General features: G+C 43.3%; 2 protein-coding genes across 2 annotated transcripts; one reads left to right on the top strand and one right to left on the bottom strand.

Moving 5' to 3' along the window:
• The first annotated feature begins 78378 nt into the window (after nt 1-78378).
• Nucleotides 78379-141615, top strand: ELK3 (ETS transcription factor ELK3). Its single transcript, XM_080660350.1, has 5 exons — nt 78379-78752; nt 104253-104461; nt 124329-125108; nt 133009-133131; nt 139028-141615. The coding sequence occupies exons 2-5, from the start codon at nt 104255-104257 to the stop codon at nt 139124-139126; spliced, it is 1209 nt and encodes a 402-aa protein (XP_080516476.1). The 5' UTR covers nt 78379-78752; nt 104253-104254; the 3' UTR covers nt 139127-141615.
• Nucleotides 141616-145980: 4365 nt separating this feature from the next.
• Nucleotides 145981-227369, bottom strand: CDK17 (cyclin dependent kinase 17). The gene is made up of 17 exons (XM_080661760.1): nt 226735-227369; nt 188196-188342; nt 182424-182588; nt 180048-180181; nt 178053-178178; nt 167022-167078; nt 165551-165665; nt 164932-165026; nt 164482-164544; nt 161181-161304; nt 158341-158461; nt 154346-154443; nt 153780-153885; nt 151339-151381; nt 150275-150365; nt 148700-148777; nt 145981-148171 (listed from the first exon to the last, which is right to left on the bottom strand). Exons 2-17 carry the CDS (start codon nt 188311-188313, stop codon nt 148134-148136), a joined length of 1572 nt encoding a protein of 523 aa, XP_080517886.1. The 5' UTR covers nt 188314-188342; nt 226735-227369; the 3' UTR covers nt 145981-148133.
• Nucleotides 227370-243793: the final 16424 nt, after the last annotated feature.

Here is a 243793-nt window from a genome sequence, read left to right on the forward strand (position 1 = left end):
ATAAATGAACTACTATGGGCAGTTTTAAAATAGTGCCTGGCAGCAGTAAATATTAGCTATGAGGTTGACTGTAACTTGCTAATAAGCAATAATACAGAGACACCAAAGGCAAAATAATACAGAGACACCAAAGGCAAACTGAGCTGGGAGAGAAGAAGGAGAAATGCATATACAAAGCGGAGAGTGCCCTTTAGTGTCTGACCAGAAAGAGAACGGTTGGTTGCCCTGCGGTAGGGCCCAGTCTTCTCTCCACCCAGGGTGGGGTTTCTGGGCTGGAACCAACGAGAAGGAAGGGGAAGCTCAGCCACCTCCTTCCTGTTCAGCCTCCAAGGCCAGCAGCCGGGTGGTTTCCCCTTTATGCTGCATTAATCCCACTCCTCATACTAATAGCCATTCTCACTTTTTACCTTCACTTTAAGTTTGAGCCCGTTCACATTTCTCCTTGTCCCCCTCCCACTTCACAGATGGGGAGAGCAGCTTCCGTCATATTCAATCTCATGCAAACACCATGCAGTCTTTTTCTTCTTTATAGTTTTAAATTTAATATTTTTTCTGAAATTTAAAAATGTATTGCTACATTTTTCTTATGTTTTACTAATAACGGGTAGTTCCTGTTGAGCATGACATGTGCCAGGCACTGTTTTAAACACTTTATATGCGTTAAGTCGTCTACTTCTCACAACAGCCCAATTAGAGAGCTACTCTTACTTTTTGCCTTTTACAGATGACGTCACCAAGGCGCAGTGACATGCCGTGATAAGGTGTAAACTCAGGTCTAAGTTTGGTTCTGTAACCAACACATTACTATGCTAGTCTTTATGTTCGTGGTAGAACTTTAATAACACCAGCAAAGCAAAAGATAGAAAAATAATGTTTTAAAATTATAATCCCAACACTCAAGATATAACTACTGTTTTCATCATTTGATGTGTATTAATGGTGATAAATCAGGCAGGAGATGGAGGTGGGAGGGAGGGGCAAACATCAGAATTATTGGGTCGGCTTTCAAAATACACATATGCTTAAGGTGTTTGACCCAAGCATGAGGATTTTGGGGGAAAAAAATTTAGGTGATTCTAATAACGAGCCTCCCCCTTCTCTTGCCATGCTCCAGTTCCCCATCCATCTCAGTTGAAAGCCACTGGTGTATCTTCCCAGTCTCTTTTCTATGCTTAGCTGCATAAGCATGCACATAAAGACAGTTATAGATGACAAATCAAACACTAATAAATGGCAGTGGGGGGAAAATCAGGGTAAGCAGGAGACGCCAACACGTGGTATGATAAAATTCCTAACTGCTCTGAGTTCCCACTGTACCTAACAGGCACGTTAGTAAGACAAATACCAGTTTCCACGTTGGAACCTGATAGGGTTTCTCAGCATCAATGGCCCTTCTTGTCAATGTGTTGTTTTGTGATTTGGCAGGTGGAAGTGGCCAAGTTATTCTCCTGCCCAGGTTCTCCCAGGGGCCTTGTGAGCTGGGCTGGTTTGTGATTTACAGTCTTCCAGACACAGCCCTGTGCCAGGGCGCTGGACAACTGCCCATGCTCATATTATTTCCCATTCAGGCCAGCACAGAGGCCAGGGGCAAACCCCCCAGGATGCCTGGTGAGTTCAGGGAGTGAGAACCTGAGCCAAGGAAGGAAGAGTCAGAGGAGGTGCTTCTGAGCAGCCCATGGCAGCACCTGTGACACCTCCCAGGTATTGATGGACTCTCCCAGCCCCTCCGTGGACCCAGTGCTCCTACAGGCAGGATGCAGGTCTGGTTATTTTGTCTTCCTCTTTGTGTCCTGGTTGGCTGGAAAGGCTCCTGGAACAGAGAGAGAGAGCAGCTTCTTGTTGGGATGAATAATGGGCATGGCCGTAGCTAACATCAAAGGGCTGTCCCGTGCCTCCGATGCAGAGTCATAAGACAGAAGTTTCCTTTCCAGTCTTCACAACAACCCTATAAGGGAGAGTCTAGATTCTATTATCCCACCCAGTCCCCCACCCACCCCATTGTAGAGCTGAGGAAATAAGGCAGAGAGAGTTAGAGCAACTTGCCCAAGGTCATGCAGATAAGTGGCTGGCTGCAATCAAACCCAGGAAGCTGAGCTCTGGAGTTCAAATTCTTAATCCCTGCTCTATGCTACTCCCTCCCCACTTCTCTCTCCTTCAATTCAGTGGTCATAGTGATCACCTTGAGGTCTCACTTTATCATGTCACTCCCTTGATCAAGAACTATCAAGGCAACTCTGCAGTGTGGCGTACAAGGTTGCCTACAGTTGTCCTAGCCACCTGACCACTTCAGAGGTGGTAGAGTTTGATCCTAAATGTATTGACAAGCTGTGCAACCCTGGGTATATCACTTTACTTCTCTCCTACCTGTGCACCAGGACTGTGAAAGGGGGATAGTAACAGTACTGACCTCACATGGCACTTACAGGACTCAATAATCATTGACCAGGGGAACCGCTTAGCAACCTAGAACAGGGCATGGCAACTTCTTCTACAAAGGGCCAGATGGTAAATATTTTCAGCTTTGTGGACCATACGGTCTCTGTCACAGCTACTCAACCCTGTTGCTACAGAGCGAAAATAGTCACAGACAATAGGGAAAAGAATGACTGTGGCGGTGTGCCAATTCAACCTTCTTTATGGACACTGAACTGTGAATTTCAAATAATTTTCATGTGTCATGAAATATTCCTCTTTTTATCCCCGCCCCCCCAACCATTTAAACATAGAAACCCTTCTTAGCTATGGACAGTACAAAATCAGGTGCCGGGCCTGATACGGCCCACAGGCTGTAGTTTGCTGACTCCTACTTTGGAACCCTGTCTGGCACAGTAGAAGAGCTTAACAAATCCAAGAGAAACAGTGTGAAGTAAGGAGACAAAGTAGGAGTTTATAAGGTGCTTAGTGAAGGCTTGACGTGGTGGCGATGTGTGGATGGAAGAGATGGGCCAAGTATGAGAGACTGTATTGAGGAACCAGTATTTGCTAAGTACTGACTGGCCAGGCACCGTTTACTACAGATCTTCCCATTCCACCCTCACACTGACCCTGCACCTTCCTATTTACCGGGGAGATGAAAGAGGCTCAGAGAGATTAAGTAACGTGCCCAGAGTTGCACAGCTTTTAAGTGTTAGAGTCAGAATCTGAACCTGGTTTTTATAGAACAGCAAAGACTGTGCTTTTTCTGCTCTACCATCATGTACTGAGCACACATTTATGAGAACCTGTGTTGTGCAAGGTGCTGTGCTAGGTCTGGGAACGCAAGGGTATAAGAGATTTAGCTTTGACCAAACGACGTGTATTGTCTAGTAGGAAATCAGGCAACTAAGCAACTACAACTCAGGGTGAAAACTCCTATGATAAGAACACCTGTCGGGGTTCAGAGGTGAACCCACACTTGGGAAACCAGAGGAGGCTTCCTGAAGGAAGTAATGTCTGAACTGAGACGGCAGGTCAACAGGGAAAGACCTAGGAAAGCATCACATGGAAGGGTAACGCTAAGCTACAACGTCTGGCCTGCTTAACCAGGTTGTCAGCTGGTGCCCCCAACCCTTGAGAAATCTGTTCTGAGATCCGAGGCCGCTGATGGTCCCAGGAGGATCGCATGTCTTCCGCCTTTACATGTTCCTGCCTCCACATCTCTCATCCTGAAATGCTGTCAGAGTTTTGCTCCACAGCTCCCTGGAGACAAGATTCAGCCCCTTCTCTGTTTTCCTCATTACTTCAAGTATTCCATGAGTTTAGTAAACCTGACCCAAGATTTTGGTGGAAGGAGGGTGTGCCATGGGGAGGAGTCACCTCTGGAGCGCAGGATTTCCGCCCTCTCCTGGCCCCCACTTCCTCTGGGAGTCGCAAACAAAATCCTCCCTTTGTATCGCTGGGAGTGTCCGCCTCTGACCCTGAGGATCTCGGTTTCTACTTAGCCAGATATTTTCTCAACAAAGACAGCTCTACCTTCCTAAAAGGAATTCTGCTGAACAACACGTTCTTCTCTTTATGCATACATTGTCTCATTTGATCCTCCTCACATGCCTCCAGATCAGCTGTCATTGTCCCCATTTTACAGATGAGGAAACTGAGTAACTAGTCCAAGTGATGGTGTCGAGAGTTGAGCACACGATGGTCTGAATCCCAAATCTCCCTTCTCAGCCACTCTCTATTGTGCTTTCGAATACCACTCTGATTGGATCTGGGGAAGGGAAAGACGGGATGGGCTGGGAGAGAGCAGGGAAGATGAAAATAATCATAAACTGATTCCATAAGGGAATATTATTTCCCCCAGAGATGCTAGTTATGGGCTCTGGTGCTCAGTGAAGGGAGAGAACTGAGACCTGGCTGCAGGCTCCCCAGAGCCTGGGGCTCATTCCACTGGCTTGGCCGGAGAACATTCCTGAAAGTAGCACAGCCGTTCTTTGATAACTGAGCAGACACTAAGGAGACAGGGAGAAGAGGAAACAGGAAATGAGGAGAGAGGAAAGGAGGCTAAAGAGAGACGGTGCTATATTCAAAAAGGCAATTTGGATGGAAAGTGAATCCTGCAAGTGCAGCCAGGAACTCTCGGGAAGTTCACTTGGGCCAAGGTCTTGGCCCATTTCTTCGGAAAGCTTGGTTCCAAGCTGGGGAAATGGGGTTACTGTGAAGCCAAAGTCTCAATGTGTGTGAATCAAGGCATCCTTTTCAGCGCCCCGAAGAATCTGGGGGCAGAGTCACTAGCAGAGTCTTGGGTACTGCAAACGTTGGACACGATCCACATGTGGGTATGTGAGAGCCGTGGCAAGCGTGTGCCCAGAGGAAAGCTTGACGTGCAGCGAAGAACAGGGCGCCCTGCCTTCAGGAAGCCTTGAGTAGGAGCAGCAAAAATGTGCTTCCTCTTCCCCTCCCTCCAACCCTGAAGGTCATCCTGGGCTGACCAACCCTTCCCCTACACCCTGGGGCTTGAGTTCAGCGCCCCTCACCCACCCCAGGCGGTGTCACCGTCCCTTCAACTGAATCAGTCAGGCCACTCTTTACCATCTCTCCCCATCTTTGTACTTCTGCTCTCAAAGACAGAGGAAATCAAATGCCACTGTCACAAGGGCAGACATGGCTGGCCCCAATTGGTCCATGGGAGTGGCGGTGGGTAGCCCTGGAAGTCGGAATTTCTCTCCAGTCTCTAAAAAAAAGATTGCTCAGAACAGCATCTGGTCCTGGAGCGTGGGAACTGCTTAAGAGCTGTTAGCTCTTGTTCTTGACTATAGCCCAGCTCCTAGGTGTGCCAGAGCGAGCGAGGGAGTGAATGAGGTGGGGGTTGATGGGGCCTTGAAAGTTAAACATATGAGAGGCTGGATAGGCCAAGGGCATGTACAAAGGCCCAGGGCTAGGCATTAGCAAGGTGTCTGCAGAAATGTCAGTGGACCAGATGGAATAGAAAGAAACATTCCTGCAGGCCGTGGGAGCGGGTTTCAAACTCTTAGGGCCAAATTCAAACTCTTAGGGCTCTGATTGCCAGGCTAGGCTGTTTGAAGCTTATCTTATAGGCCAGGGGTCCTCAAAACTTTTTAAACAGGGGGCCAGTTCACTGTCCCTCAGACCGTTGGAGGGCCAGACTATAGTTAAAAAAAAAAAAAACTATGAACAAATTCCTATGCACACTGCCGGCCTGGGACAAGTCAGCTGCTAAGCAGGACAGGCAGTGGCACCCAGCGGGCCGGATAAATGTCCTCAGCGGGCCGCATGTGGCCCGCGGGCCATAGTTTGAGGACCCCTGCTAGGCAGTGGGGAGCTGTATGATTTGGATTTTAACACAGACATTATTACTTTGCTATCATAGTAAAGCCTTGGTACTTAATTGAACTCCTACAAAGTCAAAGGTACAAAATTCAAGTTGAACTCCTACTTTGCCCTTGGGTTCTGTGTCCTTTCCTCTCTTTCCCCTCCCTTCCTACCTCCCCTCTCTCACTTTCTCTCTCTGCATTTCCCCAATTCTAAAGTTCTGTGCATTGTATCTTTCCTGTAGTTCAGAACTAATTACCATCTCCTGGGAATCTTCACATCAATTGGCGAGAAAGCTGGAAATGTGACAAGTTCTGTTTTTTTTTCTTCTTTTTAAAGCAGGATTAGCTGCTTATTGTACATTCTGTACAGAAGGGAAAGTGTCTAATTTCTCACCTCTGAGGTTGTCAGAGCTCATCCTGTTCTACCAGAGACTTAATTTATACTGCCAGGGTTGCCATGGGAGAGTCCACATGAAGCTCTAATTTGAGTTACCTCTGATTCCCACTGTCCCCAAACCTCATAGACCAATGATTTTCAACTGGTGACCAATTTGACCCTCAGGGACATTTGGCAATGTCTGCAGATATTTCTGGTTGCCACTACCTTGGGTGGGGGTAGAGGGTAGTGGTCTACTTACATTGGGTGGGAGGGGGGCAGAGATGCTGCCAAATATCCTACAATGCCCAGGACCACCCCCACAACAAAGTGTTTTCCAGCCCAAAATGCCAATAGTGCTGAGGTTGAGAAATCCTAGATTAGACAGAAACCTCTGACCGAGGAAGGAAATGGAATTGAACTGAGTCAGTATCTGTGTAGAAAGGATAGGGATGGGGCAGGCTGATTGACCTGAGGGAAAGATCCACTTGGAGGAACTGTTCTGACAAGCACTTGGCATCAGAAAGAAAACCAGGGTTTTTTAATAACACTTTTTTATGAGCAAATGCAGTTTGCCTGTTTCTAATTAGCTCCCCCATGGAGATATTAAAATTTCAGCATATTGCCCCTAATGATAATTAGTCAACCAAAAATGTACCACTAGAAGTCCCCACTTGTGCCGTTTCTCTCATGTTGGTGATTTTGGAAAGCTACCAGCATGAGAAGCTCTGGCTGGGCTAATTTGAAGTCCCTTGTGGCTTAGACTTTTAGGACACATGGGTTTGGAAGGGAGCAGGCACCAGACATCCATTCTGGTGGGTAGCACCTAAAGCACCTTTTTATCCAAGTGGTAAGTCGTTGAAGTTGATCCTCTGAGTAAGAAGCTGGTTAATTATTAACTCAGTTCAGAGGAGCGAAGAAGACTCTCTGTTCCTAGTGGTTCTCTGGATCAATAAGGTCTCACACGGATCGGATGGTCTTGGCTCTCTCCACAGTTATCTCTGCCCACCAGGCTCCGTCCTCAACCTCATCTTCTCTTTTCTATTCTCATTCCCTTGTGCTTTCTCATCCAGTGACAGGCATTGATCCTCTCCGTAGGCAATGGCCTTGCATGTGAACAGGCAACCCCACCATTTCCCTGGTCTTTGACTCTTGCCTCTCCTGGAGGACTACTTCACATCTTCCTTCTCCTCAAACCACCAACACCTTCCCCATCACTCTGCACTGATGACCTCACTTCCTATTTCCCTCAGAAACAGAAGCAACTGCAAGAAACTTGCACCGATTCCACCACATCTCCCAGCATCTGTGTCCTTTTGCTCACGTGTCCCTTCAGTTACCATGGACCCAAATCTAGAGTCCACTCCCTCTGCCTACTCCTGGGCATCCCTTGCCTTCCTCCTCCCGAATTCATTTCCTTCACCGCTGTCAACAGGATCATTTCTATCAACTTATTTACAATATATATATTTTTAAAAATCTTCCTTGATTCTACATTTCCCTCCAGCTGTTGCCCAATTTTCAGCTCCCTTTAACCACAAAAATTATCTCCTAGTCCTTTTCAGCTCTTCTCCCTTGGCCCTTTTAATTTATGTTCTCATCCCACCTAACCACCAACGCCTACTCTGGCCAAGGTCACTGGGACCTCCACTGAGTCAAATGCAGTGGTTACTTTTCAGACATTCAGCAGCATGGACCCATGGCTTACTCTCCCTGTACACTCCCGACAGCTTAGAGAGCGTGATTGTTCCTTAGCAGTGAAATGTCTTCAGCCAGAGAGACTTAGAGTTAATTACAGATGATGAAGTCAATCAAACCCACAGTATTAAGGTTTTTTTCAATGTAAAGTTTGGAAATAATCTGTGTGTTTGATATTTTAAGCACTCGTAATGTTTAAATGAATTTGGTATATTGGAGAACAATATGCTATATTAAGAGACTTCTATAAGAGACAAAAATAAGTTTGTAATCAATTATGGAACATTTAAAAGAATTTTGAACCTATTACACTGTACTTGTAAGTTTAATTTTATTAGTTTTACAAGAATGGCCAAAGTGGTCAGAAATTTTCTTTCCAGTCAATTAATTTATAGTTAGCTAATTAGCATAGAGAATAAGAACCAAAATGTGTGGATTCTGGAAATGAATGTTATGGTTCACAAAGTAGTTCAGATATTATTATCTATGTGACTTTGAGAGAATTATCCTCTGTACCCCAGTTTCCCTGTGTATGAAACAGGGATGACAAGAACATAATATATCTGCTAGAATTTCTGTGAGAATTAAATGAGTTAACAATGTAAATAGTTTAGAACAGTTTTTGAACATAGTAAGAGCGCAAGTGTTAGGTGTCATTGAAAAGCAAATGAAATATACTCAATTTATAAATGCAATTAAAAACCTTTTAAGTTGTTAATTAAGTCTAAGTGGAACCAACCCTTAATAAAAGCCTCCTATAAAACAAGTTCTTAAGATTTCCCCTATAAATAGCAGAATAAGAAATGTAAAAGTGACTTACACGCTTAAAAAAAAGAAGTAGGATTCTAAATTTGTGACTCCAATAAATGGGATATGGTTTACAAAAATAAAGCAACCCCAAAGTAATACTTTTTGTGTAATGAAATTCTCCTATGGGGCATTAGAAAATTCACAGAGGCAGAAGGAATTCCCAACGAGCCCATGCATCTTCTAGCTGCCTCTGCATTCCTCAGGGGACTAGGGTGTGAGATGGGGCTTGGCTCAGTGGGCGTGGCCCTTAGTCCAGGTCCCCCTTCCCACCCACCCTGAGTCTTAGCAACTCCACTTAGATTAGTTTACTGTGTAGGTTTCTACCTAAGATTTCCATTTCCAAGGGTTTGGGGTCCAATACAATTTTAAAATATTTTGTTTTATTGGGATGATAGCATCATTTTCTTTAAGCTTAAATATCTGGATCATTAACCCAAAAGGAATATGTCTTTTAACCAAAGACACAATACTGAACTCCTTACATGATTGATAGGAATAGGAAAGTCAGTGTATGGATTCCAATGATGAGGCTCTGTGGTAAGCCCAAGTGTCAGAGTAGGATGGGGCTCCCTCTTATCACACAGTGACTGTTAAAAACCAAAAAGCATTCACTTCTCGCCCAGCCGGTGTTGCTCAGTGGTTGAGCATCAGTCCATGAACCAAGAGGTCCCTGGTTCAATTCCTGGTCAGGGCACATGCCCAGGTTGCAGGCTCCATCCCCCGTAGAGGGGTACAGGAGGCAGCCAGTCAATGATTCTCTCTCATCTTTGATGTTTCTATCTCTCTCTCCCTCTCCTTTCCTCTCTCTCTAAAAATCAATAAAAACGTGTGTGTGTGTGTGTGTGTGTGTGTGTGTGTGTGTGTGTGTGTTTAACAGAAAGCATTCACTTCTTGCATTGATGACAATTGGATTGTCAAATCAAACCACGTGGTCATTGAGCAGCAATCATCATTGTCTGGTGCCTGGGAAGAGTACATTGACTTGATTTGATGCTGAATTCTCATTAATTCCTAAACTTCTCATTTTTAAGAATGAGGCTCTGCAAACTTTTTGTGTAAAGGGCCAGATAATAAATATTGTAGACTTTGTAGGTCCTGTGGCTTCTGTTGCAACTACTCAACTCTGCCAGTTGTGTCACAAAAGCAGCCATATGTAAATAAATGGGCATGGCTGTTGCAATAAAACTCTATTTATAAAAACAGATGGTGGGGCAGATCTGGCCTGCAGGCAGTAGTTTGCTGACCCCTGCTTCAGATTCATCCTTCACTTTCTCTTTTATTTTGATTACCAGATTATTGCTCAATAGTTTAGCTCAATAGATTATTGTTTTCTGCCTAATTGATGGCTTGAGCAATGCCTTTGGTCAATGGGATTGTGGACGTGTACTCTCCTGCACCTTGCCTTTTAGTCAATGAAACATCAGGCAAGCAGAGGATTCAAATGCACTTATGGGGGTCAGCTTGCTCTTCTGTGCCTCTAACATTACGATGAGAAGGAATACTCCCGGGCCCCCAGTTGGACACATGTGGAGCATACCTAGGCCCTGAGTTGAAGAGCCAACCTGGGTTAGCCAAGCCTCCACTAGCCCACAGGTGAGTGAGTGAGTGCTTTACATATATTAACTCATTTAATCCCTATAGTAAGTCTGTGATGTCTGTATGTATTATTATTCAGGTGAGAAAACTGAGGCATGGAGAAGGTAAGTAATTTTCCCAAGGCCACATGGCTAAGTGGTCACACAGCAGAGATTCAAATTCAGCAGGTCTGGCTCCAGAGTCCATGGTTAACTACACTTTGATATTGTCTATTCTAATATAATCTATTACATTTTAAAAAAATGAGTGGTTGTGGTCCACTGAATTGATTTCATGACCCTATGGTTTCAAAAGCCTCCTCCGAGGAGTTATTCTGTGAAAGCAAGTATTAAAAGCCAAGCTGTTGCTCAAGAATCTTGAAGACAAAATTCCCATAGTTGGATTGTGTTCCGAAGGCTTGTCATCATGTCTTGCCCCTGACCCCCGAGAAAAAGCCTCTGAATGTGCTCTTTTGTGCCTCGGTGGTGAGGAGCTCGGCAGATAGAGTAATGTAGGCCAGACATTCTCTCTCCCTCATTCCCCGTCTTCCCCCCAACTCCCAGGTGCTGCAGAGTCAACAGGAATTCACAACTTCCTGATGGAAAAGAATGACTGTCACCAGCATTTCAGGGAAAGCAAATGGCTGCTTCCTAGGGCTCCCTGGGGGCAGTTTGAGCCTTGGCCTCAATGAAGAACTTGGGTCTAGACAGAAAGGTAAAGTTTGATCCAAGTACAGGAGTGTCGGAGGAGTCCAGACCACCCACTGGGTCAGGTCAGGGAGAAAACCTCCTACAGTTTTAGAACTTGATTGAAATAGAGGCTAGAATTGTAGCATTATAAATTTGAGATGGAAGTGGTTATACCTCTCAATCCAAAGTATGCAAAAGGCCAGCCTTGGGCCACAGAATAGCTCCTGGATTCTTTGGTTGCTGTTGTTGTTGGTGGTGGTGGTGGTGGTGGTGTGTGTGTATGTGTGTGTTTCACACAATATAAAAAGTATTTTCCAATTTTATTGACAAATAATTGTCGCACATCACTGTATAAGTTTAAGGTGTACAGCATGATTGTGTGTGTGTGTATGTGTGTGCACATTATTTTTCTGAATCATTGGAGAGTAAATTCTGACATGATGCCCTTTTACTTCTGAGTACTTCAATGTGTATTTCCTGAGAATGAGGCCATCTTTTGCAGTGTAGTAGCAGTACTATTTTCACATTAGGAAATTGAGATTGATAGGATATTATGTTCTAATTTACAGTCCTTATTTGAATTTTATCAGTTGTCCTAATAATTTCCTTCGTAGCAAAAACAATGGTTTTTTCTGGTCCAGGATCCAGTGTAGGATCACAAATCACATTTAGTTATCAGGTCTCTTTGGTCCCTTTTAATCTGTAAAGTGTCCTGCAGATGCTGTTTCATGACTGACATTTTTTAATAGTATAGAGTAGCTATGTAAAGACTGTGCCTTAACTTGGATGAGTCTGAGGTTTCCTTACGATTAGAGTCAGGTAATGTATGTTTGGCAGGTTTACCACATAAGTGATACTATTTCTTTTTAATGCATCCTATCACGAGACATACATCAATCTATTCCATTCCTTGCATTGTTAACTTTGATCATGAAGGTGGTGTCTGCCAGGTTTCTCTACTATCAAATAACTATTTTTCTCTTTATAATGAATGAGTAATTTGTCACAGATACCTCCTCATCAACCTTTTACTAATTTTAGAATCCCATTGATGATTCTTTCTAAATCGGTTATTACCATGACACTTATCAAATGATGATTTTCTTTTTTTTGGTCAGCTTTATTGATGTATGATTGACAAATAAAAGCTATATATATTTAGAAGATACAATATTATCTTTTTATATACATATGCACTGTGAAATGATTAGTAGCATTAAGCTGATTAACACATCTATCCCTCACATAGTTGCTATTTGTGTGTATGTGGCGAAAGCATTTGAGATCCATCTATTTTCTTAGCAAGTTTCAAGTATATAATAATACATTATTATTAACTTTAGTAACCATGCTATGCATTAGGTCTCCAGAACTTATTTATTCATCTTATCATTGAAAATTTGTACTCTTTGATCAATATCAACCTCTACCCCCCCAACCTAGCCCCTTACTATGAGTTCAACTTTTTTTTTCCAGATACCACATATAAGTGAGATCACGAAGTATTTGTCTTTCTGTGTCTGGCTTATTTCACCTAGCCTAATGTCCTCCAGGGTCACTCACATTGTCAAAAATGACAGGACTTCCTTCTTTTTCATGACTGAATAATATTCCTCAGTGTGTGTGTGTGTGTGTGTGTGTGTGTGTGTGTGTGTGTACACAGGATTGCTGGATCATATGGTAGTTCTAGTTGCTAATTTTTTGAGGACCCTGCCATACTGTTTTCCATAATGGCTATACCAATTTACATTCGCACAGTGTACAACAGTTGCCTTTTCCCTATATCATCACCAACACTTGTTATTTTTTGATTTTGATAATAATTATCCTAACAGTTGTGAGATGATATTTTATTGGGGTTTTGATTTCATTTTATGATGATTAGTGATGTTGGACATCTTTTTATATGCCTGTTGGCCATTTGTTTGCTTTCTTTGGAAAAATGTCTATTCATGTCCTTTGTCCATTTTTAAATTTGTGTTTTTGGGGGCGTTTATTGCTATTGAGTTGTGTGAGTTCCTATATATTTTGGCAATTAACCCTTTATAGGATATACAGTTTGCAAATATTTTCTCCCATTTCATAGATTGCCTTTTCGTATCAATTGTTCCTTTGTTATACAGAAATGTTTTAGTTTGATATAGTCCCACATGTTTACTTTTGCTTATGTTTCCTGTGCTTTTGGTGTCAAATAAAAAAAAAATCATTACCAAGAATAGCTTCTTGATTCTGATGTTCAACCAGAATACCCTGAAACTCACCTACATGTTTCTCACTCTTACCCACAGGCCCTCTCTAAGTCATATTTCACCCATCCCCAAACACACACAACAGTTATAGGAATCCCCCATTTCTAAATTCAGTATCTACTATCTATTCCTGAACTATCTTGACTTGAAAATGTATTTATCCTATTAAAAGATTTAAAGAACTCTATTGAGGAGAAACCAAGATGGCAGCATAGGTAAACACCTAAACTGCTGCCTCACACAACAATATCAACACTACAACTAAAAGACAAAATGGACACCATCCAGAACCACAGGAAAGCTGGCTGAGTGGAAATTCTACAACTACAAGAAAAGAGGAAAGCACATTGTGACTCAGAGGAGCTGCAAAGGCTGAGGTACGGAGACTCGCACGTGGAGAGGACGGGCGGCTGTGTGCACGGGCAGCTGAGTGCGCGGCTGGCTTTCTAAAGTGGGAGGGAGAAGGAAGCTCCTGACTGCACTGAACTCCAGCCCTGGGCGAGATGTTGGGAAACCAGACTCATTCGGTGGGAATCTGGACTGTCAGGAAAAGAGAAAGCACACTGAGACTCAGGAGCTGCAGAAGGCAGAGGTTAGGAGGCACACGCGTGCAGAGAGGACTGACTGCTGAATGCACAGGCAGCTGAGTGTGCGGCTGACTTTCTCAAGTGGGAGAGAGACGGAAGCGCCCAACTGCACTGAACTCCAGTTCCGGGCAAGTTTCTGGGAACCCTGACTCATTCGGGGAGAAACTGGACTGTCTGGCAGTGGGCAAAACTCGAGGGTGGCTTTCTCTCAGAGGTGCTCACAGTGATTACTGAGGGACACTGAGACCCAGGGGCCTCATAGGGCAGGGCTGACAGGAAACCAAGGCTGTCTGCTCCGCCCTGAGACTCCGCCCCATCCACACTGAGCACAGGGGATTTTGCAATTTTGCAAGTCTTGTCTCATAAGAGTGTCTCCAGCACAAAGTTCTCCCAGTGTAGACACAGCTGATCCTCATAGCCAACTGGCCTGGAAGTCAATTCCTCCCAGTGATACCAACAACAATCAAGACTTAACTACAAAAAGGCTGAGCACACAGTCCACAAAGGGGTGCACCAAGAGTGTCGACCTCAGGTAACTGGGGAGGCTGAGCCACTGGGCCCTATAGGACACCTACCACACAAAGCTACTCTATCAACTCAGAGAAGCAGCCAAAATGCAGAGACAAAGAAACAGATCACAAATGAAAGAAATGGAGGAAAGCAAATGACTGGATATAGAGTTCAAAACCACGGTTAAAAGGTTTTTCAAGAATTTCCTAGAAAAGACCGATAAATTTAGCGAGACCCTCGAAGATATGAAAAAGGACCAACTAGAAATTAAACATATACTGACTGAAATAAAAAATATTATACAGAGACCTAACAGCAGACTAGAGGACCACAAGAATCAAGTCAAAGAGTTGAAATACAAAGAAGCAAAAAACACTCAACCAGAAAAGCAAAAAGATAAAAGAATCCAAAAATTTGAAGATAGTGTAAGGAGCCTCTGGGACAACCTCAAGCGTACCAACTTTCGAATTATAGGGGTGCCAGAAGAAGAGAGAGAGCAAAACCTATTTAAAGAAATAATGACTGAAAACTTTCCCCACCTGGTGAAAGAAATAGACTTATAAGTCCAGGAAGTGCACAGAACCCCAAACAAAAGGAACCCAAAGAGGACCACACCAAGACACATCATAATTAAAATGCCAAGAGCAAAAGACAAAGAGAGAATATTAAAAGCAGCAAGAGAAAAACAGTTAATTACCTACAAGGGAGCACCCATACGATTGTCAGCTGATTTCTCAACAGAAACTATGCAGGCCAGATGGGAGTGGCAAGAAATATTCAAAGTGATGAATAGCAAGAACCTACAACCAAGATTACTCTACCCAGCAAAGCTATCATTCAGAATTGAAGGTCAGATAAAGAGCCTCACAGATAAGAAAAAGCTAAAGAAGTTCATCACCACCAAACCAATATTATATGAAATGCTGAAAGGTATTCTTTAAGAAGAGGAAGAAGAAGAAAAAGGTAAAGATAAAAATTATGAACAACAAATACATGTCTATCAACAAGTGAATCTAAAAATCAAGTGAATAAAAAATCTGATGAACAGAATAAACTGGTGAATATAATAGAATCAAGGACATAGAAAGGGAGTGGACTGACAATTCTCGGGGGGGAAGGGGGGGAAGGTGCAGGAAGAGACTGGACAAAAAGCATACACCTATGGATGAGGACAGTCGGGGGGAGGTAAGGGCAGAGCGTGGGGTGGGAACCGGGTGGAGGGGAGCTATGGGGGGAAAAAGAGGAACAATTGTAATAATCTGAACAATAAAGATTTATTCAATTAAAAAAAAGAATTCTAGCAGTAAATCAGAAAAAAAATAAAGAACTCTAGAAGTTAAATATATTAAGGCAGTTAAGTACTAAGAAGAAAATAAAATAAGGATGGAGAAGGGCTGAGTGGGTGGGGGGGGGTGCTGCTTTAGAGACTGTGTTCAGAGTTAGCATCTCTGAGCTGAGAACTACAGCATGAAAAGGAGACTGCCAGTGAAAATTAAGGAAAGAAGATTCCATAGCAAAGAAACTAATAGTGCAAAGGCCCTGGGGCAGGAATCTGCTTGGGGGATAAAGAGCAGTGTGCCTAAGGATGCTGAGACAATTTGATGGGGAAAAGAATAGTCTGTTCAACAAATGGAACCAGACACTGGATATCCACACATAAAAGAATAAAAGTGGAACCCAAATCATACCACATTTAAAAATTAACTCAAAAGAAATAGACCAAGATTTAAGTGTAAGAGCCAAAATCATAAAACTCTTCAAAAAGAGAACATAGGAGTCAATTTCTATGACCTTAAGTTAAGCACAGCCTTTTTAGATATGACACCAAAAAATGTAAGTAACAAAAGAAAAAAATAGATAAATTGGATTTCATAAAAATTTAAAACTTTTGTACTTCAGTGGATGCCATCAAGAAGATGAAAAGATAATCCACAGGACAACAGAAATATTTGCAAATCATATATCTGATATGCATCTGGTGTCTACAAAATATAAAGAACTCTCACAATTGAACAACATAAAGACAAACAACCCAGTTACAAAATTAATCTGAACAGACATTTCTCCAAAGAAGAGATGCAAATGGCCAATAAACAGAAGAAAAGATGGCACAACCTTGTTAGCCATTGTGGAAATTAAAATTGAAACCATAATGATTTCACACCAAGATGACTATAATTTAAAATATAGATAATAGTAAGTATTGATGAGAATGTGCAGAAATTGGAATGCTCATGTGTTTGTTGCTGGTGGGAATGTAAAATTCTGCAGCCACTTTGGAAAAAGAGTCTGGCAGGTCCTCAAAATGTTAAACACAGAGTTATTGTACAATCCATAAACTCTAATCTTGTGTTCTCCCCAAAGAATTGAAGACATATGTGGATGCAAAAAAGTATACACAAATAGTTACAGCAACATTATTCAAAGTAGCCAAAAAGTGAAAACAACCAAAATGTCCAACAATTGATGAACAAAATGTGATATATCCCTATAATAGAATATCATTCAGCTATAAATAAGTACTGATACATGCTGCAACATGAAAGAACATTGAAAACATCATGCTAAGTGAGAGAAGCCAGACATAAAAGACCAGTGTATGATTCTGTTTATATGAAATGTCCAGAATAGGCAAATCTATAAAGATAGAAGGTAGATTAGTGGTTTCCTAGGGCTACAGGGCAAATGGGAAGTGACTACTAACATGTAAAGTGTGTTTTTTTTCAGAATGATGAAATATTCTGAAACCAATTGTGGTGCTGGTTGCACAACTCTGTGAATATACTGAAAACCATTGAATTACAGCAACATTACACAGGTGAATTGTATGGTATGTGAATTATATCTCAATAAATATAGAAAGAGAAACAAGAGAGGAAGGGGAAAACAAAAGGAGAAAGGAAGGAAAGGAAGGGAGGAAGGAAGGAAGGAAGGAAGGAAGGAAGGAAGGAAGGAAGGAAGGAAGGGAGGAAGGAAGGAAGGGGGGAAGGAAGGAAGAATGGCTAAAGCATAGGCAGGGATGGGGGTTGTAGGGGATGAGGTCATCATGGCAAAGGGTAGGTAGGAGAAGAAGCAGAAGCAGTCATCACATTATGGAGGACTTTCAGGTCATAATTCATTTTGGCTTTTATTTTCATTGCCATGGGCAGCCATTGGAGAGTTTTAAGCAAAAGGTTGATGTGATCTGATGATAAAAAAAAAAAATAACTCTGACACTTGCTTGGGGGCAGGGTGCCAAGCCTGAATGTAGGGAACTGAAGTTGTCAGGAAGGTTCAAGTGAGATGTTCTGTGTCCTAGACTGGGTCATCATAGTGGGGAATTACACACTCTTATGGCTGGTTCCACCATCTACAACAAGTAGGTTCCACCATCTACAACAAGTAGACTTCATCCTTCTCTCTGTTTTTGACCGATATTTACTTCCTCCTATATCCCCTTCAGCAGAGAATTTGATAAAATTAGTCAAGACCATCCCTATTCACCATGCTTGATTTAGAAATGGAACTAGTTACTACATTCAAGAATTCTTTATGAAGCAGGAGCAAGAAGAACATATGGAGAATGGGAATGGTGACTTTTCCCAGACAACATCGGAAGGAGTTCATAGTTGCATTGTTCAATGCAACTAGAATATGCCCAACTGAGGTTTTAAGGTCAGAAAGGCCAAAAATGAAAAAAAGATTTTATTCTTATTTTTGAGTTACAGTTAGACTGGAAGTAACAGTGCACATTCATGATGTTTATAAAGAACTGCAAGGGATCAAAACAAAACACAGCTCACTCTCAGCACCTCTAGATTATTTAGAGATGAATCACTGACACGCAGAGAACACACCCAACCTGAGCATCAGCTGCTTCTCCAGGAATGCCCGAGTTCTTGCTTCTGAGGGCTGATTACTGGTGATGCCCAGAAAGTGTCATGTGACACTAAAACCCCAACTGAGAAGTGCTCTTCATCTAAAACCCCAACTGAGAAGTGCTCTTCTCACCAAAGTGGACATAAATCCCTTCTAGGAGAAGATCCGGTGTTGTGGGTCCTGCGGCTTACCCAGTTTTGGAGAACATCTTTAAGGAAAAGAGCACAAAATTACAAGTTCAAATTTAGGTACGTAATGAATATTTGCAAAATTTAAACTGTTGACACATACCACAAACACCAAAAAATCCATTAAAAGAACAATATGTTATTAATTAATTAACTACCTGAGATACCTTGATAATACTATTTTTCTATATAGTTTTGACTGTATACTCTTTCTTGAAACTTGCCATATGACAACAGTGTTGTAAAACAATTATCTATAGGAAATAGAGAGACAATCCTGTCTTTGCTTTTACATGGTTATTTTTTTCTTTATGTTGGTGGTTTAGAAAGGTCTCTTTACACTTCTGAATCCCTTGTTGGCAATCCAATGTCCTCTTAGTCTCTTGAGCAGGCAGTGCTTTTGACAGTAGCTGCCATAGCAGCTGGAGCATTTGCATAAACAAAGATTGAGACTCACTAATAAGGGACTGGCAGCAAGAAATAGACATTTTGAATCAACAGCCTATCTAATAAAAGGGTAATATGCAAATTAACTGTCACTCTGTCACAAAGATGGCAGTGCCCATGGCCACAAGATGGTGGTGCCCAGTCCTCTCAGCCTCGCAGGAGTCCCCCAGTCCCGGGGGGCGGCTGGCAGTTGGACATCCCCTGAGGGGTCCCAGATTGGAGAGGGTGCAGGCCTGGCTGAGGGACAATCCCCCCATTTCATGCACCGGGCCACTAGTCTTAGATAAGACCATGTGCTGAACGTTCAAGTAGATCCAACGCAGTCTAGATCTAGCCCCTTAGCCACGTTTCTTAGCGTCATTTATCACTGGCCAATTAGTAAAGAAGAAATAATAATTATAGTAGTGGTGATAATTTATTCAGTACTTAGTGTGTGCCAGGCAATGGTCCAAGCACTTTACCTGTCCAATCTCATATAATCCTCAGAGGATAAGCCTGGTCATTCAGCCGGGCTGCCTGGCTCCAGAGCATGTGCTCTTTACCACCTCATGAGAAGGATCATTCTCATCCCCTCTCTATCCAGTAGCTCATTATACAGAAACATAAAGCAAGTTGTACATAGTGTACATTACAGCGTGTGGGGTGAGTTTTATGACCAGTGCTTTGGTGATCTTCACTAAGTCCCTTGTTAATAAATCTCAGGTATTGTTTTATTTGTGTGTGTATCTATCTATCCATCTTTCTATCTATCTTAGACAATATATAAATATATTTTCTACTGGATGAAAAAAATCCCTAAATTACTAAAGTTAATATTCTGGGCTCAAAGGGTTAGAATATCAGTTAGGATATCAATTTGCCTACTGTTACAAAAGTCAAAGTTATAGTAGCTAACAGGCGTCCTCAAACTGCGGCCCGCGGGCCACATGCGGCCCGCCGAGGACATTTATCCGGCCTGCCGGGTGCCGCTGCCTGTCCTGCTTAGCAGCCGACTCGTCCCTGGCCCGCAGTGCGCATAGGAATTTGTTCATAGTTTTTCTTTTAAACTATAGTCCGGCCCTCCAACGGTCTGAGGGACAGTGAACTGGCCCCCTGTTTAAAAAGTTTGAGGACCCCTAAAGTAGAAGTTTATTTTTCTGTCGTGTAACAGTTGAAGCATAAATAGTCCAGGCTAATGTGATGGTTCATGATATTAGAAATCCAGGTTTCTTCCATCTTGATTCTCCATTATCCTCAACAGAGGATTTCTACCTCATGATTAAAGGGTCTGCTCCAGGTCCTGCCATCACGTCTGCATCCCAGGAAGAAGGAATAGGGTACAGAAGGTGGTGTTATCCTTCCCCCTTAACACCATGGAGCAGAAATGGCACATATTTCTGTCCAAATCACTTTTGCCCACATGCCATTAGTCAAAATTTATTCCTTACCTCACCTAAGTGCACGGGATGCTGGGAAATGTAGTCTTTAATGAAACAGTCATGGCTCTGGCTAAAACTTAGAGGCTGTATTATCAAAGGAAGAAGGGAGAACTGGCCATTGGGGCACAGCCAGCAATCCTGCCGCAGGGACCTTGTGTAGGATTGTGCCTTGACAAGGCTTATTTCTCATTGAATGCATATCATTTTCTATTCCCATCAATGATTTTACTAGTTTCCTGTACCTTTTAAGAACACAAGGGATTTACTAGTTCTTGACCTCTAGTGTAAATATTTACAGAGGAATTTTTTTTTTTTTTTTAGCAGAGAAGCTAAAAACTCCATAGATGACAAAGGCAATCTACATTCCTGCTCCCACTTAGGGTGTAAGCATAAGAAAGTTGAAGTCTATTAGTGTATACAAGAGAGCCCAGGAAACACACCAGCTTGACACTCCCACAGCACATGGCATGAGGCTTCAATGGATCGAGTCCTTTCTATCAGCAGTTCAGTTAATTCACTTGAAAATGGAATGCATCGTGTCTGTGCAATGCTGGAAACAGCAGGATGACATCTTCTTCCCAACACTCCTCCCCCCGCCCCCCCCACCCCCGCCACATTCAAGCGTAGATATTGAGTTGACATTAATGCAATCATACACTCCAGCTACAAATAGCACCCTGGTGGAGCAAATTGAAAGCCTCGGACCATTTCCCCACCTTGTTTACTCTGGTCTGAATGGCTGGATCAGTTTACATCCAAGTGTGTATTGGTATCAGTGCCAAAGATCCCAGCAACTCATAAAACTGTGCTACTAAACATTATGGTCAATGCACAATGCAAGGTTGACTCGATGACCTACAAGCATAATATAACTTACAGGTTCACGTCCAATGTTATAAAATTACAGGCTAGGTCCAAATGACTCTAAAACCACCAGTCAATTTCATAATATAATCAATCAATGAAAATCCATCAAATGAGTTGTTTAGGAAACTAGAATGCATAAGCCATACAGTAAAACAACTGATTTTTTGCCTCATCAGTGAAGTGACTGTGCCTTGTGAAGACATAGGCAAAAAGAAGGATAAAACCAGGGGGCTCAACAAGCCATCATGCCCAGGACACTGTCTGTGGTCAGGTTGAGACTTAACCTATTTTTGGTAAACTTGAGCAACAGGCATTAAACTGTCTTCCTCTGAAGTCCCTTCCAGGGTCCAATTAGGAAATGCTTTCGTATTCATAACCACCATTGTGCTGCAATCTAAGCCCATTTCCTATAATTTGCTCCTCCATGGAGATGGAAAACAGCTGGCCTTTTTTCTCCTTGTGATAATCTTTTTTGTTCAAAGCACCCTCAGTCCTCTTTCCCATGTTAAAAAACACACACACCCAAATTCCCTTTGCCTGTTTCCAGAACACTCTTTTTATTTTCCAGAGATTGTTGTGGGTTTTCTATGGATTTCTCCATACCACTTTTAAAGTGTGAAGCCCTACACTGCAGTGTATAAGATGGCCTGGCTCTGTGGGAGGAACCCTGCAGGATTCTGTCTCAATCTTTGTATCCCACATTCTCAACTACAGGCCATGTGCAACTTTTAGTCCTTAGTGGCCTTCAGGTCATTTCCATGATCTGTAAGCCTCACTAATTTTTCCCCAGTAAGGATTCTATTCTGCTCTTGGAAAACTACTTCTCTTATTTGTCCAGGTGACTTAGGACATGACTTCCCTCCTCCAAAACATTAACATGTCCACTAACCTTGGTGTCCTCTGTAACCAATAAACACATTCTAAATGAATTACTCCAGCCTCAGACCAAGATTAACAGCCCTAAACTAACACACCTGAATCACCAATGACTATGTCCCCTCGCTGGCTGCTTCAGAGCATGAACAATTCCACATATGCAGTTGGGTTCACTGGTTATTGCCTAGATACCCTAGAAGGAACAATAAAGACCCAGCGTTGGGCCAGACCAGGGTTTCTCAACCTTAGAGTATTGATACTTGGAGCCAGAGAACTCTTTATTCTGAGAGGCTGTGCATTGTAGGGTGTTTAGCAGTATCCATGAACTCTACCCACTAGATTCCAGTAACAATCCCCTGCCCAGGTATGACGATCAAGTGTCTCCAGACATTGCTAAATATCCCCTGGGGTGCCAAATCAACCCCCAGTTGAGAATCACTGTTCCAGATGTATGACTTCCCTTCCCAGACAGAAAGTAAATTGGTTCAAGGAAATGTGCTCACAACAGGATCTCATTCTTTACTACCCAGCATCATGGGAACTGTTGGGCTGAGCACTCATCATAATGCTGAGGAGGTTTTCCATGTTATCTAATTGCATCCTTTGAGATGAACATGATCACTTGCATTTTATAGATACAGAGTGGTTGAGCTATGAATGCAGTACCATATAGCTACCAAGGGGCATATTTGAACTCAGATGAGTCAGAATCTTAAGCCCCTACTCTTACCATCATCTCATATAACCTCTTCTCTAGATGGGTGGACGATTTGTAATTATTGAAGTCATCCTTTCCCTTTGTACTGGATGAAGATTTCATCTTGTAAGAGCTCTGTAGTCTTCTTTAAATCAAATCTAACACTGGTTCTCTGAGGTGGCCCAGAAAGGAATCCCTGTGGAGAACCCCTGGCCGGGGTTGACCTTGAAAGATACGGGCTTATTTTATTGGTGGAGATGGCAATTCCCCTGTGAGCCTTAAAAAGCTGTTCCTTTTTCCCCAGCTTCCAGAGTTTCACTTCCCCTGATATTGTTTCTGCTCACACCATCCTCATACCCAGGCTCGGATAGTTGAGGGCAGTGGCTCATTTGAGTCTTGTTTACTGGTTTTCAGCACTGCCAGTGGCATTGGCTTACATTTGCATAAAATGTTGTAATTCCCAAAGCACTTTCCTATGTGCTGTCTCATTTGATTTCTGGGTGGCAGGATTATCAAGATGAAGAAAACCCTGGCCCTGGCCAGTGTGGCTCAGTTGGTGCGAGCTTTGTCCCATACACTGAAAGGTCGGGAGTTTGATGCTCTGTCAGGGCACATACCCAAGTTTCGGATTTGGTTCCTGGTTGGGGCATGTAGGAGAGGCAACCAATCGATGTTTCTCTCTCACATTGATGTTCTCTTCTCTCTCCCTCCCTCTTCTCTCTAAAAATCAATAAGTATATCCTGGGATGAAGATTTAAAAAAGAAAGAAAACAGGGGCACAGGAAGGCGCTAGATCACCCAGCTGGTAAATGGCTGGGAGGCCCCATAAGTAGGGGTAAGCTCTGGCCTCACCTCCAGAGCTAGTTCGAGGGGACATCTGTTCGGTGGTGTTCTTTTTATAAAATCTGTGCTTTTATAGTTCTTTTCTCTGCCCTTTTGTTTCACTGTTTCTCTCCCAGGTCCCCCGAAGTCACTCCGCACTCACTCAGTCTCACCCACGCCTGTCTCACTGGGCTGAAGTGAGATCCGGTGAAATGCAGCATGTGAACTACACAGCCCCCCCCCCCCCCCCCCACCACACACAAGAAGGGTATTATGACAAATATAGTATATGATGTGAAAAGGGCATCCTGTTCGTGCAGACCCTTTGTTCCTCGGATTTCGTTCCCATTGGCTTTTTTCTTGCCAAAACCCTGAGCTCGAAGAAACGCACCTTCCTGCAGCCTGTTTTCTTTATCTCGCTGATTTCTCTCCTTCCTTCCTTAGAACCCTGAATGTTATCATTTGGTGGTTATTTCCACCGAAGTTCCTGGGCACTTTGCTTCAGAGATGGGAGAAGTGTGGATATGTTTAGGGGCTGTGCAAGACTCAGGACAGAGGGAACAGTTTACTATAGAGGAGACCAAAAGAATTCTTGAAAGAACAGAGTCCTAGAGGAGATAAGAGTAGATGGGGTCCCAAGAACAGGAGCTCTGAGATGGGGCGGGGGGAGGGGGGAGACAGAAATAAGATGGGTGTGGACATAGACAAGTTGGAGGTGGGGTAGGGGAAGCATTTCAAGGTCCTAATCTTAGTGCAGTCAGGGGCTCAGTGAAGTTGGGCCAGCAGTACTCAGTGACCCCGTGCAGGGTGAGAGGGGGTGATCAGTTGAGCGAAGGTTGTCAGTTTGGAAGGAAGGTGTTGGAAAAGAACATTCTGAAGCAGCAGAGCACCTGAGTTGAAACTGATGATGAATGGAATCCAGGCTGGGCAGGAAGGAAGTGAAGAGGATCAGTAGACTGGGGCTGAGTCCTCAATAAGAGAGCTGAGAGGCTAGAATATCTGTGATTTAGCCTCAAGACTAGAGTTTAAGATTTCTAACAGAGAACATTTCTCAGAGATGACGAGGCCCATGTGGTGACACAAGTGGGCTGTCCAAGGATAATAGAGGTGAGGGCCACCCACTGTACCTTGTCCCGATTGTCTCCACCTACCCTCCCAGCTTCCCCTTCGCCCTTGCCTCTCTCCTCAGATTTCTTGCATGTTTTTTATTGTGTTTCCCCAAATGGCTTTGACTATTCCCAACAATGACCCCATCTTTCCATCCTGATACAGTGGAACCTCGGTTCTTGAATGTAATTGTTTCTGGAAGGTTGTTCGAGAAGCAATTTGAAAACTGAATCATTTTCCCCATTAGAAATAATGTAAATTGAATAATCTGTTTCAGACCCCCAAGTGATTCCCTTTTAATCTTTCTTATACGTAGTACATGTCTAATTTACTGTTTAATCTATAAACAAACACTTATTTTCTTACATTTATGGGAACACCCCCTACTAGCCTTAAATGAATCACTTTTAGCACTCATTCCAGGGGTGTCTTTCAGGAAGTCAGCAGGCAGCATCTTCGCTTTTTCACATATCATTGCCTTCAAAATGCTATTGCCAGCTACTGCTTTTCGTGTTTCCAGATCAACGGCAATTTTCCTACCTCTTCAATCGCCTCTTATCATTGTTTTATGAGCACTTTCACACCCTTAGCAACATCTTTATATTTTAAATAGTCAATTTCACTGGCAAAAAAAGCAAAACAACACAAAAATATTCACAGCACAATTTCCTGAGATGTTAACGTGAGATTTAATGGTAAACTGACTCATACTGACACAGCCTCTCCTTTGTTTGTGGCCTGAGAGACATTTTATGCCATGTCTATGTACAGCATGAAATGATTGTTAGGTGGAGCACCAACATTTTGTTGGAGAACCAAAGTTTTGTTCAACAACTGAGACATTTTTTCCATGTGAGATTGGAGACATTTGAGAACCGAGGTTTGACTCCCAGGCATGCCCTCCTTCTTGAACACCACCCCAGAATAGATTGCTTTCACCCAGCTGACCTTGGCCTCAGGTGGGATGTAGACTGGTCTCCTGGACCTTGAAATGACCCAGACAATGGCAGCCATCTGGGTGGAGAGGAAGACTCTAAGGCATGAATGTGGGGAGCTGAGAGTTTACAATAGTTTTTCCTACATGGACTCAAATTCCTATAGGAGCCAGGCAGATAAATAAACAAGTGATGCTACCCAATGTCATTGATAGAAACTCTTGGGGCCCAAGGCCACCTGATGGACATGTGATGGATCTCTGTGGGACAAGAGTACTCAGCTCCAAAATTGTTGCCATGCAGGGATGTGGGCTCAGGGTTGCCAGAGCTTTTCATCATTTAAGAGAAGCCAGAAACCTAAGTTTGGAAATAGAGTCTCCCGATTTTCAAATGGTGACAACTCATTCAAAAGAAAATGTTCAGCACCTGTTGGCCACATGACTTCTGATGGTTGAATTTCACCTGCGGGTTACCTGCTTGCCTGGGTGATGGTGGGGATGGGCTGGGGAGAACTAGGAGAAAGCTTGTTTTCCATCCTGGAAATTGGGGGTGGGGACAGGAGGGAGCTGGGGTGTTCCAATAGGGGGATTTCCTATGAAGGGTATATAATCCACCCCCCACACACACAACTTGGACTCAAGAAACAAAGTTGATGACAAACGTTAAATCTTTTTTCTCTCAACATTTTATTTCTTATGTTTAAGCCTTTGGAAAAGTTGGTTAAATACACATAGCCTTGGTTGGTGCTATTTTGGAAAATTGAGAGGTAAGCAATAAAAGGAAGTAAAACTTCCCTGACAGAGCCCTCCTTTGGGGGAGCTGCACTCCTTTGGGTTGGGGGCCAGTAGGCTTGGAGAACCAGGACAGGAGCAGCCAGTGCGAGGCACACCTGGGGGAGGGAGAAGGCAGAGGAAGGAAGGAGAAACAGCTGAAATGGGGACTGACCTGCTGAGACTCAGGATAAATCACTAGAGAGGGGGGTTGTGATCCCCAAAGCTGGTGGAGGCTGAGAAATGGAAAGATCTTCACCATATGTTGCTAGGTGGAAAAGCAGATCATAAGAAAACATTACAGAACAATCCCTTTCATGAGAACCCAATGAATATTTATATGACTCTATGTGCCTGGGAAAGGTTGTATAAAATATTAAATGTGGCTATTATTAGATAGGATAGTGGATACGTTGGCAATGTTGCACAGCACCCAGGGATTTGGGGTGGGTAGTATAAATGGGGTTAACATTCTGCATCTACTACTTCTTTTCTAAGAGCTTTACACGTACCATTAACTGACTTGATCCTCCCTACAACCTTATGACGTTGGTACTATTATTATCCCCCATTTTATTACTGATGAGTTAAAGAAGGTGTGAGGAAATATAATACCTTGCCCTCGGTCATACACCAGTAAATGGTACAGCCCTCACTGGAGTAGGATAAAAATGTTGCAATCGTTGTGTTTATGAGGAACGAAATTATCTCCACATGTGAGCACTTATTTGAAAATCTGTGTGATCACAGTATTTTTTCCCAAGTGATAGTTTGGGGATTCAAAATTTCTCACCTGATTCTAACCTAATACAAACTACAAGTTTCCTTGGTGACATTACTCAAGATGATACTTTCTGCTTTCTTCTCTATCACTGATGGTCTGGACCCTATTCTTAGTCCTGACTTCTTCCCCATCTATTCATTGGATGCATTTTTATTATGTGTATAAAGTCAGTATTTGCCACTTTTCTACTTTTACTCTTTCATTGTCTATCTCAACATATACTTGTGTATGAAAAAGAATAAGTTAATATTGAGTTCTTACCATGTATCAGGTTCTAGACCTTATCAGGTGGGTGCTCTGATTAGCCTACAGATACAGACTATAAGGCACAGAGAAGTTAAGTCATTTTGCCAAAGCCACACAGCAAGGAAACAATGGGACCGGGGTTTGAACTCCAGTCTGTCTGATTCCAGATTTTATGCCTTTAAAGGCTACACTCTACTGCTGGCCAATATTGTAAGGGAATGAACAAGGCTCCTTTGTCCTGGGCCTCAGAGTATGCGTGGACATCCTTGAGGCATAAGGCTGCCTGCCTTCCCTGCCTGGCACTATTACTTTTGGCTAAAAACCATGGCAACCTGGAATAACCCAAGTCCCTCTGGCCCACATTCTTGGCATGTTTGCCAAGCCACTATGTCTCACTTTGCTGATTACATCACTACCCTGGTCCTGAGCTAACTCAGAATCTCCTCTTCACATTTATGTGTAAACCTTTTCAGTCAGTCAGCCTGTCAACATAAGTTTTCCTTTGGCTTTATTTCCCCTTTGCTCCCATTCTGGCCCTCTTCTAACTTTCCATGTCTCTTCTGGCGCTCAGTTTCCCTTTGGGCTTGAAAAACCCAGGGCTGACTTTGACCAGAAACCCTCTGCTCATTCGGTCCACCAGCCTGCTCCTGAAGACACCCTTACCTTCCTGTAGGACAGAGCACCCTTCTCTCAGATCACACTCCTGTGGAGAAATGGAAACATTCCTCCAAACCACGTGCACAGGGAGGCGGGTGGGGCATACCCACTCCTTATCCCTCCTGCTCAGAGATCTAACATTCTGTCTGGTGTGCTTGCTCTGGTTAAGGCTGGTCAGTATCATTTAGGCAATTAGGGGAAAGGAGGCAGTTAATATTCTGGAGAAATATATGGTGATAACATGGGTCTGCTTATTTAGTGGGTAGCCACCTTCCAGATTCATTGATTGGATAACCCGTTTTCTCCCCAAACACTCTCATTTTATGTTCTTCTTCCCTGATAGACAAGGTATGTTCTTAAAAAGGCTCCTTTTAGTGAACCAAGAACATTCCTTTTTAGCCACACTGTACTAGATCCTAAAGACTCCATCCCTGAACTGAGAACAACGTAAAGCAGTGGGAAGGGTGTTGATCAGGAGGCCAAGGTTATAGAACTGGCTCTGCTGGTGAGCTGTGTGTGTTGAGTTACTTACACCTTTTGAGCCTGAATTTCTTTTTATGTGAAATGCTAGTAATAATCCATGCAGGAAAGTGATTTCTACAGCATCAATGACAATGCAGGTGTGAAGTCATATTATTCCACCAAGTTTCCTATCTTGGAAGCCCATGCTTTGAGACTGATAACCTTGGCTTCTAGGAGGGAAGTTAAAATCCTTAGGCAGTTGGTTTTAGGGTAGAAGCGATAGCAGTGACAAGGAGCAGATGGGGATGTGTGAGGCTGCCCCAGCCCTTCCCATTCACGATATGGACAATTACATGCTTCTGAATCTTAAAAGTACAGTGCAAATACAATTTCAAGATGTCATGCCCACTTTCCATCTAATTGCTACTTTTAAATCCCTTCTGAATGGAAATTCTAAAATCATACCAGATTAGAGTCTATTAAATTGTAATGTGAAATTGAACCAAAAATTAGAAAATATATATTTATACATATGAGATATCTATGTGAATAGTCATAGTATTCATTCAAGTAGATATTCATAATGATCACTTTGTAAGAAGCAGATATAAATAATGAAGAGTGTTTATAACGGAATGCAGTGAATTTGTAGGCCTTTCCTCAGATTTTTACACTAACGCTCAGTATAACCCCTATTACTAGGCAACAGAAGCATCTCTAGTGTGATAAAGCCGAGGAGTAGGAGCTAAGACAAGAAGGAGTTGTTTGTCACAGGTCTATCAGAGAGGGGTGCTTTTGACTGCAAGCTACAGTAAGCCCAACGAAGTGGCTTAAGGCGCAAGAACACCTATCATTTACTTAAGAAATCCAGGATTGATGTCTGTGCTTTGATAATAAAATCAATCAAGGACCCAGGCCTTTACATTCTCTTCCTTAATCATCTTCTGCATCTTGTTCTCACATTTATCTCCTCATGCTTGCAAGGTGGCTGCCACTGCTCCAAGTATCCTGTCCCAGCAGGACAGCATCCCCATCAAGAAAGAAGGGAGGTGGGAGAAAAGGCACAAAAACAAAACAAACAAAAAAAACCCACTTTTGCTTCATGTGACTCTCTCATCAGGGAATCAAATCTTTTCCAGAGGTCCCCAGTAGACTTTGCATTATTTCTCGTAGCCCAGATTTGGGTCACATGTCAGCGCTAGTCCAATTATGGGCAAAAAGCAAGAGGCTTCTATTATGATTGATCCCTGGGGCTGGGAGAATCGCGGCCCTGAGTTGCTTTTAAGTGTACAACCCACAGTGTTAGCCACAACAAAGTAATCCAAAAGTGGGTTTACAGAAATCAAGGAATTTGGGTTAAGTGAAAGCACACACATTTCTAAAATGTAAAGTAGATGTATGTTTTATTCATGAGCTAGAAAATAAGAAACAAATGTACAAAAGATGTACTGGGATATGCTAGGCAGAGAGTACACAGATCACGTCTGCAGAATGAGTGTGTGCCTCCTTCGAGCAGGTGAGCATCCTGGAGACAAGAAAAGGGACAAATAGCAAGCAAGCTTTTATGGCGATGTCTCTACAGAACAGAATTACTACATCCAACTGACTGGTCTCTCAGAAAAGTGGTGGAATGCCGTGGGTGTCTGCCTGATAGCCTTTCTTTGAGCATCTGCCTTCCCACTTGCCCTACGAGGCTCTCCTCTGCAGTCAATTCCAAGACTCCAAAGTCATGGCCTCTAGGGTAGATAGATGTGTGATTCTCCACTGAGCCAGTTGAATTCTCCAACCTGGGTGTGAACCTGCAGCAGAAGCACAGAGGGGAGAATGCATTGGAGATAAGTCATTCCATGGCAATGCCCACAGGGAAATTCAGAACTTCCTGCTACTGGTCGTCCCTGTCTCCAGCCATTCCCAGGGGTTCATTTTTCAGCTCCTCCTTACCACTCACTTATTCAGCCCAAAAATATTTCTGGGCATACTGTGTGTGCAGGGCACTGGCCTAGGTTCTAGAGATAGAGCTACAAATAAGAATGACAATGTTCCTGTCCTCATGGAATGAGCAGTCTAAATAGGAAGACCAATGACAAGCAAATTAAAAAATAATTACACACTAGACACGTGCTATGAAAGTAGGGTGGTGTGATAGAGACTAGCTTGGGAGGCCACTTTAGACAGGATGGTCAGGGGAAATCTTTATGAGATACCCACAATCTTCCCAATGATCCTTCTTTCTTTCTTTTTCTTTTTTTTTTTTTTTAAATATATTTTTATTGATTTTTTACAGAGAGGAAGGAAGAGTGATAGATAGTCAGAAACATCGATGAGAGAGAAACATCGACCAGCTGCCTCCTGCACACCTCCCACTGGGGATGTGCCCGCAACCAAGTTACATGCCCTTGACCGGAATCGAACCCGGGACCTTTCAGTCCGCAGGCCGACGCTCTATCCACTGAGCCAAACCGGTTTTGGCTCTTTCTTTCTTTTTTAAAATATATTTTTATTGATTTCAGAGAGGAAGGGAGAGGGAGAGTCAGAAACATCAATGATAAGAATCATTGATGGCTGCCTCCTGCATGGCCACTACTGGGAATGGAGCCCACAACCTGGGCATATGCCCTGACCAGGAATCAAACCATGACCTCCTGGTTCCTAGGTCGATGCTCAACCACTGAGCCACACTGGTCAGGCAATCCTTTCTTTATACAAGGGTCAGTTTCCATTACTTGCATTCAAACACTCCTAATAGACAGTGAAAGAAAAGAAATTCATCAGATCTGATCACAGCCTGGAAACACCAGCTTCTGCATCATAAGCCCTTCTGGCTCTGAATCCATGTGCCCAAATAATCTCTTGCTAACTAGTTTAACTTACCAAGAAAAAAGATCTAGATAATACATTCATACATAGATACCATTAATGTAGGGAAGAGTTGTTCTGGATGGCAGATGGAGGTCTTCTTACTACTTCATATTCATAAAGGAGCTTTCTGATACAAAACTGACCTGTCTGAGCCTGGGGAGAATGAGTCAGTTCTCCCAGGGTCTGATCTCATCCCTGAATGAGATGATGGCTTTTAATGGACAGAACTGAGACCAGAGTTTCTACATGAGTAACTCAGCAAAGTACCACAGCCCATGAAGTCTAGGTCGGAGACTGCACATCTCATCCATCATCTTTAATACTGGAGGGTAATTTTAAAACCATCTAAGCCTCATGGTATTAACGATGAAACCTGGGCCTGAGGAAGTGAGGGCTGGTCAAAGGTCACACAGCTAGTGAGTGTTGGGGGCCTGGCGAGGACCCAGATTAACACCTCAAGGCAGCCATGTCTCAGCATTTACCTGGGTCAGGAGCCCTGGTTCTGAACCCCAGCTGCTACAATCACAGAATAAAGCATCCTAAAATAAAACATTTAAAAATATATTTTTATTGATTTCAGAGGGAGAGGGAGGTAGAAGGAGAGAGAGAGAGATAGAAACCCGGGCATGTGCCCTGACCAGGAATTGAATCTCCGGGTCAACATTCAACCACTGAGGCACACTGGCTGGGCAGATAAAGCATTTTTTTTTTTTTTTAATTCAATGCATGGTGACTGAGGACCTAGCATATGATGGGAGATGGGGCTGGAAAAGTAGATTTTAGTTGGATGGGCCTTGAAGGTCTTGCTGTAGCATGTAGACTTGTCCTTAGAAAGGGGAGCCATGGAATTTTTTTAAAAATCTTCACCCAAAGATATGTTATTGACTTTAGAGACAGAGGAAGGGAGAGAGAGAGGAGAGATATTGAGTAATTGCTTCCCATGCACCTGTCTAGACCAGGGATCAAATCCACAACCTTTTGATGTACAGGACAATGCTCCAGCCAACAAAGCCACCCGGCCAGAGCACCACTGAAATGTTTTTAAGCAAGGGAAGTGATGCGATCAGGTCTATTTTAGAGACTTTAATCTGGAGCAGGATTAGGAGGCATGGAAACAGCTCAGGTGAGAGATGATGAAGTCTCAAACTAGGGCAATGGGAACACAGAGAAAGAGAAACGTTTCAAAGCACTGCAGTGATAGCAATAGGCTTTGGGGAAGGAGGAGAGGGAGGGATCTAGTTTGGGGCTGTCCAGGCAGATGAGGAGAAGAAGGACCAGAGAAGTTGTACTGGGAGCGAGAGGACCTGGGGACGGAGGGGACGGATTCCGTTTTAGCCTAGTTAGTCCCAGATGTCAGTGGAACATTTACTTAGATGTGTAAGCCCTGGACCTGCTAACCCAATGGTTTGCAAAGTAGCTTCTGATACTACATACGAGGAGGAAATGATGTTTTTCAAAATCCAACTGTGAACAAGTGGTATAGAGGAAAGAAGTGGGGCAAAAATGGTGTAAATAAAGATAATTTGATTGGGGTAGGAGGAAGGATGCAATAAGAATTGTAGGAGGAGCCATGCTGGGGTGGCTCAGTGTTTGGATGACCTATGAACCAGAAGGTCACTGTTAGATTTCTGGTCAAGGCATATGCCTGGGTTGTGGGCTCAATCCCCAGCAGGGGGTGTGCAGGAGGCAGCCAATCAATGATTCTCATCATTGATGTTTCTATCTCTCTCTCCCTTTCCCGTTCTCTCTGAAATCAATAGAAAAAGAAAGAAAGAAAGAAATTGCAGGAGGAAGCAGATTAATGCTAGTGAGAAATAGGCAAGGGGCACGAGTAAGCACAAAGGAAGGAAGGGAAAGATGTGAAGGTGTGGACGGGAAGAAAAAGTGGGAAATGAAAGATTTTAAGTGTGGAAAGAACACTGTTGGAAGAGCTACGGGACCAAGCTTTTCTCAGGTTCTTTCCCTGCCTCTCTTAGAACTACTTGGTTATCTTCCATCTGCGTGAAAAGGACTTTGACAAGGAGCCTGCCTAGATGGGGGCTGGGGGTGTCTCCTGGTCCAGGGGATGTTCATCACTAGTCTTTACAAAGACCACTTCTACCTTTAAAAATGTGCTGGGAAAACATGGAAGGTATAGGAGAGGTGCTGGTATCAGACCTCCTCCTGCTATTTTTCTTTTTTGTCTTCCTCCTCACCTTCTTCTTGGTTTCACCGGTCAAAAGGGCAGAACTTCCTGTCTGAATTTTAAAGCCTCTGTCGTCTTGATTTTTTTCCTGGCTCAATGGAGATGAATTCCAAGTTGAAGACAAACAATTGTGCCTTGTGAACCATCATCGAGTGTTGAAAAGACCCCAAGTGCTTTTTTGAAAACCTGTCTCAGGGAAAATTCCCAGTGGTGGAGGGGCGGGAGGGTCAAATGCATCCTGGAAGGAGGAACTCCCATAGAATGTAATTGTCTAAATAAATTCACAAGAGTGAAAAATGTAAGAAAAGGGAAGCAAAGTTGATTCCAAAGAGATTAACAGCATTCCACAGAAGTTTCCCCTCCCCCCAGCTGCAATATTTCTTGATATTAGACAAGTTGCTCACGTCCTCTCAGCTGGCTGGCTGGTAATTTACATCTGTGATCACTGGCTGTCCAAGTCTCTGTCTGAATCACAAAAGCTGCAGCCAAGAGTTTTTTGGATAAACTGACATGCTGCATGCCCAGCCTCCTGCCTCTCGCCGGGGTGAAAAACTACCTCGGCTTCGCACATACTGCAGAAAAGCAGAGGTCCTGCATCTAGGAAAGGGAAAAAAATGTTTCTGGAAATTCCACCCTCAGGATGGAGTTTACCTCTCATAAGGACTGACACTCAACAAGGAGCATCCAAACAGTGTGGGTCATGTGGAGACCAGCCCTCCCGGTCCCTTTTGTCAAGTCTCTGCAGAAATGATTTTTCAGAAACTGTCATGCTCCCCTCTCCTTTGTTTCTACCTGAAACAGACACAAAACAACATATTTATCATCAAGAATAAATATTTAGTGAGTGCCTATTGCATGCCGCCCAATTGTGCTAGCCACTGGTGTGAAATTATCTTTTAAAAGTCAAAACAATTTGAACTGCACTTTCTTCTTGATACTTGAAGTCACCTTGAAATATTGTAAATTCAAGGTTAGATGCCAGTGTCACAAGAAGATATTTTCTTTTTACTTCCTAAAGTAAAAATGTTTTAAGGATTCCCTCTTTACAACATTATTTTTAGAATTCTCTATTAAATACTTACTTAATTCATCCAAAAGTATTTGAAGGTTGCACTATGTATCAGACACTAATCTGGATGCCAAATGATTCAATGGTAAACAATAATAATTATAGTTGGTATATTTGAGTATTTTAAAAAAAAAATGTATCTTTATTGATTTCAGAGAGGAAGGAAGAGGGAGAGAGATAGAAACATCAATGATGAGAGATAATCATTGATTGGCTGCCTCGTGCACACCCCCTACTGGAGATCGAGCCTGCAACTTCGACATGTGCCCTTGACTGGAATCGAATGCAGGACCCTTCAGTCTCTAGGCCAAGGCTCTATCCACTGAGCTAAGCCATCTAGGCCTTGAGTATTTTCTAGGTACTCATTGTGTTAAGCATTATGTTAAAGATTTTATGTGTATCATTAATTTATTCCTAAAACACTATACTGTAGATGCTATTAATATTATCATAAACTAGAGGCTCGATGCACGAAATTCATCCAAGAGTAGGCCTTCCTTCCCCTGGCTGCCAGCGCCAGCTTCCGTCTAGCACCCAGGACCCGGGTTTCCCTTACAGCCCCAGCTTCGTCCGGAAGGTCATCCAGAAAGACATCCGGTCTAATTAGCATGTTACGCTTTTATTATTATAGATTATTACATATTAATAGAAAAAAATTTTAATGAGGAAGTTAGGGCACAGAGAGGTTAAGATACTTGTCCCAAATCACACAGCTAGCTAGTAGAGGTGCTGCAATTTGAATACAGCAGTCTGGGTCCAGCACCTGGGCTCTAAACTGCTTGGAGAACTTCTGCCCTCATGGAGTTTATATTCATAACAATTCAAGCATATGGTGGTATAGATTCCTTTGCAACACACCATGGCCTCTGATGGGTCCACAGTCTACAATGTGAGGGAACCAACAGAATAGAAAAAATGGGCACTAGATTTAGAGTCAGTCCAAAGACCTGGGCTCAAAATTTCAATACATCATTTAATCTTTTTGAAACTCAATTTTATTATTCTGTCTAATAAAGAGGGAATATGCTAATTGACCATCACTCCATCACAAAGATGGCTGCACCCACAGCTGAAGCCAAGTTCCCTTAAGGAGCCTTAACGAGCAATCAGCAGGGACCTGAGGCTACGCCCTCCCCCACTGCTGTGGGGCTTGACAGGGGACCTCAGGCCGTGTTCCCCACCCAGTGGGGCTTGACGGGGGAACTCAAGGTGCACCCCCAGTGCTGGATCAGGGGAACTGAGGCTGTGCCCCCACTCACTGGGGCTTGACAGGGGACCTCAAGGTGTGCTTCCCATCCTGGTTCTGGGCTAGGGGACCTCAGGCTGCTCCCCTCGCCCAGCGCCAGGCCAGGGGACCTCAGGCTGTGCCCCCCACCAGGTGGGCTTGACAGGGAACTTCAGGCTGCGCCCCCCACCCCGGCACCAGGCCAGGGGACCTCAGGCCGCACTCCCCGCCCCAGCACCGGGCCAGGGGACCTGAGGCTGCACCCCACTACCTGGCAGGGCTTAACAGGGGACCTCAGGCTGTGCTCCCCACCCAGTGGGGCTTGACGGGGGAACTCAAGGTGCACCCCCAGTGCTGGGTCGGGGGAACTCAGGCTGTGCCCCCTGCTCAGCGGGGCTTGACTGGGGACCTGAGGCTGCGCCCCCCTCCTGGTGCCTGGCTGGGGAACCTGAGGCTGCGCCCCCCTGCCTGGAGGGGCTTGATGAGGGACATCAGGCCATGCCCCCACCCAGCGGGGCTTGACAGGTGATCTCAGGCTGTGTCCCCCACCTGGCAGGGCTTGATGGGGGACCTCAAGGCACACCCCTTGCACCATCTGGGGGACCTCAGGCCACACACCCCATCCTGATGCCAGGCCAGGGGACCTGAGGGTATGCCCCCTGCCCAGCAGGCCTTGACAAAGGTGGGACTGGCTGGGTCTGGATCTAGCCCAATGGGGGGGGGAGGGCAGCTGGGTCTGGGTCTCACACGATTTTGAGGCGCATGTGGGTGGGCAGGGACTTGACTCTGGGTCTCCCTTTTAATGTGCACGAATTTTGTGCACCGGGCCACTAGTTAAGTTAATAATACCCCTGATGGAAAGTCTAAATGACTCATGCATATGAATTTTCTCTCTGGACTTTGCAGCACTGCGCACCTGCAAGGGCTTGGGTCATTAATTGCTTTTTTTGGTCTGTGAGGTTGACTGCAGTTCTATCAGCCTGGATGCACTGGTGATATGGAGACTCATTACAAGGTGTGACAGTAGTGAGGCAGCCCCAGACTTGTCCAATGTGAAGCTGAGCTCCTAGAGTCCTCCTTCATCTAAGTGTTAGCTGTGTGACTATAGAAGACATGTAGCAGAAAGGCTTTTCTGCTCACACAGGAAAGTTCTGTGCACCGAAGGGTCATGAGTTCAATTCCCCATCAGGGTACATACCCAGGTTTCAGCTTTGATCCTGGGTAGGGGCGTGTAGGAAGAAATACATAAATGTTTCCCTCTTACATCAATGTTTCTTTCTCTCTCCCCCTCCCTTTCTCTCTCTCTAAAATCAATAAAAAAACATATCCTTGGGTAAGAATTTTTAAAAAATCAATTGTCCTATCTAATAAAAGAGTAATATGCAAATTAATCATCACTCTGCTATACCCACAAGCCATGCCCACAAGCCACGCCCACAAACCAATCAGGAGCAAATATGCAAATAAACCCAACCAAGATGGCTACCGCCACAGAGAGCAGGAGGGAGGCATGGGTTTCCCTGGCAATGGAGGAAGCCAAACTTTCCGCCTGCTCTTGCTGGCCTAGGCCTCCACTCAAGGCTACAAAGTTTCAATGATAGAAGATACATAAATCCAAACAGAAATGGCGGCAGCCACGGAGCTGAAAAGAGCAGGAGGCTAGGGTTGCCCCTGGTGATGGAGGAAGCCAAGCTTTCCACACACCCTGGCCGGCCCAGGCCTCTGCTTAAGGCTACAAAGTTTCAATGATAGAAGATACATAAATCCAAACAGAAATGGCTGCTGCCATGAGCAAGCAGAAGGCTTGGCTCCACACCAGGCTACAAAGTTTCAATTGTAGAAGATAAATAAACCCCAGATACCAGGGCCTCCACTTGGGTTGCCAGGGGGCGTGGCCGGCCTGCAAACCACCACAGGCCCCTCACCCAGGCCGCCCCACGCCCCAAGGGAACCCCCACCCTGATCTGGGACACCCTTCAGGGCAAACCAGCTGGCCCCCACCCATGCACCAGGCCTCTATCCTATCTAATAAAAGAGTAATATGCAGATTGACCATCACTCCAACACACAAGATGGCTGCCCCCATGTGGACACAAGATGGCCTCCACAAAATGGCCAGCAGGGGAGGGCAGTTGGGAGGAACAGGCCTGCAAGGGAGGGCAGTTGTGGGCGATCAGGCCAGCAGGGGAGGGCAGTTAGGGGTGACCAAGCCGGCAGGGGAGGGCAATTAGGGGCAAACAGGCTGGTTAGTGGAGTGGTTAGGGGATCAGTTAGGCATCATTCAGGCTGGCAGGGAGTGGTTAGTTGGGTGATCAGGCTGGCAGGCAGAAGCGGTTAGGGCAGCCGTGGGCAAACTATGGCCCGCAGGCCGGATCCGGTCCATTCGGCTGTTCTATCTGGCCCGCGGAGCCAAAAGAGCGGAGGGTTCTCTTGCTCTCCCCTCCAATCCTTTACTTTGAATTTATATTAGTTCACACAAACACTCCATCCATGCTTTTGTTCCGGCCCTCTGGTCTAGTTTAAGAACGCATTGTGGCCCTGGAGTCAAAAAGTTTGCCCACCCCTGGGTTAGGGGCAATCAGGAAGGCAGGCAGGCGAGCAGTTGGGAGCCAGCAGTCCTGGATTGTGAGAGGGATGTCTGACTGCCTATGGGATCAGGCCTATATGGGCAGTTGGACATCCCTCCAGGGGTCCCAGATTGGAGAGGGTGCAGGCTGGGCTGAGGGACACCCCCGCCCCGTGCACGAATTTTGTGCACCGGGCCTCTAGTATAAAAATAAAAACGTTAGTGTGAGAGGTGATGTCTGCATTAACCTAAATCACTGGCCACAAGACCATAGCTCTGACCTCCCACCACCAGTTCTTTTGTGTGCAGCCCCTACTTTGCTCGTTCGTAGTGTTCTGTGGTGTCATGTGGCTTTCACAGGCATCACTTATGAATCACTTAGAAATTAATCCCACTCACATTCCTTTCTCATTAGCCCCAGGTAATTACAGTGATACCACTTTGTGCCAATATGACAGTGAATGCAAACACAGACTTGGGCCCTGACATCAAACAACAGCCCCTTTTGATGGGATTAGGTGATCATCGGGGTGACCCAGGATATGCTAATACTAATTTTTTAAAGTTGTCATTGAACTAAATAGACTAAATTTTAGAATTACCTCAGTAAACTTTTAGGCCTACATAGATATATAGATCTTGGTTTGAGAACATTAATGTGATCCTGAGGCCTGAGAGCTTTGCCCTCAGATAGTCTGGATTTGAATTTTTTTAAAATATATTTTTATTGACTTCAGAGAGGAAGGGAGAGGAGAGAGAGATAGAAACATCAATGATGAGAGAGAATCACTGATCAGCTGCCTATTGCATGCTCCACACTGGAGATCAAGCCCACAACCTGGGCATGTGACCTGACCGGCAATCAAACCGTGACCTCCTGGTTCATAGGTCGACGCTCAACCACTGAGCCATGCAGGCTGGGCTGGGTTCGAATTTTGCATTCCCACGTGGTCATTGTGTGATCCTGAAGGAGTTCACTCATTTAGTCATTCAACAAACATGTAGTAATCACCTACAACACTCCAGGTACTTTTCCAGGCACTGGGGCCATAACTGGGTACAAGACAAGCAGGTCATGCCCTATAGGCCTTACATTTTAAATCTAGTGAGACAAAGCACTTGAATTCCTCCCCACACTAAACTTCTGTGTTTATAAAATGGGGATAATAATTGGACCTAACCAGAGGGTCCATGGAGGTCTAGATGAAACGATGCATGTTTAGAAGGTGTGCTGGCTTTTCCTGTTTATTCTCCTAGTTCCACTCCCCACTCTTCTCACCCTGTTCCGGGCTTCTGGTTGGGCTCAGCTAGGAGGCCTCTCCTAGTAGAGATCAGAGGGTGGGGAAATGGGGTTGGGGTACTTATGCCCCAGTCCTTGCCTGCTGGACTTCTGGTAAGAGTGGCCACAGCTCCTACCATGAGACCCTCTCCTACAGCTTCAGCCCTTCCAGAAAGTGCTCCCTGCCACATCTCACCATACCATTACTCCTCCCCCTACTCCATTCGAGCATCCACCAGTGTCCTGCTGGAGCCCTGCTCCCCAATCGTACAGAAAGCATGAATCTTGTGTCTGTGTGCGCGTGTAAAAACTAAAATATCATTTATTCATTGGCACTCCGGGTCCCAGTGAAAGCCAAAGAGTTTATTTCAAACAAATATATGTTTGACCAAAGAAAAATGAGCAAGGCCTAAGTGATCTTTCTGCTGTAGCATCATCTCCGTGTAGCCTTTTCTAACAACATATTTTCCCCAAATATAACTACCCAGATAATAAACTGCATACTGTGGTGTCCTAGATAATAAAACTAAAATTTAAAAGCATTTACAGAAAGCACAAATCTTATTACACGAAGTCAAATGTGCAAGAAGAGTCATGTAGTCTCTCTTTGTTGCATGAAATTAAATTTGCCTCCAATCTCCCCTTCCACTGGGTCGGCAGGATATATTGTGGCAATTCTCTTCTCTAGGGTCTTTCAAGAATGTGCAACCATCTTTTTTTGGCCTCCAGCATCTCACTTCTGCTGCTGATTCACTCATTGTCCAAGTCCATGTGCAGGTCAGTCTCTGCACCAAAAAGTGTCTCCTCTAAAGGGGCACCATTCACATCACAGACCCATACTAAGGTTTATGGGAGTGTGTGGGTGGGCATGGAGACTCCAGGCCTGTCTGCTAAGTGCTGGAGCAGTGAGGGACACACAGCTGTGCACACACACACACACACACACACACACACACACACACACACACTTGCTGGCACACAGGGCCATGCCCTGCCCCAGCTCACTCCAGCAGTTTCCCCCCCCCCCACACCCTCCAGTCCTTGGAGGCCCCTTGCTATGTGTCTGTCCCTCTAAACATGACAGGGTCCCTTCACCTACCAGCAGCCCCTACCCAGGTATACAGTGCATACGTGAACAGGAGAGAGTCCTACTATCTGAGCACACAGTCAGGCTGCTGCCCAGCAAAGGCTCTGGAAAGACTAACCAGGGAGAGGTGTTCCTACTGCACAGCAATTGTGTTAGTTCGCTGGGGCTGCCATAACAAAGTACCACAGACTGGGTGGCTTACACAACAGAATGGTTTTCTCCCAGTTCTAGAGGCTGGAAGTTCAAGATCAAAGCACTGGCAGGGTTGGTTTCCTCTGAGGTCTCTCTCCTTGGCTTGCAGATGGCCACCCCTTGCTGCTGCTTCCCATGGTCTCTCTTGCGTGTGGGCTCCTGTGGTCTCTTTGTGTGTCCAAAGTCCCTGTTCTCACAAGGACAGCAGTCATATCAGATTAGGTCCCACTCTGTGGCCTCATTTTAATTTAATCACCTCTTTAAAGACCCTCTCCCCAAATGTAGTCCCATTCTGAGGTCCTGGGGGTTAGGGCTTCAACATATGAATTGGATAAGGGGACACAATTCAGCCCACATCAGTAATATACTAGCTTAACAATAAATGGTTTCATGTGAGGAAGCGGAGGCCTTTATCTAAATAGTATGGACTAGTGGTGGTCCCTTGAAGGCCAGTGATTCCAAGCTTCTGTGTCACACTTTGGGGTAGGAACCTAGGGCCTGGGTCCAGCCCCCCATCCCCTTAGGGAACCAGATAACCATTCCCCTCTCCGAGTCTTACCAGCAGCCCAGCTGCCAGAGAATGGGGTTTTGTTTCCACTACCCAAAGGACTTTCTGACCGTTGTCCCCTTTACAGTCTGGGGAGCTGGCCCATTCTCCCTCTCTCCTGCCTTTTCCTCCCTTCTCTCCTATGCACAATCTCCTCCAGGAGCTTAGCCTTTTTGCAAAAGACAAGCAGATACATTGTTTTCAGTCAACTTCAGCTTTGGGCTCTGAACACCAGACCTCTGCCTGCACAAGGACCCAGAGCCACTTCTCTCTTAGATATGGGGGTGGGGAGAGGGAAAAAGCAATGAGGGGAAAATCAACTTCTCAATGAATTAACCTGCCAGATACGGAAAGATGTTAGCATAGTGCCTGAGAGAGAGAGAGAGAGAGAGAGAGAGAGAGAGAGAGGGAGCTCAATAACGTGGACCATCATTGTTTTTATTAATGTGACTAGAGGCCCGGTGCATGAAATTCGTGCGGGGGGGCGGGGTCTCCTCAGCCCAGCCTGCACCTCTCCAATACGGGACCCCTTGGGGGATGTCCGACTGTCCACAGGATCGGGCCTAAACCTGCAGTAGGACATCCCTCTCACAATCTGGGACCCTGGCTCCTAACTGCTCACCTGCCTGCCTGCCTGATTGCCCCTAACTGTGGCTCCCCCCTGCCCCACTGCCACCAGCTGGATCACCCCTAACCGCCTCTCTGTCTGCCAGCCTGATTGCCCCTTACGCCCTCCCCTCCCGGCCTGGTCACCCCCAACTGCCCCCCCTCTGCCTGGTTGCCTCTATCTGTCCCCCCCTGTTGGCCTGGTCACTCCCAACTGCCCCCGCTGCTGTCCTGGTCGCCCCTCACTAACCCCCCTGCTGGCCTGGTCACCCCACACAGCCTCCTGTTCAGTTGTTACTGTGAGGGCATCCTGACCAATTTGCCTATTACCTTTTTATTAGTAGATTATTGCTCTCATCACAATGTATATGAAGCAGCAACCACAGTCTGTGGTCTGAGGGAAGAGCACTGAGAAGCTGGGGTCTAAAACAGTGCTGTCCAGTACAGCGTTCTGCCCTATCTGCGCTGTCCACAAGGGCAGTCAGTAGCCACCTGTGGTCACTGAGCACTTGATGTGTGGCCAGTGCAAGTGGAAGTCTAAATAGCAACCCAGCGAGCTGCTACCCTTTGAGGCAGGGCAGATTTGTAAGATTTTGTAGCAGCGGACAATAGAGAATGTCTGAGCATTTTCTTTTCCAATTAATGTAACAATTCCCACTTTATTTCCTAGCCTTGCCCTGAGCCCCCTTTTGCTTCTGTATCCACTACAAACACGGGGACTGCACCCCTGCAGTTTCTACCAGCAAGCCCCAAAAAGCCAACAACAGCATTTGGAAGCCCCTGGGGAGGTTTCTATGTTGAAACCTTCACATTCCCAGCTCATTCTGCACAGCAGGAACATCAAGGGGTGACGCTATCCTTTCATGCCTTCGGTTTGCAACACCCCCTTTCCCAAGCTTTATGTGGCATCTTAAGAAATATAGTGGAATCCAAATTACTTTGTTTTCGTGCATTGCTGCCGACTTTCACGCCACCTCTCAAGACCCTCTGAGAAGCTGCAGGACACGACTCAGCCCGGCCTGGGAGCCTCACATTCCACACCCGCGTCCCAGCTGCCAAGTGCTATGAAAGTCCTTCGAGCACAATTAGGATTTTTTACTAGATGCCTTAATGGTGTGCCCACTGGAAATGTGTACCTTGGCACAGCTGGGCCTCCAGGCTCCCGTCACCTTCTCACTGCAACTGTAATTGGATGTCAGCCCCTGGAAAATGGGCACCTCTTATCATTACACTCAGCATGAATCGCCCCGTTCTGTGGAGTAGCAGGGCTTGCCTCAGACGCCTGCAGACATAACAGAGCGCTCTCCCCTCGGCGGGCTGGAATTTTCCCTCTCCTCATCCTCTGTCCTTTCCAAATTATACAATTTCCTTGGAGCCACATGTTTTGAAAGTCTCTCATTCACACACCTTTGCAAATACTCTCAAGCAGAATGTGTGTGTTTTAAAGCTACACTTGGCAAATGCATGGAGGTGAATGAATCTGATGGTTTCTCCCTGAGGGGAAGTAGGTCTCTGACTCCCTGTCACCTACAGAATATAGTACAAGCTCATCCATAGTAATAAACAAGGCCCTTCATGGTCTGGGTCCTGCTTACGTTCACAGCCTCACCTCCCTCTGTGACGTTTGCTCCAGCAATGTGGATCAGCCTATAGTTCCTCACATCAACCCTACTGCTTCACTCCTCCATATCTCTGCCCATGCTGTTCCCCGCACCCAGAACGCCCCCTCGTCGACCAGGGAACCACCCTTCCCTGACACCCAGGCCAGGAGGCACCTGCTCTGGGAGCTCTTCCTCTTCCTCTCTCAGCGTTACCCCGCCCTCTGTGCTGCTTGGTGCTCTCCATCTTACATAGTTCTTGTGTGTCCTCTGTCTCTCTGCACTGTATTTTGTTTCCTGGCTCATCTCTCTCTGCTGCTGGGCTGTGAGATCGTTGAGGGGTAAGTGGGTGTCTTGTTCATCTGAACTTCCAGAACCAAGGATAATGCCCGGCTCATAACTGCCAGTCACAGGCCATTGTGGAATTGAATGGAAACAAGTAGAAAAAAGCATCTGATGAGACAGGTTGTGTATTTCCCACTCTACATATTCTCTTCGGAACAGTTTTCTTGAATCGACTTGAATCTACTTGGCTTTGGATATAATTTTCATCTGCACATTTAAAGAAAAAGGTGCAAATTACCTAAGAAATACTTTATGCCAAAGCTCAATAAATGAAATGAGGAACCAGCAAGGGAGGAAGGGAGGAAATGAAGAAAAGTAAAGGGGTGTGGAAACTTTTATTCCAGGCCTGTCCTCCAAAGGACCACGTGGATCTGACTGTGTCTCTCCACCCACTTAGCCCACCCTGGCCCAGCCCCACCGTCTCCTACCTGGACCCCTGTGGCAGCTCCTCTAACTGTTTGCACCTGCCTCGTTATGGACCAAATATTTGTGTCTCCCCAAAAGCCATATGTTGAAACCCTAACCCAGGGTGATGGTATTAGGTGGAGCTTTAGGGAAGTAATTAGTTTAGATGAGGTCATGAGGGTGGAGTCCCCATGATGGCATTAGTGCCCTTAGAAGGAGAGGAAAGCCCATAGCTCTCTTTCTCTCTCTCACGTGAGGACACAGCAAGAAAGCGGCTGTCTGCAAGCCAGCAAGTGGGTCCCACCAAGAACTACATCTGATATCACCTTGATCTTGGACTTCCCAGCCTCCAGAACCGTGAGAAATACACGTCTCTCGTTTAAGCCATCCGCCTCTGGTATCTTGTTGTAGCTGCCTGAGCTGACTGAGACATGTCCCCCACCCTCCACTCCAATATAGAAGCTAGTGTCAGCTTTTACCAATACAGGCAGACCTTGCTTTATTGCACTTTGCTTTATTGTACTTCACAGATTTGCATTGTTTTACAAATTGAAGCAAAAGGATTATGACTTGCTTTATTGCAACATTTACTTTATTGTGGCGGGCTGGACCTGAATCCACAATATCTCCAAGGGATAGCTGTGTAAGTCAGATCCGGCCATTGGGCCTTAACTGCACCCAACGAGTTCCATTCACACTTGAATATGACCCACACTCCTTTCCCCCGGCTACTAAGACCTTCCATGATCTGACACCACCTCCTCTCTAGAATTCTGTCTTTGCCCTCTCCCCCGTGTTCACACTCCAGCCACATGAACTTCTTACGGCCCCCACAGACTAAGCCTGTGTGTGTTGCTGCCCAAATGGCATTCCTGCAGCCATTGGATGGCTGGTCCTTAAAAGAAAGACATCCTGCCCTAGTCAGTTTGGCTCAATGGATAGAGCATCAGCTCTCAGACTGCAGGGTTGAGGGTTTGATTCCTGGTCAAGGGCACGTACCTCGGTTGCAGGATCGATCCCCGGCCCAGGTCGGGGTGTATGCAGGAGGCAACCAATCGTGGTGTTTCTCTTACATCCATGTTTCTCTTTCTCTGTCTCTCACTCTCCCTTCCACTCTCTCTAAAAATCAATGAAGAAATACCCTCGGGTGAGGATTAACCAAAAAGAAAAAAGAAAAAGAAAGACATCCTGTCATTGAGACCTTCCCTGACTTCTGTAGCTGTCATTCACAGTCACTTTCCATCATGTCACCTGTTTTGTTTTCTTCCTGAACTTTTCGGGACCTGACATGCCTTCTTGTTCATTTCCTCACTCATCCTCTGTCTTCCCCAGCGAGGCTCCCCGGGGACAGGAACCTCGCCTGTTTTATTAGCTGCTCTATTCTCAGCCCCTACAGCAGAGCCCGGCCCGTGCTCAGAAATGACTGGTCCTTGGAAGGCTAGTATGTGCCTGGCACTGTGCTGGACACTCCCACAGACAGAGTTTTTTGTAACCACTTCCAGGAGGGTTTCTTTAACTAGCAGGGAATTGCCCATGATTTCCAGTGTTTTGACATACCTGGGTGAGTTCACGCATAAGTAGTCTCTTTGAAGTAGAAGTGAGTCAGAGAGTGTGACTTCCGACCCACGTCCGTCCACATCAGAGTATTTATGGATGAAGGCAAGGGCAGCAAAATGAATGCGGCCTTAAAATGGAAGCTGCGGGAAGCTGCAACCTAGGGAGCTGCAGCCAGGGAACGCAGTGACAGCGCCCCACCTGGCTGTGCGGCAGGCTCCTGGTCGCTCAGCTCTGACGCGCGCCCATCAATTGTGCTAAGGTTTCTCCAGCATAGAGCAGGTTTAGTCCTCCCGGCCCACCCCTTTGGATACAATTCCGGAAACACTGAGTGTCTCAGAAGCAACATTTAACAGGAAGGTTAGGTTGTTCTGTCAGGGAATCACAGGCTTGTCTTCAACTTCGAGAAGAGCACCAGACTTGGAATCGAACACCTGGGTTTGGGTCCAGATCCTAGCGCCTTGGCACTGGGTGACTTTGGGCAGGTCACTTAATCTCACCTGACCTGTTTTCTCCTCTGTGAAGGCTAGGCTTGCTCCATCTACCGCAGAAGTTTGTTCTGAGGGTCGGAATTACAATGGCTCTCTGCAGGAAAGTGTAACACCTGGGGGGTCCCCCCCACCCCGCAGTAGTTTGTTCCTGTAACTATGATCAAGATCCACTCCCTGAGGTATTAGAGAAAGACAGAATATTAGAAATTATGAATTCAAACTCTTTTGTATGATACATGTTTAGATGTTACATGGGTTATGGAAACAGCATGTTTTTTGTTTCCCATTCACTTGAGAAGAGAACACTAGTACAAATATGAAAAGCTAACAGTAGAATAAGGAACCAAATGAGCGCTTTGGACAGAATGCTATGGAAGTTTGTGATGGTGCTGGGGGTACCGAAATAGCCTCCTGCCCCCGAAGGCTCTCTTCTCCTCAACCTACTGATGTACTGGCAACTGAGGTATTTCTCTAACAAAAGGTAGTTTATTTATTTTTGAGGAGTGGGGGTAATAAATTTTTATTTTTAATTTTTTCCAATTACACTTTATGTTTAATGTTATCTTGTATTAATTTCAGGTGTACAGAATAGTGGTTAGACAATCATATACTTTGCAAAGTGTTACCCCCGATATTTCTAGTACCCAACAGACACCATACATAGTTATTACAGTATTATTGACTGTATTTCCTATGTGTACTTTACATCCCCATGACTATTTTCGCCCAGTCCCCCAGTGCCCCTCCCCTTCAGAACCATCAGTCTGTTCTCTGTATCTATGAGTCTGTTTTGTTTGTTTATATTATTCTTTAGATTCCACATATAAGTGAGTTCATATGGTATTTGTCTTTCTCTGACTGACTTTTTTCACTTAGCATCATATCCTCTAGGTCTAGCCGAACTATCGCAAATCGTAAGATTTTGTTCTTTTTTATGGCTGAGTAATATTCCATTGTATATATATATATGAAAAGATGCTCAATGTCACTAATCACCAGGGAAATGCACATTAAAATCACAATGGGATATCACTTCACATCTGTGAGAATGGCTACCATAATAAATCAATAAACAAGTGTTGGTGAGGATGTGGAGTAAAGGGAACCCTGGTGCACTGTTGGTAGGAGTGTAAGTTGGCACAGCCACTATGCAAAACAGTATGGATGGTCCTCAAAAAATTAAAAGTGGAACTGTTTTATGACCCAGTAATTCCACTTCTGGGTATATATTCAAAGAAACCTGAAACACTAATTGGAAAGAATTTATGCTCTATGTTCATTGCAGCATTTTTACAATAGCCAAGCTGTGGAAGCAATTCAAGTGCCCATGAACAGACGGTGGATAAAAATGGCAGTTTAATAAGGTGGTTACAGATGCAGACTTTGGGCCCAGACTGCTTGGGTTCTAATCCCAGCTATGCTACATAACTAGGCTCTCTGTAAAATTGGGGAAGTATCAGTATCTTCTTCCTCTTAGGGTTGTTTTGCAGATGAAATGAGTTATGTAAAAGTACTTAGCATCCTGTCATCCTGTCTGGCGTTTGATAAATATTTGCTATTATCATTAAATTGCTCTCTGACCCTCTCGCTGGCCTAAGCAAAACTTTCTCACTGGGTCTCATTTCTACCAAACAAAGGCCACGCCCATAGCAGGTTGTCAAGTCCTCCATCTCAGCCACTTTGTCTATGTTCTTCTTGTCTTCAGAGTGTGACTCCACTCCCCAGAGTTGGAAGGACCCTCCCTTGTCTCTGAACTCATAGAATCTTGTCTCTGTCTACGGCCTTTCCATTCTAGTTTTGAGGTCACTTTATCTTCCACTGCTAGACTGTGAACTCTTGGATGGCAAGGCTTATGATTTATTTAATTTGTATACTTTATAAGATCCCACATTGGCCCTTTGACCATAATAGGTACTTAGTAAATGTTTGGTGAGAGCACACACACACACACATACACACCACACACACACACACACACACACAGGAGGAGGGCAGGCCTGTCCTCAGAATGAATAGCAGATGTGGTCAGAGGTGGCATCACAGAAGTGAGAGTTGAACTGTGTCTTGAAGGGAGAACGGACTTTAGAAAGTGATTATTTTGATTGTAGTGTAGTGACTGAGAGCATGCATCATGTATCTGAACGACCTGGGTTTAAATCCTGATTTTAATGTTTGCTAGCTCTGGGCAAATCGCCTCATGTCTTTGTTCCTCGGTTATCTCACCCATTGAACAAGGGTAATAAACACACTTTCTCCATGGTGTTATAGTGTGAGGATTATACAAACTTAGTGGCATCCCTTGCACACAGTAAGTGCTCAGTGAACCACAGCCGTAATTACTATTCTTATCTTACCTAATAAAAGAGAAACATGCAAATTAACCATCACTCGCTATGCCCACAGCCAATCAGAGTGAGTATGCAAATTAACCCAACAAAGATGGAGGTAAATTTGCATATGCAGGCGCAGAGCGGTGACTTGCCAGCTCCCGGGCGGCTGGGGAGTGGGGACATGCCTGCTCCTGGGTGGCCGGGGAGCGGGGATGTGCCGGCTCCCAGGTGCCCCGGGAGCAGGGACTTGCCAGCTCCCAGGTGGCTGGGAGTGAAGCCAGGGGCCTATTCTTGCACGAATATCGTGCAATGGGCCTCTAGTTCAAGTAATAAATGCTTCTCGTAAGAGGCCCAGCAATACAGTAACAAGTGGATTCTTACCCCACAGACATAGCCACTGCTATTCCACTCTTCATTTTTATAAATGAGGACACTGAGACCTGAAGAGGTTAAATAACTTGCCCCAAGATCCCCAAGGATTAGAAGTCAGGCAGTGAGCCTCCAGAGATGGAAATGATCGTTAGGGCAACTGGTAGAAGACACATTCTGGAAGGTTCCCCTCCTCCACCTGAACACTCCTAGCTACTATAATGGATCACAAAAAATCTGTCTTTTAATAAAAAAATTTATCCCCCAACCCATGCTCCATTAGTTCAGCCAGAATTCAATCCAGAGAAATGCTACCACAATAAAAGCTCATGGAGCCAGCAGGGCCTGTAATGGCCTGGATCTGAGAGTCTTACATAGAAATCAGTCATGCTGTCGCCGTGCTTGAGGACCCGCTTTGATTTTGCTAACGAGTCTGCTTTCATGGTCACTCCCAATCCCTTGATGTTAGCTTCTCTCCTTTTTTATTTTGACTCCGAAGACTTTAATAATTTCACCATGAAAAATGGCCTCTCATTGTGCATTTCTTCCCGCTAGGTAGTGGTAGCCTTTGAAACTAACATTTCTTTACCTTTAAATCCAGTTAATGCTCACTAGACCTGATCTGGGCAGGGTGAGTGATGGTACTCACTCTTGTGCTTTTATAGTCACTTTCCCCGGAGACCTGTAGAAGGCTTTACAAACATTAGCTAAGCCTCAAGCACCTCTGTGACACAGGGAAAGGCTAGGGGTAAGATGAAGATGCTCCATATGCTAGGTGTGTGGCATAAACCAGAAGTGATACTTCCACTTTATGTTTTCCATTTTGATCTCTTCAGTGTAGACGTAATCAGAGAACTGCACTAAAGACTTATTGGTATCCCTGCATTCTTTCTTCTCTAGTTTAAAGCCTCAGCTATGGCACTTGCCCCTCAGGCCCATTCTGTGGCCCTCTGGATCCTACCTCTGGGCTACATAGAAGCCTCTATGCAGGGTCTGGATCCACCCTACTACCCTTTCCTTAATGAGGAGGAGGGCATGTTTGTCCTCAGGATTTCTAACCACACAGTCACATGGGTGGAAAGAGAGTGAAGAAGGGACTCCATGTTGATGAGAAGGGATCCAAACCAGCCGTTGGACCAAACTTGTTCTGTTAATATAATACCTTGATTCATCCAAGGCAAAAGCTCTACCTTCTTGTACTTATATTGCAGTCCTGTGGACTCCATTGATCCATAACTCACTTCATCTTAAGGAAATGGGGTGGGTGGGTGGTAAGGGTCTTAGAGGTTGTAAAACCTCTAGGTGTGTGATTGATGTGCCATGAGAAGGAGGATGGCTGGGGTGTTGGAACTGACACCCCAGTGAAGTGGAGAGATGAAAGCCAGGGAGCTGGGGAGTTCAGGGTTCTGTGGCAAGGGAGATGAGAATCTGGAAAACCAGGCAATTACACAATATTGAGGTCAAGGTCAAGGTATGTCAGAGGCTAGAAATGCAACACAAGGTAGAATAACCCAAATAGACCCCTGGACAGGCTCTGGGGAAACAGTTGAAAGTTCTTGAACATGGAAGAGCAATGTGGTTCGCTTGAGAAAGCCAGAGAAGATTTGAGTGGAGGTGGATCTTAACCACTGTTTTTGGTCAAGGAAAGATCTTAAGCTGGCTCTATTCAGTTGTAGACACAAGGGGCTTTTCCTTCCATAGCACTTCCTTGTCAAGTGCCTAAGGACCCCACCTTCCTTCGTGGGGCCTTACTAGTGCCCTGAGAAATTGTATGCTGGTTTGATCACATTGGGTAAGTTCAACTGTGACAACATAGCCAAGGCTGGGGGCACAGTCAGTTGTTACTCCAGCTAAATAGACAATGAGATGTCCTTCTTGGATGCCAGAGGACAAGTCAATTAGTGTAGCCCTGGGCATGGGTGATACAGCATCATGTGAGTGGATAATGAATGGTCTGAAGGTGCTGTTTCTGCTCATGCTCTGTAGCCCCTTCAGATCTGATGCTCCTGGCTCAGACCTCACCCATCATTCTCTCTACTCTGGTTTTCCTGAATTCTTGAAGCTCATTTGGTAGGGCTGGTGAGAAATGTTGTTCTCACTCGTGATACTTCTGCCAAATGTTTGATCCTTTCTGTGGGTCTTTTTCCATTTCCTTAATGGCCTAAGCTTTGGAATTAAAAAATCAGGAAGAGTCTTTTACAGGCTCTGTTTTCCATGGTAACATCCTTTCTCTGAGGCAGTTCGTACAGGAGAGCCCAACTGCTTCAAATGGAATAGGGACATGAGGGAAACGCCAAGAAGAGAAAGGAAATATTGGGATTACGGGAAAGCACTGGTTAATACAATACAAGGATGTGAAATACCTTTCTCCCATAAACCTAATGCGGTAGAGACTGATCATAAGGTGGTTGTCTCACTTGGGTGCAAAAACAGTCTGGGGTGACTCTGGGCAGACCTACTGGACTTCTGTATCTGAAACATCAGTTGGGTGCCCAGGATGAGCACAGAGGGTCTGGCTCCCACCAAACACAGCCCAGGCGTGGAGGAGCAGGCAGGTCTGGGAGCAGCAGCTGCCCGTGAACCACCAAGGACCCATAGGAAGAGGGAATCTGGAGAGTTTCTCCCTTAAATATCCTAACAGAGCAGAAGAGCCACAAACAGCTACCAGGTAAGCAGTGGGTATGAGGAGCTGGATGTTCTATAACAAGACTGGGTGGAGACAGAGCCTCTGATAGAGGCAGGGCCCTGGATGGAAGATGATGTGGCCTGGGAAAACCAAGACCCCGCTAGAGCAGAACCCAATTGCTTTTTTCCTGGTTCTTGTCCTCTGGAGGGTAGTTAAAAATGGGTTGTTTTCTGATCCTATCCAGTAGCTGTGGTTCTGTGTCTAAGCTCCAAGGTGAAGAGTTGACATTGAAAGGAAAGTTCCTTCTGTTTGTGGAATATTGCGGTTTATTTAATTCCTGTGTATAGGCAGGAAAACAACCAATTTCCTCAGAATATAATGATCCGAGGTTGAGTTCATGTATACAACAAAGAATCTAGGTGGAATGTGACTCTTGTCCAAGTGGACTACAAACTCATTAGTCAACAGAGCCAAATATCAATAGTACAACGATTGAAATTTCTTTTGAGAGCCAAATTTTTTAAACTTAAACTTCTTCTAAAGCCACTTCTTCAAAATAGACTCGCCCAGGCCGTGGTATTTTGTGGAAGAGCCACACTCAAGGGGCCAAAGAGCCGCATGTGGCTCGCAAGCCACAGTTTGCCGACCACGGTACTGGGTCAACCACAAACACACCGTGATTCTTGAGAAACTGACTTAACCTTCCCTGTGGAGTCTGCCTTGTCCATCTGCCACATACCCTCTCCGGCAGTTGTTAATGTGAACCCTTCGAATTTATGTGAGACTCTGTGTGAAGGATTTTCATTCTGAGAGTCGAAGTCAGCCGTGGGCAAACTACGGCCCGTGGGCCGGATCCAGCCCGTTCAGCTGTTCTATCCGGCCCGCGGAGCCGAAAGAGCGGAGGGTTCTCTTGCTCTCCCCTCCGCTCCTTCACCAGCAGCAGTGTTAACATGGCAATGTCGGGAAACATGGCTGCAGCTTTTTCTTCTGAGTGGGCAGATTTATATCCGCCCATTCAGTAGAAGGAACAACCTCTCAATCTTCCAGAGGCTCCTTGTAATGCCCGCGGACGCGTCCCCCGACATCACCCTGGGAATGCGGAGACACGTTATCGTGGTGATGTAGGGAGACACGCCCCTGGAGAGCACAGTATCAGAGCATTAGCTAAAAAGGAGACCAACAACACTGTTCCCACTGAAGTTGATGTTTTAAAGACCAAAAACCTTTCAACCCAGTCTACATTGCCATCTACATCTACGTCCCGGGCATAATTTGGAAGTTGCACTAAAGAAAATGTTTAATTTACTGTTTACACATTTTGTTCTTTTCTATTTGTTTTAGTTTTAAATTATTTTATTATATTTAAGTTTAATTTGAAAGGCTTTTGTACCTTTCCTTTGTTAGGCAATTTTATTTTGCCTTTGCCATCTTCAATATAAGGTATGTTATTGTGCTATGATTCCTCCATTTTTTGAAGTTTCAAATTATAATAATTAGTGTTTACATTCTTCTTGTTAAAATGTTTGAAATGAATAAAACTATTGAAATAAAAAAAAGAAGACTGTACCCTTTTATGTAATGATGTTTACTTTGAATTTATATTAGTTCACACAAACACTCCATCCATGCTTTTGTCCCGGCCCTCCGGTCCAGTTTAAGAACCCATTGTGGCCCTCGAGTCAAAAAGTTTGCCCACCCCAGGTCTATGTCCTTGACAGCACACACACACACACACACACACACACACACACACACACACATTTGGAGTCAGTCGGGGTCCACAGCCTGAAAAGGGGTGAATGAGAAAATAAACCTGAGATCCTGGGATGCAGTTTACAGCAATCACCAACCCCAAAGCTCTTCATTTAACTTTGATTTGTTGCCAACTTTGAAAGATGTCATTTGTTGTAAATGCAGAGCACATTCGTTTCGGGGGTGAGCGGAAATGTCCCCAACTTCTGGTGGTGGCGGATACATCTGAAAAATGGAATCGAATCAATTTTGCTCCCCAGGGGGACAGGTAGAGGATTCCTGTTTCCTGCCAATTCAGTTGGAAACAATGAGGAGAGAGAAAAAAAGCGGAGCCCTCCCTCCTCTCTCTGGCCTTAGACGTGAACTCTTGATAAGATCCCGGAAAACAAGCAGCGTTTTCACCAGCCGTTTGCCCTCTTCAGCTGAGAAAACAGCACGAGCCCGAACTCGGAACCGGGGCCACCTCTATTGTGAATGTGGCCAGGCTGACTTCTTGTCGCCAACCTGCAAATCACAAAATGACTGAGATAAGGAATATAATAACATGTTCACACGAACCTCACATTCTTACCTCTTCTATAGGAAAGGATATCCCTGCAGGAAGGAGGAAGGTGGGGCCCCGCCCGTGTCCCACAGCAGGGCTGGGACCGCATTGTCCGGGCCTTTTGTGGGGACACAGGAAGAGGGTACGGAAGTTTCTACAGGAAAACAGAGAAAAGTTCAAACATAAACAGCATCCAAAAAAATTTACCAACAGTGAACTCGATTTCCTCTCTGGGCCTCCATGCGTCCCTGGACCTCTGGGCTGGCAGATTTTAATCTTGGGATTGGGTTCACCTTGGTAACCTCCAGCCTGGGGGATTGTGCTGTTTCCCTACTTAATAAGTTAAAAGGATGTGTTTTCTATGGCATCGGAGACACAAACAACCTCTTTCCAGAGACTGTATCCTGGCCTGGCTCGAGTCCGTCTGTCTTTTCCATTTGTCATTTCTGGGGAGGGTCCGGCTTCCCTGAAGCCCCGGGGGGGACAGGGCGGCTCCCTTTCGGGAGGCTCTGAACAAAAGCTGAACGTGGCTGAATGGCCGCTTCCTGTCACAGGGCAAGGCCTTGGGTTCGGCTCCCCAGTGTGGGCCAGAGGTGCACCTGGAGAAGCTCACTTGTAAGGAACGTGAGAAGACCTGTGTGCCTCCCGCTCCAGTGAAGGCTGCACTTGCCCTCCCACCTCCCGGCACCCTCCACCCACCAGGCCGCAGAATCCCTGCTGCCCGCCCCGAGGCCACAGGGCTCTCTGGTTTTAGGGCTGAGTTATGAAAACCACAGCTCTAACAGGGAGAAGCAATCCCACGGTGAAGTCCGAAGGAAGATGAAAACAGAGCGGGTCTCTGTTTCTAGTCTTTGTGCATGAAACCCATGGCTCCCCTTTGCCTCTGGCGGCAGGGATGGGCCACAGAGAACAACACGAAAATGTCACCAGCTCCCCCTTGGGGACTCAGGGACGGGGTCTTCTCAAGGGCAGCCTCTCAAGTGAAAGGAGCCGCTCTCCACTTTTCCCACTGATGCAAACAGCCTCCCACCCGGGCCGGGGATTGTGGAAGCCGCTTCCAAAGGCCTCTAATGGGGCCGCCAGACGCTGAAGGGAGCGTCCTTACTTCCCAGACGGGGCCAGTCGCACACTGCAGGAGCAATGATTCCAGTGAACAGACAGACTTCCTAGAAGATGCCATTATGGGAAACTAAATCACTCCCTACCACCCCCCCAAAATAGCTCTTAAGCCCAAGGATCTTTCAGAGCCCATCAGAGGAGAGAGTTCTGAGTGGACTGCTCGAGCTTTTTAGGTGGTATCTTTTTCTGAATTGCTTTTTCCAGAACAAATGACTTCCATTATGTTCAGCCAGGGACCAATTCTTCACTCAAGTATGTAAAGCAAAATAGGGCTTGTGCTCCGGATGTGTTACTCACAGCAGAAACCTTTACTGACAGCCGCCCCAGACCGGTGATTGAAGTGTGTTATATAAAGGCCCAGGTCCAAGTAAGAGGGTGAACTTGACCTCTGGAACCAGTTTCAAATGCTGATTAAGATGCATTCAGAATGCTATGCCGCATGTAAGGGACACTGGAATTTTCAGAAAACAGTTGATGAGAGAACCCATTCACATAACACACATTTATGGAACAGCTGTTGCCTACACCCTCTCATTCGTTTATTCGTGTATTTATTCATTTATACAGGGGCGGGCAAAAGTAGGTTTACAGTTGTTCATATGGAAAATAATACAATAATTAATAAATAATAATACAAGAGTAAACTCGTGTTGCCATACAACTGTAAACCTACTTCTGCCCACCCCATCTAAAAAGGTGCCAGACATTGGGTTACATTTTATGGACAATCAAGGTGGTTGTCAATACATTTCAAGGTCTTGAAAACCTTGCTGGACACTCTGCTGGAGAGCCCCATCCCTGGGCGAGGTGTGAATCCTGTTCACTTGCTTCATTTCAGTGTGTTAGTAACCCCCACAGCTGTTGCTAACATAGCCCTGAATATGATGAGGAACTAGAACAAGCATGTCAAACTCACGGCCCAAGGGCCACATGCCTTGTTTATTTGGCCCGTGTTAGCCTTTGAGTCTGACATGCTTGCACTAGAAGCCAACAGTCTGCAGGGGTGGGCAAACTTTTTGACTCGAGGGCCACAATGGGTTCTTAAACTGGACCGGAGGGCCGGGACAAAAGCATGGATGGAGTGTTTGTGTGAACTAATATAAATTCAAAGTAAAGGAGCGGAGGGAAGAGCAAGAGAACTGGATAGAACAGCCGGATCCGGCCCGTGGGCCGTAGTTTGCCCAAGGCTGGTCTAGGGCCTGCTGCTCTACATTAGGTGCTACTCACAGAGAGACAGTCTCAAGCTGACCTGAGCCTAAAGGCCTTTATAGACCCCAGGATGTTCTTAGTTCCCACTGAAGGGAAGCAGCAGGAGGCAGAAAGGCCCCTCTGATCAAGGCTGGATGTGAGATGGGGCTGGGACAAGCAGTGGGGTTTTGTTCAGGATGACGTACCAGGCCAGGGACTGCCTGGGCTCTGGGTGCATTGTCTCCCACCTGGCCCAGTGGGGGTGTAGCTGCCAGTGGAAAAGGGTCTGACACACTCCGAGACCAGCAGGTGCCTGAGCAGGGGATGTTGGGTGAGCAGGATCACTCCGTTCTGAGCTTCCACCTCAATGCTGGAGCTTCTTGTCACATATTGAGATCCTCTTTAGGACTGTCCCCATGTAGACTCCAGGACCTTGACTACCAACTTTCTTCCCATCTCTACCTTCCCAGAAACTGAATTCTGAATCTTTGGTCCTTGTTGGCCAACTCCTGGTTAGCAGACACCCAGCTCGGTCTCCCCTGTACTCTAATATTTTGTGTCTGCCTCCTCCCCAGTCTTCATTTGTTCATTCATCATTCGAACATTCATTCAGTAACTATGGATTGAGTACCTGGCATGACCAGGCACTCTGCAGGTGCTGGGGATATAACAGTGACCAAGATGGACATGCCCCAGCCCTTAGGGGACTAATAATTTGGCCAAATAACAGAAAGGTATCAAATTGGTCTTGAAATTTCTTATTAAATAATCATGTTTAAATATAATACTTTAGAAGCTGGTGTTCTAGATTGGGTTGTTAGACTTTTTTTCCATTTTTTTAAATTGTCCAAATTATTTATAATGTTATATGCTTGTTATATTCCAATTTTATTAATATTTTATATCTAATTGTGCTGTTATGATTTTATTAATATTGTTTATGTTTAATTGTTAAAAAACTTTGAACATATATAGTTAAAAATCCATAGGCCCTGAATAGCAACCCCATCAAACAGCTTAAGGCTTCCTGAGGATAAGAGAGATTCAAGGCATGGTCTCCTCCTGGTGGGAGGTGGGAGGGGACCTAAATTAATAAAAACAGTAGCATTTCTAGAGGGAGAGTTTCCCTGTTTCAGGCACTGTGCTAAGCATTTTGTATGGATTCTCTCATGTACCACAACTCAAGAGTTAGTTACTAATATTATCCTCAATTCACAGATAAGGAAACTAAGACTCGGTGAGGTTAAATAACATGTTTTAGGAGAAAAAAACTTTCATGTTTGAATCTGCAACTTATTTGGCTTTGCTACACTTAAGTGAAAAGGTGGTAAAGAAAATCTTTAATTGGCATGGCGTGGACACTAACCAATCAGAAGAGATGCCAGGCTGTGGAGCAGAGGCAGGTCTGAGGGCCAGGGCCCTTGGGGGCGGGGCAGGGCAGTCTGCGGGGCTGGGATAGCCAAGTCCTGGATGGGGTTGACTAGGATAGCTTCTGTTCATGGGAGATTATGGGGGTGTTTCAATATGCTAACAACACAGACAGCCGTACCTGTAGAGCCCTGCCCAGGTGAAATGGACACGTCCCCCCGTGTGTGGCTCACTGGGTGACTACTGGGGCAGCTGTGTTCATCAGCAAATTGGAGAGTTACTAAGGGTCAGATTGACTTTTACCAAGTCTTAGTGTATGGGATATGCTGAGATGGTGAGCATAATTTTATACAAACTTTTAGGTTACCAAAAGCTTTCTTTCCTGATTCAGGACCACAGTACCCAAATTAGAAGTCTATGGGCCGAATTCAGCCTGCAGATATTTTATTTAAACCATACAGTGATTTCTCACTTTAAATAGTAAAAGCTAACATTTCTGTAGCACTCTAGGTAGAGGCATACATATGCTTTCCATATGTTAACTCAGTTAATCTACATCAAACCTGCGAGGCAGGTACTATTATTACCATACCCATTTTACAGATAAAGAAACTAAGGCACAGGCAGGTTGAGTAACTTGCCTAGAGTGGCACAGGTAATTAATAAGTGGCAGAGGTGGAATTTGAACGAAAGCCATCTGACTCCAGAGTACAAGTTCTTGATCACTATGCCCCTCTGCCTGTCTGGTATGTCTGAATTATGTGCCGACATTTGAAAATCAAGAGCGGTGACGTAAAGATCCAGACTTACAGCTTGTCAGAATGAAAATCAGCAGTTATAACAGCCCCAAGTTTACACTCCCTCAAGGCAAAAGTCAGCCCCCTTGACTAGGGAATGCATTATCTGGCTTTCCCCAGGTCCTACCATTCCCCGCTGCCTTCCAACACGGAGCTGACAGCCATTGCCCATTTGTCATCAGGCTAGCACTGCTGTTTCCTTACACATGGCCCTCTTCACTCATTTGTGACCTGCCTGGCCCCTGTAGACATTTGTGACCCTCAATTAGACTCCTCCTAAAGACAAGATGCCCACCCTGGCTGGTGTTCTCAGTGGTTAGATCATCAGCCCACACACTGAGGGGTCGCAGATTCCATTCCCGGTCAAGGGCATGTACCTGGGTTGCAATTTCAATCCCTGGCCCTGGTCTGGGGCTGTGTGGGAAGCAACCAATTGATGTGTCTCTCTCACATTGATGTTTCTCTTTCTCTCTCTCCCTCCTTTCCACTCTCTCTAAAAAACAATGGAGAAAATATCCTGGGGTGAGGATTATCAAGAAAATAATCCTATATAATAAAAGCCCAGCGACTGAACGGCGAAACAACTAGAACAACCCGTCGACCAGTCGCTACGACACGCACTGACCACCAGGGGGAAGATGCTCAACGCAGGAGCTGCCCCCGGGTGGTCAGTGTGCTCCCACAATGGGAGCACTGCTCAGCTGACTGGGATGAGCAGCTGCTCCCACAGTGGGCCAATCTCCGCAGGCCATGCTCCCCACCAGTGCACGAATCCTGTGCACTGGGCCTCTAGTAATAATAATAAAGACAAGATACCCTTTTGCTATAACACATATATTAGGATGTGCAGAAGTATGTGAGGAGCTCTCTTCTCTTATGAATTGATAGCAGTGAGGAGAGAAACAAAGCAATGATGGGAAAATTCAAAGCAACTCCTGCAGAAAGCTTGTCACATTGGGAAGAAAATCCTTGATCTCCTCAACCCAAATCATGTTAAGACCTACATTTTCTAAGTAAAAGCAAAACAAATAATCTGATTACTAAGCTAAATTCCCTGCAGCTACAAATAAATTTCTATAAAAGTCCAATGTTATAAAAACTATTACTATAAATCAATATAATTATCTTTTCAAACTCATCTACTGGAATTTTCGCATATAGATGCAAACCATCACCTTCTAAGGAGCCCCCTTGGAAGATATGCACTTTTTCCCATGATGCCTCTGCAAGAAACATTTTGGGACTCCCAGTGGGGGCTAATCTTCAAAGCAATTTATAAGCCATGGAGTAAAAGTCAATCTTCTTATTTTATAATAGAGGCCCGATGCAGGAAAATTCGTGCAAGAGTAGGCCTTCCTTCCCCCAGCTGCTGGCACTGGCTTCCCTCCGGCACCTGGGACCCGGGACCCAGGCTTTTTCCCTCCTCCAGCTGCCCACAGGTACCCAGGACCCAGGCTGGCTTCCCTCTGGCCCTGGCTTCATCAGGAAGGATGTCTGGAATGACGTCCAGAAGACATCTGATCTAATTAGCATATTACCCTTTTATTATTATAGATTCACTTCTTGTTTTTGATCCAAAACAGTAACATCCACCTTTTCACCATTATTCAAATAATATTCTTGTTCCAAATTAAAATCCATTAAAGGATGAATATATGTTCATACTGAGAATAAAATAATTAGCAACTATGTTGGAAGGCAATTAGTGTCCCTAGGTGTATTAGTGACAGGGACATCATGGACATAGAACATAGCCTCTCTAGGTGACTTCCTTGAGTGGGCAATTATTTTAAAAATATATATTTGTATTGATTTCAAAGAGAAAGGGAGAGGGAGAGAGAGATAGAAACATCAATGATGAGAGAGAAACATTGATTGGCTGCCTCCTGCATACCCCACACTGGGGATCGAGCCTGAAATCCAGGCATGTACCCTGAATGGGAATCAAACCATGACCTCTTGGTTCATAGGTTGATGCTAAACCACTGAGCCACACCAGCCAGGCAGGCCATTATTTTTTTAAATATATGTTGATGTTTTTGTTTAAGGAATCGGATAAGAGAAAAGTAAATATCTAATTCTATCTTTTAATGTATATATATGGTTACAAATAGAAAGCATGTACATAGCAACATATACACAGAATAAATGATCATTATTTCTGGGTAGCACAATTACACATGATTTTTATTTTCTTTATTAATATCCATTCGAAAGAACTCAGTGCTGATAGCACTATGTTAGATGTTAGAAATACAGTGTAAAAATTTCTTTATAGTTTTGTATTACAATGAGAATGTATCTATACTAACAAAAGCCTAGGTAGTCCTCGCGCCCTCACACGATGCCCTCACGTCATCACAAGATGGCTGTCACAAGATGGCTGCCACAAAATGGCCACTACAAGATGGCCAGCAGAGAAGGGCAGTTGTGGGCGATCAGGCTGGCGGGGGAGGGCAGTTGGGGGTGATCGGACCAGCAGGGGAAGACAGTTGGGGGCCATCGGGCCGGCTGAGGAGGGCAGTTGGGGACCATCAGGCTGGCAGGGGAGGGCAGTTGGGGGCGATTGTGCCAGCAGGGGATCAGTTAGGCATCAATCAGGCCAGCAGGGGAGCGGTTAGGGGGCAATCAGGCTGGCAGGCAGGCAAGCAGTTAGGAGCCAGCAGTCCCAGATTGTGAGAGGGATGTCTGACAGCCAGTGCAGGATCGGGCCCTAACCGGCAGTCGGACATCTCCTGAGGGGTCCCGGATTGGAGAGGGTGCAGGCTGGGCTGAGGGACACCACCCCGCCATGCACAAATTTCATGCACCGGGCCTCTAGTGTTTTTATAATGATAGAAAGATCACAGCAGACTGGACTCTGCTTTCTGCTTGAAACGTAAAGGAAATTCTCTTTCTCAGGCACCCCCTAAACCGTGGGGCAGCCACAGTGGGGTGGAAATGGTGTCCAGTGGGTTTCTGTGGAATGGGACTGAGATTGCTCCCTACTTCCTCTTGGCCTGTGTGTGGCATCCAGAGGATACACAAGTTCCTCAGGATACACTTTGAGACAGCTGAGAATGCCGGCTTGTGAGCCTGTCACAGCAAGCTAGGAGATGGCCTTGCGGCCAAGGCTGGAGGGTGGAGCTGATCCTCCAAAATCCCAGACAGGGAGGCAGTGCAGCTGCAGGTGTCATGGGGGTCCCTGAGGCCAGCAGGGGCTGAGCTGGGTGTGGAGGCAGGAGGAGATCCCTGGGCTCTCCCAGAGCAGGGCCTGGGCAAGGCCAGCATCCGAGGCCCAGCGTCCGAGGCCCAGGTGGGAGGGGGCCTCCTCAGCCCAGGGCAGCACGCCTGGGCCCTGCCCAATGCCCGAGGACCCCTGAGCCACCCTCCCTGCAGCCAGACACATCTCCGGAAGAAGGACTGCGGGAACGTGCTTGAGAGGGAAGGAAGCAATCCTGGTAGGAAGTTTCAACCGTGCATTAACTGATTATTTGGGGAAAATAGCTTGTTTTAAACTGGAAAAGGCTGTTACCTTCCACTAGCAAGTTTAAGGGCTGGTTTTTACCCCCACCATTAGCAAGAGAGGGGGCAGATGAAACCAGTTACCAAAAAATTTAAACTACTGTTGAAAACACCTGAGCGGTAGTGTATCTTTCCACCCTGCTGGGCAAATATGCAATTATAATTGTTGCAAGTCCTGTGAGGGAACAGTCCCTAGTGCCTGGAAAGCGTTTAATCAGGGCATACAACACACACAACACAGACAGGCAGGACAACACAGACAGGCAGGCGGCCCTCGGGGACAGCCTCCAGGAGGAAGTGATGTGTCAGCAGAGGCTTGGAGGAGGGGCCAGGTGAGCTGGGGAGAGCACAGGGCCCTGGAGAAGGAGGCTGGTCCTCTGGAGGATCCAGAAGGTGGGTGGACAGGTGGGCTGAGGCCAGTCTAAGAATAAGTCAAGATAGGGACAGCAAGCACAAGAAGTCAATGTGGGCATCCACAGCTAAGACAGCCAGGACGAGCAGAGACCACCACTGCTGTCGCCTGTACCTGCCAAAGCCTATCAGCTTTCAGGGATTCCTGTGTCCTGCCAGTCTCTCCAAACTTCTGAAGGGCTGGCACAGAACAAGGCTCCCCTTCTAGTGGGGCTGAGCCAGAAGCAAAAGGGCCAAGGAGATGGTGAGAGACAAGAGGATGTGGGCTCCTGGCCAACCCTGGGTATGTCTCATCTACCACGTGTGGATTTCTCCTGGGCATCGGGCACGTGGTGGCATCACTGAGAACTCTCCTGGCTGGTGTGATGGTCCAGAATGAGAGCAAGAGCAGACAGAAGCGAGCTGTCTTCCTCTCTGTGGCCAGCATCTGCTCTAAGCCACCAGCACACTTGCCCGAGACCATTGCAACGATCCTGTGACTGGCTTTCTGCTCTCACTCCACCCTCTCTTTTTAGAGAGCTGTTTTTACACAAGAAAGCAGATCATGTCTCTCCTTCGAGGGCTCCCCATTTTGCTTTTAACAAAATCAAGAGACCGCCCATGCCTGCAGGACTCCAAGTGACCTGGCTCGGCTCACCTCTCCAATGTCATCCTGTCCTAAGTGTTCATTCCACCCCACGCACATTCTGTCCTGTCAGTGTCTCAGCTATGTCCATTCTTTCCTGCATCAGGACTGTTGTCCTTCCCGTTTTCCCCCTGGAGTGTATCCTGGACCTCTTGGTGTCTTCTGTCTAAAATGGCACCCCTCCTACTCACGTTCTATCTTATCACTCTGCTTATTCCTCTTATAGCACTTACCAACCTGATATTTCTTTGCTTGTTTATTGTCCATGACCTTCACTAGAATATTCCTTGAGGGCAGGGTGTTTACCTTGAATAATGCCTGGCCCAAAGGAGGCACTCAATTAGTACTTGTTAAATACTAGTAAGTGCATGAATGCACAAATGAATGAATGAATGAACCTTTGCATGGGTCTTAGTAATGGAATGACTCTGGACCACAAACATTTTCATTATATGACTAGAAGCCCGATGCATGAAGATTCGTGCAAGAATGGGCCTTCCTTTCCCTAGCTGCTGACACCACCTTTCTGCTCCGGCCCCACCTTCCCACGCTGCCCAGAGGCCCTGAGAGGCTGGGGCGGTGTGGAACACCTGCGTCGGTGCCATGGTGACAACGCAAGCATCCTGCCCCACCCCTGGCTGCTCAGCGCCTGTGTATGCAAATTAACCTTCCATCTTTGTTGGGTTTAATTTGCATACTCACTCCTGATTGGGTGGTGGGCATCATGAAGGTATGGTCAATTTGCATCTTTCTCTTTTATTAGTGTAGATTGGTATTGGACAGTGTTGATGGACAGAAGACAAAAAGGGGAGGGGGGAGTATCTGAAAATAGATTGTTTGCCCATGATCTTGTGACTGAGGCAGGTGCACTCAGCTAATCCTAATAGAAATGCTCAAAGAAGTGTTGTCTCACTAAAAAGCACTGCTTTTGACTGGGGAAGTTAAAAAGTTTCCTAGTCCATATTGACTTTAACAGCTCAATAAACAGTATTTGGGCATTTATGACCAGGCAAAACACAGAGCATGTAGAGATGAACAAGGCTAATTACTCTACAAGTTGAGAAGTGGGAGAGCAGCCGGGAGGAAACTGGAGAACAGTTCCCAGGAAGAAGTGACTGGCTCCACCTGAGGAGGGTGGAGTGCGCTTTCGGGAAGGAGCTGGCCGGACACTGTGCCCTGAAGTTAAGCAGGGGTTTTAGCCGCTGAAAAGGCTGGGGCGGCGGGGGCGGCGGGGGATGAAGGCAGAAATAAAAATATCAGAAAGGAGGTGTGAATGGCCGTGGTGTGAATCTGGATAAGTGGGTGATGATGTCCTGATGGTACAGTAACTGGAGAACAAGCCTTGGAATCCTTGGCAGGTGTGAGCCACCGAGTGCAGAGCTCCCAGGTAAAGCATATCACATCGGAGGGAAGAAGGCAAGATCCACACCCTGGGTGGAGCCAGCGGTGATGGCTGGAGCAGAAGGTATAGACAAAAATGGGGGGTTCTATGGAAAGTAACATCACAGGGTGATCGGATCATAAATTGCTGAATGGGCGGGTCATGGTGGATAGTCACACCCCAGGCCCATAACTTCTCTAGTGAGAGGTTTTTAAGCAAGCTCTGACCATTGCATCTAGGTTGATACACCCTCAAGATGTCAGAAGGTGTAACCACTTGTTAACTATCCTGTAATTCAATGCCCACTTCTTCCCATCTCCCTGTAATCGTCCTTAGGTTCCTTCTTTAGTTTCAAATCCAATGCATAAAAGAAGCTACAAAACTGTGATTGTCAGGAGCATTTGAGATGGTGTTCACTGGCATATGTCATCCTTTGGGCTCAAATAAACTTATAAAAATTCTCTGCAGGTATGGATGCTCTTCCATGGACAGAGGACTGGTGAGTTTGCCAACAGGAAAAGAGGAAAGAAAGAGCTATAAGGACAAATCCTTTGGGGAGGCCAGAGTTTAAAGGGAATATGGAGGAAAAGGAATCAACAGAGAAGTGGTCAGAGAAATAGGAACTAGAATCTGGAATTTTAATGTACAGAAACCACCTTTCAGTGGGCTTTCCCACCTCCCTCTGCAACACCATCCTGTTGGCCGCTACTTATTCAATGCCTGTCCATGTCACTAGACAGGAAGGTTCAGGAGTGCAAGAAATGTTTCTTTTTCTTTTAGGTTTTAAAATATATATTTTTTTATTTCAGAGGTGGAGAGAGAGAGAGAGAGAGAGATAGAAAAATCAATGATGAGAAAGAATCATTGACTGGCTGCTTCCTGCACGACCCCTAATGGGGATCAAGCCTGAAACCTGGGCATGTGCCCTGACTACAGAATTGAACTGTGATCTCCTGGTTCATAGGTCGATGCTCAACCACTGAGCCATGCAGGTTAGGTGCAAGAAATATTTCTGACTTGTTTACTGCTCTATCACTCAGACCAGGTCTTCTCACCTAATAGAATGTATATATGTATGGATGAATGAATAAGCATTTTCAAATTTTGCAGAGTTAGAAAGACTAAAGATTGTAAATAAGACCTTGGATGTGGCAATCAGACACAAAACTGACATCTGAAAGACAGTTTGAAATGGGGAGAGCAATAATGCCTATATCATGTATGTGGTAGTTAGGAGAATTAAATGAGCTAATACTCTATGCCTGGATGTAACTAAAGCTCAGTGAATATTAGATCATGATGATTATTCCCGCTAGCCTTCCCTTTCAGAAGATATTTTGGTGAAATAATTCTCTCTCTCTCTCTCTCTCTCTCTCTCTCTCTCTCTCTCTCTCTCTGTGTGTGTGTGTGTGTGCGTGAAATAATTCTTTATGGTCATATTGTGTCTAACAGATTGGCTTACTATCTTTCCAAGGCATAATAAAGACGTATTGCCTTAAAAACTACCACGACAACAAAGCACTATTTTATTAAATGGCTGCAATAGAACCCAGTGAAATGAGATTTTGCTGTCAAATCTAGCTGTGGCCGGGCAGCCTGAAAGGCTCCCAAGGGACCAGAAGATGGAGTGGAATCTCCTTTCCTATTAAGGAGACTCATGGAACTAAGGCAGCTATAGCCAGCCCTGGAAACAGAGCCCTGGTGCTGTGATTGTGTAGGCCACTAATCCAAAGAAGGAATCCTGCCTGAGAAGGGACGTGGCTCCAAAGACTGGCTCTGTCACTAGGTTTGGATAAAGAAGAAAGAGGCTGCAGGTGCAAGAGGTCCTTGAAGTGTGAAAACATTGGCCTGAGAGGCAGGAGACCTGGGTTCCTATTCTGGATGTGCCATTCCTTCCGTGGACTTGACCAAGTCACTTAGCCTGTGTGTGTCTCTGTCTCCTCATGTTTCTAATGAGAGGACTACATGAGCCTCCAGTCCTCTGCAGCAGATTGTTTACAAAGATGGCCACAGTTTCTCCCACTCCTGCATGTTTGCTTCCTCTGCAATGTAATTTTGCTTTTTCTCCTGTCAAGAGGTGGCATCTATTTCCTCTCCCCTGGAATCTGGGCTAGCTCTGTGACTTACCTGACTAACAGAATGCAGTACAAGTGACATTGTTTTTGTCTAAGCGTTAAGAGGTGTTGCAGCTTCCACTGTCATTCTCATGGAATGATGCTGTGGCCATGTGAACAAGCTAGGCTAGTCTCCTTGGAGAGGAAAGATCATGTGAAAGAGAGGCTCAGCCAGGAGCAAGCACCAACCACCAGACATGGGCATGAAACCGTTTTCAACCATCCAACCCCAGTTAAGTTGCCAGATGAACTCAGTCACAGAAGTGTCCCAGACAAGACCAGCAGAAGAACCACTCTGCTGAGCCCAGCCAGTATTGCTGACCCACAGAATCATGAACAAATAGAAATACTTTAACCCAGTAAGTGGTAGTTTGTTACATAGGAGTAGATAGCTGATACATCCCCCGCCCCCCCCCCCCCTTTATAGCTGACCAGAATCCAATTTTATTGCTCTGAAAAGGAATCAGACTATAAGGTCTTTTACTTGTGTGCTAGTGTTTGCTGCAGAGAACTCAAAGGTTCTATGACTATTTTATTTCCTCCCGTCCTCCCCCAGCTGTTGACCCTGAAGGCCTTCTCTTTCCCACACTGTTGTTAATGGACCTACTAGACCTTAAACTCTTTGCCACCTTTTCTTAAGACTTGGCTTGGAGGATACTGAGCAAGGTAGCAAGTGGCTTGGTGACTCAGTGGTCCTTCCTTCTGAACAACTGAGGTGTCAGTTCCCCCTCTTTGCTGGTTTCAGGGAATATTTATTCATTCTTTCAGGTGATACTGTGTGAGCAGCGGCCATGTTCCAGGCCCAGCTGAGGAAGCGATGTGGTGAAAGTAGGTCTGGCCGTGGAACAGATGGGTGACAGGATCCAAGTGGTCTGCCTGGAGAGGGGCTCACCCATCACCCCCTTCTCAGCAGCTTTGCTGTAGCATCTCATGCATCTACCTCAGAAAGGACCCTATCCTAAAGGCACAGTTTCAGAGTTGGGGGAACTTTTAAGACCCAATTAGTTCAACGTATTTAAAAATTATGCAGATGAAGAAACTAAGGCCTGAGATGTTAAGGAACAGAAGGAGCTTAAGGTAAAATTAGGCCTAGAATTCAGGCCTCTTCGCTCCAGATCCAGAGCCCTTTATATTACATTCAAGGTCCTCTCCAGGTTCCACAGCCTCCTTCCTCCTGATTTCTGAGTTCACGCATCCTCTCAGCTTTGTGTTTCAGTTTCAGGCACAATAGGTTACTCCTCTGGCTCAAGATTCAGACATTACCTGTGGACTCTTTCCTCAGATACATTCCAACCACCAAATGATAATGGTAATAATAACAACAACATACATTCAAAATGTATTTATGGAGCTTCTATTATGTGCCAGACACTGCCTCAGTTTTGGAATTACAATGAAAAAGAGAAACAAGAACTCTACCTATAGGGAAATTTATATTCTTGAGGGAGTTATGGCAGAGAATACACAAGAAAACAAGTAAGAGAACGAGAGACTGGTGTTTTACAAACTCAACAGGAAAATGTGATAGAGGTGACTAGACTGAGGGATGTATGATCAGGAAAGGCCTCTTAGACAACATGACATTTGAGCTGATCCCCGATTGGAGAGGAGCCAATAGCTCTTCAGGAAATGAAGAGAGCAAAGGCCCTGTGGTTGGGACCAACTTACCTTTTTTGAGAAAACAGAGGGAAGGCATGTGTCTCTTGGAGGGAGCAGTGAAGAGAGAAAAAGGAGACAGATAAGGAAAGGAGGCAGAGGCCCGGGTATGCAAGGCCTTGTAGGCCATGATAAAGGATCCATGTACTTGAGTGGCTATGTTCTAAGTAATATGACACAATTTACATTTTTAAAAGATCAATCTGACTGCTTGGATGTGGGTCAAAAGGGGAATTGGAAGGATGGTTTATTGAATGCTAAATGTGTGGAGTACTTTGTGTAGTTTAGCCCTAATCCTCCCAACACTTCAAAGTAGATTTTATTTTGCCCATGCTATGGATGCAGAAATGGAGACTGAAAGGATAAGAGAACGTGCCCAAGGTCATAGAACTGAATTTGAACCTAGGGTCATCTAATTCCACTGTGGCACATGGCCTTTAAGATGGTGGTTCCACCCCTGTGCTAATACATTTTTCTGATTATCACCGTGTATTGAAGGGTGAAATTTTAGAGCTGGAAGCTACAGATTGGAAGTTCCTTGAAGGCAGGAATCATCTTGCCATTTAGTTGTGTCATTGTCCCTGACATATCTGATAAATGAACGAATGAATGAATGAATGAATGGGTGGATGGATGGATGGGTGGATGGATGAATGGGTTTTTTGAATCACCTGCCACCTCAGGCCTATGATTTTCAAGATAGGAGATTGTCTTTCCCAAAATCACACGGCAGGAGTGGAACGAGAGCCTACGCTGTTGAACCAAACCATGCCATCTCCAATTTATCTGGTTAATACAAGTTAGTTGGTTTAACCTACCATTTTAGGTTGGCAAACCCTCAAGGTCAGGCACCGTGTCTCTTTTGTAGCATGCCATGTTGGCAGCATGTGGAGCCTAGAGGGAGGTTCAATCTGGGGCTTATAAGTTATTGCTTCAGAAAACTGAACTAAACACATCAAATTCGCATGTGATGGGAAATTACATCTTCAAGGTCTCCTGGAGGAGCTTGACTGGAGTTTAGTGTCTAAAGAAACAATGTTCAAACAGAACTGGTTGTGGTCGGGATGGAACAGGAAGAGAAAGGCCATCCTTGGCTTGAGTGTCCACCAGAATGAGGGACAATGTGGGCAAAGGGACTTTCTGGTTTTTAGAGAGGACCCGCTATGCTAAGATTTTCACCTCCTGGTGCTTCCATTGTTGGTCACCAAGCAACAAATTCTCATATGTTAATTTGGCTTTCTGGTTACTGAAGGCATCCTCTGGACAGGAGAGGCAAGCGTGTCAGTCATTGTAAGGAAGAAATGCTCTCTGTCATAAGTAAGTCCACTTGCAGATGTTCCAAGAAAATGGTGTCACCAATAACCTGGTCTTCTGTAGGGGTCAGGCGTCTCAAAGTTGAGACAGGTATAGACCACTGCCATTTTTTTCGAGGGCCTGGGTATATTAAAAACTAAACAAAAGACGATGATAAATCTTGCAGTGTATTTTAATTACTAACATCCAAAACACAATGTGATTTATTGTGCTAATGACAATATCATTAAGGACCTACAGAACTATCAGTTCTTGGTGCCTTGTAAGTGGTTAGAGGAGGGGCTGTGTGTTTAAAGATACGTGATGGCTGCCTTCTACCTTCAGTTTTGTCAGGCTGTCTCTGTACTGTATGAATCAGATCATTTGGCAATAATATCAGAGCTAAATATGAGGCCTTGTGTAGGGAGGCCCAAGGCCGATGGCCATGCTCAGAAGTGTGGGTCTGTTTGAACCTGTCTGCTGAGGCTCAAACCACCACCAAGGTGATGCTTCCATGGGCCACCAGCCACATCAGCCTTCCCTGGTGACTCCCTGACCTTGTCATGTCCCCTCCTTAACAACAGCACATGTCCCACCATGGTAAGTAGAGCAGCCAGCTATGTACACAGTGAGAACTCCTCAAGAAACCTGCTGCCTGACTGGCTGATAAATCAAGCCACGATAAACAAAGCTAGGACATTCAAAAGTGTCTTTAAAACATCACATTTGGGGAAGACAGAGTTGGGGAAGTGCTTGGTGAAGTGGTAGACAATGTGAAAATGTAGGGGGGTGTTAAGGACACTGATCACACATATACAGCCAAACACTTTCCCTTTTATATGATGCCAATTCTCCACTGGCCTCATCTGCCTCCTGTGATCCGTCTTTGCACGCCCGGTCCCACCACCACCCCTCAGTGTTCAGCTTTCCCATCAGTGCATCGCAAACCATTCATGGCTCCTGAATTCAAATTGGCGGGAAAATATTGGATGGAAAATATCAGAATAGGTCACATAGTAAACGCAAAAAAAAAAAAAGAAAGAAAGAGAACGATTGTTTTGTGAAACCTGTTTCAATTGCATATATGTGTGTACTGGTTTTAGATGTAAACTTCATTTCCTACTGTGGGTCAGAATGAAAGTTTTCAACCCACTGCTCTAGATGGCAGGTTCGAGTGCCCCGCCTTCCGCTGAGCAGTTGCTGTGACGATGGGCTTCCTAGGCAGAGTGCTATGAATAACTGCGGTAGGAGGTGAACCACGCAGAGACCATCCAAGACCTGCACAGCATGTCAGGGTCTTAGGCACTCTCTTACAGTTTTATGGCGGAAGAGGCCGAATCTAAGAAAGGCAATAGGACCAGTTAGTGAAGGAAGCTGCCCTTCCATGCAGTTTCTCCGACTCTTCTTCATGGGTTCTTTCTCTTTACTTTTTGTCATCCTTTTTTGAGACACAGCAAAGGCTGGTAGGGGGGATTCCATCGCCAGCAGAAAATTCGGATTTCAGCCCCAACTCCATTACTTGCTGTGTGACCTTAAACCCACAAATTGCTTACTAGCTCCACTCCTCAGTTGTATCACATGTACAACAGGATTCATGCCACGAGGGACCAACTGAATGTATCTATTTAATGGCACTTTTTAGACTCGGAAGCATTATACCTGTTTTCTAATAATTATTCTTTGTTTCTTGAGTATCCATGACATTTATTCATGAAATAGATAGTGCTGTGGGGACAAGGGGATGACTGTAATGTTACCACGTCCGACCCCCTCTTAAGACACTTCTCCCCTTCTGTCCTCAGAGCCCTCACAGGGGCCTACAGAAGTGGGTTCATTTACAGCTAGTTGTTTTTTTTTTTTTTTTAAGTATTTTTATTGATTTCATAGAGGAAAGGAGAGAGAGAGAGAGAGAGAGAGAGAGAGAGAGAGAGAGAGAGAGAGAGAACATCAATGATGAGAGAGAATCGTTGACTGGCTGCCTCCTGCACATGCCACACTGGGGATCGAGCCCGCAACCCGGGCATGTGTCCTGATCAGGAATCGGACCATGACCTCCTGTTTCATAGGTTGACACTCACTAAGCCTCTCTGGCTGGGCTAATGTTACTTCAATAGCACGATAGCACCCCAGCTTCCTTTATCTCCAAACCACGTGCATGGTTCCTGAAAGCAGCCTGCAGAAAGGAGTTTCTCTTCTCCTTCACCTTGGTTGCACCCATAGCCTCATAGGCCAGTGGGTACCTGAGGCCCTACCAGCGTGCGTGTCCCACTTATGACAGAGTTTGACTTTGACCAGCAGCTGGTCAAGACAGTTTCTCAGCTGTATTCATCCTGGAAATTACAGCAGCGACGCACAGTTTTGGACACCCTATCACCATGTTGCCATCTCCCTTCCTAATGGTACAATGTGGATTTGGGGTGAATGTATGGATACAAAGTATTAATGGATTTTAATAAATTTTGAATTTAAAAAATCTAAATTTTTGAATCAGGTTTTTAAAATGTTTTTCAATTACAGCTGACATACAATACATGGTGGGGCAAAAGTCCATTTACAGTTGTGAGTATGCAGACCAGAGTTTATTCTTATATTACTTATTAGGTATTGTATTATTTATTTGTATGACAACTGTAAACCTACGTTTGCCCACCCCTTATTATATGGTTTCAGGTGTGGCGCATAGTGGTTAGACATTTATGTAGCTTCCGAAGTGATCCCACCATAGGTCTAGTGCCTACCTGGCAGTATTATTATTATTACAGTATTATTGACTATATCCCTATGCTGTATGTACTTTATGTCCCTGTGACTGCTTTGTAATGGCCAATTTGTACTTCTTAATCCTTCACTGGAATCAGCTTTAATTCCTTCCATATATAATTGATTACTCATATCATCTTCTGGTAATTGTTCATGTTTCAGTTAGTACTATACAACATCATTTACAAAATTTTATTTATATAATTCCCTTTATTATCAATGAACTGATTGATTCAACAACAAAAATTAGCACTTTTTTGGCAGACATTAGGGATTTAGATAAGGGATGGATGGGGGAGTGATAGGTATATCAATAACGCTAGGTGATAAAGTTCAAACACTATGCAATGGAGTGTGCAAGAGAAATGGGCCATGCACTTTATCTGGTGCATCTTGGAAGACTGCTTGGAGGAGGTGGAGTTTGAACTGACTCTAAAGCGGTGGTTCTCAACCTTTCTAATGCCGCGACCCTTTAATACAGTTCCTCATGTTGTGGTGACCCCCGACCATAAACTTATTTTCGTTGCTACTTCATAACTGTAATTTTGCTACTGTTATGAATCGTAATGTAAATATCTGTGTTTTCTGATGGTCGCAACACACAGGTTGAGAACCACTGCTGTAGAGCCTAAGACCATCGGAAAACACAGATATTTACATTACAATTCGTAACAGTAGCAAAATTACAGTTATGAAGTAGCAACGAAAATAAGTTTATGGTCGGGGGTCACCACAACATGAGGAACTGTATTAAAGGGTCGCGGCATTAGAAAGGTTGAGAACCACTGCTCTAAAGGATGAGTAAGATATTTATGAGGACTACATGAGGAGAGAGGTTGCCTGGGTAGAGTTTTGGAGAAATACCCATTCCTGGGCTCAACCTCAGAATCTTGCGAGTGGGTCCTGGTACGTGTGGTTGTGATGTGAAACTAGGGCTGGGAACCATCAGAAACAAAGGCTCAGGTCTGCTCAGAGACCAGAGAAAGGCCTGAAGGGCTGTCTGAGGGACTGAGACAATGCAAGCCAGCTATTCTGCACCTCATCAGAAGACCAAGCAAGAGGAATGAAGTGAAGCACAATGACTTGATTTCCTGTGAAGATAATGTTCCTGGATGTGATATTTGTTAAAGACACCAAGGACTTTCTTTAGAATAAGAAAGAAAATGCAATTTAAATCAAACTGGAAAACAAGACAGAATCTCATTGGTCTCCGATGGCCTATGCGAGAGTTTACATGCTTTGTCTGTAAAGAGGCAAAAAGTAAATATTTTCAGCTTTATAGACCATACAGTCTCTGACAGAACTATTCAGCCATGCCCCTGTGGTGCAAAAGCAGTGTTAGTGTGTGAGAGTGCTGTGTGCCTATAAAGCTTTAGTTATGAACACAAATTTGAATTTCATATATCTTTTACATGTTACAAAATATTATTTTTCCTTCTATTTGTTTTCAACCATTTAAAAATGTAAATTCTTATTGTTCACAATAATCAAGAGGTGGAAGCCACCTAGATGTCATCAATGCTTAAAAAAAGTTACGGTATATACAGATAATGGAAGATTATTCACCCTGAAAAGGAAGGAAATCCTGTCACATGATGCAACCTGGGTCAACCTTGAGGACATTATGCTAAGTGAAATAAGCCAAAACTCATGATTATGTATGATTCCATTTATATGGGGTATCTAAATAGTCAAGTTCACAAAAACAGAAAGTAGAATAGTGCTTGTAAGGGTGAATGGGGAGTTGTGTTTAAGGGGTATAGAATTTCAGTTTTGCAAGCCAAAAAAGTTGTGACTATACTTAACATGCTATGGTACCATATACTAGTAAAGAGATTAAGATGGTAAATTTTATGTTACATTTTTTACCACAATTGTATTTTTCAAGAAGGAAAAATCAATTATTCTTCACTTGAAAGTCACATAGAAACAGGCAGCCCGCCCTGTGGGCTGCAGTTTGTCAACCCTGGCCCCTGGATGGCCAGTCTGAGAGCCAAAGGGAAGTTAATACTTCTCAAATGTGCCCACTGAAAGACCTCAACCATCACAAAAGGGAGAATGCAGGCTCCCCCGGCATTTGACTGCAAGTCTATAAATTTCTTTTAAATACTCTTTCAAAAGAAGGTCATGAAAGTTTTTGAATCCTAGTCTATAACATATTGTTTTAATGTAAAATTGGCATTCACTGTAAAAATCAGTAAAACCTGATGCTCACTCGGGCTCATAGAGGGTGAGTGACTGAGTCAAGGTCACATAACCAGAACAAGTCAGTATGGGACTGGATCCCAAAATTCCCACTTTCAAATGTATACTTTCCACCTGCCTTCCCATCAGGCTTTGGCTATCCATTCCTAACCCTAACCCATATTCCCTCAATATTGAGGCAGTCCTCGAAATCACGATGGCTCACCACTTTTGAATTTCTACCAAAACTCATCAATCCATAAATTTAATACCATCAAGTTGTTAGTTTCATATATTACTTGTTTTTCTGTGTTCTAGAATAATTTGCTTATATTCTAAAACTCAGTTTTATTCTCCTGCCCTATCTAATCATGTTTCCTCATTCATCCTTATTTTTTTAAAAAAAACCTTTCATAGCATCCCATTCTGTTCTACATTGTGGAATGTTTAAGTATCAGGGACCTGAGATGTGTTTTTTTGTATACCCAGCATCCATTTCCTCTTGTATTATTTGTTCAGAATTCTCTCTTCCCCCTGTACTTTTCCCTGTCCCATTGACTTTAGACTTGGCCATATGACTTGCTGTCCCCAATAGATTGTAGCCAAAGTGAATGTGTGCTTGTCCTAAGCAGAGGTTTTAAGAGGCATCAGGCGCCTGGTGTTTTAGATCAGCGACTAAAGAACTAGTTCTCACTCCTGGAGAACTACCTGCCCCAAGTCCAGCCTGTTCCTTCAGCCTGGGTCCCAGAATGAGAAGACATATGAAGCAGACCTGAATCCAGCCAGCCCAGACCCACTTGTTGTAAGCCACTGAATGGTGGATTGTTTGTGACATAGTATTATCCCAGCAAAAGCTAATACACCCCTTTTTTTTGGAACCAGGACTTTGATTTTCTTCTGGAGACCCAGCCCTCCTCCACTCTTCATCCATGGAGTTTATTGGACTGACCATCCTCCACTCTGCCCCAAGCACCCTCCAACATACCATACTAACTCCAATCTCCTCCAATCTCCTGTACGATCTCTGCTGTTCTTATCAAAGCAGAGAGAGCTTGGCCAGCAGAAATGAGTGACCCTAGGCCCTGTCACCCACTATAGAGGGCTCCTAAAGAAATCTTTAGGATTTCCCAACTCCTGTCTGTTTTACAACAAAGCCACAGGAAGAGGAGTGTGGAGCATACAATAGAAAATGCCACACCTCTTGACTGCTTTTTGATAGTGGGAAGGAAGTCATGAAAAGTAATTAGCAGTTGTTATGGACTGAATGTGGTGTCTCCCCAAAATTCATGGTGAAGTCCTAACCCCCAATGTGATGGTATTAGGAGGTGGGGACTTGGGGAGGCCATTTGGTTTTGATGAGGTCATGAGGGTGGGGCTCCCATAATGAGATTAGTGCCCTTTTTAAGTGCACCTCTTCTCTGTTCACCCACATGTGCACACCGAGGAAAGGCCATGTGAGGACTATTGACATGTGGCCATCTACAAGCCAGGAAGAGGATCCTCACCAAGAATCCAATTTGCTGGCACCTTGATCTTGGGCTTTTCAGCCTCCAGAACGGTGAGAAATAAATGTCTCTCATTTAAGCCACCCATTCTATCGTATTCATTATAGCAGCCCATGCTAAGGTAGCAGTTTTCCCTTAGAATGCAAAGGACAGAAGCTGTGGCTACCTAAAAGTAAAAGTGATTCCCATGCCTTTAGGAAGAACAGTCAGCTCTGAATTCCTTATTCATATGAAGGATGGGTGTGCACATTCTAAAACAAAGATTTTCAACCTTTTTCATCTCCTGGCACACATAATCTAATTACCAAAATTCTGTGACTCACCAAAAAGTATGTATTTTTGCCAATCTGACAAAAAATAGGTATAACTTTAATTCATTCATACCAGGCGGCTATTGTGTTGGCTATTGCCATGTTTGTATAGGACAACCTAAGGGAAAATAGGTCAGTGCCCCTGACTAAATAGTCAGATATTGCATGTTTTAAAAATTCTCGTGGCGCACCAGTGTGTCATGGCACACCGGTTGAAAGTTGCTGATCTAAAACACCAGAAAAACTTTTCTTCATTTGGTCTGGGAAATGCTAAGGCCACCCATAAGTGTTTCTTTCAGAAGTACTTTAGACAAGAAGGCATTTCCTCAGAACAATTAAACGGCCTGATAAAAACACATACATACACCCTGTATGTCTTACATATTAATATTCCACAAAGATTTATTGTAAAAAATACAATAAAAAGCATGAAAGCCACTGGTTGAAAATATACTTATGTTTGGGGTTGTCATGTACTTAAAAAAAAAATAAAGCAACATGGTGTTCTTAATTGTGTATATGAGATTTTATTTCTCCCGGATAAGGATAATAAATACATTCTCCCAGTCCACAGCCAGCTGCATGGTACGGGGACACAGAGTGAACTCTGCTGAGTGACAGGAGAAGCCTACTAGGGATTAAAGCGATAATCCCTAAAGTGGAAAATTAGCTGTGAAAAATCAGGGGGTGATCAACAGCCCTCTTCCCCATACCTCCTCCTCGGGCTCTGTTCTCCTGCCTTGCCCTACCCCATGCCCTTCTCTGAGGTCTGGTCGCACCTCTCAGTGAACATCCACACCAGCAGGAAGCAAATGTGAACTGGCCGGTCCTCTGAGTCAGGTGCTCTGACAGGAGCGCAGGGTAAGGGCCGGTTAGATAAGACTAGATACAAAATACAACCCTGGCCTTTAGAGGCCCACAGTAGGCAAACAAACACTCTCTCTGAAAGATTACAAAGATAAACAAACAAATACATAAGCGGAGGAAGTCTGCAAATGCGGTCCTGAAAGGACTCACTCCCTGACCCCAGGGAATCTGACTTAATTGGTTTGGGTTTCAAAACACTCCCCAGGTAATTCTAAATTAGCCGGGGCTGAAAACGTCCCCAGACCCATTGCATCAGGAACTCTGGCCGTTGAGGCCAGGCAGCCAGTGTTTTCACGAGCCCCCTGCCCCACGTGCTGCTGCTGCACGCTCAAGTTTGAGAACCATTGGTCCGAGCTGCCAAGGAGCGGAGGCTTGGAAATGGAGGGCTCTGGAAGGTGAGCAGTTGGGGTTGGAGCACAGGGCTGGGGGTTAGGGAGTTAGGCCCCCTCCCCCTTCTTCTCAGCCTCAGGGCCGTGGGTAAGCTCGCCTGTCCGAGCTGGGCCTGAGCCCTGTGGGGTGGGCCGCCCCTGAAGGATATTGTGATGTGGGGTCCCGTTTGAGACCACCGAGCCTCCCCCTTAAGCCTCAGTCACTCGCCCCCTGTGGTCGCCGGTCGTTTCCCTCCGAAGCTCCATAGCAGGCGGGAAAGGGTTGGCCTGTGGTAGGGCAAAGTGAACGGCCAGAAAGGTCTCTTCCAGGAGAATCCTGGCTTCCAGTTTATGGCTTCGCATCCTTTTCCCCAATGTGGGCCCCTACTCTGAGCGCTGGCTTAAAAAAAAAAAAAAATCCCAGACAGAAACCGTGTCTCCTTTTCTGCACACGCAACATCTTCTCATCCTAAGCAATCACGCCCCCTCCCACGATAAAAGCAGCCTTTTCCCCAGAGCAACCAAACCCTGAACCCCACTCCCGATACTCCCTCCCCCAACTCTTTCATCCCAGCGGACAGAAAACAGCAAGTTCAGCGGCCTCCCCACTTCGGGCCTCCCCACTTAGGCCAACTGGGCAGGGCTCGACCCCACTACGGTGCCCAGCGCAGTCCCCAGCGCAGGGACTCCTGGGGCAGAAGAGGGATCCCCGGTTCCGCCTCCACCGTGGGTCATCGCCCGAGCGCGTCGGGGGCGGCTTCCCTGGGTTTCTGGGCGAGTTGCACCCCCGCCCCTCCGTGGGGAGGGGCTGCGGCCGCTGGGAGACTCATAGGGTCTGGTGGCTCCTCCCCTGGGGTGGCCGAGCAGGAAGCGGGGCGCGCGGCGGGCGGGGGCGCGGGGGCGCGCGGCGCGGTGCGGACGAGTGCGCGGGGCCGAGGCAGCGGAGTATGCGCGGGCCTGGGCGGCCAGCCCCGGCGCACAGCCGCGGCCGGGGCGCGCGGCGCGGGGCGGAAAAGCCTGTTTACACAGACTGCACACCGCCTGGGGAATAATGCAGTAAAGGAAGTGAGCCGGCTCGGCCTGACTGCTCCAACTTCCTGCTCTCACACACACCAGAGGGGAAAAAAAAGAGGAGCGAGAGAAAGAAAAAAAAGGGGGGGGAAAAATCAGGATCTCATTACAAGAGCAACAGACCGTCTGCAGACGCCTGTCAGCATGGAAAGTCGGGGGCTTTCGCCCGGTTCCTCCTAGAAATTCCCCCGAAGAAGGATCTCGAAAGCTCCCCCACGTCTGGGTAGGTAGCAGGGCTTCTGCCTGTTGCTGGGACAGTTGCAAAGTTTCGTTGGGGGCGTTTTTTTTCCCCCTTTCTTTTCTTTGGCTTAGTGGGGGTTGGGCGGTGGGCGCCGCGGGATGAGCTGCGGGCCGGGTTGGGGGGGAGGCCGTGGGGAGGGGGCGCAGCCGGGATGCACGGGTGCCCGTGCCGCCGCCCACCCAGCGGGAGCTCCGTGCCAGTCCGCGCGCGGGGCTGGGGGCTGCCGCGACCCTGCCCTGGCGGTACCCGGCCCTGAGGCTGCGCTGAGAGCCCGGGGCAGGGGCGCGCTGGGGGTGTAGGGGACGGTGAGGTTGGGGGACTTTAGGAGGGACGGTGACTGGAGCAGGTTGCGTGCCTGGAGGCTGGACCACCGCTGACCTGCCAGCTGGGGCGCCCCTTGGGGTGGCAGTGGCACTGATGCTCGGATTCTGGAAGGGAGACAGGAGTGGAGAGGGCCGGCGGAGGGTGTGCGGAGCGAAGACGCAGAGCTGGAGGCTGTGTCCTCGCGCTCGGCAGGTGACCCCCCGTCGGGTCACCGCCCCAGACGCACGCCCAGCCGGACCTTTAAAAGCCGGCGGAGCCTTTACTGGACACTGCTGTGGAGGACAGGACAGTCGACGGTCTTGGCACCTCCAGCTCTTTAGGAAGCGGCTCTTCGGCTTCCAACGGAGTGTTGGCCTGTAATGCTACTGTACTTTTTGGGGAGGGGGGGGGAAATGAAAAATTTTGCAGAGTTCAAAGAGAAAAATAAGAGGTCTCGGTTTTAATGTTTTCTGAACTGAATCATCCTGAGGACAAGCTGCAGTTAGGCAGCGGGTGGGGGTGGGAGCAAGAAATGTTATTTCAGAAACTGCAAAAGGGGCTTTTTCGGAAAAAAAAAAAATAAAACGAGTGTCGGGAGAGTTTCTGGCTTGTCTGGAAACTGCAAGACTAATTGCCATGCGCTTCCGCTTTGAAACTGGCAGCAGACAGCATCTTGAAAATGACTCACTAGAGGAGCTCACAAAGAAACTGTGGTTTGCTCCTTCTCAGGTTTATGTATTTGTGCCTTTTACAGTTTCCTTTGTAGTGTTGGAGGGGTCCCCCGCCCCTTCCCCGCCTGCCCCCTCCCACCCTCCCGCGTTTGGAAGCCCCTGGCCGGTCTTTAACTCTCCCCCACCCCCCCAGCACCCCAGGCGGGAGGGGGGTGAGGGGGAGGCTGAGTTGTTTTTGGAGTTGGCTGGGGAGAGGGTTAAAGGGATTCTGCTGCTGCAGGGGGAAAAAGTTCCCTGAATTTTCCACTGGCTGCTGCAGGAAGAGAGAGCCCCTTTAGTCATTGCTAAGTAATGTCTGCACACACACCAACTAATCTCATTAGGAGTTTCCGCTGCTCCGCACAGGAGGGGTTTTGTGCAGCCACCGTCGGGCGGGCGAGCCCTGCGCTGGAGAGGGAGACAAGTTACGGCTTTATTTACCTCGAGGTGCAGCCGCCAGCCCAGCCTTTTCAGGGTAGTGTCTTTGAAAACTTTGAAGTCACTTTGGATTTCGGACGTACAGGTTTTTCTTTCCCGGTTGTGTGTGTGAAGTTTCTATTGCCTAAGCAGCTCTACACACCCATCCTCTCGCGTCTGAGCTTCAGTCTTTGTTGGGGGGGGGGGGGGGTGGAGAGGGGAGGGGGAGGACGCGGAAGCGATGGGAAACCAAGCATGTTCCAGGCATCTATTAATGAGCTCAAATCGGTTTCTGAGCCTCTCATTGCCTTGTTGCCAAACACAATACCCTCTGATCTGTCTCCCTTTCTCTCTCTGTGTGTGTGACACATTTATTTGGGAAAGGTCAGTTATGAGTTTCAATTTATGGGCATTATAAAATATAAATTGTGTTAGGAGGGCACATGGGGTCAGACAGTTAAGAAGATGGTCCATAAGTGTTTTTAGAGTTTCCAGTAATGATCCTGCCTGCAAAAACCCCTGATGGTATTACTGTGCCAAATATAGCAAGGGCCTTATGCCCCCCCCCCCCCCCTTTTTTAAACCTTTATGACGGAGATGTGTAGAGTTACTAAAAAGGGTAAAGAATTTGAAGGAACCCTATTGGAACTGTAGGGCTCCTTTATTGACACGGATGTTCTGCTGTCTTGAGGGTTTCTAAGATGTTGGCATTTCTTTTATGGTAGCAAAGCATGTCCTAAAAACAGCCTAACCAGGCGGACTAGGTTGAGTCAGTGGACATGAGTACGGGATGTCCCTAACACTGTGCCTGGCACAGCGTAGGTGCTCACTAAATTGTTGCATTGAGAGCCGTAGGTAAGATAACAGGACTTGCAATAAACAGAAAAGAAAAGCTTTGCAAAGCTAACAGCATTCTGATGAGCATTTCTTAAGGACAGAGGTTGTAAATATTCTCTCAAGACTCCATTTCCTTTGAAATTAAAAGGAGGTAATTAGAAGTCTTCATTCCAATAAGTCATTTAGATAGTCCTCACCTGGGAGTAATTTTGCCTCTCAGGGGGCATAAGAGAGTATCTGGAGACATCTTGGTTGTCATAACCATCTGGGGGTGCTATTGGCATCTAGCGGGTAGAGGTCAGGGATGCTGCTACACATCCAACAACGTACAGGACACCTCCCCACACCCTCCCAAAAAAGAAAAAATTTTCCAGCCCAAATTGTCAGTAGTTCCCAGATTGAACAACTCTTGTTCCCATTAATGATGATGATGATGATGTTAACTCTTTTACGTGCATTCATTCAGTGAAGAGGACATTTAAAACTCATCAGTTGCCCTTTTCTGCCACATATATAACACGTATGCATGAATTTTTTCTCCCTTTCTCTTTTTGGTCAGTAACATGCAATAGTGCGACATGTAGGTGAAGACAGGTGACGGTGTACCTTTGCGAGCTGGGTTAGACCATCTCTGAACCTCACTCCCTTGGTGCTAATGCTTTTTGGAGCAGAATGGCAAGAGCCCAGATAGGGGAGAGCAGTGATGTGGTATTTTTTCCAGCCTCATTTGAATTTTGAAGTTTCCTAAACATTTACTAAAGACCTCCTCTCTTATTTAAAAAAATTTAATCACTCAAAAGTGCTAGTGTACAGTAAATGTAACTCTGAGGTCATATATCGGAATTTATATTTGTAATAAGTTTTTGGAACTTGGATCTTTTCCTGAAATTGGTTTTAAAGGGCTTCCAGGCAGTGCATATAAATTTAAAATATTCCTTTCTTAGCTGTCAGATACTGAGTTTTGTGTGTTCTGTGCTACCAGTTATATTTATGTATCTATCTGCTTCAAAACCCAATATGGTTGCAAAGCATTCCCTATTGATAAACCCAAACACTTAAAAAAAAAAATCCAAGGGTGTCACCTGGTCGGATGGAGCCTTTTTTCACTGGTGGTGAGCTACTGCTCACTAATTAATAGCTTTGCTCCTTTGCAGCCCTAGAGAGTGACCTGGCCATGTCCATTTTTCCCAGGCTGGGGTTCCTCATCAAACTTTAAAAGAAATCGGTTCTCTGTCCGCTCTGGTTGTGCCCTGGCTGCAGGCAGCTGGCTTCTGCCCCTTCTTAAGGGCCTGCACCTACACATACACGTGAGTGGCCCAGGTCATTTGAATGAAGGCCCCCACTCCGGTGTCAGATTTTTCTGTATGTTTCAGGCAAGAGGTTTATTTTTTTATTTTTTAATGCCCTAGTTATCCATAATTCCTCTTTGCCTTCATAGTTTGAATTATAATACACTTGAGACCACACTAGCATAACACAATTTTGAAAGGTTAGTTTTTTATTTTCTGTTATAAAAATCTGAATGTGAATTATCGTAGGGAGATTTAGAGAATCCCTAAGAACAATATAAACATCCCCCATCATCCCACGGTTAACGTTTGGTGTATATTTTTCTGGTTTTATAAATGCATGTGCGTATGTACACATACACAGATACACACGCACATGCACACATGTAACCTTTTTAATTGCAGTCACACTAGGCTTTCTGTTTTGTAACTCATTTTCACTTCACATATCATGCAGCATTTTAATTACTAGTATGAAGACCAAAGTGACCACACATAGAGCTTGTATTTATTGATCTGATAAATGTGTTGATTCAACAGTAGGTTGACATAATTTCGACATGGACTTGTCCAGTGTTTTTGTCTTTGTGGCTCCGAGTAATGTTCTAAGAATGCTGTCCTCTTGAAAGACTGAATTCATATGTGGTGTGAAATTTGGGATTTTGCTGAGTTTCTCTATGATTTAAGAATGAGTCATGATTTGCAGGAGAATATCAAGATGTAGTAACAGGAAGTCCAGGACACTACACATCAAAATAGAATGTTCAGTGATGAAAAAAAGAAACTAGGTTAAACCAAAAATACACCTTGAATTTACCTAACTGCTGGAGCGGGGAGAAGGTGCCTCTTGCACAGGTTGGCAGCTCTTTATGTAGCACTGTTTCATTTGATATCAGTAGAGTTTTCAAACGTTGAAGTTGGTGTTTTAAGTGGGTTTTCAGCTCAAGGTTGCTATTGCCCATGGCCAGTTTGAATGGAGATCATCCAGCTTTAGGGTGGAAACCACGGCAGGGAGGCCATGAAAACGCTGGTTTTGCACCTTGCATGCAGCCTTGGTAAACTGAGTTGTCAGCCTGTGTGTGGGCAACCTGTTAACAAACCCTAAAGGCCTTCAAAAATGGTAGATGATTTTGTCTTTTTTAAAAAAAAAAAAAAAATATATATATATATATATTATTGATTTTTTACAGAGAGGAAGGGAGGGATAGAGAGTTAGAAATAAGCCCGCAACCAAGGGTACATGCCCTTGACCAAAATCGAAGCTGGGACCCTTCGAACCTGGGACCCTTCAGTCCGCAGGCCGATGCTATAGCCACTGAGCCAAACCGGTTAGGGCGATTTTGTCTTTTAAGTAACGATTCCGTGCAGATATTTGACTCCGCATGACTCCTATCTACACCAAAATAAAAATGGCCTTTCATCCATTACTGGAAACTTATATACATGTCAGCATTTTAAAAATAAACTTTGAGTTGGTCATTTCAGTAAATTGGAATTTGGTCTGAACTGCCAGGAGGGGTTAGCTCATTGACTACTTTATGTGTTTTTAATTCCATTTTCTGGAAAGTAATTACTGAATTATTGTAAGAATTGAATGGGATTATTTTTAATGTGGCTGTGAGATTTATTTGCATATTTTTAAAGAAATTTAAGGTTTTGGTTATTGCTAATGTATCTAATTTGAATTAGACAAAGTGAATTTTATTTATTACACACATGCTCTAAAAAGTTCTAACGCACACATTATCATAAGTATTCTTAAAGCTACTGTATCTACCAGAACCTAATTTTCCATGCAGAAATATGGGAGTGATGGGGTATAATGCATACTTATCTGATGCCTCCTCTGAGACCTCTAGAGAAAGTATCAGGTAAGTATGCATCAGACCTAACCCATCACTAGTATTAGGGGTCTTCCATTGCAAGCAATAGAATAAGGAATCTGAGACCCTTGGTGCCTTTTTTTTAAAGTTGAGGTAAATAAATGTGAGGTATAGTTTACACACATGAAAACACCGATTTTAAACATTAATGTATACACTTGTGTAATCCCTACCCCTTCCCTCCAAACATAGAATATTTCCATCACTCCAAAACATTCCTGGCTGTTTTTTTCATTATATTATGGCAATTTCATGATTCTACCATGTAGGTTTTTAAATCCCAGAACATCTTGATAAAATAATGCAGTATTTTTATTTCATCTGTGTGGTTAAAAATAAATCATGGGACTATGTGACTTTCCTTATTATATGATAAGAGATGAAATGTCCCTTGTACATTTTTTAATATCACTTAAGCTAGTCAAAAGTAATACAGGGTGTCCTAAAAAAAAATGTGCACACACTTATTAACTCCAAAGAGTCAAATCTGAAAAGGAAGAAACATCAATTGCGCTATCAGCTGTTAACATGTGTATACATTTTTGGGGACACCCTGTATATATGCTGCAGGGAAAAGCAGACACTGGGACCAATTGGGTTGAGAGGATAACACTTCATCTTCCTCGACCTCAGTTTCCCTGGCTGGGGGATGAGGTGAGTCAGAGAGGCTTTCAAGGCAAAGTCCGATTGTACTACCTTTTTGGAGTAAAGAACTTGAATTCTTCTGAGAATTGTGAAAGTATAATGTGAATTTTGCTGTCATCCCCAAACAGCTGACTTTTAGACATACACTGAGTGGCCAGATTATTATGATCTCTGAACGCATAATAATCTGGCCACTCAGTGTATATCCGATATAATAAAAGGCTAATATGCAAATTGTCCCCTCGACTAGGAGTTCGACCACCAGGCAGGCAGGCCAACCACCCATGTCCCCTCCCCCTGGCCAGGCTGGCCGGACCCCACCCATGCACAAATTCATGCACCGGGCCTCTAATATATATTATACACACACACACACACACACACACACACACACATATGTATTATACACACACACACACACACACACACACACTCAGTGGCCAGATTATTATGCGTTCAGAGATCATAATAATCTGGCCACTCAGTGTATACAGCAATTTAAACTGCTGTTTTGGGGTGGAAAAATGGGTTCCCCAAAATGCTCCCCTTCAATCCCATTTTGGCCCCCTATTGAATAAGGAACACCTGTGTGAGGGTCAGTATCAGCTGTTGTGCCTACCTCTCCTCCTTTTTTTGAGGGTGTGACAAGCACCACAATTGCCTGATTCTGGGGAGCACCAGTTACTGACTCTGGGTTGGGTGCTGCGTAGGCCCAGGGAAAGTTTTTATCACCAGGTTAAGTCCCTGCTCCTTCCTTCCCAGAGTCTTTGAAAATGATCTCCATCCTGGATGGCAGTGTCTGATGGGCCCCCCATTCCCTCTCGCCCCCTCCGATTCCCTTCTCCACCCATAAACTGGAGCAATCCTTTTAACACACACCTGACCTTGGCACTCCTCCACTTAAAACCTCCCAGTGGCTTCAGCAAGGATAAAGACCCAACTCCTTAGTGTGAGCTACCAGCTGTGATTGGGGCCAGCCACACTGGCCCTTCCTCAGTTCCCCCAATATGTAACGTACCCTTTGGCCCTGGGCCTTTCCCAGTGCTGTTCTCTATCCTAGGAATTCCCTTCTGTGCGGCCCCCCCCTCCCCCAATCAATTTTTCTCACTTTGCTTTGCCCAGTCAATTTGTAGTCATCAGCTCACCCATCTCTTCCTGGAGGAAGCCTTTGCTGGCCCCCCAGACTAGATCTCCCCTGGTCAGCTGTCCCTGGTCTTCCAAACCCTTACCATAGGTCTATTCGTATGTGTCTTCATGACCCATAATCTCCCTCTGTAAGTTCTTAATAGTACTATCCAAACACAGGTACAGAACAGTTTCAGATAGGGATTCTGGAAATAGGGCTGGTGGTCCCCCATTATTCATGAACCAAATATCATATCCCTCGTTATCCAAGTTCACTGTCCAAACGCTTGAATCCGTTCAGTTCAGACAGGGAGGGATACCTGTACACGTAGGTGTCATGATGTGTTCCATATCTGTCACGCACATCGGTCTGTAAGCTCCCTCTGGGCCTGCATCTGTTTTTCTCATTCTTGTATTTACCCCAGCACTTTGTCCAAAACCTGGCACTCATTGAATTAAAAACAATCTGAAGGGGAAAAAACTTGCCAGAATAGCCAATTCCTCCCCCCCCCCCGTCCCCACTTTGCCGTTGAATTTGACAAAGCACTTTGTCGACATGCATAAATCCAGCTCTTTCCTAGACAGTAAATTAGTTGGATTAATAACAGGCGTATCTTTTGGTTAACCCATAAAGACAACCAAGAAGATCCTCTATAGGTAATACCTTATTTTCCAGAAGTTTTGTCCAGACTTTCAAGAACAGTAGATGTACAGAAGTCAGGTTAGTTTGTTAAATATCGGAGAGGACAACATTAGCCCTGTTGTTGATATCAGTGTTACACAAAGAATGGTTGGTTCACAGGTAAATAATTCATAGGAGAGTATAGCATGAAAGAATCTCCTGAATCATTCTGTAGCAACCATCATTAAACCTTTATCAAGACTTTAATTGATCAAGTTTTCATAGTTCCCTTGGGCTGAATTCCATAATACAGCGTGGGGTAAAAGTAGGTTGACAGTGGTTTGTATGGAAAATAATACAGTAATTCATAAATAATAATGCAAGGGTAAAGTGTGTCTTGAGCACTCACAACTGTAAACTTAACTTTTGCCCCACCCAGTGTCCACCTTATAAGTTCTTTGTTTATACTAACACCTGTGTGGGTAGCTTTTGTCTTTCTGTCTGTAACTTTTTGTAACTTATGAATGACATTTCTGATTGAGTTTTAAAATAAAAAAAGACTCTGTCTGGGAGATGATGAAAAGATGAATGACTACCTAAATTTTTTGGGGGAAAGGGGCGGGGGCAGGATCTGTTCATTTCAGCCCGGTTTTGCCAAGGAGCTGTTCATTGATCATCAAAGCTTGGTTTACCAGAATGTGTGACTAAGGAGAGTTTTCTCCCTGCACTTAATTGTCAGCAGAGAGAGATTAAAACAACAACAAAACAAGCCCTGGACTTGATCCCGGGATGTGCTTCCGGGTAACTGCAGGTGTCCCGCACCCTGTCTGTACCTGTAAGTTCTCACAGTCCTCGGAACGATGACACTGGCCCGGAAAGGATCGTGTGCTCATTGGGCAAGAGAAGGGCTGCGGATGTTAGAGCAGTTTCCCAGCACTGATAGTTACGAAGAACACTTCTCTGTGACTACTCAGTGAACTGGAAATCTAACTTCTCCTGATTTCCTTATTGGAGTTTGGAAGGTGTGCCCTTAGAGCCTAATATACAAGCCCTCATTTTTGTACACTTGAAAATGAAAGAGAAAAGCACTGGGAGAGGGAGAGGGAAGAAGAGAGAGAGACAGACAGACAGACAGACAGACAGACAGACAAGAGTGATGTCTTAAGAGTGGGACTGTGTGATCTCGGTTATTACGCCTCTTTGCAGAGCCCCTCTTATAGGGTTTGAGCCCTAGCTCTGTGCAGAGGATAGAATCATAAAGGAATGTTTGTTAAACATTACCCCAACGAATCATTGCTTCACTGTAAGAACTCAGGAGAGAACATGGGTGTATTTCCATAATTTTCAGGGGAAGAGAAAGCTGAGATTCCTGATCAGTTCAGCAAGGCCTATTAAGAACTTAGAAGAAGGGACAGGGACCCTGCAGTGTTATTTGGAAGACCACCCGCAGATGCAGCCCTTCAATCTTGTATGGCCTTGCAATGGGAAATCCTCTGGAATCTAGAGTTCGTGAGTGTTGGTAGGGAAGTGATGTCTGCTAAGGTCCTCACCTGTTCTCCAAGCACCAGACAGTGATCATTTAGATCAGAGGCTGTTAGATGGTAGAACATTGCTTTTTTTTTTTCTCTCTCTCCTAAGGATATGTTTTCTTACTGATTTTAGAGAGAGAGGAAGTGGGAGAGAGAGAGAGAGAAACATTGATGGGTTGCCTCATCCTGACCTGCAATCTATGTATGTGACCTGACTGGGAATTGAACCCGCAGCCTTTTGGTATACAGGACAATGCTCCAACCAGCTGAGCCACCTCACCAGGGCTCTGCTTTTTTTCTTTTCTTTTCTTTTCTTTTCTTTTCTTTTCTTTTCTTTTCTTTTCTTTTCTTTTCTTTTTTCTTTTCCTTCCTTTCTTTCTTCCTTTCTTCCTTTCTTCCTTCTTCCTTCCTTCCTCCTTCCTTCCTTCCTTCCTTCCTTCCTTCCTTCCTTCCTTCCTTCCTTCCTTCCTTCCTTCCCTCCCTCCCTCCCTCCCTCCCTCCCTCCCTCCCTCCCTTCCTTTCTTTCTTTCCTTCCTTTTAGAACAAATTCTCCAAGTACCATTCTGGGTCAGGATTGGGACTGATTAAGCGCCAGGCAGAGCTATGTCATCAACATCCGTGCTGGGAGTGTAGCGGAGGGCAGTGGTGCCTGTGATGGGCAGGCTTCATCTTTGATAGTTGAGACAAAAAACGGAAGCAGTGCTCAGTCAGCCACTCAGAGTTCTTTGTGCCTAGTTCAGTGGTTTAGCCGTTTTTAGCCCTCTTCTCTATTCTGCATGTACGACACGCAGATAAGTTGAGTAATTTTGAAGCGTATTAACGATTTCTGAAAGTGAATTACTTTCATTACAAAAGTGGATGCTGTTAGATGCCTTGAGCCACACAAAATGACCCACGTGGACTGGGTCTTTCGAAAGCTCCGAGCTCTCAGATGTGAGGATGGTCCTGTTTTGATTCAAATCAGAGCTGAACCACAAGAACAGCACCCTCCTCCAGGCTTCGCCACATCTTTTGCTTTTTTTTTTTTTAACCTAAATATTAAGAACTACTAATTTGTAGGAAAGTAGAAACTTGAGGACCTTGACGTAGAAGATCATCCATGCACCCAAATGATGAAAATATAGAAAGGGGAGTTTTTCTTTAGAAAGGGGGCAAAGGATCATTGATAGCAGGAGCTGGCTCTTGTCCTGCTAATATAATTACGTTGTACAGTTATTGGAAGAGTAGGTGGGGGGACAAGTTGTATGTGACATTTCTAAAAGGACCAGCCAGGTGAGCGGGTGGCAGGTTCCTGCCTGGGAATTGAGGGCCACGAGCACACTTCGGGCTATGAATCTGATGTTTGATGTGAATGCCACCAACAGCCATTCTCTGCGTGACACGAGTGGACGGACCATCGGTCTTCCACTTGATGACAGTTTTGTTATTTTCTTCATTTATCCAATGCAGTTTGGGGATCAATTTTTAAAAATTAGGCTTTAAGGATAAGGCATTGGGAGAAGGTCATTTCCTTTTGAAATCACACACTGCCTCTTTTTGCCACAGTTTTCTTAGGAGTAACTGAACTCAACAGGGACATAAGGATATTTTTTCCTGTGTTCCAGTGGGCGGAGTTTGCTTGTACATCAGGCTTGATGTTAAAGAGACATGCAGTTAAAAAGTGAAATGGCTTTTGCTTGGCATTTCCCCTTAATGCCCTTATATTTTTGTGTCATGTGAAAGAGGACTTTGTTAGAGATTGTTTAAATTTAGAAGAAACTCTGCATTTGGCATTGTCCTGTGTATCTAGACTTGATATCCATGTACAGAGATGTAAGAGAAATATAGGCATACGGAGAGAGTAAAGGCGATAGGAGGGATAGTTCCTACCTTCAGGACCCACAGATGTCCACCACATGAGCAGGTGATGATGTTTTGAAGGCTGCAGAGTCACTGTCTTTTTATAGATCCTTCCAAAGTGAATATATTACCATACCAGATTTATGTATACATGTTTATGCCTAGAATTTCCATGTCCTAAACTGTACGAGAGTTTTGCTGAGAAGAACCCCGAAGAAAAGCAGCGAGGCTAATGTGACCGCAAAATCTAGAAGCCTGCAAGTGTCCGGGTCTTGCTTAGGTGACCACACCTGTAAGGTAGCTGTTTGTGCTTCTGTAAAATCGCTAACGGAGATGTCATAAACCAGAAACCCATCACTGCTTCCGCAGGAGAGGTGTGTAGAGCAGGACCCGAAGGTTAGCTGATGTCAGTATTATCTAGCCACGTCTTCACATTGCCCCCAACGAGCACATGATGGCACATGTTAAATTTCAGGAAAAGGGGGAAAAAAGGTTTAAATACTGTTAGCCATTTGTAGATTAGCAGTTCAAGTATGCTATGTTGTAAAGTTTTAAAACATCATATATGTCTAAACAGTGTCAAGATCAGCTATCTGGTATATACTATTTTAAAAAGACATCTAAATCCAGCCGGTGTGGCTCAGGGGTTGAGAGTTGGCCCATGAACCCAGAGGTCACCAGTTCGATTCCTAGTCAGGGCACATGTCCGGGTTGCAGGCTCAGTCCCCAGTAGGGGGTGTGCAGGAGGCAACCAATATATGTTTCTCTCTCATTGATGCTTCTATGTCTCCCTCTCCCTTCCTCTCTCAAATCAATAATAATAATAATAAAAACACATAAAAATACATCTAGAATAGTTTCAGTGGATTTATTCCAGAGAAGAGGGAAAGATAACTTTCCCAGGAATGCTGATGTTGGGGACAGTTTTCTTTCATGACTTAACCATCCAGAAATGATGGAAGGAATGGTACTTTATCATCTTAAGTTCAGTAGAGAAGACCAGAGAGTTCACAGTTTCTCTGGGAAGACCATGGCTCCTCCCCCCTCGGCAGGCCTTTCTGGGAAGGAGAGCTGGAGGGAGAGGGTCAGGGGTTCCCGTTCAGTAGCTTGCTGTGCCAGGCATGCCTGAGAAGCAGGCGCTGGGGATGAGACATGATCTGATGGCAGTAAATGAAGACGAGAACAACTGCATGGACCTCTGGGGGCGCTGTGGAGCCTGGGTGGCTTTGGTAGGACAGGGGAGCAGAAACAGGGCTCCCATTGGAGGGAGTTTGGGGCGGGGGACTGGAGATAGGGGCCATGGGGGGAGGAAGGTGCAGATGTTGGCGGGGGCCAGTCCAGGTGCAGCCGGGCCAGGGAAAGGGGAGGGTGCACAGATGTCACCTTTCTGTCCGGAAATGTAGTGGCGCTGCAGCAGGAGGGGGATGCAAGCACAGCGCTGCACATTTCCGGGTCCCCAGGGTCCCTTGGGGGTCCTTCTGAGAGGAAGGGATGGTGTCCCGGCCACCCCTGACCTACCCGGGACTTACTCCTGCCCGGCCATGGTGTCAGCCCAGGGTGCCTACACCCGTGTGAGAGGGATGGCTGTGGTCTGTGCGGGTGGCGATGAAGGAATGGCCATTGTGAAGCAGGCGTGTTGCGGGTTGCTATTGATGGACAAAGAGCAGTGTCCAGATGTTTAATGAGAAGAGGTAGGACCTGAATTTTCTTTTCTTCTCTTAAACATATTTTATCTGGCCTTTTTTTTTTTTTTCCTTCTAATGTTTCCACTGGGTGGTGCTGCAGGAATTCCTACCTTTTGCCTCGGATCTCCCCTTCCCAGAAAGACGCTCTGAAGCATAATGGGAGGAAGTCCTGATTTAGAAAGATTTTACAGTTCCAACACAATAGGAGAGTCTGGAGGATGCTCTGGCAGGAAGCGGCTCCGTTCCTGGATGTGGAAAAACCACCATCATGTTGTATCATGCAAAAGTGTTCTTGCTGCACAGGGCATACGCTTTTGGCTTTCACCAACTTGTTTTCAGCACAGAACAGCTTGCACGTTCATCACCAGGGAGGAGGATTTCATTCTAGTGGAAGTGGTAGGGCAGGTTTCCTTTAATTTCGATTTTCGTAAAATTATCCTCACCAAGTCCCCAAGCAAATACACATTTTCTGATGTGAAGATGAATCCGATTTTAAACATGTATCTGTTAAGGCTTTATTGACGTTGGAGGCATTTCCCCCTTCTTACTTTAGAGATCATTTGCACAGATATTGGTTAGAAGATAACTTAGATTTTTACTTTCAAAATACTTGTAATCATGAAAAGTCTTTTAGTTTGATAAGACTTAGGTATGGGGGTGGGGGCAGTTGGCCATCTCCCTGTTTTACAGAGAAAGAAGTTAGAGAGAAACTGGGGTCCCTGCCTGAGATCGCCCACCTCTGGTAAAGCTCTGGACAAGATGAGGATGTCTGTGTATGACCCCCTTTCCTTGGGCACAGGACCACATTTTATTAATATGAATAGTAAAAAAATGGAGGTAAAAGATTTTCCATTCAAAGGCCTATGAAATACAAGGATCAAGGGGAGTAGGCGGTGGGGGAATACCCACTGGAAATTAGGAAGCAGCTCATATGGAGCTCAATTTCAGGACAGTTAGCAAGATTTTAAGTGCATTTTACTGAATGCAAAACTGTGTGTGTGTGTGTGTGTGTGTGTGTGTGTGTGTGTGTGTGTGTGGTGGGGCTCGGTAGGGGGGGTGGTATCAAGATCCTCCATGAAATCCCAGGTATTTCTTTCTTAGAATCTGAAACAGGGATTCCCCAGAGGTGTTTGTTTTTATTTATTTTTATTTTTAAATTTATTTTTGTTCATTCTCACCCAAGGATATTTTTTTTCATTGGTTTTTAGAGAGAGTGGAAGGGAGGGGGGAAGAGAGAGAGAGAGAGAGAGAGAGAGAGAGAGAGACTTTGATGTGAGACACGTTGATTGATTGCCTCCCACATTCGTCCTGACCAGGGCCAGAAATCAAACCTGCAACTCAGGTATGTGCCCTTGACCAGGAATTGAACCTGAGACCCTTGGATTTCAACACAATAGAAGAGTCATTGATGACTCTTCTTGAACCTGAGACCCTCTAACTACCTAGCCGCACTGGCCAAGGCCAAAGGTGTTTGCTTTCAAAGGGGACATTCGGAGCCCTGCTAAGTGCTGGGTGCACACTAGGAACTGTCGAGTAGTGTCACTGCGGTCCCCAGCCTGTCCCTGCCACATGGGAAGTCTTTCTCCTAATTCATGTCTTCATCCTGTGAAATGGGCTCAGGCTCTGGGCCCCTCCCTGGGGCCAGGCTAGTCACTTCTGACTTTCATCATCTTGTTTCTCTGTCCTGTGTACACACTGTGTTGGGGGTGGTGGGGCGGGGAGTGGGGGGAGGAGGTATGTCCTTCCTCCCGTGGAGGAGCTAAGTCACAGAATGAACAGCTTCTCACATCCCCATCTTTGGAATCGAGAGCCCACCTAAACCCATATACTAGTACAGACCTTTTTATTTTTTTATGTATTTCTAATATGTTTTTATTGATCTCGGAGAGGAAGGGAGAGGGAGAGAGATGGAAGCATCAGTGATGAGAGAGTATCATTGATCGGCTGCCTCCTGCATGCCCCCTACTGGGGATTGAGCCCGCAACCCAGGCATGTGCCCTGACCAGAATTGAACCCTGACTGACCTCCTGGTTCATAGGTTGTGATGCTCAACCACTGAGCTACACCAGCTGGGCTACAGATCTTTTTAAAAGGAAAATTAAAAACAAAATGATGGGATGGGTTCAAAGTCTGTTTCTTAAAACAACCAATTGGGACAATTGGAGTCACCCATGAGGCAAAGCCAGAAATAAATGGGGAAATTTCCTGATCTGAGTGGGAATGCGATAGTGCCCTGGAGGTTAAAATGAGACTCTTCTCTCAGCAGCATGAGGTGTGCGCATGAGAACGAAGCCTCTGCCAGAGGGAATGCGCGTGGTGATTAAGAATCTGGACGGCGGAGCCTGGACAGGAGATAGGAGGCTCTGCCCATTCACTCCTGTGGCCAGGAGCCTCTCACTTCGCCTTCGGTCACCACTTCCCCACGGAGTATTCATTTCAATGGCATATCGAAGGCACTCAGCACAATGCCTGGTACATAGTGAATGTTCGCCAAATGGTAGCATTTAAAAAGAAAAGCTATTGGAAGAAGCAATGCATTTAAAAAAAATTTTTTGGTGTGAGCCTTCATTTTGAGAATTCCGTGGCATCTCAGAATTGCTGGGGGATAATGCAGCTAGCATCTCCCTTCGTGCAGGGCTCTTTGTTTGAAATTTATAAATCACCTTGAGGGTTTTATAAACCCTGCTGAAATTGTGTATATTTTGTATGAATATATCTTTTTTTTTTTTTTCCCCTAGAGAATTTCAGATTCTCATAAAGGTCCAGCCGTGGACCAAACACAGGAAGAAGATAATGCCCTGGGGATGTGATTGCGTGTGTGTATACATGTGTATATGTATCTTCTCTGTTGTGATTACATGCTGTAGGTTGTCTACATAAAACAACAGTTTCACACAGTTCAGCCTAATGTGACACAGTGTGATGATGAGAGAGAGTGTGATGAGTTATGACTCTACCTCATATTCATCTGTTACGTATCAAAGCCTCACAAGTTAGAAGTCACCAGGTAGCCTTGGACCAGTAGTCACCATAGTTATCTGAAATAACTTCTGCTGTGTACAGTATTATGAAAGTCATGAGTTTTCACTGGGGACGTATTGGTAGCTGTATCCCATCGAATGAGTCACTTTTCTAGTTCCATATTCTTTTGGTCCAAATGACTACTGTTAGGAGCATTTGCTTAGTATTTTTTTTTTTTTAGAATAAAAATACTTAGAATTACAAAATACTTAGACTTGCACAGTATATCTACCCCCCCCCCCCCCCGTAGAATTCATAGGGCTAATCATTCTGGGGAGGAACCCCGCCTCGGGAGATTTCTTGGGCAGTAAGTGGTGTTCTTTCAGAGAGCAGGGTCTGGCCGTCGCGGTGAGGGTTAAAGCAGAGGTGACACACAGGCAAAATGAAACCAGAGCTGCAATTACAAAGTGGGGCAGATGTAGGAGGCCAGGTTTCCTGTGGCCCATTTTCCAGTTTCCTGCCTGCAACCTGCAGAACAGGAAGCCGGGTGTTACCGAGTATGAGAACTGCAGGACGACGTGCTCCGGGCCAGAACGGAGACGCACGCAAACAGCACAGACAACAAAGACACTTGCAAAGAAAGTGAACGTTTGGGTCTTAGTCCAGAAATGTCTGGGAAGGAACAACCCATCTGTTTAAAGAAAAAGCATTGTCAATAGTGCGGTGAAGGCCTGGGGTGGGGCGGGGGCGGGGTGGAGAGGGACAAAGGTGGGGGCCAGTGGGGGACATCTGTAATGCTGTCAACAATGAATAAAATAAAATACACAACAAAAAATGAAAGAGTATTGTCAGCAGAGCCTGCATGTCCACATGAGACTCTATGGGGGCACCTGGGGGCTGGCTGTTCCAGATTGGAGGAACCTCTGATTTTCACAGCCCTAGTCATCTCTCAAGACATGGTCTGCTTTTTAATCCAGTGGGTTACCTGGAAAGATCTTCGCTGCAAGGCCCAGGACTGCTAAATCTGTTTCCTGGGCAGGTTGATATACGAGGGAGGTGGATGTGGTTAACCGACGGGCTGTAATGAACTACAGCCTCCCTTTGGGAAGGCTGGGTGACCAGTTGGCTGCTTTGATCTAGCAGGCTTGTGTTCCTTTAACTGCCCAATAAAGTCGTGTCTGATGCTTTCAGAGAAGAGATTAAATGGTGATGTGTATGTTGAAGACTACGGATCGCGCACACGCTCCTTGTGTGTGTGTGTCGCTACCCAATGTGAGGAGAGGCAGGGCTCAGGCAGGCGGTCAGAAGACATCGGAGAAGTGGACACGACCATCGTCCTCCTGAGGGGAAAGAAAAAAGAGAAAAATAAAATGATTTCGTGTCTAGGCTCCTTGACACAGAAGAGTCTCTGAAGTCATACGTTACAATCCCCACTTCAGTGGTAAAGAAATTAAAATCCAAAGAGGTTGAGATTCTCTGCACAGGGTTTTCTTTGAATGCCTGTTGGTGCTGATGGAGTGGTGGCCAGCAATAAAGAGCTCCAGTTGTGGGTGCCACAGTGAAGGCTTTCTAGAAGGCGTAAGAAGGCAACACGTAAGCCTCATCAAAGGCTTCTGATGGCCAGGGCCCAGGGCTGAGCTTGTCCCATACACCAGCTCATTCCAGTTAACCTGCTTCTTCGAGGTACAGAGAAAGAGGTGTGTGCTTCAGGGACAACCAATTACCTGTTTACCCCGTAAATTGATCCCCTCTTCATCTTCCATCCGGGGAAGAACACAGGTTGTACCAGGAATGTCAGGAAGCTTTGGGACATTGCTGAATGAGGGATCAAAGAGGTGCCCATTAGAGTCGGCCTAGGATGGCAAGAGGCCTCTTGCACCCCCATGGGGGATCAGAGGTCTGGTCAGGGCAGTGATGTGGTGGGGTGGAGTGGGAAGTGGCATGAATATACGGATGTGGGAGGAAGTAGAATGGCTCAAACACACTTTCCCAGCCTGAGTTGATGTAGCCATCGCTTTACTTTTCCAAAGGAAATTCCCACAAAAAAGTCACCTACGAACCAATTGACTTGTTTCTAACGTGCCCAGAGATAACACAGAGTTTTAGAAGGAAAGAGGGGTGGATCACTCTCGCAGTAAACGCCTATGTTGTTGTTACAGTGGCTATCAGTGATTTCCCCTGAAAAATCGTCGTCTTTTCTCCGGTGGAAGAGTTATTTGGAAAACATTGCAAACTGGAAAGGGTCAATAAGTAGGCTGTGCAACGTCGGCTTTCCCTCTTTTCCTGCGCATTTTACTCTAAAAAACGGCCAATCTGTAGGTATTCACAGAATGAATGAGAATACAAACACTTGTTAATGGATTAAAAAGCTTTGAGGGGCACGAACTTGACCTCACAGAGTAGCATTTTTTTTTTTTTTGCCTGCAGTTATTGACAATAATTAAAATATTTTTGAAAATACATTTCCATAATCTTAGTTCCATCTACAAAAATAAAGATTTCAAGTATGGGCTGCGTAGTTACCAGATGTTATCCTTATTAACTTAATTGCTTAAAATTAGTCTTTGCTGAGTTACTGCAGACCTCAGGAAATACATATTGTTGTTTCCCAATTGCTTGATTTAAGAGCAGGGTTTGTTTTATATAATGAAATGATTTCTGCCTTTTCTCTTGGACACTGATAATGTAATGGTACAGAAACACTCAGTAGATGCTACTGTAGACAGAGGACTTGGACGGGGAGTTGAATTTAAGAGAATTTTTGCTATGAAGTGTTCACATCCATCCTTATTTCTCTAATGTGCAAATTTTAACAAGCAAAAAAGACCAGTACTTACTGAGCGCCTGCTTTACTTATTCTTACACAGTTCTCCTTTCCTTGGCCTCTCTCATTTCTGACTAATGTTTTTTAAGTCGGCTCATTTCTTTAGTTCCTACAATGCATAAGCTTTAGAAAATGAAAGACAGTAATTCTACCTCCTCAACCCCCACCTCAGTGTAACTTTAAAAATGAACTCAGGAACATGCAAAGAGAAGTGCTGGGTTGCCATCAATAGAAAGAAGAACAAATTAGTGGGTATTTGACTTCTAAGAATGGAAGCAAAAAACCTCATGCTTTGCATAAAGATTCCGGGCAGCCCCATCTCACATTAAGACGTCTGGCGCCACCTTGTGGCAGACCGAAAGAATGCCTGCCTCCACGAACAGGAAAGCAGCTTCCAGGACGGTGGGAGGGAGGAGGCAGCCTGAGAAGGGGCTCCCACAGCCCACAGCGGCAGGTCCAGGTGTTGTGGGCTTGACGCTTAAAACCATGTGGGGGAACCCTCTTCGTGCAGAAAACCTCCAGAAGTTAGAAATGTAAGATCGTGAGGGCTCTTAGACTTGTGCAAAGTGATGGTCCCTGAATCAGCCTCAGGGTGCCGGTTCAGGGGACAAGGGGATGCTGGTGGTCCTGGGCTAGAGCTAACTAACTCTCCCGCCAGCCCCGCGGGGGAGCACAGTCACCCTGCTGCTGAGACACTGCTGCTCTTCAGGCCCAAGGGGGAGGCTGTCTGTGTGTAAACTGCAGGTCCTGGCAGTCCAGGTCCCACGCTGCGGCTGCTTCCTTGGCATTTGTCATTGCTGTTCCCACCCCTGCCTTGTTATAACGTCTGCCTGGTTCCCTCCTTGACTAATGGGCAAAATTAAATCTTTAACCTGTCTTCATTTTTATATCTGTCAGAGAGCCAGGATGTTACCCAGTGTGAAAATTATTATTATTATTTGTTTATTGACTTCCGAGAGAGGAAGGGAGAGGGGAGAAACATAGAAGCATCCACGATGAGAGAGAATCATTGACGGGCTGCCTCCTGCACGCCCCCTACTTGGGATCGAGCCCACAAACGGGGCACGTGCCCCTGCCTGGAAATGGAACGGTGACCTCCTTGTCGATGCTCAACCACTGAGCAACACTGGCCAGGCTGAAAATTATTTTTTTTTAACAAAGGCATTTTTCAACGCTCAGTTTCTCAAGGAGGCCTTCCCAGACTGCTCATGCATCCCGGGCTGCCAGCCCTTTCGCCGGCTCCCGCTGCATTTTCCCAGGAAGTCAGTTTCTAGTTCTAAGGGGCTCCTCTTCCTGTCAGAGCCGTGGCTCCTTAGAGTGGACTGATCTTCGTAGATACGTTAGTGCCGAGTTTGATTTTGCAATTACAACACCCTATAGAATTCCCTGCATTCAGAATAACCTGCTGTGTCATTTAGTAGTCACGTTTGCTGTTGGCGGCCTGTCTTCTCCCCCCGAAGGCACGCTCCCTGGGGACAGTGATCTTCGTCTTTTTCGTTCACTGGTATGTCCCAAATACCCGGCGTCTGGGCATAAAATGGGCACTCACAGACAAGGAAAGGAGTGGGGAGAATTGCGTTTTGGAGAGCATAGTCGTGTAAGCACATTTTACTTACAAGTACCTACGCTGGCTCAGTCCCTGCCATAACCTTTGGATGAGTGTTGGATGCGTTTCCACAAAACATCACCTATCCTATGTAAAAGTAACCGTTCATCTGAGTGGAGGGGGGATGTGTGTTATCTGTGAATTTCATTTTACCATGCTATGAGAATTATAAACTTTGAGGAGCCTATATCAAAGGGAGAACATAATAAAAATTTTAATGAAAGTCATTTGTCAACATGGGGAAACATATTAATTTCCCCCCTGTGCCTTTAAAAGGAGGTATGTGTATTATTCAAATTGGACAGCCTGTTTTAGACGCTCTCACTATACCCACTGCGGCAAGATCTAGGGTATATGTTACAGAGGGAGAGCAGTTGGGGCAAATAGCAGGTAGCCTTGTTTTCTGGAGCGGCCTGGAGGCAGGTCTGCCAGCTGCCGTCCTGTCCTGTCTGGTTAGCTCCGGGGAAACGGTGACCGTTCGTTGCAGGCTACGCGACACGCCACACGGAGGTGAAGTTCCTGTCAAGTGCTCAGGAGCTCCTCTTCCTGTCGGAGTGGTGACGCCTTAGCGTGGACTGGATGGGGGCGGAGGTGGGGAAGGAGAAGCATTTTCTAATGAGCAGAAATTTGTTTTGGAGGAATGCTTTCAAAGCATTTCTATAGCATTTCGTTCATGTGTTCGATGTATTTTCACTTTTTTTTAAAGATTTTTTTTTATTGATTTTAAGAGAAAGGGGAAGGGAGAGGGAACGTGAACCATCCATGACCCAGGCTGCCTCCTGCACACCCCCTACTGGGGATAGAGCCCGCCACCTGGGCACGTGCCCAGACTGGAAATGGAACCGGCAACTTTTTGGTGTACGGGAGCTGCCCAACCAGCTGAGCCACAGCGGCCAGGGCTCGTGTGTTCTGTGTATTTTCAGTGGAGAGTTTTACAAATCAGCTAAATGAGGCGAGGCTGATGAAACATTTTAACCTAACGCTGGCCTCTGCTTGCATCATAATGTACACAGCCCACATCTCTAGCATCAACACTTTTTCGGACTTTTTATTAGATAGGAGCCAGAGTATACTGTCTGAGTTACTCATATTCCTCATGATGGAGTCAGATACACTGGATGTTATTACACCTGCCTGTTAAGACACAGGGCTTCATTGAGGAATTAATTTGGGGAAAAAAAAAACACCACAAAACGCACCAAAAAAACCCAAACACTTAGATTTTTTTTTTTTTCTGGTGAGAGAGAGAGAGATCCATTTGGATGAATTTGCTGGGTTCTGCGCTGGCGGTGGTTGGAAGAGCACGCTCCCAGTCACGATGCTAGAGTCTTCCTTTTGCAATGTTCCAGAGGGAACAACATTTGTAGCTGGCAGGGGCGTGATAGAGTGTGAAGCGTGATTGTATGTAAAAACAACTGTGCACATGGTGACACTTAATCACGATTAAAATGAGTTAAGATTTGAATTAAAATCAAAGAAACACAGTGAGTGCCCTTGCATGGAGAGCACAGCGGTGACGTCAGCTGGTGGCCCCTGCCCTCCTGGCCGCCGTGCCCCTGCTTTCCCCCCCCCCCCCCCCCCCGCATACACTCACGCATTTTAATCCCACCTAGGGCTCTGGCCAGAGGGTGTGGGAGGGTCCACAGCTGTCTTTGGGGCCCACTCTATCCCAGGATTACTTCTGCCAAGTGTTGAAGGGAGTGACAGATGTTTCTAGATGTGATTATTAGCTCACAGGGAAATATTTCTGAGACTCATCTCTGAGTCATGTGTGACTGGGATTTTCAACAGTAAAGATTTGTGTGCTGTGCAGTCATCGAAACTGGTGGACCAACCCCGGGCGGAGGGGTGGCTGGAGAGAGCTGGGGAAGCGGAGAATGAGGCCCTCAGCCTTAGGCAGGAATGGCTTGATGCCTTAGTCACCTCGGGTAGAGCTGTGTTATTCACATTTAACTCTTCCGAGTAACGCTCCAGCCCCCAGTGGTGGCCCGGCTGTGACACCTCGGCCTGGGAGAATCCAGGGGGAAGGAAGGGAACGTTCCACAGCCCGCCCAGCCACCAACCTAGCTCTCCTGGTGTCTGAGAGTTTGCGGGCAGCTCTGTGGTTCTTGGTTCACAGCTCCGTGCCTCCCCTCAGCTCATTTCCTGCATTCCAGAAGTCATGGGGTGGGGGGCCTGATCTGGAGGTCCCCATCTCCACCACTTGCTCCACTGCTTTTTCATTTCTACTCTTTTACTTCTCTGTTTTCTTCCCTCCATTTCCTCTTCCTACTTTTGTCTTAGACCACGGCCATTGTGCACATGGTCATCCTTGAGCCCAACAGAGCCCTCTGAGTGAGGACATGGCCAGCCAATCCTTCTGCATCTCGTAGAATACTTTTTGTAAAGTGCTGATGATGGTAAATGTAGGCTCTAGAGTGTACAGACATTGCACCCCAGTAAAGAGAGAATTTTTAAAGCATAGACATTGGGCATTGTAATAGTCAGCTTTTGCTGCAATGGTGCCGTGTCACAAACTACCCCTAGACTTGCTGGCTCACAACAGCATTTCTTTTTCTCCTGGGTTGGCTTCAGGGATGCTACTTCAGACTGTGGGACCTGAGACCTGGCTCCAGGCTTTGGGTTGAGTTCAGGTTGGGCCCATGCATCACATTTCGGAGCAGCAGCTTCGCAGAGGTAACAGGAGCCTATGAGGAAAAGTACACACATGTGAAGCTCCTGCACATGCGGCTCAGAATCATCACGTTGTAACTTCTACCACCATTCCATTGGCCACATCATGGCCAAGCCCAGATTTCAGTGGGATGGGGAAAAAGTACCCCATCCCTTGTAGGGCACCGTTGTAAGATTATGTGAACAGGGGAAGGAGGGAAGGCTTGAGGGCGTTTCCCCAGCCTGCTCCATAGCTTCCACGCACACCGCCATGAGAAGGGATTCCAGGAAGTGCAAGCAGCTCTGAGGAGGCCTGTGTGGGAGGAGCACTGAGTGTAAAATGCATAGAGGTGTTTCCGGGTCCTCGCGTCCCCTCTGGAACACAGTGGTTCATGTCCATTGCAGGTGGGGAAGGGCAGGGGGCCCACCACTTTCCCCTGGTCCCTTGCACCCTAACCTCCAAACCCCCTGGCAGCCAGCCCCCTGCCCTTTGGACAGGTTCCTCTGAGCATCCCCTTCAAGTTTCAAAGATATTTTAAAAGTGACTTCCTGAGGTACTTAGCTAAAAACACACCAAAGAATTGGAGACAACTGCTAGCAGTTCTTAGTGCCAATGACGAGAGGAACGTCGGTGGCTCATCTGTATTATAAAAGGCCAGTGGCCATAATGCCGTAACGACCAAAGGACCAGTCACCAGGAGGTGCGTTGATGGGTCCCGCCAGCGCGGCAGGTGTGGGTCTCACGCTATTTCGTGCGCTGGGCCTCTAGTCCTCTGATAACAGGAGGGTGGTTCGTGTCAGGAGCTGGAGCCGGTGAGCTGCTGAGTGTCACAGCAGTTGTGCTTACAAGACTCGTGAGAGGCAACGGGGTTTTGATCCAACAAGACAATGATTTGCAGTCTCTCAGACGGAGGGGCCATTGTGCGGAGGGTTGATTTCCCCTTTAAAGGGCCATACGTAGAATGCCGTGTGGGTATTTGAGAACACTCCTCATCTGCTTTCCTTTAACTGAGAAACCCAGGTTGCTTAGAGAAACAATAAAATGCGTTCCTTTGGCTAAACGTGTGAACGGCAATGAGGAAATGAATACTTATTGGATGGCGAGGTGTTTTCACATCCTGGCCACGTGGAAAGGGAGAAAAATGAGTTGTCAGCCCGAAAGCTGCCCCTTTAAGAGGGCTGCATGGGAGGAGTTGTGGAGATGGCCACAGTATGGGGACAGATAACTCTCCCGAAGCAATTATTCTGGCTCCCAGGTCTCCCAGGGGCGGAACCCTCACTGTTCCCTGGGTCCAGTCACGCCTCCTAGGATGACACTGACCCCTCATGGCTGTCACAGTTCTTGCTGGCCTTGTCCCCAGCTCTCAGCTTGCCCATAAAGCCTCTCTTCCTACCCAAAGCTCATTTCCCACCCTCTGTTAGCCCCTGGCCTCCTCGGCCCAGCACCGACTGTCACCCCATCCTGCCCCCAGGAAACCCAGCGCACCTCCTGTGTCCGGTCACCTCAGCTCATCTGAGGTGAAGCTTTTGAGTGCAGCCCAGCCACCTCGTCTTTCCTTGTTGGATGAGTGTCGAGAAGAGAGATGGATTATTGTCATGGTTATTGTTGCTGTTATTACCGGGTTATTGTTGCTATTATTATCGGTTTTAGAATCAGTACCCGTTGCCATGAGAGTCCTCAAACGCCTGACGTTGGGGAACCACCTGAGGGAGTCGGGGGAAATGTCCTGGAGAAGGCCCTGTTTGAAGGGGGTTCCGGTGAATGAGTAGGAGGTCGCCAGCCTCCAAAGCCAGGGAACAGCATTTTAGGCAGAAGGAATAGCACTTACAAAGTCCACACCCGAGTCCAAGGAAAAAGATAACATTTGATAGGTTTTCCCCTCATAGCGGAGAAAAAAATGCTGTTCCCGCCTCCGCACTAGTGACAGTGGGGTTTGATTTGCAGCCTGACGAATGTCTGGCAAAGTGCGGAACATCTGCCGGCCGCGCGCATGTTGCACCGGGCCCTGTGCTGGGTTCTCAGAGTGCTGGGAGTACGGAGAGTAAGCCCACAAAGACCCTTGCTCGCGAAGCTCATCCTGTAGTCACCCCGACTGATACCCCCCAGCCTCATTATCCCAGGCCCCCGCACAAATGCCCGTATCACGGGGTCCAGCATCCATAGCAATGAACGGACTAGAGACCGACCGGCAAAGGAGTTGATAGGATGGGTGGACACAGACACTAGTGTGAAGTGGAGAATCGTTTGAATGGGGTCTAATGCTACAGGTGGGCAGTTCGTTCATCATTTTTCACTTTATTTCCGACGCAACCCTGTCACCTGTGGGGAGGTGTGTTGTGAATATGAGGACCACAGGGCTGCCCTGTATTTCTGAACCGTAGCTGTTTCCAAAGTGCAGCCCGAGGCACCGGATTCAGAGTGGCCTGGTGGGATGGACATGAATGCGAGGGTATTGGGTTCCGGGAGCGGGGAGAGGGGGCACTGAGGGTTCACCGGCACCCCCTGCCCCCCAGACTTGTCCTGTGCACGGCTCTGACCGCCCCTCCCTCCGCAGGTATGGAGAGTGCAATCACACTGTGGCAGTTCCTGTTGCAGTTGCTGCTGGACCAGAAGCATGAGCATCTGATCTGCTGGACCTCCAACGATGGTGAGTTCAAGCTCCTCAAAGCAGAAGAAGTGGCCAAGCTGTGGGGACTCCGCAAAAACAAGACGAACATGAACTACGACAAGCTGAGCAGAGCCCTGCGCTACTATTATGACAAGGTAAGCCCGTGCCCGCCTGGAGGCCGGTGGGGGGTGGAGCGCCCCCTCCATAGTTCATGGTTGGAAGCACCTAACCGTGCACTGTGAAGCAAGTTAGGAAATCAAGTAGCGCCGATGTATGCAGTTTGGGTTGTTTTGTGTGTGTTTTTGAGAAAAGCAGCTATGGAGATTTCTTTTCCCAGAAGCCCTTTGGGTATGACTGCAGGTCCAGTTCTATGCCTTCTGCATTTTCACCGGTAGTAGCTGCAGGACTTGGTGAACAACAGAAATTAGATGTGGGTAGGCTGTGGGGCTTCCCTCACGGTTGCTGGGGTGACAGGATGAATGTTCTACTCTAGAAAGTCTGTTGATCTCATCTGGTTTAGTTCCCGCACCTGGGCCTTTCCTGGGGGGATGGTAGCTTGGGCGTTTCATTCAGTGCCTCTGTGTCCTCATTGATAAACTGGGATCCGACCAGTCCTGGCTCAGGGTCCTTGTGAAGACGAAGCGAGTGTCCTGTGGTCAGTGTTACTTAAAACCAAGCATGTCAAACTCACGGCTAGCGGGCCACAAACCTCATTTATTGAAAGGAGTCATGTGGCCCGCCGCCCATGAGTTTGACATGCTTGCTTAAAACAGTGCTTGGTACATGGAGTTCGAAACTTCCCTAATCTGAAGAAAAACCACGTTCCTTTTTAAGTCACAGCATTGTTGCTAGAGGCAGGACAGTTGTGCATTTTAATCATTTCTGGAAAAAGCAGTTAATGTGCCTCGGAGGGCAAAAAAACATTGCTTTTTAGTGGCAATCACTTCAGGCAATCACAGCCATTTCTGTCTGGCTCTGTTGTTGCTGACCACGTAGCCTCATCGACAGAAAGACTTAGTCTTAATGAGGGAGAGCTTCTGTTCTGGTTTTACTGCTCATATCCAAAGGTGAATTAAAAACTGATTTAAGTATTAGTTCCCGATCTATATTTAACGATTCCTCCTGCCAACCGCTTTGGAATTCAGGACAGAAGGCTTACACGTTTCAGGAAGTGGAGGCATCATTAATTATAAAGGTTCCTTCATGCGGTCGTAACGGCACGTGATTATGGCATTGCAGTGTTCAAGGTGCTTTCCGTTAGAGTGGCAGCTAATTAATCCCGGCTCAGAGCAGCGTCCTACCAAGATGTGGAAGCACCTCTTGCAAATGGCGCTGCCTGCAAGCCTGGCAGCCGGTCTGTTGTTTTGCGTTTTGACCCAGGTCCTAAGTCGCACGATGGGAATTGGGACCCTCTGAAGGAAAACAGTCGTCTGGCCGGCTGGCAGGGTGCCTGAGGCTTTAAAAAGAAATCATTGTTTTAAGTTAAGGTGTCAGAGGAAAGGAGTCCCGCCTCCGTGTCTGGGCCTCGGTTTCACCTCTGGGCGCTGGGGTTGAGGACCCTGGGTCGTCAGCAGGAAGGGAGATCGTGGGCTGGAAGTGACACGAAAAGGCGGGCAAAGCTATTACTGCTGAGACTACACCTGGTCTCCCCGGAGCAGATGTTTTTAGTCTCTGGGGAAAGCCATTTCAGAGGCCACACTCACCGGCACGTTTTGGTACTTTGTGTCTAAGGCACTGGGCTGAGGGCTCCCTACCCTCATCTCCCTAAAACTACAACAGCCCCAAGACAGCCCCTCTGGCATCGTCTCCTTTCTCAGGTGAGGACGCGGGGCTTTGGTGAGAAACCTGCCCAGGGTCCTGCAGCCAGGAAGCCGGGGAGCCAGGATGCCCACGTTCCAGGCCAAAGGCACACGCCCGCCTTCTGGGCTTTTCCTTCCTTTTGCCTCTGAATCATCTGAGTTCCAGGTGGGCCATCAGGCAGCGCAAAGTGTATTGCAACCTTAGACATTTTTTGTTGATTATCAAGCACTTCACTGAAAAATCCACTGCACACGGGGTGTCAGGTTGCACCCAGGCCGGGGATCCCAGTGGCCAGAGAGGCCTGCTCCCTGAAATGGCCCCTTTCCTGTCCTGCTGGGGCTCAGCGGGAGGCCTGGCCAGGTGACCTCTGAGCAGCAGCTGGTGCTGACCGTGAGCGCAGGGGCAGCTCTTGTCCTGCGTGTCGCAGGCTTGGCCCTGGAGAAGGTGCCCTGCGTCCAGCCATGGACCTGTGTGCACGTGTGCGGATACACAGTACAAGAATGTGTATACACAGTGTACACATATGTACACACGGCTGTTTTCATCTTCCTCCTGAAATATTCTCGTGATGAATAAGAGTGACGGTTAGATTCCTGACTTAGTTTAAAGTGAGATGAAGTGGGAGGAGGGGGTGGAGGATGAAGGAGGAGAGGACAGGCTGTGAGGGGGATGAGGAGAGAAGAGGAGGAGGATGAGGAGAGAAGAGGAGGAGGAGAAATGGCAGAAGAAGGTTACAAAAAGTACTCTGCACATCACGTTTTAGGTGAATACCTCTTTCAATTTTGCCAAAGTTACTCTGTGTGTAAATGGAACCATATGAAATTGCCAACGTCTGACCATTTTTGACCCACAAAAATGGCGATCTTAAATGGCCCAGGCTCTCCCCTAAGAGACGGATGGTCTTTGTGAATGTGAGGCCCCTGGCCACTTGGTGTGCCTCACTTTGCACCACACGTGTGTTTCAGTTTCCCAACACTCAGCATGACCTTGTCTGCCATTTATTGTCTTCTTTCCCCTCTTCTTCCTACCCCCTCTCTCTCCCCCTTCTTCTTCTCTGCCTTCGCCCTCCTTCTCCCCCTCCCCCTCCCCTGACACTTACTCCAAACCTGCTCTGCGCTGGCTGTAAATCAGGTGACTCCCTACCTTGACAGCTGTGTTCTTCCTTCCTGTTGTTTTTTTCTGTCATTTGCGAGCCACCATCTCTTCACTCTTGGCTGAAATTGCACATCCCTGGGTTTGTCCTAATAGGGAAGTTTTCCTGCCACAGTAGACGAGCGTGAGCGTGCCATTATTTTTATATGGTATATGTTATATTTTTAGCTCATTCCGGAATACTAGAGATGAGTAGAGAAAAGGAGTGGAAAATACGGGCAGAACTTGGCCAAAGGCATCGGAGGAGGGTGACGGATGGGCTGATAGTGTCAGGCTGGGCTGAGGCACTTGAATCACCATTGCTCCAAAAATTCCCCCCCCCCCCCCGCCCTCTTCCAGCAAGGCCGTTAACAGCGTGAACTCTGGGCTGGAGTGTCTGAGTTTGAATCCAGCTCTGACTAAGTGCTTCCCCTAATCTCTCTGGGTCTCAGCTTCCTTTTTGGTAAAATGGGTGTAATAGAGTCTGCACCATGGGCTTGTGCTGGGGATTAGCTGAGTTCACCCATTAGCTGAGAACAGTGCCCCAGACACATCAGGTGCCACAAAGATTACCCAGAGTCATGATAGAGATGATCTGTTCCGTATCGCTAATCGGAAAAGCTCAGACAGGTGCAAAGGGGGAAATGGGGACCTTGTCCTGCCTTCCTGCACGGGCCGCACCAAGAGGACGGCGCGCGTCCCTGTGAGCCATCAGGAGCGCTGGGTTGTGCTTGTTAATGACTGAAGAGGGACGGCCACAGTTTCTTTACCCAATAGCCTATTTTTTAAAAAACAAATGTTTTTATTGATTTTGAGAGAGAGAGGAAGGGAGAGAGAGAAACATCAATGAGAGAGGAACATCATTGATTGGCTGCTCCTGCATGTCCCCCACTGAGGATTGAGCCCTCAACTCAGGCATGTGCCCTGACCTGGAATTGAACTGGCGACCTCTTGGTTCCTGGGTCAATGCTTCACTGCCTAGTCACACCGGCTGGGCCCAGTAGCCTATCTTTGTCTGTGTAGACTGTTCTGAAAATTCAACTACGAAGATGTTTTCCTATTTAAGTCTGAGTGGCTGGCACGGTCCAGGCTGGAGTCCCGCTGTCCCCAGGTCTCTGAGCCGAAGTTCATGCATCAGAAAGCGGGCATTGTAACAGTACCTTCCTTCCCTCGTCGGTTTGTGTAGGATTAAATGTGACGAGAGGCGCTCAGCACTGCCGGGCACTTGGTGGCAGACACTCAGTAAATGCTCCTCATGTCTGTTATCCGTGCTTATAAGACATACTGCATGGCCTTCACACGGCTGTGGATATCGCTGGCTCCCTCACAAAGCTGTCCTCACATGGTCTCCTGGCTCCCCCACTTTTGCGGCTCTGGTACCCTGCGCAGGCTGTGGCATGCGTTAGTTGCTCAGTTCATGTTAAAATGAATGAGCCAGTGCACAACATAATGCGGTGAACACTACCCAAACACAAATCACTCAGATACATGGTGACGCTAAGTGTTACAATTAAACACACACATTGTACAGTATGAATTTCCGAGGGTTGCTGTAACAAATTACCACAAAGTATGTGGCTTGCAACAACAGATATTTCTTGTCTCAGTCCTGGAGGCCCGAAGCCTGAAATCCCGGTGTCGGCAGGGCCATGCTCTGAGACTCTGGGTAGGACCCCTCTTTGCCTCCCCCTGGCTCCTGGTGCTCTAGCTTGGCCAGTAGCTGCATCGCTCTAGTCTCGGCCTTTGTCCTCATGTGGCATTCTTCCTGTGTGTCTCAGTCTTCAAATTTCCCTCTTGTAAGGACACTGGGACTTTTGGACTAGGGCCTGTCCTAATGACCTCATCTTAAATTGGTTGCATCAGCAAAGAGCCTCCTTCCAAAGGTCACTCACAGGTATGGGCGTTAGGACTTCCCCATTTCTTTTTGGGGGGCATCCTTCTACCCATAGCACATACCTCTAGTCCACATACTGCTGGGTTTTCATTTAGCTTTTCAGAACTACACACAGAAGGGGGTCCTTGGAGATGATGGCTTGATCCAGCAAATCCTCGGGGGAAACTCCCCATGACAGAGGCAGCAGCTAGATTCAGCAGCAGGGATGGAACTGGATTCTGTGACAGGCACATCCCCGTGTGCCTACCGTGTGTCAGGCACCGTGCTGGGTCCCCAGGGAGGGACCAGGAGAAGACACCGAGACCTGCCTTGGAGGGATTCAGACTCTGGGATTTCAGCGGTAAATGACTTAGATGGGAAGCAAAGCTGAGCCTGGTGGCTGCAGCCCCGGGTTAGCGATGGCGGAGACCTGGCGCTGGCCTCTGAGGTTCCCCACCCTGCCTGCGCTTCTGGGGCTTGCTCATTTCCCAGGCTCAGGGAAGGCTGGGCGGCCTGGGGTCTGCAGCCGAGCACTGCCGAGGACTGCTTCCCCCACTTCGTTTTTGAAGAGGCTGCTGGGCAGACCCAAATAAATTGCAGCAAAGGAGTGATGCCCAGCCCTGGATGCCCCTTGCTTTATGCCCGGGCATGGACCGAAGGGCCCTGCTTAGCTTGGAAACATGCAGGTTAATGGGAGGACGCCTGTGTCTGAGTCCGTGAGGGGCAGACACCGGAGCTGGTAGGACCTAATGGGACATGTCGTTTGTGCCTGAGCATTTCCGTTACTCCTTCCCAAACAGCCGCCTCCGCCTCGCGCCCTCGGAAGTGGGTTTATCCGTTGTGGTTCTGACCGGTTGAATTTGGGGGTAGGGTTTATTTTCTTCCTTAAGTTTAAACTGCCTCTTCCAGAAGGTACTTTTATAACCCGATAAAGACCTCGCTCAGAGGTTTTATTGATGAGCATGTTAACAACATCGGGCGGACTTGGTGTTTCAATCTCTCACCCCGGGGGTGCGCAGGCGGAGAGGAGAGGGGTCGATGCCCACAGCACACCTGGAACGGGCCCCGTCGGCTGCCCACACGCCTCCTGGCCCGGGCCTGAGGGGCACGAGGAGCTGCTGGCTGCGAGGCCTTCGTTCGCCTCCCGATGAGCTCTGGTGGTTTTGGTTACACAGCCGTCGCCAGCTGGCATGGCCCCTTCCTTCGCCTCTGCCTTCTCTCCGTCATCGGGCCGTTCCTTCTACAGCGTACCCACTCCCCGTGAGCGGCTCCACTCCTGGCCGGGAGACAGACATGCCAGCCAACTGTAACAGAGCGGGCGGTATCAAACGCTAGCTGGGTGGTGATTCCAGCATCTTCCAGGAGAGACGGGGAGGCGGAGAGAAGGCCACCAGGAGCTCAGGACCCAGATCCGGAGAAATGGGGGTGACTGTACCAGGCTGAAAAACGTTGGGAAAGGATCTGCCAGGCCAGGGAACAGCATGTGCTAAGGCAGGGCGGCTTTTGACTTTTCAGCCACGGAGGATTTATTTAGGGAACGAGGCAGAGAAGAGGGGTTTGGAAGACTGGGTGGGAAATGGAGCCTGGGGTACCTCGTGCCAAAGAGTTGGAGCTTTATGGCGACGGCAACGGAGAGCTAATGAAGGGCTGTAAGCAAGGGAATGCCATGATCAGATCTGCATTTTAGAAATAAAAATCTTTGTCTCCTCTTAGTCTTCTCAGCATCGATCATGTCCCTGATCTTTCTGGCCAGTTCCCACAAATCCATCTCTCTCGCTGGCTGCGTTGGACCCACCCAGCATGAGGGCCTAGCCCTGCCTAGGGGGCAGAGAAGGAAAACAGGGAGTCTGCCTGCCTCTTGCATATGCCCAGCTACTGTCTTGTGCTCATAGGAGCTGAAGCCAGGCCTCTCGGGTTGGTTGCTGCAGGAGGAGACCTGGAAGCTTACACCGTCCCTCATCCTTTTTCGGTCCAACGTCCAACAGAGCTTTTGTCCTCCTCGTTGGCAGTGCACGCTCATCTCAGCGGGAGGCGGAAGTGTTGCCAGCTCCCCTCCCATCAGGAGACTGAAATGTTGATATGATGAAAAACCCTCCCGTCTCCACAGCAACGTCCCCGCTCCTTCTCACACTGTACCGAACAGTCTTGATTTTAATTGGAAGGGGTTTAGGGGGAGAGCAATCAAGACAGAGCCGCTGGCAGCATATTCCTGGAAGTAGAACGCATCCCCTTCTTAGCCGAATTGGATAATTCATTTATAATTGGGTGTGCAGTCGCGACAGGAGGATGTTCGCGTGAATATTACATACCTGATAGCGACTGTCTGTGCCAGGAAGCCGGGCCCGGGCAGAATTTTTTAATTCCCCAAAATAAATTTTGCGAAGACAGAATGATGTATTGACTGTCAGGGTGGAGAAAGAACCAAAATCCAGCAAGCGTTTGTATCCTGGAACTTTCTAGAACACCTGTGTTGGTTGCAAAGAAGACCCATCTCTTGTGGACTCCATTCAGGATGCTGTGTGTGTGCCCAGCCCTGGGTTTACGTGGGGAGGGCCTGCTGTGCTTTGTCGGGTGTCTTCTCCCCCTGCCTCCCTCCCACGTCATGTCAGCAGCTCAGATGGTTTGAAGTCTAACAGATGGCAACTGGGCTCCGCCTGGGGGCCCAGGAGAGAACCAGGGCCTCTCTGCAAGCCTTGGCCCTGGGAGCTGCCTGGAGACCTGTCGGGGAGCTGGCGGCAGCGGAGGTCTTCAGTCTCATCGCATGGCCTGGGGCGGGGGGGGGGGGGGGGAGCAGCAGGCACGAGGGGGCGGGGCTGCAGGGGGCCCTGCACGTGGGTTGAGGAGGCTGCCTGCCTTGCACAGGCTTCTAAGCCAGCCTCCCTGTGGCACTCGGTGTTCCCCCCAAATAGGCAGTTGCTAAGAAACAGCCTGAGCCTTGGGAGTACCTTCCACACAGTTGGTGAGGCTGCCGTGCTCAGCGCTCAGCTGCCAGCTCCCCTGACGTCAGGCTGCGGCCCAAGCCCACACCGGAGTGCCGGCGCGAGCGTTCCTGCTTCTTTCTGGGCTTGTTGCTGCAGGACGTTTTAGTGGTTGTGTCCACACACGGACAGCACTGACCTTCACACCCTACCTCCCACTGCCCACCGCCTGCGCCTGGGCCAGCTGCTCCTCCCCGCCGCCTGCCTGGGCTCCAGTTCCTGCCCAAGTCTGAGCTCACATGCCTATCATCATGGTTGGTAATGGGCCCATTTTAGAGATGGGAATACTGAGTCTCAGAGAAGTTAAGTAACAGATCCAAGATGAAGTAGCTGGTAAGTGGCAGAGCTTTCCACCTAGGAGTCTTGACCTCCGAGTCCACGCTCAGGATTACGAAGCTGGAGGATCACATGGGTACAGAGCCATGGGTCCAAACCTGAACCCCATATTCCCAATAGTGCTGATTATTACCCCAGGGCAGTCAGAGAGAGGAGGCCGGCCCCCCAGTGTATGTTGTTCAAAGTGACAGGAGAACACCTCCTGGCAGCTTCCTCAGAGCCAGCTGAAAACAGGAGGCGACGGTTCTAGGGGCCTCCGGACACCCCAGACTTCCGTGTGGCCAGATGACGCTTCCTAAAGAAAACCAGATCGGAGCATGGCTCCCAGTGGCCTCTGGGAAAGACTCCAAACTCCCTGCACCACCTGGGTCCCACCTGCCCTGCACCCTCACTCGCTTCTACTGGGACCTCATCCTTGCCTGACCGCGCCCTCTGCCTTTCCTGCCCGGCCACCCAGCTCATCCTCACACGCCTCTCCGCTCCACTGCTCCGCTGGTGCCCCACTCACTGGCCGGCCCCCTTCTTTCTTGCGCCCAGCATCTCTGCAGCCTGGCCTGCGGGCCCAGTGACGGTGGAGGGAGGCAGGTGAGTGAGCCTGCCGATGAGCAGACATGCTGCTCCGTGGCACAGAAGGAAATCTGTCATCTTAGAATGTCGTTGCTGGCAGCACCTAACTAACCGTCCTGCCTGCCTGCCCCTCTTTGAGTGAGTGAGGACCCAGATGGAAGGTGATTTTTCAGGAAAATCGGTGGCAAAGCCGCCGGGATGAGAGCACACTCCCCGGTCACCTGTGGTTCTGACTCCCCCAGCCGTCTGCCAGGTGGCAGGTGGCCGCTCCAAACTGGAAGTTCGCTGCTGGCAGCTCCCTGCCTGGCAGGGAAGCAGAGGAGGACGTTTGGGGGAGCAGTTTTCGGTTTTATTTTTATTAACACTCCAGAGGCCTTTAATAAAAATTCTCTTGGTTGTTAAAAGAGAGTCGGGAGAGTGCAGTGAGGGTAGAAAAATGCTGCTAATGTCCATCCTGAGCCCCCTGGGCCGCGAGTCCCACCAGGCGCCTGTCATCGGCAGTGATTTCACGCCCGGGGGTGTGGAGGCGGGTTCCCGCTGCAGCCTGCGGTGCCAGGGGAGACAGACGGCCCAACCCAAACCACAAGGAAACCTCCCCCGGGAGCTGGCCCGTTCCGAGCCGGAGCCCTTTATTGCAGCACGCTATTCTTAGAAGTTGGAAGTGGGGTGAGAGTGGGTGTATGTGCGAGTGCACGCTCCAAATTTAACCTGAAGCCCAGGCTTCACCCAACCCAGTGCCTCTGGCAACGTGACAGCAGGCTGAGCCCTCGGGACGCTGTGCCTCCCGCCCCAATCGACGGAGACTTTAACAAGTAGGTTTGAGGGTGTAGGTTTCCCAGGGCCGCTGTAACAAAGCCCCACATACATAGTGGCTCAAAACAACACACGTTTGCCCTGGCCAGCTTGGCTGAGTGGATAGAGCGTCAGTTTGTGGACTGAAGGGTCCCAGTTCGATTCCAGTCAAGGGCACTGTGGGCTCAATCATCCCCAGTAGGGGGCATGCAGGAGGCAGCCGATCAATGATTCTCTCTCATCATTGATGTTTCTATCTCTCTCTCCCTCTCCCTCTCTCTCTGAAATCAATAAAAATGTGTTTATCAAAACAACAACACACATTTATTCTCTCAGTCCTGGAGGTCGGAAATCTGAGGTCAAGGTGTGGGCAGGGCTGTGTACCCTCTGATGGCTCTGCGGGCAGGTCCTTCCTGGCCTCCGGCTTGTGGGGGGTCCTGCTTCTGTCTTCACGTGGCCTCCTCACCATGTCTCTGTGTCCTTTCCTCTTATACACATGCCACTCACGGAATTGAGTGCCACCCTAACTGCGGTCGGATCCATCCCGACATCCTTAACTGATCCCATGTGCAAAGACCCTGTTTCCAAATAAGGTCACATTCTGAGGACCTGGTGGGTGTGGATTTGGGGAGGGCACCCACCATTCACCTCACTACCCGGGGAAAGGTCGCCCCAGGGAGAGGCAGCTCCAGTAATGGGCCCCGGAGCCCTTTCGTAGCTGTTCTGTAGGGTGGCAGGTGTGGGGTGAGCCTTGCCCGCAGCAAATTCCCAGCAGAGCCCAATGCTGCCAGCCAGCCGCTCCGTGTCCCCTCAGGCCCAGAAGGCTGGGATGACAGGAGGCAGGGGCTGCCACGGCTCGGACCAGCACCCGTCGGACGCTCCGGGGACAGAGGCCGGATTCACTTCCTCTCCTGTTCCTCTGAGCCTCTCAAGGAGCCTTCCATTGGAAAGCATCTTCCGTGTTTGTTGAGAGAACGCTGGCTTGTTAAAGAGGAGGAGCTCTGAGCATGACTCCTACAGTGAGTTCTTGTTCTGCCTTTGGAGAGAGGACAGTCGGGGTTTGTGTCGGGAAAGGGTGAGTCAGACACCGTGGTCTGGGAGGGAACCCGGAGGAGGCGCTGAGGACAGGGTGTTGGCTGGGAAGCTGGCAGCCTGAGTTCACTTACCCGTTTGGGAACGCAGCTTGGAGCCCGGGGTCCCTCCTCTGGAAAGTGGGCATCCAAGTGGTGAGGGCTTACAGGAGATAGTGCATAACCTTCGATAAATGGTAAAGCCAGGCCCCATGTAAGGAATTTAGGTTACTTGAAGGCCAAAGGAAATGGAAAGGCAGTGTGAACAGTGAGGGCGCTCTACAGTGACGTCACTGCTTGCTGAGGGAAATTCCACTGGGTCACGTTTTGAGGACCTACACGAATTGGGCACTGACATAGGTTGTTCTTTTAGAAAAAACTACCCAGTGAGGCATCTGTATTTCCCGTATAGAAGTGAGCAAACGGAGGCCTGCAGAAGTTCAGTACCCTTCCCAAGTCCGTAGGAAGTAGAGAAGCTGGGATTCGAACCCAGGTCAGTCCACATCACATCTGGGCCTGTGCCCTTGTGCGAGCAGCTCTCAGGCCCGTGGATGCTCAGAGGAGCCGGTCAGCGCCTCCCTGAGCTCCTGTGAGCACCTCTGCTGCTCCTGGGGGCCATCACCAGGCTGTGTGTGTGTGGACACAAGCTTGTGGTCGTTTTCTCGTCATCCTTGCCTCTTGGATGTCACCCACTTAAAGGTAGGCTTTTGATGTTCAGTCTGCTGGCGTGGGACCACCCGGTTCCTGGTACCTTGTGCAAGGTATCCCATCAAAGCAGGCACCTGCTTTACCTGTGGGTGGGCAGAGGTAGTTCCATTCCTGGTGAAAGAACAGGCCTCAGGGAAGGCCGGCCTTCCTTCCCAGGAGCTAGAAATACCCGTCTGACAAGGACCATGCTTCCTACGCCCAAAGCTGGTTTCCCAGGCACCCTGGGCTACCCCACGAGTGCTCTGGCATGCAGAGCACGCGCGTTCTGGTGGGTTGAATTGAGCAGCAGCCTCTGAGCCAGCAGCAGCTGCTTTCCGGGAGGGTGTGATGGCGGAACAGGAGGGCTTCGGTTTTGGCTCTGAATAGGATTGGGTTCAGACTTCAGCTCCACCAGTGACTGATTCTTTTTCTTTAAAAAAAGTCATGCCCGGCTGGTGTGGCTCAGCCATTGAGCATTGACCCAGGCACCAAGAGGTCGCTGGTTTGATCCCCGGTAGGGGGCGTGCAGGAGGCAGCCGGTGGATGAAGTTTCTCTCTCGTTGATGTTTCCATCTCTCCCTCTCCTTCCTCTCTCTAAAAATCATTTTAAAAAATATTTAAAAATAAAGCTGACATTGCCAAGAAATGAAAATATATAGTCTGAATTGGTAAGTAAAATACATGTATTAAACATATATTTAAAAATGTGAAAATGCAGATACGCAAAAAAAAAAAAAAAAATGACAAGTCAATGGTAAACCTACCACCATTAAATTTTATTATACATCTTTTGAGATTAATTTTTTTCTACTTTTATTTAATAAACATGGTAGGGCAAAAGTAGGTTTACAGTTGTTCATATGGAAAATAAAATAATTAAAAAATAATACAAGAATAAACTGTGGACGAGGCCATGCATATAGGGGGAAAGGGGGATATGTGTAATACTTTCAACAATAAAGAATTATGTTTAAAAAATTACAAAAAAGAATAAACTATGTTTTGTGTACTCACAATGATAAACCTACTTTTGCCCCGCCCTGTATACTTATTTAATTAAAATAATAGAAGATCCCATGCATGCTTTATTTTTTATTTTTTTTTATTAAGGTATTATATGTGTACATATCTTACCATTGCCCCCCCCCACCCCACTCCCATACATGCCTCACCCCCCAATGTTTTGCATCCGTTGGTTACTCTTATATACACATGCATGCTTTTTTTTTTAACCTAATGTATATTTAAAGACATGGGCAAATGTTAACAATGCATTATCCTCTAACTTCGCTGCATGGTATTCCATTGGAGGGCCCTCCCAGTACTTAACCCAGCTCTGTGGGGAGGAGAATTGGGTATAACCTCACTTCCAACCAAGAACCTCAACTTCTTCATCTTTAAAATGGGATCATAGTGCCCATGTTGCAGTGTGTGTACAGTACGTCCAGGCCGCCCCCCAACCCCCGTAAATGCTTCTTTCCTTTGCCCTTCCTGGCCACTGGTTCCTTTCAATTATAGTATCTACCCCAGCGAGATGAATGGCCCCAACATAAATCCACCCCACTTCCCCACTCCAGGATCTCAGTGGCAGGCACTCCCCCCAGAGGCTGAGCCCAACTGGGCCACTGCCCACACCGTGGAGCTGGGGTGCTCCTCCCGACCTGGCAGGCGTTTCCTGCTCCGAGAGCCCCGGGAATATGGAGATCAGCTGGTGTCTGGTGAGTGTCTGCACCACTTGTTGAGCTGGACGGGGGACGCATGGATCCCGAGATGGTTCACATCTGCTGCCCCCACCCCTGAATGAATTGGAATGTGTGAGGTTTTCTTCACAGTGGATGTCAAGCGCTGGCCACGCCAGGCATGACATACTGTAAGCCTTGCGTCTATTTCTTGTCTGAACCCAACTAAATAAAACATCATGTTTCCCCTGCTTGGTCGAGATCTGTAAACCAGATGTGATTGTGCCTGCCATAGGCCCATCTCGTCTCCCAGAACTGGAGAAAGCAGCAGGAGAGTGCACAGCCTTCTGAGAGGCTTGATTTTGAGTTGTCAGTTGTCACTGGAGCTGATAGAGGGTGGTTTTGTTTTGTTTTTGTTTACATGGGAGAATAGAAATAGTTATACTACTACTAAGAGCAAGTAAATATTGTGGGCTTATCATGCGTGGCTGTCTTAGGCCTTCTGCTGTAAGCTTCCTATGAATTATCTCCCATGAGGCAGGTCATAGGTCAGTACCCATTTTGTAGATGAGGAAACTGAGGCACATGGCTGGTGAGAGACAGGGGTGGCATTTGAACCCAGGCACTGACTCAGGCAGTGGCAGCTCTTGGGACAGGACCCAGCGGGTATTTATGGAAAGATCCACCCCTCTGTCCCCTGTATCCAGCCCTGCAGGGGGTGCTGGGTTAGGAAAGGGCTGGGCTGTTTGCTCGGAATAATCTTCTGCATGACCTTTCCTGCCTGCCTAGTGAGCTGCTGCCATTTCTCAGCTTGGAGGACAATATAGGAAAGATGCAAAATCAGAGGACAGGAGTCCTTCAGTTCCTGGGAGCCCCCAAAGGTGGAAAATTAAGGGGGGCTGTAGCGGTACTGGTGGGGACCCACGACTGGTCTGGCTCCTCCTGGGGCAGGTGCAGCCCTGGGGGAATGGAGCACTGGTGGAAATGAGAGCTGGGATAAGAAGTCTGAGCACAGGAAGGCCCGCTCGTGACCTTACATCAACACCGGTGCCAGGCCAGAGCCGATGCAGGCAGCAGGTATTGCCCAGGACAAGGACACGTGGAATTACAGTTTGTTGAGCTCTTGTAGCAGGCATGAGGTGGCAGGGGTTTGCATATGGCCCCGCTGTCTGAATGGGGGTTTTCATCTTCTAAATGCCAGCAACATAGCACACGCAGGTGTACGAACAGGACTCAGTCACATGGGGTTGTGACCAGCCTGGGGATTAGCCACACAAAATCGTGGCTCTCCTGAGGTGAGGCCACTGGCTTCCTGCCCGGGTCAGTTCTCTCCCCAGGGAGAGTCATTCACCCAACAAACATGCAGCTAACATTATCCTCAGTGACGTCAAAATTAAGAGGTAAATTCAATTCCACAAGCACCTCCTTATTACCTAGCACTGTATATAATTTTTTAAAAATCACAATACTTAACAGACATTTCTGACGTATCCACTATATGGGATTGCTGAACAGGAGAGGCAGTGGGAGAAGGCAGAGTCAGTGTGTGTACACGTATTTAAGTACACCCCAGGACACTTCGGTTTCGGTTTTTATCAGTAGGTCTGTGACTGGTGTCGGGGGAATGGAGAGGGGACCCATGCTCTCAGTGTCCTCCATTCCATTCAGGTGAAATAACCCAGGGAGACCCTCCCACAGGTAGCTGGTGAGTTGGGAAGGGTTCCTTTGCCTAAGTCCGCCCCCCGCCGTCCTGCTTACATGGACTGCTTCCCCTTTAAGGTCCTGCATCCTCAAAGCACCCACTGGGACGTGGGGATGGCAGGAGCAGTTCTGGACCCGAGCTTCCACTTAGGCCTGGGACTGCCCCGTGGGGTGTATAGGTAGCTGTTCCTGTCACCCTCACCGAAGGTGGCCCGTCCTCGCCGCCTGTAACCTCAACACGAATGTGTGTCAGCAGTTCACACTGGTTGTGAATGCGCACTTCCTGGGAAATGATGACCAAAGAGGCTGGTCCTGTGTGTGTGAAGGGAAGCAGATGTGCAGCTGTCCCTCTATACCATGCTGGAGAGAGCCACTTAGCTCATCAGACAGACAGCGTTTTGTCAGGTTACCAGGCAACTGCAGGCAACAAATACTTGAGTCTGAGAGGAAGGGGTGAGCAAATCAGACTTTTCCTAAACATCCTCCTCACTTTCCTTCCTAAGAGCCCGCCCCCATGTGCTCTCACGTCCTGGGCCATCTCACTTAGCCCAAGTCTTGTATCGCTTTCCCTTGTGGCCAAGTGCTCTGGGGCCAGGCTGCCCAAGTGCTAGCTAGCGTGGGACCATCGGTAGTTTATTCTCTCCGAGCCTCAGTTTGCCCTTCTCTAAAGTGGGGACAAAAGCCTGGCCGGCGTGGCTCCGTGGTTGAGTGTCAACCCATGGACCAGGAGGTCACAGTTCAATTCCCAGTCACAAGAAGAAACTCTGTCGTTTGCGTACTCACAACGGTAACCTACTGCCCCGTGCACGCGCGTCCCTCCTCCCCCATTTCTTCCTCCTTTGGGTCAGCTCTGTAAGGTGTCCCCATCTTGTCACCGTGGAGCTGTTCCCTAAAAGCTCTCTTGGCGGAGGCCTCGGCTGCTGACAGGCCTGTCGTGCTGTGGCCGAGTTCAGTGCCCTTCGAGGCGTCTCCTTGTTTTGAACACAGAGGAGGTTTGACATGTTAAGGCAGTCACCACCCAGCCATGGAAGGTTCTCACGTCTTCCATGTAAACATGTAACGTTCTTAACGCTTTCTCATGTTCTGGGTGGACCCTGAGGGCATTATGCAAAGTGAACTGAGTCAGTCAGAGAAGGACAGATACTGTATAATGTCACTGTATGTGGAATCTAAAAAACCCAAACTCACAGAAACAGGGAATAGATGGATGGTTTCCAGGGGCTGGGGACTGGGGGTGCTGGGGGAGTGGTTGGTCAAAGGGTACAGACTTCCGGAGATACATGAATACGTTCCGGGCATCTAATGTGTAGCATGGTGACGCTAGTTAACAGTATAACGTACTTGAAAGTTGCTAAGACAGTAAGTACATCTTAAATGTTCTCCCCACAAAAAGGAAGTGGTGATTATGCGAGGTGATGGAGGTGTTAACTAACACAACTGTGGGAGTCATTTTGCAATCTGTAAGTGCATCAGATGATCACACTGTACAACTTAAGTGCACACTATGTTATATGTCAATTTATAGCTTAATAAAGCTGTGTGGGGGGGGGTAGGAGGGGGAGTTCCTCATGTTCTGTTTTCAAAACAGCTTCATTGGGGTGTGATTCAGATATCTCCCAGTTCGCCCATTCAAGGCACACGGTGCAGGGGCTTTGGGTATATTCACAGAGTCATGCGTGCATCAGCACAATATTAGAACGTTTCCACTACTCCCCTCAATGCCCCCATCACACCCCCAAAACCCAGGAGAAGACTAATCTACTTTCTGTCTATAGATCTGTCTGTTCTGGATATTTTATTTAATTTTATTATATTTTAATCTTCACCCGAGGATATTTTTCTATTGATTTTTAGGAGAGTGGAAGAGAGAGGGAAAGACAGAGAGAAATCAATGCAGGCTTCCCCTGACCAGGGCCCCTGACGGGAATCGAACCCGGGACACTCCAGTCCTCAGGCCGACGCTCTGTCCACCGAGCCAAACCAGCTAGGGCTGTTCTGGATATTTTATAGAAATAGAATCAACCATACAACATGTGGCCTTCTGTGTCTGGCTCTTCACTTAACACACTGCGTTCAGGGAGCATCTGAGTCGTAACAGGTGTCAGAACTTCATTCCTTTGAAGGCTGGAAAATCTATTATGTGAATATACCACATTTTGTTTATCCATTTGTCAGTTGACTGTCTTAGGGGTTGTTCTTTATTTTTTTAACATGTTGTTACGGATTATTTATTTATTTATTTATTTATTCATTTATTTTTTTTTAGAGAGAGAGAGAGAGAGAGAGAGAGAGAGGAAGGGAGAGGGAGAAACATCAATGAAAGAGAACCATCTATCCGCTGCCTCCTGCACGCCCCCTCCTGGGGATTGAGCCCGCAACCAGAGATGTGCCGTGATCGGGAATCGAACCTCTTGCTGCAGGGGATGCCTGCTCAACCCACTGAGCCACACCAGCCAGGGTTCTTTGCCTTCTTTTTGATACATCAAGTCCCGGCTCTCTGCCTGAGATGCTTTCCATTCCCAACCATTTTTTTAAGGCGGAGAGGCATTTTTATCGTTTCTAAGCCCCAAATTACTTCTTGGTTTGCTTGTGGAGGTAATACCTGCTCAGGCATTGTGTTCTGAATCCCATAATAAAATTAAGGGTTCGTATTAAAAAAAAACACACCATAAAACAGTCTACAAGACCTGCCAGAAGAAATGATTCAAACTATAGTTTCTTTTTTCTTCTGTGTAATTATTTAGGCCCTAACAATTCGCTCAGTTTAGATGAGTGCTCCCTGGCTGAGGATAAAGTAAAGCTTTCCCTCAGGGAGAAGAATGTTATGAGCGAAGAACAAAAATACTTGAGAATTTAGCAGAGGAGCACACCCGGCAAGGATGCTTTCTTCTTACCAGGATCGGGTGGCACTTACTGAGGTTGCCCTCACTTGACGCTTTCCTGCTGGAGGCTGATTTCTCCCAGGCCTGGTGCATCGCCCATGGAGATGCTGCCAGTTAGGCCCAGGTGGAACTAAGTTCGCAGATGTCCCCGAAGGTTTGTCAGTGGTTTCCAGGTTCTCTAGCGTTGCGTGTAGGATGAGGTCAGAGGGAAGAAGCGGGATTCGGTGGGGTAAACGGCAGGCCCAGGTGCTGCGATGAGTTGTTCAGCTTTGACTCTAGCGTGCCAGGCGGTGAGCCTCTGGCGTTGGGTGCGGAGGGATTTTGCCGGCATCTGTGTTGTTGGGATTTCCACTGCTGACTCATGTGTGGCTTCCTTAAAAGCCTGCCCTGAGGAATTCCTTCTCGAAATCTCGGTGGCTTGGTATATATGCCCTTCCCTTCTGACTGCTAGCTAAATCTCTTCTGGGACGTAAGATCCAGTTAAGAGCAGGCAAGTTAGCATGCCCTAATGCAGTGGTCGGCAAACTGTGGCTTGCGAGCCATATGCGGCTCTTTGGCCCCTTTACTGTGGCTCTTCCACAAAATACCTCGGCCCGGGCGAGTCTATTTTGAAGAAGTGGCTTTAGAAGAAGTTTAAAAAATTTGGCTCTCAAAAGAAATTTCAATCGTTGTACTGTTGATATTTGGCTCTGTTGACTAATGAGTTTGCGGACCACTGCCCTAATGTAACGACAGGGAAGGAAGAAAAGGAGCTATATACCAAACTATGGCTGTAAAAGGAACATCAGAATTTAACTGAATTTCACCTCTCTGTATCTTGGAAAGTTGCTAAGAGAGTAGATCTTACACGGTCTCATCCCAAGGATAACATATTTTGTGACTACGTGTGGTGAGGAATATTAACTAGACTTGTGGTGATCACTTCACAGTATATGCAGATATCAAATCATGTTGTGCACCTGACAGTAAGTACATCTTAAATGTCCTCCCCACAGAAAGGAAGTGGTGATTTCTCTGTCGTATGTCAGCTATTGCTCAATTTAAAAAAAGATTTACCTCCACCAAGGGGGTTCTTGGATTCCCTCCAGATTGGTGCGGAGATGTGAGTAGACCTTGGTGGTCCTTGGGCAGATGACTCCCCACCTCTCCGCTCGGGTCATAGGGGTGGAACCTTCCACCCTGCAAGAGGGTCAGTGTGAGAGCAACTGAGGTAGCTTGTGCCCAACCCCGGGACAGAGTGGGCACTCATAGGAGCTTCTTCTAAAGCTCTTCTCCCCCAAATGGTTCTTCTTAACCTTCACTCAGACCCAAGTTGTAGGAGGAGCCATTTGTAAGGAAACCGAGTCCTTTCCCTCGGGATGGTGCTGCCAGCTCCCCGTGCTGGAGGGAGACCACCTTTGTCTCCCCTGAGCACCTCGGAGCCCCGCGGGCGTTTAAGAGAGGTTTGCTCATGTTCCGATTTAACACAGCTTTCCGTATGAAGTCCGTTCTCCCAAAGGGGGCGTGAAGACATTTGCAGTGATTATCGGTTTACATTTAAATCCTCATGTGTTTGGACCGGAGCCATACACCGAAGAGCCAGAAGCAGGCACTAGCGACTTAGAATACTGGATGAACGCCGCAAATGTCAAAGCAGACAGTTTGCTTCCCCGCAGCGGCTCTCTTGGCAGAAAATTTAAAAAGGGAGAAATGGTTGCATGATTTAAGAAAACATTGTGGGGTTTGGTGATAATAACTTACGTTTCCATAATGCCTTCCAGCGTATAGAATGCTTTCCCATTATTATTTCATTGAATTCTCACAAGTCCCAGCGGGAGGTAAGACAATACTGGATTATGGTGAAGGAAATGCTGTCTCTACCGCGTATCTACCACGTGGCTGTGTGGGTTATTTAAGCGCTCTGAGCTTACTTTCCTAAGTTTTAAAATGGGAGTTTAAGAATACCGTCCTCTTAGGAGTGCTGTGCAGATTATATGAGATAATGCATGAACAGTGCCAGCTGCAGAGTAAGTGCTTAATAAGTGGCAGCTGTTGTTGCATTTAGGTCGAGGAAACACAGGTAAGGAAACACAACCAATTTGCCGACGATCACACCGTTAGTAACTGGCCAAACCTGAATGTAAACCTGATTCTGCCCCCAATGTCAGTCCTCTCTGTGGGACACCGTAGCCAGGCTGTGGGAATCCGGGTATTCAGCACAATCCCATTCTTTCTTCTTCTTCTTTTTTTAAAAATATATTTTTATTGATTTCAGAGAGGAAGGGAGAGGGAGAGAGAGAGAAAAACATCAATGAGAGAGAATCATTGATTGGCTGCCTCCTGCACGCCCCCTACTGGGGATCAAGCCCACAACTTGGGCATGTGCCCTTGACCAGAATCGAACCCGGGACCCCACAGTCCACAGGCCAGCGCTCAGTCCACTGAGCCAAACCAGCTAGGGCCAGCACAGTCCCATTCTGAGGAAGCTCTTCCTCCATTTCGCCGGGGCACTGACCTTTCCCATGTCTCCTTTTGTGTGATCCACAGAACATCATCAAGAAGGTGATTGGGCAGAAGTTTGTGTACAAGTTTGTCTCCTTCCCGGAGATCCTGAAAATGGACCCCCACGCCGTGGAGATCAGCCGGGAGAGCCTGCTGCTGCAGGACAGGGACTGCAAGGCGCCGCCCGAGGGCCGCGAGGCGCACCGACACGGCCTGTCAGCCCTCAAGAGCACCAGCCGCAACGAGTACATCCACTCAGGCCTGTACTCGTCCTTCACCATTAACTCCCTGCAGAACCCACCCGAGCCCTTCAAGGCCATCAAGACGGAGAAGCTGGAGGAGCCGCCGGAGGACAGCCCTCCCGTGGAAGAAGTCAGGACTGTCATCAGGTTTGTCACCAACAAAACCGACAAGCACATCAGCAGGCCCGTGGTGTCCCTGCCCTCCACGTCTGAGGCCTTCCTGGCCTCATCCGTCTCCGCCAAGATCTCCTCTTTAATGCTGCCACACGCCGCCAGCATCTCGTCCGCCTCGCCCTCCTCCTCTCGGTCCCCGTCCCTGTCCCCCAACTCGCCCCTCCCCTCTGAACACAGAAGCCTCTTCCTGGAGGCCGCCTGCCATGACTCGGATTCCCTGGAGCCCTTGAACCTGTCATCGGGCTCCAAGACCAGGTCTCCATCTCTCCCCCCCAAGGCCAAAAAACCCAAAGGCTTGGAGATCTCCGCGCCTCCGCTAGTGCTCTCCGGCACCGATATTGGCTCCATCGCCCTCAACAGCCCGGCCCTGCCCTCAGGATCCCTCACCCCAGCCTTCTTCACCGCACAGGTAAGAGCCGCGCCAAACTCGGCTCAGCATACAGGAAGGAAGGGCCACCAGACCACCTTCCTTTTGCCTTCAAGGGATAATCTGAGGGCCCGTGTGACAAAGTCCTGTGCGAATGTGAAGGGAAGTTACTTTCCCACCCCCAGACCAAGGTGTCCACAGGAGAAAAGGCGGCAGATGGGCTACAGGGGGGTGCTTGGTTGGTTTCTTGCTCTTTGTGGCCCTCGGAGCAGGTCCAGGGATGTGCTGGGTAAGGTGGAACAGGCCAAGTGACACTTGAGAAGACATTTGGGCTTTATGAGATTTTTATGGCCGCGTCCTCTCTGGTGGGGAACTTGATAAGTGGCCATTTGTTTTCTGTTGATGAGAAAATAGATGTAGCCCTAGCCGGTTTGGCTCAGTGCATAGAGCATTGGCCTGCGGACCGAAGGGTTCCGGGTTCAGTTCCGGTCAAGGGCACGTACCGAGGTTGCAGGCTCCTCCCTGGCCCAGGCCCTGGTCAGGGTGTGTGTGCAGGAGGCAACCAATTGGTGTGTTTCTCACACATCGATATTTCTCCCTGTCTTTTCCTCGCTCTTCTACTCTTCCTAAAAATCAATAGAAAAATATCCTGGGTGAGGATTAAAAACAAATAGGTGTTAACTGCTGCAGCCCTTGCGGTGGTCAACGTGGAGCCGTGGGTCCTGTGGTCCCTTATAAGTACTAACAGCCAGGATGACAAGGGCCAGACCGGCACTGAGAGGAGGAGAGCCAGTGAGAGCAGAGCTACTGAGGAAGCCAGGCCCGTGTCAGGAGGGAGAAGACAGCAGACATGTGGAGCCGGACGTCTGCGGTGAGATTCACTCGAAGGAGAAGGCAGATGCTCCTCCTTGTCCCGCTGGCAGTTTTGCAAAGGCAAAGCGCATGCCTGGTGTTTGCTGCTTCCTCTGGGAACCCGGGTGCATTTTGGCGGCAGAGTTAAGCTCATTGGCTTTGGGGTCACAGACCTGGGTTGCGTTCCTGGCTGGACCGCGTGGTGGAATGGGACTGGGCACTTGCTCTCTGAGCCTGTTTCCACGTCTGTGAAATGCGTTACTGTGAGGACTGGATGGGAGAACGGCGCGTAGGAGAGCTAGCTACAGCTGGCGGTGTTGTCGTCATGGAGCTTTGTGGCACCAGGTGTGGACATGCTTTTGCGGGGGGCGGGACGGGGGGGGGGATGTAGGAACTCTATCTGTCTCCTGCCTCTACTCATCGCCGTGATGTCCTTGCTGGCGTGAGCAGCAGCAGCAGCAGCAGCAGCATCATCCTATATTGGATTTTTCTCATGGGCCAGGCACTGAACACTTCACATGCATTGCCTTGGCTATTTTTCAGCCCCATGAAGGAGATCCTGTTATTGTCCCATTTTCCCAGCTGAGGTACCTGAGGCACAGGGCGGGAGTAACTTGTCCAAGGTTGCACAGCTAATAGGTGGTAGAAGCGAATTTGAACCCGTTAGTCTGCTCCAGAATCCGTGCTCTGGACATTGGTACTCACCGGGAAAATGCCCAGTTGTCCTTGATCATAACAGTCTGCGCAGCATCTGCAAGCAGCTCGTTCCATTCTCCTCTCCATGGCTTCTCCCCGACACATTGGTGGCCAGGGATTTGGTGTCAGCTCAAGCTTGTGAGCTGGTGCTAAGGAGGCTGCCCCCTTGGATGGGAGAGGTAAGGCAGAATTATGCTCTTCAATCAGGCATTTTCCAACCAAGCAAAACTGTCCGGTGGCTAAGAACTGCTGAGTAAATGCCTCGGAAACAGTGGCCTGAAGTAGCTCCGAGAAGTAACGTGAGAAGCGGGGCAGGGTGGACAATCTAGAGATCCCCTCCTCTGGCCGACTTTGTGTTTACAATGTAAGGTTTAGAGAGGCCTCAAGCCAGGCCAAGGCCAACTCTGATTTCAGTATCTGCTTTCCTGAGTGCCCGTTCACCATCTCCAAACAGACTGGGACGGTTGCCAGCCCTGCAGTCATCTCGGAGGGAATCGGCTCAGGCGAGCCCTGTGGTTTTGGGCCTGGACACTGAATTTAGGGGGGGCTCCACGCAGTGGGATGAAGGATGGTCTGGCTGGGCTGGGGAGAGGAGGAGGGGGCCTTGACTTGAGATGGGGCAGACGGTGGATGCAAAGCTCAGGATGGGGAGAGAGATCCTAGAAATGGCCTAAAACCAGGGCAGGAAAGCGTAGGAAAGCCAGATGTCCTGTGTCGAGGGCAGATGGGAGTGAACAGTCCTCAGCCAACCTGTGAGGGTTCGCGCTGTGAAGTGTGAGTGAGCAGCAGGAGTCCCAGAAGAGGGACCAGGGCTTCCCGAAGGATGGAGGCAAAGGGCCAGGTCTGAACCAGCGCAGGCGTGGAAGTGGGGCCTGGGCTGACAGGGCCCTGTGGAGGGGGGTGGGGTGTGAAGAAAGCACACCACATACTAGTGCTCTGAACAGGGTCAGGGGAGCCAAGGGCTGCCTTTGGGCGATGGCACATCTCAGGACTTGACGTCCCCTCACCTTCCAGCAGGGTCAGCTCTGCCCCTGGCATGCGCATATGTGGCCAAGAGTGGCTGACAGGAGGGAGAGAAAAGCAGAGAAAGGGTGGGGCTCCAGCATTGAAGGTGTCCACCCAGCTGGTTTCTCTGAGATCAGCCAGGACTGTCATGGAGTTTTAGCTTAAAAAATACCCCCCTTCCCCCCCCCCCCCCCCCCCGCCCAATTAGTTTACCTTGAGTCTTATTTTGTATTAGTTGCAGCTGTAGGGAATGTGGTTAGACAATCATGTGCTTCTATCTTGACAAGCTTCAGGGCTTTGAGGATTTGGGGGAGGCCCGAGTCAGTGCAGGATTCGGATCCTGAGGACCCACCCCCAGGAACTGCTGTGTGTGCCCCGGTGGACAGAGCAGCATCTGCTCTGAGGAGCCCGCGTGCTGCAGAAGGCTACCGGCCGCTGCGCGGGGAGGACCCATTTTCCTGGGGCAGGAGTGAGACTCCCCTTTGCTCCCGGGCCACTCTGGGGGTTCCCTCTCCACCTGAGTGGGGCTTGGAGCCTTCCTCCCACAGGCACAGTGATGTCCCACTTCCAGGCTCAGTAGGAACCTTAGCTCTTTGCATCCCAGAAACCCTGCTCCCTTCTGTGGGCTGTGCGGCATGACACTGTTTGCTCACCTATAGGAACCGCCTATAAACGTTTCTTAACAGTTGGCCTTAGAAGAGGTGAAAGCTGTGCCGTAATAATTTCATACCCTGAAAATGAAATTCCCAAGAATTTGGTTTATTCCAAGAACTACTTACTTGTATTTATTGTTTATATTTTACTTCTTTATTCTAAGAATAATTCCCAATTATTTTCAGCTGGAAACATGGGAGGAGGAGAGGTAGGATTAGGAGGAAGGGTTAGGATTAGGAAAGTCCTGGCATGACCAGGGTCTTGTGGTTACAGCGCCCTCTGGGGACCTTATTAAACCACATACCTCGTATAAGCTTTAATTCAGATTTGAAATTTCATCTGCAAAATGATGTGCGTGAAAATCATCAGCCGACCCTCCAACGCCATCGCCTCCCCCAGCATCATCATCTCCCTAACACCGTCGCCTCCCCCAACACCATAGCTTCCCCCGACACCATTGTCTTCCCCGACACCATAGCCTCCCCAACACCATCACCTCCCTTCCCATTGAAAGTACTTGTGGGGCATCTGCTGGGACCTGTACGAAATACAGTTGACTCTTGTTTATGAGTGTTGAAGAAACCAGATTACTAATGTAGACAGACATGATGACCCCCCAAAGGCCCTTTAAGCATGGACTATGGGGAATTGGAAAAAGGGAATTAAAAAGCTGGCTGGGCAGCAAGGAGTAATGAAGTTGGAGCTTAGCCGCCAAGGGGAATGGCTGCCAGAGTATCAAGGTCATATTGGACTGTGGCCAGAGGAGCAAGGGTGTTCTCTCAGGTGGCATGCGCCACAGACTCTGAGACGGGCGTACCCAGGCTGTGAAACCCTTGGGGCTCCTAGCCAGGCACCATGCAAGACCGAGCGGTGCCAGCAGGAGCTTCCCATCCTCTATTTCTGCACCTTGTGGCGCCTGCCCCTCTTCCTTCCATTCGCCTCTTCTCTTCGCTCTCCATCTCCTAACAATGTGAAGTTGGCTCAGAATCAGAGGCCGGCACATTGCATTGCCCTTCTGTTATGCCCAGACCTCTGTTCCTCTCACGTGTGATGTTTAAGATGCTCAGCTCAGCTGTGTGCAGGCACCAGGGCCTGAACTCACCCCGAATCTGAGCGCGCATGCCCCAGGCTGTTTGTTAGCAGCAGACCTGGATTAGCACCCATTGAGTGGGGCCAGTTTGCTGAGGACTGAAATGCTGAAACCCAATTCCTGCATTTACTGGTGGGTGTAACAACTTTGAGCTCAAGTCCTGAGATGGGAATTGAGTAAAATGGATGTGTGTGTGTTGAGGAGCCATCAGGGTATAGTACATCCTAGCCCAGCCCTGGGGCATTTCTCATCTTATTGTCTGTCTTGCCATTATCACAGAAGGACAAAGGGGTTTTCTCTCTCTCTCTCTTAACACTTCTGCCCAGCCTGCCGCCCTGTCACACTGACCTGAGTGCAGAGGCTGTCCTTCCAGAGCTTCCCATTAGAAGATGTCACTGGGAGTTTTGTGTGACTTGACACTCTTGTTGAAGGTTGCTTCCCCAGCTCTGGGCTCCCTCGTTCCACCTGGGACCCATCCCCTCTCCCTCCTTTCTTCTGGGACCCATCCCCTCTCCCTCCTTTCTTCTGGGACCCATCCCCTCTCCCTCCTTTCTCCTGGGACCCACCCCCTCTCCCTCCTTTCTCCTGGGACCCATCCCCTCTCCCTCCTTTCTTCTGGGACCCATCCCCTCTCCTTCCTTTCTTCTGGGACCCATCCCCTCTCCTTCCTTTCTTCTGGGACCCATCCCCTCTCCCTCTTTCCACCTGGGACCCATCCCCTCTCCCTCCTTTCTCCTGGGACCCATCCCCTCTCCCTTCTCCTTTTCTGTTGATCCTTCATGGTTCTCTTACCTCTCCCCGCTCCTGCCCTTACTCCTTTATTTCCCTTACCACTTACTCTATCTGCCCTAGCCCCTCATGGAATTCTTCATCTTGACCCCCTTTTCTTACGATGAGTACCACACATTCAGTACCACACACTCTGCTGTGTGATTCTGCTTCTCTTTTACACCACATTTTTATTTGAATTCAGGCAACTCTAGGCGTTTAAAAGAGGTGGTTATAAAGTGTTCTAAGGATTCAGAAACAAGAGAAGTGCCACCTGGTCGAGGGGAGAGCAGGAGAGTCTCCCTCAAGGTGCTGGCACTTCGATGGGCAGAGGGAGGCAGGGGTAGGAAGGAGATCGGAGGGCATGAGTCAGGTGGAGGGCCCTGAACAGAGGACACTCAGGTGTGGCATGTCTGGACACCAGCTCCCCAGGCTTAGCTCAGACGTGTTAGCTGTTTAGGAACCCACTGTGAAGTGGAAGAGCTAAGCTGGGAGGATGGATGAAAGTGAATGCTCATTGCCCTTGGGCCTTGGGACCTCTCCCTCCCTGGCAGCCTTGGGATCAGAAAGGCCCAGCAGAGGAAGCACCGCATCCGCCTGTGACTTCTGTCGTGAGTCCTTAGTGCTCAGGCTCAGCCCTCCCTGCCTGACTCCCGGAGCCTGTGGAGAGAGGCTCTGACAGCTCACACTGTACTTAAGATAACGCAGGACGGGCTTCAGAAACTTTCCTCAACAGAGCAACCAGATAGCCCCAGCCAGGGTGCGGGAGGCAACCGATGGATGTTTCTCTCTCAAATCAATAAACAGATACTTGGGTGAGGATTTAAAAAAAGAGCAACCGAACAGTGTTTTCTTTAAGGCCACAGGATCTTCAGGGAGATCAGAGATGGGAGGGATGGAAGTCATTTTACAATATTTATTTGCATATATTATGAAAGGCATTTCAAACATTAAGCATGAGAAACAGGGCTAGCTACTGTATTCTCAATACATTCTGTAACACTTAGAAAAACATCTAAGATGTATGTGCAAACATCTCAAATCCTGACATCAGTACACATTTTGGACTATGAAAATATAAATGCTACTTTGTCTATAGCTCAAAGGACTAAAAATGGATGGGTATATATTTATGGCCATGGATGAAAGCTGGCTAGGCTTTGTAATTTAGAAGACTCTGTCTCTTTAGAACTTAGAGATCTTCATTGGTGGGTAAATGAGGAGGCTGTGGACATACTGGTTATTAAATGTTAATGTGGTTGGAACCTGGCTCCCGAGTGACATGCAAACAGTTCTCGAGCCACCTGAGCCTGCGTACTGGAGTCTCACAGGACTGAGAGGAGCCGAGCGGTCAAGTACCCGCCGACGAGATTGGCTTGTCTGTTGCAGAACATTAAGTACTTTTCTATATACAGTTGAGTGTCTCCCAGGAATGGGTGAATTACATTTATTAAGTGTGTCAGGTAGACTTTTAATTAATCACCGATGACAGCAGTCTTTAACACCTGTTGAGGATTTGCTGTGCCAGGTACGTCTGAAGAGCTTTAATCCTCCTCCCTTTAAAGAGTAGGAAACTGAGGTGGAGAGCAGTTACCTGGCTAATAAGTGGCGGGAAGCCTGGCAGAACTCATGCTGAATTATTGAGTCTTAACGGTTAGGCCAGATGGCCTGGCGCACTCATGACATCGCCTCGGGTTAGAACAAATGGGAAGCTTATCCAAAGATTATCCAAAAACAGGTATTTATCCCAGTAACCGGGCAGCTCATTCAATCTGCAGGAAGTGCTGTGGAACCAAAGACTCAAACAATTTGGTATAAATTAGTTTGCCTTTCAGCAGCTTCAGTTTGAGAACCTTTGAGTGTCTGAATCCAGTGCACTGAGCAGAGCAGAACTTGAACTTTGGTTTAAGCCAAATGCTCCAGATAATTAACAAAGCTGCTTAGGCCAGTTCTAGGAAAAAACAACACTGTAACATCCAGCATGATGCAATCTGAGCTGCAGCTGCCTTTGCTGTGGTTCTTACACAAAGCACCTACTGACATCACAGTCACCCAAGGTGCAGAACCACCCTGGGCAAGGAGTTCGCCTTTGCAAGAATCCAAGCCAGGCACTTTCAGCTCGACAGATTTCTCTGCCCTCCGGCTGGCGGGCAGGCAGGACTCCTGCTGCGTGTGTGCAAGCAAATGCAGCCTTTGGCACTCTCCCGGGAAACCCAGAGTTTTGGCTTTACACCCAATCTGACAAAGGATCCCCGCCCCCCCCCCCCCAAACCATTGCCAGGGAGACTAATTCTCATCAGCTCCACATCCAGAATCCGGAGTGGAATCTGGAAAACTCAGTTCAGAGCTTTTGAAGAAGCTGGTAAAGGTTATTTTAGCAGCAAATTCTAAAGTATTAAGGGCCATGGATAGGGAAAAGGAAGCTTGGGAGGCCCTTTTAAAAATATGTTTGTAACCCAAGTAATGGATGTCCACTATAGAAAACTACGAAAATACAGATAAGAAAAAATAGAGCCTGAAACGGGATCCTGTTTTGTTGTAAAACTAAATCTAGTTTAATGTTTGGTGGTGGTGGGGGGGGTGGTGGTGGTGTGCAAATTGAATAAGGACAAAAATTGCTACAAACTTGAGTTTCCCACTAGAATGTTTAAGGGGAGGTAACTTGTCCATACCTCCCTTTTAAAAATTGCTAATACCATTAAAGAAAATTAAAAGTAAACAGTGCGCAGCCATGGAGAAATAAGAGTTGTCAGGTTTTCCTAAGGTGTCACGTGAGGAGGCTTGTTTCTTGGTTCATGGCTGGTGCACCTAGCCACCCTGCTGGAAGAAGTCAGGTGCTACCTGTATCAAAAACTGTCTCTGTGCTTGCTTTCTCAGACACCCAGTGGATTGCTCCTGACCCCGAGCCCACTGCTCTCCAGCATACATTTCTGGAGCAGCCTTAGTCCCGTGGCTCCACTGAGTCCTGCCCGGCTGCAAGGGCCAAACACGCTGTTCCAGGTGAGTGTTGGGAAGTGAACTTCTCACTGGGCACATCTAAGGGGTGTGTTCCCCAATGAACCCTGCAGAGGCAGCAGTGAATTCTGCCCTGTGTTTGGTTAAAATGTTAAGTTTCCAAAGGGAGTTTCGAGACAACCTTCAAAGGCAGGCATTTCCATTGAGGCAAAAATGGAGTACTCAGGCCAGATAGCCATAAATGGAAGGAACGATGCCTTCGCGAAGTGTTCTGGAATTTTCATTGACTATGAAAACTGGAAATTTATTCAGGAAAAGGCAAAACTTTAAAAATTGTATTTTATAAAAATCTCATACTTAAAAATATTACTTTATTAGTCAACAGTGAGATCACTTAAAAAGTAGTGAATAATTTTTCCGTGCTACAATAGAAAAGTTATCTGTATAATTCCATGATACGTAATCAAGTTCTCCTTGTTCCATAGTAAAAAAAGGAGTATGCAGGGCATTTGATTAAAACTAAGTCTTAGGGCTTTATCTTGTGAAACTCCCTGAACTAGGTAAGCACATTCATTATTAACAAACTAGGATCTTGCAGTAGCATCACTTGTTATCAAGTGGAAATCACTGTTTCCTCTTTGAGATCCAGACTACTTCTCACTGACCAAGATGTTACTGTTTGAATATGTGAGTGTAGAACAGAAAGGATCCTAGGGACAGGAATGGAGCAAACTGGATAAAGTGCCAGCTCCCGCTTTACCTAATTCTAGCCTCACCTGTCTCATGCACCCTGCAACCCATACCTGCCCCCTGTGTGGTTCACCCAACGTCAGTTCTAGCTCTTCTGATCCTTTTGCATCTAGCACTCACCAGTTTGCACTATGATAGACTGTGGGCCCTCAGGTGGCCAGAACTGTACCTTGTTCGCTGTGGTGTGCTGCCAACATGTAGCACATTGCTTGGCACATAAAAGATGCTCAGTAATGATCGTTGACTGACTGAAAGGACAGATGCCTAAGAATTTGTCAAGAAATGTCTAAAAGTAAGTGTTAAAAAGATCAGGTCTCCTTGCTTTGTTGAGTGGGTCATTTTGCTTGTCAGGGTTAATAGTTACCTCCTCTGGGCAAGAAGCTGTACATGGTGGGATTTAGGGTGTTCTTTGAGGAAGGGTGGAGCTAGGGCAGTTTTGATTGCTATCTCGCTTCTCTGGTTTCCTAGTAGGGTGGAGGTAGGGTGTCATGATATCACCGTATCCCTGGAGTAATAAGGTTTCTCTTCCTGGCCCTTCTTCCCGTTACATGAAATTGAGCTATGGTTTTGCCAACAGGTTGATTCATAGCCATTTTACCTCAGGCAGGGAAACAAATGAGAAAAAGCAAGCAAACAGGAGTGAGCAAATGTAGTTTCAGAAACGGTTTAGATGCAACGTGATGGAAAACTAAGACCTTACTTCCCGCAAGCTTGCAGTTGGAGCAGCAGTGTCTAGGGTCGGAGCTCCAGCGTAGAGCAGAAAGGAGCTGCATGGTGATGGGTGCAGTGCCCTTCACGGCAGCAAGGGCTGCAGCACTACTCTCATCTGAGGCTGAGGTAGGCCTCTGTGGGACTCAGTAGATGTCTGTGAGTAAGGAATCCACTCTGACTTCCCTCCTTACTAGAAAGTCTGCCACCTGGTTGGTGCAGGGCGTGGTGACCTCCCAGGGAAGCCATGGGAAACTGTTACTTGGGAGTTCTTTGGCATACCTTGTCTTAGATACTAAACCTTTTCTAGCCCATACTCCCCACAGTAACAATGGGTCATGTCCTCAATGATTTTGTGCATTATCGGCATTTCTGCTGCTCCAGGAACCACACTTTGAGAACCACTGCAAACCAGTCATTCCCTAGTTACATTTAAAATTCTGCAGAAGAAACTGCTGCATTTTAAGGCTACCTGCTCACAATTTCAGTTTTACAAAATGCACCTGTCCCCTCTCCTGCAGCTATTCAAAATGCATTGGGCAAAAGTACATTTACAGTTGTGAATACACGGAAGTTTATTCTTGTATTATTATTTACTGTATTATTTTCCATACAAACTGTAAACCTACTTTTGCCCACCCCTATGCAACCATGACTGGATGGCCGACATGGCCTTGGACACTCTTTCGGCTTGGGTCCATGAGACGAAGGAAAAATCTTTTCAAATATTATTACTCTTCCTATAATAGCAGTTGAGTGTGGTAAAAGTTGACATTAGCAGTTTTGAAAATAATAAAGAAAAAGAACAAAACATAGTAAGAGGAATAATACTTTTTTGCGGGGAGAATTTTTATAAGAGTTTGAGCCAAACTGATGACATATACTAGGGAGCAAGATCTCAAGTGCTCCCTGTACTTTCGGATTTTTAAAATTAGACACTACAAATGATAGATTTTCAAAATTCCTATGCGTGTCAACACGTCTCTTTTCAACTAATGGAAATAATTTTCTTTAAAAAAATAACAAGCCTCTTTCACATATGCTATAAATGCGTGGGAGGAAGAAGAAAAAATACAGTGAGTCTTAAATGGCGCTGGCAAATTTCCTGCTGTGATGATTAGAAAAGTAGATCAGAATCCGTAGAGTGACAGATGACAGAGCTGATAAGTCTTTGCACAGAAGGCCCCCTGATAGAATTGTTATAGCAGATACTGAAGAATTGAGGGGAAGGAGAGAAGGTATCTCCCTTCCTGGGAGAGGCATGCTTTGTAATCGAGACATGTCTTAGAGAGGACAAAGACATACTGTGTTAAATCTAAAAATACAACCCTGATTTACAAATAAAGTGCCATCAGTTTCAGCTGGACAGTTTAGTATTTAAGTTTGTCTGTAGGATGTCTGTTCCATTTTTGAAACAGACGTTGATCAAATTTGGACTAAGCCTACTAAGTACAGATACATCTCGAGACAAGGTGAAGCTAATTAACTTTTCATTGAGAATGTTTTCTGTAATTTTAAATTCAATAGATCTAACCCAGCAAATATTTGTAATGCTCTTAGGCAAGACTTAGGGTTTATATAGTATGTGAATAATAGATACGTAAACAAAGTTCTATAAGAACCCAACAATAATAGCTCCTTCCTGCTGGGTAGTGGACAAATGCTCCAAGGAAGTGCACCTGAGCTAAGCTAAGAAGGGATTGGATTTTATCAAAGAGTAAAGCACATTTTAGATTAATAGAGCTTTTGAAAATGGAAGTACAGTCTGTTCAGGAAAATATTGGGTAGTAGGAGTCAAGATTGGAAAAGCAGCTGTGGGACTTGAATAGTATGGTCAGGAGTTCCTACCTTAATTTCTTAAGTGATAATGGAAGGCTTTTAAAGCTGGAGGTAGTAAGACAATCTCTAGAAAGATCACTAAGTGATTAAAAAACTGGAAGAGCTATTAATAACAGTAGTTAACATGTACTGTATACCAAACATAAGCACTTTTTGTGGCTTCTCATTTAATACTCAGGGTAGTAATATTTAAATAAATTAAGGCCCAGAGATGTTGCTTCCATTTACCTAGATCACGTTATTAAGTGGCAAAGCTCTAAGTTAAGTTTAGGGTTGTACTACTCATAACCACCATCCTCACTGACTTAAAAACACACACAGAAGAGCAAGTTTTGTGGGGAAGAGACATTGGTGGTACTTCTAACAACAGGAAATGACTGCTACGTCCAGCATAAGAGAAAAGTTTGAGTAATGTTGCAAATTTAGGAAAAGGGACAAGGGGTAGGTTTAGCGCCAATAAAGATGACTTTAACACATGCCAGAAAAGGCAGGCTAACCAAGAGAAACTGTGACAATTGAGCGTATAGAAATAAAAAAGGGCAGAAATCACTAATATATTTTTAAAAACAGAGACTAACCCAAAAGCTGACTCTTTTGAAAACACCAGTAAGATGGACAGAACCACTGAGAGGTACAAATAAATGAAAAGAATGAAAATTCAAAAACCTGCTCTTTCTCCAATGTTTATCTGAGTCAGCGATTTTCAACCAGTATGATGCAAGAATTTTTAAAGCATCAAGACGTGCCTAGTGAGGGGCAGGCACTGACCTCTTTTCCCTTACGTTGTCAAATAAAAAAATGAAAAGAGCCAATACAGCAGCAGCTGTCCAGTGTGAATGAATCAAAATTGTATCTTTTTTTGAAGTACCGCAGGATTTTACTAATTTAGTTTGTGTGTGTCATGAGATGAAAAAGGTTGAAAATCGCTGCTCTGGGTCAATGGGATCAGAGGCTAGGAACATAGATTTGCAAGTAGATTTTATAACCCAGTTGAAATGGATAAAATTCTATAAAAAACTGAAACAGTAATTAAACAATACTCCCCTCCTCAAGCCCTACAAAAAAACAAATTGGGCGGTTTGGCACAGAAAGCAGTTTAAAACTTAGCTTTACTGCTTATTACCTATGACCTTTAGCCAATCCCGAACTTATCTGAACTCTTTGTTTTCTCCTCTGTAAATCTGAACTCTTTGTTTTCTCCTCTATAAAATGGGGAAAACCAAACTTACCTTAGTCTCTAGATAGCGAATAAAATGACAACCATTGATAAACTGTAAGGCACCAGACACATTAAGTCACTAAAATAGCTTGAAAATTACAAAAGTATGTTTACTTGTTCTACAAATATTTATTGTACTTCTAATGTGTACCTGACTCTGTAGTTTGATATTTAGTGTTGAATTGAAGTTTAATATTAAATTCCTATTAAGTCTAGATAAATTAAACTAGAAGAGGGCCCGGGAGATCATTCTGACACATATCATCCTAGACCAGTGGTCGGCAAACTCTTTAGTCAACAGAGCCAAATATCAACAGTACAACGATTGAAATTTCTTTTGAGAGCCAAAAACCGACTCCTGCACATGGGCCACGAAGTTTCAATCGTACTGTACGTGCGCACCCGCACGTGGTATTTTGTGGAAGAGCCACACTCAAGGGGCCAAAGAGCCGCATGTGGCTCGCGAGATGCAGTTTGCCGACCACTGTCCTAGACAATGAACATCTAATTGAGGCCTTTAATTATTCTTGTTCAGTTGGAATATAGCTGTTGTACTTCTTTCAGACCTGAAAGTTATCAAAGCATATATACCTTTATCCTGTTATCTTAGTTACCAGTAATACTGAAATTAACTTTATTTTTTAAGTTTCATCATGTATGGGTGACCTCACTGTGAAGTTTGATATTATGCTTTTAATTAGAAAGAATACTTTCTCAGCCCCCAAATCAAGATATTCTTGCTCTCTAAATCTTTTAATATAAAAACATTCCTCATTTTTAATAGTTACGAGGGAAGCAACTTTGTAGTACTCTGGAAAATTTATGGCTAATTTCAAATTACAGCATTAGAAATTACTGCTTTATATGTAAAGAGTCAGTTGTGGTTTTCGAAATTAATTTTTCTCTATGTAGCTTGGAATCTTTTTGTTGTTAATCCTCACCCAAGATTTTTTTCCCATTGACTTTTAGACAGAGTGGGAGGGGGAGACACACAGAGAGAGACACATCGATTGGTTGCCTCCCACACGCGCCCCAACCAGGGCTGGGGATCGAGTCTGCCACAGAGGTACGTGCCCTTGATCAGAATCGAACCCTTCAGTCCACGGGCTAGTGCTCCAACCACTGAACCAAACTGGCTAGGGCAGTAGCTTGGAATTAAAAAAAAAAATAGTGTTAGAACATACTTGAACAAATGAAGTACATATTTTATATGCCTAGGCTACTATGAAAAAATAATTTTCTGTGCCCTTCTGTTTGCTGTACGTAATCCTGATCTCATTGTCCTCTTCCAATTACTCATTTGCAACTTACCTGTATCACCGTGGGTGATGACAGAACTGAGCCACCAGTTATCTAGGACTGTAAAGAACTCAAGTTCTTCACAATAGATTTGTAATTGTTGAAAAAATGTTTTGTCCCCTCCAGTTCCCAACACTGCTCAATGGCCACATGCCAGTACCAATCCCCAGCCTGGACAGAGCTGCTTCTCCAATACTGCTTTCTTCGACCTCTCAGAAGTCCTGATGACATCTGGCCACAATGAAAGACTCATTCACTGATGAAGCAAATTTGTCCCCATGGGCTACTTTACCTGTGTCATGAGAAGGACTTTGTGAAACCCTGTTAATTTGGTTTGCACTTTTCATAACATGGATGGTCTAGATATATGTTAGCATTTTTAAAACTTTTTTTTATATTCAAGTATATATGAAAATCTGTTTCGCATTAAGTGAATTTTAATGTTTTTGTTTTTATATCCTCTTAGTTCTTAAGTGTTGAACACTGTTGACAGTGAAGAACTTTTCTTAATGGCTTTCAGTGTAACTAATAAGGATGTGAAGCTTTTTCGCTTTAATTCTGCATATGCTGAACTGTGCTTATATACACTATAACCAGCTGTGCCTTCCCTTGCATTTAGTTTAATGTAAATGCTTTATATATTTTTGAGAGAAAATGTTTGAAAGACAAAGATTAGTATCAAACAGCTCTCTAGTAGAATTTCATTATTTTTCACAAGTAGGCAATATGAAAGCATATTCATATTACTTTTTCTCTTTTGCTTTCAATTATAAGAATTGCCTTAGAGCCTCTTTTGAACTGAAATTCAATAAATGTAATGTCCAAGTAATGTTTTTATAAGAAGAAACTAAGCCATATTTAGACAATAAACATTCATGAAACAAAATGTTCGAAAGTGCATTTTTAAAGAAAGGAACTTTGAAAGGCTAAGCCTCCCAGCTGTTTACCAGCTGTTTACAATCTTTTAGACTCCTCCCAAACAAAACCACTTGATGGAAAAGCTACAAGTTTATTCTATCCATACCCCTGGAGTATTTCCTAGGTTAGCATATTCTTAGTTCAAGAAATTAGCCCTGGTTCTCCCCATTTTCCATAAAGAATCACACCCTTCCAATACATTTCCTATATCATTATGAGCTAAGGTTTCTCTAAACCCCTCGAATTATTAACATTTAAAAATCCTATGCTTTGAAAGAGGCTCACAGACTCGTGATGAAAACAATGAAGAAACAATCTTGTAATACCAAGTATCTTCAGGTGTATGGGTATAGCCTTGCTTGTGGAAACTGAGAGGTTATTACTAACTTTAGGGTGAGAATTAAGGAAACCTGATGCAACAAATATAAGATTCTTCAGAAACCTCATCAATGTTGAATTGATTATGTAACAATTTGGAACACTCAACAGTAATTCTTTTGTGTAGTGGAGTTTAGAGCAGGGACGATAGGAATGTATTTTCTGTTCCTTCAAAAAATCAGGCACCCACCTAAGGCATCTTTCTGTGCATTATGAAAGTTCTAATGGTAAGAGAACTGGAAAGTGCCCAGTGCTTGCAATTCAAGATCAGATTAGTTATTATCCTTAACTGTAAGTAACAGAAACCAATTTGACATGTGGCTAAATAATTAATTGCTCCAAACCAGGCATCAAATAGCAGGGATAAACAAAACAAAGCTTGTAAAAACACAAACATTTCTTGGATTTTCAAAAAAAAAATCTAAAATTTTGTTATGATATAAATGTTGAGATTTCCAATTGGAATTGAGCATCTCTATGTGAGGGATGTATGCCCTTATTTGGAGGAAAACCCCAAACATTCCAATATGCATCTTTGAAAATAAAATAATGGGGTTGATTCCAGAATCCACAAACAGACACTACTGTCATGGGCTAAGGATAATTCTGTACAAAATAGCTAATCCAGCTGATATTTACTAAGAATGCATCCTACCCAGGTTTCCAGATGCAGACAGTTGCACAGGAGAAGCTGCATAAGGCCACATAGCTCATCGAAGGTAGGACAGTGGCTGGTGCCCAGTCCAGTTCTGCTTCCCTTCTTAGCTGTAAGTAACTACCAATCCAAAACTATATGTTAGGCAAAAAAAACAGAGCATTAAAAAATTGTCAAGTAAGAGAAGGATGCACTCCAAATGCAAGAGTCTTAGATAAACTAATTAAAAAGAAAGTTCCATGTACAAATATCACAACCAAAATATTTTTAAATGTAAATACTGATTGGAAAATTCAAATGACTGTATCTCTGATTCTTGTATTCCCTTCCTCCAAATACTATGATTAACATACAATCTAGCTCCATTTATTGGAAATGGAAAAATGCAGTAATTTGTGATGGATCAAAAACTTAACTATAACACAAATAGAGAACTAGAGGTATTGAAGTATAACCCTTATAGCTCTGCCTCATTCTGTGTGTGTGTGTGTGTATGTGTGTGGTGTGTGTGTGTTTTTTTTTTTAAATCAACTATTTTAGTCAGACAATAGGTTTCACAGAACATTAAATTTTTTCTTCCTTTTTATATGTCTGCTTTATCAGTGTTAAATTGCTAAGGCTAAAGTTTTATAGAACTATAATCTAAACATTGGTCTCTTTGTACACATCATTTCTCTGACTGCAAATCTTCATGCCCTTTCATATATGTATCATTTTTACTGTTATATTATTTTTGTTCAATAAATACTTTGTGATAAAAGGCAAGTGGGTCGGTTTACTTCCATTTACTTGGGAGAATCCAAATTTCACTTTTCCACATGAGTACACGTTAGAAAATGAGTCTTGTCATCTAGCCTTAAATGTGGTATATTATCAAAACATGCTATGTATATGTAATCTGCTTTGAACAGATACTTAAGGAAACAAAATTATTGAAAATGAACTGGAGAGAAGAAAATGTGTTTAAAAAATGTCCCCTGATCTTTAAAAATCTTAAGTTCTATAACTGTCCTATATTGAGATGGAGGAGGAAGAAAAATTACCCTTTATTCTTTTAGCTACAGCTAGTATCAAACTCAATGGTTAAAGACTGAAATCTTTTCCCCTAGTATTAGGAACAAGGTAAGGGTATCCTCTGTTGCCGTTTCTATTCAATATAGTACTGCAAGTCCTAGCCTGAAGGGGGGGAAGAGAGGGAGAGAAAGAAAGAAAGAAAAAGACATCCAAATGAGAAAGGAAGAAATAAAACTACTTACAGATGGTATGTTACATGTAAAAAACCCTCAAGAATCTACCAAAGAAAAGTTAGAGCAAATAAACTGAGCAAAATTGTAGGATACAAAATCAACATGTAAAAATAATTTGTATTTCTACATACTAGCAACAAAAAACCTGAAAAACTTAAGAAAACCATTCTAGCTACAATATCAAATATAATAATGAATAAATTTAATCAAGACAGCACAAGACTTGTACGCTGAAAACTATGAAACATTGCTACAAGAAATTAAAAGACATCCTATGTTCATGTATTAGAAGACAACATGTTAAGATCACACACAATACTATCCAAAATGACCTGCAGATTCAATGCAATTCCTATTACAATCCCAATGACATTTTCTTTTTCCAGAATAAGAGTAATTTCATCCTAAAATTTATATAGAATGTCAAGGGACGTCAAGAGTCAAAATAATACTTGTATGAACAAAAACGACTCACACTTCTTGATTTCAAAACTTACAAAACCACAAGTAATCAAAACATTGTACAGGTAAAGGACAGAGATTTAGAGCAACAGAATAGAATAAAGAAAGCCTAAACAAACCCTCACATCTATGGTCAGTTGATTTTCAACAAGAGTGCCAAGACCAGAGAGAAAAGGACAGTCTTCAACAAATAGTGCTGGGAAAACTAGGTGTTCACATGAAGAATAAGTTGGGCCTTCACTTGACACCATATACAAAAATTAATTCAAAATGGATTAGCGCTCTAAATGTAAGCAGTAGCAGTATAAAACTCTTAAACAGGAAAATATTAATGACCTTGGATTTGTCAAGTTTCTCAAACATGCTACCAAGAGCAGAGGCAACAAAAGAAAAATTGATACAATGGACTTCATTAGGATTAAAACTTTTACACATGAAAATGACACCATTAAGAAAATGAAAGACAATCCACAGACTGGAAAAAACTGCAAATCATAAGCCTCATAAGAGTCTAATATGTAGAATATACAAAAAACTACAACTCAACAACAAAAAGGTGACACAATTTAAAAACGGGCCACAAGGACTTGAATACACATTTTCCTCCAAAGCAGATACACAAATGACAGATGAAAAGATGCTCAACATCCATAGTTACTAGGGAAATGAAAAACAAAACCACAAGTTTCCATTAGAATGAATATAATAAGTGTTGGCGATTGATGAGGAGAAACTGGAATTCTCACATTACCATTGGGAATGTAAAATAGTGTAGTTGCTCTGGAAAACACTTTGGCAGTCCCTCAAAAAGTTAAACATAGAATTACTAAATAACCAAACAATTCCAATCGTAAGTATATAAACTCAAAGAATTTGTTAAACAAAAACTCAACTAAAGCTTCCAATGTCCACAGCAGCATTATTCACAATAATCAAAAGGAGGGAAAAACCCAAGGTCCATCTACGGATGAATGGATAAACGAAATGTCATATATTCATATCAGAATATTATTCAGCCATGTAAAAAACAATTTCTGACATGCTACATCATTAAACCTTGAAAATATTATGCTAAGTGAAATAGGTAAGACACAAAAGGATAAATACAATATGATTCCACTTTTATGAAATATATAGAATATGCAAATTCAGAAACAAAAAAGTATATTTGAGGTTTCTAGGGACTTGGGGTTTGAGAAAAATTAGGGCATATTTAACAGGTACAGAGCTTTTGTTTGGAGTAATGAAAATTTTGGAAATAGTGATCATTGTGAATCTAATTAATGCCATTGACCTGCATATTTATAATGGGTCAAAATGGCAAATTTTTTGTTATATGTATTTTACCACTATTAAAAAAATAGTCAACAAAAACACTCAAAAAAAACCTTCATAAATTGTCTTGAATCCAAAAGATAATTAGAGCATGTTAACAAGACTTTCAAATATAACCTGGTAAAGCACCAATAAAAATGCAGCTACTTCTATATAAAGTGACATATTCATTGAGTTTATATTCCAGAAAACAACATCACTTGGAAGAAAAACAAAAGTCATCCTGTTTCATCTTTTAGAGCCTTGTAATTTAAGATAAATCATAAGTGTTCGAGATTCAAAATTTCTGAGTTTCCAAAAAATTAATAAAGGAACTGCCTTATGACCCAGCAATTTCTGGAACTATATCTGAAGAAACCCAAAACACTAATTCAAAAGAATGTATGCATCTTTATGTTCACTGCAGTGTTATTTACAACTAGAAGCCCGGTCCACAAAATTCATGTACGGGGGGTCGGGGGGCGGCTTCTCTTAGCCCGGCCTGCACTCTCTCCAATCCAGGATCCCTCTCGCAATCCGGAACCACTGGCTCCTAACCACTCACCTGACTGCCTGCCTGATGCCCCTAACTGCTCTCCCCTCCTGGCCTGATTGCCCTAACTGCCTATCTGCACTCCCCCCCCTCCCAGGCCTGATCCCCCTAACTGCCTATCTGCACTCCCCCCCCCCGCCTGATCCCCCTATCTGGGCCCCCCTGCCAGCCTGATCCTCCTAACTGCCTATCTGCTCTCCACTGCCAGCCTAATCCCCCTAACTGCCTATCTGCTCTCCCCTCTGGCCTGATCCCCCTAACTGCCTATCTGCTCTCCCATCCTCTCCGCACCCTTCAGACCCCTGTGCAGGCGTGCTGAGAGCTCTCTGCCGCGGCCCCACCCCTGTTCTGATTGGTCATTGCATGACAACATCCTGGCCAATTTGCATATTCCTCTATTATTAGTATAGATAGCCAAGATTTGGAAGCAGCCCAAGCACCCATCAGTAGATGAGTGGATAAAAAAACTGTAGTGCATTTACACAATAGAATACTATTCAACTGTAAAAAAGAAGAAAATCTTACCTTTTCCAACAGCATGCAGGGACCTGGAGAGCATTATGCTAAGTGAAGTAAGCCAGTCAGAGAAAGACAAATACCATATGATTTCACTTACATGTGAAATATAATAAACAAATTAACGAAACAGAAACACACTCATAAACACAGAGAACAGACTGACAAGTGTCAGAGGGGAGGTGGGGTTGGGAGACTGGCTGAAAAAGGTGAAGGGATTAAACAAGTAAACCTCACAACAATTTGGTGATCACCAGAGGGAACAGGAGGTAGGGGAGGCAGAAGAGGGTAAAGGGGGGTTAAATGGTGATGGAAGGAAACCTGATTTTGGGTTGTGAACACACAATATACAGATAATATTTTTAGGACTGTACACTTGAAATCTATATAATTTTATTTACCAACTAGGGGCCCAGTGTATGAATTTGTGCACAGGTGGGGTCCCTCTGGGTAGCCTGCAGGGATCAGGCCAAAACCCACAGTCCAACACCTCCTGCAGCTCCTACCTGCCGCTCCCGCTCATCCCAGCCCCGCTGTGCCTGCCGCGGGCTCACGGCCAATCAGTCCTGGTTGGGAGAGGCTCATGCTGCCGCAGCAGCGCTTGCCAGCCATGAGCCCTGCATCTGGCGCCCTCCCAAGGGGAGTGGTCTGCGGGATCGGGCTGAAACTGGCTCTCGGACATCCCCCGAGGGGTCCCAGATTGCGAGAGGGCACAGGACAGGCTGAGGGACCCCACAGGTGCATGATCCGGCCAGAGAGGGACTGCGGTAGGGCTCTAGGGCGTGTCCAGCCCATCTCGCTCAGTCCCAATTGGCTGGACCCCAGCAGCAAGCTAACCTACCGGTCAGAGCATCTGCTGGTGGTCAATACACATCATAGCGAGCGATTGAGCAGCCTTAGCATATCATTAGCATAACTATGCTTTGATTGGTTAGTTGGTTGTTCTGCCATTGTGGTCTATTTGCATATTACTCTTTTATTATATAGGATTATATAGGATGTCATCCCAATAAATTCAATAAAAATTTCAAAAAAATTTCTGAGTTTCAATTCTCTTCATTGAAGAATTTCCAGGATCTGAATGGTACTCAAGTATAAAAAACAACTCCCCAAAATACAAAACAAACAAATAAGCAAACAAAAACTCCCACCAAAATTCCTTAATAAAATAAACAATCCTAAGACTTCCTAGGAAGAAGAATTTTACATAACTGTATTTCTTCACACTTTATATGCAAGAATCAAACTTATGAATATGCCAAATTTGTAACAAATCAAATATATAACCTCCAAAATACAATATATGACACATTATAATTGAGTGCTATCCTATAAAACTACAGTAGATTACTGTAGTTTGACCAGCACAGATATAAATTAAATATTACCGCACAATGAGACTTCATTACCTTAAGAATGAGTCTCATAAAAGAAAATGATCCCATCCTACACCACAGCCTTTTTCCCCCAGAAAGAACTGTGACAACAAAACCAACATCTTAACAACATGAAGATTTTGTTATTATAAATTTCAAAACAAAAGGGAGGAATTTCACATAATATTTATAACCTTCAAAGTAATACATGTCTGTCAGTTAGAAATAACAGCAGTTTGTTAGGCTACAGGGTTTAACATAAAACTTATTTACAAATGTGAAAAGCAGTAGTGGTCCAATATTCACCATTACACATAAATCTGTTTCTTCCAGAATTTTTTTTTTAAAAATTAAAATTTCACTATCATGAAATATTAAAATAACACCCTAAACATGCCACAATCACTATTCACAAATAAAGTTAAAATGAAATATACAAAAATTCACTTAATACTGTTAAATAACAATAAACTACAAGATTTCCTGAACAGAAATGGTAGGACCCCTGAATGTTTTACAGTGAATGAATGTCAGGAAGAAACTTAAGTTATGACTATTTTCATGATATATAAGCCAAAAATTTTCATGACCATCTCAAAATATACCAATTAAGATTTGTAGTTTGTAAGATGCACTAAACAAACAGTCCTAAAAGTTAACCCAAATGCTTAAAACATTGTTACCAACACCAAGGTGTGTTTATGATGTTCAAAGAGATGCATAATTAAAACTGTAATTTTGTATCTGGTAAACAGATAATATCTACAATGCTTTAAAACAATCCTCTAAGCTCTCTCTTCTCTCATTTGTATTTATCATGGCTCATTTCAAAGACATATTACAGCTTTCAGCTGATTCCAAGTGAATGTTATTAAAATACACACATACAGACAACCCCCAAATAAAATAAATTGTTCCTCAATGATATATCATCCTTTCTAATAAAAGAATTGTATTTAAAACAAACAAGACCTCTCATGTTTGGACTTGTATGGTTTTGTCTGAACTAAATTAAAGCACGATGTAAAATAGTTAAGTGTATTAGTAAAAAATAGCCAATAATATGCAGTAAAATTTCTAAAATGAGGAAAGGTAAAAATAAATAATTTTGGTGCTTTAATTTTCTGGTATCTAATGTGAGATCCCCAAAATGTCAGGTGTTCACTTGCTTGAATCAACATCTGCATCACATGTTTTCCTAAACATAATGTGCTTATCAATTTCTTAGCTACTCTATTTGCCAATGTTCAATAAAAAAGATTATATAGATTATACAGCATGAACTTAAGAGTGTTCAAGATGGCTCACTTATTTTACTGTTAAGCAAAGCTGAATCTACATTCCAGAAAACACCGCAGTTTAATTTTAAAAACAAACAAAAATGCAGCAGTAAAACAATTCATGAGAAGAAACAGATGCATTCACATAATAAAGCCACTGCAACTTCTTCAGGCATTCAACTGTTGTGTTAAATAAACAGACAGTAGTTATTTAGCAGCAATGATTCCGCAATAAATAATGCACTGTGTTTCAGTTCTGCACAAAAATTGCAGCTACAGTTACATCAATAGCTGTAACCTACTGGCTCTAATGGCAGAGAAGACCTTAAAAACAACTGTACAAAAAAATTGTCACACTGTGACAACAAATATAAAAACAATCTGTAGGTCTGAAATAAAAAGACTCCACTGTGAAGAGGACAGTGTAGACAAACGGAGATTCCAAGTCCACCAAAAGAAATAATTGCCTTCAGATCTGAGTCCTTGATTGATAAGAAAGGCTGGGGGCTGGGCTTGAAACCATGTTATCAGACTTAAAAGAGCATGCTCTGTCTTCTGTTCTTCCCATGTCCTAAAATATAAAGTCATTTTATGAGGCAGTTCGAGGTTCAATTTTATCCCACATACAGTATTTGGTGACTCTAGGATGCTAATGTTCCCACCAGCAAAGCTAATTTTCCATGGTAAGAGTGATCAATACTTTCTTAAATGACCCTTTTGTCGATGGGGTCAGTCTACAGCTTCTATGCTTCGAAGTGATGAACCTGATGACTAGGGAAGCACAAGATGTGTCTTCTGCCTCAGGTACCAGGGATGGCATGTGCAGTGATCAAGCCAGGCCACTTGTAAAAGGTCTCTGTGCCATCTGCAGCTTTCAGGATCCCTGACTTGACTGAGTCAGATTTCTCTCTGAAGAATTACTGAGCTGCCCACATCATACAGAAAAGTGAGAATGTGCAATGCTAAATATACACAGTTGTGGAATGCACTGTACATTGGTTTTTACATCAATAATTTTACTGATCAATTTATAAACCAAAAAGTTGGTTCCATGCAAAATTTCATGATCGACACGTGAAATGGTTTATGACAAACACACCTGTCTCTGGATAAGAAGAATTTCGAAAACCTGGGTCCTTTTGCAACTGAATCTCTTTCAAACTGAATATTGATACACCTAAAATGCATAGACAGGAATTATCAGGTGAAGGTCTAACAGTATTAAAACAAATATAACCCAACTATAGACAAATGTTTAAAAATGAATACTGATTCAACATGAAACATTTATACTACATTTATAAGGTTATAGCCCAGCTGAAATATTTTCCCTTTTGTCCCAATGTTTTAAGAAAACAAAAAAATAATCTCTATTTAGGACCCCCCCACCCCATCTCTGCTTTAAATCATGCTTCAAGTATGTATTTCTCTAAGGAGACTATACATTGAATATTTCTAGGATCTACTGGGTTTGGGAGACCTAATCAAAATGAATTGCTTTTCCTTTCTCTGTCCTTTTCCTCCTTCCTATGACGGCATGAAGGTATCCTCAAACTGTCTTCAGATTTTTTAGATAAGACAAGGATTAGGTTTGTATATAATTGCCTACCTTAAACTATGAAACTTGATATTAATAATGAAATGTAAATATCATCTTAAAAACACCTTTAATTCACCTTTCTCATTTTCAGTCTCTGCCAGAGAGATAATCTTTCTTTAGGAACTATATTGTAAATTCTAAGTGGAAAGTCTTGATTCCAATAAGCAAACCTTGATGAATCAATATTGTCTAGCAAATGAGAAATAAATAAGCTTTTAAAAGCTCAGTTCCCAAATATTCTAATTTCCCAATTTACTTAATTTTAAAGTAAAATATTGAGGTAATTAAAAAAAGGATGTTATGAATAGAATCAAGCAGTTACCTCAGGCACAAGAAATGGGCTGATTTAGTAACTGACAGTAGGCTCACTACTGTCAGGACAATAGTAAAGGAAAATCATCTTTATGTCTTAAAAAGGAACTCTACTTTCACAAGAAAACAATCTTATGTTTTGGTTGTGTTTCATTGTGTTTTTTTTTGCCTGAAATCTATTTTTTAACAACTCTGAACCAAAGCAATACAGATTGGGACTAAAGACAATGTCTATCATCAGATGGATTTCCAACTTAAAAGTCCAAAAAGATTAACTACCCATGCCTAAATACTATTGATTTCTTACAGAGTAGTGGTAATGTGCTCAGTGTTAAATAAATTAAAACATAGGCAACCAATACATCAAGGAATTCTGATCTAATTACAAGAAGACTAGAATTTTAGGCTTAAAAACCAATAGCAATCTTGCCCTGGCTGGGTTGGAGCATCATCCCGTGCACCAAGGAGTTGCAGGCTCCATTCCCGGTCAGGGCATGTACCTAGGATGCGGGTTTGATCCTCAGTTGGGGCTCATATAGAAGGCAACTGATCAATGTCTCTCTTTCACATTGATGTTTCTCTCTCCCCACCTTCCTCTCTCTCTCAAATCAATAAAAACTATCCTTGGGTGAGGATAAAACAAAACAAAAAAACCAACAGCAATCTCTTCCTAATCCCCTAATTCACCTCAGTCTCCTGCCCTGAACAAAAGAAAAGAAAGAAGGTGTGGGGGAAGGAGAAGAACACTAAATTTTCTCTTACTTTCAGGTAAAGCATGTATTCTTGGTCCCAGACTTCGAAAGTACACATGTTTCATGGCCTCTTCTGCTGAAACCCTTTTCTTCGATTCATACTGTGAAAAAAGCAAAGAATTGCTTCATTAACTTTTTCTCTAAATACTGTTACAGGAGGGAAGTTAGCACTACTTTATTTTGATTACTTAATACAATCACTATTTTCAAAGAACCAATTTGGAGGTACCTCAGATAAGCTCTAATTTGAGTTGCTATCTCAGCCCCAAATTTCCAAGATAAAGTTGGATATTACCTAAAAATTTAGAACCCCTGTATTTTTTGAAGTGATGAAAAATTAAAATACTTGAACTTTGGTGTTACTTTTCTTCATGAACACCAAAGGATCATTGAAAATATATCTCTATGACAGACATTATTAAATTACCTACTCAATACCCATTTCCCCTTTTCCCTTGATAGGTAACCTAGATTTATTTCAGGTGTCCATGCTTCAACTCCAATAGATGGATCATGAATCATGACTGTCCTAGTTTGGGCTAATTATTCAATTCCCAGACTCTCTTACAATTAATGTTCTGGCCAACAAGAGTTCGTTTTGAAAAAAACCTTACAGGGGTTTCTGGAAAAGCTTTGGCTTTTCAAATACAAAAGGACTAATGTGGCTGACGCAAGCCACATACTCTTTCTCCTCCCTGCTTTGAATGATGACATGAATGCTATTTGGAAGTGCAGCACCTTGTACAGAAATTAAGTATAAGGAAGACAAAGAGAACATAAGAAAACACAAATTGCAGAGAACATGGCCGTGACATAGTTGATCTCGATGCCAGCAGCTAACTGCCTTAGACTGTTAAAGGTCACAATGAGAGACCCACCAAACATTTAAGAGAGACCATAATATTTTTACTTTAGCATATACCTTAAGTATGCTAGATACTACAATAAATAATATTATTTAATTGTCATGACAAATTTTTGAAGGAGGTATTATTGATCTCATTCTACAGATGAAGAAACTGAGTCTCAGAGAAGGTAAGCCATTTAACAATTACAAAATAACATGTAACTTACCTGAAGAAATTTTGTTATCAATTCGATTCCTTCAGAGTCTAACCTGGAAACAGCGAAAAACAAGTGGCAGTTTATTCTCTTTTATCTTAGCATATAGCAACTTTTCAAACAAAACTACTTTCCAAATGTTTTAATCTGTGAAACCTAGTGCTCTAAATAGCCACTCTTGTTCTTTCAAATAGACCAAAGCTGTTTTATCCTCAAAAGACTAATCTCACCACTTATTTAAGAAGAAGCCATAAATAACCGGGTGCAAATTTAAATTTCCAATATTCAAGAACAAATTAGATTATTAAAAACTATGGAATTTTTTCTGGTTTTGTTAATCTTCACCCAAGGATATTTTTCCATTTATTTTTAGAGAGAGGGAAAGGGATGGGACAGAGAGAAACATGGACATGAGAGACATACATTGATTGGTTGCCTCCCACACATGCCCCAACCAGGGCTGGCGATCAAGCCTGCAACCGAGGTATGTGCCCTTGACTGGAATCAAACCTGGGACCCTCCAGTCAGTCCAAGTGCTGATGCTCTATCCACTGAGCCAAACTGGCTAGGGTAAAAGTAGAAAATATTTTTAAAAATCACCATTCTGTCTCAAACCAAAGTAACCTTTGTTTATCAAGAAAGCTTAAGTAAATTGCATCAATTTTCAGTGTTCCACTGAAGGCAAGAGTACAAAAGCATCATTTTCCTATTATATAGGTGAAAACAAGGAGAAAAGTGACCCCACTATTTATCACTGTGGTCAAGACAAACAGGTAGTCTGCTGAGCATGGAGTACTAGGAGCTATAAAGTGCAATTTAAATATGTCTCAGTAACTTCATAAAACTTAATTTACAGGGCTACAAAGCCAATGAATGATGCAGTTGATAAAGATACATAATTATAGCGATGAATTTAATATAATAGGGAGTAGAGGATTTAGGGGTTTCTTAATGGGATAATCTCCTGATCAGAAATCACAAGTTCTCTCTTGCTGCCTTTCACTTGCAAAAGCACAGTTATGGATAAAGAATATTTTCCCACCTGAGGGCTCCTAGTGAGTATTGTGGATGCTGTGGCCTAGACATTTCGCCAGACTCTCAATCCTCTGTAGTTTGCCATTCTGACAAATACATAGAGCTCCTTGGACACAGACAAACTCAGTGCTAAGATCATGGAGAATCTGCTTTAAGGAAGAGCTTTAACCTTCTACACTGGACAATAGCAAGCAATAGACACATAACCAAAAATAGGATTTATGCTACTTGGAAAAGACACACACACAAAGTCCAGCACATAATATGATTCTTCCTAAGCAGGAATACTTAGAATGTTATTAGTTGCTACAGTAACAATAAGAACATCAACTCACATAAACAATTTAAAGATATTTTTGGTATCAGAACTGTATTGCTATTCTTCCATAGCCGCAGAATAAATGAAACTAGATCAAATGTTTTATGCTGTGAGCAATGTGAATAGCATTTGAGTAAAACAGACATTGGCCTTATTTGGTACCTTGGTGCCCTTTTTATATTTTTTAAGGAAAGATGGAAAAATACAGTCAAAGACATTATTCTGTTACTTACTAAAATGTAATGCATTCTGCAAGTCAAATTTTACTAGGAGTCAGGTGGGGGGTCTGGGGGTAGGTCTCAGAAGAAACTAATTGAATGGCCAAATTGAGGATATGAAAGGTCAGAGTTCATATTCTTCAAATACAAATTATTATGTGATTAACTTTGACCAAAATACTACTGAGTCACCTTTTGTCAGTGTCAAGATTTTACTTATAACACTATCTTAGGTTTTTAAAAAAATATAGCCCTAGCCAGGTTTGCTAAGTGGTTAGAGCATTGGCCCACGGACTGAAAGGTCTCAGGCTCAATTTTGGTCAAGGGCATACAAATACCCTGGTTGCAGGCTCGATTCCCAGTCCCGGTCAGGGCGTGTGCAGGAGGCAACTAATCGATGTCCCTCTCTCACATCGCTGTTTCTCTGTGTCTCTCCCTCTCCCTTCCACTTTCTCTAAAAATCAATGGAAAAAATACTCTTAGATGAAAATTAACCAACCAACCAAACAAACAAAAAAGTAAAGACTAATTCTGTAGAAAGCGAAGCAGAAATTTCATCATGGCACTGAATAGGCATTAATTACTGTCTTCTTTCTGGTAAAGGGAACATCTATATAAAGTCTAGAATTCTAATACATACATTCTATATTCACTTTGTATACAGCTGAATTCTGTGGGCACATAACTTGGTGATGCTTGGTCACTGAATTATAAAATTAATCTGACACAGGAAGGAAGGCTCAATTAAATTAGTTACTAAAATATTTAAGAATTGTGTATGTGTACTAAATATTGGAACCTTACTGTGGATAATGCTTCATGAGAGTAAAAAGAATCAAGTACATAGTCCCCCTTTTACTTAGAGAAGATAAAAAAAATACCTGGGTGCATGGTTAATTAGAGGCTGTGGTTTATATTTTGGGAAGTTGTAGTTCTTGAATTCATCATTTGAAGAAACACCTGGCCAAGTTTCCTGAGATGGAGTCCCTAAGTTAAAAAAAATTATATACATATAAATATGTAAAAAATTATTTAAATATGTAAAAATTTATATATATGCAAATATGTATAAGCAGGCAGAGCTAAGAAAGTGTTTTAAAGAACAATTTATATTTAGTAGATGATCTGACTTCAAACTGAAACAGAAATGACAGAAATAGTAAACATATGGACTTTTTTAGGAATATGCAATGATGCCATAAAAATGATGATGCCTAATAGACACCTAAGCTAGAAATATTTCCTAGTAATATGATAAAGGTCAATTTTCAATAATATTTCTCTTCTCTGTTCTTTCACAAAGGTGGAACTCAGTAAATAAAAATTTACCTAGAAGGATTTTTATTTATCATAATTATTTAATTTATAATTCATAAAACAAATAGCTCTTTATGTTAGTCTCAAGTATCAAATTTTTAAATACAGTCTTTAAAAGATTTCTTGTTACCTAGCAGTCGGAAAATTAAGTGCAGTTCATCTTCCACAGTTGATCCTGGAAATAGAGGTCTTCCAGAAGCCATTTCAAAGAAAATGCAACCAACACCCCTTTAAAATATATCATAAAAAATGATGAGTAAACCATTTACATATTATGACACACAATCTTTTCCTTAAGATGGCCTCTCTGAAGAATTTTGTAATAGTCTGCTTTTAGAAAACCTCCTGCAGAGATATTAACATTTATCCTATTTGTCTCAATTTCCATATTGCTATATCCATTTTTCACACATCAAATATCCAGCTACCCTCTGCATGATACTTGAAGAGTAACAGTAACAATAGCTAAGAGTGACTTAATGCTTACTATGTGTTAGGTAGTGGGTAGCAGGGGTAGGGAGAAGCAAATGACTCAAGATGTTTTTATGCAGAAAGCAGAGATAGAACAGGTAGGTGCAGGACAGAGTGTTCGAGTGTTCGTGTGTGTGTGTGTGTGTGTGTGTGTGTGTGTGTGTGTGTGTGTGTAAGAGAAGGAAGAGAAATGGATGGAGGCTAAGTGAATAGATACTCTCGTCTACAATTTGTGTGACTACAGCCCTCCCATTTAAGGAGAATCACAATCTAAAATTGTATATAACATTTAATTTTATATATTAAAACTAGAGGACCAGTGCACAAAATGGGGGGGGGGGGTCCCTCAGCCCGGCCTGCACCCTCTCCAATCTGGGACCCCTCGGGGAACATCCCTCTTGCAATCCAGGACCACTGGCTCCTAACCACTCACCTGCCTGCCTAATGCCCCTAACCGCTCCCCTCCCTGCCTGATCACCCCTAATGACCTCTGCCTGCCTGACTGGTCGCCCCTAACGGCCCTCCCCTGCCGGCCTGGTCGCCCCCAATGTGCATACGGCTGGGGTCCCTCAGCCCAGCCTGTGTCCTCTCGCAGTCCTGGAGCCCTCAGGGGATGTCCTCAGGGGAGCAGGCCTAAGCCAGCAGTCAGATATCCTTAGCTCTGCTATGGAGGCGGGAGAGGCTCCTGCCATCACTGCTGCACTTGCCAGTCACAAAGTTATACAATTTTTATAAATATTGTTGAAGAAACTGATAAATTTCAGTGCCATGAGGCATTACTTTTCTTTCTGCTCCACCTCTTTATTGAGACTTTTGTGCAAAGCATAAGGCTGAGGGGATGAGCAGGTAGAGCAGAGTCAAGTTGCTTTTTCCAAACGCTACATACCATACTTAGATTTTACATAGTAGATGCATTTCTGAATGACATTTTGAATTGGGTATATTAGATTTTGCTAATATCAACTCCCTTTACTCATAGAGACTATTTTTAATGATGTTTAAACATTTCATACTATGAGGTGCAAAATATTTTATTTCAAGAATCTTTGTGCATTCTTTCTGTAGTAAAGTGAATTATCAACATGGTAAGTCTATTTGGGGGGTCTGCTTAAAATGGGGCACACCAGTAATAAATTCGGTTCTAACAATGACTAATTCGCACACCACGTGTGGCGTTAGATGGCTATTGGACATAACCATTTTTTTTTTTTTGGTCCCTTTGCTCCCACAGCACCTGCTTCAACCAGAGGCAGTGTCTTGACCCTCCATAACCTCTTTGTCATGGCAACCGCGGGGCGTCTACTGCCTTAGGTCTTGGCAGTCAGCCAGGTTGCAGCCAAGATGGCAGCAACGCTGACAAATGCGTGTCAGGGGCGGGGTCCTGCGGGCAGAGGCGGGGCAGGGAGGCACACAGGAAGAGCTTTCGGGCAGGCCAGCTGAACCCAACAGAGTCGTACCAACAGCTTCCCTCCTCCTCTCCTCTCCTCACGGGGGCCGGCGGGCTGATGGCTGAGGGGAGCCGCAGCCACTGGCGAGGTCAGGTGCGGGCTCACGAGGGTGGGGAGCCTGGGGCGAGGGTCCGCTGGGCGGGCGGGCACTTCTTCCCAGGGTTTCGGAGGGTGTTGGGGGCTGGAAGAGGGAGGCTGCTGGGTGGGACATTGCGAAGGAGGGGTGAACTGCCACCTAGAGCCGCGAGCCGCTCCGCCCCACCACTGGAAGCCATGAGTCACCCAACTTTTCGCAGCAGTACCTCCAGTCAGCACTGAGGACATTGGGCAAGCTGGAGGAGGAACACATGGTGATCACTCTAGTGAGAGACACTGCCTAGCCTGGACTGCTTTTCAAGCTCCACATTTGTGTCACAAAAGCAGTTATTTTAAAATCTGATCCGCTGCCTCAGTCCTACCCCCTTGGTTTGAATTTTCTGCGCCGGGAGCCGTGAGCCACCCCACCCTGCTGCTGGGAGTGCAAGCGGCTGCGAGCCGGTGGGGGGCTGGGGAGGGACCAAGAAGTGCTCAATGCAACTCATGGTGACCGGTCATCAGTCTGGTCGTTGAGGTCATTAAGGGACACTGGCCTTTTATAATGTAGATGTTATATAAGAAAATGATGGCACCATAATAGAAAAAAATATGATAGTTCCTCAGAAACTTTTGAAACAGAATTAATTACCATATGATCCAGCAATTCCACTCCTAAGTATATGCCCAAAAGAACTGAAAGCAAGCCTCAAAGAGATAGTTGTACACCCATGTCCATAGCAACATTATTCACAATAGCCAAAAGGAGAAAACAATGCCAGTGTCCACTGACAGATGAATGGATAAATAAAATGTTGCACACCTATGCAATGATTATTTAGTCTTAAAAGTCAAATATTTACAATGTGGGTGAATTTTGAAGACACTGATGCTGAGTGAAATAGGTCAGTCACAAAAGGACTGTATAATTCCACTGATATGAAGTACTTAGAAGAGTCAAATTCAGAGACAGAAAGTGGAATGATGGTTGCCAGGGGCCGAAGGGAGGAGGATATAAAGAGTACAGTGGGAGGAGGATATAGGGAGATGTTTAATGGGTACAGTGTTTCAGTTTTGCAACATGAAAAAAGTTCTGGAAATGGATGGTGGTAACAATGTGAATGTCCTTAATCACAGAGAACTGTGTATTTAAAATGGATTAAAATGGTAAATTTTATTTACCACAATTTAGAAAGTAAGTTTAAAAAAATGTTATACAAAACAAAATTATATAATTGTTCAACCCAGGACAACAGAAGGAATTATATGATTTATCACTACATGAAGGCTACAGGCAATGAAATGCAACTGCATTTCAGAGGAAAAAATTGCCACCGAAGGCAAGGTTGTATTCAAGAAGGATTTATGAAAAATTGTATTTTGAAAGTTCCTAGGTACAGACCCATTAGAGAAAGAGCAGGCATTCCAGATGGATGGATTGGTGTGAGCACAGCAAAAGCGGGAAAGCCCAGGTTATGTTTGAGATATAATGAGTAGCCCATTTAGCTAAAAGGGAACATCTGTGTAAAGGGATCCTCTGAAGTAAGTTGGAAAAGGTAGCTTAGAGACATTTTATGGAGACTATTATTAGGTACCAGATGAAGAACTGTGCCTTATTCTAAAGGTAATGCATAGGGAAGGAGCAAAGGTGTTTAAGTGAAGGAGTGTCATGATCAAAGTAGTGTGTGAGGAAGATGGCTATAATATTTTATTATTTTTAGATTACATTAAAGCAAATAGATTTTGGTGACTATTAAATGACAATAAAAACAGTAATTTTGTTTTAAATTACTATGTACCACTCTTCTAAGTGCCTTGTGTGTATTAGCTCATTTGGCCTTAATATTATGCACAGAACAATCATTTAAAGTCATTATTGTTACCATTTCCTTTCCTTAAATGAGGAAAGTAAGGCACAGGTCTATAATCTGAATAAGGTTATTATACAGTTATAAGTGGTAGAATTGTATTTAAACCTAGGTGATCTTACGTGCCAGAAATCTTAGTCACTGCTTATCTCATGGCTCTTTAAAAATAATATCTCCTTAAAAGTCAAATACCTATCAGTATGCCCTGTATTTATGGCTACATTCTTTCAAAATTATAAATAGCAATAACATCCACATATATTTACCACATGTCAATCTGTGTTGAGTACTCTGAGGAACCGAGAAGCACATCAGGTGGCCGGTACCATAGTGTGACAACTTCATTTGAGTAGGTCTTTGTGGGAACTGACTTGGCTCTGGCTAGTCCTTCATAGGGAAAGAAATAAAGAAATAACTATAATGAATTTCCCAGCCCATGCCATCACCATGACTCCAATCACTAGGATGACTGAGGTGGCTACTCCGTAGCTTTTTAAAGCTTAACAAAATTAGTCTTATGATTTTTTTTAAGTGCGCATGGTGTAAGGTCAGCAAATCCTTATGCAATTAAATTAAATAATAATTATCTCACAATCAGGTATTATGTTTACTCTTAAGATATTTTCCTGTTATCCATGAATCATGCCAAAATTATTTCCTAGCTAAACTTAAATTAATGCAAAATGGACAATGACATTGAGATGAACAATTTTATTTCTTACAGCTATAGGCTTTTGTCAGCTTTAAACCTGATTCCAACTTTCATTTGCTACACCAATTTTTATCAAAAACAGAGAGAAGCTCTTGGTCTCAAACCTTTTTTCATCTCTAAACCTACTTTTTTAAATAATTACTTTTTAATTACAGTTGACATACATTAGTTTCATGTGTACAACATACTGATTAGACATTTATATAACTTACGAAGTGATCACCCTGATAAGTCTAGTACCCATCTGACACCATCCTGTAGAGTTTTATTGACAATTTTCTTGCAAAAATCTAGAGAAAGTTCCTTAGAATAAATTACACTGCTTTTCTGTACTCTTTTTAAATTTTAAGTAATATGGATAATTTTAAAATAAGACAAACCTCACTGCCTTTAAAGGGTATTATTAATTGTTGTAAATGATATAAAACACATACCATTCCTTTGCCAATTTAATATGGAATTCACTGATTATCCAGAAATAAGGGTGAGAGTTCACAACTTTCCCTCTTGAGCCACTGGCATAAGAGAGTTATTTTTACTACCTCTAAGCCTTGAAATTCTGAAGGAGCAACTTTAAAAGATTTCTGAAGAAATATAAATTTATTTTAATATGTAGTTTATTTCAAACAAGGAATAATTACTTTAGGCTGTGATTTCTGTTATATATAACATGTATCTGATTAAAATATTACATCTTTTAAATGTTATAAAAGGATAATTTAATACTTTAAATAAACTGAATTAAGTCACTCCAATGAAACCAGAATTTAAAATAATAGGTAGCATTCATACTATTTTTGTTTGATGGCTAAAGGGTGTAACTAGAACAATGATGACAATATTTCATTTAATTACAAGTTTTATTCTACCGCCCTAACTTGGAAAAATAAATTCAACAAATTATTTTCTTACCAATTTTGGTAATTAGCAAGATGAGAGCAGCTTTTTGATCGCTCTTCCTGATATGAATAGTGGTTATATGGGGGCAAAGGACAGGGCCACAAGTTGACTTATCCTATAACCTATGGCATCAAAACAATTGCCAGTTATAGTTTCCTCAGTACCTTACTCTCCTACTCCTGAGAGAATTCTGAACTAGGGTGCTTGTTCACACAGCGTCCTGGTTCACAATCTGAATTTCAGCACTGGCATGAAATTAAATAATAATCTCTTCCAAATCGAAGTATTTAAATGTGATACAGTATTATTATATAAGCCATTTTCTATTAGAGATGAAAATTTCTATAGTAGTACTTACTAAACCTGAATTTCACTGATTACAGTAAGAGGAGTAGAATTTTCACAGGGATCAAAAACAATTTACAGTAAAATACTCAAAGTTACCTGACCCTCCCCTACTTGCAACCAATAAAAAAAATATTGGTTTTCCTTTTTCATTAATGAGGTCTGTGGTTTCAAGTTTCAGTGCAACACATATGTACTACTAATGCAATCAATAATATATAACTAAAAGCAAAACACAAAATTGATTATACTATCTTATAGAACAATCAGAATTTCTTGTTGGCTTGTGGAAGATAAGATTTGCTTGGCTTGCTTTGTAGAAGTTAGAAGCAAATTTTCAAGCATTGATAGTATTCCTCCCACCAACCTCAAATTCCCAAAGGTAAATTTTTGATGGCTCTTGCCATTCTTGTATTGAATTTCTAATAGGCAACAAGCTGGATTTCTCTATCACTGCCATTCATTTTGGGATAATGGAATAAAGAACAGTGAATGCAGCTTGGCAAAAAAAAGGGGAGAGTCTGAGGGGGTAATAACAATTATAAGGAAAATAAACTATGTGTAGGAGATTGTGTAATGTATATAAACCTATGCAAATAACTTGCACTTTCTTGTTCAAACACATGACCATTTCCGTTTTAAGGAAGGAAATACAAATAGCAACCTACCTTTCAAACAAATGGTAAAAGTGTTAAATAAGTATAGAAATTTCTAGAAAAATTCACCACTTAATAACAGTGCATTTTTAATTTGTTACTAAAAGAATACAATGACTACCACCAGGTAAGTACAGTTTGGTGTCACTGCCTTGATTTATACTAAGGCACTAGTAACATTACCCCTTATTGCTTTTGGATTATCAATACAAATATTAACACAGTAAAAAAGGCAAATAATATTCAGTATAAATTTGATAACATATTAGACTTTTGGAGACCCTCAAAAAGGGCCTTAGGGGTCTATGGACCACACCCGAGAATGGTGCCTTTTAGCATTTACTAATATAACTTACCTACCAAAGTTTTTGTCAAATATCTTATTCTGTGGGCTATACAGAAAATTTCCACACCCATATAAAAGCAATTACACAGTATCAATGGTTGTTCTAACCACCTAGAACTATTTATAAATATCTCATACATTCCATACCAAAATCAGCTAGCTTTAGTTCTCCTTTTTCATTAATGAGGAGGTTCTGTGGTTTCAAGTCTCGGTGCAACACTTTCCTTCTGTGGCAATATGCCAAACCACGTAGAATTTGGTATAAAAACAGCTACAGAAACAAACAAATAGAAATTAGTCTTACAGATAATGAGAAAGACTTTGGTATAAGTGTAAGTTATGATAAAGAGAAAAGCAACTAGCTTAGAATAGTAAAAAAATAAAAAGGAACCATACCCTAAAGTATAAAACCTTTTCCTTATATAGTTGTTTTCTATTTGAAACATCAATCTATGTTTTTAGTCTGACAGTATCTATGCAAATAAATAAAAATAGCAAAGTTTCAAAAAGTGAAATGAAACTTTGTCTTAGTAATGGTTGCTTATAATAGAAAATGATCCTATATAATAAAAGCCTAATATGCAAATCAACTGAACAGCAGAACGACCGATTGCTATGACGCACACTGACCACCAGAAGGCAGACACTCAATGCAGTAACTGCCCCCTGATGGTCAGTGCACTCCCACAGGGGGAGCGCCGCTCAGCCAGAAGCCAGGCTCACGGCTGGCGAGCGTAGTGGCGGTGGCGGGAGCCTCTCCTGCCTCCGCAGCAGCACTAAGGAGCAGCAAGCCTTGTGGTAAGGAGCAGCGAGCAGGCAGGCGGTAAAGAATGAGGGGTCTTGGACTGTGAGAGGGATGTCCGGCTGGCGGACATCCCCTGAGGGCTCCCGGACTGTGGGAGGGCACATGCCGGGCTGAGGTCTCCCCCCACCCAGTGCACGAATTTAGTGCACCAGGCCTCTAGTTTAAAATAAACATATCCTTGCCCTGCCTGCCAGTGTGGCTCAGTTGGTTGGAGCATCATCCCATACACCAAAAGGTGGCAGGTTTGATTCCTGGTCAGGGCACATACCCAGGTTGTGGGTTAGATCTCTGGTTCGGGAGTAAGAAGGAAGCAACCAACTAATGTCTCTTTCTCAAACATCCATGTTTCTCTTTCTCTTTCTCTTTCTCTCCCTCTCCCCCCTCTTTCTCTCTCTCTCTCTCTCCCCCCCCCCCCGCTTCCTGTTTTTAAAATCATTAAAAAAAAATAAACTTTTTAAAAAACAGCACATATCCTCATGAACTTACAGGCCTACCGAGGCTTACATTTAATTATGAAATTCTGGCAAAACAAACAACCAAACTCTATCCTCACCACCCACTCTGCCAAAAAAAAAAAAGAAAACCTGACCTGGGACATTGTCTTTTAAAGATACTAGAATTGGTGGTTTTATGAAAACTCTGAGATGTCAAAAAGAATGGTGCCTCACACAGCTCTGGCAAATTACGTGCTATAAAAATAACCTAAACCAGCTTCTATCATCTACCTCCTGGGTATTTTACTTTCGGCACCTCCTACTCAGCCTTCAAAATCTGCTATGATTCAGAACAGGGAATTAGCACTGTAGAGCTCTAAATGAATCTTTGAAAGAAGCAATTCCTAAGGCTAATGTAGACCTTTTGTGTTGATTTTGGTGGAAAAAGGGATGTGAAACACAGAGGGTTTTTGACTCTTTGGGATTGACAAAAAAAGAGCCTGAAGTAGAGGACTGAAGAGTATATCCTTTGTTTACTTGCAGGTGAAAAATAAAGCATTAGAACAGCGATTTTCAACCTTTTTCATCTCATGGCACACATAAATTACTAAAATTCTGAGGCACACCAAAAAATATATTTGGGGCTGATCTGACAAAAAAGTTTGATTCATTCACACCAAATGGAGATTATTGTGTTGCCTGTTGTCATTTTTTTATTTGATAACCTAAGGGAAAAGAGGTCAGTGCCCCTAACTAAACAGTGAGGTACTGCATGTTTTAAAAATTCTTGTGGTACGCGGGTTGAAAATTGCTACATTAGAACTCTGAGAATAAGCCAAAGCAGGTGAACAATAGGCCTAAAGAAATTCTAAGTAGCAGAATTTCTACACTATATATATATATTTTTTAAATTACTCTTTCCATATATTCCTGTTACTTTTTAAGTTTGGAAAAATAAAAGTACAAAGTTAAATTTGCTATTTAAACAAACGAAATACTTTAAGCCAGACATGTATAACTTCCTTAAAAGATACAAACTTCTCAACTCTTTGTCAAATTATAACTAAGGACTTATTTTCTTTCCAAATTATTGCTAATATGAAAGCAGGAAATAAACAAATAAAAAACCACAAAGAGAAATATATGTAAATGAGATTCACAACAATGTGCAAAATAAAATGTAAAATATGATTAAAATAATTCTCAGAGAATGTATATGGAAATACACTTAAAGCCCTATTCTAAAATTTTTAGCAATGTGGTATCCAATATATTCTGAATTGTATTTTAGTAGAAGAAACTGATTCTCCTTTATATCTATCAAAATTAAAATTTTTAAAAAAATGTAAGTTTAAAGTTAGTATCTACAGAATTGGAACAGTCTCAAACCCACAGCCAAGACAGCCTATTTCCAGAATACTTTCTCACAAATTGCCCACTAAGTTTGGATAAGTAAATCTTTGCTAAATTTGGAGTATACCATTCTGGTCGAAGAAACCTACTGTAAGGACACAACTGTATCAAATGTTTTTACTTGATTTTACTTTCCCCTTACTTTTGGGTTTCAGCTGACAGTGATTATTATGCCAAACTTTTCTGGCATTACTTGCATCTTTAGATATACAGGTAAGAAAACATAATAATTATCTCACTTTTCCTCCTGACAATAGAGTGGTATTTCCAACCTACTATTCATAATACTTGTGCATGTTCCTGGCCTTACTAGATTAGTAACTTGAATATTAGTTGTGTTTTATAATTAAGTACCACTTTAAATATATTAGGGAAGTTTGCCATTTAAAGAAGGCCTTTCACAGAATGAACTAATCATTTGTATTTATTTTAAATATTTGAATTTTTATGTAATAGGCTTTTGGTTTTATTTTGTTTTTAAAGCAGATTACATGTGTAAATATACTCTGTATCTAAGAGAATCAGAGTTATGTGAAAATAAATGTCAAAAGTGGTAAGATTTTTAAAACAAAGCAGGTTCTACAAAAAAGTCTGATTTTAAGAAATAGTGTAGTGTAATTAATAAAAGTTTTGAGTAAATTATTTACAGGACAATAACCTCTTTAAAATGCCAAACAGATCATTCTGAAGCAGAATAGTTATCAAGATAGTATATTTCATGAAGTAATGTAGTTTGTCTATGCTTAGGGTTAGTCTCTGCTTTAAACAAAATTTAAAATTACACATTAAAACATACCTTTACATTGTGCATACTCATGATGTTTCCACAATCATCCATGTACTGTTTTAGGTCTTTATCCTGAAAAAATATAGCACTTTACTATGTGATACCGAGGAAAGATATTGAATGTACCACATAATTTAATTAAATACCAATAACTAAGTAAAAATGTCTCTGGGCCTGTTAGAAAACCCAATTTGCTATGTTTTATTAAAGCAAAAGTAGACCTGCCCGGTGTGCTCAGTAGTTAGTGTCAATCTGCGCACTGAAGAACTGCAAGTTTATCCCAGGCTCGGTCAGGGAGCATGCAGGAGCAACCAATTGATATGTCTCTCTCAAATCAGTGTTTCTCTCTATCTCTCTCCACCTCCCACCCTCTCTTATGCTCTAAAAATCAATGGAAAAAATACCCTAAAAAATATCCAACAAAAAAGCAAAAGTAAATACGGAATTTTAAATGCTTACCAGATATTCAAAGACCAGAGTCAAAGATTTATCTGTGTGAACAATGTCATGTAAGGTAACTATATTTGCATGTTTTAGATCCTTTAACAGTGAAACTGCAAAACAGAAAAGAAAGTTAATTATTGGTCTATGGTAGCCTGTCTTTATAATAACCTGAAGTATGTTTAACATAAATTATGTTTAATATTCTCTTAAGTTTAAAACATTAATTCACCAAGGGGATTCGAAGTAGAAATTTTAATAGAGTCAATTTTTTTCTTTTCTTTTATGATTCTGTGTTTGATATTTTTAATACTTAAAGTTGTCCCCAATATAATAATAATACTCTGCTTATTATCGTCTGTTTTTTCCCCTCAAATGTTAGATTAAGATTTCTAGGGTTAATTAGATATAAAGTACAAGGTACCTTTACCTCCATATAGCTTATCAGTGCCTCAACCATTTTCTGGATATCTCTCTTTTGAAAAAAAAAAAAAAAATGGTACCACGATAGAAATATATTTACATTCTGTATATACTAACTTATAGCTTTTCCCAATGTGCCATTATATAACAGTTCCCAATGTCAAATATTTGTCTATGATATAATACATTTTACTCACAAAAGATCAAATTATACCTTCTCTTATAGCTGTGCAGGGTGCACCTTCTTCATGTTCCAATCGGATCTCCTTTAATGCCACCAAATTCTCTGTCAACTTACTTCTCCCTTTATATACTGTAGCATATGTACCCTACAAAATATATTTTTGAAAGACACAGCAAAAGATCACAAAGAATATATCTATACCACCTATATATCAGAAAGAGCACTAACCAAATTTCTAAGTTCTAAGCATATGTTAAATTCTACCTTGCAAGGAAAACTCCACAATGATTAGCCTTGGCTTTCCAATACCTAAAAGGACATTCAGTTCCATATGCACAGCTTCCATACTTACAACACAGAGTGCCCTAAAATTATGAAATGTAAGAATATCTAATTTACTTTTTATACTTTGCATTAGATTAATAATTGGAGATCAGGAGCTTTAGAATCAAAGGTACTCTACCTGCAATAGTGTGTGGAGATTGAGGAAACTGAACATATTAACTGAAAATTGAAATTCTAACTAATATTGTTAAATTACAAAAATTTTACTGGTTTTCAGAATTTTTAAACATTAACTCTCCTTTAAAAAAACAAATATATTTGGGAGCAGGGGCAGGCTGGAAGGGAACATATGTAATACTTTCAACAATAAAGATTAAAAAAAAAATACAACCACGATTGTATTCTACAGGAGATTTCTTCTATCATTGCCAGGATAGCTCTCAAACTGTCTCAAGGATTCCCTGTTATCTAAAACTTATTTTCTTTACCTTCTCTCACTCTGGGAGGGAGACCGTTTCAAAATTAGTAGTAGTAGCAGCAAGTTCAAGAAAACCCAGGTCTTATTTTTTTTTTTAATATATTTTATTGATTTTTTACAGAGAGGAAGGAAGAGTGATAGATAGTCAGAAACATCGATGAGAGAGAAACATCGATCAGCTGCCTCTTGCACACCTTCTACTGGGGATGTGCCCGCAACCAAGTTACATGCCCTTGACCGGAATCGAACCTGGGACCCTTCAGTCTGCAGGCTGACGCTCTTCCACTGAGCCAAACCGGTTTTGGCAAAACCCAGGTCTTATTAGCTAAGAATTTCTTTCTGTGACACGTATCTTTAAGATAGTATTTTGATTTTTCACAGGTTTGAACTCATGTAATTCCCGTATGACAGTACAGGTAGCAGACTGTCAGGGAGCTAACAAATAGATACTAACTAACAAATTGCTACCAAGGAAGCTCAATATTTTGTGCTTCAATAAAGATTACAAGGTGATAGAAAATACTATTTTTTTTTCTCAAACTAATAGGGTAATTTCAAGAATTTAAGGATTTTTTCTCTCTAACATCCTGCCATCTTTTCAGAACAAGATAAGAACTTTTACACAATAATGCTTATTTTTTTTTTCCAGGTTGGAAAAAACTATAGACTAATAGAGAAGTTTAGGTCATAAACAATAAAAAAATAAGTCTTACATTTTTAAAATAAGTATTTACTTACCTCTCCAAGCTTCTCCAATTTGATGTAGGTTTCCATTTTCCCAAACCCAATTTCTGACTGAAAGCAAACAATCACATAGTTAGTATTCTTAAAATTTCAATTAATCTCTTCCTCAATTTCTGAAATTCTCCTGCTTTAAAGAGTGTCTTGGAATAGAAAAAATTGATTATAATTAAATTGTTGAATATCTGTCAAGTTTTGCAACATACCTGATTGTTAGAATATTCAAAGGTTCAAAAACATCAAAGTTCACAATTAAAATTGTAAACCCATCTTTTATACAGATTAGTTAACATTCTACTATTTTAAGACAGATTTTAAGTTACCAAAGAATTTTATAAAAACACAATTTTTTCTAACAAAACTACAAAATAAATAGTTTTTCTATATATATTTTCCTTCACTAATCTTTGTGTTCCCTAGGAATGCCTTAGAGCAACAAAATACTATTTGTCTCAGTTTTTCCAACCAAAATATAATGAAAAAGACAACCAAGTTACAACCTATTATGGATCAGGAAATGGCTGACACAGAAGAAGCAATTTAAGTCCAAAGCTGGCAAAAAAAACCAAACAGGCTTTAAAAAGTGAGTTCTCAAACTCATTGCTTTTAAACCTTGAACTTGTCTATTTTGTATGGAATCAAAATATGAGATAAATGGAATGCATTGAAATATGTAATGGAAACTCAGTATTTAAAAACAAATCAAAGAGTTTCTAACACAAAAGATCTAGGAAAAAACAGAGATGGAAATTTAGGTATTAAGGGAACAAAAATAGGAAAAAAGAAGCAGAAGAAGAAAATAAGAATTTTCTTAAAATTATTTTCTAGTACCCCTTGTAGATAATGAAAAAAGACAACAATAATGTAAAAAAAGACAGGCTTCTTAATCCTTAAATAGACAGTAAAAGGACATAATGTTCTTTTATATGTAATCTCAGCAGTAAAAAGTGTATCAATTACATTAGATCATTAAAGAGTATGTTTCAGTCAAATTCTGGAGGTTCAAATATGCAATTTCTTCTGGAGGTGTTGAATAAAATCTGATGAGCAGATTTTTAACATCACTCACCACACTTTGAATATGATAAACTGCCTAAAGTTGAAGGACCAAAAGTAGCAGAGGCAGATCAAAGGAATTGTTTTTATATATATACTAGAGGCCCAATGCACAAAGATTTGTGCAAGAACAGGCCTTCCTTCCCCTGGCTGCCAGCACCAGCTTCCCTCCGGCACCCAGGACCCGGGCTGCTTCACTCCAGCTGCCACTGCCACCCACCAGGACCCGGGCTGCTTCACTCCAGCTGCCACCGCCACCCACCAGGAGCCGGGCTGCTTTGCTCCTGCCACTGCCAGGCACCCAGGACCCGGGCTGCTTTGCTCCTGCCACTGCCAGGCACCTGGGACCCAGACTGTTTTGTTCCAGCTGCCACCAGGCATCTGGGACCGGGGCTGCTTCGCTCCGGCCGCTGCCGCCACCCACCAGGGCACGCTCCGAGCTGCGCCTCGGCAGCTCGGCACATGCCCCCACCCCTGGTGTGTGTCCACTGGGGTGGGGCGTGCTCCAAGCTGTGCCTCGGTGGCTCAGTGCATGCCCCACCCCTGGTGTGTGTCCGCTGGGGTGGGGCATGCTCCAAGCTGCGCCTCGGTGGCTCAGCGCATGCCCCACCCCTGGTGTGTGTCAGCTGGGGTGGAGGCGGCACGCAGTCCCCTCCTGTCCATCTGCGCTCGCAGCTCCTCCTGAGCCGGTTGTGATGCCCAGCTAATTTGCATATTACCTGTATGTATGTATGTGTGTGTATATATATATATATATATATATATATATATATATATATATATTATTTTACAATGATATATAAAAAGTTAAAAAGACACGAGGAAAACTGCATGTCCAATAGTATTTAATTCTATTTTGATAAATAAAAACTTTGGTCAGAGGAAGTATCATTGAATGAAAAGACCTAAATATAGTGTTTCCAAAAAAATTTAACTAAAAAATGAAGTTTTGAAACCATCATAAACCATCCATCAATGTGTATCTTGTATATGCCTCAGAGATATTAAGTCCTTGTTTTCTATTAATAACTATGCAAAATAATAAAGTAAAATAGACAACACTTTCCAAATACAAATGGAGTTTTTTAACTTTAATATGGAAAATGTGGCAAACAACACGTGGTACATAAAAGTCTGATTCTTAACAACCTTTATTTTAAGTATGATTTTTACAACCTATTTACATATGATCTACACTAATAAAAGAGAAATATGCAAATTGACTGTCACTTCTCGACGCCCACCAGCCAATCAGGAGTATGCAAATTAACCCAACAAAGATGGCGGCGGCCCTGCCCCCCCAGCCGCTCCGGGCCTCTGGGCAGCACGCATGCAGGTGCAGAGTGGCCAGGCGGTGCAGGATGCCTGCTAAGAGAGGGAGGGCGGGGGCAGAGGGAGCTACAGGAGCGGCACTCCAGCTAGAGCGAAGTCTGAAGGCTCCAGCCACAGCGAAGACAGAAGGTGGCGGCCAGAGCGAAGGACCTGGTTCCTGGGTGCTGGAGGAAAACTGGTGCTGGCAGCCAGGGGAAGGAAGGCCTATTGCACAAATCTTTGTGCAACGGGCCTCTAGTCTTAAATAATTTTTTTAAAAAAGACTAATTGCCAAGGTCACACAAACTGATAGAACATGTTTACTTCCTTATACATATCTCTAGAATTCAGATTCTTAAATTCACAAATATGAATTTTAACACTTGTCATATATTTTATTAAAAACGATATTGAAAATAAATGGAAACTAGTATGAACAAAACAATGAATGTGCCTGAAAAAAATATCATCATCTAAAACAATGAGAAGCATCTAGAAAAAATATGACTGCAAGCTAGGAACTCTTTCTTATCAGGAGTTGGAATACTATTTTCTTATTCATTCTTAAGTGAATAAATAGTAGCACTCTCTTAAAACATCAAATATACTTTGGTCCAGGGGTGGCTATGACAAAATGCTGAGGTTTGGTTTTAAGCAGATGTGTTACGCAGACCACAAATTCAAGACCATAAGATAAAAATATTATAGATATTACTGTTATATAAAGTATATAAGGAGTAAACTGTAAGGGGTTTATCAAAAATTAACACAGCAAAGAGTAACTGTTCAAAGGATGAAATTTAGTGAGATCATTAAAATATGCTGAAAGTCTGCTTTTAAAAAGTAAATACTGTACTATCACTTATAGAGCTAAATTTAAATTTTAATAATTGATCTATAAAATAAACAGCATAATTGAATTCCACCCATACAGGCAGCCAGAAAATTCAGACAAAAGGCAGTTTACCAATAAATTGTCAGAAACAAATTCAGAGTAAAGCATACCTACTTCTCCACCTATTTTAATAATTTCAAACCCTTACGATTTTAAAGTTATATCCAAGTATTACTTACTGAATCTTTAAATGGAATTTTTAGAAAGTTTTGTTTGCATATTTATCTGCTGAACATGACAAGATTAACAACTGATATAATGACTAGCTTGTTGACATGCTCTCCTACAGAAATTATTCAGAGGACAGAGGACAAAGCTCATTTATTCAACATTCACCAAGCACATTGCTAGGCACTGAGGATACAGTGAAGAAGACAAGGGTGACTCCTGTTTTTATGAGTTCCATCTTAGATTACTTTAGAATAATTTTAAAATTTTATAAAATCAGAAATAGGTAAAAGAATCAAACAAGGTTTTGCATTTTAATATAAAGCCCCCTTAATTCTGCTTTCTAAATAAATGAAGATAATTTTTTTTGATACTTAATTATTCCAAGAGAATACTTAGCTTTTTGGCAGCTCCAAGCAAATTCCTGGTCAGATAGCTCTTACCAGAGTAAACACATAAAAAAATCCAAAATAAATTATAATAGCCTTCCTATAATTCAATGTAACTTTTAAGTGGCATTGAGCATTATGGGAGACTTCTGATTACTTTGGCTCTGTAATCACTGTATTCCAATTGTAATGATGTACTAACATGCTGGCAATGTGGCTCTAACTGAACTTCAAAACAAATGAAGTATGTACAAAAGTTCAATAGCTGCCATTCTAAAAGTGAATGTGCATATCAGAAACACAAAGGGAGCTTTTCTCAAACATCTCAATTTCCTCCCATGAGAATTACTGTTACCGTTAGAAATGTGTTCTTAGTTATGAGGGGGGCTGAAAAGAGATTGAGAACCTCTATTCTACTGGATCATTTTGTCTTAGAAAAATTGCCATTGCCATCATCATGACACTATCTTAATCCTGTAAATAATATGCCAAAGTTAAATTAAGTGTTGGGCAGACTTTGAACCTCATTTTCATGCCCCATGATATATAAGGTGTCCCTCCCCAAAATGTATACACACACTTTGAATAATTATTCAAAAGCAATGTTTATTAAAATACATTTCATTTTCAAAATGAAGTTAACAGCTGTTAAAAGTGTATATACATTATTTGGGACACCTTTTCTGAAAGACAACAGGACTTGACATCCTATTTTCTCACCTACTCTTAGAAACAAAAAGGACTATATACTATCTATATCAGTAAAGCCATGAATGAGGAACCCAACACTCATTGTTTGGGAAGAAACAGATTCTTAAAATGTGTATAACCTATAATTCCAATACAATGACAAATGTTCATATAAACATTTTCAGTCTATTGAATTTGTACTTCATAGTCTCACAAGCTTCCACTGGGTATGTCATCACTGTAATTCAAGAATGCTCAAATGAAACTTGACTACCTGCAGGTGGGCTTTCCCACTAATCTAATATTCCTTTCGTTATCAAACACTAGAGGCCTGGTGCATGAAAATTCATGCACTGGGGGCCGGGGGAGGGGGCGGCCCTGGTTACCTGCGCCTCGGGCGGCCCTGGGTAGCTGGGCAGCTGAGGGTACTAGGGAACTCCGGAGGCAGGCGCGCGGGGCGGGCCCGGCCGTGCCACATGCCTGCCACCCCAGCAGGGCTGAGAGGACTGGGCGCTTCCATCTTGTGGCTGTGGGTGCCACCATCTTTGAGGGTGTGGAAGTTAATTAGCATATCCCCTCCTTATTGGCTGTGGGAGCCGCCATATTTATGAGGGTGTGGCAGTCAATTAGCATATTCCCTCTTTATTGGGTGAGAATTATATAGGACTTCGCCAATCGAATAAGTAGTACATTTAATATGAGATATGATGACTATATGTAATGAGGTGCTTTAACATGAGATATGATCACTAAATGTAATGAGGCATCCTAGATGGGATCCTGGGACAAAAAAAGAACCTTAGTGAAAAACTAGAAAAATGTGAATAAAGTGTGGGGTTTAGTTAACAGTAATGTGCCAACGTTAGCTCGTTATTTGTGACAAATGTACTAAAATAATGTAAGATGTTAATAGTAGGGATAATTGGATATGTGGTATATGAGAACGTTATAGTACCTTCCTTTTCTTTAAATCCTCACCTGAGGATATGTGCTTTTTTAAAAAAAATTATTTTAGAGAGAGAAGAAGGTGGGGAGGAGGGAGAGAGGGAGAGAGGGAAAGAGGGAGGAAGGGAGGGAGGGAGGGAGGGAGGGAGGGAGGGAGGGAGAGAGAGAGAGAGAGAGAGAGAGAGAAAGAGAGAATGACTGATCAGTTGCTTTCCATATGTGCCTGGACTGGGGATTTAACCCAAAACCTAGATATGTGCTCTGACCAGGAATTGAACTCAGAACCTTTTGGTGTCCAGGATGATGCTCCAACCAACGGAGCCACCAAGCCAGGCCCGCTATAGTATCTTTTAAGTTTTTCTGTGAACTTGAAAACTATTATAAAATTAAAATTTATTTTAAAAAAAGTCAGGGGGAAGGTGGGGGTTAAGGGTAGGTGGGGAGAGATTAACCAAAGAACTTATATGCATATATGCATAACCCATGGGCACAGACAACAGTGTGGTGAAGGCCTGGGGTAAGGGTGTGAGGGGGGAGGGGGATCAATGGGGAAAAAAGGAGACATCTGTAATACTTTCAATAAATACAAATTTAAAAAAAAAATGAGAAGTATTCAGCTAAGAGGAAGACCGAATATAAATGAATGTATAGGGATAATAAATATTCTAAGCTTCCTAAGGAGATGGGATAGGGAGATCAATTCCTCAATATTAAAACAAGGGAAGAATAGAATGAGTACAGATGTAGGTAGATTTGTACATTTGTTACTCAAGAAATAATGGCTTCTTTCTTATCAAGTAGGAGAAGAGACTGTCTGCTTAGAGGGAGAGGGAAGAGTTAACGAGAGAAAGACAGTAAGTAGGGTAGCCACACAGTACTTTTGAGGTGGACAATCATCCTATCTAATAAAAGAGTAATATGCAAATTGACCATCACTCCAAGACACAAGATGGCCACCCCCATGTAAACACAAGATGGCCACTACAAGATGGCCTACAGGGGAGGGCAGCTGTGGGCAGTTAGGGGTGACCAGGCCAGCAGAGGAGGGCAGTTGGGGGTGACCAGGCCAGCAGAGGAGGGCAGATGGGGGGGAGGGACCCAGGCCTGCTGGGGAGGGCAGTTGGGGTGGACCAGATCAGCAGGGTAGGGCAGTTGGGGAGGACCAGGACTGCAGGGGAGGGCAGTTGGGGGGAACCAGGCCAGCAGGGGATGGCAGTTGGGGGGGACCAGGCCTGCAGTGGAGGGCAGTTAGGGGGGACCAGGACTGCAGGGGAGGGCAGTTGGGGAGGACCCAGGCCTGCAGTGGAGGGCAGTTGGGGGGGCCAGGCCTGCAGGCGAGGGCAGTTGTGGGGGGCAGGCCTGCAGAGGAGGGCAGTTAGGGGCAATGGGGCCGGCCAGGGAGCAGTTAGGCATTGATCAGGCTGGCAGGGGAGTGGTTATGGGGTGATCAGGCTGGCAGGCAGAAGCAGTTAGGGGCAATCAGGCAGAGGCAGGCAAGCGGTTGGGAGCTAGCAGTCCTGGATTGTGAGAGGGATGTCCAACTGCCCGTTAGGCCCGATCCAGGTGGGATCGGGCCTAAACGGGCAATCGGACATCCCTCAAGGGGTCCCAGATTGGAGAGAGTGCAGGCTGGGCTGAGGGACACCCCCCGACCCGTGCACGAATTTCATGCACTGGGCCTCTAGTCTATAATAAAAGCTTAATATGCTAATTAGACCAGACATCTTTTGGTCCTTCGGACATCCTTCTGGACAAAGCCGGGGCTGCGAGGAAAGCCTGGGTCCTGAGTGCCTGCCCGTGGCCGGAGAGAAGTCTGGGTCCCGAGTGCCTGGGAAGCTGGTGCCAGCAGCCAGGGGAAGGAAGGCCTATTCTTGCACGAATTTCGTGCATCGGGCCTCCAGTAAATTTATAAAAGAACCAATAAGCCTTATTTATGTCTTTCTCCAACAGAAAAGAATTCTGTGACTTGTTTCTTAATTCCTACCCAAACAAAGGATTTATGTTATTTTTACTAGTCTACTTATTATACATTGCTAATATTCAAAACAAAGTTTTATACTTTTAGAAAGACAAAACTAAAATTTTATATTTTATCTTGAAAAAAATACTTTTTAGATAAAGTGTATATTATCCATAGAAACAAGCTCTAACACATGTGAAGAATATTTTTCTTTTTCCATCTCCTTTCCATTTCTAACTGGCTCCTTCATACATAAACTTATATTATTAAAGAATAAATTTTTAATATATTTCAAAAGAAACCACATTTTTGTAAGTTAGGTGAATAATGAAAGGGATGCATTAATAGAAATCAAAACACAGCTGGCATGATTAATCTGAAATCTATAAGCCATCTATACTAATAAAAGCCTTGGGGGTGATCAGGGGAGAGTAGTTGGGGGCAATCAGGCCAGCAGAGGAGCAGTTAGGTGTCAATCAGGCCGGCAAGGGAGTAGTTAGGGGGCAATCAGGCAGGCGGGTGAGTGGTTAGGAGCCTGTGGTCCCGGATTGTGAGAGGGATGTCCCACAGGGATCGGGCCTAAACCTGCAGTCGGACATCCCCCGAGGGGTCCAAGATTGAAGAGGGTGCAGGCTGGGCTGAGGGACACCCTCCCCAGTGCACGAATTTCGTGCACCGGGCCTCTAGCTTCAGATAAAAAACCAAGAGATGTGGGTAGGAACACCCAATCACAATAAAAACTAAAGTCACTTGTAACATTCATTGGAGGGCACTGTTTTCCTTAATTTCACGTAGACCGAAAAAGACAGCTTTAAAAATGATAGCTTTAAGATTTACATGGTGATCAAATCATACTTTTAGTCCCAATCTGAACATTTAATAACTTCCAATGTATTCTAAGTACCCATCTTGGATAAAAATTGATAGCCAAAGAACACTTTTAACCAATAATCAAATGACAAAGTTGTTTACACATTGACTGGTTACTTCCTGCACGAGCCCCAATGGACCAAACTGGATCCAGCCTATCTTTTCAAGCCCTATTTTTTAATATTAATCCACATTTACCCTTTATATCAGTTATGATGATACCTACATTTATACCTATGGTGGGTTTTTTGTTTTTTAATCCTCACTCGAGGACATGTTTAGAGAGAGGAAGGGAAAGAGGGGAGAGGGAAAGAGAGAGAAACATCGATGTGAGAGAGAAACTTGGATTGATTGCCTTCTGTACCCGCCCCAACTGGGGATCAAACCTGCCCTTACCGGGAATCGAACTGGCATCCTTTAGGTAAATGAAATTATGCTCAACCAACTGAGGCATTCTGGCCAGACTATACCACTAGGTTTTTTAATATGTGAAGTTTCCTCTGCTTAGAACACTCTTCTACCCATTGTCAACTGACAAATTCCTACCCATCCTTCTAGAGCCACTATCTCCTCTGTAAGCCTGTGATGTACAGGGACATTTTATTTGCTATATTTTGTTGTCTCATAGCACTTTATTATTACTTTTTAAATTTATTTTTATTGATTTCAGAAAGGAAGGGAAGGGGAGAGGAAGACAGAAACATCAATGATGAGAGAGAATCAGTGATTGGCTGCTTCCTGCACGCCCCCTACTGGGGATCAGGCAGCAACCTGGGCATGTGCCCTTGACCAAAATTGAACTTGGGACCCTTCAGTCTGCAGGCTGGCACTCTATCCACTGAGCCAAACCAGCTAGGGCTCTCAGCACTTTATATGTACCTCTTCTATAGGACTACAGCCATCCAGAAGAAATCCTCATATATACAATCACCTGAATTTATGTCAAAGATGACACTGCCTGAAATTTCAATAAACAGTATTGGGTCAATTGCTACATGCTAGAAGATATTTGCAATACATATAACTGACAAAGGTCCTTTATACAGAATGTATAAAAAATTCCCATAAATCAGTAAGAAAAAGGCAGAAAACCCAATAGAAAAGAGACAACAGACCTGAGCAGTTAATTCACAAGAGAATATCTAAATGCCCAATAAACATCAAGAAACATTATAAAGTGTTCAACTAGCTGTATACCTGAAACTAATAAAAAGAAAAATTAAACCCCCCTCCCAGAAATCTAATTAAAAGAAAAAAATGTTTAAAGTGTTCAGCTTAGTTTATGGAAAATTGAAAAATAAAACCACAAGATAACTCTCATCAGAAAGTCAAAAAATTTTTAAAAGGGGACCATATCAAAAATAGGCAAGGAGAGCAACTAGAACTATCAAGTACTGAAAGTATAAACTGATACCCAAAGAACACTTTGGAAACTGTTTTGACAGTACCTAGGCAAGCTGAACATATGCACATAATCTTATCCAACAATTGCACTCCTAGATATGCACCCAAAAGAAATGCTTACATATGTTAACCAAAACACAATTACAGAAAGGGTGATAGATGCTCTGTTTGGTAAGCCCCAAACTAAAACAACCCAAATGTAAGTGCCCATCAACAGGAGACTGAATAAAGTATAATATATTCACACAATAGAATAACATGTGACAATAGGAACAAATGAACTATAATTATATGCAACAACCTAGATAAAACACAAGCATATACTGAGCCAAAGAAGCCAACCACAAAAAGAATACATGTTGTATAATATATGTAAAAATCTTGTATAAATACACATTTACATATTTGAATTAAATATGGTTTAATAATTTATATATTTTTAATTTAAGTTCAAGTCTAAATAAGAATAATCAGAAAAAGAATATAAAAAGCATTTTTAAAATAAATAAGTACAGGCATACAAATGAGGATTTTAAGTCTTTCCAGATATTAAAATATACTATAAATATAATATAATCAAAACAGTAGAAAACGTAAGGGCAAAATTAATCTTTAGCATTACAAGGCAGGGATAATGGCTAAAGTTGAGGAAGTGGGTCTCAAAAGTAAACACAGAGGTGGCAGGAGGGGGTTTCTGGATTTCTGAAATTTTATCATTCTGGGTACTGGTTATATAGGTATGTTAACTCAGCAAAAATGCATTGAGCTATACAATTATGGTTTATGCACTTTTCTGAATATCTAATACATACCTATATATATAAAAGCCTAAGCGACTATTACAACCAGACGATCGGACAACCGACCCGGTACCTATGATGTGCACTGACCACCAGGAGGCAGACGCTCAACACAGGAGCTGCCCCCTGGTGGTCAGTGTGCTCCCACAGCCAACCTCCCCCCACCGGCCAACCTCTCGCGGTCCCTCCCCTGGGCCAGCCAGCCCCGATGGGCCCCTATCGACCAGGAGGGACCCCACCCGTGCATGAATTCATGCACCGGGCCTCTAGTCAATATATATTTATGTATCTAATACATATTCTGTACATCTAAAATATGTCAATAAAATTTACCAAAAATAAAATAGAACATGGCTTAAACCCTATTCTAATACGAATCTTTAAACCCTTAAGAATGGAAAACAATAAAATCCAGATGGAAATGTAATAAAATTTAGCTATTCAAAAACTAAATATAAGAATTAACATATAATGTTTATACCCAAAAAAATCAAACAAAGCACATCTAATGGTGTAGGTTATAGGAGACTAAAAACTTACTAAGGAAGCTCTACGAGATCTTCGGCTCATTGGTTGGTCAAACGGTGGGCTGTTTATCTGAAACTTTTCAAGATATCCATCAGGTATTCTGATATCTGCGGGCAGTGATAACCGTTTATTTAAATCCTAAAAAAAAAAAAAAAAAAAAAAAAAAGTTTTCGTAGGTAACTACAAACAAAACATAAGGGCATTTGGTTTTTGAATTCATGGGCTATAATATATTATTTCTTGGTGATATGTAACTGTAAAGTTTTATTACAGTTACAAAGTTATCTGTATTGATTATATATAATATACTGAATGCAAGCATATTTATTCTAAGCAAAAGTATACAATGCAGTTTTATAGAAATGGTACTCTGTAACCCAGCTATTTCTGAACTCTTTTCAAAATGGAATTTACCTTGACATTATTATATCATATAGTAGGAATAGGCAAAGGGTACCACAAAATGTGATTGCTTTAAATGAACTAAGTAGATACTGTATGATTTTGTATACAACTGAAATTTTTTATTATTGCTATATCAATGGACAGAAATAAGCAAAAGGCGTTTCTATTTCGTTTAATTATAAATATGAACTGGAAAAAACGTGAAAGGAAATCCTGTTTATATTATCACACCAACTAACATAAATCCTACAAAAATAAATCCCTATTATTCATAATAGTAACAAAACCATGAAATAAAATTGAAATGTATAGAGACTGTATAAATATTTGAGATATATGACTTAAGTATAGAAATATACCATGTTTTCAAATGATAAGATTAAATAAGAAAGATAATGGCTCTCCATATTAGTTTCATATTTTACATAACCCCGAACAAATTATAGTAAGATTATTCTTGGGACAAAACATTTAAAATTTGTCTAGAAGAATAAACAGAAATATGCAAAAACATTCTAAAATAAATCAGAGAATGTGTATATGAGGTGGGGAAATACTGAGAAAAGAAGTCTTTCCAGATATAAAATACACAATAAAAACAATATAATCAAGACTGTAACCTTTAAGAAAAAAGTATATATAGCTCACTGGAAGAATGAGAAAGTCTAATAAATAAAACTTTAAAATATGTAACAAAGAAAATCATATATGTATATGGTAAGTACAATCAGGAATACTATTTTTATTATTATTGTGACATAAATTATACAGTGATATGAACAATTATCAAGTTGACCTCAAGAGATAAAAATTCATCATTTAGGAAACTGATATTGTTTTCCTTAACTGAATCAGAAGCTTTCTTTATCAATGAAAATGCAATCAAAAGATACCCTAATCATCATTATCTTCACTCAACAGCACCAAAGTTAACAATACTCATTTTAAAACATGCCCAATTTTTTTTTAGAGAAAACTATTTTAATCTACAGTATTCTGAAATGATAACATTCATAATCAACTTCTGTCCTCTAGCTTATACATAACATTCACAAAGAAAGGGAAATGAGCTCTTCATTCTTCCACGTGGAGAAATAACTTATATGTGCTACAGAGATTAGTAAGTATACTGAACCATAGAGGAAACAATACTCACATTTATAATGTAAGGCAAGAAGAAAGAATTGATGCTTATTTTATGTATGTATACCTTTTGAAATTTGAAATATTTATAAAATAAAATATAATGTATACAGATGAATCTCAAAACTTAAAATAATATTTTCCAAATAGAGTATTTTACTCATGTATCATTCCGATTTCCAGAACTTTCAAAAATTCACATTTCCCTCACAGAGAACCTACACAGTGTTTTGAAAAGTGTTAAATATGATTAATGCATGCTTGCTTTGGGATAGTAGATAATTAGAAAAAAAGAAATACAAAACTACTCTTCACTAATGCAGAGGAACAATTTTCTTTCAAGTTTCCTTTGCCTTCATGAAAATTTTCAAATAGGCATTTAGACTGTTTGATATATACATGTATATTTACATACGTACATACACACACACAGGCATATTTATAGTTATTAATGGTTACCTCCATTGAGATCCGTCTATGTATACGATTTCTAAGACAAACACCTGTAGGTGATTGGACTTCATCAGATGATGTCCCAGAAGCTTGGTCACTCTCACCATCTGATCCCATTTTTAGATTTTCATGAACAATATCTGTATTAGAACATCAAACATTTACTTTGCGAGAGGTATTATTACATAATTTATTACTATTACAGCAAGATGTAGACAGCCAACGTATAAAGAATCATAGCATAAAAAGTCGTGTACATTCTGGGTACCATGGTGTGTAGTTAATAGATTGAAACATAAATGTCTTAAAACACTAGTAAGCAGTCCCTTTATGCTCTCAGATTATGAAAAATTAGGGAAAATCAACATTCAAGATATTACCAAGGTTGAATAATAAAATTAGAGACTGGAAATAACAATGAGAATTATTGAAGTCAGTTCTCTCACTTTTCAAATCTGGGAACTGAAACCTTGAAAGATTAAATGACACAGCTTATAGGCAAGAACAGAAACCTGGTCTTTTGCTATTGTTTAGTTTAGTATTCTTTCCATTAAAACAATGTACCATTGGCTCCACAGACAAATGAGTTAGTTCTTTATAGTTACTCTTCAAAACTATGCTCATGTGTCATCACTCAGTGAAGTTAGACAGATGACTTCTATGCTCACAATGTACCTACTGCACTGAACAGCATTTTGTGGTTCATGTAATTTTACACCAAACTGTGGATGAGATCCTTGAGGGCAGGATTTGGCTTACTCACTTTTGTATTCCAGGAATTTAACCAAGTGCCTGGTACTTAGAAGGTGCTCAACAAATTCCAATGAATTAAATAATAACTAAAAATCAAGAAATAGACTAGATAACTGGGACTTTTTTGTTTTTTACAAATGAAATGTTATGTAAAAGAATTTGCCAAACAAAAAACAGTATTTTATAATAAATTTGAACTTTCATAAACAATTATTTGCTCATAAAAATATGAAAACCGCTTAACAAAAATTAAACGCAGGGATCTCATCCAGTCTTAGAATTCATACATTTCTATATTTTGCATTACATTCTTGAGAAAATGTATTCACACTAAAAAAACCAGTTGCAAATGGCAATGGTTTTTTAAATAGATCAACATTTAATTTAAGAATGCACTTCAAGTACAGAGATTTCTGGAAAAATTTTATACTGAGATCTGAACAAAAAATTAACTTGGCAGTAAAAGTCAATGTACTGGAGACTGCTTCTTGATCTTATGATATCTAACATCTGAGGCAACTATTCTTCAAAATCTGAAAATCTTAAGAAAACTCTTAATAAAAATAACACTTTAAAATGTATAGCTTAGTTTGCAAGAATGTATGCTTAATATCCAGGAAGCAAAAACAGAGAACTGAAAATCCAAAGTTGCTATGCAAAAATTGACTGTCACTTTCTTAAGAGGGGCTGCTGATCTTAAGAAGGTGCTTGGGGTTTAGCTGCCACGCTGGAATAAAAGATGAAGCCTTGGTATCCAAGCTGCAAGTGAGAGCTTCCTGCAGAAAGGCACAATACTCACAAAGTGCTACATCTTTAGTAAAGGGCAGTCTTAAAAAACAAATCTGTTCTACTGCACAAAGACTACAAAGGAGCATATTAATTTCAGACTATAAATAAATATTTGAGTACTCCCTGACTCAACAAAAAACTGCTCATGTCATTAACAAACAATTGCAGTTCCAACATGAATATTGGTTGATATTTTCATTTCCGAAACAATGCAGGCTTATGTAAAAATTCTACTCATTTGTCATTGGTGTGAGCAACTTCTTTGCTGAATCAGGTAATAGTTTTTAAGTACTAGACGAATATTTATTTCTCAAATTGCTCAAGCTTTGTGCAATTCACAATGTAAAAGCTACAGACAGAAGGCATTTTTAAAATGTAATCTGCATTACTAACATTGTCAACATCACTTTCCTTTTTTAAAATGTTTATTAATTTAAAAGGAAGAGAGGGGAAAGGGACAGAGGAAGAGAGAGGAGAAAGGGTGGAAGGAAGGGCAGGAGAGAGAGGGAGAGGGTGATAATCTGGAGTTAGCAGGTATAACCCTAAATTAGGTATTACCTCAAGCTGCCATATCTTTAAATTTTGCATACACCTCTCAAGGGTGCTGTTTTCTTCATGGTGGACAGATTTTCAAACGTTACTACCTCTCTAGAACCTTCCATCTTTCTGCTCTCTCTTATTCTCAACTTGATTTTTATCTTACATATCAGATAATGCAAGACACATCAGATAATAAAGGCTGGCTGACTTCCCTATACCTAAAACCTACTAGCTATGTACACGACCTACAGTCAGAAAGTTAAAAAAAAAAACAAAAAACTAAACAAATAATTCAATTACCTAATCTGCTTCCATTTCTGGGCATTGCCATGAAGGAGCCAAGGCTTCCTCCAATAACACTATGTGGTCTCCGCAATGGGGGCTTCTTGAAGGACCCTGTGTACTGGTGTAGGAAGGAATGCATGCTGTGAGAGGTTGGAGGCCTGCCATTCTTCACAATAGGCTCTGTGGTTCACAGCATTCAAAAATCATCCCATTAACAGCCCAAGGTCCAGGATCACATGAAAAGAATTAAGAAAGCAAAACAGAAAACAAAAGTTATAATAGAGATCATTACATTAACCTTATTTCTTAGGCTATCCATACAAAGTATTAGAATTGAAATAATTTATATGAAAAAATACAGAAAATACTGATTTGAAATTGGCTTAGTATTGATCTATTTCTTATATAGTCGAAATTAGTTAGCAATCACCACATGACTATAACCTATAGATTTTTGATCCATTTGCTTATTTTAATATATCTCAAAACTATTTCCACACTATCCCTATATTTACTGATTGCCCATTGCATGCTGTAGAAGATGAAAAAACATGGCCCTGGCAAGAAGGAACTTATATCCCTATTTGCTAAACATTCAAAAAAGCATGTCAGTTAGTTAATAAAACAGAAATACTTAAGTACAGCTCAATGCAGAGGTTCTGAAATTTATTACCCCAAATTTGGGATTTTTTAATATAGTTTTTTAAAATCACAGACATGTAAACAAGCAGAAACATTCTTAAATGCTTAAAAGTTATTTAATTATAAATAGGGGAAAATCCTGTTTTATAATGTTTACAGGGAATCTCATGACTCCTTCCCACCTCCCAAAATGACTTCTGATATAGGTTAAGGACATAATGAAGTCTTCTGCGACACACCATTAGTCTTTCATATTAGAATTGTGTTTTTACTGACATAGTCAAGGAATTTAAAAAGGAAATGGGCTTCTCTGAATATCTTCTCTTCTAAAATGAAGCCAGCTCTTCTCTTGTAGCTGATAATCAGGAATAAGGGGTTTGAAGGGATTTCCCTACCTGTAAAGGATATCAGACACCAAGAACAAGTTGGCAGGAGGGGGGCCTGGGATCCATAGAACCAAGGTATAGGCCTAGGGAAAATGAACCAGTAAGGCCACCTGGCCTGCCCCTCTACTGATAACGGCTGCCTAAAAGAAGAGTGGAGAGGGAGGATGAGGCAGAAGGGTCCTTGAGGCTCCCACAAGGCCCAAGTCATCACCAGACTGGAGGCAGAGAAAGTACCCAACTAGTTATAGAGAAAATCTGTCCAAAGTGTCCCAAAGACTCTACATTCCTTGGCAGTAGCTGGGCTGCTGAAGAATTTGAGGATCCAGCTGGTGTGGCTCAGTTGTTGAGTATTGACCCATGAACCAATAAGTAACTGGTCCCATTTCTGGGTTGCAGAGGCTCGATCCCCAGTAGGGGGTGTGCAAGAGGCAGCTCTCTCATCAATGTTTCTATCTCTCTATCCCTCTCCCTTTCTATAAAATCAATAAAAACATTTTTAAAAAAGAACTTTGGGATCTTTACATAAGCCTAGTAAGGGAATCAATGATTTAATAATGAATGGGAAGGGGTATTTAATATAAATGCATAAATTAGTTGCAAAAACTGTGGATACAGGCTAGAACACCTAAGAAAACTTTACTCTTTCTGGGTCTTAAGATTTCAGATGTGGAATAATAAAATATACTAGTATAAATATTGTGCCAACAAACAACATTTGTTTCAGATGCTCTGTAAAGCTGTCCTGGGGAACATGCTTTATAGTCCTAGTGAATAAAGCTAAAAAAATGCAGATCATAAATGCATTCAATTATTCAGGGGATATTTATTGTGTACCTACCATGTGACAAGCAATATTACAAGCCCTGCACATCAAGAAGTAAACAAAACAAGATGCTACTCTTTGAAACTATAAAATTTAATTGAGGTAAAGACAAGTAAGAAACTAATGAATAAGAAAAATATTAGATACTGATAAGCAATATGCAAAATATTAAAATAAAGAGATGTGACAGAGATATAAATGCAAGAAACAGCCAGTCATGGGAAGATGGGTGAGTGGTGGGTTATTCTGGGATTAGAAGCAGTTATAGTAACTTTGAAGCAGGTAGTAATATATCTGATTCATGTTTTTAAAACATCACTCTGAGGAATCAGGGATAGTGGGAGGTAAAGAGGTAGGAATGAAAATAAAGGGGTAGTATGAAAAAAATCTCTGGCAATGGAATAGCTTCTTTATCCTGATTACAGTGGTAGCTATATAAAATTACCCATGTGATAAAATGTCATAGAACTATACTCATACTTTATTCCAATGCTAATTTTCTGGTTTGCTAATTCTATCTAGTAAAGAGGGAATATGCAAATTTGCCATAACTCCACAACAAAGATGGTGGTGCCCACAGCCAATAAGAAGGGAATATGCAAATTGAGGGTCACTCTGTGACAAAGATGGTGGCAGCCAGGCCGGGACACTTGCATTGTCGCCATGTCGACGACGCAGGCATTCGACCCTGCCCTACCCGTGGAGGACCTGTGGGTAGCACGCAGATGTGGAGGTGCGGAGTGGCCGGTGGGCGGGGTGAAATGCCTGACCACCTGCCCAGAGCATGGAGCCAGGTGCCCTGCTCTGGGACGGTGGGCAGCGTGAGGAGCGGCCAGTGGGTGGGGTGTGACACCTAACTTTGTCGCCTTGGGCAGCACGCTCCGGGCTGGTGAGCAGCACGTGCAGGCGCAGAGCGGCCAGTGGGCAGCGCGCTTCGGGCTGGTGGGCAGTGCATGCAGGTGTCCCGCCCTGCTCAGGCCACTCCGGGCCTGTGGGCAGCACTCGCGGAGAGCCTCTGGGCGGGCGGCCAAGGGAGGGCGGCCTGTACTCCCCACATGGCGGCAGTGGCAGCCGTGAGCGTGCCAAGCGTAGCCTGCGGACCGAGCTGAAGTAGCGCCTGCAGGCCTTCAGTGCCGAGGAGTGGCTGCACAAGTCCCGCCTCCTGGCCCAGAAGGTACGTGATCGCAGGGTCAGCCACTGTGGCGGGCCAGACTGACGTCCTCCTGGCCGTGCCACAGGGGTTTGCGGATCTGCGCAGCTGCAGGCCTCTGGTGCGCGCATCCTCTCCTCCCCCCATGGCGTGCGAACGTCCCTCAGTGAGCTGTCACCCACGCACGCCTGCAGCAGTCTCGGACCATGGTGCACGCAAGTTACCACCCCCCCCTCAGCCGCACTTCCATCAACCCCTGCATTCCTACATCCCCCACAGGACATGCGCACGCCCCCTCCGGCATGCTCATGTCCTTTGGAGAGTGTCTGGATGTTCTGGGTGCTGAGGGTAGGCGCCTGTGAGATGACAGTGAGAAAGTGGTGATGCTGTTCCCTCGGAGGCCAGTGCAGTGACGAGATCACCTCCATGGGGCTAATGCAGGTGCTGAGGTGGGAGCAGGTGTGGACAGACACACCTGGTGGGCGCAGGCGGCCCTCTCTGAGGTGCCTTTGGTCAGCGTTCAAGATCAGGAACCCAGAGGAGGCGAGGAGTTCCGTCCTCTCAGTGAAACGGTGGGCTAGTCGGGGTGACTGGAGAGGAGGAATGTGCACTTTGGGTGCCGGCACCCATGAGCAAAGGCTGCCCTGACTGAGCCTTGCTCGCTTGGGGCCTAGCACACTCCTGCCAGGCAGCAGGTGACAGGATGTGCTTTTCCGAGTTAATGAGAGAAAACACTGATTCTCCTGCTGCCCGCAAAGGTGGAAAGTGGAGTGGGGAGACATGCGGGGAGTGAGCGAGGTTCCCTGTCTGGTGGTTCCAAATCCGCCATTGGTTCCTTTCACTGCTGACTAGAGATATACAGGGTGTCCCCCAAAATGTATACACACTTTAAATACCTACTAATTCCAATGGGTTTAAGCATGAAAAGAAAGAAACAATGGAGCTTTCATCTGTTAAAAGTGCAGGCACAAACCGGCAGTCAGACATTCCCCAAGGGGTCCTGGATTGGAGAGGGTGCAGGCTGGACTGAGGGGACCCCTCCCCCGCCCTGTGCAAGAATTTCGTGCACTGGGCCTCTAGTGTTCTATAGTTATGGAAGATATAACCAAAGGGGAGAACTGAGAGAAGGGTACAAGGGACCTCTCTGGACTACCTTTGCAACTTCCTTTGAATCTATAATTATTAAAAATAAAAAGTTTTAACTTTATTCTGGTTACTGCTGGAGAACAGATGACAGACTCAACAGAAGACTACAATACCCTAAGCAATAAATAATGGTGGCAGAATCAGAAAATAGAATCAAGCAGACTTAGGATATATTATAAATTAGAGGCCCGAAGCATGGATTTGCAATCTAGGACCCCTCAGGGGATGTCAGACTGCCAGTTTCGGCCCAATCCCCACAGCCCAGGCCAAGGGACCCCACAGGTACATGAATCCATGCACCGGGCCTCTATTATGCATATAAGATCTTTGGTTAATCTCTCCCCGCCCTTCCCTCTCCACCTCCCCCCAAGATTCATCAGTCTGTTCCATGTTTCAATGCCTGTGTGCTGAGCATCAGTCAAATGTGTGAAACGTTATATGCCTATCTATTATAAGTGCCCTCAATACTAGGGCAGATTCTGCGGTAAATCTATATATATATAAAAAGCCAGCGACTATAACGACCGGTTGCTATGATGCCCACTGTGGCCAGCAAACCAGCCCAATCAGGGGGTGGGGCTGGCCGGCTAACCTCGCGCCTTCTCCCCCCTGCCAGCCTGCCTCTGATCGGACTCTCCAACCCCGATCAAGAGTGGGCCACTGGCCAAACGCCCCTTCCCCTCCTCCCACCCAGCCCACCCCAGATCAGCCCCCCAACCCCAATTGGGGACAGGGCCCACTGGCCAATGGCCCATGGCCCCTTCCCCCAGCCAGCCCAGCTTTGATCAGGTCCCGATCAGGACAGACCAGCCGACCAACCTCCCTCCATCTCCTCCTTCCTAGAGGCCAAGCCCCGATCCACCTCCATTGGGGCCGGGCTGGCTGGACCCCACCTGTGCACAAATTCGTGCACTGGGCCTCTAGTATAAAATAAGAAAACAGTAAGATTCACTTATGTTATGAACTTTGTCTTCTTCCTATTTTTTGTTGTTGTTGTTGTTGTTGTTGTTGATTTCAGAGAGGAAGGGAGAAGGAGAGAGATATATAAACATCAATGATGATAGAAAATCATTCATCGGCTGCCTCCTGCACACCCCCTACTAGGGATCGAGCCCTCAGCCTGGGCATGTGCCCTTGACCAGAATCAAACCTGGGACCTTTCAGTCTGTAGGCTGATGCTCTATCCACTGAGCCAAACCGGCTAGGGCTAAACTTTGTGTTCTAATAGTCAACATGCATATATAAAGTTATAAACTATAATGAAGCCTCAAACAGAAATTTCACATACTTACTATGCACTTTTAAGCTATTTTAACAGGTTACACGAATAACAAAGATACTTAAACTTTAATTTAAAAATAGTTACTTAACTAGGATTATATTATACAAGGTATTCTTATTTAAGAATAAAAATGGAAAGATAAATGGGATAGAATTCATCAGGGTTAGAGACCAGGTACAGTAGTACTTGGAGTAAGACAGGAACATTCCAATAAGCAAGCAAGTTGTGTAGTCTTGCTTCCTAAGAATTAGGGACCCATAGGGGAAAATAAGCAAAAGGAAGCTATCAGGAAAGTAAATTGCATTCTATTTATAAATCAAAAGCGTAAAGCATTCTTCCCTCCCCCCCAAATATTTACCATTATCCTTGCTGCTATTTTCTTCAATAGTCATTTGTTCAGCCAATTCAGACAATGATTCATCAATAGTCTGGCTTCCTCGAAGTGTGAGGGATAGCCTTCTCTTAAATTTTTTCATCCTATCGATTCAATGTGACTTGAAATATCCTGAAAGAACAGAACAGAATGAACACAAAATTAAAGCCATGAATACTTTACAGCTCAAGAAAAATGTTGTTCTACATTATTAATAATTTTCAAAACAGAAATGAGATATTTCCACTTCTGCCAAATATCATAAAATTCAACCACTTCCTTAAAAAAAAATCCCCTCACTCCAATTAATGTTATATTTATATAGAATCATTAGAAGAGCAGGAATTCTACAAACTAGAATTTGAGATTCTAGTATCACAATTATTTTTAGGATAGAAAATTTTCCTAAAACAAGTTTTTAAAAAACCAATATAGTAAAAATATCAACACTATTTTGATGCACAGGCTCTATCATTATAAATAATAATCATATTAGAACCAGTCAATGATATCTTTAGATGGGAGGAGGTGAAGGGGTTAGGGGAGAGAATAATAATGATGTCTGACACTTTGTGAAACAGGAATTTTCATTTAGCCAAGATATTGGGGATTTGTTTTGTGGGTTTTTTTGTTTTTGGTTTTGTTTTTTGCTTTGATTGGTTTTCAGGCATCTCTTTTTGTTATCATAACAATGCCAAATGATATCAAATGCCTATCACACACTTTCTTATTTCTTAACTCGTGTAGTCTTCCTAACTCTAAAGAGTAGACTACACTATTTCATTTTCACAAATAAACAAATAGGCTCAAAGAAGTTCCCTGACTGAAGTCAAACAATTAATGATAGAACTGAGATTTAAAACTAGAATTACCATTTACCTTTTTCCTCCACATTTTAACATCTCTGAAATCAGGATGTACCTAACAATTAATGGGATGTCCAAATATAATTGACAGCTTTCTTCTTCTTTTCTTTTCCCCCACAAATAGAATTTTTTATTTGTCACCAGTAAATGTCTGAATTTTAAGCAGAGTACTGGACTGGGGACTCATATCCATCAACTCATTCAACTTTATCACCTGTCTTATCCTTAGTAACTTTTCCAGAACTGCTACCTTCACCATGAAGCTCCATGAATTTTCCCAATTCAAGCTTTGGCTTCTGCATTTTGACTTTTCTAACAAAGACATCATGGGGCGGATAGATTGACAAGCTTTTTCTATGCCTTTTCCAATGCCATCTGGAATCAATTTATTGATCACTTCTTTCAAGTCATTTGTCTGCACCTCTTGGGTCAAGACAAGAGGGAACCCAGCACAGAGTATGTCTATCTTCCTTTTCTCCTAATCTTGTCTCTTCAACTCTTGATTGACTCAGAGGTCTCTACAATGACTTCAAACTAATTTTTTCACTAGCTTTTCAACTATTCTCAGCAGAAGCCTCAGTCTGACACAAGTTGCTCCATCATAGGCAGAAACAGAGGTTTAGATGAGATAATATGTGTATTTCACCAAGCAAGATGAATTTATAGGAGGCAGTCAGTAAATTGTAAGAAACTGTAACTGCAGAACATAGTTAGTCTTTATAATCCTTACCATTTGTTTAAAACATACTAGGTATTTAAGGTGAATTGAGCTACTGCCAATTTCATCTACCCTTTTGTTCCTATAAGAATTTATACTAGAAACATCTTCCTTTGTAAGGCATCAGAATTTGTGCAGGGGTAACTCTTCAAGCTTGGGGGCTCAAACTCTGCACATCCCAAAGAAAGGATTAGCCTCTGACAGGTTTCTGGGAGATAATCTCTGAGCCCTTGGAACAGTGGTCGGCAAACTGCAGCTCTCAAGCCACATGCGGCTCGAAAGTCGCGGTTTGCCGCTCTGTTGACTAATGAGTTTGCCGACCACTGACCTAGACTCTCAATTCCAATAAAACAGGCTGTTGTTGTTCCTTGTGATTAAGCCCCTATCCCAGTGGTGGGCAAACTCATTAGTCAACAGAACGGCAAACCGTGGCTCGCGAGCCGCAGTTTGCCGACCACTGCCTTGGAATATCCTGCCTGATAAGTCTCTTTGTATACCTGAGATCTTGGGCCATACCAGATAATTTACGTCAATAATGTAAAATATGGTAAAATGGCTGTTTTTGTGTGCCTCAGATTTGGGCCACACTTTGTCAGTTTGACCTTTGGATAGAAGAGGGATGAGAGAAGCTGTAAATGAACAACTAAAGACAATAATGTGGTTATGTCCATGGCTACAAAACTAACCCCCAATAAAAACCCTGAACACCAAGACTCAGGTAAACTTCCCCAATTGACAACACTGCATATATAAGGTTATCACACAAGGCGGCTGGAAGAATGAAGCACTGTCCATGAAACTAAGTCCACTAGGTGAGGATAACTGAAAACTCACACATGGTTTTTCTTGGACTCCACCCTACATGCCCTGTTCCATTTACTGATTTTAATCTGTACTTTCCTGCTGTAATACACGATAATTGTGAGTTCAACAGCTTTTCTCTGATTTCTGTGTCCATCAAGCATAGGTGTGGGTCTTAGGAAACCTGAACATGCTCAGTGGTTGGAGCACTGGCCCACAGACTGAAGGGTCTTGGGTTTGATTCTGGTCAAGGGCACGTACTTCAGTTGCAGGCTCAATCCCAGCCTGGTCGGGTTGGGGCTTGTGCTGGAGGCAACCAATCGATGTTTCTCTCACATTGATGTTTCTCTCTTTGTGTCTCTCCCCCTCCTGTATAAATGGTATCATACTGTGGCCCTTTTGACACTCCCAATAAGAAAGTATTTGGACACGAATTTACCTTATAATTCAAACTTCTCTAATATTAAAGGACTTATTAGAGTGGCAATTATTTTCTTATGTTTTTAAAAGTCATAAAACTATTTCTTGTTAATATTACATCAGTTAAAGAAAAAGCTAAAGATTGTCTGTTTTTAAAATGCCTAAATTACTTCTCTTTAGGTAAAGAAATAATTTTACATGTACAACAAATTGAGCATTTTAAAGTCTGGATTAAAATCCAATACTGAAGTGGCAGACTAGTACCTTTTCCACCCTGCTGTTGTCAATCTTTTCAAAATATCAAGAGTAATATTATATCACAAATATGGCTTTAATTATTTCTTTCTAACATTTTCTGCAGTGACTATGGCTTTAAACTAAACCTGTTCTAAATGAAGTGAACTCATTAACTGACATGTAAGCAAATTTTCTATTATTTTTCCCACAAAAATTAAATCATGTACACATCTAATGCTCTTTAGAACACTTAAACTAACCATACTTAATTAGAAATAACATTTAAAAATTAAGTTTTTTCACTAGAGACACAAATTTTTTATTTGCATAAAATACAAAGGTATTATACAAAACATTGACAGATGACTGAATTAAAATTTCAATCATGACTAACAGGTTTTCCCACCAAACACTTAAATATCTTAATCCTTTGGTTGAAATCTGAGGCTGTTTTTTTTTCCTTTAATAGTAGTGATAGTCAAACACACAAACCAGAAAGGATTTTCCTCTATCCATTAGAAAGATAAGACTATTGTGACACGTAAGATGTAAAATGTCGTAACAGAAAACTATTCGGGTTAGTCACCTCACCAAAAGCAACCAGAACCAACTGTCGTGGACTCTGCCACCTGAATAGACACTTAAAACAACCAGGAGAGTGCTTGCTAAAGGCTGCTGATCTAAATAGGAAAACCATATATGCAAACCAGTTAACACTGCGCCCATTCCTCAAGTCCTGTCCCAACAATGGAGATAGTAATCCACATTCTTAAAGCAGCTGCTTGGTGCCAGGGCAGACAGTGAGGAACCTTCACATCAAAAAATTTGAGATGAGTGTTGCACATTTTAATCAGTCTGGTAGATCCCTTGTGAGACTGTCATAAATGGAGACACTTGCCTTCCTTTAGGCCCTTTCAGACTGCAGGGATTCCTGCACCAGCAATTATTGGAAGATACAGAGAGGACAACAGTTTTTTGTTGTTGTTTGAGCCAGATATTTTAAAACATCTTTGTCAGGTCACTAGTTGACTGCAAAGATAACTGAATAAAAATATTGGTGACCACATAAAACCAGGAATACACATTTGCAAAAAATAGTTTAGGAAAGTCACAAATGGATGGCAGCCACGAAACATCAGTGTAGTGGGAGAATCTGGTTTCCAGAGTTAACACACAATGTTCAAGTCTCAAAAAAATTGACAAAGCACACAAACAAGAAAGCATGGCCATTCACAAGAAAAAAAAAAAAAAGCATGACAGAAATCATTTCTGAAGAAGCTCAGAATTGAAATTAGTAGTCAAACATGTTGAATCAAGTGTCCTAAGTATTCTAAAAGGACTAAAGGAACCCAAGGACAAAGAACTAAAGGAATCAGAAAAACGTATTTAAAAAATGAAAATATCAATAAAGAAACAAGGATACCAAGACCATTAAATAGGGAAAGATAGTCATTTCAACAAATTGTGCTGGAAAAACTGGATATATTCATTTGAAAAAGAATAAAGTTGGACCCTTATCTATGCCATATTAAAAATGAACCAAAGTCTAAATCTAAGAGCTAAATCTATGTAACTCTTAGAAGAGAACATGGAAGAATACTCATGATATTGAATTTGGCAATAATTCCTTAAATATGGCACCAAAAGCATAGGAAACAAACAAAAAAAGTAAGAAAAGAAAACAGAATAGAGGTTATGGGAATAAGAGGAAGCTGGCAATGAGGAGTTGTCTAGTGGATACTGAGTTTTGGTTTGGGATGATGAAAAAGTTCTGGAAACAGACAGTGGTGATGGCTACATAATATTTTGAATGTATTTAATGTCACTAGATTGTACACTTAAAAATGGTAATTTTTATGTATACTTGCAATAAAAACATTTAACTAGTCAGCAGGCATTTACATTAGTTTTTCACCAAGCCTAAATACAGCCAATACCTCACTTCAGTAGCATTTTATTTTTAAAACTGGCTAAATATTTTCAATGTGAATAATCAGCCTATACCAATTATTTAAGAGACAGTAGAGTAAAATATTAGGACTAAAGCTTATGATTGGTACGGTCAAACTCCCAATAAATGACTATTGTTTCTCCCATTTTAACAATAAGAACAAATTGGACAGACTATAAAATCACAGTGTTTGAAAGTCAGAGAGCAGAGATGCAAAGAAACAAATGAACTAAATTCTAGAGGGAATAAGCCCTTTGTAGAAATGAAGACATGGCTGGGGTCATGATGAAAGGAGTAAACCTGCTATAGAAGGGGAAAACTAGCCTAACTTTGTTTTTCCCCTATTACATGCCTAACTTTTAACCAACTTTTGGCAAGACATTAAAATCCTGAGCAGCCTCATTCACAAAGCAAATCTGCACTTTCTCAAAAGGATTCCAAGTACTGGAGCAGCTTCTGGGGGGGGAGTGGGGGCAAGAGCTTGAGGAGGTAGGGTTGTAAAATGCTGGGACCAGGGCAGCAGACCTAAGAGAAAACTGTTCTCAAGGGGCACAGAGCCTTCACCAAACGCAAGGTCATGCCCATAAAAGAGGGAGTCAGGGTATGAGGTGAATGACTTCTCTAGGGGTGAGAAAAGTCAGGGGTGGAGCTAAGGAGAAAAGAAAATGTCCCAGCTGCTCAAAATCCCAGCAGCTGGGCTGCAAAGCAGAGATAGATCTCTTCCAGTTTTACTAACTGTTGGCTGAGCTGTAAACACATGAGGAGATTACCAGAGTCTCACAGGTGCTCAGATCCCAAGCCCTAATGAAGGTCAAGTCCTGATTCTGCACTCAAAACATTAGATACCAGTAGTGATCTAAATATAACTAAAGCTGTAACAGAGTCCCGACACAAATTAGGCTGTTTTCCTATCAAATATTATATTTCAGCTTTTCCGCCTCAATTATTTCATGAAGATTCATGTATGTAAATGAACGTAGCTATCCTTTTAAATAGGTGTTGGCTATTCCACTGTATGGTTGTACCATGCTGCAGAAATATTTTATGCTAATTGTTTTATCACATAGAATATTAAGACAAACATGTACTCAAGGGTGAGAGTTAAGAAAATTAATCTTTCACAGCTTCATCAAAAAACCTTCGTAAGTGAAACTGTTTCTTTCCTATAAATGTATGTAAACAAAATGTCATTGCTATGATTTGAAATAAGGAGCCAGTAGTTTTACATAGCAATGCATATGCAAATGTTAAGATAGTAAAAAAAAAAAAAAAAAAAAGAGCAAATAATGTTTTAGTATTATGAAAATTTAATTTTGACCTTGCAGGCTCCAAGAAAGGGTTTTAGGATTTCAATCACACTAAGATCTGATAGGTAGGCTAGATTCCAAAATTTAATTCTAATTAACCTACTTAGCAACTGAACATTATAATTCAATAAGGTTAATGGTCAGCTTTAATAATAGGCATATAATCATATTATCAAAATTAACTATTGCTGAGCACAGGAAGAAGAGCAAGTTTGGAGTAGGAGGATGAATTTAGGATTGAAATTACTGGAATAAATTTAAATGAGTCTGGAAATCAGAAAAAATGTTTAAAGTGGATTGAGAGTTATATTTATAAAACTGACTGAAACGAGGACAAATAGGTGTAATAAGAGAGAAGGTCAGAAACATGAGGAATGTCTATAATAAATAAGTGGGTAAAGGAGAAGTCATCAAAGCAGTTCCAAAAAATAAATGGATCGAGAAACAAATTGGGACAAATGAAAGGATGTCAGAGTCAAATCTGGGCCAACCAACTCATTTTATGGTTAAGGAAACAGTTTGAGGAACCTCAAAAAATGAAGTGATTTGACAAAGTTTCTGAAAGTGAGATCAGGTCTTAAAATTCTACCTTAGGGAATCTCAATTCAGTTTTTTTTCCCCATAATACCAAATTTCCAGACAGTTAGTAAACAACTCTTTCCTCTTCTAACTACAGAAAAATTAGTCTAGCATCAGGGACAGAAATCAAGGGGGGCGGAAAATAGCACATGTACCTCCACTCCTCCAAACACTGCTCCTTTTGCAGTCTTCACTATCCCAGTAAAAGCCTATCATCCAGTGTGGTTGTCTTCCCTTTCTTCACTCTACCATCAATGCATCACCAAAACCTGTAGGCTCCTCCTTCAAATTATATCCAGAGTATTACCACATCTTACCATGTGAACTGCTAAAATTCTGATCCAAGCCACACTTTACCTAGAACAGTGATCGGCAAACTGCGGCTCGCAAGCCACATGCGGCTCTTTGGCCCCTTGAGTGTGGCTCTTCCACAAAATACCACGGCCTGGGCAAGTCTATTTTGAAGAAGTGGCATTAGAAGAAGTTTAAAAAATTTGGCTCTCAAAAGAAATTTCAATTGTTGTACTGTTGATATTTGGCTCTGTTGACTAATGAGTTTGCCGACCATTGACCTAGACTGTAAATTTAGACCTAATCAAGCATGTCAAACTCACGGCCCACAGCAAGTTTGACAGGCTTGAGTCCTAACTGGTCTTCTTTCTAGATTCTATTCAAATGTTATTTCCCTGGCCACCCTGTATGAAATAGTGACAGCTCTACACCCAGATTACACTCTATCTCCCTTACCTGTTTTAATTTCCTCCATATCCTTATTGCTTGACATTCTAAAAATTGGTTTATTATTGATTCCCTCCACTAGAATTTAATCTCCTTGAGAGCAGGGACTTAATGTTTTGTTCATTGTTGTAGTTAATACAATCTAACATTTAGTACAAAACCTGGCACTCAATAGTTGAATGAATGAATGGAGAGAGGGGGGAGGAATAGAGATTAGTGATCTTTTATAACATAAGATCTTTCTCCCTATCTAAAGCCAATCTATTAATTGTCTCATCTGACACCTCTGCTTAGGTTTCCCCCTTTATGTTTTGCATTTATTCATTCAACAAACATTCACATAGAGGCTATACCATGTCCCAGACAATATAGGAGGCATTGAAGGTAGAAAGATAAATGAAATATAAATTTTGCCCACAACAAACTTGAGATGTTATCTATTTTCCAGAGTGATGAAGCTGTAGTACTGCAGATGAGTATAACTCCAGGTTAGTACATAAATGTTGTTATAATTGTTACAAAGCCAAACAATTCATTCAACAAAGAGAATATTTAAATTGCACTCTTCCTGAAAACTGTTTCACTAATGTGGTAACTTACATAAAATTTACTTTGATTGACTGACTTTAATAAGGTTGTAATCCCTACAGGTACATGAAAGGAAAAAGCCTACATACACATTATCCCTGGGATTCAATAACAATTTAGACAAAACCTAAACCAGTAACCCAGAAGCCTCTAACAGACTTATTAATGTTATATTTCAATACATTCATTGGTATAAATATTCCCCCCAAACCTTCTGGTTGTTAGAAGGTATTTTTACACTAAAAGTTATTTTAACTACTTTCTTTAAACATATGGTTTCTGCATACTGCCTGTTGGGCTATACATTAAAATTAAAAATATAATTAAAATCTCATTTCAAAATCACTCAAAATGTAGATATTTTTATCACGAATAATCATCAATTGATCTATAGATGACAAATCCCCACAGAAAGGGCATTTGTTTGAAACAGCTGTTTAGTTTCAGTGAATTCAAAAAGTCATCTATTAGAAATGTCATCTGATGCTTTTGATAATAATGGTCTCACTCAGAGCAGAACCAAGAGAGCAATTGTAATCACTTGAGGTAATGCCTCAGCTTAACAAACAAATGGTTATATACAAAAAGCAAAAGGTCCACTGAAAAAGCAGCAAAGTTTTAGAAAGAAATTGGTATCAGAAAAATGTAACACTTCATTAATTTTTATCTTTGTAAATGGAATAAATTCTCTTTTAACATAATTAGTCACTGCAGCCAAACTTATTTTACCAAATTCTCTGATTTTTAAAAACATTTTAAATTGTAAAGCTAGGAGAAATACAAGTGTATTTCTAAAACACTTGCTCTGCCAATTATCTCTAATACTTGAGAATCTTCATCTCTGGTGACTAGTGAAACATTACTATTCCAAAAAAAATTAAATTCCTCCACTGAAATTCAAAAAAAAAAAAATCCAAATTATCATTCTGTACCTCAGCTAAGTGATGAGAGCTCCTGAGTTTGCATATAAGTACCATTATTTCTCAAAGTACAACTACAGGAAGGTAATAGTAGACTGATTACTCTTGGCTTCAAATAACTTAGTTCCTTGAAAACTAATATTTTAAACAATAAAGGAAGTGCTGGGAGTTTACAGATTTGTGTAATACCTGACCTGTCTTCTTTCTAGACCAGTGGTCAGCAAACTGCGGCTCACGAGCCACATGCAGCTCTTTGGCCCCTTGAGTGTGGCTCTTCCACAAAATACCACGGCCTGGGCGAGTCTATTTTGAAGAAGTGGCATTAGAAGAAGGTTAAGTTTAAAAAATTTGGCTCTCAAAAGAAATTTCAATCGTTGTACTGTTGATATTTGGCTCTGTTGACTAATGAGTTTGCCGACCACTGTTCTAGAGCAATCCAGCTTATTTTATTTGGTTAAGAGTGAACTAAAGATAATATTGGAATAATAGCTTCAAATTTTTCTTGAGGAAGGTAAAGTTTGTATGAAATGTTTTCCTAGCATTAGTACAGAAAAAAACAAACTTCCACCAACTTTCATTGGGCAATAATGCTTTATTTTTAAAATTAGAAAATAATGGCATAGAAACTAATGAAAGAAAAACAAAACTGACCTGGGCATTTTTCAATTGCAAGGTCAGAAAAAGCATACACTTATACCCTGATTCATATACAGGCCAGAAACCCGGAAGTCATTCTGTACTTTTCACACTCTCTCTCAAGTGCCCTATCCAATTGAATTATCAAGTCAGATCATGAAGCCTTCATATCCCTAACATTTCTTTTCTTTTTTAAAAATATTTTTATTGATTTCCGAGAGGAAGGGAGAGCCACAGAGAGATAGAAACATCAATGATGACAGAGAATCATCGATTGGCTGCCTCCTGCACACCCCCTACTGGGGGGGGGGGATCGAGCCTGCAACCCGACATGTGCCCTTGGCCAGAATCGAACCTGGGACCCTTCAATCCTCAGGCTGACACTCTATCCCAGGGGTCCTCAAACTTTTTAAACAGGGGGCCAGTTCACTGTCCCTCAGACCGTTGGAGGGCCGGACTACAGTTTAAAAAAAAAACTATGAACAAATTCCTATGTGTACTGCGGGCCCGGGACGAGTCGGCTGCTAAGCAGGACAGGCAGCGGCACAGGTTGGGCCGGATAAATGTCCTCGGCGGGCCGCATGTGGCCCGTGGGCCGTAGTTTGAGGACCCCTGCTCCACTAAGCCAGCAGTTGGCAAACTGCGGCTCGCAAGCCGAGCCGTGGTTTGCCGCTCTGTTGACTAATGAGTTTGCCGACCACTGCACTAAGCCAAACCAGCCTGGGCATCTCTAACATTTCTTAATCCTATCCTCTTCTATTTCTACGCTTAAGCCTTTAGTTTAAACCACAGTAATTTACCTAAATCACTACAAGAAGCCTCATAATTAACAAGCCTGGTTCTTTCAAAGGATTAATAAAATAGACAAACCGCTGACAATCTCGGTTGAGAGAAAAATAACATAAATGAACAATCTTATATAATAAAGAGCTAATATGCAAATGGTCTTTACGCCCTCACATCCTCACGACATAATGGCTCAGACACTCAACATTGGGGAGAGAGGAATGGGGACCAGCCAGGCACAAATGAGCTCGAGAGAGAGGAATGGGGACCAGCCAGGCTGTGGCCCAGGAGAGGGACAAGCCATCCGCCCCATGGTCCCGGGCGCCAGCGCCTGTGCCTATGGCCTGGGAGAGGGACAAGCTGCCCGCCCCACGGTCCTGGGCGCTAGTGGCTGCGGCCCAGGAGAGGGACAAGCCGCCCGTCTTGCGGTCCCGGGCGAAACTGCCCACCCATGGTCTCCTGTGGCTGTGGCCGGCCCGGGCGAAGCTGGCCCGGGTCCTCGATGCCTGCAACCAGCCGGAGAAGGGAATCCTGGGTCCCAGGTATGTGGCCAGGCAGAGGCGGTTAGGGGCAATCAGGCCAGCAGGGGAGCAGTTAGGGGCAATCAGGCAGGCAGGCAGAGGTGGTTAGGGGCAATCAGGCAGGCAGGCAGGCAGGCGAGTGGTTAGGAGCCAGCAGTCCCCGATTGCAAGGGGCAGTCAGACATCCCCCGAGAGGTCCTGGATTGGAGAGGGTGCAGGCTGGGCTGAGGGGACCTCCCTACCCCCGTACAAGAATTTTGTGCACTGGGCCTCTAGTATTATTATAACAATGGTGGAAATTATTTAGGTACTATCTTGTAGAGTTAAATTAAGCATTACATATTTTATGATCCTGCAATTCTTATTTTGGGTATATTTTGGGTACAGATTCAAGAGAAACTTTTGACACATGTTCACCCAGATGAACAAAATGCTCATAGCAACATGTCTATAATAACATAAATACTGGAAACAACTCAAATGTCTACAGGCAGAAAATAAATTATGCAGAACAGAATATTATACAGTGGTAAAAATGAATGAATTACAACCATATGTAACAAGAATAAATGTTAGTAACATGATATTTAACCAAAAAAGCAAGTCCAGAAGACTACATTAGTATATTCTTTTTATAAACAAAAAATAATGTATTTTTTAGGCAAACATATAAAACATTTATAAAATGCAAAAGACTGAAATACAAAGTTCAGGATGTTACCTACCACAAGGAGAGACAAGAACACATAGGAAGATGTAAGTTACTGGTCATGTGGTTTGGACCCTCAACTGACCTTTCCTCCCCTGGCAGGTTAGATCCTCTTAGAGGGGGAAGGACCAAGGGGAGGAGGGGCGGAGAACAGCTCTTAAGCATTAAGCCCCCAGGACAATGAGGTTCTGACTGGCATCAAATATATCTAGGCCTCAGTGAGTCTCAGCTGTAGGCCCAGGAAAGCAGCAAAACCAGACAAGTGAGGCCATGGCTGACATTAGGACCAGCTGCATTGACTACTAGTAAAGACCTCTGGCACGACAGAGACCTCAATCTTGAAAGAACACACCTGGAAAGCTGATGAATATTCTACTGGGATCCTCCCAGATAAATACCATCAAGAAGGAGGACCCAGCATGCCTTTCCTCACACCCACCTTCTCACCCTAGGTGCTTTTCCTTGCCTCTCTCTTCCAAGATCCAAGGGCCCGGCCCTTCTTTTGCCTCTGTAACTTGTTCCCTGAGCCCATACAGCTCAGAGGCTCACCTCTTCCACCGTTGACTTCTTCTACCTTTGTAACTTTCTAAATAAACTTTCTCTTATAGTTTGAGGGTTGGCTCTGAATTCTTTCCTAGCCAGAACTCAAATACTGAGGTTGCTGAACTCAGGTCCAATCATTGGTAACAACTGGTGCCAACATTTTACTGCCAACATTAGAAGTTAGGAAATGACTGAAATTGTTCCCCCTTTCAAAGGTAGGAAATGAGGGGTTATCCTCAGGCCAGGATCTTCTAATGTGGCTCTTGATTTAAACTGTGTTAACTTGCTCTGCTCCAGGATGAAAGCAATTACAACCAGATCAATGTGCTCTGCAGCTGGTTAGTCAGCTGCTCCAGAGTAGGCAGCCAGGAAAAAGCTTTGGTGCCCTCTCTGGGCACTGTGCCTCCAAAGATTCGAGTGCAGGCCAATCCCTTTGCCACGAATTCTTAAAAGGTATTTTCAGGTCCCTAAGATAAGAATTAAAATAAACATAAATAAAAAATATCCTTTCAATTTTCCAAATAAGATACAACTGTTGGAAGTGTTCCACATTTTAATCTAATATTTACTAGAAAATGAAATGTTTTGACTCCTGTATATGAAACCATTATATTGACTCAAAAGTCTGCCTTAGAAACATCAGCTGATTGCTTGGAAGAGGAAATTTAAAAGAAACCAAGTGTTTTCAAAAGAAAGGGGGCAAACAAGATTAGAAAGGATCACAAGAGGGTCCCCAAACCCTAGTTAACTATAAGGTCTTCTTAAAGGATATGGCTTGAATACAAAATTTTATGACCATTAATTGCTGCAAGTGGTACTAACTATGCAATCACAGAATTATTCTAATTTTACTACAAAATCCATGTTAAAGTCTGAAAAAGTGTTTCAGTCCTACTGCTAACCTTTAAAAATTGGTGAATCAACTACTTAGGACCAGTCCACTAACCAAGTCACTAATTCAGGAAAATCACAAAAAGGAAAAAAGATTACACCTATGTACCTTAAGCACTTTAACTTAAAACATTCAAATGTGCTTACCAATCGTTTGCTGTGAGACAAAAAGGTCATAATAAGAGTTACTTATATAAACCAGGTGCCAATATACTCTACAATTTCTCATGCATCTCTTACAAAACAAAGGTAAAACTTGAAAACACCTATAAAGCACCAAATGCCAAAATCTTCTATATTTGTATGACCTTTCCAGGCTTTTAGTTGTCTTCCTTACATCTAAATCCACAAGACATTTTAGTGAGTCTTCCCAAAATGTTCACAGAAATCATTTTCCTTATGCACTAATTTTTTATTGGTTTAGTAATATTCAATTATATTATGTAATTCCAATCAGTAAAACTAGCGTACAGCCAAAACCGGTTTGGCTCAGTGGATAGAGCGTCAGCCTGCCGACTGAAGGGTCCCGGGTTCGATTCCGGTCAAGGGCATGTAACTTGGTTGCGGGCACATCCCCAGTAGGAGGTGTGCAAGAGGCAACTGATCGATGTTTCTCTCTCATCGATGTTTCTGACTATCTATCCCTCTTCCTTCCTCTCTGTAAAAAATCAATAAAATATATTTAAAAAACAAAACAAAACAAAAACCTTTAAAAAAAAAAACAAAAAAAAACAACTAGCATACAATAATTTGTTGTAAAGGTCAAACTAAAGAAAAGTCTACAAGCCACCAGTTGGTATTAAACATGTCATGGCTATCAATCTCTAATCTTCCAGAGAGAATGAAGGCCACAAAGTAATTAGAGCCTCTACTATACCCTTACTTGCCTTCTTAAATGCTTTATACAGAAGTCTCTGCAAGCATGCAACCCTCTGTCTTCAAAATACTTTAAAAACTTGAAACAAATTTCATAATTGTAGTAGAGGCAGATAATTTGAATTTCCCTTCTACATGGAGTGCTGTTGAACTGTAATAAAATTTCTATGCAATTTTAACTAATATTCATAAACTGGAAAAAAGTTAAGCAGTAAAAAGAAAGGGAAAAACAAACTATTACAATTAAACAAAAATTTTGTTGTATAATCTTCCCATCAGCCCACCTCTGTGAATGTGATTTCCTTAAAAAAAAAAAAAAAAAAAAAAGATTAAGTTCTATTATGAAAAGGTCTTTTCTTATTTAATTCTTACAATAAATACCATTTGAAATATGTGGTATCAGCTAAGATTTGATGATTGTTTTATATATAAACTAGAGGCCCGATGTATGACATTCATGCATTGGTGTGTGGGGGGGTGTCCCCCTCAGCCCAGCCTGTGCCCTCTTACAGTCCACGACCCCTCGTCTGCCCTCCGGCTTAGCCAACAGTTGGACATCCCCCGAGGAGTCCTTAGCAGTGCCACTGAGGCAGGAGAGGCTCCTGCCACCGCCACTGCGCTTGCCAGTCCTGAGCCCGGCTTCTGGCTGAGTGGCACCAGGGGGCAGCTCCTGCATTGAGTGTCTGCCCTCTGGTGGTCAGTGCATGTCATAGCGACCAGTCATTCTACCATTCAGTCGCTTTGCATATTAGAGTTTTATTATCTACTAGAGGCCCAGTGCATGAAAATTCATGCACTGGAGGCGGGGGGGGGGGGAGGGGGTCCTTTGGCCCGGCCTCTCCCCTCTCACAGTCCAGGAGCCCTCAGGGGCGGAAGGCGACCTGGCGATCAGGGGAAGGTGACACCCCATCACACCTCTGCTGCTGCCACTGCTGGCAGTCCAAGCCTCGGCTAGCCCTGGTTACCTGAGCCTCCGGCAGCCACCATCCAAGGCTTGCCTGCACCTTGGGCATTAGCTGGGCAGCCAACATCAGAGGCTTGCCTGTGCCTCAGGCGTCAGCTGAGCAGCCAACATACGAGGCTTGCCTGTGCCTCGGGCATCGGCTGGGCAGCGGACATCTAAGGTTTGTCGGCATCTTGGGCCGGCCTTGGGTGGCTGGGGGGCTGAGGGCGGGTCTGGCCACACCGTGCACCTGCCACCCACCCCCCCCCCCCCCCGGCTGGGCTGAAAGGACTGTGGGACTCCAGCGGGGCTGAGGGAACTGGGCGCCGCCATCTTGTGGCTATGGGCGCTGCCACCTTTGTGACGGCGTGATGGGCAATTCGCATATTCCCTCTTTATTAGATAGGATACTAATAAAAGGGTAAGATGTAAATTGGTCAGGACACCCTCACAGTAACAACCGAACAGCAGGCTGCATGGGGTGACAAAGCTGGCAGGGGGGTTAGTAAGGGACGACCAAACAACTGAACAGCAGGCTGCATGGGGCGACCAGGCCAGCAGTGAGAGGTGACCAGGTTGGCAGGGGGGGCAGTTGGTAGCAACCAGCCCAGCAGGGGGGGGGGCAGTGAGGGGCAACCAGGCCAGCAGAGGGGGGCAGTGAGGGGCGACCAGGCCAGCAGGGTGGGGGCAGTTGGGGGCGATCAGGCCAGCAGGAGGGGCTATGAAGGGTGACCAAGCCGGCAGAGGGGCAGTTGGGGGTGACCAGGCAGGCAGGCAAGCAGTTAAGAGCCAGTGGTCCCAGACTGTGAGAGGAATGTCTGACTGCCAGTTTAGGCCCGATCCCGGCAGTCGGACATCCCCCAAGGGGTCCCAGATTGGAGATGGTGCAGGCTAGGCTGAGGGGGACGCAACCTTCTAGCCTTCACTCCAATAGACATCTGAGTATGCTATTTTGTCATTCTGTAACTGATGACACAATAATAGTTTATCACATTAAAAAAAAACTAACACTTTATCAAAGACAAATTTTACTGGATAGTGGACAACTTTCCTTGGCAAAAGGGAAAGACTTTGGCAACATGCTAAAAATGCCAGCACTAATCAACCTTTTGGTAAAGTTTTTATTTGGAAAAGGGAAGGGCTGTTTAAGAAAAAAAAAAGTTACTTTAAAAAAGTCATAAGTTCGTTTTGAAGATATTGGAAATACCTTCACAAAAAGGTTCTTCCTAGGGCTGAATCATTTAACAGTTGACCTCAAAATTTAAAAACTATTATCACCTTCAGGAAAGCCTTCTTGTGACTTTGGAGAAGAAAAAAAAAAATTAATCCTCTATTACATTATTTGCTAAATGGAAAATTAAAAACTCTCACATACCAATCTAAGAGGGAAGGAGCGTAACAATGAGCCCATTAACAAATTCACTTAATTTACTTTTGTAAGATTTACAGGATAAGATTTCAATCAAAAGATTAACAAAATTTGAACCTGACTAATCTCCATAGCCACACTTTTTTTTTCCTCAAAATTTTTCATTTTTTCTTCTAGTATTTTCTATTCTACTAATTTTACTTATTTAGGAAACCTTGGGATATCAGAAATAGGAAAATTAAAGCACTAAATTAGATTAACACAAAATGAAGAAAAAAGGGTAAATGTGCACAGACATTACAAATGACAGATTTTTTTTTAAAAAGTTCAAAGAAAGGTTTTTCTATGAGGATAAAAATATTTGAAAAGAGTAATACCTGAATTAACCAGAATTCTGACATCAAGATGCTGTTCTGTGACCTGAATGTCTCCCTTAGGTGGAATTAAATAGACTCTATTAAATCAAAGATTGAGTATATGGACCTAGATCCTCTCTTTGCTTCATTGCTACTTACTACATGCTCAGTCTTGATCCTCAAAAGCTGAGAGATAACATTTTCCTACATTTAATTAACACCTATGGTGAAATGTTAATTATATACAACTTTAGAACTGGTTGATAAAGCATTTACAGCATAGAGAAGTCTACTTGGTGTAGCAGAAATTGAGAGTAAACCTAACATAGGTTCAAATTCTGATTCATATAGGCAATGGGGGGAGTGAAAAGTATGACACTGAGAGAGCCATCCTAAGTTTCTTCTTTGAAGTAGGGACATAACAATACCTCAAAAGGATGTGAAATCTAGAATGTATGTATTGTGCCTAGCTGATAGGATGCATTCAACAAACGTTAGTTCTTCCTCTGTACAGTTCCATATTATGAACAGCAAATATATATACTATATATAAAATTATAGGCTACATGCCACTGATCTCCTTTCCTCGATCACAGTGAAAATTAGAAATTAAATAACCTTTATGGGGTGATGTGGGAACAAGTTGGTAAAATTATTCCTAAGAAAATATTCTTAATTTCAAATAGCTAACCAGCAAGCAGAATTTTCTACTAGGAAATTCTTATGTGAAGAATGTCTTAACAGACTGAATAGTTCTATAAATAGCCTATATTTTGTACATGCAAAGAACTGCTGAGAAAAAATTCATCATTAAAGTCAATAGGTCTTTCTCCACCTAAGCATATAAGGCCTTTGTGTTCTCACCTCACTATTACCTTTTAGCCACATCTCAAGGGATCACACATATTCCCGGTTTTCTTCCAACCTCTCTGGCCACTCCTTTGCTGGTTTAATCACACACACACACACACACACACACACACACACACACACACACACAGAGAAGGAGGGGGGAACGAGGGGAGAGAGAAACAGAATAGACACAGAGAGACATAGTCAAAGAGACAGAAACACCAGCATAGCTGTTAAGTACTAGATAGAACTCTTAAGGCCCAAGTATTTTTCTTCTCTATGCTTCCTCCTTAGGCAAACTCATCTAGGAACATGGATTCAATCTAAACAATAACTCCCAATTTTCTATTTCTGATCCTTTTCTCTTTTCTAAGTTGCAGACTCATATCCAACCGCTTATTTGGGTACCTTGGACTCCTTAATTGTCAAAGTTAAGCCTCATTCTTAGGGTGGAAAAAATCAATGTCAAACTCCTCACATCAAGAGAACATACTATCTTTGTAGATGGGCCTAAGAATTAAACTTTTTATAAATACACTAGAGGCCCAGTGCACTAAATTTGTGCACCTGTGGGGCCCCATCCCCCAATATTCATGTATTTATGTATATGTGTGTATGTATGCATTTTTTTTGTTGTTAATCCTCACCTGAGGACATTTTTCACTGATTTTTAGAGTAGAAGGGGAGGCAAGAGACACAGAGAGAAACATGGATTTGAGAAAGACAGCAATTGGTTGCCTCCTGCACATGCCCTGACCAGATCAGGCCAAAACCGCGCAGATGACAGGACCGACTGCTGGCGGCCCGCTCAGGCATTGAGCGTATGGCGATTTTCTGTTTCTGCTTCCACTTCTGGTAGAGGTCCCACTTGTAGAAGCTGTAGATGTGGGCACAGCTCACCCGCTGGAGCGGCCTCGGCCCCACGGAAACCAAGCAGCCAGAGGGAGGCAGATGCTCAACACCTGAGCCCAGGGTGTGGGGAGGCCAATCAGGGGCGGGGCTGGCCAGGGGTAGGGGCTGTGGGCAGTTGGGAGGGACCGATCAGGCCCATATCGGGCTGGTTGGCTGAAGCAGTGCGCATATATATAAACTAGAGGCCCGATGCAAGAAATTCATGCAAGAATATGCCTTCCTTCCCCTGGCTGCCGGCACCGGCTTCCCTTTGGCACCCGGGACCCAGGCTTCCCTCGCAAAGGGAAGCCTTGCCCACCTGCAGCAGCCCGCTGGTCAGTGGCCTGAGCCTCCCTCTGCGGGGCAATCATGGGGCAATGGCCGGGCCCCTGACCAATTGCATTGCACCGGCCTTAGCTGGCCTGGCACCAGTGAGTGTCATAGCATGAACATGGATGGTTGTCTGGATGGTTGTTCCACTGTTTGGCTGTTAGGTCGACCTGCATATTATGCTTTTATTATATAGGCTAGTCTAGTGGCCCAGTGCATGAAATTCATTAACTGGAAGGGTCCTTAGCGGCTGCCGGCCAGGTACTCCATTCCTTCCCCGGCCGGCCCCGCCCCTGGCTGAACTCCCAGACAACTCCCAATCGAGGGGACAATTTGCATACTACACTTTTATTATATAGGATTTTCAAGTTCACTGGTACTGAATGGGCACTGAGAAGTGAAACCATCTGCACCCAGAGTTTACATCTACATTAACATCACTGTTCAGCTGTCTTAAACTACAAGACTTTACTATTCCAGGAAACCCTTGCCCAGGCAGATAAGAGTTGTAAATAACTTCATTGTCCATTTCAGGAACTTTCCCAAAACCCCATATAAACCAACATCAGACTATTCAACTTTTCAATAAAGAGCAGTAAATGATTGTTCACTTTCCAAGGCTTTGAAAAATCTCACCTCGAAACCCTTGCTTTGCTATGTCTGTCAATCCTAAACCACTATATCATGATCATTACTAATTCTAATCAAGTTCTTGCATTGAAATACCTGCCTAAAAGATGCCATATCCTCAACAAATGTCCCAACTTTGCTCTCCCTTTCTACTTTACTACTCTCTCTCTCTCTCTCTCTCTCTCTCACACACACACACACACACACACACACACACACATACACAAACTTCATCCCACAGATCCTACTAACTGTGTAAAGCTGGTACTCTCCTTTACTACCCTAACCAATAGACTTACCAGTTATTTTTGGTGGTATTTACCAGGAACCAACATTCCACATCATACCACAAAGTTTCCAAAACCCATCTCAGCACTACCCGTTTCATCACAAGTATTGTTGTAAGAAAAGGTTATAAGAAATCTTCACCCTACATTAGGCAGCATCCACTGATGTTACTGGTTCCAGTTTCTTAATGAGTACTAACGTCAGAGGGGCCATTAAACCAGTGAGGAGTTCTAAGGAAGATAGGAGATAAATTACAGACAGGTTTACCAATCTAAGCAGGAGTCTTAGGAAAAACAGAACGGGGGGGAAATGAATATATAATAATACACAACACTAGTAATCAGTAGAAGAAAAAAAGTACTGTTCAATATAGTATAAGTTAACAATAAAAAAACTTTAAAGAAGTTTTTATTACTGTAAAATTATTTTTAAATCAAGATTTGGAATTTAGACATTGAAATGCTAAATATGTTTTCTAGAAAGTTTGAGACTTCTAATCCACCAATAATAAATACATAAGCATTTATTTTCCTTTAAAGCACCTATAAAAGCCACAGAAATGCTTACAGGAGAGTAATTTGATAGAAAAGGTTAAGCATTCAAAATGCCTCAATGACTGGAAGGATTCAAATTTTAAGATCTAAATGTAAAAAAGGAAACCACAAGTACTGGCAGAAAATATGAACTTATAATCTTGGAGTAGTGAAGTTCTAACTATATTTCAAAATCCAAAAACATAGAAGAAAAAATTATTCCACCATATGGAAAAGAAAAAATTCTACATTATAAAGATTCTAAGTAAATAAAGGGCTAGTCTCCCTATAGAGAACTGAAACCAAGAAGAAAATAACCAACAACCTAATGGAAAAATAAACAAAGAACATGAGAGTTCAGAGTTGGTGGGGAGTAGGTATATGCCCATTCAACATATAAAAAACACTCAATGTTATTCACAATGAGAGAAATACAATAGTCTGAGTTACACCAGTTCTCATCTGTCAAACTGGCAAAATTCCCAATGTTTGACAACACATTCAGCTCATGAGGCTATGGAAAAAATCAGCTTCTCATATATTCAGGTAGTAGTACAAAAATGACAATTTGGCTACATCTACCAGAATTATAGAAGCATCTACCTTCCCTAAATAAATGTTTTATTTTTTAATAGTTTCCAATTTACAGAAAAGTTGCAAAGATAGTACACCACACACCTACTTTCTACTATTAAGATCTTGTATTATTAGTATGGTACATTTGTCACAATTAATGAACCAAAATTAAAACATAATCAACTAAAGTTTATTCTTTATTTCATTAGTTTTTACCTAAAGATAAGAGGGGAAGGGTGGGAAAAGATAAACTGAAGAACTCATCTTCATAAATGCATAACCCACGGACAACACAGACAATAGTGCGGTGTAGGCCTGGGGGTAGAGCGGGGACAGGGTGTAGGAGGTCAATGAGGAAAAAAGGGGGGATATCTCAATACTTGCAACAATGAAGATTAGAAAAATAAAATAAAATAAAAGCAGGCCCTGTGGCCAGTGTTTTTTTTGTTTGTTTGTTTGTTTGTTTTTTTAAATATATTTTATTGAATTTTTACAGAGAGGAAGAAAGAGGGATAGATAGTCAGAAACATCGATGAGAGAGAAACATCGATCAGCTGCCTCCTGCACACCATCTACCGGGGATGTGCCCGCAACCAAGTTACATGCCCTTGACCGGAATCGAACCTGGGACCTTTCAGTCCGCAGGCTGACGCTCTATCCACTGAGCCAAACCGGTTTTGGCATTTGTTTGTTTGTTTTTAATATATTTTATTGATATTTTACAGAGAGGAAGGGAGAGGGATAGAGAGTTAGAAACATCGATGAGAGAGAAACATCGATCAGCTGCCTCCTGCACACCTCCTACTGGAGATGTGCCCGCAACCAAGGTACATGCCCTTGACCGGAATCGAACCCGGGACCCTTCAGTCCGCAGGCCGACGCTCTATCCACTGAGCCAAACCGGTTTTGGCCAGTGTTTTTTTTTTAACTTTGATTTTTTAAAATAACCCAATGCAATTTTCTACAATCATCATTTTTAAATAACTTACTAGTAAAATTATGTTTTGAAAAATAGTATTTAAAAAAATTTCTTGTTGAAAGTATTCACACAGAAAAACAGACTTCCTTGTTTTAGGTGACCATGACATTTTGAGCAGTGCTGCTCATGATTTTCTAAAATATCACTCAACTGGCATTTGTCTTGTGGTGTTTTTTTGTGTGATTAGACTGGGGCTATGTTTTTTTGGGAGGAAGATCATAGAGGTGAAGTGCCATTCTCATCACTTCATGCTATCAACATGATTTATGACTGTTAATGTTAATTCTCTTAGACCCGTGGTTGGCAAACAGCAGCTCGCAAGCCACATGCGGCTCTTTGGCCCCTTGAGTGTGGCTCTTCCACAAAATACCACGGCCTGGGCAAGTCTATTTTGAAGAAGTGGTGTTAGAAGAAGTTTAAAAAATTTGGCTCTCAAAAGAAATTTCAATTGTTGTACTGTTGATATTTGGCTCTGTTGACTAATGAGTTTGCCGACCACTGTCTTAGACTATTCAGGCTGCTACAATAAAATACCTTGGACTGCATGGCTTATTAACAACAGAAATTTACTTCTCACAATTCCAGGGGCTGGGAAGTCTAAATTCAAGTCCCCTGCACATTCTGGGATCTCTTCGAAGGGAACTAATCCCATTCATGAGGGCATCACCTTCACAACATAAGCCCCTCCAAAGGCCCCACACCTTCAAATATCATCACATTGGAAATGTGGTTTTATAACATATGAATGGACACAAACATTCGATCTATACTATTAATACTATATATTTATATGCTGGGGCTGACTGGCAGACCCTGAGTGACGGATGAATGATTACTCTGACACACGTTTTTTGTGAAAGAGAGGGCTAAGGGACTGCCTGGCTAAAGGAACCAGACAGCCCCTTCGCCTACCTCCTTAGGATTTTATTGTAGCAATAGCTTGAACTAAAATTAACTATTAGATACTATCAGCAGGGTAAGCATCCTTGAGAAGATACACGCATCTGTAGTGTCCTTTAAGCAAGGACGTTTTGAAGTCTAAATGTAAAGATTCTAGTAAAACACCTGGGGGCTCACACTTGTTTGGAAAAGTCAAGGCAGGGTCTGCCACCTTTGGCAAGGTCCCCCCTAGAGGCCCCCGACCTTTCGAATATTCCTTACAGACTTTCCAACTAAGTCCCATACTTCCCCACATTTATAATTATAGTATATATAGTTTATAGATCATATTCATAATATATAAAAGGTATCTAAAATATATAGTATAATATTTACAGTATTAAACTTAGGTCACATGGCTGACATAGTATTTGTCAGGTGTTGCTTATGTCAAGTTACCCTTTTCCCGCTTTTTCTACTCCTTAAATGGGGAGTTATGTTACACCTCCTTGAGGGCTGAGTATCTACATAAATTATTTGGAATTATTCTGCACAAGAGATTTGTCTATTGTACTTTATTTATTTATATCAGTATGGACTCATGGGTATTATTCTGTATTTTAATTACAACCCAATACTATCTTATTTTGTTGCTCAAATTATTTTAGTATGAGCCATTGGGAGCTCTTTCAGTTGGCTTCTGTGACTCTTTTACAAACATCATTCATTGTTTTGTTTGAATACGTCCTTACTTTCCAGCATTATAAGGTGCTCCAGGTTCACCTTGTATAGCCCTGGTTCCTTTATGGAAGAATGGTATTAGAAACTAAGAAACGGGCACCAGGTATGCTCACTGATACTTGGGGTGTTGTTTCTTCTAAGCCCTCTCAGCTGACAGAGCAAGGAAATACACGTGTGTACAGAAACATTTATCATTAACTTAAAAATCCTTATTCTTAGAATCTAATTTCTTTCTGCAAGTACAAAATATTATATGTACGTTATTCATTTGACATTGTAACAGGAAAAGATAGGAAACAACCCAAGTGTCCACACAGGACTGAGTGACTAAATCCTTATACCCATGCAAGTACTATTCAGCTATTAAAAGCAAAGAAAGAAGTTGATCTAGATACTAGAGGCCCAGTGCACGAAATTTGTGCATTTGGGGTGGGAAGGGTTCCTCAGCCTGGCCTATGCGCTCTCACAGTCCAGAAGCCCTCGGGGGGATGTCCAACTTCTGGCTTAGGCCCGCTCCCCTTGGGCAGTCGGACATCCTTAGCACTGCCAGAGGCAGGAGAGGCTCCTGCCACCGCCGCTACACTCGCCAGCCGTGAGCCCAGCTTCTGGCTGAGTGGCGCGACCCCTGTGGGGGGCAGTGCTCATCATAGAGACTGGTCGTTCTGCTATTTGGTCGATTTGCATATTAGCCTTTTATTATATATGATTATTATACAGGATGAAAAAAATCTCCAAAATAAAATATACACATGTTTATATTTGCAAAGAGAAACATTGGAAGATTACACATAAGAAATTCTTACCTATAAAAATACAACTAATACTAAATCAAAAAGAAGATTTAAAAACCTATATACTCTATAACCACTTAAAAAACTAAAATGATAGTCAAAAATCTTCCCACAAAGTAAATGACAGGGTCAGATGATTCCTCTGATGAGCTTCATCAAACTCTCAAAGACCAAGAATTTCAATCTGAATTTCAAAGAACAGAAGAAGGAACACTGCTCAATAAATTTCACTAGGTTAGCATAGTCTTTGATCAAAATCAAGTAAGAGTACTATAAGAAAAAAATTATAGGATAATCTCTTCCATGAACTTAGATGTAAAAATCCTAAACAAAATATAAGCAAATTGAAAACAGGAATATATAAAAAGAATTATGAAAGAAGTAAACTCATTGTTTGCAGATGATATGATTGTATAGTATATATAGAAAATATAAAAGAATATAGTTTTAGCATTTTCTTCAAAAGGTCTTACATTTTATTATTAAATTTTGAAGATTTGCTTTTTTTTAATGTATAACAAGGATCCTAAACTTTATATATGAACAAAAGATAAGGGGAATATTTGAAGATAATAACCATTGCTAGGGAATTTAGATTATTATATATTCTTATATTTTAAAAATAATTTTCCAAAACTTAAAATTGAATTCATGCAATAGAAAACAGTAAGACACTGGGAAGCTCAACAAGCAATCATGCCCTGGCAGGATTGCTCAGTTGTTTGGAGCATCCTACCATGCAACAAAGGGTTGCGGGTTTTATTCCTGGTCAGGGCACATATTCATGTTGGGAGTTCAACCCCCCAGTCAGGGTACACTGGAGAGGCTAAATTCAATAAAAAACATATCCTCGTGTGAGAATTAGAAAAAAACACACAAAAAACCATAATGACCAGTCACAGTCAGCTATGCTTTCCCAAATAAGGCAACTGTTTAAGCTATACCAATAAAATAATTTCCTTATTTTGCTTCCACATCCTATAAAATAAAGACCTAACATGCAAATGGTCATCACGCCCTCACGCTGTCACGGCTCAGCCACTCAACACTGGGGAGAGAGGAATGGGGACCAGCCAGGCACAAATGAGCTCACAAGAGAGGAATGGGGACCAGCCAGGTTGCGGCCCGGAAGAGGGACAAGCCGCTTGCCCTGTGGTCCCGGGCACCAGAGGCTGTACCTGCGCCTGCGGCCTGGGAGAGGGACAAGCCACATGCCCCACAGTCCCAGGCGCCAGCGGCTGCACCAGTGGTCCAGCCTGGGAGAGGGACAAGCCGCACGCCCCATGGTCCTGGGTGCCAGCGGCTGGGGCTGCGGTCTGGGAGAGGGACAAGCTGCCCACTCCACGGTCCTGGGCGCCTGTGGCTGCGGCCCAGGCGAAGCCAGCCCGGGTCCTGGGTGCCTGCGGCCATCCAGAGGGAGGGAAGCCCAGGTTCCGGGTGCCTGCAACCGGCTGGAGGAGAGAATCCTGGGTCCCAGGTGTGGGGCGAGGCAGAGGTGGTAAGGGGCAATCAGGCCAGCAGGGGGACAGTTAGGGGAGATCAGGCCGGGAGGGGAGCAGTTAGGGGTGATCAGGCAGGCAGGCAGAGGTGGTTAGGGGTGATCAGGCAGAGGGGGTAGGGGCGATCAGGCAGGCAGGCAGGCGGGCGAGTGGTTAGGAGCCAGCAGTCCCAAATTTCAAGAGGCAGTCGGACATCCCCCGAGGGGTCCTGGATTGGAGAGGGTGCAGGCCAGGCTGAGGAACCCCCCTCCCGTGCATGAATTTCGTGAACCGGGTCTCTAGTCTTCTATATAAAAACCTTACCCATCTACTGATGCACTACTAATAACCTTTGGTTTAGTGTTTCCCAATTTGGCCTTTATACATAAACCTAAGAAAACCCCCAAAACATAATAAAACTAGAAAATTCAAGGTTTTAAAAGAGAGAAAAAAATAAGATGGAATGATGGAAAGTTCTAATCAATTTGCTTTAACTTCAAATTTAATTAATATGTGACTGGTTCCTCCCCTTCACACTGCTAACCTCCAAAGTGTTTCTAAAACTCAAGAATTGCCTGGAACACTTCTAAACCCAAACTCAAGAGATTCCAATTCAGTTGTACAGGGACAGAGCTTGAGTTTTACACGCACAGGCAGGTGTGTACGTATAGCTTTTTTTTTTTTTTTAAATCAACAAGAGTGCTTCTGAAGTTCAGGCTAAGGCCACTGACCCAGAAAAATACAAGATAATAAACAAAAATGTAAGATAATAAATAGCAAGCATCCAAGCAAATTTTGTAACAAAAAGATAAAATGCAAAACCAATTTCTTCTTTTGATGGACAAGTTATATGACCTGTTATTCTACTTTGACTTCAGAAACCTGAGTCACAAACAAAAGTCATAAAACAAGGAAAGCAAATACTGTCTAGACTATTTTTTTTAATTTAATAAATCTTTATTGTTCAGATTATTACAATTGTTTCTCCTTTTTCCCCCCATAGCTTGCCTCCACCTGGTTCCCACCTCACCCTCTGCCCTTACCTCCTCCCGACTGTCCTCATCCATAGGTGTATGATTTTTGTCAAGTCTCTTCCCACCCCCCCCCATACCCTTTTCCCCCTGAGAATTATCAGTCCACTCCCTTTCTATGCCCCTGATTCTATTATATTCACGTTTATTCTGTTCATCAGATTTTTTATTCACTTGATTTTTAAATTCACTTGTTGATAGATATGTATTTGTTGTTCATAATTTTTATCTTTACTTTTTTCTTGTTCCTCTTCTTAAAGAATATCTTTCAGCAGTTCACATAATACTGGTTTGGTGGTGATGAACTCCTTTAGCTTTTTCTTATCTGTGAAGCTCTTTATCTGACCTTCAATTCTGAATGATAGCTTTGCTGGGTAGAGTAATCTTGGTTGTAGGTTCTTGCTATTCATCACTTTGAATATTTCTTGCCACTCCCGTCTGGCCTGCATAGTTTCTGTTGAGAAATCGGCTGACAATCGTATGGGTGCTCCCTTGTAGGTAATTAACTGTTTTTCTCTTGCTGCTTTTAATATTCTCTCTTTGTCTTTTGCTCTTGGCATTTTAATTATAATGTGTCTTGGTGTGGTCCTCTTTGGATTCCTTTTGTTTGGGGTTCTGTGCGCTTCCTGGACTTGTAAGTCTATTTCTTTCACCAGGTGGGGGAAGTTTTCTGTCATTATTTCTTCAAATAGGTTTTCAGTATCTTGCTCTCTCTCTTCTTCTGGCACCCCCATAATTTGGATGTTGGTACTCTTGAAGTTATCCCAGAGGCTCCTTACACTATCTTCATATTTTTGGATTCTTTTTTCTTTTTGCTTTGCTGGTTGGGTGTTTTTTTCTTCTTTGTATTTCAAATCTTTGACTTGATTCTTGTGATCCTCTTGTCTGCTGTTGGATCTCTGTATATTATTTTTTATTTCAGTCAGTGTATGCTTAATTTCTAGTTGGTCCTTTTTCATTTCCTCAAGGGTCTCACTAAATTTATCGACCTTTTCTAGAAAATTCTTGAAAAACCTTATAACCGTGGTTTTGAATTCTATATCCAGTCATTTGCTTTCCTCCATTTCTTTCATTTGTGACCTGTTTCTTTGTCTCCGCATTTGGCTGCTTCCCTGAGTTGATAGAGTGGCTTTGTGTACTAGGCATCTTATGGGGCCCTGTGGCTCAGCCTCCCCAGTTACCTGAGGTGGACACTCTTGGTGCATCCCTTTGTAGGCTGTGTGCACAGTATTGTTGTAGTTATGCCTTGATTGTTGTTGGTATCACTGGGAGGAATTGACCTCCAGGCCAATTGGCTGTGAGCATCAGCTGTTTCTATGCTGGGAGAACTTCTGTGCTGGAGACACCCTTATGAGACAAGACTTGCAAAAGCCTCTGCGCTCAGCTTGGATGGGGCTGAGTCTCAGGGCAGAACAGACAGCATTGGCTTCTCATCAGCCCTTCCCTAAGAGGCCCCTGGGTCTCAGTATCCCTCGGTAATCGCTGCAAGTACCTCTGAAAGAAAGCCGCCCTTGAGTTTCGCCCACTGCCAGACAGACCAGTTTTGGCCCGAATGAGTCTGGGTCCCAGAGTCTCGCCCAGAACTGGAGTTCAGAGCAGTCAGTCAGGAGCTTTTGTCTCCCTCCCGCTTGAGAAAGCCAGGCGTGTACTCAGTTGCCCGCCCTCTCTGCGTGCGCGCCTCGGTACCTCTACCTTCTGCAGTTCCTCTGAGTCTCAGTGTGCTTTTCTCTTTCCTGACAGTCCAGTTTCTCCCTGTATGAGTCTGGGTCCGCAGATTCTCACCCAGAACTGGAGTTCAGCACAGTTGGGAGCTTTTGTCTCCCTCCCACTTGAGAAAGCCAGCTGCGTACTCAGTTGCCAGTCCTCTTCGCGCGCATGTCTCTGTACCTCTGCCTTCTGCAGCTCCTCTGAGTCTCAGTGGTGTTTTCTCTTTCCTTCTAGTTGTAGAATTTCCACTCAGCCAGCCTTCCTGTGGTTCTGGATGATGTCCGTTTTGTCTTTTAGCTGTAGTTTTGAAATTGTTGTGCGAGGCAGCAGTTTAGGTGTTTACCTATGCCATCTTGGTTTCTCTGAGAAACTGCTAGATTTTATTAAGAATAAAATTTTTATCAGTTAAGCCAAATTTTACTCTTGATTATTGACCAATGTTTTTAGAGGGAGCCTATGCACCGAAGGATTGAATGTTCAGGGGCATATACCTGGGTTGCAGGTTTTTTCCCTGGTCCTGGTGAGGGTGTGTGCGGGAGGCAACTAAAGTGTGTCTCCACAATGATGTTTCTCCCTTTCTTTTTTTTTTTTTTTTTTTTAATATATTTTATTGATTTTTTACAGAGAGGAAGGGAGAGGGAGAGAGAGCTAGAAACATCAATCAGCTGCCTCTTGCACACCTCCTACTGGGGATGTGCCCGCAACCAAGGTACATGCCCTTGACCGGAATCGAACCTGGGACCTTTCAGTCCACAGGCTGATGCTCTATCCACTGAGCCAAACCAGTTAGGGCTGATGTTTCTCCCTTTCTCTGTCTCTCTGTCCCTCCCTTCCACTCTCTCTAAAAATCAATGGAAAAAATATTCTCAGGTGAAGATAAACCACAAAAAGAGGTCCAATAATGCTCTAAATTGGCCTATAAACTGTTTCCAGATTATTCTTACACAAGTAATGTCTGAGTACTCCAATACTCAAAAACCTTTGATGGATTTTTATTTTCTACTGTATTGAAATTAATTCTTGGCTCTTTCTAGGCCAGTGATCAGCAAACTCATTAGTCAACAGAGCCAAATATCAACAGTACAAGGACTAAAATTTCTTTTGAGAGCCAAATTTTTTAAAGTTAAACTTCTTCTAACGCCACTTCTTCAAAATAGGCTCACCCAAGCCGTGGTATTTTGTGAAGAGCCACACTCAAGGGGCCAAAGAGCCGAATGTGGCTCGCGAGCCGCAGTTTGCCAACCACGGTTCTAGGCCATAATTAATTTGACCCTAATTTACTAACTCAATGCTATTTCTCCTAATCTCATCAATTCATTTATGCAATTAAATGATAAATAATTTGGGGAATATACCGAAATTAAAAAAGCATAGTCCCTGTGAAGCATAAGCCAGCCAAAATGGGAGATTGGTAATTAATTACAGTGCAATGTGTCAAATACCATAGTAGACCTAAGTGCTATGTGGCATTACCATAACTCTGCCAGAATGGATCAAATAAGACTTCAGAGGAAGTCTTTAAAAAAATGAGAGTTTATCTCCAAGTGTCAAAGCACTATAATATCAAGACATTTCTTCATCTTTGTGTCCTAGCACTGACCGTACTGCTGGTACAGAGTATGAAAGGCACTTCAGATACACATATATGGATGGATGGATCAATGGATGGATGGGTGGGTGGATATCCGGGAAGGAAAGATGAAGGACAGAAGGATAAAAAGGCATACACAAATATAAATATACAGAAAGAATAATTTTTAGCCTAAAATGGGGAAAATCAAAAGTGGTAATACAGATGAAGTTTTCAAAACCCTGACATATGAAAATGACAATAGAAAAAGATAAATATAAAAGATATTTAGAAAATAAAATCAACAGGATTTGGTGACTGACTGGACTGGGGCGGGGTGGGAGTGGGGTGTGTGTGGGGGGGAGGGAAAGGGAGCACCATAGCAAAACATAAGCTGCTGCAAATGGTTAGGCTGATGGTGCATTCACTGTGATTAGGACTGGAGGTAGGGCATAATAAAAGTTCAACTCAGGTAAGGGAGCACTGAGAGGCAATATCTGGGAAGTACAGTTAGAAAGGAACTCAAAAAAGAGGTCTGGATTGAATAGAAATAAAGATATGGAGCTCGTCAGCATACAGGTGATAAAAACAAAGCACTAAATATGGATGAAACTGTCCAAGGAACATGTAAAATCTAAGGGTTGGGCCAAACACAGAACATTCCAGGCAACCAATACTGCTGTTATGTCATGTTATAATACTGCCACATTTAATTATATTTTTATAACATTTATAGGTACTAAACACAATGCCGCAGACACAAGAAATGCTTTAAAAGTACTTACTGATTACAACCCTGAGCAAATTGGAAAATCAAATTTATTAAGGAAAGCCATAAATAAAGGATGTCTTTAAAATAATACAACAAGACATGCTCAAGGGGCTAACGGAATCCAAAATTTACTTCAAAGATCAATTTACTTAAAAAAAAAATCAATGAAAAGCTCTCTCCCCACCAGAAATAGCAGTACAAATCAGTTGAAATATTAAAATCTGGGATTATATTACATTCTTTTAAAAGTCTATTTTTAAAATAATACTTAAAATACATATTAATTTAAAGGATAATGCCTCTAAATTTGGAGTGTTAAGCATGCCAATATTATCAATATTTACCAAGCTGTTTATATCATTTGACATTAACACACACTAACAACAAATATTAACCACCAACTGTAAGAATAGCAGTATTACATATATCATTTGAGAAGAACCAAATGAGTTAGTAACTAACCCTAAAATATAGTAAAAGATAAATTATTCTAGGGTCCTTTTCCCATTCTTTACAAATATTCATATAAAATTTAGAGTATTCTTGAAAGTACTTACACTAACAAGTAAATAACAAGGATATGCTATTAAAAGGTTGATAAATCTTTTAAATTAACTTTTATGACAACAAAAAAAGAAAGCAAATCTTTGTTTTTCACTTTAATGGACTGTCAGGTCAATAAAATTTTCTGTTGTTTAAATGTGAACAAGAAATAAGATATACATGAACAATACTAATTTGCAATTTTTATATCATAAGGGTTGGTTCTCAGTATTAAAAAAATGCCCAGCCAAAACCGGTTTGGCTCAGTGGATAGAGCGTCGGCCTGCGGACTCAAGGGTCCCGGGTTCGATTCCGGTCAAGGGCACGTACATTGGTTGCGGGCACATCCCCAGTGGGAGGTGTGCAGGAGGCAACTGATCGATGTTTCTCTCTCATCGATGTTTCTAGCTCTCTATCCCTCTCCCTTCCTCTCTGTAAAATATCAATAAAATATATTTTTTTAAAAAAATGCCCAAAAATGTACAATCTGGTTTTAGTTCCATTTATCAGGGATATATAGCCATATGTCAATAAAAATACTGTATCAAAATTTACACTTTAATTAAAATAGTAAGCAATACCAAAACCAATAGGCAATAATACATATCTACATGTGGACATAAAATTTACTTTAAGGCAAAAATTTCACCCAATACTGAAGTAAGCTACATAGAATGCCTCTGGGCTGTCTTCCTTTTTATGGTATATGCTCAAATAATGCAAACTAATTTTAACACATGAAAAAGCAAATAAGTAACATATAAGTAAAAATAAACATACTTGTATCACAAGGCCAAGTATAATTTTTCTTTTGCTTTTCAGCGCCAATATTCATTTTATGCCCACAGAACTTCAGCTGATAAATCCATGAGTAAAAATAAATCTAAAAATACTTTAAATATGTTTTTAGCATCTTGATTTTAATTCAATTTGAGGTATAAATATATCCTCCCTTATACATTTTGTATAATTTGATGTTTTTATGAAGTAAAAAACAAAATTTAAAATATAATTTTGATGAACTTTTAAATTTGCCACATTTTAGATCTCTCTACAGCACTCAACAATCACATCCCCCTGGATGCAATGTAACATGGTTTGAATGCCCAAACAGAAATCTTCACCCTGGAGGCAATTACTTAACTAAGGCCTCTTGTTTCCTCATTTAAAAACAGGCACAATCAATAGAGAATGAAGGACCCAAAACACAGCTTTAAAAGGATGTATTTTGTTTCTTACTAACAAATTAGAGTACTTTGTGGTAATAAAAAAATTTAAAAAGAAAAAAAATATCTACAGCAAGCATGTCAAACTTGTGGCCCATGGGCCACATATGGCCCACAATGAATATTTTTGCGGCCCAGCCAATATAATGGTAAGAAATGTTTTAATAAAAATTTTGTAACTTTTTACAATATCCTGTTATACATAATTATTAATAACGAACTACAATGTTCGCTAATGACTGATTACTATAATCATGTTGCATTCATTTCCCTTATGCACCTTATGCACCTTAGGCACAGGCGCACCATTTCTCTCCACTAATACTAGCAGCGAATATTTCAGCAGCCAATTGCCACGTCATTAGTCTTGTACTAACTTCTTTGGTGTGCGCGACAGGAAAAACTTCACTTTCACAGAACAAGAAAAATAGGTTTATTTGCGTTACACTTACTAATTTGTGCAGTTATTCAGTGTCTGGTAAGTTAATGTTCAAGAAAAAATATTAATTTTTATTAAAATGTTCTATTATTTTATGTTAACGATTACTCATTTATTTCAGCCCTTTGTATTCAACATGTCTCTATCAAAAATAAACCTACATTTCTAAGAAAATTGAAGCTTTTGTTGTTGTTTTTTTGTGGCCCACATAAACTTAAACCTTGTTTATTTGACCTGTGTTAGCCTTTTGACATGCTTGACCTACAGGATGGGCTTATTGTATTTAACAAAGTAACACTTGGCATAGTACCTAGCAAAAGGTATTAAATAAGATTATTTCTTTCACATAGCTTATATCAAAACATTTTTTTCAACAGATTTTTATTCATTACAGAGAGAAAGGGAGAGGGGAGAGAGAGAGAAACATCAATGATGAGAATCATTGATCAGTTGCCTCCTGCACGCCCCCTACTGGGGATCAAGCTCACAACCCAAGCGTGTGTCTTGACTGGGAATTAAACTATGACCTTGTGGTTCATAGGTCAACACTCAAACACTGAGCAACACCGGCCGGGCCAAAACATTTTAAAAGGAGACTTTGGAGAGCACGATAATTTACACTCATCCAAATATACCACAGATCTGTAAAACACTTTAAATACAGTATTTAGTAGCATATGTTACTGCAGAACACAACATTATATATATAACTAGAGGCCCGGTGCATGAATTCGTGCATGGGTGGGTCCCTCTGGGTGGCCTGTGGGGATCGGGCTGAAACCCAGTCTAACACCGTCTGCATCTCCTACCTGCTCTCCTGCTCATCCTGGCCCCATTGCGCCTGCCACGGTCTTGCACCCAATCAGTTGCACCACCGCAGCAGCTCTTGTCAGCCATGAGCCCTGCGTCTGGCACCCTCCCTAGGGGCGTGACCTGTGGGATCGGGCCAAAACTGGCTCTCCGACATCCCCTGAGGGGTCCCGAATTGCAAGAGGGTGCAGGCCAGGCCGAGGGACCCCACCGTACACAGTCGGGGTAAGGGAAGAACTGCAAGAGGGATCCAGGGCGTGTCTGGCCCATTTCGCTCAGTCCCGATAGACTGGACCCCAGCAGCAAGCTAACCTACCAGTCAGAGCATCTGCCCCCTGGTGCTCAATGCATGTCATAGCGAGCAGTTGAGCAGCCTTAGCGTATCATTAGCATATAACGCTTTGATTGGTTGAACAGTCGACCAGTCACCAATGACTGGACCGTACACTTAGCATATTAGGCTTTTATTGTATAGGACTAAAGGCCTGGTGCATGAAATTCATGCACAGGGTATGGGGGGTTCCCCCTCAGCCCAGCCTGCACCCTCTCCAATCCGATCCTGTGGATTGGGCCTAAACCAGCAGTCAGACATCCCTCTCACAATCCGGGACTGCTGGCTCCTAACCACTCACCTGACTGCCTACCTGATCACCCCTAACTGCCCCCCCCCAGCCAGCATGCTCACCCCTCATTGCCCCCCCCCACCAGCCTGATCGCCCCTCACTTCCCCCTCCCCCGCCAGCCTGGTTGCCCGACACAGACTGCTGTTCGGTCGTTACTGTGAGGGCATCCTGACCAATTTGCATATTACCCTTTTATTAGTATATATAGGATAGCATTCCATCTACTAGATTTGTAGATAGATGTGTACTGATTTTCCACCTTGGCCAACAGAGTGAAAACAGGCCAGGAAAGGTAAGCTACACTCAGATATATTCAATACATTTTGCTGGCCATTGGAAATTCCTCTTTTCAGGTCAATATTCTGCAGATATCAAAGCAATTACCAACTAAAAAGCCTGGGAGCAAAATAATAACAAAGAATCCACTCATGACAGGATTCTTGGCTTAATATTATAAACATTTCAGAATTATTTTTTAAAGCTACTCCAACAGGTCCTCTTCCTACCAGTTCAAAGAAGTTACCCACATTATAGATTAAATGCTAGTAAGCTACATCAGGTTTTCCACTGTAGGCAGTTTTTTACCTCACACATAATGATATGAACTATTAATTTCAAAGCTCATTTTCAAATGCCATAAGTTTATTTTTTATCTTCATTTAAAATGCAAAATTCCTGAATCAGTTTATAAACTGCATTTTAAATGACTCTTTCCCATGTAAAAATTTAAGCAAAAATTACACATTTAAAATTCAGGGAACATAAAATTATTCTTCCTTCACATGTTTGCAAGAAGGCAATTTTTTAAGTAGATAAAATACTCTAAAGAATATCTAATAAACTGGATTCAACATGTCTCTCTCTTTTTTTTTTTAACAATACATTCATTAAGGAGGTATACACCGTGGAAGTATAAAAGCTATATAAGAGAATGCCATAACATGATGCTGTAATTTTTATAAAGACTAGAGAACAGCCCTAGCCAGTTTGGCTCAGTGGATAGAGCGTCAAGGGTCCCAGGTTTGATTCTGGCCAAGGGCACATGCCTGGGTTGCAGGCTTGATCCCCAGTAGGGGGCATGCAGGAGGCAGCCGATCAGTGATTCTCTCTTTTCATTGATGTTTCTATCTATCCTCTCCCTCCCTCTCTGAAATCAATAAAAATATTTTTTTTAAAAAAGACTGAGAACAACAGTAATAATGATTCAAAATGTAGTGCCTTATAAATATTCAGGACTATTAAACAATAGGGACACTACTATCTTCACTACTGAATATCTAGCTCAGTTGCCATTATAGCTTCCATTGTCCACAATAAAGTATTTGTAGTTTTAGAGTCATTCATTTCACCAGCAAAAGAGGTAAATATTGCTGAAAATTAAGAAAAAAACAAAAGCCTTAACAGCATAAGGTATTTTATGTGCCATCTCTTTCCACCATTAATTGTAGGACTGAATCAATATCTGAAAACTAAAGATATCAACAAATATATACATTAAAATCTGCTTAGTCAACACAGCTATTCTGCTACAGAGAAAATAAAACTTATCTATTTTTTGTATAACCAATGACTTACTAGAACAAGATTACTGGTGTACAAAGCTTACCATACATTGAATCAATTCTTCCAATTTCATCACTCTTTACTAGGTATCTCTCTTGTTTCCTACTAGTAACCAGAGTACATTTGGTAGCCTACACTGTTTCAAATACCTAACACTAAAAGTTACTTTTTGGGCCTGAATCCAAGGATGAGAATAAATTACACATTTTACAGAAGCTTCTTTTCATAATAAACAGATTGGGATATTAACAAGACTTTAATTATTCATATACTTTTTCTGATTGTAAAAGTAATGTGAAAATCTGAAAAATACAAAAATGTATATATTTTTTACCCACCCATAAATCTTTGTTAACTTTTTGGTAGATTACCTTCTAGTGATAATTAAACTTCTATTATCTAATCAGACACTAGTAAATATGGAGAAAAAAGTATATCCTCGATAAATAAGTGTTATATAAAACATCAATTATTAATTATATGAACTGTTAATTTCAAAAAACATCACAAATATGTTCAGTGGTGGTGATTGGAAGGGATGGGGTGGGAGTCCCACAATTCAGACATTGGTTCCTAAACTGAAATCCTTTCACAATTTTTATAGTGTCAACATTTTAATGGTAGCAAGCAACAAGGTATGACTGTTCTTACACAATATCAACACATGCCCTACGACGTCAAACAGGTTTTACTTTTATTTTCTGTCCACTCACATTTCAATGTGTTTTTATTTTTGCTGTAAAAAAATCAGTAATATATCTGCATAGTAATCTTAAAACAGATAAATTCAAAGACTGAGCTATTTTCTTTCAAGCCCAGCATTTAAATTGTTAGTTTTTCTGGCACATGAGACGGTTTATCAGATAAAAGAATAACACTTTTTATATTCCAATATTCTCTCATAACATAAAAACAAGAATACTGTATTCCCTAAATATAGCTGCAGCTTTTCCTTTTGATCCAACTGCTGTTTATGAAACAATGTTAGAATTACAAAGACTAAAATGTCTTCATTAACAAAACAACATCCCAACATTTCATAAGCCAACTACTTAGTCTCAGAAGAACAAAACCAGCTAATTTTTTCCCTTAATATTTGGTTGAACCTTATTACTAGCTTAAAGGGAGGATTTTCCTCTACTCAGGGCATCAAAGGTCTTCAGATCCCATTCATTTGCCCAGTAATTAACAAATAACCCTAACATACAGTAAGTCAGATTTGTTACTCTGACCTTCTTACACAAGCATCCCTTAAAAGAAATCAAGAAACCATTAGCAAAGTTTGAGGAAAGAACTGACTCTCTCTAACTCAAGCATTTCCTGCAAGTGACAGGTCTGGCTGCTAGGAATACACTTTGCTGACCCTAGAAATAGCCAAAACTTCAAACAACATTGGCCACTTTTGTATCTAGGAAACTAATTTGCTAACCAAAGAGGTGCCAAACCATAACCAACGACATAGCACATAGCAATAAAAAGGACGAGCGCCACAGATTTCAGCTAAATGCCTTTGCCATTTTTGCAGAAGAAAAGCTAATTGTTAATGGCCATGTGACATGATAAGATCCCAGAAAGGAAAGGGTGGGAGGAAGAGAGAAGAGTTCAAGGCAGTTCAGGGTCACAACAAGCTCAGGCATCCTGTCATTAGCAAACGTTCCTCTAGCTGAAGTCAAAATACCGCTTACCCGAAAAGGAGTGGGTGAGAAGTAGGGGGAGAATGAGGGGAAAACCACAGGCGAGTCAATGTGGCAGCTGGGGGTGATGGGCGGGAGGCGATCTGGAGCTATCCAGCTGAGTTCGGGAGCAAAGGCATCAGGCACCGAAACGCTGAGGAAAGCGACTGCGATGGAGACAATACTTGGCAGCCCCCCATTTCCCTCTCCTCTTCGGTTCCTGGGGTTTCCCACATTCCCTCCACCTCTGCTTGGGACCAACACTCAGGGGTGGGACCCAACAGTGGGAGGGTGCCCTGATCTTTGTCTCGGCCCGCGCCCCGCGCCCCACGCAGGGCTGCTCCCCTCCTTCCACCCCTCCCCCCGCCTCCGCGCTCCCACCCGCGCACACCCCCGCGCCTCCAAAGAGCCCGAAGCGCCGCGGCCGCCACGGGCCGCGTCCCTTCCTGCCCCTCGGGGCTGCGCCGCCACCCCGCCCCGGAGACCTTTGTGTCTCCGGGGACTTTCTGCCTCTTTCCCTCCTCGGCCTCGCGGGGAGCCGGCCTCCCCCAGAGACCAACGCGGCAGCCAACACCGAAGGCGGCGGCCGGAGGCGCCTCTCGCAAAGGAGCCCGACAGACATCCTACCCCCGGAAATGCCTCGACGCCCCGAGGCCCTCGCTACACCCCAAAGGCGACAGGCACCCGCGAGCCCCCCGCGCCGCGCCTCCCTCCCGCAACTTCCCGGCCGGGCCTGACCCCCGCGCCCCGCCCGCCCGGCCCCCCGGCCCCAGCGCCTACCGCCCCTCAGCCCAGGGTCGGCGGGCAGCAGGGGAAGCCCGCGCCGCCGCTGCCGCCAACTCACCAGCAAGTACGGGGGCCGCGTCCCCCGGGAGGCGAGGCGAGGCGAGGCGCCCGGGGAAAGCGGCGCCGTTGACGCCCGCGGTGACCGGATGCAGGTCCGGGTCCCGGCAGCTGGCAGAGCGAGGCGCCTCCGAGGCTCAGGCCTCCCCGCCGCGGCCGCTGCCCACTCCGCCGAAGAGTCCGGAACCTCGGGAGGGGCCGCGCGGGTCCCTCACGCGTTGCCAAGTCCCCGGGTCAACATGGCTCCCGGGCCGCGAGCCGCGCGGGCAGCCACTAATCCCTCGGAGGGGCCACCGGAGCGAGGCAGGCGGGCGGGCGGGCGGCGCCGAACCGGCGGAGGCGGTGGCCGAACACGGGCTGCTTCTCTGGGGCCGGACGGTGAGGAGCCGAGACTGCGGCGGCTGCTTCGCTCGCGGCGTGTGCGTCGCTTTCTCACTGGGCGGCTGCGGATTGACGCCTCCGCCTCTGTCCCGGAGGAGAGCGAGAGAGAGCGAGCGAGCGAGCGAGAGAAAGAGAGAGAGAAAGCGAGGGGGGAAAAAAGACTTATTGAAACGATCCAACCAGCGGTGGCGGAGAAAAGCGACCGGCCGCCGAGCTCTCCCCACCCCCGCCTGAGCCTCTCGCTGGGGGCAGCGCGACCCCTGCCGGCGGCGGCGGGTGGAGGCGGGGCTGGCGGGCCGGGGGCGGGGCCTGGCGGGCAGGGCGGGGTATCCCCGGGAAACCCCCGAGCTGGGGGGCCTAGGTCTCGGCGGCCTGCCTTCTGGAGCGGCCCGGAAGGGGTAGGAAGGGCGAGAAGACCCCGCGGGATTGAGAAGGCCAGGCAGTGTCTGTCCACAGCTCCTGGGGAAGAAGTCATCAGAATAGGTCAGCGCCTTCATCTTCCTCCCACCCACCCCCCAACAAAACAAAAACTCCTGCTTTCAATTACAGTTTCCTAGTAATGATGTAACTAAGATAGCCTTGCCGCGGTTGTTCACTGGTTTTCTAGAGAGTTGATGTCCAAGGACCCACACGTGGGTATGTTGATGGCTGCAACTTTTCCCCTTTATTGTACGTGGGTACCAAGGCAGCCGTCATTTCCTCTCGCAGCATTTATTTGTTTAAACTTCAAGTGTCTTTATATTCTATTCTTGGCAATATACTAGATCCTCAAAGGACTGAGGGTCTGGCTGGGATGAAAGATATTCAATAAGCAATTACAATGATAATCTGAGCTTTATGAGAAGGAAATACTAGGTGCCGTGAGAACTGAGGAACTGCTGCCGTGGGTGGTTAGGTTTTGTTTTCTCGAAGGAGGGCTGCGGAGACATTGGCCCAGTTTCTGTAAATGTTTTTACTTTCTTCCTTTTCCAGGGACTAAAAGCTGGTTCAGCAATGAACAGCAGAGTGAAAGGGAAGACAAACTGAAGGAATACTGACCCACTTTGTTCCGCTAATAAGGATAAAAAACTTAAAAACAAACAAAAACGCCTGGAGGGAGATAATGAGAAGATTGAAGAGAATGGGGACCCGATGTAGACACCCTAAACAAGAAAAAAAAAAAGTTAACCACATAATAGGCCTGGTGAAGTGAGATATATTTTTCCATTTTAGTACTAGGAAATAGACTTAATAAATTTTAATGCAGTTTCAAATCACATTATGATTTAAAGATCAGACAATTATCTTCTTGCATTCCTAGACGAATCCTTTCCCCCGTAAAATTAATGCCTGCTGACTTTTCCTGTTTTGTTGGGCCAAGTTACATGTATATACTGTACTATCCAACAGTTATACATTTTTCAATCGGACTTCTTCCATGCCTTTAAAATTACCAGGATCCATAAGTTAGCAACATTTATGCTCTACGAATATTTAACACTTGCTTATCATCCAAGAATGCAAAGGTAACAACAAGCTTTTCTTTAGAAACTGCTTAAAAAAAACCAAAACACTGTTAATGATGCTTTTTAGATTTGTCTAAATCCAAGAACTTTATAATATAGCAAGAAGAACCATTCTTTTCAAGAGGTCTTTTAAAATTAGAGAGATATTTATATAAGGCCTACTGGTATGACACATATTTTTCACATACTTTCCTTATTTAAAAAATAACTGTATGCCTTTTTTGGGTCCCTTAGTAAATATTAAAAATTAAAATAAGTGAGGCTACAAATTGGCATCCTGAGTTTCACATCGGTAATTCCCCATACATACTATTAGATTGGAATTCCTTCATTAGAAATCAAGATTGTTCTAATTGCCTCATCTAGAGCTGTTAAAGAGCACTGTTTCCTCTTGCTATATCTTTATTACTACAATAAAGATTTAATAATTAGAATTCAGGTGATTACTTTATGATCTATTTATTCTTTCATCAAAAAGTATTTACTGACTGCACATGATGTGCTATGCACTGTTCTAAGCACTGTATATAAAAGTGAATAAGTCAGGTAAGGGAACTGTTTTCTAGGGGTAGAAACAGACAATAAACATGTAAACCACTTAGGAAATTAATAAGGTAACTTAAAATCATGAGAAATTTAATGAAGAAAATGGAACAGTCATGAAAAAGAAGAGAGGGGGCGTGGAAATGGGTATTTTAGGTGGTAAGGTCAAGTAAGCCCGGATATCAGCAGAGGCTAGAAGCCCTGGGTTCTTCTTTGTATCACTCAGGAAATTATTTGAACAAGGAAAGATCTCATGAAAAAAGAAATGTGGTATATACATACAATGGAATATTATTTTGCCATAAAAAATGGTGCAACACCATAGATGAACCTTGAGGACATGTTAAGTGAAACAAGCCAATCACAGAAGGACAAATACTGCATACTTCCGCTTACATGAAGTATCCCAAATAGTCAAAGTCAGAAGTAGAGAATCGAAGGGTGATTATCAGGGCTTGTAGGGAGGGAGAAATGGGGAGTTGATGTTCAACAGGTGTGAGGTTTCAGTTATGCAAGGTAAGTTCTAGAGCTCCGCTGCACAACATTGTGCCTGTATTAACAATACTGTACTTAAAAATTTGTTAAGAGGGTAGAGCTCACGTTATCTGTTCTTATCACAATAATATTTAAAAAAGCATAAGTCACCATAAAAAATAAATGGGTGAATGCGTTTATTCAGTTACTTTTCTAAATTGACTTAAAATTTATACATTATGTTTTTGGCATGTTATCTGGCCTCTTTCCTAGCTTGTAATATAGATTTTTTTAACATTGTAAAATAAATTTAAATAATAAAATCACAGCATTTCCCAAACTGTGCTTAAAAGATATTCTCTAGCGCTTGGTGGGGAAAAGGGAGTTGAGAAAGAATTTCAAGATCAAACCCACATGGGAAATGCCCCATATTTTATCTTCCTTTGGGAAATTCACAATGCACATTTACATATTAAAAGCTGAGAAGTTCCCAGATTAAAAATTTTTATAGTATAAAAATATTTTTGTAAGAATATCATATAAAAACGTTTTATAAATATAAAATTTTTCCAGTTGAATCACTGTATCCCAAAATGTTTTGACCATAGAATAGCTTTATCATAGGATATATGTATATGAAAATATTGAGGGACACGTGTGCTGATGAGCACAGTTTGGGAAACTGCCCTCTGGGAATGTTAGGCATTTGGTCTTCAGCCTCAGGAAAGGGGGCCCTTGAAAGGGAGCATTTGAAGGTCACTGAATTTTGGACAGAGCAGAAGGAAATGAAGCCAGAAAGTCTTTGCTGTGATTCACACTTTGAGAGTGACATAGCTTAGGAAACAAATATGAAACATATCTGGATAAGATATAGAAAAAAAGACACACTGGTTTTCAGTTCTCTGTTATCAGTGGTTCTCAAACGAAGGCTCCTGAACCAGCAGCAGCAACATCACCTGGGAAATTCCTTAGAAATGAAAATTCTCAGGCCCCACCCTAGATGAACTGAATGAGAAACTCTGGAAGGAAGCCTTGCAAACTGTTTTAACAGGTCCTTTAGGATTCTGTTGCACAATAAAATTTGAGAACCACTGCCCATCAATACATTGCTTTATTGACTTACAAAACAATTTTCCACATGTTTGAATTTCTGAACCATTTCCAATTATTAATCATTGTAAACAATTTTTCAAAGAAAGTAGTTTATTTACCAAATCGGGAAAAAGCTTTTTGTCTGGTTCTATTCCCTATTTTGCTAGGCCAAACCATATAATACACCTATTTGTTTGCAACCAGAGTGAAGCAAATCAAGCTAAGGGCAGCAATCACCTAAGTATCTTTCCCCTAATATCACCTGAACAAAATAATTTTACATTTGGTAAAAAGAACCCTACAAGCATACCTTGGAGATCTTGCAGGTTCAGTTCTAGGCCACCATACTAAAGCAAATATAGCAATAAAGCAAGGTGTGATCTTTTTTCAGGTGGAGGGTCTTGCCTTCCATGTGTAAAAAACGTAACACCTGTGGCGTTCAATGAAGTGAAGCTCAATAAAATGAGGTATGCCAGTACAGGTAAGAAAAAGAGTATTGTCAAAGGATTTTTAAGACTTGCCTTAAAAACAAAACAGCTATCCTCACCCTAACATTTATTTTTTTATAAATATTTTATACCATCCTAACATTTGCAAAACAGCTGCTTACCATTACATAATATGGTTGTAGCCCATCACTTAAAGGTTAATTATTGAGATTTTACATAGCCAGATCTATTTAAAATCAATATTTTCAAAGGCATATAAGTTACAAATTTGGGGTGGGAAATTTTCTTCCACCTACATCTAACATTTCAAAGTTGCAGTCCTGGATTTAACTGTTAAGGCTTGATAACATCCAAGATATTTGGTCCAGTCCAGGGAGCACTAGGAAAATGATGTAATGTGTCCTTACAAGGGAAACCAATCCAGGAACCAAACCAGTCTTGGCAGTTAAGGACGACATAATTGTCAAACATTTCATTTTGAAATAAAATTGTTTTCTAGTTGCTGACAAAGTGTTTAAGGACTGTTGGTCTCCTGGCTTGCAGGAAGGCTCCACACAAGGCTCTATTAAGAGACTAAGAAAGGATGAAATCATTTTTCTTTTTAAACCTTGTGATATTAACTGCTCCTAACTAGATTCATGTTCTGTCTACTGAAAAAAAAAAAAAAGAAGAAGAAGAAGAAGAAAGGCAGAGGTGGACTCTTAATCAAATAAAATACATTTAAAGCTTAGTTGAACTTCCTAAAAATGAAGCACAACCTGAAGCCACCTTTAAGATTTAACAAATTCCTCCTTTTTTTTTTTTTTTTTCCAAAAACAAATAGGCTTGAAAACTGGGAGCTAGAGCAGTAAAGATTTTTCCCTCTTGAACATTTTAAGAGGGAGGATGTGGCAATTAGCCATTTTCCCAGGGGCTTGTCAGAATGGTCATTGGACTCTTTCCATCCTTTTAAAGAATGAGAGAAGGGAGGGAGGAGCAGTGGCCTTCTGGTTTTGTCATCTTTGAAATCTGGCCCAGTGATTTGTTTTTAAGGAAATTTATCAGACTGAGTTGTAGATGTAATCCTTCTAGTCTTTAGCTATTAGTTCAGAAGGGCATTTTTTTTTTTTTCAGTAAACTAACTTTGCCTTGCCCAAGCCAACATCACCTCAGGATCATTTTAGAGTTTGTATGACCTGTGAAGAAGAGATTAGAGCAAATATTTTGTATTTAACATTGGAAAAAAAATGGAAAAATTTTTAAAAAGTGAGGAAACGGAAAAAGACAAGAAGAAAGGTAAATAATTAAGAAAGAATAATTAAGCCCTGCAAATGTAATTTTATTTCAGCAATAAGGAAGCCACAAATGTTAATACTATTAAATGTCAGGTAATAAAAAAAGAAAGTGTAGAAATACACAAAGCTGAGCAGGTCAGGGGGCTAGCCCAGCAGCAGTATTGCATAGGAACCGAGCTTTGTAATCAGTTGTATTGGACGGGAATTACACTTTGTCACAGTGAGATTTTGATAGGTTACTTAAGAGTTTCCCCACATGTAAAATTAGGATAATAACATACCTGCCAGGTTGTAAGGATTAAATGAGATAATGAATGTAAAGTACCTGTATCACAACTTTTTCTTTTGAAAGTGACCTGAACAGCAACTCAACTTATACAAGAAGGGGCTTGTTTGTTTACCTAAGTTCCAAGACCAGGGGTAGTGCAGGCTTCAGGGACATCTTATCCAACAGCCCACAAAATGTCATCAGGACCTGGTTTCTCTCCTTTTGATTCTGCCTTTGGCATCCTTGGCTTGTCCGCCCACTAGGTCAAAAGATGACTGCAATATTGGTAGCTCTATCTATACTTTCTGGTTCAAGTCCTACAGAAAAGAGGGAGCAACATCCTCAGTAGCACAAGCATTAGCTCTAATTAGCCCAGCTTGAATCAATACACTGTCACTGTAGCCAAGGCAATTGAGTGATTGGCCACATATGCTTTTCCCTTAAAGCCCCGGTAGAGTTTGCTTTACCTAAATCACAAGTCCACTATACCGGGGTAAATGCCAAGTGTATAATCAAAATTTCTAATCAGGGAAAGTAATTTTGATAAGGAGAGTAAAGTGAACCAAGAAGAGGAACCAATGAATAAATGGATAAACAAATTATGGTATATTCATGCTCAGCACAGGATATGGCTCAGCAATAAAAAAAAAAAAGAATTATGGATATATGCAACAACATAGATGAATCCCAAAATAATTATACTGAGTGAAAGAAGCCAGATCAAAAAAGAGTATACACACTGTATTGTTTCATTTTTGTAAAATTACAGGAAATGCAAACTAATCTATAGTGATAAAAAGCAGATTAGTGGTTGCTTGGGACTGGGAAAGGTATAAAAAATCATGACACTTGTAGGAATGATAAATGCATTTTTTCTTTATTATGGTGATGGTTTTATGGGTGTATACATATGTAGAAACTTATTAAATTGGGCACTTTACATAGGCGCAATTTATTGTATGCTAATCATACCTAAGTAATATTGTGTGTGTGTGAGAGAGCGAGAAAGCGAGAGAGAGAAAGAGAATGTGATCCAAAACGCTATCCTATTTAATGGCATTTGAAACTATTATCTGACCAATCTGTACAAGTCTGAATTTTCCAACAGAGTTATAAATGTAGTCTTTCTGTAATATATCTATATAGAAGTCATACCACTTAACCCGCAGGTAGTTTGTAGCCACAGGGTCAAAGCACAGGTTAATAAAAGCTACAACTAAGATTATATTTTTCTTGACAGATTTCTCTCCACAGTGAAAGTGTTAGCAGTGGGCAATAGTAAGTGAGTGTGCCAGGCCTGAAACCTACTTGACCCTACATAAAATATTGGCCTGGTAAATTGGAACTTCCTTTCTAAGCAGATTGTAGTGCTCGGTAAGTGTCAGCTCCCTCATCCTCCTCCTCAATGTAAAAATAATCCAAAAGGTTGGAAATATTGTTCATTTCATATATTTACTGAAAATAAATATTTCCTGTTTTTATACACTTCTGATATGTAGATGATCTACACCAGTGGTCGGCAAACTGCGGCTCTAATGAGTTTGCCGACCACTGCGTAAGGCATTACCCTTACCCAGAAGTTTTGACTTCAGGTTAAAGACATTAGTACATTATTAAAATGTTTTTTAAGTGTTTTTCCCTAAGGCAGTGGTCAGCAAACTCATTCGTCAACAGAGTGGCAAACTGCAGCTCAGAAGCCGCATGTGGCTCGCGAGCCGCAGTTTGCCGACCACAGATCTACACAATTCAAGGTATTTTCCCTCTAGGTAGGGAGACACTTGCTATTGGGCCCAACACCCTGTTTCTTTGGGCACCCTGAAACTCAAAGCCATTAGGTAGATCACAGAACTGCTTTCCAGAGCTCGTAATAATTACCTATCTTCAAATTCTAGTTTGATAGGAAGGCATCAGAAGTGCTAAATATTTCAGTATCACCTCTCACACACCTAGAAATACAAAGACATTTTACAAAGGCTATTTTTGTTGGTTAAAAGATAACTTTCTTCCAATATAGCCTATTACAAAAAGCTATTTCACATGTTTGGATAATTCAAATCATTTAAAATTGACCAATAGTTAAGGTTGTAGGTACCTTTCTGTGTGCATTCATGCTTTAGTCCTTCACTACCTTCTATTCACTGTTAGGGTTGGAGTAAAATATTCCAACCCTCTTTTATTTTGCATAAATATTCACAAAAATTTTTAGCATGATGCAATAAAAATATAGAATTTGAAGTAAAATAAACCTAGCTTTGAGTCTTAGCTCCACTATTTGTTGTAAGACAATGAGAATGATTAATCTTCCTGAACTTTAGTTTCTTCATATACAAAATGGGCACATCTCATAGGACCTTGCATGAGGATTCAACGAGACACCAAATATAAATATAATAATATTTGGCACTTAACAGGCAATGGATAAATGTTAGTGTTCTTCCTTCCACTCCAGCACACCATGACTATAAAAGTCATGGAAAAATACTCTGATGATAATGCCTCTAGGAAGGCAGAGATCTAAGTTTATAATGCTCAGGAGAAATAATCTGTCTTCAAGGAGAGAAACTACAACATTTAAAAGGGAGAAAAATAAACATTTTTGCTGGCTGATGAGCAGCCCTATTTGGAAAAAAATTAGATGTTTATAACTAGTGTATTTCATTATAGGTATTCCTTAACATTCAGAATGTGAATGGTCAGTACTAGCTATTTTGAATAAAACACATGTACTGCATGATCTGTAAAGAGCTTTCTGCAGTCCTGGCTGGTGTGGCTTAGTTGGATGGAGCATCATCCCATACAACAAAAGGTCGAGGGTTTAATTCCTAGTCAGGTCACATAACCCAGGTTTCAGGTGATCCCAGGTTGGAGTGTATATAGGAGGCAACCAATTGATATTTCTTTCTCACATCTCTCACATTGATTTCTCTCTCTTAGAAAAGAAAAATAAAAAAAAGTTTCCTGTAAAGGGAACAACAACAACAAAAAATCATATGAGTGCAGATTCTTATTTATCTACTTTCTATACCTTGTATTTATAAGTACAACTACAAACCTCAATTTATTTTATCAGAATTACACAAGCAATTTTAGAATTGGGAGCTAGAAGTCTTCCAACTCTTATATTTACTTTTCAACTATTATTTCATTCAAGTACTAGAGTCCTGGTGCACAAAATTCATGCATGGGTAGGGTCCCTAGGCCTGTCTGGTGATCAGGGCCGATCTGAGGGGCAACCGGTGGGTGGGGCGATTGGGGGGCCCCCACTGGCACCCACCTTGGCTGGCAGCCTGGCACTGCCTGCTCACCGGCCCTGACCAGGGGCAGCTCCTGTGTTGAGCATCTTCCCCCTGGTGGTCAGTGTGCATGATAGCGACCGGTCGTTCTGCCATTCGGTCAATTTGCATATTAGGGTTTTATTATATAGGATTTCTTCAACCAATATGTGTTTGGTGTCTACAATATACTAGGCACTGTAAGGAACAAGATAACAGGCAATGTTCTTGTCCTCAAAGGGCCTAGTGTCTACCAGAGAAGAAGGCCTGGCCGTAACTCAGAAAGAACTAAGGACATAAAATAAAAGTCCAATATGCTGCCCAGGGGAAGAGGAGGACTTGTAGCTGGGAGAAGTGGAGGGAATAGGAAATCGAGGCAGGTTACATTCTTACATAGGACAAGTCAACAAGTACTTACTGGTGACTAATTAGCAGTCTAGCAGTAAATGCTAGAGAATACAGAAGTACCTTCAGTGGTAATCGCTGGCCACAAGGAATGTCTTTTGCAGAATTTGCAAGGTAAGCAGGCGATTTCTACTCCTATAACTTTTGGTACATTTATTTCAGATGCCAATTGTTTATTAATAGTAATTCTATGACTTTTGATATATTTATTTCAAATGTCAATTGTTTATTAGTAGTAATTCAGTTATTAATAGTAATCCAGTTTTTAAAAACGGCGAGCCTGTTCATATAGAGATAAAAGGCAGATGTCTCTCTTTATGGAAGTGGTTTGATAAATAGATGATAATAATAAAGAAAAAGAAATCAGGACATTTTGAAATAGCTTTTAGGTTTTTTTTGCCACATTGTGAATGGGCCATCCCATTCTTTATGAATCTTGGCTGCCTGGAAATATTTTGAAAACTAAAATTTTAAATTAGTTATTTGGTTACTGCCTAGGCCCTTGTTTTTAAAGAATTAATGACATAGTTATAACTGTAGAGTCACATGAAATTTGGGTCTTGTGTTTATGCCTGGCAAGACTGAGAGGAGTACTAAACTTTTATTAGAAAGGTTAAACATTTTATTTCACAATAGATATGCTGTAAATTCTTAACACATTTATTTTTAAATAATCTTCAGAAATAAATTTAGTTTTTGTTTATATTACAAGCCCATTAAATGTGAAGTAATCTATCTCTTTCCCTAGAATCAAGTTTCCAACTTTCCCTCTAAAACAATCTCACGCCTCAAGTTTGGCATCTAAGTTTTTTATTTCTTCACCTAAGAAACACTGTCCTTCTTTTTGTATCTGATTCATACCTTCTACTGAATTCAAATTGATGTATCAGGAATTTTTTTTTGCAAGTCATGTACTTCCTACTCAGATTTAGGCATGTCTATATGGCTCACTCAAGTGACACCCAAGCCAGCAGAGCACAACAGGCTCGAATTGTGTCATAATTGAGCCTGAGGGGGGAGTGATCTGTTTTATTCAATTTTAGTATATGTGCTGCTGTATTGAGCACAAAATAAAGAAGGAATTGGAATGAGGAGGAGCTTGAAGACAGACTTTGAAAAGATGACAGAGGAAGGACGAAAGAAAAAATTATTAGGGTGTTTAAGAAATTTCTCTTTTGCTTACAGAATATAAAAATGTTAATTAGATGTTCTCTTTACCCACTACCTATTTTGGTAAATACTCTTCAAAAATTATAACAATATTACAAAAGGTTTAGAAAAGAAATTAAGTAATTCACATAACTCTTCAACCCCAAGATTGTACCTTTTTATTATTTGGAAGTATTTCTTTCTAGCCTTTATTTCATATTCATATATTTTTTTCCTCTTTATTGATTAAGGTATTACATATGTGTCCTTATTCCCCCATTGCCCCCCACCCTCCCACTCATGCTCTCACCCCCCCCTGGTGTCTGTGTCCATTGGTTAGGCTTATATGCAGGCATACAAGTCCTTTGGTTGATTTTACCCACACCCTCCCCTACCTTCCCTCTGAGGTTTGAGAGTCTGATCGATGCTTCTCTGTCTCTGAATCTGTTTTTGTTCATCAATTTATGTTGTTCATTATATTCCAGAAATGAGTGAGATCATGTGATATTTATCTTTCTCTGACGGCTTATTTCACTTAGCATAATGCTCTCCGGTTCCATCCATGTTGTTGCAAATGGTAAGAATTCCTTCTTTTTTTTTTTTTTTTTTTTACCACTGTGTAGTATTCCATTGTGTAGATGTACCATAGTTTTTTAATCCACTCATCTGATGATGGGCACTTAGGCTGTTTCCAAATCTTAGCTATGGTGAATTGTGCTGCTGTGAACATAGGGGTGCATATATCCTTTCTGATTCATGTTTCTAGTTTCTTGGGATATATTCCTAGAAGTGGGATCACTGGGAGTTCCATTTTTAGTTTTTTGAGGAAACTCCATACTGTTCTCTATATATATGTTTTAATAGCGTGCAGGTAATTTTGTGTCACGTTCTTCATTGGTTATCACAAACACTGGTCCCTGCTGTCTTCATGATTACCCTATTTATTGGCTGCCTCACACTCGGTGACCTATGTTTCATTGGCCCTCCCCACCTCTCTAAAAAGTCTTTCCCCAAGTGTGCCTGGGAGTTGCTGCAGGGAGGGGATTCCTTACTGTGTTCCTGACCTGTCAGCTGCTGTATGTATTATTTAATTATTCTTCTCCATTGCCGGAGACCACCATGTTTTCAGGCAAGCTGAGTTTGCATAAACTAATGCTGCCTCTGCCATAATTTCTCCTGTAGACTGTTGCCCTCCTAGATAGGACTTTTGTTTTAGTTTATACTCTCAAGTCGCCTGCCTTGATTTCCCCCACTGCTGCCCCATTCTAAAGGGTTCCTGCTTGCTGAGAGGGGAAATTGGGGTGGGGGCCAACAAAGGCCCTTAGTTCCAGCAAGAGGCAAACATTTTTCCTGAACTACTTATTTTTAGGGACAAAAGAGGAGTTGTGTCTCTTTGGGCTTGATAGGAATTTTTGTAAAAATCTTTTATTCCAGGTAACATATAATATTATTGTAAGTGGCAAACCTACTTTTGCCCTACCCTATTGATTGGGATAATACTTTCTACTTTGCAGAGTGATTGCAAAGTCTAGAAACATGGTGGCTCACAGTATCATATTTGAAATTGATAGCTAATATTGTTATTATTTATTGTTCATATAGTAGAAGCAGAGTTAATTCAAGTGACCTACCCCATCTTCACAGTGGCAGATTGGAATTATGGACTGAGAATCAAATTTTCAGCTCTGTTTTGTAGTTTTGATGATCAATTTAAGAAAAATTCTTGAACTCAAAATAGCTCATGTTATAAAAAAGACACTTATTGAGTTGCATGTGAAAAATATATGACTTTCATATACTTGAAAATAAAATGTCTTTAAATTAGCTTTTTCCTTTCTTTTCTTTTTAAAGTTAAGGGTCCATATCAGCATATGGCCACAAGACATTCACTGCAGACATCACTAAATGCTAGTACAAGCTATTTTCTATGGACTGAATGTTTATGTCTTCCTAAAATTCATATGTTAAATCCTACTTCCCCCTCCCCCCAATATTATTATGAGGTGGGACCTTGGGTAAGTGACTAGGTCATGAGAGTGGAGGCCTCATGCATGGGATTAATGACTTTATAAAAGAGACCACAGAGAGCTTCCTCACCCTTTCTGCCTTGTGAAGACACAGTAAAAAGATGGCTCTGTATGAACCAGGATGTGGGGCTCTCACCAGACAATGAATCTACCAGTGCCTTGATCTTGAACTATCAGAACTGTGAAAGATAAATTTATGTGGTATAAAAGCCACCCAACCTATGGTATTCTGTTAGAGCAGCCCAAATGGACTATGACAGTGTTATATACAGAGTTCAGACAACGGCAAAGTAACGCAGCAAGAAAAACCATGGTTTGGGTTTAGAGAATAGAGACACACCCAGCTGAAAGCTGGTGTTGGTTATTTAAGATGCTTAAGTCTGCTAGTGGATTTAAAACCGGGACACCTGTCATTAAAGAAGAACAACAAGCAGGAACAAGATGGGGTAATTGGCAGATTGATTTTCCAAGCGGCTGGCAATCAGTGCAAGTCTAGACAGGTAGGCAGTCAATGTTGGGAAAATCTTATAGTAACACATTTGAAACAAAAGCTTTCGTTTTCACATTTTTAAAAAGTGTAGTTGGTATACAGCATTATATTTAGTTATATTAGTTTCAGGTGTACAATATTCACAAGTGATTTTTTTGGTTGGTTGATTGGTTTTGTTTTGTTTTAGTTTAGTTCCTAAGAACTTTCCTGTGTAACTGTGGGATATCCCACTGAGGACGAACTGGAATCATAGTACAGTGGCCTTAGACACAAGAGAGCTGGGCTCAGATTCCAATTCTAATACTTAGCTGTGTGATTTGGGGCAATTATTTCATGTTCCAGAGTGTCTACTAATTCACTGTGAAATGAGATGGCTCTATGGGGTCCGTGATTCCTAGCTATTTTGGGGAGAAGGGGGTTGTGGCGGTGGTGGTCATTCACCTTTTTTATCTGATAAAAGGATCATTTTCTTTTAAAATAAATGCACAGAAATATTCCCTCAAATTTGGGCACACACTTGGATTTATTGCATTAGAAATTAGTTTCATTCACGTAGAAAACAACTTACAAACATTTTCCTTCTTTCATTCTTGGTTATTCACATAAACGGAGTAATTTAAAATAAATCCAAAGTGTGCAAATAAAGGAGAATAAGAAATTCTTCCTCAAAGCAAATTTAAATGAGAGGGCTGCCATCGTTTGCCTTGAAGAGAAAACATTATGTCATTTGTGCTAGTCTATAAATTTATACATTTTTGACTTTCAATTTTGAGAGCAACAAGTGAAAGAAGCTCTAATTAACAAAGTGGTTTGTAGCAAATGCATAGGCTTACGTCAAGACACACTGGATTTCTCTCCGGCTCTTCAAGCTGATCCAGTTGCATCATTTCCTCTGTCCCCAGGCCAATTAATTTGATCATCTTTGCAAAGTCTGCATCATCAATGCTGTACATGTCAACAAGAAAATGGTTAAAATCCACATTTCAATGTTGAAGACAAGTGAGTGTAACTAACCTTTGGAGAAGTTCTGCAGTGTTTGCACGTGTCTGTAGATTTCCTCCCTGTGAGAAATTGACAAGTTTCACCACTCTTGGATAGAGCCAGGAGAATCTTCTCCTGCATGGGAAGGGAAGTTCATATTTGTCGGTTTCCAATCTTCCCCCCCCCCCCCCCCCCCCGCATAGTGGCAACTTGGCCAAAAGGGCTCATGGATTTTCTGTGTGTGTGTGTGTGTGTGTGTGTGTGTGTGTTTTGGTTAGCTTCCAAAATGGTGCCCTCAGGATCTTATGCTGAACAAAAGCCTTACCTTATTCACGTGATCAAATAAATCAAAATGCAAATGACTTTCTCCTTATGGAATTATGTTAGGAGAGAAATATTATGAATAATTTCATAACCTGCTTCCATTTCTTGACAGAAAGTTCTTTACACCCCAATGAGTCAAAGCCCTGAGTCTGGAGAAATTGATGACTTCTCCAGCAATAGGCAAATCTTCTTCAGGACTATTGGCAAGGGCTTTGATGCCTATGCAAGGTGATGTAGAAAGCCATGACTCATGGCTGTCTTTCTTCATCAAAGCAGAAAAACCAGATGCGTTGCCAAACATGGCATAGTTCCAAAATTTTACTTACAATAGGAGTGTTTAATTGAAGAAGTGTCTCTTTACCATTTCAAGGAATTCAGGGCCTTTGTGGTTTCCATTCGGGGCTCATAAAGTAAAATTCTTTAAAAATATTACAACACATATTTGACAGATAAACATCAGAAAATGGCTGGCAATTTTTTTTTGCAAAAGAGAATGGCATAATTGCAAATTCCTCCATGTTCTGATTCAAAATAACAGATGAAGTGTCAGTAAATCCAGAGCAGAATATGTCATTTGGCAAACACACTGGTTCCATATTATTCCATTATTCCAACCCATAATTTAATTTGATCATTTAAAAGCACAAGGCTCACGTGTGACTTCTTTTGCCTAGCAATGCAATTAGAAGCCTTCGGACAGGAAGTGTTTGGGGGCAAATGTAAGCTTTTGGAAAATTCCAGCCTTTCCAAATTGTCTTCTTCTCAAAACAAAACAAATAACAACAACAAAACCACCTCATTTTCTCACGTATTTTCAGGGTAGAGAGATAGGTGTTTCTTCAGCTCTTTACCTGCTAGCTGTCATAAGCCAGCGTCATGGTGCACAGAAGGCAATCTGGCTTTCACATCTCATAACAACAGGGCACAGCGTATCAAGCTAAAGGATGCATGCTTTGAAGCACTTTTTTCTTTCAATTTCAGCTAGATCCAATACAAGCAGATATCTGTAAATATACTAGGAGTCATTTTAATTTTTAATGGTTGGGCTAGGAGGGCAAAATTAAGGGTTAGTGCATCTTCCCTTGGAATTTCTAACTTTTTCATAATGCTATTATTATATTATATTTAGAATACGATTATATATTAAAATGAAACATAATATTGGAAGAATAAGACTTGCAGAAGTCAAGAAGATTATATGCCACTTGGCTATGAGAGCTGATACTTTCAGAATAATGGTTGTGTTAGCTGTAACTAATTGCCCTAGCTGTTTTACATGTATTATCTCATTTGATTTTCATAATAATCCTGTAAGACAGGTACTCTTACTGCTCACATTTACAGATGAGGAGTTTGAAACTCAGAAAGGATAAGCAACTTGCCCAACATCACACAGCTAGTGACTGAGTCAAAATTCGAACCCAGGTCTCCTTAACATCAAACACTGTGCTCTCAGTTACTACACAAATGTGAAGGAATGAGAGCTACAGGTTGAGAAAATAAATTTAGCAGAGTAAGCAGAATTCTTAGCTGAAGGGTAAATATCAGATATTCATGGGAAGGAGGGTTAATTTAAAGATAAATGAATAAAAGCATCTTTGGAGAAGGTACCATGATACAAACAAATCCAACTCCCTTTGCTCTAAATCTGTCTTCCCAACCAGTCTGATGATCACTGACTTAGGCTCCACAGTGAGTGTTTATCAGGAATGGAATCCCAGTTCACAATTCGGGTCCTTAAAATTTTCCATTACAGACTAATGCATCTCATGTCAGACAAGCTCTTGGGGGTTTGAGCAGTATGAAACAGTCTGAGACATGATCACACCATCTGCTTCTCAGAATTCCTTCTTTTATTCACCCCTGTATCCTCCCAGGCTGGCACAGCGTCTGGCGGTTAGTGGGCACCCAGTAAATGTCAGTTGACTGATAAAGTAATGAATGAGGTTTTGAAAGACTCACCAAGTCGAGTTGGCAGACTATACTACCTCAGCGACTTGTTGAAAGTGTGCTACAGGAGAAATATTTAGACATAACTGATGGTTTACTTCCCCCAGCCCCATCCCATTAACAACATCAAGTTTGACAATGGGCAGAACCATCTGGCCAATTCCTGCATGGCAAACCTTTCGACAGGCATGTGGCTAAATTGTGCAATCCTTAGTGCTGCTGACTCATTCACATCTTTTGGGCTTTTTTGCAACCATCTTATGCCATCATTTTCTTATCTTTAGAAAACATATTTTTTCTACTGCCCTTGGCCATACTAAAATGTGTCCATTTGAAGGCTGATCACTTTGATAATACGCTGCATTTAATTTGTGCTTTTTCTATGAATTCCTTCTAAAACGAAAGAGAGAACCAAATTTTCTTAATTTGTTCCCACTCCCCAACCTCCCAATAATAGTACTAGGTAATCTGAGGAA

This window comes from Plecotus auritus, assembly GCF_963455305.1.
Source record: "Plecotus auritus genome assembly, chromosome: 3".
NCBI classification, from domain to species: domain Eukaryota; kingdom Metazoa; phylum Chordata; class Mammalia; order Chiroptera; family Vespertilionidae; genus Plecotus; species Plecotus auritus.

Bases quoted from the DNA above. Each gene is read 5' to 3' on its own strand.
- CDK17 (XM_080661760.1), bottom strand. From the start codon at position 188,313: ATGAAAAAATTTAAGAGAAGGCTATCCCTCACACTTCGAGGAAGCCAG. The intron at 165,027-165,550 runs GTATAATTTGAT...TCTGTTTTGCAG, and splicing joins CTGCACAGCTATAAGAGAAG to TTTCACTGTTAAAGGATCTA. The intron at 161,305-164,481 runs GTATGTTTTAAT...TTGTTTCTGTAG, and splicing joins TGAGTATGCACAATGTAAAG to CTGTTTTTATACCAAATTCT.
- ELK3 (XM_080660350.1), top strand. From the start codon at position 104,255: ATGGAGAGTGCAATCACACTGTGGCAGTTCCTGTTGCAGTTGCTGCTG. The intron at 104,462-124,328 runs GTAAGCCCGTGC...TGTGATCCACAG, and splicing joins TGCGCTACTATTATGACAAG to AACATCATCAAGAAGGTGAT. The intron at 133,132-139,027 runs GTGAGTGTTGGG...TGTCCCCTCCAG, and splicing joins GGCCAAACACGCTGTTCCAG to TTCCCAACACTGCTCAATGG.